This window comes from Peromyscus maniculatus, chromosome X (assembly GCF_049852395.1).
Source record: "Peromyscus maniculatus bairdii isolate BWxNUB_F1_BW_parent chromosome X, HU_Pman_BW_mat_3.1, whole genome shotgun sequence".
NCBI lineage: Eukaryota > Metazoa > Chordata > Mammalia > Rodentia > Cricetidae > Peromyscus > Peromyscus maniculatus.
In genome coordinates this window covers 135,333,096-135,621,453 of record NC_134875.1, presented here as the reverse complement: position 1 = coordinate 135,621,453, position 288,358 = coordinate 135,333,096, and the positions used below count along the sequence as shown (strand labels likewise).

At 42.4% G+C, this 288,358-nt stretch overlaps 2 protein-coding genes and 1 pseudogene across 5 annotated transcripts; 2 read left to right on the top strand and 1 right to left on the bottom strand.

Annotated features, from left to right (window-relative positions):
* The first annotated feature begins 3,172 nt into the window (after window positions 1-3,172).
* On the top strand, window positions 3,173-15,509 carry Akap4 (A-kinase anchoring protein 4). Of its 2 annotated transcripts, none has more exons than XM_006995407.3 (6): window positions 3,173-3,374; window positions 6,022-6,117; window positions 11,078-11,128; window positions 11,630-11,731; window positions 12,504-14,609; window positions 15,162-15,509. In XM_006995407.3, the coding sequence occupies exons 1-6, from the start codon at window positions 3,348-3,350 to the stop codon at window positions 15,315-15,317; spliced, it is 2,538 nt and encodes an 845-aa protein (XP_006995469.1). In that variant the 5' UTR covers window positions 3,173-3,347; the 3' UTR covers window positions 15,318-15,509. The 2 variants fall into 2 exon arrangements, with proteins under 2 accessions (XP_006995469.1, XP_006995470.1); XM_006995408.3 differs by lacking the exon at window positions 3,173-3,374 and adding an exon at window positions 3,860-4,087.
* Window positions 15,510-116,617: 101,108 nt separating this feature from the next.
* On the bottom strand, window positions 116,618-276,901 carry Clcn5 (chloride voltage-gated channel 5). 3 transcript variants are annotated; one of them, XM_015988602.3, is made up of 15 exons: window positions 276,688-276,891; window positions 275,978-276,081; window positions 274,309-274,466; window positions 171,803-171,949; window positions 146,464-146,615; window positions 143,896-143,995; window positions 138,914-139,101; window positions 131,595-131,717; window positions 130,715-130,921; window positions 126,683-126,763; window positions 125,911-126,453; window positions 123,302-123,488; window positions 121,459-121,857; window positions 121,095-121,311; window positions 116,618-119,394 (listed from the first exon to the last, which is right to left on the bottom strand). In XM_015988602.3, exons 3-15 carry the CDS (start codon window positions 274,322-274,324, stop codon window positions 119,304-119,306), a joined length of 2,451 nt encoding a protein of 816 aa, XP_015844088.1. In that variant the 5' UTR covers window positions 274,325-274,466; window positions 275,978-276,081; window positions 276,688-276,891; the 3' UTR covers window positions 116,618-119,303. The 3 variants fall into 3 exon arrangements, with proteins under 3 accessions (XP_015844088.1, XP_006995117.2, XP_006995116.1); XM_006995055.4 differs by lacking the exon at window positions 275,978-276,081 and having other exon boundaries at window positions 276,688-276,901; XM_006995054.4 differs by lacking the exons at window positions 171,803-171,949; window positions 274,309-274,466; window positions 275,978-276,081; window positions 276,688-276,891 and adding an exon at window positions 148,827-149,852.
* A 5,876-nt stretch (window positions 276,902-282,777) lies between these two features.
* LOC102913784 (protein unc-50 homolog pseudogene) lies at window positions 282,778-283,699 on the top strand (annotated as a pseudogene).
* The last annotated feature ends 4,659 nt before the right edge of the window (window positions 283,700-288,358 follow it).

Sequence of the window (288,358 nt, the reverse complement as noted above, 5' to 3'; positions counted from 1 at the left end):
CCCTGAAAAGTTAAAGGCTAATATAATGTGGAAAAATGCCTCATATCTTTTGTTCACTGTAATTGTCCCCTTGCATGAGCAAGTCCTTTCTGGACAGACATACCAGCTTCAGTTGCATGTCTTATCACTTACAGCAATCGCCACCTGTTAATCTAGCTTCAGGGGATATTGTGCTTCTTCTGAGCTCTAGAGACACTGAACTCATATGTGCACATACCTACACCTAGACACACACATGTAGACATCATTAAAAATAAATGTTTTTTTTTTGAGAGAATAGTGTTGATTGAGCAGATACCTTGGATCTGGTATGAGGTTTTGCTGAGTGGTATTGCTGAGCCCCATAGTGGGGTGAGATCTTTACAAGGTAAGAGGGGTACAGACACATCTAAATGGTTTAAATCACATGTAAACTGGATTCCTAAAGCTATAAAGTTATCAATTTTCTGTGCCATTCATAGACAAATGTGGCAAGACTTGTGTTGAGCCAGAGTTTCTGGAGAACAAAACTGACAAAAAGCTAAGTGCCGTGTTACTGAGTTTCTGAAAGGCTTTGAAGATGAGCCACAGCTCACAAAGGACACGCATGTCAAAACACTGCAAGTTAATATTAAACTTGTCCTAGGACCGGGCTGTTACTCTCCCTAGAATGGTACATGTACTTTTTTCCCCCTGAAAGACAGTATACTGGAAGTGAACACTGTCTACTCAGGCTGAGGCCTTTTCAGTAGCCAGTTATGACAGTTGGAAAGGGAAAGGTCATGGCTGAAAGGCTGTCAAAACCAAAAGGCTAGCTCCAGAAGCAAGTATGGCAGGCTAGAGTGTGGCCCTGCTCCCCCTTGGGCCTGAGCTGGGTTGAACAGCAAATGCTAGCTCAATAGAAACCATCAAGGTAGGCAAATTATAGGAAATCTATGGCAGAGGTAGCACCCCACCCAGGATGAGGAGACTGGACAGTTCACAGAAAACGACTGTGCTTATAGATGGCTACATAGAACAGTGTCTCCTATCCATGATATTGTACCCAACATTATTTTTTGACAAAATAATTGATAAAAGAAGTGGGATATGTCCTAGTTTGCTTTCCATTGGCTGTGATAAAGACGATGACCAAAAGCAACTTGGGGAGGAAGGGGCTTATTTGGCTTATACATCCCAAACACGGCCCATCATTCAAGGAAGCCAAGGACCTGGAGGCATGAATTGAAGCAGAAGCCATGAAAGATTACTGCTTATTGGCTTTCTTCCTAGGCTCATGTTCAGCTACCTTTCTTGTATGTCCCAGGACTACCTGCCCAGAAGTGGAACCACCCATGGTAGGCCAGGCCCTCCCACATCAATTATTAATCAAGAAAATCATTAAAACTATGGACTTCTTGTGGTGGTTTGACTGAGCATGGCCCCCATAGGCTCATATTTTTGAATGTTTGGTTGACAGTTGGTGGACTGTTGGGAAGGATTAAGAGGGGTTGGCTTTGTTTGAGAAAGTGTGTCACTTCCAGGGGTGCTTGAGGTTTCAAAAGCCAATGCCAGGCCCAGTTTCTCCCTCCCACCCTCCCTCCCACTCTCCCTTCTTCCCTTCCTCCCTCCCTCCCACCTCTGCTCTCCCTGCCCCCACCTCCAACTTGTTGATGAAATGTAAGCTTTCAGCTGCTGCTCAGGCACAATGACTGCTGCTGTACTCCCCACCATGATGGTCAAAGACTAACCCTGTGGAACTGAAAGCAACCTCCCAATGAAATGTTTTCCTGGGGCATGGTGTCTCTTCATAGCAATAGAACACTGAGACACAGGCCTCTCGGTCGACCTGATGGAGGCAATTCCTTGACTGAGCTTCCTTCTTCCCAGCTACGTCTAGGTTTGTCTCCAGCTGTTCAAATCTAACCAGCACAGGATCTACTTCGGCTGTATCTGACATTTCCAACAGTTCCTTTTTGTATGTTCTTAGCTGTCCATCTCTGATTGGCACTTGCTTGCGGTGGACAATGATGGACCCTTAACCATCCTAACCATATAATGTTTCATTATATGCTGCTAACCCTTGAATGTCATATATATATATATATATATATATATATATATATATATATATTTGGAAAGACAATGAAAACAGCAGTTAAGGATGTTAAACAAAGATATCACATGTAGGTTTAAAAAAAAAAAGCTACTTCCAGGTGCTGTAATATTACTTCTGCAGTCAGAAAGAAAGTCACAGAAAGAAACTTACTTGTTTTGAACTAAGCCATGTCTCACAGACACTCATAACCAGTTACGTTCCTGAGATTAAGTGACTGTTGTTGTGAGAAAATGTCCAATGCTCAGGCAGAAATGGGAAAAGGGAGTCAGACATCCCCAACACCCCCTCTAAGGCTCTGAAAACATCACAGGAGAGGGTAGAAAGGCGCTCATAGGACTCAGGATGCTAACCAAATTGAGAAGCCTCAGGAAACCCCATGAAAGTTCCAAGATTTAGAAAGATGCCCACCCCACCCCCAAGATTGAAAATTCAGGACACAATCGCTAAGAAGAGGATACTCTCCGACTGGCTAACATATATGTATCCATTAGTCATAACCCACAATGTGGTAAGCTTTCTGCTGATATGGCTGCCATTAAGTAGCCGTCCATCCTCCTGTAAGTAACCTCTCCTATACTCCTATATGTAACCCCAAATAAACTCATTGGTTCACTGAACTAGACTCTGGTAAAATCATTTCTCTGATCTGCATAGGTGCCCTATCTACAGTGAATAGAAATTCACTGGATTCTTTTCAGGAGAAAAACAAACACAGAATAAGAAGAAAGTGAAGCTATGGCTGTAATGTGAAACCATATTATCTAGGGGAGCATCTCAAATGGTTTTAAGTTTCTTCACATTCAACTGGTGAAAGAAGACATATACAGGGAAAGGACAAATTCAAATAAAGTATGATTGGGACATGGATGATAGCCCTTTGGTGTGTGTTAATGCTTTCAAACTGGTTTAGACAGGAGGTATCTTAATGGATAATTCTCTAAAACATTTTGTAGCTAGCAATGATCACTAGCCAAAATGGGAAACAGTAGTGGGCTTAAGTCTTTTTCATGGTTTGAAGATAAAAAGGTGACTACCAAAGCTTCCTAGACCTTAGATCACACAGAATTCTAAGAATAAAGCCTGCCAGTTTGTGCTGTCACAGTTCTCTATAGAAACAGTGATGTCATGGAGTTTAAGTTCTAGTACCAGCTGGCAAGTAAGGCTTTAGGAGAGTATGGAGGGTTGAGAAAAGACATACCATCTTGAGGCAGACTGGAAGAGTCATCGCAGCATCACAATTCTCCAGAAAAGAACCATCCAACGGTCCCAAATGATTGCCTACTGTGGTACTGCAAAGGTAGAAGTATCTTCTACTTCTTTTGGCTAGTATGGGAGGTATCTATTAGTGGCTAAGGCAGCCCCCGGTCTTTACTTTGCGTTTCATTTGGGATAACTAAGAATAACTTGGGTCAAAATTTCTCTCTTTCAACATAAATCTAAAGATCTTTTGCTACATAACTCTGGTTCTGTGGTGGGAAATTCAAAGGGAGGCAAACTAAACTGGGAAAACACTTTCAGTTTACAAAGACTGGAAGTAATTCTGTATGTGAAAGCTACGGTCCTTCAGCAAACTGGTAATGAGAGGGATTAGATTATTCTCAAAGTCTAGTAGGAAAAAGGAATGGGATGCTTGATACTGAGAGGTTGGGAACTATGTAAAATGTCATGAAGTACATGTGCCCCACAAGACATAATGAAAAGTTGTCCTCCAGCAGGTAGCTTAGCATACTGTGGATATGAAAGGGTTACTGAGTTTTCCAGGTGCGCCATGCCTTTGCTCAGGTTGCTATAGCACTGGGTATTGTGACCCAACAAAGCCCCTCATCACACCCCAGGGCAAGAGCCAGCAGGGAACAGCTTGGCCCATCAGTCTGGTCCAACACCTGACCGGGGTAGCAGCAGCTGCAAGTGCCTAAGAACTTGGCACTGCCCACTTCCATCTAAAGGGGCACATCTCCCTTCTGGGTGGCACACATTCAGTCAAAGGTCCAAAAGAACTCCATCATCAAGGTAATGAGTTTACACATTTTATTATTTTTACCGAATTTTTAAGATCCAAATCTCACAAGGGATCTCTTAGGCTTTGACTTTTTTTAAGCTAATAGTTGTTCACTAGATCTTCAGAAAAGAAAGCCTCTCATCTGAGGGTGTAGGAAGCCCTTTTCTACGAGCCTTTCAAAGTTTTGTAGAGTTTCCTAATTGGAAACATCCCCAAATATCTAGGAAAGTGATCAAGGTAAGTACTGTGTATGAAGATAGTCACTAGATGATAACATTTTTTAAAAAGTGAGGCCAAGAGAACACAGGGAGAGAGAGAGAGAAAGGAAAGATGGGGAAGGAAGAGAGGAGAAGGGATGGAAAGAGAGGGAGGGAGAGAGAAGAGGCATGGAATTGAGAGAGTTGTAGATGGGGAGAAAGAAGGAGGGAAAGGGAAGGAGAGCAGGGAAAAGAGGTTAGAGAGAGGACGGCAGATGGAGGAGGGAGGGGTAGAGGAAGGAGCTAGATGGAGAAGGGAGGGGTAGAGAACAGAGGAGGGGGAAGGGATGGAAGAGGGAGGAAGAGAGGGGAGGAAGGGAGGGAAGGAAGGAAGGGAGGAAAGTTGAAGAGGGAAGGAGAGGATGGAGAACAAACGGACGGAGGTGGGGGAGGAAGATGGAAGGAGGAGTAAAGAGGGGGAGGAAGGGGATGGAGGGGAAGAGGGAGGGGAGGGAGGTAGGAGGGGATGGAGGGGAGGGATGAAGAGAGGGAGGAGGGAGGGAGGAGGGAGAATAAAGGGAAGGAGGAGGGAGGGAGGGAGGAGGGAGAATAAAGGGAAGGAGGAGGGAGGGGAGAGGAGGGAGGGAGGATGGAGATTAAAGGGAGGGAGGAGGAGGGGAAGGGGGAGGAGGGGAGGAGGGAGGAGGGGAGGAGGGAGGAGGGGAGGAGGGAGGAGGGGAGGAGGGATGAAGAGAGGGAGGAGGGATGAAGAGAGGGAGGAGGGATGAAGAGAGGGAGGAGGGATGAAGAGAGGGAGGAGGGATGAAGAGAGGGAGGAGGGATGAAGAGAGGGAGGAGGGATGAAGAGAGGGAGGAGGGAGGGAGGAGGGAGGGGAGGGAGGAGGGATGAGGAGAGGGAGGAGGGAGAATAAAGGGAGGGAGAAAGAGAGGAGTAGGGGAAGGGAGGGAGGAGGGATGAAGAGAAGGAGGAGGGAGAGTAAAGGGAGGGAGGAGGGAGAGTAAAGGGAGGGAGGAGGGAGAATAAAGAGAGGGAGGAGGGAGAGTAAAGAGAGGGAGGAGGGAGAGTAAAGAGAGAGTGAAGGAAATACAGGAGTAAGGGGAGGAAGGAGGGACAGAAAGGGAGGAGGGAGAATGGAAGGAAGGAGGATGAAGAAGGAAAGGAGGAAAGGGAGAAAGTACAGAGGCTATTCAGAGGAGGAAGAATGGAGGGAGGGGAGAATGGGAAGGAGGAGGGAGGGAGAGAGATGGCAGGTGGAGGAGGGAAAGGAGGAGGGAGAAGAGAGGGAGGGAAGAGGGAAAATCTAATAATCTGGTGAAATTAAAGGAGAAGAAAAAATATACTTTTATATGTGTGTAAAAATGAATTCCACAGCCATCTAATACTTAAGAGAAGAAATTTATCTCACTAAATTCTGGAGAAAATAAAATTCAAGTCCCAGACACCAAAACACAAGTCTGTTGAGTTGTTAACTGGTCTTACACAGCAAAACGCTATCACTAACTTCTTCAGTTGTCCTTGGACATTTGGCTTGAGGCTGGCTTGGGAAAGGACAACTGTAGGAGCTGGCAGCCGCTTGCTTCTTTCTAAAACAAGTTGGTTCTTTCAGAACCTGCTGTCACTTCTCTCAGACATTTAGTTGGGTAGACATAAATCACTACATAGAATCCCTAGTCTCTAGACTTGAATTTGCTTCCTCATGCACTCCTTTTTCTGCTTCTTCCTGAAGATGTCTGACGATATTGACTGGTTACACAGCCGCAGGGGTGTGTGCAAGGTAGATCTTTACAGCCCAAAAGGACAACAAGATCAGGACCGAAAAGTGGTAAGATACAAACTGATTCAAAGGAGTAGAAACATTTTCCATATGGGTACAGACATGCTGGAGGCCAACATAAACTCATGGAAGCTGATATGTGGCTTCTCCAAGCGTCCAAGCAGAGTAAGGGCTTTCAGATGCCAGAACACATGGACATCACACAGGGGTGAATCAGAGGAGGGGCAGAGTGAGGAGTGATGTAAGTCAACTGGACAGGGGAAGAGGAGCCTTAGGGAGGGAGGGGCCTAAGAGGGAGGGGCCTAAGAGGGAGGGGCCTGATAGGGGAGGGGCCTAATGGGAGGGGCCTGATAGGGGAGGGGCCTAATGGGAGGGGCCTGATAGGGGAGGGGCCTAATGGGAGGGGCCTAAAAGGGAGGGACCTAAGGGGAGGGGCCAATGAGGGGAGGAGCCTAAAGGGAGAGGCCTAAGAGGGGAGGGGCCTAAGAGGGAGGGGCCTGTGAGCGGAGGGGCCTAAAGGGAAAGGCCTAAGAGGGGAGGGGCCTGAGAGGGAGGGGTCTGTGAGGGGAGGGGCCTACAAGGGACGGCCTAAGAGGGGAGGGGCCTAAGAGGAGAGGAGCCTAAGGGAAGGGAGGGGCCTGAGAGGGGAGGAGCCTAAGAGGGAGGGGCCTATGAGGGGAGTGGCCAGTGAGAGGACGTGCCTGGTGGAGGGAGGGGCCTAAGAGGGAGGAGCCTATGAGCGGAGGGGCCTACAAAGGAGAGGCCTAAGAGGGGAGGGGCCTAAGAGGGAGGGGCCTGTGAGGGGAGGGGCCAGTGAAAGGACGTGCCTGGTGGAGGGAGGGGCCTAAGAGGGAGGGGCCTGTGAGGGGAGGGGCCTAAAGGGAGAGGCCTAAGAGGGGAGGGGCCTGAGAGGAGAGGAGCCTAAGGGAAGGGAGGGGCCTGAGAGGGGAGGAGCCTAAGAGGGAGGGTTCTATGAGGGGAGTGGCCAGTGAGAGGACGTGCCTGGTGGAGGGAGGGGCCTAAGAGGGAGGGGCCTGTGAGCGGAGGGGCCTAAAGGGAGAGGCCTAAGAGGGGAGGGGCCTGAGAGGGGAGGAGCCTAAGAGGGAGGGTTCTATGAGGGGAGTGGCCAGTCAGAGGACGTGCCTGGTGGAGGGAGGGGCCTAAGAGGGAGGGGCCTGTGAGCAGAGGGGCCTAAAGAGAGAGGCCTAAGAGGGGAGGGGCCTAAGAGGGAGGGGCCTATGAGGGGAGTGGCCAGTGAGAGGACGTGCCTGGTGGAGGGAGGGGCCTAAGAGGGAGGGGCCTGTGAGCGGAGGGGCCTACAAGGGAGGGCCTAAGAGGGGAGGGACCTGAGAGGGAGAGGAACCTAAGGGAAGGGAGGGGCCTGAGAGGGAGGGGCCTGTTAGCGGAGGGGCCTAAAGGGAGAGGCCTAAGAGGGGAGGGGCCTGAGAGGGAGGGGCCTATGAGGGGAGGGGCTTACAAGGGAGAGGCCTAAGAGGGGAGGAGCCTAAGAGGGAGGGGCCTGTGAGCGGAGGGGCCTAAAGGGAGAGGCCTAAGGGGGGAGGGGCCTGAGAGGGGAGGAGCCTAAGAGGGAGGGTTCTATGAGGGGAGTGGCCAGTCAGAGGACGTGCCTGGTGGAGGGAGGGGCCTAAGAGGGAGGGGCCTATGAGGGGAGGGGCCTACAAGGGAGAGGCCTAAGAGGGGAGGAGCCTAAGAGGGAGGGGCCTGTGAGCAGAGGGGCCTACAAAGGAGAGGCCTAAGAGGGGAGGAGCCTAAGAGGGAGGGGCCTATGAGGGGAGTGGCCAGTGAGAGGACGTGCCTGGTGGAGGGAGGGGCCTAAGAGGGAGGGGCCTGTGAGCAGAGGGGCCTACAAGGGAGGGCCTAAGAGGGGAGGGGCCTGAGAGGGAGAGGAACCTAAGGGAAGGGAGGGGCCTGAGAGGGAGGGGCCTGTGAGCGGAGGGGCCTACAAATGAGAGGCCTAAGAGGGGAGGGGCCTGAGAGGAGAGGAACCTAAGGGAAGGGAGGGGCCCGAGAGGAGAGGAGCCTAAGAGGGAGGGTTCTATGAGGGGAGTGGCCAGTGAGAGGACGTGCCTGGTGGAGGGAGGGGCCTAAGAGGGAGGGGCCTGTGAGGGGAGGGGCCTAAAGGGAGAGGCCTAAGAGGGGAGGGGCCTGAGAGGAGAGGAGCCTAAGGGAAGGGAGGGGCCTGAGAGGGGAGGAGCCTAAGATGGAGGGTTCTGTGAAGGGAGTGGCCAGTGAGAGGACGTGCCTGGTGGAGGGAGGGGCCTAAGAGGGAGGGGCCTATGAGGGGAGGGGCCTACAAGGGAGAGGCCTAAGAGGGGAGGGGCCTGAGAGGGAGAGGAACCTAAGGGAAGGGAGGGGCCTGAGAGGGGAGGAGCCTAAGAGGGAGGGTTCTGTGAGGGGAGTGGCCAGTGAGAGGACGTGCCTGGTGGAGGGAGGGGCATAAGAGGGAGGGGCCTGTGAGGGGAGGGGCCTACAAGGGAGTGGCCTAAGAGGGGAGGGGCCTAAGAGGGAGAGGCCTATGAGGGGAGTGGCCTAAGAGGGAGGGTCCTATGAGGGGAGTGGCCAGTGAGAGGACGTGCCTGGTGGAGGGAGGGGCCTAAGAGTGAGGGGTCTGAGAGGGGAGGAGCCTAAGAGGGAGGGTCTACAAGGGGAGGGGCCTATGAGGGGAGAAGCCTGGGGAGGGAGGGGCATAAGGGAACGAGGGGCCTGAGAGAGGGAGGAGCCTAAGAGGGACGGACCCATTAGAGGAAGGGCCATTGAGAGGAGGAGCCTAGGGGAGGGAGGGGCCTGAGAGCTAAGAGGGGGGAAGGCTAAGAGGGAGGGGCCTAAAAGAGGATAGACCTAAGGGGTTGAACTCTAATGGGAGGGGCCTAAGAAGAGAGGTGTCTATGAGGGGAGGGGCCAATGAGAGGAGGAGCCTAGGGGAGGGAGGGGCCTAAGAGTGAGGGGTCTGAGAGGGGAGGAGCCTAAGAGGGAGGGTTGACGAGGGGAGGGGCCTATGAGGGGAGAAGCTTGGGGAGGGAAGAACCTGAAATGGGGAGGGGCCTAAGAGGAAAGGGGCCAAAGGGAAGGAGGGGCCGGAGAGGGGGAGGACCCTAAGAGGGAGGGGCCTGGGAAGGGAGGGGCCTATGAGGGGAGGGACCTATGAGGGGAGAAGCCTGGGAGAGGTCAAAGAGGCAAAGAAGCTAAGGGGAGGGGCCTAAGTAGGGAGGAGCCTACGGGGAGGGGCCTACAAAGGGAGAGCCTAGGAGGGAGAGGCCTAAGAGGGGAGGGGCCTGAAGAGAGGGGCCTAAGGGAAGGCAGGGGCCTGAGAGGGGGAAGAGCCTAAGAGGGAGGGTTCTATGAGGGGAGTGGCCAGTGAGAGGAGCCTAGGGGAGGGAGGGGCCTAAGAGGGGAGGGGCCTGAGAGGAGAGGAGCCTAAGGGAAGGCAGGGGCTTGAGAGTGGGAAGAGCCTAAGAGGGAGGGGCCTATGAGGGGAGTGGCCAGTGAGAGGAGCCTAGGGGAGGGAGGGGCCTAAGAGGGAGGGGCCTATGAGCGGAGGGGCCTACAAAGGAGAGGCCTAAGAGGGGAGGGGCCTAAGAGGGAGGGGCCTATGAGGGGAGTGGCCAGTGAGAGGACGTGCCTGGTGGAGGGAGGGGCCTAAGAGGGAGGGGCCTGTGAGGGGAGGGGCCTAAAGGGAGAGGCCTAAGAGGGGAGGGGCCTGAGAGGAGAGGAGCCTAAGGGAAGGGAGGGGCCTGAGAGGGGAGGAGCCTAAGAGGGAGGGTTCTATGAGGGGAGTGGTCAGTGAGAGGACGTGCCTGGTGGAGGGAGGGGCATAAGAGGGAGGGGCCTGTGAGCGGAGGGGCCTAAAGGGAGAGGCCTAAGAGGGGAGGGACCTGAGAGGGGAGGAGCCTAAGAGGGAGGGTTCTATGAGGGGAGTGGTCAGTGAGAGGACGTGCCTGGTGGAGGGAGGGGCCTAAGAGGGAGGGGCCTGTGAGGGGAGAAGCCTGAGAGGGAGAGGCCTAAGAGGGGAGGGGCCTATGAGGGAAGGGGGTCTAAGATGGGTGGAGCCTAAGGGGAGGGGCCTATGAAGGGAGGGGCCTGAGAGGTAGAAGAGACTGAGGGTCCTCAAAAGCATAGAAGCCTAAGAGGGAGGGGCCTATGAAGGGAAGAGTCTGCAAGGGAGGGGCTAAGAGGGCAGGGGCCTAAGGGGAGGAGCCTAAGAGAGGGAGGGGCCTGAGAGGGAGGAGCATAGTGGAAGGAGGGGCTGAAATGGGAGGGGCCTAAGAGGGAGGGGCCTAAGAGGGAGGGGACTAAGAGGGAGGGGCCTAAGAGGGAGGGAGGAGTGATGGTTGCCTAGTAACTAGCTTCTATTACCTAATACTACTTAAGTCATAATGTTTAGCTACCAATAAGCTGCACTGGGTCCACCTCAGGAGGGCAAATTACTTCAACTATTTCATACTCTTTCCCAAATTTTAAACTGTTTAGATAGTACTTGTTTTCATCTTGATCAAGTACCATTCATTTTATTATTTACTTGATGTACAATTTTGTAGCATTAAAAAATGATTTATAGTTAAACATGAGTATCACCCTAAGCAATATTGTTTGTAACACCACAAGCTGCATACTCTACTATAATGTACATTTTAAACGCAGAAATGTTTACCCATGTACTACTAAAAGGTTTGATATTATCGACAGTAAACTAGCACATCTTGAGAAAGACTGATGTAGTAGAAAATGCCCTCAATTTGAAGTTAGGGGATTCCAAATTCCGGCACAAAAATCAGCCATGCCATCTCAGGTTTTTTCCAATCAATGTTTATGGATATTTTCTTTTGGGCTACACTATTTTCTTTTGGGCCACATTCTGCTTAGAAATGAATACACTGTCGACTAATTTGCCCAAGAATTGCATGAGGTAAGTGTGATTATCATTTCCAAGAGAGAAAGTGTGACTGTTTCTCCAGAGCCCATCTAACTTTGCCCTCCTCATTTTGTGCAGATATGCTTCGTGGATGTGTCCACCTTGAATGTGGAAGATAAAGATTCCAAGGTGGGTATTGCCTGCTCAAAGTTGAAGACGGTGACAAAAAAATGAGGGGGAAGGGTTTTCTGTGAAGTCTGGGGAAAGGGAAAGGGTGAGGCAGAGGGAGGAAAGGTGGAAGGGATTCCGGGGGAAGGCCCAGGGTATCTGGTTCTGGATTTATTGTCACTCTTGGTAATAAATTTCATTTTAGAAGTCATGTACATCAGTGGTTGGGCTAAATAAAAGCATGGATACACATAATCTTTCCAAAAAGGTGTGAAGTAACAGAATAGCTCTTGAGACCAAGAGTCTTGAGTGTCATCAGAGGGCAAATTAGCAATTTGGGGAAATAATCTTGTCGCATTCTTCAAAATTTGTAGCATTGAAACCCTACCTCTTCTGGAGAAATAAAAAGATGATGGGAGATATGACCTTAATGCCGTGAAGTTATACCCTAAGGGGTGGAGCAGCTTGCAAAAATCTCAAAAATCAACTTTTCAATAAAAATCTCACCCTTTAATTCCACAGGGTGCTGCTGGTTCCAGGTCTGAAGGCGAATTAAATCTGGAGAATCTGGAAGAAAAAGAGATCATTGTGATCAAGGACACTGAAAAGCAAGACCAGTCTAAGGTGACTTAGCCTCTAAGGTTCTATCACTCCTAATTTCTAGGGCTCAATATTAAGTCTGAAGACTCTGGGTCAGAGACAGTAAGGAAATGGTTGTCCAATAGTTTCACCAACCTGGAACACATGACATTCTAGAAAACAGAGGACTAAGTTTAGGGTTATGGTAAGTTCCACATGAGATATTTTTAAACAGTGTTCATTAATCACAAAGGTTCAGGATACCCCCTTTGACTTGGAAGTCTCTACTCCAAACAGAACCTTACTATCCTTGTTCTAAGAAAGAGGTACACTTAGTATCAACCTTGCTTGCTTATACTGTGCTCATGTGTTTCATATTGCCCACCATTCAGTACAGAATAAAGATATGGAACAGAGAAAACACATAACAATCAAGAATTGAGTACCTAAGAGATTATATATACAAACTGTTGAAAAGGTTCTCTATCCATATGCATATATATATGCATTTAAAATAATTTATACAAGCAAAGACACACACGACTAGCTACATGTCACACTTATAAACATGTACATGCATTGATAAATATACTGACTGACCTTTACATATAGAGTTAACACATACAAAGACGTGCAGTTGTACTAATGTACCCACATGTGGAAAACAAATTGACAGTGACTTCTTTACATATTCAGACATACTGACACATACAAGTGTATTTTTCCATTTACTAGTATGTACAAATGCAAATAAGAAAATAAAAGGGCCTACCCAAACTCTTCAAACACTTATGGAGAGGTGTTCTTCTTTTTCTAGACGGAAGGATCTGTGTGTCTTTTCAAACAAGCTCCCTCCGATCCCATAAGTGTCCTTAATTGGCTACTCAACGATCTCCAGAAGTATGCCTTGGGTTTCCAACACGCATTAAGCCCCTCAGCCTCTAGTTGTAAACATAAAGTGGGAGACCTAGAGGGTGACTATCACAAAATACCTTCTGAAAACTGCTACAGTGTGTACGCTGATCAACTAAACATGGATTATTTGAACAAAGGACCTCAAAGCCTACGCCTAGAAATGGCAGCATCCAAAAACACCAACAATAACCAAAGTCCCTCAAATGCTGCAGCCAAATCTCCCAGCAATCAGAGGTCAGTTGCCACCCCGGATGGAGAATGCTCTATGGATGATCTTTCCTTCTATGTCAACCGATTGTCTTCTCTGGTAATTCAAATGGCCCGAAAGGAAATCAAGGACAAATTGGAAGGTGGAAGCAAATGCCTCCATCATTCAATGTACACATCCACAGGAGAAAAGGGGAAAACCAGCCCCCGAAGCGCTGTCAGCAAGATTGCTTCTGAGATGGCCCATGAAGCTGTAGAACTGACCTCAGCAGAAATGCGCGGCAATGGGGAAGAATGCAGGGATGGCAGGAAAACCTTTCTGTATAGTGAATTATCTAACAAGAACAAGTGTGGAGAAAAGCAGATGTGCCCAAAAGATAGCAAAGAATTTGCAGATTCCATCAGCAAGGGGCTTATGGTTTATGCAAATCAGGTGGCATCTGACATGATGGTCTCGGTTATGAAAACTTTGAAAGTGCACAGCTGTGGCAAGCCAATTCCAGCTTGTGTGGTCCTGAAGAGAGTACTATTAAAGCACACCAAAGAAATTGTGTCTGATCTGATTGATTCATGCATGAAGAACTTGCATAACATAACAGGAGTCCTGATGACAGACTCAGACTTTGTTTCTGCTGTCAAGAGGAATCTTTTCAATCACGGAAAACAAAATGCAGCTGACATCATGGAGGCCATGTTAAAACGTCTGGTCAGTGCTCTTCTTGGTGAGAAGAAGGAGACTAAATCTCAGAGTCTGGCATATGCAACCTTGAAAGCCGGAACTCATGATCCGAAGTGCAAGAATCAGAGCCTTGAATTCTCAGCTATGAAAGCTGAGATGAAAGGAAAAGAAAAATGCAAAGGGAAACCAGATCCATGCTGCAAGTCACTGACAAGTGCTGAGAAAGTCAGCGAACATATCCTCAAAGAGAGCCTCACGATGTGGAACCAGAAGCAAGGAAACCAAGGCAGGGTGCCTAACAAAGTATGCGCCAGTAAAGATGAGAAGAGAGAAAAGATCAGTCCTTCCACAGATTCACTGGCCAAAGATCTGATTGTCTCTGCCCTTATGCTGATTCAATACCATCTGACCCAACAAGCAAAGGGCAAAGATGTATGTGAAGAGGAGTGCCCTGGTTCCTCCATGGGATACATGTCCCAAAGTACACAATACGAGAAGTGTGGAGGTGGCCAAAGCAGTAAATCACTCTCCATGAAGCATTTTGAAAGCTGTGGAGCTCCTGGACCATCCGCATGTTCGAAGGAAAGTCAACTGGATTCCCAGAAGCTGGATATGTCAAACATGGTTCTGTCGCTGATTCAGAAACTTCTTAGCGAGAGCTCTTTCAGCTGTGATGAGCTAGCTGAAGGTGAGAATAAGCGTTGTGATCCTAGATCAAGCAAACCCGTTTCCATGCCCAAGAGACTTGAAGAGCAATGCCCAGACAATCCAGAGATGGACTTCATCAGTGGGATGAAGCAAATGAACCGCCAGTTTATAGACCAGCTGGTAGAATCCGTGATGAAACTGTGCCTGATCATGGCTAAGTACAGCAACAATGGAGCAGCCCTGGCCGAGCTGGAAGAACAAGCAGCCCTGGCAGCTGGTGGCCCTAGATGTGGCCGTGAAGGTGCAATGTCACAGTATCACGATGCTCCTGGCCCCGAAGTTATCGTCAATAATCAGTGCTCTACAAGCAACTTGCAGAAGCAGCTGCAGGCTGTCCTGCAATGGATTGCAGCCTCTCAGTTTAACGTGCCCATGCTCTACTTCATGGGAGACGATGACGGACAACTCGAGAAGGTAAGAAATGCACCAACACCCAACAAATTAAAGGTCATATGGGTGGATGTGAGCAGGATAGCATTCGTAGATAATCACATTCTCTATCTCCACACACACACACACACACACACACACACACACACACACACACACACACTTGCAGTTCCCACATTAGATTCAAGCGAAATCACATAGTTAAATCATTTTCAGTATGGGAGCTGAAACGAAACCATGCAATTTTCCTTAAACCCATGTCATAGGTTTTGGGGTTTGTTTGTTTTTTTTTTTTTAAGGGATGGAGAGTAGTAGGAACTCCAGACTTTGACCTAGAGTTCTGCACAGACTAACTTGAGGGTCTGTGACCTGGTAAGAAGTACTTAATAAACACAACCGATTTTCAGAAGGCTTAAGGAAAAAAAGGATAGGCATGTCAGCAGCCTCCAGTTCTGGATCTGCGACATGACTTGAACCCAACAGACAGGCACACGGAGATGTTAGTTCACTTTGCCCAGTGGGTCCTCTTTCTAAAAAGTAGCAGACTAACTCAAGCTAACCCTGCTCTCTCCACAGCTCCCTGAAGTTTCAGCCAAGGCAGCAGAGAAAGGGTACAGTGTCGGAGACCTTCTTCAGGAAGTCATGAAGTTCGCCAAGGAGCGCCAACTGGATGAAGCCGTAGGCAACATGGCTAGAAAGCAACTGCTAGACTGGCTTCTCGTTAACCTGTAAGCTGAGAACTCCTTAGACTCCCCTCCATCATCCTCTCCCCGGCAGCAATTCCGCCCCAGCTGGAGCCACCCGCGCCGTCAGGCTGCTGAACTGCACAACTGTGATCGCATTTACCAATACATCTGAGCAGTTGCACTGTGAAAATACTGGGTGCCCTCCCTGGGCAACATGAATAAAAAAAAATTCAAAAAACGTGTCATTTTCTTGATTGGAGGGAAGGGAAGGGAAATGGGTTCCTTTTCTGTGGCTGCTGACAGTGTTGGATTTGTGTCCAGATATCACTCTGGGCTATTTTCTGAGTACCCAAGACACAATGTCCCTAGGTGGTCTGTTTCACCAAAACCTCCATTTACAGTTTAGAGTTCTGTCATTATGACCTTGTTTCTGTTAAAGTAGCAAACTCAACTAGATAATCCCTTTTCTAATCCCAGACATACATCTTTCTTAGAGTGTAAAGATACACTTGTTTAAGATGAATGCACATACATATGCACACATGCACGTACACACACAAAGACGCGCATAGACAGACACATATAGACATAGACAGACACACACAGAGAGAGACACACACACATACACACAGATTAACTACGCATGGCTCAATACTGAAATCTGATTCTCCACTCTTGGAGTTGATCAGACTTCCTTATCATTCACTCATTATTACTTTGAAAGGAAAATATTCCAAAAATATGAAGTTAAAAGATGGTAAATTGCCCTTCTATCACAATATTATGGTGTTTCAAAGTCTTCTTAGGGCCCAGGCACTAAGATCCTACAAATTCTACACTTCCCAAGAATCAGATTATGGAACTGATTACAGACCAGATCAAGACAGCGGTCTCAACTCTGTGGCCTCTGTCAACTCCATTACTATATACTTGTGGCATGATTTGTCACTCGAGGTGTTATGTGTGGCATAGGATGTGGTCTTGGAGCCTTCATCTGTAAAATGTAGCTGAAAACCACACACACACTCTTTAGAGGCTAATCTGGAGGAATGGATGTGATAGTGTTTCACACCTGGTAGATTTGTTACAAATGTAAAGACATGAAGAAATCCACACTTCCCAAAGCTTATCCCAACAAAGTTGGGAGTATCCTCTTACTTTCAGAACTGAACGCAAGAACCATCAGGAAGGGAGGCAGGTAAGAAGCAAGAGATGTGGGTCAGGATTGCCTTTCCTCCACAGTATCTGGGGCCAGTCAGAAGGAAAGACAGGCCTCTATAAATCGGGTCCTTTCAAACCCCAAGACCTTCCAGGATGAAACTGAACCAAACATTTCCCAGCCTTACCCAACCCGGTGTAAAGCTCTGGAGTTGAGTCAGCACAGATCTCTTTTTGTCCTTGAAGAAATTCCTTGATAAACAACTCCTGAGGCCAAGGCTGCCTTTAAAATGACTCGGTCCTTTGCAAGCACAGCTGGGTCCCATGATAGCTTACTTTCTTGATTAACTTGGCTCTTACCTTGCTCCTGATTTGTGTTATAAAGTAGCCTTGGGGATTCTTTGAAATGTGGAAATAGAGCAAAGGAAGTTACATGTTCTGTTAAATGAGGCGGGTTGGGGCAAGATGCTCTCTAAGGGACCTTCAGTTATGACATTTCAGGATTATGAGACCAAGTCTTCTCTCCAGACTTTCTCCAGGAACCATATGTGGGTAATAGGTAAATTTGGGGTAAGGGAATTTGATCTTTTCCAGAACCAACTGACAGATCCCAGCAGAGAAAGGAATGCTTTGGGCTATGAGAGCCCTGACGGGTCTGGAGGATCTCAATAGTCCTCAGGATTTATTCTTGGAGAGTGAGGCCCTGACCTTTGACCTCTGTAAATGAGAAGTGGTCCTAGGCATCCCAATAGCAATGTGGCCATACTCAATAGAAGCAGCTGGAAAAGCTCAGGGCTTATGCTGAATGAGAGCCCTGCATTAGTGGGAAAGGAAGCAAGGCAGGGAAACGCGATCCTCTCCTGGCAGGAAGTACAGTCTTCTTGACAGCTCCTAACAATTTCAGCCTCTTTAAAATAAGGCCTCCATTTCAAAAAGTCAGGAGTGAAACTTGTCTAGGAGGTTATCACAGGACCATAGCGGCACTGTGCTAAGACAAAAGAGGTGCTTGTCTGCGTAAAACACACACACACACACACACACACACACACACACACACACACACAAAAAAAACTGAGCTATCAAGATAAATTCCATACATGTACATAACATATCTTGGTCATATCCATCCCCACCCCTCCATCCACCACCCCCAGGCACTCCCTACAACACATCTCCTGCCCAACTTTATGTCCACTTTTTATAACCCACTGAGTCCAGTTCATACTGCCCACATGAATATATGGGGTCATCCACGGGGGCATAAGCAAGCTAACAATGATCACTCCCCCAAGAAAAGTGACTCTCCCTTCCTCAGCAGCTCTCAACTGCCAATCCTCAGGAGCAGGGCTCGCAGGTCTGATGCAGGTAAGCACAGCTGTTCTGAGTTCATGTGTACATCAGCTGTGAGAACAGTATCCACAGCACTCCCTCCCCCCATCCTCCAGTTCTTTCTACCTCCCCTCTCACCCTTCCATGCTTGTCCCTGAGTCTTCGGTGGGAGGGTTGATATAGATATTCCACTTAAAACTGAGCACTCATAGTTGCTTATTCTCAGTACTGTTATGAGTCTCTGTATTAACCACTACCCACAGCAATAAGTTTCGCTGACCAAGGTTGACAGGAGCACAAATCTACAAATATACACATAAGTATTTAGAAAGCAGTTTGACAGCATGGGCATTTAGAAAAACAATGCCCATATGTTCTTTTCTAGGGTCTATGTCTTCCTTAGCCTTGATTTTTTTTTACCATGTTTACAGAAGCAGTCCTCAAATCCAACGAAAATAGTGGCTAATACTCCCAATAAACAATCTTGCCACTATTGCCTTGCAAGGCAGTACTGTAGTATGCAAACTCCAGCATTGGGTAAGATCATTGACATCTCTCTGCCCCCAGCATCCCTGCGTAGCAACTTGCAGAGCCAAGAAAGCTAGACAGCAGGGAGAGATCTTCCCGGTCATTTCAAGATAGTTATCTTCAGTTGCAGGACAAAGATAAATAAAACTTAATGACATTTTAAAATAATGCCAAAACCCACACCGTGAACAAAATGCCAAAAGTGTAATACAAAAGATCAGCCACACCATAACAAAGAGGAAACACTGGCAAAAATTCATTTGTGAGAATAATACTTTATAGGAGTTGACCAAGACATTATATTAGGAACTGTGTTGCCCTAAAAACCTGTATCAGTACAAATAGACAATAAAGCATCTGCCTAAATAACTTAGAAAGGAAACAAAAATCCACATCAGACAAGTCTAATAAGGAGAAATAAAATATGAAGCAAGGCAGAAAACTTGTGAAACAAAAAAAAAGAAAAAAAAGTGAAACTTATTTCACTTAAACCTTAAAAAGCCAAGGAGTGGTGAGGCAGCACTTTTTCCCTGGCTTGATAGGAGCACATCTTTCCTAACCAAAGCTCTTCGATAATTTTCTGCTAAAACCAGAAATCTGGCCAGTGAGGTGGCTCAGCAGGTAAAATTGTTTGTTGCCAATCCTCAGAACCCACATGGTGGAAAGGGAGACTTGACCTCCACACAGCACACACACACACACACACACACACACACACACACACACACACACACACACACACTCACAATCTCTCTCTCTCACACACACAGAGAGAGAGAGAGAGAGAGAGAGAGAGAGAGAGAGAGAGAGAGAGAGAGAGAGAGAGAGAGAGGAGAAATCAATTGCTCTTATTGCAATTCTCCCTTAACAAGGTTCCAGTAATGACAGAAGAAAAAATAAGTAAAAGAAAAAGTTCAGTTACACTGCTACTATTGCAAATGACATTTTGGTGTATCCATGAAAGAAAAGCCCCAAAAGGTTTGCAGATGGACATGATAGAAGACACTGGCAAACTGCAAGAATTTACCACCCACTGCAACAATCCCAGCCACTTTCTCCACAGTTACTAAAACATGTAAAAATACGAAGCAGTTCTGCTGCAGTACGCTGAGGTGTCAGAGCACCAAATAAATCTAAAATAATCTAGTCACCCAGCTAGAGAAAAAAAAAAAATCAAAGTCATCTACAATAGTAAGAAAGAGACGCTTGGTTTTCAAAGAGGAGTTCCAGGCACCGGGTGCTTTACTGCATTTTTATGGATGAGAATTCATAGGTGTGGATTCAGTTGTCTTTCTCAAGGTCTGCCAGTAAGTGGGAGTGAGAAGTCTATGCTTATTAAAAACAAAAACCTGTAGGGCCGTAGTTCTCAACCTTCCCATTGCTGCGACCCTTTAATCCAGTTCCTCATGTTGTGGTGACCCCAACCATAAAATTATTTTGTTGCTATTCATAACTGTAATTTTGCTACTGATATGAATCATAGTGTCAATATTTTGGAGATAGAGTTTAGCCAAGGGGGGTCGAAACCCACAGGTTGAGAGCCACTGCTATAAAACATTAATGAGAAAAATCAAAAGTAAAGTAAAAACTAATGAGTAAAAATAAGCCATGCTCCTGGTTGGTTAAGAAGCACTCTCTAATAGACCTTATATGTTGTCAATTTGACACACTCTAATTCAACACATAGGCTTTGTATAACACAAGCTTAATACTCTCTAATTCAAACATACAGATTTTATGTGATGCCAATTTAAATTTATAGGATAATCTTATGTAGCCCAAGGTATTTACTAATAGTAACTTTACACTGGAGAAACTCGTTAGTCCCTTGTTTGTTTGTTGAGACAGGGTCTCATTATGTAGCCCGTGCTGGTCTTGAAATCACAACCCTCCTGGTTCCAGATTCTGGGTGATAGAATTATAGGTATGTGCCACCACACCAGGCTTCAGTGAAGATAAGTTGCTATCACATGTATCTCCTGATATGTCCTTCTGTCCTAAACACCATATTTCCAATCTAAGTATGAAATACCATCAGACAGACACAAATTGAGTCATAATCTGTACTACATTTGACCAGAACTGACTTCAAAAAGCACAAAGGAATATTTTGGGGTGATAGAAATATTCTAGTTACCTTTATAGGGGAAATGCCCAACAGAGGTATAGATAGATAGATAGATAGATAGATAGATAGATAGATAGATAGATAGATAGATAGATAGATAGATAGAAAGAAAGAATAGATATAGCTATACTTCTCAGGACTCAGCAAACCTGTACCCTTAAATTTGCTGAATTTTAGTCTAACATCCCAAAAGGTTGGTTTAAAGTGTGTATAGGGCTAGGAGCTTAGCTTGGTGGCAGAGCACATGTTTTAGGATGCACAGGGTTTAGCTTCAATTCGAGCACCTGCACAAACATATTGAAACTTATAGGGAAAGCAATTGCCATCCCTGTTCCCTGAAAGAGAGACACTTTTTCAGAAAGTCTTGACTTTCACATCTCTCTGATTGGGCTCTGAGCCAACTTTAATGTGGAGACCTCTGTCTTAATTTTTTCTTTTTGTCTCTGGTGGACCAGACTAGGATCTTGAATGCTCCTCTTTATTGAAACTTCCCTCCCATATCTTATCTATATACCTAAGGTACGGAGGTATCCAGATCAACTCCTTGTCATGAAAGTTCTCACCTCTGGAAAGTCTTCCAGTAATGCCACCTTCCCCACAGCATCCTGCTTTATTTGTAATCACACAAAACGATATATTCTGTTCATCATTAGTTAGTTGTTTACTGACTGTCTCTTCACACTAGTATGCTGACTTGGGGAGCAAAAGAACTTGTATTTCTTGCCCACTACTGCACTCTGAGTACCCAGTGCAGTGCCTAGCATATAGTAGCAATTCAATACATGTTTATTGAGTAGTGAATGATCTACGTATTTCAACATTCCCTGGTAGGGAAAAACAGCTCTGGGTTGTGAATCAGAAGACATGATATTAACCTTAGCTACCTCACTTATATAGCTGGGTGTTAGCTTCTCTACTTCAGAAAGTGAGATGCTAATCAATATATTTCATATATACCTCTCTGGAAATGTTATGAAGATCAACAGAGACAATCATAGTGAAAAGAGTTTAAAATGCTGCCTAGATGGCCCATTAAATCTTCAATACAAAATGGTAATAATAATATTTATAGACTTTACTATGGGTCAGACATGAAGTCTGGTATGACATCATTTCATCTCTCCAGCAACCCTGTGAAGAAGGAACTGTCATTATCTCATCTTAGAGGTGGAGTGATTGAGTTCCAGAGAGGCTGAGTAATCTGCAGAATGAGATGAGTAGTTTGGCTGAAAGAACCCAGCCTAGTGGATAGGCATGAATTTTTGAAAGGCTTTTGCAGGCAAGAAAGCTGAAAGCTGCCGCGAGGCACTGGGACATAGCCTCTAATGTTCACCGCATAGGTGATATCTGCTCCCCCCTCCCCAAGTACAAGTGGAGGTTATGTTAAAAATGCAGCACAGAAAAGATTTGCTCACAACCTTCTTGACTTCTTACTGTGTGGTAAAGAGCAACTAGAGCTAGGTTAACACATGAAGAACACACTGATGAGAGACAAGGACAGTGTGCTCAAGAGTCAGAATGTTGGACACAGGTATTTCAACACTTTAACAGCCAGTAGTGTGGTGTGTATGCGTACAAATTGAGTGGCAGCCCTAGGTTGGAAACTCTTTACTGCCTCCTTTCTTCTTCAGTTCTTGGGAATTCAGGATTACACCTGAACTAAGTCTAACTAAGGACCAGGTAGAAGGCAGACAACTCACGAGTTGCCTTCTGTCTTACTCAGCTCTATACTTTTGTAATTTTGCTAACACTAAAGTCCTGGTTTTGTGTCTGTCTTTCCAGTAGACTATAAATAGATGGTATTAAGTGGATATAAAGGGCCTTCCACCTACTGGGCAGCCAGATAATGAATGTTTGTTGAGCCAAGCATGACTTATATGCTGATTTGGGGTATAATCCTGTGTTAGAATATTTTCACAAATTCTCTCATTATATCTCTACCCTGGCTTTGTTGGAGCCATGTTTTGCGACTGAAGAAATGAGGAAAAAGGAGATTAGATGGCTCACTTTTATCTAGAATTATTCTGAAGCTTTAACTCCCAATAATAGACTTGAGTAGTTGGTGGGGGACATACATGTGCAAAAAGTCAGAGGTGAATCAAGCATGGCTTGTTTAGGAACATAGATGTAGGAGTTGCTGGAATCATGGCGAAAGAAAAATTAGGGATGACAAAGTCAGGTCAGGTGGCAGCAGGTTGCATATCACGTTCTAAAATCTAGTCTGTCTCCTACGATCAAGAAGACCCTTGAAGGATTTAAACCTTGACTTTTCAGATGAGGTTTATATTGTGATGTGCTGACTTGCTTTGCTGTGAAAAGGATACATTTTTTCTTCTTTTTCCCTTAAAACAATTGAGTACAGGTGATTGATAAAGCCAGAGGCATCAGGTCCACCCAGAGCTGCAGTTTCAGATGGTTGTGAACCACCCAGCATGGGTACTGGGTACTGAACTCAGGACCTCTACAAGACTTGCACACACCCTTAACCACTGAGCAATCTTTCCACCCCTTTATTTTTTTCTTCTTAAAAACCAATGCCAATCTCGATGAACTTTACTGATGATAGAAAGCGTTTCTCAAAACCTGGGACAATAGTACTTATAAGGCAGGTAAGGAAGGGGAAGGAAATGGGCCTCTCTTGTCTTCTGGGAAACTGCCAGATGTGACAAACACACTGGTCAACAGGATATCAAGGTTTTCTTTTCCTTCCCTGATGCTATACTTTGCCTCCTAGACTATATTTGCTATTCTCACTCCTACTAGATGCCAGGAGTAATAGTCTCCAGATTCCATACTCTTCCCAAGTCCAGACGACAAGTGGATGTATTTTCTCTGACCCTAGGGTTTCACAAAGCACTTCCTTGAATATATATATCCTGCCCCTGAAACCAACAAAAATAAAACAAAAGCAAATACCTTGACCTACTGGAGGGTTGAGAGCACCCAAGCTACCTTGCTTTTGGAAAAGGAAACTCTCCTATCAGAGGTTGCATGCGTCTTTGTCATCCAGTCCTGTGGCATAAACCATCCGACAGAGGGAAGGTGTCCAGGAAAAAAAAGTCTAGAGCAGCAGTTCTCAACCTGTGGGTCACAACCCCTTTAGGGGTCGCATTTCAGATATCCTGCATATCAGATATTTACATTATGATTCATAACTGGTAAAATTACAGTTATGAAGTAGCAACAAAAATTATTGTATGGTTGGGGGTCGCCACACCATGAAGAACTGTATTAAAGGATCAAAGCACTAAGGAGGTTGAGAAGCACTGCTCTAGAGATAAATGGTCCATGTCTAAACTAACAGAGCAACATGGTTCTCGTCCTCCCAGAGCATCCTCCAATCAGGTAGCCCTGGAAAGATTTATTGTGTCATCTTTCCATCCTCCTCTAAGTATGCTCTTGAGGATTCATTTCTACTCCTCTGGCTTTTCCTTTCTTCTCAGTCTCTTTTATACAACTATCTTTCTCTGTCCATCTGGACTACTCCATGATCTGGTCTCATCAATGCTCTTCTTGATGCCCCCCCCCCACTCCATAGCTGAGTGGGCCCAACTGTGACATTGCCAGAGAGAACCAGTGACAGAGTTTGGGTCCTAAAAGATAGCAAGATTTGGAGGAGACAAAGGAAGGCGAGTGTAAGACTAAGTTCTCCAAGCTGAGTTCTTCCCTGTGGTCCTGGAACATTTAAATGCATCCTCTCAGCCATCCCACTCCAAGAAAACTCGATTCAGGCTGCAACATGGATGTTGAAAGTTCTTTTGCAAGTAATGTTTAATTACTCCTTTTTATTTTGAAGAAATTAAATCCTACAAAAAGTTTAAGACTAGTACAATGAGTACCCATACCATCCATACCCTTCATCCAGCTTCAACTGCTAATATTTTGAATCCTGTTTTATCTAGCACACAAATGGCATACTCTGTATCAATAAAAATTATTACATAGGCCGGGCGGTGGTGGCACACGCCTTTAATCCCAGCACTTGGGAGGCAGAGGTAGGAGGATCTCTGTGAGTTCGAGGCCAGCCTGGGCTACCAAGTGAGTTCCAGGAAAGGCGCAAAGCTACACAGAGAAACCCTGTCTCGAAAAACCAAAAAAAAAAAAATTATTACATAGAAAATTAATTTTGCTGACCTATTTTAAGATTTGAGCAGACATCATAATGATCACCAGTGTGATGTGTATTTTCTAGGAATAAGGACATACAATTCATATGTAATCCTCTTAAATGTCTCAATAATAGCTTTCATAGTTGTTATCCTCCATGCTATCCAAAATCAGTGTATTGCATTTATCATGTCCCTTTAGTCTCCCTTAAACTAGAATAATCTCTATCTTTTTTTTTTTATAAATGATACTGGCACACACACACCTTTTTTTTTTTTTTTTTGGCTTGTCAAGACAGGGTTTCTCTGTGTCGCCCTGGCTGTCCTGGAATTCACTTTGTAGATCAGGCTGGTCTCACACTCATAGAGATCCTCCTGCCTCTGCCTCCCTAGTGCTCAGATTAGAATCGCGCCCCACCACTGCCCATGCACGATACTGGCACTTTTAAAACAAGTTTCATAGATGGAGAGATTATGAGTTACAGCCAAGACTGATTTAAAAAAAAAAACTTAACGAGTGGTTTGGAGAGGCCATGAATATCCAATGAATGAGCGGGAAGTCAGAATGGAGACCTAGAAACTGTGAAGGTGAGGAGTGAAGTGAGGAAGGATGGGGACTGGAGATATTGTGTGTGCTGAACCTGTCAGATCAGCACATTTAAGTCTCTTTCTTCTGTTTTTAGATAAACTGTTCATTGCTAACTATTTGTACCCCAGTGACCTTTAGCTAGAAGTACAGGGTTCTGAGTCTTAGGTCTGTGGAAATGGGTTTAGCTAGGTTATCAGTCTGGACTTCACTAGTCCTCTTTAGCCTAGGTCATAGTCTTTTTTATGTCATTTGAGAAAACAGGTTGCCAACTGGGAATGTAGTCTAGGGGCGGAGTTCTGGGTTTCCGTGAAGAAGACTTTAGGTTCGTACTCCCATTGTTCAATTCCTTTCACCGCCCAATTTCCCAGTTTTTCTTAAATAGATTTTTAGCTTTTTTTTTGTTTCCAAACCCAATGAATCTTATGTATCATTAGCCAATGAACCAAAATACGTCTCTCATCCCATACATATGCAAATATGTCAACCAAAAATAAAATTAATAAAGGATGTGTGAGATTACAGCAGCTAGGGCTGGAGAGGTGACTCAGTGGTTAAGAGCACGGGCTGCTCTTCCCAGAGGACCTCAATTCCCAGCACCCACATGACAACTCACAACTGTTTGTAACTACAGTTCTGGAGGATCTCACATCCTCACACAGACATGCATGCAGGCAAAAATACCAATGCACAGAAAATAAAAATAAATAAATCATGTTTAAAATATTACAGCAGCTATTGTTCCTATGGCTACAAATATCTGGTAGTGAGTTACCGGGTGATTTCTTCAGTCTTCTCACCTATCTCCACACAGGACCTCACACAGAACATCTACAGAATACAGACATTTATTGAGAGGTGATATGTGTCAGGTACTGGACCTAAGCATTACAGGGCTTTGCAGAGATGATTGACGTTCCTCAGGTGATCAACACCACCAACGGTCAGTTGGGTCACAGGAGGATTTTTAGGGGAGTTCTCAAAGTGTTGGGTCCCTTAAAAGGCAGTTTACTGTGGTTTTGAGAACTGAGGGTTCACACAAGGGGGCGGTTTAAACCGGTTGCGAGAGTCTTGGGTCCGTGGAAGTGGATCTAGCTACATTCTAAGCCCTGACTTCCGGAGTCGTTACCATACGTCACAGCAGCTTCATAAGCCCGTTTAGGCAGCTCCCGTTAATGCCTGAATGTGGTCTTGTGGCAAAGTACTGGGATACTATGCCAAGGGCCTCAGGTTCAATTCCCCCTTCCCCTTTCCCTTTTTCCATGTGCTCTGCTGATCTTTTCTTTCCCTCACACATTTCACTCCTCTGGTTCTCTGAGCCATGTGAGAGGGATGGGAGGAAAACTGAGGAGAAAAAGCCCTAGTTTTAGTCCTTACAAGTTTTATCTCATGTCACAGGTGTTTGTTTGTTGGTTTGTTTGTTTGTTTGTTTTTGTTTTGATTCTCTGGTTTTTCAAGACAGGGTTTCTCTGTGTAGCCCTGGCTGTCCTGGAACTCACTCTGTAGATCAGGCTGGTCTCACACTCATAGAGATCCTCCTGCCTCTGCCTCCTGAGTGCCCAGATTAGAATCGCGCCCCACCACTGCCCATGCACGATACTGGCACTTTTATAACAAGTTTCATAGATGGAGAGATTATGAGTTACAGCCAAGACTGATTTAAAAAAAAATCCTTAACCAGTGGTTTGGAGAGGCCATGAATATCCAATGAATGAGCAGGAAGTCAGAATGGAGACCTAGAAACTGTGAAGGTGAGGAGTGAAGTGAGGAAGGATGGGGACTGGAGATATTGTGTGTGCTGAACTGTCAGATCAGCACATTTAAGCCTCTTTTTTCCATTTTTAGATAAACAGTTCATTGCTAACTATCTGTACCCTAGTGACCTTTAGCTAGAAGTACAGGGTTCTGAGTCTTAGGTCTGTGGAAATGGGTTTAACTAGGTTATCAGTCTGGACTTCACTAGTACTCTTTAGCCTGGGTCATAGTCTTTTTTTATGCCATTTGAGATACCGCGATGCCCCCTGGGAATGTAGCCTAGGGGCAGAGTTCTGGGTTTCCGTGTAGGAGACCTTAGATTCAATTCCCAGAGTTCGATTCCCTTCACCGCCTGATTTCCCTGTTTTTCTAAAGTTGTTTTTGAGCTTTTTTTTTTGTTCCCAAACCCAATGAATCTTATGTATCATTAGCCAATGAACCAAAATACGTCCCTCATCCCATACATATGCAAATATGTCAACCAAAAATAAAATTAATAAAGGATGTGTGAGATTACAGCAGCTAGGGCTGGAGAGATGACTCAGTGGTTAAGAGCACGGGCTGCTCTTCCCAGAGGACCTCAATTCCCAGCACCCACATGACAACTCACAACTGTCTGTAACTCCAGTTCCGGAGGATCTGACACCTCTCACAGACATGCATGCAGGCAAAAATACCAATGCACATAAAATAAAAATAAATAAATCATTTAAAATATTACAGCAGCTATTGTTCCTATGGCTACAAATACCCAAATATCCGGTAGTGACTGACCGGGTGATTTCTTCAGTCTTCTCACCTATCTCCACACAGGACCTTACACAGAACATCTACAGAATACAGACATTTATTGAGGAGGTGATAATGTGTCAGGTACTGGACCTAAGCATTACATGGCTTTGCAGAGATGATTGACGTCCCTCACGTGATCAACACCACCAACGGTCAGTTGGGTCACAAGGAGGATTTTTTAGGGGAGTTCTCAAAGTGTTGGGTCCCTTAAAAGGCAGTTTACTGTGATTTAGAGAACTGTAGGTTCACACAAGGAGGGCCGTTTAAACAGGTAGCGAGAGTCTTGGGTCCGTGGAAGTGGATCTAGCTACATTCTAAGTCCTGACTTCCGGAGTCGTTACCATACGTCACAGCAGCTTCATAAGTCTGTTTAGGCAGGTCCCGTTGATGCCTGAATGTGGTCTGGTGGCAAAGTACTGGGATACTATGCCAAGGGCCTCAGATTCAATTCCCCCTTCCCCATTCCCTTTTTCCATGCGCTCTGCTGATCTTTTCTTTCCCTCATACATTTCACTCCTCTGGTTCTCTGAGCCATGTGAGAGGGATGGGAGGAAACTGAGGAGAAAAAGCCATAGTTTTAGTCCTTACAAGTTTTATCTCATGTCACAGGTGTTTGTTTGTTGGTTTGTTTGTTTGTTTTTGTTTTGATTCTCTGGTTTTTCAAGACAGGGTTTCTCTGTGTAGCCCTGGCTGTCCTGGAACTCACTCTGTAAATCAGGCTGGTCTCACACTCATAGAGATCCTCCTGCCTCTGCCTCCTGAGTGCCCAGATTAGAATCGCGCCCCACCACTGCCCATGCACGATACTGGCACTTTTATAACAAGTTTCATAGATGGAGAGATTATGAGCTACAGCCAAGATTGATTTAAAAGAAAACTTAACCAGTGATTTGGAGAGGCCATGAGTATCCAATGAATGAGCAGGAAGTCAGAATGGAGACCTAGAAACTGTGAAGGTGAGGCGTGAAGTGAGGAAGGATGGGGACTGGAGATATTGTGTGTCCTGAACCTGTCAGATCAGCACATTTAAACGTCTTTCTTCCATTTTTAGATAAACTGTTCATTGCTAACTATCTGTACCCTAGTGACCTTTAGCTAGAAGTACAGGGTTCTGATTCTTAGGTCTGTGGAAATGGGTTTAACTAGGTTATCAGTCTGGACTTCACTAGTCCTCTTTAGCCTGGGTCATAGTCTTTTTTATGCCATTTGAGAGGCCGCAAAGCCCCCCTGGGAATGTAGTCTAGGGGCAGAGTTCTGGGTTCCGGTGCAGATAGAGCTTAGCTTCGGTTCCCCGTGTTCGATTCCCTTCACCGCCCGATTTCCCTGCTTTTCTTAAGTTGTTTTTTAGCTTTTTTTTGTCCCCAAACCCAATGAATCTTATGTATCATTAGCCAATGAACCAAAATATGTCCCTCATCCCATACATATGCAAATATGTCAACCAAAAATAAGATTAATAAAGGATGCAAAGGATTACAGCAGCTAGGGCTGGAGAGATGACTCAGTGGTTAAGAGCATGGGCTGCTCTTCCAGAGGACCTCAATTCCCAGAGTGCACGTGGTGGCTCATAGCCACCTGTACCTCCAGTCTCAGAGCATCCTAGATCACAAGGAGGATTTTTTAGGGGAGTTCTCAAAGTGTTGGGTCCCTTACAAGGCAGTTTACTGTGGTTTTGAGAACTGTAGGTTCACGCAAAGGGGAGGTTTTAACAGGTTCTGGGAGTCTTGGTCCCTGGAAGTGGATCTAGCTACATTGTAACTGACTTCAGGAGTTAGCGTACGTCATATTAGCTTCATAAGTCCTTTTAGGCAGCCTTTATCACAGCTGAGTGTGTGGCGTTAAGGCAGAGTACTAAACTACCACGCCTGAAGCCTTAAGTTCGACATCCACTTCCCCTTCCCCTTTTTGATGAGTCCACTCTCTTCTTTTTTCTTTCCCTCACACATTGCACTCCCCTGGCCTCCTGTATTTGGTTCTCTGAGCCACATGAGAGGGATGGGAGGAAAAGCCATACTTTTAATTCTTACAAGTTTTATCTCATGTCACTTTTTTGTGTTTTGCTTTGTTTTTTGGTTTTTCAAGACAGAGTTTCTCTGTGTGATAGTCCTGGCTGTCCTGGAACTCACTTTGTAGACCAGGCTGCCTTGAATTCAGAGATCCCCCTGCCTCTGTCTCCTGAGTGCTGGGATTAAAGGCATGCACTGCCACCACTGCCCGGCCTCCTGTCACTTTTATAAATAAAATTTTATATTAGGTCTTTTCTAATGATTTTTGTGTGTCATGTGTCTGTGTGTATAGGCATGGGCGTGTGGGTCCTGGTGCAAGTCGGAGGAGAGATTCGGATCCTTCTCCAGAGCTGGAATTACTGGTGGTCGTCAGCCACCAGAGAGGGGCGTTGGGAACCAAACTCTGTTTCTCTCCAAGAGCAGCAAGCATTCTTACCTCAGTTTCAAACCCTGTATCATTGTGCCTCTCCAAATGTGTGTCTTTTGGGCACTATGCACTCATTCTGTGTTATGTAAGTCAGGATTCTCCAAGGGAACAGCTCACTTTTTTTAATCATCTTACATGATTCGAGGCTGTAGTAAAACAACTGCTGGAGATTGATCCAAACCATTAGTTGCTCAGTCTAAATAAGTGACCCCCTCGGAGTCCAAGACACCAGTAATGCAGGGTCAGACTGATGGCCTAGAGAAGCAGCAATGTGAGTTTCCATTGGAAGGAACAACAGTGGGAATAGACACCCGTTCAGGAGAACGGAGCTTGCATGAACTGGCCAACTTCTTCTTCATTTTTCAGGTCCCCAGACCTGCAATGATGGCACCTACATTCAGAGTGGTCTTTCTCCCTCAGTTCCTCAGACATGTATCAGTCCTCCTCTGGAATCATTTTCCCAGACACACTGGAGGATCTCCCATTCAAGTTGGCGATTGAGATTCAATTTGGCAATCGAGATTGTCCACCGTGTGTGTCTATAGGATTCACTACCTACTCATATAGTCTTACCTCTTTCCCATATCCCATCTCTTAATCAGTCCCCATCATTTACCATGCTGTCCAATTTGGAAGCACGGTACTAAATTACTCTTTCTAATGGCTACACCTTAGTCAGTGAGTCCTTGTCCTTCCTTCTACCAGCTAAAACTAGTCAGCCCCTTATTCTTTCTCACCTGTGTTATTGCTTTATTTTCTTTCTTCTGATTTTTGTTGGCTGTTTTCAGAAATGAGCAACGTTACAGATTTTAGTATCACAAACTGAACCCACCCCTTGCCAAGAAACAGAACATTCCCAGTCTCCAAAGATCCTTCTGTACTTCCTCTGAAACACTACCTCTTCCATTCTCCTTATAGATGACCACAGCTGGAATTTACCATTAAAAACCTTCAGAGAGAGAGACTCATACTATGCAATTCTCCGTGTCTGCTTTCCTTAGCTCAACATCATCCTTGTGAAATTCAATCACACTGTTACATACTGCTTTATTCTCAATGCTCTATAACATTTCAATGTATTTCATATCATCCATTTTAGACATTTGAGTTGTTTCTAGATTGGACTCCTATACATGTCTTTTAGTGCTCATAAATATTCATTTATACTGAATGTCTATCTGAAAATATTTCTAATATATACATGTTCAGCATTAATCAACATCGCCAGACTCTATCAAAGTGTTGGCACTAGTAGTAAGTGATGACACATCTATGTCCTTTTTCTGTCTGTGTGTTTCTCCTTTCCTTCTCTCCTCTCAAGCACTTCCTTCTGGCCCTCTTGACTCCCACAGTATTTCTAGCACATCGGAGAGCTGACATTTCCAACAACACTTAATGAGTTTTGTTAACAGCCCTCTTGAGCCCCAGAGAAATAAAAGTAAAGTTGGCAAGGAAAGGAAGGAAAATCTTAGAAGAAACATGCAGGGGAAAGAATTTTCTCATCTTCAAGAAGATATTTCCTCAGCAACAGGGGAGAAAAACAGTCCCAGAGAGGCGGGTCCTAGCGATCCTGGTTCTGGCAAGTTTGCAGTCAGCAAAAACTCAGGATGCCGAGGAAAAGAAATGTAAGGAGTTGTTAAAAAACAAAAACCAAACAAACAAACAGGAAAAAAACCCACTGTGTTGCCTGCCCTGCAGCCCTGCTTAGGGTCCTATGAAGCTCCCAGAAGCTGTCAGTGTGAGCAGATGACTTGATTAGAGTAACGGGCAAATTTTTACAGGACAATACTCCGGTGCATATACAGCCTCAGAACTTGGACACATTACTCTGAGTGAGGGGTTGCAAGAATAACTGAAGGGAATTTTCCCTCAGGGCTGAAGGAATTCAGAGTTAAAAGTGGAATTTGTTCAAAATTTCTAAAGAGATGTGGCATTTCTCAGACCCTGATCTGTTATTCCTGGGGAGTACTACTAGAACCCAATCTAGTGAAAAAGATCAAACTCGAGGCTATCCTCTGTTCCCCCTGTGCTGGAAGGGAGTATTGTGTCATGGTGGAATTGTGAGCTGAATTACAGCCCCTGTGCCACACATAACCCAAACACCTACACATAGCAATCCTCAGTGGTGGGCTTTTGTCTCAATGCACCATTCCTGTCCTAAACAGACATAGTCTACCAGTTCTGCCGTGACACAAATGCACCCTCAACCACAGGTGGTTCTGAATCATTGTAAATGTGGCTATTTCAAATTCAAGTATGTTGTCACTGTAAATACATAATGACCTAATATCCAGAAAAACATTTAAGTATCACTGACAATTGTTGATACTTATTACTTGTTAAAATTAGAATATTTTAGATATGAGTTTCTTCTTTTATGGATTGATTTGGTGCTGGGAATGGAACTCAGGACCTCTCATGCACCAAGCATGTGCTCCACTCCTGAGCCGGCCTCCTCTTTTTTCTTTCATTAGTATGACTTCCATGAAATTTGAAATTCCATGCATGGCTCATATTATTGTCTTAATGGACAGTGATAGCCTTGGTAAACTCCAAACTCCTGACTTTAGCACTAAAGCACATTATATCCTGGTATTTGCCTCTTCTGTAGCCTTGCTGCTCCTCTTGTCTGCCTCCTTCCTCCCACACTTCCAAACTGCATGTGCACACCCCTCACATGACATTGCAGATGCTCTAATCCCCTTATGCATTGCCTCTTACATTGCTGATTTTATACAAGCTCTTTCTTTTCCTCCAAGTGCACTTGTCTCCCTTGGGTCTTAATTTCTTCATGCATCAAATTAAGGACAGACAGCAGATTGCTAACGGTTCTTCCAGCTGAGTGGTTCTATAATTCAGCCTCAAAGAAGCACACAGTGGCCTGGACAATCCAACATCCATTTGTATTTTCAGTCAGTGGAAGAAAATAAGGGTAAAGTATGTGCACTGTTGACCTAGTGTATGCCAAGCTTGGTTCCTATTGCTTTCCACATTTCATAATCTCATCAGTAATCCTATGAGGCAGGTACACTGTTCTTTGTATTTGAGGTGGGAAAACCCAGGCTCAAAGAGCTAAGGTGATTCGGTAAGGTGATCAAAACCTCACAACTCATCCCTTACCATTATACCATGTCCAAAAGTCTCAGAATTAATAGCACTTTCTATTGAAGGACGCCAAGCACACAGTCAAAGGACACTTAAAGAGAAAGTGTCAAACTACTCAGACTGTTCTGTCCGGTCTTTCAATATCCGCTGCCTGGTCTTTCTCTGACACTGGTTGACAGGCTTCTCTCCCGCTATCCCTGCCTGATGTTCCAAGGTTCCTTTCTCAGAAAATCTAAGTCCCAGAGGCTTGGCCCACACTGCCTGTAAAACACCTTTGGATGCTTACCTCCTCCTCACCTTGCTCAGCAGTCTCCAGTGTCCAAAAGGTTTGGCCAGAGGGGATTCTCAGTATCATTCAAGCTAGATATTTACCTGTGTTTGGAATTTGGTTACATAATTACCAGAAAAAATGCATTGGTCTTAGGGCTGGAGGGATGACTCAACAGTTTGTACTGCTCTTTCAGAAGACCTAAGTTCAGTTCCTAGCACCCACATCTAGAAGCATACAGTTGCCTGTAACCCCAGCTTCAAAGTAATCCAATGTCTCTGGCCTCCGTGGACACCAGTACTCACATGCTCAAACATACATGTACACATACATACATCACATCACATAATTTAAAATAATAAAATAAATATTAAAATACATATATGATCCAGGTGGTGGCGCACGCCTTTAATCCCAGCACTTGGGAGGCAGAGCCAGACGGATCTCTGTGAGTTTGACCAACCTGGTCTACAGAGTGAGTTCCAGGCCAGCCAGGACTACACAGAGAAACCCTGTCTCAAAAAACCAATATATATATATGCATATAACAACACTTAAAAAGGAGACTCTGAATTTTACAAACAGCATGCAGGGTTATATGGGAGGGTTTGGAGGGAAGAAAGGGAAGGGAGAAATGATATAATTATAATCTCAAAATTAAAATTAAAATTCTAAAAAGAAGTATGTTGATCTAGTAACTCTACCAACTCATTCATATATATGGGGGAATATGCACAGGAAAATAGATGCAATTGAAGATTGTCATATTAAGCAAATTAAGGTAGAGTCCATGTCTTAGTTACTTTTCTATTGCTGAAATAAAATACAGTGACAGAAAGCAACTTGGGGAGGAAAGGGTACATACAACTTGTAGTCCATCATCCAGGGAAGTCAGAGCACAAACTCTAGACAGAAACCTGGAGGTATGAACTGATGCAGAGGCCATGGATGTGTGCTTTTTACTGGCTTGCTCTTCATAGCTTTTTCATCCTGCTTTCTTATACCATTCAGGACCACCAGCCCGGGGTGCCACTCCCCACTGTGGTCTGGGCCCTTCCACATCAATCATCAATCAAGAACTACAAGGCAATTTGGTGAGGGTATTTTCTCAGTTAAGTTTCCGTCTTCCCAAAAGACTCTAGTTTGTGTAAAGTTGACAGAAAACTAGCCAGTATATGTAGAATGACAAATATTTTATGTTTTCTCTCATTTGTAAGACCTAAGTTCAGTTTTTATAGATTTTATATAAATGTGTGTGTGTTTGTGTGTGTATACAATAATGTTGGAGTGATTGCTATTCCAGACTTCAAGATTTATTACAGAGCTATAGTAATAAAAACAGCATTGCACTGTACAAAAAGAGACATGTAGGTAAATGGAACAAAATAGAAAACATGAAATTACAGTCATCTGGTATTTGACCAAGTTACCAAAAATACACACTAGAGAAAAGTCTACATCTTCAACAAATGGTGCTGGGAAAACTAGATGCCCACATGTAGAAAAATGAAATTATATATATGGACATGGAAATAGAAGTGAAACTGTCTAGGAGAATTGAGGGGAATAATGGGAAGAGAAAAGTAGGGAGGGTAGAGAGGTATGTAATTGAGCATGATCGTGTGTGTGTGTGTGTGTGTGTGTGTGTGTGTGTGTGTGTGTGTGTAAATGCACTCATGAGACTCAGTGTACAAAAGTTATATGCCAAACTATGTACAAAAGTTATATGACAATAAAATTACTCTGCAAACAACAGAATAGCACGAAAGATTTATGTAGAAAATCATTTTAGGTGATTGAGAACAGAAAATGTCCCTCACAGGTTCATGCATGGAAGGCTTGGTTGCCAGCAGGTGGCACTATTTTGAGAAGGTGGTGAAAAGATTAGTGGGTAGGGCCCAACTAGAGGAAGTAGGTCACTGTGGGTGTGGTTCTGAAGTGTGTCTTGCTCTGCTGTGCCCTCTCTACCATTATGCTATGCCTCATCAGAGGCTGAGAGTGATGGAGACAAGGGACCACAGACTGAAATCTCTAAAACCATGAACCAAAAGAGACCTTTCTGTTGAAATGTTTTCTCAGGTCCTTGTCAGAGCAATGAAAGGTCTGGTTAAAGATGTGATTTGGTAGAAGGAAGAACCTGTCAGATGGTTCCATTCCTGGTTTTGCTCCTTGTAACTATGTGATCTGAAGGAAGATAATAGCTCTAAGCCATGTTCCAAGCAACCCATATGTTCTTCAATAAAGAGCACTCCATCCCTTCAGTTCCCACCATGTCTCCAGACACTTAGATCCCCTGTTGGGAGGGAGGGATGAGGGAGAGGGCAAGAGGGAGGGAGGGAGGGAGGGAGGGAGGGAGGGAGGGAGGGAGGGAGGGAGGAGAGTGGGAGAGGAGAGGAGAGGAGAGGAGAGGAGAGAGAGAGAGAGAGAGAGAGAGAGAGAGAGAGAGAGAGAGAGAGAGAGAGAGAAATCTAGAAACCCCACAAGCCTTCGGCTCAAATCTGTGCCTCTGGATGGAGCTCATTCTCCTCTCATTTGTAGCCAAGCATGTATGTAATCTAAAGCAGGACATTTGACCTGCAATCCAATGGTCATAATATCACCTCCCTCCTGTTTCCTCCCATCACTTGGAACACTGTCTCCAGTTCCCACCACAAGTCCTTGAACTTTCAACCCAGTCTTTCCATATCAATTTCAATATCCCCTTCTCAGAGTAGCCACACCCATGTGCCAAGTCCAAGTATGAAGTAAAGCTTTAACCTCTACAAAGCTTTCTGTTTTCTCCCTAGCAGTTATCAAATCTGAGATGATGTATTTAGCCATAGTCTCACTGGATATCTGTTTCATCCTCCGACTGTGAGACCGAGACTAGCTAACGCTGTATTTTGTGTTCCTTGTCTCACCAATTATTAGCAACTCACTCACCACTAGGTCCCTTTATGTAGATGACAGTCAGTCATGTAGAGCTTCGGTGAAAAAACACAAGTAACTCAATAACAATTCATCTTTCACTCACACACAAAAATAATAATTGTAGGTACAGGACCAAAGAAATGGCTCACTAGGTAAAAGCATTTCTCGTGCAAGTCTGGTGACCTGAGCCCAATCCCTGAACCCATATAAAGGTGAAAGGAGAGAATAAACTCCACAGTTGTCCTATGGCCCCTCCACACTACTTCCACACTGTTTTATGCATTATCCTTTCTCATCACACACACACACACACACACACACACACACACACACACACACACACACGTATAAAATGGAGGTGGACAGTATAATCTACTGATATGGAAGGACGTGAAAAAAGATAAATCCCTCCCGTTTGTTTGTTCCTTACTATTTCTCCACCCGGACCTATATTCTAATGTTCCCAAATCTCTCCTTCCCCATCCCCATCTCTCCTTTCTTTTTTCTTCTCTCTCCTCCTTTTCCTTTCTCCCTTCCCTTCTCTCTTCTTCCTCTCTCAACTCCCTCCTTGTCCATCAGAATAACCCCAACCCTCACCTTTACCTCCACACTGTGTCCTCTGAGGAGTTTTTCTTTTTATCCAGATGATTAAATTATATATAAAAGAACATTATTGCCAAAGTCAAACAGAGTTTCATTTGTTCCATTCTCCTGTCTTATTTTTCTCATTTCTCACCAACAATTATCAATGAATAGTTAAATCATGGCCCCTTAAACCCTTTTAAATGAATCTTGAGCATATTCCTTTTTTGAATAAACTTCTTATTTTGAAATAATTTTATATTAATATGGAGGTTGCGAAGATATTGCTGAGAGTTCTCTCAGTTTCATCTTATGTTAACCTGCTACATAACAATGATCTTTTGATCAAAACTAGGGATTCTAGTTAAGACTCCTAACAATAATGGAGAGGGTGCATGAACTTACCTTCCCCTATAATCAGATTAGTGACTACCTTAATTATCATCATAGAACCTACATCCAGTAACAGATGGAAGCAGATGAAGTGATCCACAACCAAGCACTGGTCTGAGCTCCTAGACTACAGTTGAAGAGAGGGAGGAGGGATCACAGGAGCAAGTGAGGACAAGAACATGATGGAGAAAACCACAGAGACAGCTGACCCAAGCTGGTGGGAGTTCATGGAGTCTGGCCTGTCAGCTGGGGAACATGCATGGGACTAAACTAGGCCCTCTGAATGTGGGTGGCAGCTATGTGGCTAGATCTGTTTGGGGAGCCCCTGGCAGTGGGACCAGGCCTTATCCAAGGTGCATGAAATGGCTTTTTGGAACATGGTCCTAGGGTGGGATACCTTGCTCAGCCTTGACACAGGGGGGAGGGCCAGACTTTGTTGACTCCCCAAGGGAGGCCTTACCCTCTCTGAGGATGGATGGGGGTGGGATGGGGGGAGATGGGGATGAGGAAAAAGGGGAGGGAGGAGGAACTGGGATTGGTTTGCAAAATGAAAACCAACTTTTTTTTAAACTAGGAATTCTGCATTGAGGCATTACTATTGAACTACAGAGCATTCCTCTTTCATCTGTTTTGTTTGTTTGTTTGTTCCTAATGTTCTTTTCTGTTCTGGGACTCGGTTGAGGACACTACACTGCCATTACTGTCACCATTCCTCCGTAGCTTCCTCTGCTTTGTTGGTTCCTCAGGTTTTCTTTCTTTCTTAGGACCTTCACGGTTCGAAAATACTGGTCAGTTACTTTTCAGAACTCGGAAGTTTGGATTGATCTGGTATTTTCCTTAACGGTTTTGGTTTTGGAGAAGAACACCACAGAGGTGAACCGCACATCTCGTTGGACAGCTTCAGGGGATACATGGCACACACATGACTGAAGACACTGGGCGATTTGATAGTCCCATCGCTTTCTCCCGTCTCTTTCATTATAACCATTCTAGCAGGTGTCATTAATGTTAGTAGCTGGAGTAAGATACTGTTTGTTTATTTCTCTGCCATTAAATTACTGTTTATACTTCCACACACCTTTCTATTGTATACATATATTGGTCTGAAGCAATCAACAGGAAGTGATATAGCCCTGCCTCCTGGAGGAAGGAAATGTGTACACATTTTTGAATGATTTTGTAAGGAAGAGTTGTAAATTCTCACTCCTTTATTAATTTGTTTAATCATTTATACAGCACGGACTGTACAGGACTGTGTTGTTAATTCCCTTTGAAAGGTTGTTGCCAGGAAATGTAGACTTCCTTAGAATGGGTTTGTTTAAAATGTGAGCTGCCCAGGCCAGGGAGGTGACTCAGCAGCACAATCCTGATGGCGTGAGTTTGAATCTCCTCTGACCTCTACCCACATGTTCACCTTCACACCCCCAAATGTGCATACATGTCTACAAAAGTAAACACATGCATAAAAAAATGTGTATCTTAAAATATAGGCTATCTGAATTAAGTTCTGAGCACCTAAGGAGGGACTGACACCCCAAAGAGTTAATCTTCTCATTCTTGGAGCTGATTAACGTCAGTCACAATTCATTCCCTCTGTACTTTTCTCCACATGGACCTTGGTTTCTGAATTCCCTCCTGTTGAGAGGTAATAGGCCTCCAACTTAACTGCCTGGGAGATGGGCAGAAGAGGTGGGCTTAATCTTATTTTGTAAGCTCAGAAAGAACCAATAGAGTGGGGTCTTCAAGCAGTCCGTGTATTCCCTCTCCTGAGGTAGGCTATGACACACTGTCGCTCCTAGGAATTAACTCTGCACATATAAGGAATACCTAGTAGTGCATTGAGCTCAGAGAACAAACTCTACAACCAGACTACTGGAGTGTGAACAGCAATCCACCACTTCTTAGTTGTGTGGCCCCAGGAGCTTTACTTCTGTCTGTGTCTCAGGTTCCACATTAGAGGTCCCTCCCTGGAACTGGGGCAATACTCAGTAACTCATAAAACTGTTGAGAGGACTAAAATCTGTTAATATGTGTAAGGGGGTGAGTACTAACTGCCGTGCTTATGAGTGCAAAGAAAGACAAAGGTTTTAGAGTTAGGGTAGGACCTAGTAGCTGATGATTCCCATACAGGCCCTGGGCATCTGCTCTAGTTGCACTATGCATGTGCTCACAGCTAATCCCCTGGACAATCCAGAGAGGTATGTACCACTGGATAAGACAGGGCAAAGGGGAGGGTGGAGAGTGAATGGGAAGTGGGTGAAAGACAAGCTCAGGCTTCCGGCTTTCTTTCTACCAGTGCCCTCTGGATTTCAGTCTGCCACCGAGAGTTGAAGAAAGAACAAACCCTCGGGATCGGATCCTCAAGGAAGAATCCCTTGCTACGGAGTGCACATGCGCAGTTTGGAGGGACTAGCTGCTGGCTGGGAGGGACTTTCTGCTCGACCCCAAGGCCATTGCTGGCTTCGTGTTCTAAAGCATTGTAGCTTTTCTCTGAAGTTGAAATGTACTTTTCCTCCTTTACTCAGAACCCAGGAAACGAAGCTATGTTCTCATTTTAGCCACCTGAGTCCTCTTGGCAGGGAAGAACGAGACCTTCGTTAATTACTGACCGACCAGAGCCGCCTTGTTCCTCCCGCTCTCACAGGCAACACTACACAAGCACAAACAATGGGAACTTTGATTCCTCAGGAGTAAAACTCTCTTATCCTGTGCCAGACTTGTCAAATCCCAAGGCTCTTCATCCCAAAGCAGAACTGTCTATGGGACCTTTCCAAGACAATAGACTTTCTTCTTGGGAATATCAGATGTACAAATTTCAATGTATTCTTCACCATCCACTCTCACACCCTGAATCAAATGGAATCAAACCCATGTATGTATTGAGGTTATATTGCAGGGGGCTAGCTGGTGAGATAGCGTCGGGAATAAAGGCACTTGGAGTAAAAGCCTGACAACCCAAGTTCTAGCCACAGGATCCACAAGGTGGGAGAGAACTGACTCCTTCCCACAAGTTGTTCTCTGACCGCCATACACGTGCTGGGTCACACATGCATCCACACATACACACAAGTAAGTGAAAAAGAAATAAGATTATATTGTAAAGGTAGTGGTAGTAGTTGCTTGGATGACCAATATTTTACAGAGTTAACCTGAACACAGTCAAACCAACCCCCCCCCAAAAAAAATCTCCATTATGATATAGCTTGCAATAAATGATCATACATGTGGTATTTATTATCTGAACAAAAAAGAGATGTTCATTATTAGAGAGAGTCAGTTTTGTTTAAGGTATGGCCCCTGGTAGATCAACCATGCTCCAGGGGATAGCCCCACACCTGGGAGTATACAGACAGCACAAATTGAACTTAATGAGTTATTTTTAAAAAGACACAAAAATTAGAAGATTAGAGAGTTGGGGTGGATTTTAGAAGAGTTGGGCAGAGGAGTATGGGGTAAATGTGAACAAAATACATCGTGTGAATTTCCCAAAGAATTAATAAAATATTACAAAATAAAAAAACAAAATACAAATTTTTTTCATTTGTCTATATAGTATTATTTAAATGAAGCCATGGTTTCCATTATTCCAGTCTTGTTTTTGTAGCCATTCCTGGCATTTCTGGGTTTTCCACTCTTTCCACTTCTGCTTCCTTGATGTTCCCTGAGCCATAGATGCAGGAGCTGTGAAGAGGGGTATCTGTGGGGCTGGGCTCCCCATAATCTGTTGATGTCTGCACTGTGTCCAGTTGTGGTTTGCTGTGATGGTCTCCATTTGCTGTAGAGAGAGGCTCCTTTGAGGAGGGGTGGTGGTGCACTTATCTGTGGGTCTAAGGATAAGATTTAGAATGTAGTAAGCATCTTTCTATCTTTTTGATGAAGCTACCCATTTTTATATCCTTGCTGTATATTTAAATTTTGTAAGCTATATTATTCTGTGATTTTTTAATCCATTAGTTTGGTGCTTTTATTTCTTAAATTATTATTCTTTGAGAATTTTGTAAGGTATGTAATAAGTATATGATATAGTTTGACCGTATCCACCCCCCTTCCCCCGTCCAACTTCTTAGAGATCTCCCCCATGACCTGCTCCCATCTTCACATCCTCTTTCAAACGTATTTCTTTTTTCTATAACTCACTGTGTCTAGTTCATGGTGCTCATATGTACACGGGTGTGAGCTATCCACTAAAGCATGACCAACCTACAAGGATCCACAACCTTAAAGAAAAATAACTCTCCCACCTCTAGTAGCCACCAACTGTTAGTAGCTCCTCAGCTAAGGGCCAGGGCTGGTGCATTCCTTCTGGATCCATACTGAATGCCATCTGGCTTGATCTTGTACAGGCAACTACAGTTGCTATGAGTTCGAGTTCAATAGTCCTGTCATGTCCAGAAAACACATTTTCACCCTGATCCTCCCCAACTTCTGACTCTTACAATCTTGCTGCCTTCCTTCTGCAATGCTCCCTGAGCTTTGGGGCAGGAGGTGTGATACAGGTATCTCACTTAGATGCCTATTCTCTGCACTTCGGCCAGTTGTGAGTGTCTGTAGTAACTGTCATTTGCTGCATAGAAAGGCTTCTCTGATGGGGTGAAAATTGTGGGTATAAGTATAAGTACCTAGAAGACAGTTTGATACTCTGTCTCCTTAGCATACTAATAGTAGTAAGTTTTCCTTTCAGTTATCTGATGTTCCTGCCCCAGGTTTGGGTCAGATTTGTAGTACCAGGCATGAGTACTTAGTACCACTCCTGTGAAGTGGGCCTTAAATCCAATCAGAAAGCAATTGGTTACTCCCATAACATTTATGACACTATGTACCCATGATATTTCTTGCCAGGCCAGTTAGTATTGTAGCTAACAAAGTTCACTGCTGGGTAAAACGGTTGATGTCTTTCTCCCTCAACACACTGCATAGCACCTTCCACTACTATGAAAAATAGCCAGGAGAAAAGAAGTTTCCAAGTTAATATTAGCTCAACTTCTCCATACCCTATGAACAAAGTGTGTGGTGTCTTCAGCAAGCTCTTAATATCTCGTTCTGGTGGGCAACCAAAAGCAATGACAATGACTTGTATTGTTTGGGGGCCTCTGTGACTTACCCATCAACAATCTGAGGGGAGATACCATGCATCTGACACTGGGATTTTACTCTATGTCCTTTTAGTGCACAAATAAAAACTTTTTAAAAGGAAAAGGTAGGCACTATAGGACTAATACTGCCCATATTTGATTTTCAAAAATAGGGTGACATGTAATTTTTGGTCCTATGCTATAGCAGAATATTCCTAGGGCTTTCTTAGTGTCTGCCTGCTTGCTTGCTTGTCTTCTTCCTTCCTTCCTTCCTTCCTTCCTTCCTTCCTTCCTTCCTTCCTTCCTTCCTTCCTTCCTTCCTTTCTTTCTTTCTTTCTTTCTTTCTTTCTTTCTTTCTTTCTTTCTTTCGACAGTGTCTTACTAAGTACCCCTGGCAAGCCTCAGACTCACAGTTACCCTCCTGCCTCAGCCTCTAGCATGCTGAATTTACACGAATGCACCACCACACCTGGCACTTCTTTCTGATAATGCTTTGACCTGCATGTAGTTTTTTTCCACAATGGCAAATTTTCATGCAGTAAAATGGCCTAGGAGTTCATATCTGCAATCCTGACATTTAGGAGATCGAAAGACAATGACGGTAAGTTTGAGAGCACTCTGGCCTGATTAGGACATTACAGTTCACCTTGAGTTTCATAATGGGCCCCAAAATGTATACAGTAAAATTCATTTTGTCCTATAGATCTGCTCTCAATAAGTCCACATATTACTGACTCTGGCTGCTAGTCTAGGACACCAAGCTGACTGACATGTCAACAACAAAAATGTTGAATTCTAAGGACTCTACTTACTAGCAACAGCAGATTTTTAGCTTTCTAAGGATGTCCAGGCACTTTGTGTTTACTGAATTGTTTTAATAGACCAGATGTTTTCAATCAGGCCTAGTACATCTATAAATTTTTCATATATATTATCAATGTCTTTAGATGATTTTTAAATACTACAAAGAAAATTGGGTATTATCACAAGTTAAATCTCTTTTAGAAAAAAAAAATGATTCTAAAAAAAAAACAGAGAAGATTTGGACATATAAATCTGACATTGGATTCCAAACACATTAGTCTCTTTGTGAAAACTTGGAAAGTCCTGTCTGATGTTGCTGAATTTTACTGGTTGACCTTTAGTTCTAAAGCAGTCTTATTGCCCAAATAGTGAGTCATGTTTTGCCAAATGATGTTTTTTGTTGTGACTTGCGTACAATATGGAACAGTACAGAAATAGTCAGGCCCCCTCTTTCCAGCTCTACATGGCCTCTTTGAAGGTCTTCCATTTTAGGAACATCTGATAATTTCTGTTTTACTATAATCCTTTCTACCCCTTTCATTCTCAATGTCTTTCCAAGTTAGAGAAAGGCATACTTCTCATTCAACACATTAAAATTATGCTTTAATCACTAGATAATATATTCCCATTTTTCTTTACTGGTGACATTTTAAAACCTTATGGGCTTCTGCGTGTTTTCAAAAACCTGAAAAAATGATCCCAAACTTTCATTTTGAAAGCTTTGATTTTACAGGTAAAGCAAACACATTTGTTTTATCAGAGTTGTACACCAAGTGTGTGTGTGTGTGTGTGTGTGCACATGCGTGTGTGTGCATGTGTGTAAGCACATTTGCTCACACACACATGCATGTGTAGCCTTTAAGAGATTCTACTTCATCATCTCAAAATGAATAAACAGTGCATTCCCAACAATAAAGAAGCTTATAGACTGAATAGAACCATCCAGAATTTATATTTGTGCTGTCTGTTGAGTACACAGATAAGAAGAGCCTACTTTGTATTATTTCATGTCTTCTGTGGTTTTATCAATACTGTTGTGGAAATTTTTTGAAAGTTAATGTCAAACTCTGTTTCCTAAAGATCAAAGTATCTAATAGCTAGAAGTAACATTTTTCTTGCTGCAATGTACTACATTCATTGATGAAATGTAGAAGTATGATTGCTGGTAAGATCTGACAGAATCCGCTGTACAGTGTAACGGACCAACATAAATGTTGTCAAGATTTCCCCCTACAGGACATCTCAGTGATAACCTCTAACTCAGGAAATACAGCTTCAGGCTTTAATCCATTTCATAGAGCCATCAAGGGGACAAACCAGTGACTCTGGTTTAGGTAGTATGCTCAAGCCAATTCAGCAGTCACCAGTTTAGTTAAGCATAGTCATCTTGGGGAAGGGGAGCTTCAGGTTGATGCTGAATGTCTGCACATCTCACCCTGGACTTGTGAGGTTCAGAGTCGACATATGCCTTCTCATAGCCTTCTCTCCTATGCCTAATACCCAGTATTTTTTCCAAATTGGGTAGTATGTTCTGTTTGGGTTATTTGTCTCACTAATGCACTTATAAATGTACTCTGTCATCAAGATATCACAATTGTTTATCATTTTTTTAGTAATTTTTGATTATTTTACAGTCTTCATTTTTATTGCCTGAATGTTTACAGAACACGGTGCTATGGTCTACATTGTGTCCCCTCAATGTTTATATGTTGAAACTTGAACTGTAAGTATTTCAGAAGTATTGTAAATAGCATAAAGAAGTATTTAGGATGAAGTTGTTTAGATGTTCCCTAACCCACTTGGTTTAGTTGTTCTTATAAAAAAAAAAAGAAATTTGAGCATGTAAAGGGGTATCACAGGTGCAGGAAAAATTATGTGAGGATGTAGCAAGAAGAAAACTATCTACAAGGCAAGAAAACAAGCCTCAGGAGAAATCAGACCTGCCAATTGCTTGATCTTGGACTTCCAGCCTCCAGAACTGTAAGGAAAGAAATTTCTGGGCTTTGGGGTTTTTTGTTTGTTTGTCACACAGTTTGTGGCATTGTTATGACAGCCCTTGCAAACTAATGTGCATGTTCACAACATTCATGATGTTCGAGGTGAAGTTAGCATTAATCCAAACCAAATCACAGTTGATCCATATGTGCGGTCATTTGAATGAGTAATGCCCCACATGGGAGCGCTCGATTCCCAGCTGATGGCACTGTTTGAGATGATTTGTGTGGTGCAGCCTTGCTGGGGGAAGCACATCACTGGAGGTGGGTTTTGAGATTAAAAGCCTCAAGCCACTTGCAGTTTGTTCTCTCTGCTTTGTACTCATGGTTGAAATGTGAGCTCTCAGTTTCCTGCTCCCGCTTCCATTCCTATTACTTGCTGACACGCCTCCCTATCATGGTGGACTCTAACCTTCAGGGACTGTAAGCCCAAATAAACTGGTCCTTCTATAAGCTGCTTTGGTCACAATGTTTTAATACAGCAACAGGAATGTAACTAATATAAAAGGCAGAGTCAAAACTGAACTGCTAATGCTCACAATTTGTAAACCAGAAACCATGGTTGTCAAGATCATCAGTCAGGAGGGGAAAAAGAGCAGTCAAAGAAATAAAGAAGGTTTCTAATCCACATAATGGCTGTTTCACACGAAGAGCTGTGTAATTGTCAATCTCTGTTTAGGGCTACCATGTGGGGTTTGGTTTCCCCTTCCTCAATCTTTTGTGCCCATCACAGAAAATTGAGACAGATTTCCTAGGGGTTAAGCTATTTTATGCTTGTAACAGACCAATGCAAACCGAGACATTTGGCCATCCAAGAGGTTGTTCCTGGGATGCTAGACAAAAAAGGGTAGTTGCATGATGTTTACTTAGTAATGACTGTTAGTTGTTCATATGTTCTCTGTATTCTTATCTAAGTATATTAGTTTTCAAAATGCATGTATTTTGGGGAAAATGTGTCCTCTAATTTATATCCCCTACATAATTCAAAATAAAATGATTCTAAGCTACAAAATAAATGGTAAGAAAAAAATCTAACCAGATCTCAGATTTTCTGATGTTTTACGTCTAAATTGATTTCCCTTTAGAATAATGGGGAGGTTAGAGGAGGGAGCCGGGGGGAGGGCTAACTAACATTAAGCGTGTTTGGTAAGGCCATATGGAAGCCTAATATTATTATAAGCTTCCTAAAAATATTTTTAAAGTGTTTATATGGCTGCCTGTGCAAAAGTTGCATAAAAGTAAGATGGTCAACATTCCAGCAGAGACGAGGATGGGCTCATGAGGCCCCACCCCTTAGTTGAAGAGTTATTGGCGGTTGACAGCTGCGAGAGGATGGAAAGTGACTTTTATTCAGGGGTCTGGCCCCTGTTAGGAGGCCTATGCTTCCGTGGATGACTCTACATCCATAAGCACACGGGCAGCACTAATTGGACTCAGTTGATTAAAAACAGAGGACATAGAGTTGGGAAAGGGCATTGTAAGGGGTGTCTAGAAAGAGTTCGAGGAGGAATGAGGGTTGAATGTCATATAATGCATTGTATATATTTATGAAATTCTCAAAGAATAAATGAATAATTTTAAATTATTTTGGTTTTCATGGTGCCCCCATCTTTCTAATGCCTTAGACATTTATGCAGGCAATCCAATATTGCCTAGGTGAATGACATTCCATTACCAGGCATTACATTGCCTGTTTTTTAAAATCTGAACTCCATATGTCCTATTGCTTTATATGATTCTTGTAGGTAGAATTATTAGTTTTGTTAAAGGAAGTTTAATGTACTTGTAAGATAGAGTAAGGTAGACTTTATTCAGGACCATCCCTATAGGTATAAGGATAACCAACTGAGATTTTGCACTAAGAGAAATTCAGCTGTGTTCAATTGTGAATAGAGCACAAACAAATAGGACTATATCGCTCAGGGATAATGTAGGGTCAGAGCATAGAAAATTTACTAAGACAGGGTGGTGAGGTTGTTCAGTGGGTAAAGGTGGCTACTGCCAAGCCTCGTGACCTGAATTTGATCCCCTGGACCCACATGGCAGAAGAGAACTGACTCTCACAGGTTTTCCTCTGGCCTCCATAGAGGCAGGTGTGGACACACACACACACACACACACACACACACACACACACACACACACACGGATAAGTGAAAACAGATCACTAACAGACATTAGAGGTAAGAAGAGGTTCTGGATAATTGTCGAGGACAGGCCATCTGAGGATGGTGGAGGATGACAGACCTCAGCAGGTATTGAAGGGAATCAGAGAGTGAGAATGGGTACTTTCTGCTAAGTTGAGTCAGCAGGATTCTTTCCCAAAACTGACTTTTATAAGAAAATATTATAAGTGAGCCTACCAGAAGATTCAGAGCCTAAATGAAGTTTGGCTAGTCAATTAACTGTTCTGAGGTGTGGGGATAGTTGAAACAGCATCTCACTTTGCAGCTCAGGCTGGCCTGGAACTCTCTTTGCAGCCCAGGATGGCCTCACACTTGCAGACCATTTCCCTGTTCCAGCCTCCTGAGTGCTAGGATTGCAGGCTTGAACCATTATGCCTGGCTTAAGCAATGAACCTGTCATTTCCTTCCCACTGCATTTTGTAATTCCAATTGCTGATTACAATAAATTAGAATTCAATGTGTACTACGTGCATGCCAATGCTGAACTAAACTTGTAAGAAGAATTATGCCTTGTTCATTTCTGCATCATCAGCACTTTGTGGCTGTCATTTGGTAAATGTTTGCTAAATGAATAATGAGCTTTTATTGGGACTATCTATCAAAATTCCCCATTTCTCATAGCCTCTTTCTTGCAATTGCATTTAAAGCCTGGATATGTTGGCTGATCCTGGGCTTGGCTCTGTCTAGCTCATACATTTGTTTTCTGAGCGTAACCGTCATCCCGCAATACACGGCTGGTAGGAAATTCATTTCTTTAGGCTATATTTATTGACTGTCCACTGCATGTCCTGACCTGTGCCTGCAGTACCAAGAAGCAAAAGCTAAATTGAAAGTATAATCAAATGTTGGATCTCTGGCAGGGAAAAATTGGTCTGTGTGACTCATTTACTGAGGTTTCTGCATTGATGGTTTCTGGAAATTACTATTTGGTATCATCTTTCTAGTCAAACAGAGCTGAAATTTGTGATTCTGATCAATGCTTGGAAATGTTCAAATTTCCGAGGCATCATACTGACTCCTCTGACCTCCATAATTCTCTTTGCTGGTAACAATAATGGATGTGCCTCAATCAAGAAGCCTATTATTGGGGATGGAGTTGAAGGGAAATGTCAGCAAGAGAATAATGACATTAAACTGTACAAAAACTATTCATAGGCTACCAGACTAGATTAGGACTTGTCTAGACAGCTCAGAAAAAAAGCAGTCTTCTTTTTAGGTGGTGGGGGGTAGAAATAACTATGAACACCTAGAAATAAACATACTTTTAAGCTTCTGCTTTATTTCTGCCATCTGATGCTTGTGAGCCTGAGCACAGTGTGAAAGGCTTGGAGACTCATCTATGATCAGAGTTTACTCCAAGAACAGAATTATCTGTAGCTAATTTCAGCATAAAAGGATTTGTGGTGTTGAAATGGATTATGGAGTCATCTGTAGGGATAGAGAGAGGGGGTCTAGATATTGCTTCTACAAATACTCCCAAATCCACACCATGGAAAGAGGCCACCAAACAGCTGCTACCCATGCCAAACACGGCAGCTGCCACCCTAGCAGCCTATTCGCAGACTGCACCGTTCCCACTATGACCTGCACTACTGAATGGACTTGAGACCTGCTTCTATCCCAGTTACTTCACATCCAAAGTCAAGTCCCAAGTTAGCACTGGTTCCGAGGTCGGACACACTTAGGACTCAAGCTGCCGAGAAAGTGGAAAGTAGTGGTTTGAATCCTTTCCCCTCGAAAATATAAGAAAGAAGGCACATAATAGAGGTTAAAATTCATTTTGAATGAGTCAATCCAGAGGATCTGTCACAGGCCCTGATCATCAATATTAGTAAAAGGTTGTTGTCAAGATGCTTACAATTTAGCCAGGTGTAGTAAGTAGCACCTACCCACAATGCCAACACTCAGGAAGCTGAGGCAGGAGGATCACAAATTTGAGGACAGTGTGGGCAACATAAGGCTATATCTGGGGGGACACAAACTGTTTCCAGCTGGAAAGAACAGAAAACTGGTTGAAACAAAAAAGGAGCTTTAATGGCTCGTGTAACTAACAAGAATAGAAGCAAGGCTGGCTTGAGCCAGGGCATCCACCATGGCTCCCTTGATACCAGTTTCATTCACAGGCAAGCTATCTCCTAGTGATTCTAGAATAGTAATCAACAGCTTCCAAGTATGCTTCCTTCCTCGTGGGAAGAAGAGATAACTGTGTCCCACTTGGAGTTCTCAGCAAATGTTTTGAGATCACATCACTTTACCCACAGAGTCCTGAATCAACCACTGTGGCCAAAGAGCAGTTAGGCCCTCATTAGGCCTAGGATAAGATAATGTTACTGAGCCTATCATTGTCCTCACAGGACAGGGTTGAAGGAAGAAAGAACAAACTTGTTTTAAAAGTTTATTCCACGTGTGATGATAGTCTCACAAATTACAGTACTTCGGCCTTCAGAATGTCTCCAGTTTATACATCACCAGCAATGCACAACAATATCTACTTCCTTTTACTCTTAGTAATCCTTTATATTAGCAGACTTCTTGAAATTTTAATGAGGAACATTATTATTTTGCTTGGCTTTTGTTGATAAGTTTTGAGATTGATTTTTTTCATATTCTTTTTGATCATTTGTTATTTTCTGCTTGTTAAATTTCCTACTCATATCCCTTGTTCACTTTCCATTGGATGTTATAGATTTGTCTGAGTTTCGGGTTTTGTTTCTACAGCACTGGAGATCATTGCGTTTAGGGACTGTACATGCTAAGCAAGCCTTATGCCATTGAACTATGTCACCAGCCCTCTTTTCACTGTTGTTTGCATTTTTTTTACAAAAAGCCTCATCTATCCTAGGCTTTGAAGCTGGTAATTATAAGCCCCTCAAGGCATTCCCCTCCCGTGCCCTCCCCTGAGGACCTCCAACTGCCAGGTTCCACCCACAGAACACCCAAACTGCCATAACATCTGGACCCAGCTAGCCCCTCCAGACACAGGCAGCCAAGCTCTGGACTTGAAAATCCATCAGTCCCTCAGTTTGAAATCCCACCAATGCCTGGGCTCACCCAAAGCTCAGGACTTGAGATCCCACCAATCCCCACTTTGGAAAGCTCTGTCCCCAAGAAAAGCTGGGTAAGTTCTATATTCTGCTCAATTCTCTGCTGCTTCTCACCCAAACAGAGGCAGCCACCTCCTGGATTTTTTTCCTTTCCAATAAATCTCTTGTGTGAGGTTTGCTGTGCAGTGTGACTTTGTGGTGTTCCTTGGCTCCCGACTGCCAGGATACCCTTCCCTTCAGAGCTGTAACACTTACATTGGTTCCACAACGCACGACTCACTCCTGCACGCCCCCTCGGGGGTCTAAGCTGCACTGAGACCAGATCCCTCTTTTCCAGTCTACCCACAATAGACTCACCTTCCAGCTACTGATCCTCAATCCTCCTGCCTCATCTCCTGAATGCTTAGACTGCAGATGTCTACCACAACACCTGGCTCACAATTTATTTTGAGACATGGACTCACTAAGTTCTGCAGAATGGCCTTGAACTTACACTGCAAGCCAGGATGGTCCCTGACTTGGAATCCTCCTCTCCCAGCCTCCAAAGTTGCGCGGATTACAAGTCTGCACTACTAGGCCAGGCCCAGTTTGTATGTGTTCTTCTTCGCATAGTAAGCTATTTAACATGGATCATGAAGTATTTCAACAAACTCTAAACCTCGGAAGTTCTGAAACTGAATGCACACCCAGTTCTGTTTGAAGCCATATGTGCACATGTATGCAGGCATTCAATACATTTACATTTTGATTTCCTGAAAGACTCCCATACAGCTACACTCCCAATTCATGTGCTAAGTTGAATTCATGTGAGTCATTTTAATTAAATTTGAACATAAATTTTTTAAAAGTACAAATAAAAGCCCGGGTTGTCACAATTGGCACTATGTATGCCTCCTTCAAAAAGGTGCTTTATATTTCATGTCAAATTCCACCAGTTTCAAAAATGTATTGACATTCATTGTTTGTCCTGCATTCTCTCAGCAGAGCCTTCCTTCCCACTGGCCCCTGAGCTTGCTTTTCCCCTCATGTCTCACAGTAGAAAAGAAAAAAAAATGAAACATGCTGCTGCTTTTGCCTTATACCCCGCGAAAACGCAAAGAATATTTTTACCAATGAAAGCATTCACTAATAAGAAACTCAGTGGAATAATGGGTTTTCGGTCTCGACCAAACTTATTCTATAAACCCTTTCCTTGTTGTTTTCATTCTTTTTAGTGACATCATCATCCAAGTCCTTTCTCCTCTGAGGGAACTGGGGGTTGACACAGATTGCTTTCCTCTACCTCGGTTTTCAAACACCACTCACCACTGCAAACCCAGAAGAATTGCGATAGCAAAGAAAATCTCAGAAAAACTTTTCAAAGGACTTTTTGCTCTATTTGAAAAATAGATCGGGGTAGGTATTTGCTCCCAAATTATTTAACATCCTGTCTTCTTCCCTCCTCCTTCCTCCCCACTGCTGTGTGTGTTGTCTGAACCTAGGTCTTCTGCAAGAGCAACTCTTAACCACTGGGCCATCTCTCCAGTCCCCCAGCCCCACCTCGAGATATTCGGATATTTAAAATATCTGTGCTGGTCCTATGACATCTTTCTTCTCTTCACGAGATCTTAGCAGATGTATTCCTATATTATTATGAGGTTTACAAGTTATACACTAATAAGATATTTTCAAATATGTCTGCACAGACTTCTGGAGGAACACAAGACCTTCTGAGAGGCTTCATGATAGTATTGTTTGTTTGTGTGTGTGTGTGTGTGTGTGTGTGTGTGTGTGTGTGTGTGTATGTGTGCATGTGTGTGTGTGCATGTGTGTGTGCACATGTGTGTGTGCGTGTGTGTGCGCATGTGTGTCTGCATGTGTATGTGTGTGTGCAGGCCAGAAATCAACCCCCAGTGTCATTTCTCAGAAGCCATTCACCTTGATTTTATAAATAGGGCCTTTTATTGGCCTCAGTCCCACCAATTAGGTTAAGATGGCTGCCCAGGGAGCCCTAGGGATCTGTCTTGTCTCTGCTTCCCCAGGGCTGTAACTACAAGTGCACACAACTATATCCTGCTTCTTATGTGGGTACTGGGTATCTAATGCAGGTCCTCTTCTTTGCATCTCTCCAGACCTCACAATGGTATGTTGGGTCAAAAAGTTGAAAAATAATGAATTAACAAAATGAAGGCATTCTGAAGCCCTAGTATTAGGCAGGAAACTGACCCGGGTGGTCGGTGTTGTATTTTAATTAATCGGTGTGCATGCTCTAAATTCCATTACCTACCTTCCCTATTGTAAAAATATTTTTTACAAAAGTACATATCCCATTCACCCCAAACCTGGCTCAGATTTGGTCCCATGGTAGAATGCACAGCTGCTATGAGTTCATGAGTGCAACGGCCCTTCTGTGTCCAGAAGACATTTCACAGAGTCCTCTCAGATCTCTGGCTCTTAAAATGCTTCTGGCTTCCTTTCCACAGTAGTCCCCAAGCCTTTAGTGAAGGGGTTCCATTTGGGGATGAGCATTCCACAGTCAGGTATTTTCTCTATTGTGATTAGTTGTCTCTGTGTTAACCACCACTAGTCTGATGAGGGTGAGAGCTATACCAATCCATGCATATAAAAACAAGTATTTAAAAAGCAGTTCGATGCTTTGTTCAATTAGCAACACTAGTAACAGTAGGTTCTCCTCCCGGGATGCATGACCTTCCCAGCCATGGCTCTTCAAGTTTGCAGAATGAATTCCCTTCTGTGGAGTGGGCCTTAAATCCAGTCATAAAGTGATGTGTTACCTCAATAATATTTGTGCCACTATCGCACGAGTGGGCATATCTTGCCATGTTAGTTGTTATTGTAGCTCACAGGGGTCACAGGTAAGACAGCCGATGACTTTTCTCCCCCAGGAGCCTGCATTGTACCTTCTGGCTGAATGGGAAGTCTGCTGATGTTTAAATGTTAGCGGTTAGTAACAATGCCTTGGACTACTTCCTGAGCTAAACAAAATTGGACCATAATTTTTTGTAGCACATGAACAGTTAATGAACTTCACTGTTAAGTATAGTAAGGAGGATCTGGGGGTAGGTAGGGAGGGGGAAACCATGATCAGAATATATTGAACACAAACAAAATATTTTTTAATTTATTTATTTTTAAAAAGTTTTTTTTCATTTTACATACCAATCCTACTTCCCCCTCCATTCCCTTCTCCCTCCCTCCCCTTCTCCCACCTCCCACAATCCCACCCCCATCTATTCCTCAACTGGGGAAAAAGAATTAAGATTTGACATAAGAAAGTCCGAAGTTCTAGGCTGTATTAGTTTACTGTTACTACATAACATATCACCACAAAGTTAGCAAGTCATTAAAAAAAAAAAACACCCACTTATGATTTCAGTTTCTACAGTAAAAGCTCTACGTAATTGGGTATGTCATTCTGTTTAGGCTTCTACAATGGATTATCACAAAGTGGAGGTAAGATACACAGTAGAAAGATATTGCTCACAGTTCTAGAGACTGAAATTAGGCACATTCCGGTTCTGTTCATGGACCTCTTCCAGGGTGTTGATATACAATTTCTTATTATGTCTTCACATGGCAGAAAAATGTTAAAAGAGACTTCTGTCAGGTCCCTATCATATACTTGAACTTGGCCAAAAGGCCAAGAAGAGATAGGGTGATTGTAGTTAGTTTTTATTTTTACTCTTTGCTCTTTGGGGACCTGCCATCCAGCTGCCAAATAAATACAGAGACTTGTTCTTACTTATGAATGCCCAGCCTTAGCTTGCCTTGCTTCTAGACAGTTTTCCTTTTTTTCCCCCCGAGACAGGGTTTCTCTGTGTAGCTTTGCACCTCTCCTGGAACTCACTCTGTAGCCCAGGTTGGCCTCAAACTCACAGAGATCTGCCTGTCTCTGCCTCCCAAGTGCTGGGATTAAAGGCGTGTGCCACCACTGCCTGGCTTCCTTCTCCTTTTCTTGTTCCTCCCTCTCTTCTACATTTTATTCTCTCTGTCTGCCAGCCATGCCTATCCTTTCTCCTGCCTAGCTATTGGCCAATTAGCTCCTTATTAGACCAATCAGGTATTTTAGGCAGGCACAGTAACACAGCTTCACAGAGTTAAACAAATGCAACATAAAAGAATGCAATACATCTCTGCATCGTTAAATAGTCTACAGCATAAACAAATGTATCACATCTTAAACTAATATTCCACAACAGGTGACCCCTTTTTATAAGGGCACTAATCCCTATCATAAGAGTGCCAGTCTTAGGGTCTAATCACCTCCCAAATGTCCCACCTTCTAATGTCATCACATCGGGATTAAGGTTTGCAACCCAAAACTCTGGTGGGAGGTTACACACATCCAGTCTATCAACCTGAGTCACTGTTCAGGGTCTCATTTGGCTAAAATCAAAACATTGTCTAGGGTTGTTGTCTCACCTGAGGCTCAAGGTTTCTTCTGACCTCACTAGACATCAATTAAGCTTGCCATATTTCAGTTCAAGATCTGATGTCACAATTACTTTTCATCTCCAAGGACCACATTCAGCTCTTAAGAGTCCATCCTAAACAAGCCTTTATACCATGTGGCTCCCTTCATGTTCTGGCTCTCACAATATGATGTCCTATTTCTTACAAGGCCAATGGACTTTAAAAGACTGCCCTAGTTAGGTCGGGCTCACCAAGGGTAATTCCCTTTTAATTAACTCAGTCATCTATGATTAGTGTCTTTATAGTGATAAATTTCTTTCATTTTTGCCACATAGAGTAACCTAATTATGACAGTGATAGCCCCTTGTGTTCATAGGTTCTCCTTGCACACAGAGGAGGGATGCATACTAGGGATGGGAATATTGAAGCTATCTTAAGATTTCTGGAGCACTACAAAGGCTTGTATCTGCCATTGATTTCAACTTCATGCAATTGTTGAAGTGTATACTTACATCTGCCATCAGGCTGTTTGTTTTTAATATCTAGTGTCTTCTTCATTCTTCTGCTCTTCAATTACTATCTTCTTTCTTGCAAAACCTATATTTCAGTTTTCCATTTTGATATTTTTATGTGTGTGTGGCACTGAGATATACTTCTAAACCTGTTGTTTGGGAAGGTTTTCCATTGTAGTTATTGCTCAGTGTGGGGGTGGGTTGTAATAGGCATTTTAAGTCAGATTAATACCAATTCATTTCAAGTGAAACACAGAGATTTTGCATCAACATAGTACCATTACCTCATTATTGAGGATTTGAGTTACATGTGTTTATCATTGCAGTCCAACTTGAAGGCAGATCTGCTAGAGAGTAGTTTTGTGTTGTTGTTGTTTTTCAATCTTTGTTTATCTGGTGATGTCTTTATTTCTCCTTCATTTTTGAAGGACATTTTTTCTGCATATAGAATGCCAAATTGACAGGTTTAGTTTTGCTTTTGATGCTTTAAATATGTCATCCCACTGTCATCGTTTGTGATTTCTGGTGTCTATGAGTCATTTCTCACTTGCCACTTTCTAGATTCATTCTGTGACATTATCTCTTGACAATTTTATTGTGATGTATTCATATATAGATATGTTTTGTATTTATTTAGAGTTCATTCAGCATCTTAGATGTATGGTGTTTTCTCATCAAGTTTGGCAATTTTGGGGGTTTTGAAACTTTTTATGTTATCAGTTTCTTTATGAAACTCTTATTATGTATGTATTATATTTAATGATGTCCCATGTTTTCCTAAGACTTTACTCATGTTTCTTCAATTACTTCACTCCCCTATTTTCAGATTGCATGTTCTCTATGGGTCTCTACTGAAGTTCATGGACTACTCCTCCTGCCAACTCATATCTACTGTTGAACCCCTTTAGTGAACTCATTTCAAGCATCTTACTTTTCTAGCCCCACTGTTCCTTTTAAAAAATAATTTATTTACTCATGTATTAATTTTTATAAGACAGCGTCTCAATGTAGTCAAGTATGGCCTCTAAATCATTATATAGCCAAAGTCCAAACCCCAAATAAGAAAATCACAAACATGTGCTACTATACCCAGCTTTGTTGATATTTTCTATTTGGTAAGACTATTTGTCTTTGATATTGCTATTGGATGAGACATTCTTATCATACATTCTGCTTATTCTTTTTTCACTTTATTTTTTAATACTGTATTGTGATGGATTATCTTGGTCATCAACTTGACACACTTGGGAAGTAGGAACTCCAACTAAGAAATTGCCTCCTTAAAGTTTTCCCAGGAGCATGTCTGTGGGATATTTTCTTGGTTGCAGATTGATGTAGGAGAACCCATTTCACTGTGGGTGGTACCCACTCTGGACAGGTGGTTCTTGGTTGCATAAGAAAGATGGCTGAACACAAACGTGGGAGCAAGCCATTAAGCTGCACTCCTCCATGGCCTCTGCTTCAGTTACTGCCCCCATGTTCCTGCTTGAGTTCCTGCCCTTACTTCCCTGGATGATGGACCATGATGTGGAAGTGTAAATGAAATAAATCCTCTCCTCCCACAAGTTACTTTTGGTCATGGTGTCTATCACTCCAACAGAAAGCAAACTAAAATGATGTATATTCATTATACAAAATGTGGGGTTTCATTATAGCACCTTCATATATGTACACCACGTACTTTGGTCATACTTACCCTCTATGATCCTTTTATCATTTTCTCCTAGTCCCCTCTTTTTGGACATTCTTCTTTTCCCAAGCAGTCCCCCTTATACTTTCATGGTTTTGATGAAGCATCTTTAAGGTCCCTGAGAAAATTTGAGATAACAGCCAAGTTCTGGGAAGACTAGGTATAACCTTTGTTGACAGATATCACCTGTCAAGGTTCAGGAGTTCTCTGTTGATCAAATCTGATCCATCTCATTCCCGAAAGAATCCACAGCTTCTTATCTCCTGTGGAAACAAAGCAAAAACTCTTCTCCAAAACATCTTTGATTTCCATTTGACAAATGTATTTTTGACTTTAATTTTAAAGTTAAAATAGCTCTAAAGTATCTAGGTTGGCTCAATCCTGCAGTCCTGCTCACAATATAATGTCTCCCAGCAGCTGTCTCTTGCCCATCAGCCATCAAAAAATTCAAAATCAACACAATAACATATAGGATGCAGACTTCCTGTGTGTTTCCCATCTTACATAGCTTTTTTCTTTTATATTACTTTAACTCTTTTTAAAGACTTTATTTCTAAACTATTTCTTTCTTTCTATGACTGTCTATACCCATTTTTCCTTCCTAAGCCCATGCCATTGTTAAACACAATAGAATCTGTTTAGAGTTTTTTTTCCCATCTGAACCTCTTTTCCTGCATATCTCTAGTCTTTTTTTTTTTTTTGACCACATGAGCAAACTTTAGACTGCTAAGTTACACCTGGATCCTCCAGGCAACTCTCTTGGCTGGCTCTGCTTGCTTCTCAGTTTGTGAAAGCCAAGCCTAAAGCTTGAGCTGGTCAGAGGTGCATGACCAGGAACTGCGTTCAACCTTCCTAGAGTTCTAGAATACTGAAGCTTGTGCTGTGACAGGCATTTTTAATTTTTTTGTTCCTAATTAACATATTGGTTGCTCAAGGGTTTGCCAGCATGCCAAAATTCTTAAAGGCGCCTTATTCTCTTTCTTTCCAGCTTTCTCAGGTCCTACATGGAAATTCTGGGAGCCTCATGTTGGTATGCCAAAATGTTGTTGTTTGGTTTTGCTCTTTTGGGGGATCTGCCACCAAGCTCCCAAATAAATCACACACAGAGGCTTATTCTTAATTATAAATGCCCGGCCTTAGCTTGGCTTGTTTCTTGTCAGCTTTTCTTAACTTTAATTTATCCCATCTACCTTTTGCTTCTGGGCTTATACCTTCTTCTTACTTCTTTCTCTGTGTCTTGCTGTGTGACTGGGTGACTGGCCTCTGAAGTCTTCCTCCTTCCTCTCTTGTTCCTTCTTCTCTTTTTCTCTTGCTGATTTCTCCTTCTATTTATTCTCTCTGCCTGCCAGCCCTGCCTATCCTTTCTCCTGCCTCACTATTGACCATTCTGCTCCTTATTAGACCATCAGGTGTTTTAGACAGGCAAAGTAACACAGCTTCACAGAGTTAAACAAATGCAACATAAAAGAATGCAACACATCTTTGCATCATTAAACAAATGTTCCACAGCATAAACAAATGTAGCATATCTTAAAATAATATTTTACAACAAACAACAAACCAAATAATCCAATTAAAAATGGGGTACAGATCTAAACAGAGAATTCTCAACAGAGGAATCTCAAATGGCTGAGAAAACTTAAAGAAATGCTCAACATCCCTAGCTATCAGGGAAATGCAAATCAAAATGACCCTGTGACTCTACCTTACACCTGTCAGAATAGCTATGATCAAAAACACAAATGACAGCTAATGCTGGAGAAGATGTGGAGCAAGAGAAACACTCCTTCATTGCTGGTGGGAGTGCAAACTTGTACAGCTACTTTGGAAATCAATATGGCCATTCCTCAGAAAATTGGAAATTGATCTACCTCAAGACCCAGCTATACCACTCTTGAGCATATACGCAAAGGATGCATCATCCTACCATAAGGACACTTGCTCAACTATGTTCATAGCTGCTTTATTTGTAATAGCCAGAACCTGGAAATCACCTAGATGCCCTTCAATTGAAGAATGGGTAAAGAAAATGTGGTACCTTTACACAATGGAGTATTACTCAGCTGTTAAAAACAATGACATCAGGAAATTTGCAGGCAAATGGATGGAACTAGGAAAAATCATCCTGAGTAAGGTAATCCAGACCCAGAAAGACAAACATGGTATGTACTCACTTATAAGTCGACATTAACTGTTAAGTAAATGATAATCATGATACAATCCACAGTCCCAGAGAGGCTAGGTAACAAGGAGGGCTCAAGGGAGGATACATAGATCTCCCCAGGAAGGGAAAATAGAATACATTTTGGCGGTGAGTGAGGATAGGGACAAGAGGGTTTGTGGTGGGATGGAGGGAGAGAGTACTGGAAGAGATGACTAACTGGAATTAGGGGGTGATATAGAAACCAAGTGCAGTGGAAACTCCCTGGAATCTATGAGAGTGACCCTAGCAAAGTCTCGTAGTAATGGGGGATACAGAGTCTGAACCAGCCATCTTTAACAATCAGACAAGGCTTCCAGCAGTGGGATTGGGACATCAAACCAACCACAAAACCTTCAACCTGCAATCTGTCCTGCGTGCAAGATGTGCTGGTGTAATTGTGGTGCAGAACTTGTACAAGCGGCCAACCAATGACTGGTCCAACTTGAAGCCCATGCCATGAGACCAAGCCCATGCCTGACACTGCCTTGACAATCAGAAACCAGAGGCTTGTCATCCCAGAGACCCAGGATAGAGCCAAATATAACTGGCAAAAAAAGTCAATGAAATGATTCCTAATGATATTCTGCTATAGTCACAGATCTGTGCCTAGCCCAATTGTCATCAGAGAGGCATTGTCTAGCAACCAATAGGAGCAGATGCAGAGACCCATAGCCAAACACTAGGTGAAGCCAGGGAAACCCCAAAAAAGAAGGGGAGGAGGATTGTAGGAGCCAGAGAAGCTAAGGACATCTCAAGAACATGGCCTGCAGAATCAACTAACCCTGGCTCATAGGGGCTCACAGAGACTGAAGTAACAATCACAGACCCTAAGTGGGTCTGAGCTAGGTCCTCTGCATATATGTTATGGTTGTGTATAGCCTCGTATTCTTATAGGACTCCTAACAGCAGGAGTGGAGGGTATCTTTGACTCATTTTTCTCCTGCTTAGTTGCCTCATTCAGCCTTTATATGAGGGTTGTTTCTAGTCTTTATTATAATTTGTTATACTATGTTGGTTGATAACCCTGGGAGACCTGCTCTTTTGTTTTTGAAGGAAAATGGAGGAGGAGTGGATCTAGGGGAGAGAGGAGTGGCGGGGGTAGGGGAGCTGGGAGGAGTGGAGGTAGGGGGAACTGCCATCAGGGTGTAATGTATGTAAAAAATAAAAATTGAAGTTAAAAAAGAATGATGCCATGTATGTGATAGCTCCCCTCTAGTTACTGGTCAGGAGTGTTGAAGAAACCCACAAAATAATACAGTCTACTGCCAGAATTTGATGGTAAGACCTTATTGCTTAAGACACCACAAGCTTTGGTCACAAGGCATAGAGAAATACATTTGGTGCTGAGCAGCTTACATGTGCTAGAAGACGCTACAAAGGCTGCTGGTGAAAAATACCTTGTTCCATCCTTTCACCCTAAAGTAGTAGCTGTCTTTTTTATAAGTTGCTTTTCTCAGAAATAAAAAAAAATGGTTCTTCCTTTTTGATCCAATAAAATAATCTTTGTCCTCTGATTGGAGAATTGAGACTAATACTACTCAATGCCTTCTCCTCCTCCTCCTCCTCCTCCTCCTCCTCCCCCCCTCCTCCTTCTTCCTCCCCTTCTTCTCCTCCTCCTCCTCTTTCTCTCTCCTGCCTTGCTTAACTACTGTGGTTAATTCTTTCCTATGGCCTCATAGGTGGATTTCTTCCTTCAGTCTAAAGGATTCCTAATAGTATGTTCTGTAAAACTGGTGTAGTGCTCATATATTCCTTCAGTCTATTTTTATCATGGAAAGTTTTTAAGTTTCCTTCAGTTATGACAAATAGTTTTGCTGAGTGTAGTAGTCTGGGTTGGCAGTTGTTATCTTTCAGAACTTGAAATTCATCATTCCAAGCATTTCTGGCTTTTAAACTGTAACAGGGCCCCAAACTATAGTAGGCCCCCATACCTTACCACAAACTGACTCCATGATGGAAGTACTATTCAGGCTGTAAAACTCAGTATGTTGACAGAACTATCCACCAAAAATGAAAACAAAGACCTAATCCATCAAAGTCCATAGTTCTGTGGAAGTCTCTAAATGTACTAACCTTGCTTTTGGCTTCTGTAGTTCTGCCTCTGGCAAACTGTTCTTGTTAACTGAAGTATGTCATCCCAGAACATGGTTTTTGTGCTTAAAAGCTCACCCTGAGAAAGGCTCGGGGCTACACTGAGATCCCAAACACCTAGTGTATTCGCCAGCTGGCTAATGAAGACTTTCTATTGGTTTAAACCTATGTCCAAGCAGTCTTCTCTGATAGATACCCCACAACAAAATGATCTGTCATTCTGATGAGCCTGCCTTTATATGTGACTTGCTGTTTCTCTCTTACTGTCTTCAATATAGTTTCTTTGTTTTAATTATAATATGATTAAGGGATGTTCTTTACTGATTCTTCTTCTATGCCTATAACCTGTAGATTTCATCTTTTTAGAGTGATGCATGTGTCTTGGAATCCTTTGTCTTTATTGAATAATTCCAGTTCCTCTTCCTTATCTTCAAGCTCAAATATCCTATTCTCTCCTTCATGCAGTCTATTGCTAAAACTTGATGCAGAATTTTTTTTTACTTGGCTTACTGTTTCTTTTCCAGAATTTCAGATTGTTTTTTGTTCAGTAGTTCTAGCCCCTTGCAGAATTCCTCTTTCCTATCATCTGCTGTCTTCCTTATTTTGTTCAGTTATTTGTGTCTTTGAACATACTTCTTTTTGAGTTGTCAGTCTGGAATTTCATCTAACTCCCCCTGACTAAATGCTGTTACTGTAGGGTTAATAATTTTTGGATTAACTTTCATGTTTCTTATGTTACTGCATTGGGATTTATGCATCTGTTTTGATTTTGTTGCTTGGTTTGTTGCTATCAACTGTATTCTTTCAGTTGAAATATTTGCAGTGTTCAGTTGGGACTTGGATTCAGTAGAATGCAGGGTGTAGTTTGGAAAATAATTCCTCAGCCCAGGATCTCAGTGTCCCTGGTGTACTCTCTGTATCATTCCCTGAGTCGAATATTAACTTGGAGAGCAACTACAGCTGTTCTGTATTATCACTATGCAATTGTCATGCTAGTCAATTAATAACAGTGACCTATTTAAAAGCAGAGGACCCGAGTTCAGTTCCAAGAACTCATGTCTGGCAGCTAACAATTGACTGTAACTCCAGCTCCAGAGAATTCAATGCCTCTGGCCTCCAAGGACACCTGCACTCATGTGAACATACCCACACGACTACACATAATTTAAAATAAAATAAATATTTGAAAAGGGATTAGGAGTGGAAGGGAAGAAGGGTGAGTAAAGATAAGAATTAAGTATTAGATGCACTTTCAAAAGAAAAAAATAAAGTGTGTAAAGTAGCTTGGAAAGGAAGGCTTGGATACTCTTATAGTCTATAGGTTTAGAGACTGTTAAAACTATGCAGGATTATAATCAAGTAAACAAAAGAGGGAATAAGAATAGAAGAAAAAAGAAAATATGTAAGAATAAGAGAGATATCCACTAATTAAAAGAAACATATTTTGACCTCAATTAGCCTTGGGGTTGACTTTTAATTGGGGCACATTACTTGAATGGTCTGCTATTAAGTGTTCCTCTGATCCTTCTATGTGTCTTCTTCTTTATTTTTCTGACATTATTTGGACAATCATATATTATACTATTTATGTCCATCAGGACAAAACAATTTCCACTCTGATTTGTCTAAAGTTTATGGCACTGCTGTTCAGAGAGAACACCAAGCAGTGTCTCAGTGGCTTTGTGGTCACCATGCTAGGTGTGCTGAACCTGATGGTAGCCAAGAGTGGTCACATAACCCCCTACTACAATTCTGTGGCAGTGATTGGGAACTACCTGGTTCACCAGACTTATATTCTAGACATCCACAGACCACAGGACTGTTGGGATAAAGTCACCTCCAACCATGTAATTCATGTTTTTTAGGGATTGTCTTTGGGAATTAGTGGAAAGAAAAGAAGATGGAAAAAACAAGCAAACCAACCTGGAAGATGGTAGAGTAGACAATTAGCAGATAACTGAGCTTGACATTGTACTCAGGAAGCAGAAGCAGGAGAATTGTGAGTTCAAGCCTAGACTGAATGACATAGTAGGACCCTGTCTCAAAAAGGCAAAATGGCTAGGATTGTAGCTTAGAAGTAGAGCGGATGTCAGCCATTTAGTGAGTTGTAGGCCAGCCTGGAATACATAGCAAGACTCTGTATTGAAAAAATATAGGGCTCAAGATGACCATTGCACTTTTGCTAAAGTCACTTAGCATTTTAGAGACTACTTCATACTTTTATTTCTTTTGCTTCCATGACCCTTAAACTCCGAATGTTTCTAACAGGCTGTCTACTGCTGTAAGATACGTTTCCTTTCCATATGAGGACACCAGGGCCCAAAGAGAGATGGGACATCTTGCAGAAGGACTCCACAGCAGATTAATGGCTGAGCTGGGGCTAGAACAAGGATCTTTCCATTGCAGTACTATTACTCCTATAAGCAAATGAGTCCTGGCTAGAACATGTCACAGGTGCATAGGCCTTTCCTTTCTCTTCAGGCTTATTTGATGCAAGTCCAGGAGCTGATAGCACTCTTCCAATCCAGGCTTGCTTTTCTACCACCTGGAAGGTTATATCACGATGCTTTGAACTTTTTACATGTGGAAATATATAGCTATGGATATGAAGATAGATCATACATACATACATAGTGCTATTGTTTTGCTTTGTTTTAGTTAAAGAGCCAAGCACTTAAAAGTCCTGAAAAGTTTAAATGTTAATAGACACTTAGAACCCTGCCTGAAGAGTCCCAAAACGCCTGACCAGATGTTCCTCAAGATTTCTGGCAGTACTGAGAGCTATGCATCTTCTGGGAATGAGTGACCTGAGGATATTGGCAAGCTGTCTGGTAAAAACAGTCTCCTCTTCTTTCCATCCCATGTCCTCTGACTGGTGGGGGTGGACATGGGAGTGTGCTAGCTAGAAGAAAGTAGTCTCTGAGTTGTCTTGCTTTCCTTAAAGGAACGAGTAAATTCTCCACTGGGGAATTCAGAAAAATGAGTTGCTTCTCCAGGCACCTGGGCCAGGGTTCTGAGAAAGATGGATTATTTCCTGAGTGCTCCAATTACCGACATCTGTATTGTTTAAATCTACATAAAAAACTGAGTAGTTTAAAACAGAATCTTGCCACTCCTTTCAGGGAAGCAGGCTGACTGTAGATCCTCACCACTCCTCCAGATCCAATCCCCCAGTCTCATCCCCAGCTCTGTAGCAGAACACCTGCTATGGACTCAATTTCCTCTCTGACCCATCCCCAAGGGATCACAAAGACCTTCTCCAACCGTCCTTCCCCCAACTCATCCTGTTATCCCAGTCTCCAACACCAGCAGGCATTCCCTGGGAACAGACCAGCTGAGCAGGCCACGGAAACAGCTAAGCTAACTGAAGACCCTCTCCATTCCCTCCTCTCATCCAAATCCAATCCCCCAGTCACATCCCTAGCTCTGCAACAGAACATCTGCTGCAGCCTTCCTTCCCCTATCACATCTGTGAGTCCCACAGCCCTTTCTCTCCTAACCTCCCTCCCCCAATTTGTTGCTTTATCCCAGCTCCCAATTCCAGCAGGCACCTCTTGCTAATCCATAGGCCACTCCTGCCAGGGAAGCAGGTAGGCTAACCATAGATCTTCCCCTCTCCTTCTGCTTCTCCAGATCCAATCCCCCAGTCTCATCTCCAGTGCTATAGCAGACCCTCTGAGATGACCTCTCTTCACTATCTACCCTCATTTCAATGAGACAAAATCAGCAGGTCCTGGTTGAACACTCTGCTCTCCTCCCTCCTGTGGAGCCCTCCAGACCCCTAGCCCATCCCCATTCCTAAGTGTCAGCTCCCAATATTCAGAAATACATTTTACCTGGAACCCCCAGTGGCCATACCTATCAGGTGCATAGAAAATTTCCTAACAAGCAACACACAGTCATCACAAAGATGCTTTGTGTCAAGTATGTAGTCAAATTTGGAGAAAGTTCCACGAGGTGCTGAGAAGAAGGCATATTCTTTTGTGTTTGGGTGAAATGTTCTGTAAATGTCTGTTAGGTTCATTTGGTTTAAAGACGTCTGTCAGCTCCAGCATTTCTGTTTAGTTTTTGTTTGGATGACCTGTATATTGGTGAGAGTGCGGTATTAAAGTCTCCCACTCTCAGTGTGTGAGGGTCAATGTGTGATTTAAGCTGCAGTAGTGTTTCTTTTACAAACTTGGGTGCCCTCGTGTTTGGGGCCTAGATGCTAAGAATTGAAATTATATCTTGGTGCATTTTTGTTTGATGAGTATGAGGTGTCCTTCCCTATCTCTTCTGATTAACTTTGGTTTGAAGTCTCTTTTGTCAGATATTAAAATGGCTCCACCAGCATGTATTTATTCATCCAAGAATTATTTATTAACTGTGGACTATGTATATTTTTCTAGTCATAGAACATGATAGTGAGAGATAAAGCAAGCAAGTGTTCCTGCACTTGTGAATCTTGTGCCTTCAGGGGAAAATAGCAAGCACAATGAAGAAGTAAAGATATAGTTTACTTATTTGTTTATCATTTACTTATTGCCATGGTAAACACAAACATGACCGTTAAAAAGAATGTTAGAGTTAAAATGAGGAGGTCAAGAAGATTTGGGCATTTGAGTAAGGACTTACAGCTGGGTATTGATACAGGGTAGGCAAGGAGGTGGGTAGGTATGGAAGAAGAGAACAAGCGTGCAGCTGTATCTTGATAACTGTGTCTGAGGGTCAGAATGACCAATTGTGGTTAAATAGCCCTGAAGCTGCAGTTAGATGGTCCCCAGTGTATCAGCCATGCATATAAAATCAAAAGGGACCTGCAACCTCAAAATATCTGACATCACTATAAGATCACTTGCATTGTTGTTTTGAAGGCCCTCCCTGTTTGTGGGGACCATGGGAGGAAATATTCTAAAAGGAAGATCTGGTCCACCATGATTTAGAATAGAAAAAAGGGTACCTTGCCCATGTATATGTCACTACCACATAAATATCCAAATATTACTATCATAAATATTAATAAACAACTTTAAAATCCATAATTTAGAGCCGATCTTAGGCTGCTCCCTTCCTTGGGTCAGCCCACTCTAATCTCTCTTTGGAGTGTTTGTTTGCTTAGCTCTGCTAAATAAACTTCTGCTGAAACTGCCTATGTCTCTTGACTGGATTGTTTTTTTTTTTTTCGAAGAGACAAGAACTGAGAGACCCACACACACACACCATAACATTGCTAGATTATTTCAATTTTTTAGGAGTGAAATAAATAAGGATGTAGCAAAAGATGTTGGAATGGAGATATAAAATATTAGATACTGTGGCTAAAGAAAGTTTCAGTGAGAAAATAAATTGTGTTTAAAGATATGAGGAAATGAAGAGAATAGTCATTTATACATCCAAGGGTCATTTGCATACATTTATACAAAAAGCCATTTATGCATCATCTTCCAGAAAGAAGAAACAGAAAATGTTTAAGGCTCAGCTCTTAATGAGCAAAATATGATGCCATTGGAGGTTTGGGGTAGATATTATGTGACATATTTATTTGTTGTGGTTCTGAGGACTGAACCCAAGGCCTATTGTATAACCGATAAGTGCTCTACTACGGAGCTCCATCTCCAGTTCTGTGGGGTTTTATTTTTACTCTTTTAACTTGATATTTCCTGGGGGCATGGCATGGCATCTATGTGAAGTCAGAAGACAACCTACAGGCATCAAAAGCCGCACAGCTTTGCCGGTGACCTGACTAGGGTGACAGGAAATAAACAACAGAGACACATACAGAAAAGATGCAATTGGGTGCTCTGATGGGCATGAACCAGCAGCTCGGAAACTCAATGAGTTTATTACACACGGCTAAACAAGAGGGCAGGTTAGCTGATGCCAGTAGGGCGACTCTGTAAAGGAGCAGTCTTAGGCTGAAGTCTTCCTGGAGAAGGAAGCTGAGGTTGAAACTTTCTGCACTGACCATCAACATCTGTGCTCAGACCTGGGGAAGGCTTTACCATTAACTTGAACATGACTTAGGGAAGGCCTTGCCATTCCCATGGGTCTGAGTCAGTGGTGTCCTTGACATGGTTGTGCTCATGTTATGAATGATCATTCATGCAGGCTTGCATTGTTCCCCACACAGAGGAAGCCATTTCTTTCTTTCTACCATGTAGACTCTGGGGATGAAATGCAAACCATCAGGCTTGACAACAAGTGCTTTGATCTGCTGAGCCATCTTGACAGCCCTGTGATGGCTATTTCAAAAGGAACATTTTGGCTGTTCCATGGAGAAAAATAAAGACTAAAGAAAACCAAGGGCGGGCGCTGGAGAGATGGATCAACAGTTAAGAGAATCTGATGCTCTTCTAGAGGACCAGAGTTCACTTCCCAGATGTTGTGTGACAGACTTTTCCTGAGGAGACATCACACACACACACACACACACACACACACACACACACACACACACACACACACACCTACTCACTCCAGAGATATACAGAGAAGACTAATGACTGGAACAAACTCCAACTTTGTGAACTGGTGAGTTTTTCCTGGGATTACTAACAGCAGTGTGGGTAAGTGGTTACGTGTAGGAGAGAAGGTGACTTGGAAGCAACAGCCTCACTGAAAAGCCCACCCCAACACTGGCAAGGACTCATAAAAGCTAGCCTAGAGCTCTCTGCACAACTTTTAGGCAGCTCCATAGGTCTGAAAAAACATCCTTCTTTTCCGCAACTCAGCTAGTCAATCTCCTCTACCAGCAGTGGTTTACTACTTTTATAAAGCTGGGAGGAACCAAGAATCTTGCAAGTTTCCACTTTCTGGGATATTTGTTGTATTGTTCATTTCAGGGGTTTCATGAGCGGGGGCCCCCCTCCTTCTTAGAGGGAAAGTTTCAGTTAGGAGGAAACTGCCATAGAATACTAGCACCTAAATCTAAATCTGCGTTCACAAAACAGGCTGCAACTCCAGCTCTAGAGGATCTCAAGCTCTCTTCTGGCCTCTATGGGCACACAGGGATGGATGGACACACACACACACACACACACACACACACACACACACACACACACACACACAAGTGCGCACACACACATGCACACATACCACATCCACATAAGTAAAAATAAAAATAAAGAAAATGAAGAATCCAGTTGGCAGGTTCTTGCAATCACTTCAGTCAAAAGTGATTTTTTGGTGGCTTATAGCAAAGTAATATCCATTGATTAGCATCGTGAAAATGGTTGAATTCTGGATAAACTCTTCAAAGGCAGAACTGTCAGGACTTGTCAAAAAACCAGAAGTATAGGCTCAGAATCACCTAGGAGACAAGTCTCTGGCTGATGAGGGGAAAATCTATATTATGTTAGCCTATGTGAATGTTTGTACAGAATTATCTAGATTAGGTTGATTGAAATGGAAAGACCTACCCTGAATGTGGGCAGCACCATTCTTTTGGCTTGAGTTCCAGACAGAGAGAGAGAGAGAGAGAGAGAGAGAGAGAGAGAGAGAGAGAGAGAGAGAGAGAGAGAGAGAGAGAGAGAGAGAGAGAAAGCTAGCTGAGCATCCATCACTCTCTGTTTCCTGGCTGTGAACACCATGTGACCCTGTCCTCCTATTCCTACCACTATATTCACTATATTCCCCATGCCATGATGAACTGTATCTCCTGGAACTGTTAGTCCAAATAAACCTTGTCTCCTCTAAGTTACTTTGGTTAGAATATTTTATCACAGCACAAGGGAAAGTAGTTAATACAGGTACCCTGATAACATTTTGTGTGTGATGTATTTTAGTGGAAAGATTCAAGCAAAAATTCTGTAGCAAGCCTCTGAATAGCCTATAAGAAGCATCCCACAAGATAATTAGCTACTGGACTAGCTAGATTCTTGTAGCCCATGAAGGTAAACATTGAAATGCCTGTATAATAATTTTATCCAATCCACAGGTTTTGAACATCATCATTTGAACATCATTTCACCAAAAGTGAAAAGGCACTTCTGTTTCTCATTATGCTATTTCACAATCTCTCTGGTATATATATATATAAAAACTTAAGTGGAGTATGAGATTCTTCAAATAACTCACTCACAGAACGTAAATCCTTAATTAAAACACCAGATGTTAACCTACATTCTTAGGATTTGGAATGTTGATTAACACTAACCAGATACATTTATATGCTATCTACATAAAACAGTCTCCATGTATACATATCCTGTTGCATTCTCTTTGCTAAAATATTTAAATACAAAATTGACTTGGGCCGATGTTCTAGTTAGCTTTCTCTTGCTATGATAAACACCACGACCAAAAAGCAACTTGGGGGAGAAAAGTTTTATTTGACTTACACACCCCGATGTCCATCATTGAGGGAAGTCAAGACAGGAAGATGAGATACTTAACTGGAATAGAAGCAATGGAAGGACGTTGCTCATTGGTTTGCTCCCCTGGCTCACTTAGTTTGCTTTCTCATACAGTGCAGGATCACCTGCCCAGGGATGGCACTGAAACAGTGGGATGAGCTCTGGTCCATCAATCATTAATCAAGAAGAAGACCCCAAAGACCTGCTCACAGGCCAACATGATAGAAGCACTTTCTCAATTGAGGTTCCCTCTTCCCAGATGCCCCTAGTTTGTATCAAATGTATAAAAACAACGACAAAAGAAAGTGGGCTTCAGCTCTGGAGACATAAGCTGTGAACATTTAGAGATTTCCTAAGGGCTTAGATTCTCATTGGAAGAGCATGATCTCATTAGCTGGACAAGCCTAAATTCTCTTCTTTGTAAGTCAATCTAAGGTCACAGAGATCTTGGGGTGGATTTTCAAATGCTTTTTTTTTTCTTTTTCTTATTGGTCTTTTTGAGACAGGGTCTCACTGTGTAGCATAGGCTGGCCTAGAACTTGCAATTCTCCTGCCTCAGCCTCCTGAGTGCTGGGATTACAGGTGTGAGCTGTCATGCCCGGCCCAAATGCCCTTCCTTGCACCACTGTTTCCCCTCAACCCTGTGCCCATCCGCATCAGGGATTGTTTTACTGTTTCGTTCACATGATCTAGCACAAACACCACCAGATTTAGTTTTGTTTCCATACCAGGGATGAGGACTTCCCTAGGAAGCAGCTGCCATGCAGTGAATGAATAGCTGCCCTAATTACTGTCATTCTATTCTGTTACTCAAAGAGTGGCCCATCAGATGTTAGTTAAGTAATGACAGCCTATGTTTTCTGTTATAGTCTTTGAGCTCAGGACTGAGGAGTAGTTCTTTATGTTTATCTTATATCCCTCCTCCTCCCCATTTACTTCTCCCTTCCCCTCTCTTTCTCCTACATCGACAGGACACTCAAACTAGTTGGAGGCTTTTCCATTTGGCTATCTGAGCAAGCTCTGCCAAGTATGGAGGCAGAGACCAGCTAGTCAGGATCAAACACATTTCAGCCATTGGGAACCTGAGCATGATGACTTAAAGCTATCTAGTGTCTTTCAGACAGGCAGTTTAGGAGGACCTCGAGGGCCTGATATCCCCTCTGCCTACACAGAGCCTGAGCACCAGAGGGAACAACCCAAGGAATGAGGCAAAGATGAAGAGAGTAATTGTCACCATCTTACTAATCACAAGGCAAGAGAACATAGTCCATGAGCAAGAACTGCGCTCTCTGGGAGTGGCTAGGCCCCGTTTTATGCCTATCAGTCCACTTAATATTTAAGCAGTTTTCAGACAGCAGGGGCCCTCCAGCTTGAGTTGGGACCTAATCCTCTGACAAGTTTTCACTGAATTCTTCTGCTGTGGAAAAGATCTTGCTCCTATCCCCCCAGTTCACTTCTATAAATGGATCAACAATTCAAGCCTCCCAAGCCTATCACTTTCTCCAGACTTGCTCTGCAGAGTAGGCCATCATGCCATCAAAAGACCTCCAGTCTGAGAACTTGCTGCCCAATTCCTGCATATTCAAAAGCTTAGTCACTAAGAGCACAGTTCCCTCTTGGCCGGCTAAATCGAAGGCTTCTCTCATTATCAGGAATCTCTCCGTCCATCCAAGCTTTCAGTTTCACAAACTACATTCCTATTCATCATGTCATTACTTTGGCCAAGTAATTCTGTGAAATGTCAACCCAGGCTTGCTCCTACAGAAGTGGGTTCTAAGGAGTAGAGTGACCTCTCCATTCTGTAGTCGTACTGACAAAAAGGATTCAACATGTCCCCATTGAATACTTTACTATAGATGTAATTCTAGATGGTTTTATTAAATAAGAAAGAGAGCCAAATGCAGAGTTAAAAGCCCAAAAGGTTAGAACTGTAGCTAAGAGCTGAGACCAAGACCACCTTCTTACCCCTTGCTGCCGCTGCCGTCCTTCCCCTGAGAAAGAGACCTACTTCCTGTGTGTCTGTCTTTTTATTGACTTTATGTTGTCTTCTCATTGGTTGTAAACCAAACCACATGACCTCCTCGTCACTGCCTGTCTATACAGACCTCCAGGTCTCTATGCTTGGTATTGAGATTATGCTGGCTGTGTCCTTGAACACACAGAGATTCTGTCTGCCATGTGATCGGGATTAAGGGTGTGTGCTACCACTGCCAGACTTCTACTAAATGGTTTGTTATTAGCCCTGACCCCCAGGCACTTTTATTTATTAACACTCTACTTCAGTTTCATGATGATATTGGAGATGAATATTCATTTTAGTTAAGAAAATGTCTGGTGTTAGGAGTGGGCAAGATGGTTCAACAGGTTGCCATCAGACCTGACAACCTGAGTTTAATCCCCAGGACCCACATGGTGGAGAGAGAGAGCCAACTCTGGCAAGCGGTCCTCTGACCTCCACACATCCACTGTTGTATACCCCTGCCCCACATAAATAAATACTAAATTTTTAAAAGCTAAATAGTATAGTGTTATATTCTGATTCCCAGAGCCACACTTTTAAATCTTCCTTCATTTTTACTAGTTCTTTGAAAATTTTATGAAATGTGTTTTGATCATAGTGACCCCCATCTCCTTTTAGATCCACCTCTCTTTCCCTCCCCATCTATCTTTTTTAATCAATCAAGTTCAATTTGTGCCGCCCATAAACTCTTGGATGTGTGGCCTTTCACTGGACTGTGCTCAATCTACCAGGGGCCAGATCCTTAAAGAAAGCTCTCGTGTTCTCTCTCTCTCTTCTCTCTCTCTCTCTCTCTCTCTCTCTCTCTCTCTCTCTCTCTCTCTCTCTCTCTCTCAGCATCTGTCAATCGCTAATAGCTCTCCTCTACAGATGGGTCTCCCTCTCCATGGTGAGACCTTTGTCTGGCTTGAGCTGGCCCAGGTTTTGCGTGCACTATCACAACTACTGTGAGTGCATGTGTGCAAACGCCCTGCTGTGTCTGAAAAACAAGCTTCCCCTCTGTAGTCATCCACTGCCTCTGCCTCTTGCACTCACTCTGCTTCTGCAAAGATTTCTGATCCTTAGAAGGAGGGGGTGTGACAAAGTTGTCCCATTTAGGGCTGCTAATCCCAGTCTCTCATTCTCTGCAACCTTGACCTGTTTCAGGTCTCTGTGTTAATTGCTATCTACTGAAGAAAGCAACTTCTCAGATGAGTGTTGAGAGATGGACTAACCAAAGGAGATAACGATAAGCCATCAGGAATCTGTTCAATAATATGCCAATTTAGCTGAATAATAGCAGTAGCATGCTTAATGAAGGATATTTGAAATATATAGACTGTCTCTTAGTGATGGGGAGGCCTCAAAGATCTGCTTTGTCAAAGGACAGCAGATCACATTGACATCTTCAGCCATTCCCCCAAGCCTCTGAATAACCTGGTTTGATTCCAAAAATAAGAAAAAGGGAAATACAGGACAACACAAGGAAGAAAACAATTTAATTCTCTGAAATCTATCATTTAGCATAAGCATCGTTTCCTTCCAGACTTTTCTAATAGTATACATAACAACTACAGTAATAACTGATAATATTTAATGATACTTACTGTGAAGCACTGCACTGAGGAGTTTGTATTTATTATCTAATTTCAGTATTAGCAAAACCCCTAGGTGGCACATAGCAGCATTATTCTCCTTATTAAAACTGATGAACTGAGGTAGAGAGCAGTGAAGTTGTTTAACAAAATTTAGCACAGCTCACATTAGAATCTGATCGCAGGAAACCTATCTCTTGAGCCCTTCTCCTGCCATGTGCTACGGAAACGTTTACTACCTATTTCTACTGCAGTAAGGTAAGCAGATGATGTCAAAATTTGTCTTGAAAATACTCGCTTATCCTTCTTTGCCACACACATTCCTGCTCAACATAGCTATAGAACCTTAGACATGTTTCTCCTTTAGGGAGTGGGGAAGAATCTGAAAATCAGCCTCCTGTTATACAAAAGGGAGAGCAAGGAAGGAAATTCGAGAGCAGATGAGAATGTATGCAAGCTGAAGAGAGCTAGCTGAGTAAACCACAGAAGGCCTGTATCTTCCTCGACCTGTTGACAGTTTGGACAGGGATTCTTCCAGCTGAGTGACTAGAACTCCAACATTGATCAAGTGAGCAGATTAACTAGCACTGAAAGACTATGATTAGCTTACAGCAAGGACAACGGTGCCCTTCTCGTTCTCCAGTGACCAGCCCCAGTTCTGTCTAGGGAAGTATAAATGAAAGTCATCTAGAGGACTTTTGGGAAAGATTTACATCCCCACCTGGTGACCCAGATGGCTGTATGTCTCATTGGGGATATGATATTCAGCGTCAACAGAGAATAGGAAACCCTTGTGGCTGGGTGGAACAGGTTAAAATCACTGCTAATACCATATTTAAGCCTAAAAATATGGGAAGAGTTAGATGGACAAATTAAAGATAGAGAGAAGGATTCCATAAAGATGCAGAAGTAAATGAGCTTGGCTAGGGTATGAAATACTGTGATCACTCTAACAAAGATCATGTGCTCACCAATAACAAGTTTGGAACGGAATCTATTACTGCCAGAAAAAGAGAGAAAGGGCACTAGGTGGGTAGAAAAAGGGATCTATTTTTAGGATCATACACTATTCATAGTTTTCATTCCCTCCCCATACACTGTTTGTTTTGAGGGATGTATCAAATACCCACACCCACTTCCTCCAAGAACAACATCACTTCTAGCCATAGAGGAAGGATCCTGACAGCCATGTTGTACAGCCATGCTGTAAGCCTCACCTTGGACCAAACTGTCTAAATCCTATTAAATCCCTAGTCCAAGCCAGGAACAGCAGATTCCATTCTGACAACTTGCAATCAGAAAATCGAGACCCTAATCAGTCTCGATTACTTTCAGAAATCTAATAGCAGTGGGAAAGCTATTTTTTTTTTCAAATTAATGGGAAAGGAAAGAAATCAGGACTGCAAAGAGAAGATGAGTGGCTGTGGAGATGTAAAAGACCACGTGGAGCACGGTGATTATAAGCAACAGACCTGCCTTGGTTCCTGACGACTTTCTAGTTTGGGGCTTTCGTCCCTCCCAAAGCATGGTTTTTCTTACTGACCTTGCATTTCACGAAGCTCCCTGAACCTTAAAACTTTTTGTTGTTGTTTGTTTTTTGTTTTTCAAGATAGGGTTTCTCTGTGTAGTTTTGGTGCCTGTCCTGGATCTTACTCTGTAGACCAGGCTGGCCTCAAACTCACAGAGATCTGCCTGCCTCTGCCTCCCCAGTGCTGGAATTAAAGGCTTGTACCACCACCACCTGGTTCATAACCTTTTAGCTCAAATAGGTCTCTGCTAACAACCACGGGAAGCGCCGATACTACACTGTTTAGTCATCAGAGCAAATGAAGTCACTGTGCTTGTTTGGCAGGGGAGGCCTCTGGAGGGGTTTTCTGGTCAAGTGTGCCTAATGTGCTCTGCTATCTTGGGAACTCACAGATCTTTACTGGACCCAAGTCTGAAAAAATATCTTGGTGTAATCTCTGTATTTCTCGGATACATTGAATTAAAAATCCATTTAAAACCCCAGGAATGGGCATTTTGTTTTTCTTCCTAATAGAAAGCATGCCATGACAATAGGTAGGCTCAGTGGGATCCTTCTCTGTACTCCCACAGCTCACCTGGGACTCTGTACTCTTCTGACACGACAGCATTTCTATTAGGTTGAAGTTTCCATATGCTTTCACATATTGTGGGAAGTGACCTGCCCACATCAAGTGCTTAATAAATACACACTGAATGAAAATAGGAGTGGTGATAGACTTGTAATCACAGCACTTGGAAGACTGAGACAGGAGGGTCACCACAAGTTCAAATCCAACCTTGCTATGTATCAAGATGGAAGGAAGGTAGAAAGGAAGGAAAGAAGGAGGTGTGTGTGTGTGTGTGTGTGTGTGTGTGTGTGTGTGTGTGTGTACATGTATGGATGAATAGCATTATAAATAGGTATAAACCTGTCACTCCAGAAGTCAGGAGGCTGAAACAAAAAGACTGGGAATGTAAGACCAGCGAAGGATGCACAGTGGGTTCGAGGCCAAGCTGGACTCCATGCTTAAGACCTTGTTTCAAAAATGAATTTTTAAAAAAGGTTTGATGTTTTTTTTCTGACTATGTCCCATGTGAAAGGTCCACATGGAACTGTTAGAGCCATGAAGAACAATGAATGCCTATTGATTCACAGTACTGAACTCACACACGGTGTCTAGGATTGCCTCTGTCACTAATGACAGAGCTGTGTAATAGTAGGAAAGTTATTCCCTATCTGAAAAAAACAAGTTGGATTATATTGCTTCTGTGGTGGAAATGTATCGCTTTATGGCATCCTTGACCACATCTTTACTTAAGTTTACATTTTCTTAAAGCAGAAACCAGAAATCTGCACTGTCAGCCTTCTTTGTTGCTAGAACACAGGCTTAAAGTCTGCCAAACATATGAACTCAATTATGATTTGGAAAACTATTCTTACCATGGTCTCCCAAGTATTTGCAGGGGTCATATGCAAATGCAATGGAATTTAATATAAAGATCTTAAGTAGCTACAAGCTGTGCTGTCTGTGGGCTCCTAGAACCAAGGTCCTGTGTGTACTGTGGGAGGAATGTACTGGAAACGTACTTAAAGGAGTAGGGAGGCACTTTTTCAAAACGTACCAACAATTAGCTCTGCCGCCTGTTCTACCACGACTTGAGTTCAACCCAGATGTCCCACCAAAGCACCATCTGACCAGACACTGCTAACTGGCGTTCACACTTAATTCAGCAGAAACTTAGCAGAAAGACTGTTGGTAAAAATCTTTTCAGTGTACTTGCTCATGTTAGAGAATCAAAAGCAATGAAAGCCAGTGTGGCTTCATCATAAAACACTGACTAGATTCTTGTAACGTGTTTATCATTGCTCTAGGCACTCTCTTGTACATTATCTTTAATCACTTACCTTGACCTTTGGACCATCTGTGCCGTAGCTGCTGGTAACACACAGGGAGAACAGCATGTTCTCCTAAAAAGATGCAGGGAGGAGATGGATGCTCACTTCATATTTGTTGACCTTATCTTCCACTCAGACTTATTAAAGTTACCTTTCACGAACAAGATATATGAGATCAGTCATCTGCCGAAACAGACCTTTTGTGTGTAGTATTAGACAGGATATCATTGCAGTGTCTATAAAAAAAAGAAAAGAAAAGAAAAGAAAAGAGATCTGAAATAATGGCGACTTAAACAAGATGGGGGTTGATTTTTCTACAAACAATAGTCTAAGTGGCAATGGTAGCTCCATTCTCTGAAGTTGTCTGGGAGCCAGGCAGCTTCTGCCTTATTGTTCTGTGAGTCTGTAAAGTAATCTTACCTTTGTGGTAGATCAGCACCTGCTTATCTTCACTTCAGTCAGTTAAACAGATGAAAGGGGATGGAGTGGCTTTGTCCAACCTTTAAAAACACATCTTGTGGCCTTTTCATGCATCCTTAGTGATATTTCCCCATCCCTCCCTCTCCTGTATTGACTTCTCTCTTTCCCCAATACATACCCCCCACACCGCCAACCCCCCACACCCCCAGCCCCCAACCCCCCCAATCCCCAACCCCCCACCCGTGCACTTTCCTGCATCCACTTTTGTATCATTTGCTTCTCACCATTCCCCTCTCTTGCACTTCCCTACTGTGGTCTCTTTTTATTTTCCTGAACCAGAATTCCTAAATGCATCCTAAAAACTTATCCCTATATCCATAGATAAGTAGAGCTCCCAACCCTCACCAAAGAAACAGACAGAGACCATTAGTAAAATTCACACTTGGTCAAAATGCACACAGCTAGTGATCATTTGATGGTCAGCCCCAGTGGCTACATCTACACCCACCACTCCTGCTCCTTAGGCTCAGGCAACATCTCAGGAAAGGCCAAGATTCTCCCAGCCAGAGAAACAGCAAATCTGCTGAGATTGGGTCTCCTAGAAATGACAGGGAACGATCAACCACGATACCTCAACAATATCACTGTCGAAACAAGACCTGGAAGATAACAACACCAACGACATGCTGACACGGGAGGGAGAAATATCCCCCTCAAAAAAGAATTACAGGCAACTAAGGGATGTTGTGAGAGGGAGAAGTTGTCCGCCTCCAGGGAGGAGCTCCCTGGTTGAATATCCACTATCATGTGTTCAGTACCGAAATCATGTACCTTTTCCAACTCTTCTATAGTCTCCCCACGAACCTATGAGATAGATACTGTTGTCATCCCATTTAACAAGGAGGAAAGTTGAGGCGTGGGCCATTTCATTGACATAGCTAGTGAGTGTTGGAAGCATGTTTTCATTTCACAATGTTTGTGCTGCTAGTTTTTGTCAACTTGACACGAACTAGAGTCCCCTGGAAAGAAAAAACCACAACTGAAGAATTACCTCCATCAAATTAGCCCATAGGCAAGTCTGTGGGGGAAATGGTCTTGATTGATGGTTGATGTTTGAACCGCCACTGTGGGGGTGGCCTGGGTTGTATAAGAAAGCAGGCTGAGGTGACCATGAGAAGCAAATCAGTAAGCAGTGCTCTTCCCTGGTTCCTGTCTCTGCCCCTGCTTGATTTACCTGCCCTGACTATACTCCATAATGAACTTTGATTGGTATGTATAAGCCACATAAACCTTTTCCTCCTCAAGGTGCTTTGGCCATGGTGTTTCATCACAGCAATAGCAAACAAACTAGACGTGATGGGGAAACCCACAGAGACAGCTGAGCTCACAGTGAGCTCAGACTCTACACCAACATGGAAGGAGCCTGCATGGGACTGACCTAAGCCCACTGCTTGAGGGTGATAGCTGTGTAGCTTGGTCTGTTTGCGGAGACCCCAGCAGTGGGACCAGGACCTGTCCCTGGCATATTAGCTGGCATTTTGAGAACCTATTCCCTATGGTGGGATGCCTCAGTCAGCCTTGATGCAGGAGAGAGGAGCTTGGTCCTGCCTAAACTTGATATGCCATGCGATGTTGACTCCCATGGGAGGCCTGCCCCTTTCAGAGGATGGGGAGGCAGTAAAAAGGGGGTCAGAGGAGGGAACGGTAGGAGAAGAGAGAGGGGAAACTGGGGTAGGAATGCAAAATAATTTTTAAAAATTAATAACAAGAATGAAATAAGAAAAAAGAAAACAAACTACAGCATACCTGATGTCAAAAGTTCATTTTTGGAAACAGTATCATATTGCAGCTGGGTACTTTTATGTCTCTGGAAGTGCTGGTAACCTCAAGCATCTGCTGAAGAAATGCCATTTTTTAAGCATCGGGAGTTTCTGCAACATCTCAGGGCTTCAATTCTCTATGTTATCTACAACTGGTTTTGAATCTTCACCCTAAATCCCCTTCTAAGTCCAGAGTCATCATATTAACCTCATATTTAAAACACCTTCAAATCTCAACTCAGCCAACAGTCTCATGCTCACCATCTCAATCTCAATCCCAAAACATCCCCCCTCCCTTCTCATCCCCTCTCCATTCTCATGCCCCATCCCTTCTCATCTGCCCTCCCTTCTCATTCCCCTCCCTTCTCATCTCCCTCCCTTCTCATCCCCCTCCCTTCTCATCCCCCTCCCTTCTCATCCCCCTCCCTTCTCATCCCCCTCCCTTCTCATCCCCTCCCTTCTCATCCCCCTCCCTTCTCATCCCCCTCCCTTCTCATCCCCCTCCCTTCTCATCCCGCTCCCTTCTCATCGCCCTCCCTTCTCATCCCCCTCCCTTCTCATCCCCCCCTTCTCATCGCCCTCCCTTCTCATCCCCCCTCCCTTCTCATCCCCCTCCCTCCTCATCCCCCCTCCCTTCTCATCCCCCCTCCCTTCTCATCCCTCCTCCCTTCTCATCCCCCTCCCTTCTCATCCCCCTCCCTTCTCATCCCCCTCCCTTCTCATCCCCCCTCTATTCTCATCCCCCCTCCCTTCTGTTCCCCCTCCCTTCTCATTCCCCTCCCTTCTCATCCCCCTCCCTTCTCATCCCCCCTCCCTTCTCATCCCCCTCCCATCTCATCTCCCTCCCTTTTCATCACCCCTCCCTTCATATTCCCCTCCCTTCTCATCCCCCATCCCTTCTCATCCCCCCTCCCTTCTCATCCCCCTCCCTTCTCATCTCCCTCCCTTCTCATTCCCCCTCCCTTCTATTCCCTCCTCCCTTGTCATCCTCCTCCCTTCTTATTCCTTCTCCTTTCTCATTCCCCTCCCTCTCATTCTTCTATGGTGATACTTTTTGTATTAAAATGTTATTTGTATGTTAATAAACAACGTTGCCAGGGGGTCAGATCTATTAGCAAGCCATATAAAATCAGAACCCTGGTGGCCTAGGCTTGTATTCCCAGCACTTTGTAGGCAGAGCTAGGTAAGTCTGTGTGTGTTCAGGGATGCAGTCTGTATTGGATATACATGCCTTTAATCTCAATGCCAATCATAGAAAACCTGGAGGTCTATACAGACAGGCCATGACGAGGGGGTCATGTTATGGGTTTACAACCAATGAGAAGGCAGAACAGAAACACTATAAAAAGACAGACACACAGGAAGTAGCTCTGGTTCGGAGAGGTAGGACCACTGCAGAAGGAAGGGTAAGGTTTTAGCTCTTAGCTCTGACCTCTTGGCTTTCTTCTTTGCATTGGTTCTGTGTTTCTTATTTAATAAGACGGTTGGTTACATATACATTTGGCACCCAATGTGACAAGAATCCATTAAAAACCACTTGGCTTGGCTTGGCAGCAGGTCCGGTTTCTGGCCTGGGCAGCCCAGCTCCCTAGCTTGGGCCCAGGTCTGACTGACCCACAGCTGGAGCTACTTGCTTAAAGCTGGTGTTACAAACAACTCAGGCCTGCCTGTAAAGCCAAGGCTTGACTCGGCTCAAGCAGCTATGCTTTCTTGCTCTGTCTCTGTCTCTGTCTCTCTCTCTGTCTCTGTCTCTCTCTCTCTCTCTCTCTCTCTCTCTCTCTCTCTCTGGATTCACACCTCGAACACCAGGTGGCTGTTTTGAAATTCCCTCAGATTTCTACTTTTCTATGCAGACTGGTAAGTCAATTAACATATCCATTTAAAAGAGAATTTCTTTTCTACATTAAAAAAATGGGCTTTATGTGTACATTGGAAGAAAATTGGGCTTTCTTTGAAATTTTAGGCACTCTGACAATGGAACAACTATATGAGAAGATTAATATTGATCAAATTATTCAGTTTATTACTTTTCTTATCCTCATTTTACTATTTAAAAAGATAGTCAATTTAAGTGCCAGGATAACAGTCTTAGAAAAACTTTTTAAACCTGTAAAAATGAATTATAGAGAAATTCAAAATCAGACAGAAGAAATTAACAGTGAAGTTGTTTCCAAATTGGATCATAAGGTTACAGAAAGAAAGCCAGTTTTCACACAATCACCCTTAATTTATCCGGTAGCCATACAGCAGCTACCTGATGAAGAGAATGAACAAAATACTTGGATTCCAAGTATTTTGAAATGTTAGACTTACAAAGATTTAAGGAGGCAATAGCATCTTATGGCATGCGTTCCCCAAATATAAAGCAAATGTTAAACACCTGGTTAACTTGTAATAGGATTCTACCAAAGGCCTGGTGGCATTTGGCACAGGCTGTTCTTGAACCCGGATAAAATCTCCAGTGGAAAATGTGGTTCAATAATGGGGCTAATAATATAGAAAAACAATGGAGGGATAAAGGAATACAAGTCTGCCAGGATCAGCTTGTTGTAGAAGGCCAATATGCTTCGGTACAAACACAATGTTTATATGATGTCCAAACCCTAGTTCTATGTCGAACTGTTGCTGGAGAGCATCTCTCCAGGTTACACCAAGCCCCACAGTCCCACAATCCACGTATAAAATAATCACTCAGACGCTTATAATACTTATAAACTGTATGGCCATGGCAGACTTCTTGCTAACTGTTCTTTTATCTTAAATTAACCCATTTTTATAAATCTATACCTTGCCATGTGGCTGGTGGCTTACCGGCATCTTTACATGCTGCTTGTCCTGGCGGTGGCTGCGGTGTCTCTCCCCTTCTTCCTGTTTCCCCAATTCTCCTCTCTCCTTGTCCCGCCTATACTTCTTGTCTGGTCACTGGCCATCAGTGTTTTATTTATATAGAGTGATATCCACAACACTTCCCCTTTTCTTCTTTTTTTAAAAAGGAAGGTTTTAACTTTAACATGGTAAAATTACATATAACAAAACAATTATCGAGCAAGAATTACAGTTACAATATTAAAGATGTCCTATCTATCTTATATTTGTGAGTTGAACATTTTATATCTAACTTATCTTTTATCATAACTGAGGAAATTACAACTATCTAGTCTTTAACCACATAGAAAGACCTGAGAAGGAACATAATGGTACCTGAGAAATGGTAGATGGTTGTAAGCAACTTTCGGGAATCTTGCAAGAGTAGACCAAGACAGCTGGCAGCCTGGACAGTCACCTAATGTTTCTCAGCATTGTTGGTGCATTCAAATTGGCTACAGGCTTAGAGTATCTGACAGACCATTTTCAGAAGCAGGAATTCTGAAAGACCATCTTACCCTGTCTTGGCAGAGTACAGTGGTCGCTTTCCTTGTGTCCCGCTTGTCCAGAAAAGACAGCATTGTATTCGTACTGTCAGCTGTCAAGGCAAGGGCAGTTCTTTGTCCAGTAGGCCATTTTGTGCCAAGAAGACAAACTTCCAAATGGAAATGTCTTAGAAGCCCAACATTCTCTCGGGATCAAATTGGTGCAGCCAGGAGCAATTGTGTCTCACGTCAACAGAATTCTAAGTTATTTAAATGCCATATTCTCTAGGTCTATGAAGTGTTTCAAGATTACCTATCTATCTGAAATATATCTATGTATACCTAGAAGACTTAACTAACATGGCTACAGATATGATTATCATAGATGACTAATTATTAATCTATTTTTAATTATCCATTACAATTGTAAATGAGTTACATAAACATAATACCTCAAACAAGAATAGAAATATATATATATATATATATATATATATATATATATATATATATATATATATACAGTATAACAAAATTAACTTCAAGTTTGTATCAATAAACTAAAATTTATACCAATGTAAAACATTTTAAACATAAACTAAAATCTATACCAATGTAAAACATTTTAAACAAGTTGTTCTTTAAAAGTAGGTTCATTAATCTACCCTTTTATCTTATCATCTCTATATCCTATATATCTATATCATATCTCCTTTTCTTTTTTAGAAAGAGATCACATTTATAATCAACCTGTTTTAAATAAAAATATTGGTTTTTCTCTGTCCCACACCAGAGGGCTCTTTTGATTTGGGACAGAAGAATCTCAACCATTTTTTTAAAAATATGTTTGGGTTTAGAGGGGGAGTGAGCCAATTCCACCTCTAAAGCCAGCTTGGTATATTTGGGAATTTGGGCGTAGCATCTCTTACTACTTCCTGCTGGAGGGGGGCGCTGTATCTTACGGCGACGCAAAGAAAATTTTAGGCCTATGGGGTAGTCCGTGAGGTTATATTGTGTGAACCAGTTGTCTTGAAACCACTCTGGATGTTGGATTATCTAGGCCATGGTGTCATCGGAGACCTTTCAGGGGGTCTTGGCTGGTGAAACCTAATGTATCTTAATCTGGAACAAATCCACAGCCTCTGGCTTTCTGTGGAAACAAAAGCAGAACCTCTTTTCCAAAGCAACATATCCTTAAATCCAAATTTTGAAGTCAAGGTACCTTTAAAATATACATATTGGTTAAATTCAACATCTTTTTCGATCAAATGTTTTTTTTTGCAGTTAAAAATCCCAAAGACAACACAATCCAGATTTTCTGTGTAATATTTATCTTTACGTGGCTTTTTTTATATTAATTTAACTTTTTTTGTCTCTTTCAAGCCTACGTATATTTTACATACATTGTAAACGATTTTATCTGAATCAGTCTTATTGTGAATCTATTGGTTTAAACTGCAGTATTCTAAGTCTGAAACAGCACTGTGGCTGGTGGCTCTGCCCATTTCAGCTTACCAACATGGTGTTTTTTGCCAGTTCTGTGAGTCATCAAGTCTCAGAAATAGTGGATCTAAGCTTTTATCAAAGCAGCGTGTAGCCCAGAAACCCTTTTTTTTTAATACTAGTAAAGACTAAATCTACCACACAGCGGAATGTGCCACTGGCAGACACCTCATTACCGCCATACTGCTGGTCAAACGCAAACACCAGGAACCCGCCAGTAGTTCAAACCTGCATTTTGCGGTTTCATTTTGCCTGTATGAGACATGAAGCAGGAGCCTGGTTTTGGCTCTGTTTAGAATTGGTTATTAAATATTTTCACGTTTAAGGTGGAAACTTGAGCCATTGGGCGCCATTTGTTGCTAGAGGGATTCTCTCCAGGTTCCACCAAGAACTGCAGTCCCACAATCCACGTATAAAATAATCACTCAGATGCTTATATTACTTATAAACTGTATGGCCGTGGCAGGCTTCTTGCTAACTGTTCTTATATCTTAAATTAACCCATTTCTATAAATCTATACCTTGCCATGTGGCTGGTGGCTTACCGGCATTTTACTTGCTGCTTGTCCTGGCGGTGGCTGCAGTGTCTCTCCCCTTCTTCCTGTTTCCCCAATTCTCCTCTCTCCTTGTCCCGCCTATACTTCCTGTCTGGTCACTGGCCATCAGTGTTTTATTTATATAGACCTATATCCACAGCATCAAATGGCAGCCTTGAATGCATGGGACAGAGTTGAGGAACCAGGAAAAAAAACTGAGTCATTTACAAAGGTTATACAGGGCCCAAAAGAATCTTTCACAGATTTCTTACAAAGATTGACTTCAGCAGTACAGAGAATGGTCCAGAATTCAGAGGCTAGTGAGATAATAATTGAATCTTTGGCCTCTGAGAACACAAATGCAGCATGCAAAAGAATAATCAGGCCGTTAAAGGCAAGATCTGCACCCTTGCAAGATTGGATTAAAGACACAGTTAATGTTGAGGCTCATGACCATGACACTATGTGAGTAGGAGAAGCAATTTCAAAAGGGTTGAGAAATGTTAGATGTTTTGGGTGCAGAAAGCAAGGACATTTGAAAAGGGACTGTAAACAGGTCATTCCTAGAAATTATGTTTCTTCAAGGAACACTGGCAACAGAATGCCCCTTCCTTCTGGAGTATGCAGAAGGTGTGGTAAGGGAAAACATTGGTCCAACAAATGTAGATCAACAAGGGACAGACAGGGTCATCCTTTGCCTCAAGCTTCTGGAAACTCTCAGAGGGGCCTCAGGCAGGCCCCCACAGTAAATCCAGTTCAAACCTTTCCTGCAGTTGTACAGGAAACCCCTACTCAAAGCAACTAAATAACCAAATGTCTATTGCAATAAATCATGTTGGTCGGGATGATGAAACAGAGAGAATATGAAATTCAGGAAAAAACATAAAGAAAATTTTTGGGCAAACTTCTATTAATGAACAAATACCAAAATTAACAATAAAAATAAATGGTGTTTTGTTGTCTGGTCTGGTAGACACAGGTGCAGACATTACCATAATTGCACCAGAATTTTGGCATCCACCTTGGCCTCTTCAGGAGGTAAACGTTCAACTGTTAGGAATTGGGACATTATCTAGAGTGAAACAGAGTGCAAGATGGCCTGAATGTATAGGTCCAGAAGGACAGAAAGGAAAATTAAAACCATATATGGCTAACATATCTATGAACCTGTGGGGTTGAGACTTCTTACAACAATGGAATACTCAGATTAATATCCCTCCAATCTCAGAAACAAATCATAAACTAGTACATGTTTCTGAGAGAAATATTAGAAGATATTATTCTAATGAGTGCTCACCAGCCATTCATGTCATATAAGAAGAGGGCACAACAACTGATAATCTTCCAAAAACACCAACAGCTCTACCTTTAAAATGGTTAACAGACAAGCCTGTATGGGTTCAGCAGTGACCTTTAACAACAGAGAAACTCCAGACTTTAGAAGAGCTGGTAGAAGAACAGTTAAATGCTCAGCATATTGAAGAATCAACCAGCCCTTGAAATTCTCCTGTATTTGTTATTAAAAAGAAATCTGGTAAATGGAGAATGGTAATAGACCTTAGAGCAATTAACAAATAAATTCAGCCAATGGGCTCTCTACAATCTGGAATTCCTTACCTACTGTGTTACCAAAAGGATGGCCTCTCATAGTTATTGATTTAAAAGACTGTTTCTTTTCAATACCCTTACAAGAAAAAAACAGAGAAAGATTTGCTTTCACAGTGCCTACTTATAATAATTCTCAACTGGTTAAAAGATTTCAATGGAGGGCCCTCTGACAGTGAATGTAGAATAGCCCAACTCTGCCAATATTTTGTACAACAGCCATTGGAATTGGTACGTAAAAAATTTCCTAAATCAATAAACTTATCATTATATGGATGATATTTTATTAGCTGACTCAAATGCAGATACTTTAGAAAGAATGTTTGAAAAAGTAAAGAAAATTTTGCCTAGCTGGGGATGACAAAATGCCCCTGAAAAGATACAAATAGTAGATTCTATAAATTATTTAGGATACAAAATAGAGCAACAAAAAATTAGACCCCAAAAGGTGCAAATTAGGAGAGATCAACTACAGACTCTTGATGAATTTCAAAGTGTATTTGGAGACATTTCTCATTTAAGAACTATTGTTGGAGTAAAAAATGATAAACTAAATAATTTGTTCAAAGCCTTAGAAGGAGAGAAGGACTTAAATAGTCCAAGATAATTATCCCATGCAGTTGAGAAAGAATTGGCCTTGTAGAAAAGAAAGTACATGAAGGTCACATGGATTGTATTGATCCAAAGCTGGATTGCATTGTGGTTATTTTACCTTCTAGGCATTCCCCAACAGGAATATTCATGCAGAGGGAAGATATTATATTGGAATGAATATTTTTAACAAACAAACCAAATAAAAAATTAAAAACTTCTATGGAAAAAAATCTCTGACTTGATTTAGAAACAAAAATTGAGACTTCGACAATTAGAAGAAAAAGACCAAGGAGAAATTGTCGTACCTTTAACTAAAAAAGAAATTGAAAAATTATGGACAGAAAGTGAACCTTGGCAAAAAGCTTGCAGTAATTTTTTGGGAGAAATTAACAGGATATATCCCAAAAGCGATAGAATTGCTCTTATAAAGAGAAGTGATTATAATATGACTCGAATTGTATGGGGGGGGCATGGATCAGGAGTTCGTACATTTTATACAGATGATAACACACAATAAAAGGCAGGTTATAAACCTGAAAATTTAGTAAAGTGGATGAAAGTCCTCATATGTCAGTTCAAAAATGAGAATTGTATGAGAAGAGGGGGGGAATGAGAAGGGACAGGGGATGAGAGGGACAGGGGTGAGAGGGAGAGGGATGAGAAGGGAGGGGGATGAGAAGGGAGGGGGATGAGAAGGGAGGGGGGATGAGAAGGGAGGGGGATGAGAAGGGAGGGAGATGAGAAGGGAGGGGGATGAGAAGGGAGGGGGATGAGAAGGGAGGGGGGATGAGAAGGGAGGGGGATGAGAAGGGAGGGGGAACAGAAGGGAGGGGGAACAGAAGGGAGGGGGGATGAGTAGGGAGGGGGATGAAAAGGGAGGGGGATGAGAAGGGAGGGGGATGAGAAGGGAGGGGGATGAGAAGGGAGGGGGATGAGAAGGGAGGGAAGATGAGATGGGAAGGGGATGAGAAGGGAGGGGGAACAGAAGGGAGGGGGATGAGAAGGGAGGGTGATGAGATGGGAGGGGGATGAGAAGGGAGGGGGATGAGAAGGGAGGGGGATGAGAAGGGAGGGGGATGAGAAGGGAGGGGGATGAGAAGGGAGGGGGGAGGAGAAGGGAGGAGGATGAGAAGGGAGGGGGGATGAGAAGGGAGCAGGATGAAAAGTGAGGGGGATAAGAATGGAGGGGGGATGAGAAGGGAGGGGGGATGAGAAGGAGGGGGATGAGAAGGGAGGGGGGATGAGAAGGGAAGGGGGATGAGAAGGGAGGAGGATGAGAAGGGAGGGGGATGAGAAGGGAGGGGTATGAGAAGGGCAAGGGATGAGAAGGGAGGGGGATGAGAAGGGAGGGGGATGAAAAGGGAGGAGGATGAGAAGGGAGGGGGGAAAAGAAGGGAGGGGGATGAGAAGGGAGGGGGAACAGAAGGGAGGGGGATGAGAAGGGAGGGGGATGAGAAGGGAGGGGTATGAGAAGGGAGGGGGGATGAGAAGAGAGGGGGATGAGAAGGGAGGGGGATGAGAAGGGAGGAGGAACAGAAGTGAGGGGGATGAGAAGGGAGGGGGGATGAGAAGGGAGGGAGATGAGAAGGCAGGGGGATGAGAAGGGAGGGGGATGAGAAGGGAGGGGGATAAGAAGGGAGGGGGATGACAAGTTAGGGGGATGAGAAGGGAGGGGGATGAGAAGGGAGGGGGGATGAGAAGGAGGGGGATGAGAAGGGAGGGGGGATGAGAAGGGAGGGGGATGACAAGTTAGGGGGATGAGAAGGGAGGGGGATGAGAAGGGAGGGGGGATGAGAAGGAGGGGGATGAGAAGGGAGGGGGGATGAGAAGGGAGGGTGGATGAGAAGGGAAGGGGGATGAGAAGGGAGGAGGATGAGAAGGGAGGGGGATGAGAAGGGAGGGGTATGAGAAGGGCAAGGGATGAGAAGGGAGGGGGATGAGAAGGGAGGGGGATGAAAAGGGAGGAGGATGAGAAGGGAGGGGGGAAAAGAAGGGAGGGGGATGAGAAGGGAGGGGGAACAGAAGGGAGGGGGATGAGAAGGGAGGGGGATGAGAAGGGAGGGGGATGAGAAGGGAGGGGGGATGAGAAGGAGGGGGATGAGAAGGGAGGGGGGATGAGAAGGGAGGGTGGATGAGAAGGGAGGGGGGATGAGAAGGGAGGAGAATGAGAAGGGAGGGGGGAACAGAAGGGAGGGGGATGAGAAGGGAGGGGGATGAGAAGGGAGGGGGATGAGAAGGGAGGGGGAACAGAAGGGAGGGGGGATGAGAAGGGAGGGGGATGAGAAGGGAGGGGGGAACAGAAGTGAGGGGGATGAGAAGGGAGGGGGGATGAGAAGGGAGGGGGATGAGAAGGGAGGGGGGAACAGAAGGGAGGGGGATGAGAAGGGAGGGGGATGAGAAGGGAGGAGGATGAGAAGGGAGGGGGGATGAGAAGGGAGGGGGGATGAGAAGGGAGGGGGATGAGAAGGGAGGGGGATGAGAAGGGAGGGGGGATGAGATGGGAAGGGGATGAGAAGGGAGGGGGAACAGAAGGGAGGGTGATGAGAAGGGAGGGGGATGAGAAGGGAGGGGGATGAGAAGGGAGGGGAACAGAAGGGAGGGGGGATGAGAAGGGAGGGGGATGAGAAGGGAGAGGGATAAGAAGGGAGGGGGAACAGAAGGGAGGGGGGCTGAGAAGGGAGGAGGGATGAGAAGGGAAGGGGGAAGAGAAGGGAGGGGGATGAGAAGGGTGGGGGGAACAGAAGGGAGGGGGATGAGAAGGGTGGATGATGAGAAGGGAGGCCGATGAGATGGGAGGGGGATGAGAAGGGAGGGGGGATGAGAATGGAGGGGGATGAGAATGGAGGGGGGATGAGAAGGGAGCCAGATGAAAAGTGAGGGGGATAAGAATGGAGGGGGGATGAGAAGGGAGGGGGCATAAGAAGGAGGGGGATGAGAAGGGAGGGGGGATGAGAAGGGAGGGAGATGAGAAAAGAGGGGGAACAGAAGGCAGGGGGATGAGAAGGGAGGGGATGAGAAGGGAGGGGGATGAGAAGGGAGGGTGGATGAGAGGGAGGGGGATGAGAAGGGAGGGGGATGAGAAGGGAGGGGGAACAGAAATGAGGGGGATGAGAAGGGAGGGGGAGGAGAAGGGAGGGAGATGAGAAGGGAGGGGGAACAGAAGGGAGGGGGATGAGAAGGGAGGGGGAACAGAAGGTAGGGCGATGAGAAGGGAGGGGGATGAGAAGGGAGGGGGAACAGAAGGGAGGGGGATGAGAAGGGAGGGGGATGAGAAGGGAGGGAGATGAGAAGGGAGGAGGATGGAAAGTGAGGGGGATTAGAATGGAGAGGGATGAGAAGGGAGGGGGGATGAGAAGGGAGGGGGATGAGAAGGGAAGGGGGAACAGAAGGGAGGGGGATGAGAAGGGAGGGGGATGAGAAGGGAGGGGGAACAGAAGGGAGGGGGAACAGAAGGGAGGGGGGATGAGAAGGGAGGGGGATGAAAAATGAGGGGGATGAGAAGGGAGGGGGATGAGAAGGGAGGGGGATGAGAAGGGAGGGGGGATGAGAAGGGAGGGGGATGAGAAGGGATGGGGATGAGAAGGGAGGGGATGAGAAGGGAGGGGGATGAGATGGAAGGGGTATGAGAAGTGAGGGGGATGAGAAGGGAGGGGGAACAGAAGGGAGGGGGGATGAGAAGGGAGGGGGAATAGAAGGGAGGGGGGATGAGAAGGGAGGGGGATGAGAAGGAAGGAATATGAGAAGGGAGGGGGATGAGAAGGGAGGGGGATGAGAAGGGAGGGGGATGAGAAGGGAGGGGGATCAGAAGGGAGGGGGGATGAGAAGGGAGGGGGATGAGAAGGGAGGAGGATGAGAAGGGAGGGGGGATGAGAAGAGAGGGGGGATGAGAAGGGAGGGGGGATGAGAAGGGAGGGGGGATGAGAAGGGAGGGGGAGGAGAAGGGAGGGGGATGAGAAGGGAGGGGGATGAGAATGGAGGGGGGATGAGAAGGGAGGGGGATGAGAAGGGAGGGGGATGAGAAGGGAGGGGGATGAGAATGGAGGGGGATGAGAAGGGAGGGGGATGAGAAGGGAGGGGGATGAGAAGGGAGGGGGATGAGAATGGAGGGGGATGAGAAGGGAGGGGGATGAGAAGGGAGGGGGGATGAGAAGGGAGGGGGGATGAGAAGGGAGGGGGATGAGAAGGGAGGGGGATGAGAAGGGAGGGGGATAAGAAGGGAGGGGGATGAGAAGGGAGGGGGATGAGAAGGGAGGGGGAACAGAAGTGAGGGGGATGAGAAGGGAGGGGGGATGAGAAGGGAGGGGGATGAGAAGGGAGGGGGGATGAGAAGGGAGGGGGATGAGAAGGGAGGGGGATGAGAAGGGAGGGGGATGAGAATGGAGGGGGATGAGAAGGGAGGGGGATAAGAAGGGAGGGGGATGAGAAGGGAGCAGGATGAGTAGGGAGGGGGAACAGAAGGGAGGGGGAACAGAAGGGAGGGGGGATGAGAACAGAGGGGGATGAAAAGTGAGGGGGATGAGAAGGGAGGGGGAAGAGAAGGGAGGGGGATGAGAATGGAGGGGGGATGAGATGGAAGGGATGAGAAGGGAGGGGGAACAGAAGGGAGGGGGTTGAGAAGGGAGGGTGATGAGAAGGGAGGGCGATGAGAAGGGCAAGGGATGAGAAGGGAGGGGGATGAGAAGGGAGGGGGATGAGAAGGGGGGGGATTAGAAGGGAGAGGGATGAGAAGGGAGGGGGATGAGAAGGGAGGGGGAACAGAAGGGAGGTAGGATGAGAAGGGAGGGCGATGAGAAGGAAGGGGTATGAGAAGGTAGGGGGAGGAGAAGGGAGGGGGAACAGAAGGGAGGGGGGATGAGAAGGGAGGGGGATGAGAAGGGAGGGGGGATGAGAAGGGAGGGGGATGAGAAGGAAGGGGGATGAGAAGGGAGGGGGGAGGAGAAGGGAGGAGGATGAGAAGGGAGGGGGGATGAGAAGGGAGCAGGATGAAAGTGAGGGGGATAAGAATGGAGGGGGGATGAGAAGGGAGGGGGGATGAGAAGGAGGGGGTTGAGAAGGGAGGGGGGATGAGAAGGGAGGGGGATGAGAAAAGAGGGGGAACAGAAGGGAGGGGAATGAGAAGGAGGGGGATGAGAAGGGAGGGGTATGAGAAGGGAGGGGGGATGAGAAGAGAGGGGGATGAGAAGGGAGGGGGATGAGAAGGGAGGGGGAACAGAAGTGAGGGGATGAGAAGGGAGGGGGGGATGAGAAGGGAGGGAGATGAGAAGGCAGGGGGATGAGAAGGGAGGGGGATGAGAAGGGAGGGGGATAAGAAGGGAGGGGGATGACAAGTTAGGGGGATGAGAAGGGAGGGGGATGAGAAGGGAGGGGGGATGAGAAGGAGGGGGATGAGAAGGGAGGGGGGATGAGAAGGGAGGGTGGATGAGAAGGGAAGGGGGATGAGAAGGGAGGAGGATGAGAAGGGAGGGGGATGAGAAGGGAGGGGTATGAGAAGGGCAAGGGATGAGAAGGGAGGGGGATGAGAAGGGAGGGGGATGAAAAGGGAGGAGGATGAGAAGGGAGGGGGGAAAGAAGGGAGGGGGATGAGAAGGGAGGGGGAACAGAAGGGAGGGGGATGAGAAGGGAGGGGGATGAGAAGGGAGGGGGATGAGAAGGGAGGGGGGATGAGAAGGAGGGGGATGAGAAGGGAGGGGGGATGAGAAGGGAGGGTGGATGAGAAGGGAGGGGGGATGAGAAGGGAGGAGGATGAGAAGGGAGGGGGGAACAGAAGGGAGGGGGATGAGAAGGGAGGGGGGATGAAAGGAGGGGGATGAGAAGGAGGGGGAACAGAAGGGAGGGGGGATGAGAAGGGAGGGGGATGAGAAGGGAGGGGGGGAACAGAAGTGAGGGGGATGAGAAGGGAGGGGGGATGAGAAGGGAGGGGGATGAGAAGGGAGGGGGGAACAGAAGGGAGGGGGATGAGAAGGGAGGGGGGATGAGAAGGGAGGTGGATGAGAAGGGAGGGGGGATGAGAAGGAGGGGAGATGAGAAGGGAGGGGGATGAGAAGGGAGGGGGATGAGAATGGAGGGGGATGAGAAGGGAGGGGGATGAGAAGGGAGGGGGGATGAGAAGGGAGGGGGATGAGAGGGAGGGGGATGAGAAGGGAGGGGGATAAGAAGGAGGGGGATGAGAAGGGAGGGGGATAAGAAGGGAGGGGGATGAGAAGGGAGCAGGATGAGTAGGGAGGGGAACAGAAGGGAGGGGGAACAGAAGGGAGGGGGGATGAGAACGGAGGGGGATGAAAAGTGAGGGGGATGAGAAGGGAGGGGGAAGAGAAGGGAGGGGGATGAGAAGGGAGGGGGGATGAGATGGAAGGGGATGAGAAGGGAGGGGGAACAGAAGGGAGGGGGTTGAGAAGGGAGGGTGATGAGAAGGGAGGGGGATGAGAAGGGCAAGGGATGAGAAGGGAGGGGGATGAGAAGGGAGGGGGATGAGAAGGGGGGAATTAGAAGGGAGAGGGATGAGAAGGGAGGGGGATGAGAAGGGAGGGGGAACAGAAGGGAGGTAGGATGAGAAGGGAGGGCGATGAGAAGGAAGGGGTATGAGAAGGTAGGGGGAGGAGAAGGGAGGTGGAACAGAAGGGAGGGGGGATGAGAAGGGAGGGGGATGAGAAGGGAGGGGGATGAGAAGGGAGGGGGATGAGAAGGGAGGGGGGATGAGAAGGGAGGGGGGAGGAGAAGGGAGGAGGATGAGAAGGGAGGGGGGATGAGAAGGGAGCAGGATGAAAAGTGAGGGGGATAAGAATGGAGGGGGGATGAGAAGGGAGGGGGGATGAGAAGGAGGGGGATGAGAAGGGAGGGGGGATGAGAAGGGAGGGGGATGAGAAAAGAGGGGGAACAGAAGGGAGGGGAATGAGAAGGGAGGGGGATGAGAAGGGAGGGGTATGAGAAGGGAGGGGGGATGAGAAGAGAGGGGGATGAGAAGGGAGGGGGATGAGAAGGGAGGGGGAACAGAAGTGAGGGGGATGAGAAGGGAGGGGGGATGAGAAGGGAGGGAGATGAGAAGGCAGGGGGATGAGAAGGGAGGGGGATGAGAAGGGAGGGGGATAAGAAGGGAGGGGGATGACAAGTTAGGGGGATGAGAAGGGAGGGGGATGAGAAGGGAGGGGGGATGAGAAGGGAGGGTGGATGAGAAGGGAAGGGGGATGAGAAGGGAGGAGGATGAGAAGGGAGGGGGATGAGAAGGGAGGGGTATGAGAAGGGCAAGGGATGAGAAGGGAGGGGGATGAGAAGGGAGGGGGATGAAAAGGGAGGAGGATGAGAAGGGAGGGGGGAAAGAAGGGAGGGGGATGAGAAGGGAGAGGGAACAGAAGGGAGGGGGATGAGAAGGGAGGGGGATGAGAAGGGAGGGGGATGAGAAGGGAGAGGGATGAGAAGGGAGGGGGAACAGAAGGGAGGGGGATGAGAAGGGAGGGGGATGAGAAGGGAGGGGGATGAGAAGGGAGGGGGGATGAGAAGGAGGGGGATGAGAAGGGAGGGGGGATGAGAAGGGAGGGTGGATGAGAAGGGAGGGGGGATGAGAAGGGAGGAGGATGAGAAGGGAGGGGGGAACAGAAGGGAGGGGGATGAGAAGGGAGGGGGATGAGAAGGGAGGGATATGAGAAGGGAGGGAGATGAGAAGGCAGGGGGATGAGAAGGGAGGGAGGATGAGAAGGGAGGGGGATGAGAAGGGAGGGGGATGAGAAGTTAGGGGGATGAGAAGGCAGGGGGATGAGAAGGGAGGGGGATGAGAAGGGAGGGGGATGAGAAGGGAGGGAGATGAGAAGGCAGGGGGATGAGAAGGGAGGGGGAACAGAAGGGAGGGGGGATGAGAAGGGAGGGGGATGAGAAGGGAGGGGGGAACAGAAGTGAGGGGGATGAGAAGGGAGGGGGGATGAGAAGGAGGGGGATGAGAAGGGAGGGGGAACAGAAGGGAGGGGGGATGAGAAGGGAGGAGGATGAGAAGGGAGGGGGGAACAGAAGTGAGGGGGATGAGAAGGGAGGGGGGATGAGAAGGGAGGGGGATGAGAAGGAGGGGGAACAGACGGGAGGGGGATGAGAAGGAGGGGGATGAGAAGGGAGGAGGATGAGAAGGGAGGGGGGATGAGAAGGGAGGGGGGATGAGAAGGGAGGGGGATGAGAAGGAGGGGGATGAGAAGGGAGGGGGGATGAGATGGGAAGGGGATGAGAAGGGAGGGGGAACAGAAGGGAGGGTGATGAGAAGGGAGGGGGATGAGAAGGGAGGGGGATGAGAAGGGAGGGGAACAGAAGGGAGGGGGGATGAGAAGGGAGGGGGATGAGAAGGGAGAGGGATAAGAAGGGAGGGGGAACAGAAGGGAGGGGGGATGAGAAGGGAGGAGGGATGAGAAGGAGGGGGATGAGAAGGGAGGGGGATGAGAAGGGAAGGGGGAAGAGAAGGGAGGGGGATGAGAAGGGTGGGGGGAACAGAAGGGAGGGGGATGAGAAGGGTGGATGATGAGAAGGGAGGCCGATGAGAAGGGAGGGGGATGAGAAGGGAGGGGGATGAGAATGGAGGGGGATGAGAATGGAGGGTGGATGAGAAGGGAGCCTGATGAAAAGTGAGGGGGATAAGAATGGAGGGGGGATGAGAAGGGAGGGGGGATGAGAAGGAGGGGGATGAGAAGGGAGGGGGGATGAGAAGGGAGGGAGATGAGAAAAGAGGGGTAACAGAAGGGAGGGGGATGAGAAGGGAGGGGGATGAGAAGGGAGGGGGATGAGAAGGGAGGGGGGATGAGAGGGAGGGGGATGAGAAGGGAGGGGGATGAGAAGGGAGGGGGAACAGAAATGAGGGGGATGAGAAGGGAGGGGGAGGAGAAGGGAGGGAGATGAGAAGGGAGGGGGAACAGAAGGGAGGGGGATGAGAAGGGAGGGGGAACAGAAGGTAGGGCGATGAGAAGGGAGGGGGATGAGAAGGGAGGGGGAACAGAAGGGAGGGGGATGAGAAGGGAGGGGGATGAGAAGGGAGGGAGATGAGAAGGGAGGAGGATGGAAAGTGAGGGGGATTAGAATGGAGAGGGATGACAAGGTAGGGGGATGAGAAGGGAGGGGGATGAGAAGGGAGAGGGGATGAGAAGGAGGGGGATGAGACGGGAGGGGGAATGAGAAGGGAGGGGGAACAGAAGGGAGGGGGATGAGAAGGGAGGGGGATGAGAAGGGAGGGGGATGACAAGGTAGGGGGATGAGAAGGGAGGGGGATGAGAAGGGAGAGGGGATGAGAAGGAGGGGGATGAGAAGGGAGGGGGGATGAGAAGGGAGGGGGGATGAGAAGGGAGGGTGGATGAGAAGGGAGAGGGGATGAGAAGGAGGGGGATGAGAAGGGAGGGGGGGTGACAAGGGAGAGGGAACAGAAGGGAGGGGGATGAGAAGGGAGGGGGATGAGAAGGGAGGGGGAACAGAAGGGAGGGGGATGAGAAGGGAGGGGGAGGAGAAGGGAGGGGGGAACAGAAGTGAGGGGGATGAGAAGGGAGGGGAATGAGAAGGGAGGGGGATGAGAAGGGAGGGGGATGAGAAAGGAGGGGGATGAGAAGGGAGGGGGATGAGTAGGGAGGGGGATTACAAGGGAGGGGGGATGAGAAGGGAGGGGGGAACAGAAGGGAGGGGTGATGATAAGGGAGGGGGGATGAGAAGGGAGGGGGAACAGAAGGGAGGGGGATGAGAAGGGAGGGGGGATGAGAAGGGAGGGGGATGAGAAGGGAGGGGGGATGAGAAGGGAGGGGGAACAGAAGGGAGGGGGGATGAGAAGGGAGGGGGGATGAGAAGGGAGGGGGATGAGAAGGGCGGGGGGATGAGAAGGGAGGGGGATGAGAAGGGAGGGGGATGAGAAGGGAGGGGGAATGAGAAGGGAGGGGGATGAGAAGGGAGGAGGATGAGAAGGGAGGGGTATGAGAAGGGAGGGGGGATGAGAAGGGAGGGGGATGAGAAGGGAGGGGGATGAGAAGGGAGGGGGATGAGAAGGGAGGGGGAATGAGAAGGGAGGGGGATGAGAAGGGAGGGGGATGAGAAGGGAGGGGGATGAGAAGGGAGGGGGGATGAGAAGGGAGATATAATTTGAAGGGAATGGAATCAGAAGGGAAGTGAATAAGAAGGTGGGGAACAAGTGATTTTCCAGACTTTTCCTGTTCATTCCAGCCTAGCATCCAGTCTGACTCTCACCACTGCAACTCTCTTCTCCTCACCCATCCCCCTCATACCAGTCTCCACCACACCACAACACCTCAGCCCACCGTCTTCTCCTCACCATCTTTCCTCAGCCCACAGTCTTCTCCTCACCATCTTACCTCAGCCCACAGTCTTCTCCTCACCATCTTACCTCAGCCCACACTCTTCTCCTCACCATCTTACCTCAGCCCACAGTCTTCTCCTCTTTTCCACCCCACCTCAGCCCACAGTCTTCTCCTCACCATCCAACCTCATGCTACAATCTCATCCACAGCACCCTATCTCATCCCAGAGTCTCATCCTCTCCACCACATGTTACCTGTTAGTCTCTTCCTTACCTCCCCACCTCTGCCCACACTGTTCTCTTCATCACCCCAACTCAGTCCATTGTCTTCTCATCAACCCAGCTCAGGCCACAATCTTCTCCTAACTGCACTCCAGCCCACAGTTTCATCCTCACCTCCCCAAGTCAGGACACTGTGTTCTCCTCACTAACTCACTCCATGCCACAGTCATCTCCTCTCCATCTGACCTCAGGCCAAAATCTTCTCCTCACCACCCCACCTCAGAATACAGTCTTATCCTCACCAACCCCACAGTCTTCTTCTCACCACCTACCTCAGCACACAGCATCCTCTTCACTACCCCACCTCAGCCCACAATCTGGTGATCCTCACCTCCTCAACTTAGGCCACAGACTTTTCCCCACCAACCCACCTCAGCCCACAGTCATCTCCTCACCACCACACCTCACTCCTCAGTCTCATCCTCACCACCACACCTCACTCCTCAGTCTCATCCTCACCACCACACCTCAGCCCACACTCTTCTCACTATTTCACCTCAGTCCAAAGTCATCTTCTCACCAACCCTACTCAGCCCATAATCTTCTCCTCACTACTCCACCTCAATTCACACTCTTCTCCTCGTCAACTCACCTCAAACTACAGTCTTCTCCTCAGCCCCCAGTGTCATCCCCATGATCCCACCTTAGCCCACAGTCTCCTCCTTTGCATTCCTTCCATCTCAATTTCTTCTCTTTCTTCCCTCTTGGAAGAAAAACTAACTTTTTTGTCTCACAAACATGTATTTTATAAGGGGAAATCAGAAATGCAGAGAAAGACATATTTATCACCTTTATATAGTCGTTATTTTAATAATTTTTGTCTTATTTGATCTTTTTAATGAGTAATTACAAAACAATACATGCTTACTTTATTTTTCTGAAAATATAAAATAATAAGTGAAAGTATTCCTCTGATCATGTTCTTTAATCCTAATTTCTAGAGGTAAATTCAGTCAGTCCATTGAGTATGTGTTTCTCTGAATGTCACCAGACGGATTTCCCTTACTCCAGACCTGAGAAGCTTGGTTTTCCTACCTAAGGTTTCTATAGGCTCCTTAGGGTCACTTGGTCTTTCTTGAGTTGAACAACTCACTGTTCTGGTAAACTGCTCTATTTATTTCATACTTCCTAAGGCCAATATTTTCTCATTTCACAGAAACAACTTAATTTCTACCCAAATCATGCCCAAAAGACACTTTTTTGTAACATTACTGAAAGTTTCGGAAAAGCAGGGGAGCATTACCATGGAGATACCAACAATATCTCCTTTTGGGATTTAAATTCTTTCCTCCTTAAAATAGTTTATAATTTCCCTTGTGGTAATTTTTCACTTTTTACCATGATGCCCAACTTCACAGGGCCTCAATTTCTACATCACAAGAATCTTAATAAGGTAGTTTCCTTTAAAAATGGACTCTTCCACCTAATGGTACGCCATGATTAAATACAAATGTTCAGCCTACTATGTACAGAGAGACTTTTGCTTCATTTTCATTTTTGGAAAATGGAATTATAATGTACTCAGTCTTCTGCAAATTACTTCTTTCATTAAGCCATCATCATTGATTATCTATACCAATTCACACCCTTGTCTTCTTTTAAATGCACAGTTAAGCCATAACGCTCCAATACCTCTTATGGTGATGGATATTTCGATTATAACCATTTTTCCACATTACAGACAATACTACAATAAATAGCTTTTTATATAAAGTTTTGCACAATTGCTTGATTATTTTGATAGAAATATTTCCTAAAAGGGGCATAACTGTGATAAAGATGTTATGCAGATCACACATGCCTGACGGGTCCCCATAAAGACCGCATCACTCTCCATTTCTGTCAACACTATCTAGGGGTGTCTCTTTTGTTCTGCTCTTTCCAATATTAGACAAACAGTTTTCAATATTACTTTGTATGGTTTTTTATGTTACTAGCAACTTGTGTTAATTATGGGTGAATTGCCTTTAATGTTTTCCCATTATTTTTTTTTTTTTTTTTTTTTTTTTGCCATTCACGTTCCAAACATTCAGTTCAGACCTCAAACCAGGCTGAACACTCAACTTCACCACTTGAGGTTTCAATTCACCTGAGATGTGCTATGTTACTTAATATGTTTTCTAACATTGTTATTATGAAAAAAGTTAGCCTTGGAAAAATATTTCATAAAAAGGAAAACCCAGAGGAATGTTAAAATAGCCATTTCTCGAGAATTTAGAAAACGTGAGCAACCTCTTAGTGTGACGCAGGCATGTTTTGTTGAAGTTAAAATCACAGCATTGGGGACAGGGAGCTGAGGGTACACTGTAATGGTGAAGGGCTTGCCTATCATGTGTGAGCTCCTCAATTCTAGCACCTCCAGCACCACGAGAAAAGAGGAGTCCCACCTGGAGTATGACATACAACTGAATTATAGTGTTATCATCTGATCCTTACTAACCTCGGGCATCTCTCATCAGCCTGGGGCCCACCTGCATTGCCTTACTCCTGGACACAAACTGCAGCCTGTGGTTTGGGTTCCATTAGCATGCTTTAGTAAAAAAAAAAAAAACTGAATTCTATGACTTCAGGGGGTCACAGGTGCTGGTTTGCTCCTTTGACCTGTCCCAAGAGCCACCTTTTCCTTTCCCCTTCCCCAAGGAGGTCATAGGGGACAACATAATTACTAAGAAATCACATGGGCTGAGACAGGACTGCAAAAGGAAAGAGCCCTTTAGCTCAGAGCCAGGGCCTCAAACAAGCTGGAGCTGGCCCAGAAGCAGCTGGAGACCAGGAAGTCAAAAACCCAGGAGAGAAATCAGTATGAAGGAAAAGACATCTGCAGAAAGCTCTCTGCTGCAATAAACATTAAACAAGAAAGGAGAAAGAAGTGTTGAAGTTGTGGCATCATTCCAGCTGTTTTTGAAAACGATCTCTGATTTAGGAAATTGTTATTGTTTTACTTTTGTACATCTTTACTGTGGTTCTCCAGTTTCTTAAAAATTCCCCCACATTTTCTAGTTCTTGAACAATAAATATATATTTATTTTATAATCACAGAGAAATGGACCTTGTTTTGAGACAGAGTTTTGGTATGTAGCTCAGGCTGCTCTTGAACTCAGATCCGTCTGCCTTAGCTTCCTACATGCTGGGATTACAGAACAGTGTCACAATGCCCAACTCAACACTATTGTTTTAAGAAGCTATTTTTCCAGGCCAGCCAGGGATACAGAGTAAGCTTGTGTATCAAAAAGAAAACTAACCAAACAACAAAAAAGTAGGCCTTTGCTCTCCATGTTACTGTTGTCTCCTGCTACATAGTTGGATATTCAGAGGAAAGGAATTTGATCTTTAGATTCTAATAGCTTCAAATGAGAAAGGTATATTAGTCAAGTAAGGTCACCACAGCAAAATACCGTACATCAGGAGGAGTTAAATAACTGAATTGATTTTTTTCATGGATCTAGAGATTAGAAGAGTAAGGTCAGAGTCCCTACGATGAAGGGACTATCTTCCTGATTTGTAAATGGTCACATTCTCACTATAGCCTCACTTGACACACACAGGCTGGAGAGACTTTTGTTATGTGACAAAAAAAAAGCCTAGTGAAATTGTTCACTTCAGTTATGTAGAAAGAAGAATGTGCAATTTGATGAGCAAGGTAATTTCATTAAGATTTCTAAGCAAAGTGTGAACAGTGTGGACTGTTTTCCTTTCCTTAATGCTTAGTGTAAAATATACAGAGAAACAAAATGAGAGAAAAACTTAAACCAGAAACAGACCAGCACTTCATGATTTATTACTTCTCCAGATGTCAAAGAGAGCTAAAATTTAAGAAAAATGGCTTCCAGGCACTGTTATGGACCACATGACGTAGAGACAAAGATAAAGATGTGATTTTGCAGCAGTTAATGTGAAGTCCCAGAGGGAAAGAAGGACATGAGTTGGAGTCAGTCAGTTACAGGACTCTTTTAAGAGATTAGCCTTGAAGATGCTTCAGGAAACAAAGGCCTCTGTCCCTCATCCATCTCCAAGACCAAGATAGAAAAGGGGTCATCTCTAACAGATCTGTGGGCAGGAATTTTCTTTACGGGAGTGAATCCCAGGTAAATCTAACAGAAGATTCCAGAAGGGCTGGGAAAAGTGATTTAAACAGAAACACAAGTTAGACTAAGATAGTCCACATTGCAGGAGGCCACTGGACAGCTGAGTCTCACAAGCAGCAGATCAATGGAGAAATTCAGCTGCAAGCACACACTTGCTTCTTGAAAAAGAAAGGTTAAGTCAGAGGGCAAAGGGCAGAACCAAGAGACCAGAGAAACCATCAAAACTAATCAAGAAGAAGCCAGGAGAGTGGTGATGCTCTCTGGTAATCCCAGGACTCTGGAGAAATGAGAGTTTGGAGGCCAGCCTGGGCTACAAACGAAGTTCCAGAACAGTGTGAGGTAGTTGTTTCAAGAAGCTGGAAAAACAAACAAACAAACAAAGCAGATCAAAGAACACTCAGTATTTGCTCAGTTTGATTTCAAAATCACCACAGATCAGTCACTCTTTAGTGTTTCTCGTGTTTGAAAAGAAATACCTACACCAGTTATGCTAAGCCTCCTCACCATGATGGTTATATATGAGCAGATCACTTGTGTCCCTTTTCCGTTTCATTGTGGTTAAAAATGTGTATTTCAAATTAGCCAGCTAGACTCAGTTTAGAACAGTGGTTCTCAACCTTCTTGATGCTGCAATCCTTGAATACAGTTCCTCATGTTGTGGTGACCCCCAACCATAAAATTATTTTCATTGCTACTTCATAACTGCAATTTTGCTACTGTTATGAACTATAATGTAAATATCTGTGTCCTCAGATGGTCTTAGGCGACCCCTGTGAAAGGGTTATTTGACACTCAACGGGTCACAACCCAGAGGTTGGGAATCACTGGGTTAGACGATCCTACTATATTTGGCAACATCCAAAGCATCATAACCAGGAGCCAGCAAAATAATGCATTCCTCTCCCCATCAGGCCTGAGTAGGATGTTGACTTTGGCCACATCATTGTCTCCCCAGCCTGTTTGATCTGACGCTCATTGGCCTTGACAGCCACACTGGAGTCTTCTATCTTCGTCATGGCTGACTCGGTGGTCGGGGGAATTTGAAGTTGGCACAGCTTCTTTCTCTTGAGCATGCACCTACCAGGACATTTGGTCTGCCTCTCAAGCCCCAGGGCTTGGGTCACTAGAAGGTAGGTGACATTTTGTGGCTATGGACACCTTTCAGCACTGCCTTCTTGGCTCTCAATGCCTTGGCTTTGGCTTTGGCTTTGGGTGTGATAGGAGTTTCCTTCTTCACTTTAGGTGCTGCTAATAAGCCGCAACAATATACAAAGTAGGATTTCAGCTGATTATGACAAAGCTAATACCTGGAAGTATCCAAGGGCCTTCCAGAGGTCAAGCTGAGGCTCAAGGAGTCTTGGTGATATTTGGCTTTTGATTATCAGCCGTTTCCTGCTATGAGTTTCTTGTGTGCTGTTGTAGCTTTTCCATCATTTATTGGGCACCATTTCCCCTCTACTAAAGGAATATTTAGATAACCTTGTGCACTAACAGCTATGCACAGCCAGAACCCCAGTTCAAGCCTCTCTGTAATTATCGTCATTGGCAGCATCCGGCCAGGTCCATCCCCAGAGGGAGGAAAGTACCTTATCAGAGATACCTCTGTACTCTCTAAGACCAGACTTAAGTGTCCAGACTACCTGTGTGAGAAGGCCTGGCGGATGTGCCAATTAAGCTTAACTTCCTCCTTTCCCAAATCTTACCTCTAGTTCCAGATCTCCCTTTAACTATCACCAGAGGCATCTAGCTGTACACAGGTTGCCTAGTGACTGAGCACACCTTCCTCCACCCTGCAGAAAAAAAACGGCAGATAGCTTGGACAGATAGGAGCCAGAGGAAAAAAGAAGGCAGTTTTATTTTCTCCCATTGACCTAGCAACTTACAGATTCTTAACATTTTCTACCAATCACATTTAAGACTATAGTGAGCACATAAGATCCCTCTTCTTAGATATTAACCAAATTTAGCCTTTAGTTAATTTATTTCCCCATTGGTCACTTCCCTTTGGGGTTGCAAACGATAATTAACCGTTACTGCCCCTCTATGTGATTCTTATCACCCCTGTTTGACCCTGGAAGCCTGGCTTTGCACTGCCAAGGGATTACTGCTTGTAAGTGTATATATACCAGGTCTTCCAGGGCACAGGGACAGAGAAGAGAAAAGAGAATGGAAGAAATAGATGGGTAAGAAATTGAGAGGAACGAACTAGATGGGGAAGAATTGAAGGGCTAGAAGAGAGTACTAGAGGGATGAGATGGAAGATGAGGAAGAACTAGATGGGGAAGAACAAGATGAGGAAGAATAAGATGAGAGAGAAGGAGATGGAAGAGGAGCGGATATGATAAAGAAGTAGATGGATGAGAACCTAGAAGGGGCAGAATTAGATGAAGGAATTAAGATAGAACCTGGAGGGGACAACAGATAAATGTAAAGAGAAACTGGGCAAGAAAGGAGCTAAAAATGAGAGCAGAGTATAAGCTTGTAGAGAGAGAACTGACAGAATAATAAAGTGTATGGACTAAGGAGTTTTGTGTGCATAGATTCACTTCCTTTCTTCAAAGATTAATTATCAGATGGTTATAGATTCTTCCCAGACCCTGGGAGGGGACTGTCGAGGGGCTGGACCTCCATAGTCCTCGATAAGGTGCCACTTTGGTGAAAAGTTATTTCACTATACAACACTGGCTTGCCTGAAACTCTGTATATAGACCTGCCTGGGTCCAAATTCGCAGAGACCTGCCTGTTTCTGTCTCCTGGTGGATTTCTAATTTGATATTTGTATTCTATTTATTATTATTATTATCATGATGATGATGGTGGTGGTGGTGGTGGTGGTGGTGGTGGTGGTGGTGGTGTGTGTGTGTGTGTGTGTGTGTGTGTGTGTGTGTGTGTGTATGTGTGTGATGGACATGTGGGCCACAGAATCCAGAAGAGAGTGTCAGATCCTGTGGAGCTGGAGTTCTAGGCAATTGAAAGCTGTTTAACATGGATGCTGGAATTTGAACTCGGGGCCTCTGGAAGAACAGCAGATGCTCTTGACCAACTGAGCATTTCTCCCGTCCACTTACAGTATTTTCTTTATATAAACAACCTGAGAAGAATTTTACCGCACGGACCACAGCTACATCTGGATCTGATTTAGAGGCTGAGATTGGAGACTTTAAGCAGATTCTGTGATTGATGAGATTTTAGGACATGTTGGGGGGAAATTAATGCATCTGGCATGTGTGAGGGACATGAAGTCAAGGGGTAGATGGTGGTGGAAAGGCTTACATGACCTCCCATGATTCCCACATCCTGGAATTCATGCTCTAGTGTAGTATTTCTCCTGTTGGGTGTGGGTGCAATCTGTGACTCCATTTGAACCCCCAGAATACAGTGGGGTGACAGGATGTCAGTTCTTGGATTGTGTTATATAATCTTGTGAGGTGTTTCAGTTGGAGACTTTCTTCTTAGCAAGCCTTGATAAAGTGAGTGATCACGTGGCCCCATAACAATAAGTATGATAGTTAATTTCATCAACTTAACTGTTCTCTGGTGCCCAGATATTTGGTCCAATATTACTCTGGATGTTTCTGTGACAGTGTTTTAGATGAAATTAACACCTAAATCAATAGAATGTGAGCCAAGAAGAGTGTGCTTTTTTTGTGGGAGCCCACAGAGCTTTCCTAGTGAAATCTGAGCTTGCTTTATCAGCAGGGCTGCAGAAGAGGATGATTGAACCATGGGTCTGGGTACCAGGTGTTTGGAAGGGTCTACACTTGGTTGTATCTATCAGGGGGAGGAAGTCTTTTTGCCTCACCCCTTGGCATTGTTATAAAAAGCCCTTTTGAATAAAGCTCTGGGATGGTGGATAAAGATCCAGGCCCTTCTGAGGCTATCCTGTGTTTCTATCTCTCTTCCTTCTATATTTCTATCTAAATCTCTTATCCCTCACTCCTCAAGAGTACCCTGGGGGGGGGGGAAAGGTGGGGGTGGGTCCCCACACTTTATGGGTAGGTTGCATCTGATCAGTTGAAGGCCTGACTAGAACAAAAGACTGGCCTTCTCTGAGCAAGAGTGGATTCTTCCAGAAGATGGCCTTTGAACATGAACAGCAATATCAGCTTTTTCCTGAGTCTCCAAGTGTCAACCCTGCAGATTTTGAACTTGCCAAGTTCACAGTCACATGACCCAGTTTCTTAAACTCAAACTCTCAGTTCCCAGCTCCCTATGACAAACTATTGGCTATCTGTTTCTGGAGAACACTACATGGCAAAGAACAGAGAGAGGCCACTGCTGAGCAGCAGCCGAGCCTTTTGGTCTAGCAGCCTCCAAGAAATTGAATGCTGCTGACCATTGTGTGAGCAACCTTGGAAGTGTTTTCTTACCCACTGGAGCCTTAAATGAGAGTCTGGCCCTGGCCAACACCTTGATTTCAGCCTTGTAGAGAACCCACCTAAGCCATTATAAATGCATGCTGTTTTAATGCATGCTATGTTTGTGATAATAATATTGAGGTGTTCTGGGAATTGAACCCAGGGCATTGGCGTACTAGGAAAATACTCTGACATTGAGCTGTGTAAGCAGCCCTTGTGACAATAGTAATACACAGTAGATGGCTAATACAAGAGGGTATTGGGGATTCTTGACTATGTGCACATGATTGATCCTCCTCTAAAGGGCTCTTCTAACTTCTGGTAGTTCAGTCCGGTGTAATGCTTCCTTAGCAGAAATATGCTATGGAGACAGACACGGAAGCAGTGCACTATTACAGAAAGACACTCATCAGGCCTGGAGTTGCAGGCATGGAATCATAGTTATTTCGGTGACTGAGACAAGAAGATGCTCCAAAGCCAGCCTGGGCTACAGAGTGAGTTCAAGTACAGTTGTGGCAACTTAGACCCTGTCTCAAACAAATGAAAACAAACTGAATGACAATGATCCAGTCATGTGAGGGGAAGTACCTTTGAGAAACATGACACAGTGATCCCGTGGGAGTTGAACTGATGTGTTTGAGGAGCTAACCCAAAGAAGAGAGTGTGCTGGGAACAACTGAGGAAAGGGGATGAGTGGGAAGATGGTGTGTATTCCTTTGCTCTAGCTACCCTGACCAAGTACCACAAACTGTGGGCTTCCAAAAGCTCCAAATATGACCAAGAAGACCAAAGGGCTGGTTCCTTCTCAGGGATATGAGGAATCATCTTGCCACAAACCTTGACTCAAGCTTCTTCTGGCCTGATAACGTGGTTCTTTGTCTTTATTTTCATGTGACTGTGTGTGTGTGTGTGTGTGTGTGTGTGTGTGTGTGCGCGCGCCTGTCCAAATGTCTACTTCTTACACTTGGGAACCCACTTTCCACAGTCTGACCTGTCTACCTTAATTATATCAGCAACAACCACTTTTCCAAATAAGGTCGCTTGGTGAGGCACCAAGAGTTAAGATTTGAACATGAAGTTTTGGAGGACACAATTTAATGCCTAAAGCAAGGCTAGTGTGCCATGTCTGATGAAGGTCACAGAAGGCCCCCACGACCAGGGGAGGGGTTGGATGTTCTCTGAATGTAATGAGAAAGCATCAAATGGCTTCAAATCAGACAAGGGACATGATCTGATTTGTTTGAAAAGGGTCATGCTGGCTGTCTGATTTGTTTTAAAAGGGTCATGCTGGCTGCTGGGTTAGATTATGAGAGAAAACAGTACCGTATGCCTCATGACTCATATAGCTGCCCTGCTAGAGATGGGAATTCTCGTCATAACAACCATTTCCTGGATCTGAGGTCTCAGGTTTCATTGTTTATCATTAGTTCACAGGAAAAACAACTTTAGCTGTCAAATGACAAGATGAACACATCCTTCTGACCAAATATAAAATATTGTCCTTTTTGGATGTCTACTTTAAAAATATGAAAGTAATGTAAGCTCTTGGTAAAGGACTTCAAATGACACCAAGGGAATAAACATAAACCACTAGGACCTGTGGTTCCAACCCTGTTCCATGTAACTGTTTTCACTCATTGGAGAGCCCCTATCCATCTTTACCATATTTATTAGATTAGTACCCACAGTAATATGCTATCACCATGCTAACTGTCTGAATTCATCAAGGCAGACTCTTGCTTCTTCTTTCTACGGTATGGAAACACTTAGGAGGAAGAGCACTGAATTGCACGATTAATAGAAGAAATACTGCTGAGGGCTGGAGTGCAGCTTAGCAGTAGAGGCCTCACCTACGATACCCATCTATGCCAGAAGTATACAAACAAAAGGTCGTTAGACTTCAGACCAAAAATACATGTTCTGATTTCTGTTAGTTACTGCCTCTGAGATGTTGAGAAAAATCACAGCCAGGACAGTCTCATTCCCTCATATTTTTCCTATTCCATTGGGTTGTAGTATAATTGAAGGCTGTGGGTGTAGTAGAACATTAGTATATATAATATATAATATATATATGTATGTATGTATATATCCCTCTGCTGACAACATACACACAACCATATGTGCTGAAATCCACTCATATACAGAGAATTTTTGTTTTGTGATTAGAACTAGAGAGAGGAGTGCTGCTGAATGACAGGCAAGTAGCTGGAGTGCAGCTGACTTTGACAGGCTGGGGATATCCGGGGTGAATCTTGAAGGGCTTTGCAAGCTTTGGCTGTGGTCCAGGGGGAGAGGAAACAGGAGAGGATAACGTTAGTGCATCCCTCTAAATAACCATGAGACATACTGCTTCAGATGCTCTAGTTTAGTGGTATATCCAGAGTCTCAGAAAAAACAGAAACCAACAGAAAGCATGCTTATGGAAGAGGGATGTCTAGCAAACAGCTAGTGGAAGCTTCGAAGCCCACACAGTTTGGGGGAAGTGGAATTTTCTCCACTATAAATAACTTGTTTATGTCATTTGAAGTTGTCTAAGGTTTAGATTGTCACCAGGATATGGGTCTAATTTTTTTCTTTCATTGCATTCCATAGTCCCTACTATAATATGGCTCTAAGTGGGTACTTAATAAATGTTGATTGAGTGAACCAATTATTCCCCACACATTATCATTTCTTAGGGTAGTAATTTGTAGTGATCATTTTTATCTCTTGTGGTGGTTCAAATGAAAATGACTACGATATTTCAGTACTTTGTCCTCAGGTTGGTGAAACTGTTTGGGAAGGATTAGGAGGTGTGGCCTTGTTGAAGGAGGTGTGTCACACGGGGTGGGGATGGCCTTTCAAGTTTCAGAAGCCAACACCATTCACAGTCGGCTCTCTCTGCCTCTGCTGATGGGATCAAGATGTAAGCTTTTCTGCTATTGCTTCAGTGCCCTGCCTGCCAGCATGCTGCCATGTTCCCTGCCATATGGTTATGGAATCACCCCCAGAAATTATGAGCCCTAATAAACTCCTATAACTATAAGTTGCCTTGGTTGTGGTGTCTTTTCACAGCAACAGAAAAGTAACTAAGACAGCCCTGAACACACATGATGCTTGGATATGAATATTTTTTATTATGCCCTAGAACACACATGCTGCTCAGATCTTGAATGTCTCTAGAAGAACATGTGCTGAAGGCCTAGTTCCCCATTATTGGGAGACACAGTACTCTTCCGACTGTCTAGTTTGGAAGTCTTTAGGTCACCGAAAGTGTGTGCTTTTGAAGGGAACTGTGGACTTGAATGGCAGCTTTCTCTCTTCCTACTGTTGATTCTCTGTGTAAGCACCACTGTTCTACCATATGCTCCCCATCATTACCATCTGGCACCCCAACCAAAGGCCCAAATTAATAGAGCTACCTGATTGCAGACTGGAACCTCTAGAACTGTAGCCAATTTTCTAATTTAATTGTCTGAGATACTTTATTATAGTGATAGAATGCTGACATATATGTACATGCCCACACACTATCTTTTAGCCTTCACAACCAAATAAGTAATATGATGCTTATATAGGCAATTTTCAAAGTCAAATTTTCATATACTATTTTGACTTATCATGTCAGTGCCCCAATGAGGCAAGGTTTTCTTTTGGAAGATTTACAAGTATTTATTTATTTATGTGTGTGTGTGTGTGTGTGTGTGTGTGTGTGTGTGTGTGTGTGTGTTTCTATGGAGATATGTACATGTGAGTGCAAGTGCCCTACCGACTCAAAGAGGCGTCAGATCTCCTGAAGCTCAAGTTAGAGGTGCTTGTGAACTGTCCGGTGTGGGTGCTGGGAAACAAACTGGGTTCGTCTGCAAGCGCAGCTAGTGCTCTAACCTCTAAACCATCTCTCCAGCCCCTCACCTACTTTATAGGTAGTGGGTTCAGAGAGATCAAAGGTCACGATAAAAATCAAGAGCAAAACATATCCTTCATCACAAAGATTGTGCTAAGATGGTAATAATCCAGTTGTGCTTTGTTCTGTTTTACTACAAGATAGGGTCCTGCTATGTAGCCAAGGCTAGCCTGGAACCCTTGGTGTTCCTGCCTCATTCAGCCTCCCAAGTAGCTGGAAATACAGGAATGCACCACCACATCCAGTGAGACTTTAATGTTTGAGAATAAACTCAATACTTCAATATTTCTTTTATCTCACACCCAGTGGCAATTGGAGATGTTTAGTGTGAGGGAGGAGAGTCCAGAAGATCCATAGGCATTCAAGGGAAGGGCAGAGCCTAAGACCCTAGGGAAGGAGTTTGGGTGACCTGGAGCTAGAGTGTGAGAGTCAGGAGCTAAAGAGGCCTGGGAAATAGTGAACATGCTTCTATTTGCCTGGAATAGTTTTAGTTTATACCTCTTGCCCACTGACAGTTATTGTCAAAAGGGGCTGGAGAGATGGCTTAGTGGTTAAGTTTGGTTCCTAGTAACCATGGCAGGCAGCTCACAACTGCATATAACTCCAGTCTCAGGGGACCCAGCACACTCTTCTGGCCTGTGCACACCTTTGCTCACACATGCACACACTTAAAAACAATACTTTTTTTTAAAAAATTGTCTGGGTCATAGGCAACCAGGTAAGACAGAATCTTCTTCTTCTTCTTCTTCTTCTTCTTATTATTATTATTATTATTTGGTTTTTTGAGACAGGGTTTCTCTGTGTAGCTTTGCGCCTTTCCTGGGACTCACTTGGTAGGCCAGGCTGGCCTCGAACTCACAGAGATCCGCCTGCCTCTGCCTCTCGAGTGCTGGGATTAAAGGTGTGTGCCACCACCGCCTGGCTCAGAATCTTCTTATATAGCCCAGGCTAGGCTTAAACTCAAGATCCTCTGCTAGAATTACAGGCATGTTTCACTGCTCCTGACTCTTAAGTCTTTTCACAAGAAAAGCATATTTTATTATGTACATTAAACAAAATGTCTAATAAACCAAGATTACGGTTGAACTTAGTATTCCCATAGCTCAGCTATAGATATGAACTTCTGCTTCTTGATCTACCTGCTTTCCTTAGGCACATCAGTACTTTCATGATTGCACTGACATCTGGTGGCCATTCTCAGGTTTTTCTCTGGGCTCACCTGGACCAGACAATCTATCTATCTGTTGTCTGTACTTCGTACTCCATCCATGTTTATCCGAGTCCTACAGTAACAGCCCCACAGGCTCTTTGCTTTCTTTTCTTGGGAAGAAGCAGTCACGGTGACAGTACAGAAAGTGCGACTGTGAAGTTAATAAATGATACCAGGAGCCAAACTACTGGTTGGGTGTAGCACTATACACCCGCAATTCCATCACCACGGAGAGGATCAGTTCAATGTCACGCTTGCCTAAGTGGCAAGTTTGAAGCCAGCCTGGGCTATGTGGAAGCCTGTCTCATAAGACAAACCAAAAACCGTGAGACTTCAAGTTCTTAAAAATAGTTTGTGCATGCACGTGTGTGTGCGTGTGTGTGCGTGTGTGTGTGTGTGTGCGTGTGTGTGCGTGCGCGCACACACACATACCACAGCAGCACATATGTATGTCAGGACAACTTGTCAGAATCAGTTTTCTTTCCACCATGTGAGTCCTAAAGGACTGAATCCAGGTCTTCAAGCTTGGTGGCAGATGCTTTTACTCAATGAGCCATTTCACCAGCCCAGGATTTCTGGCCTATAAGGCTTATTTTGATACATAGAAGTCCTTCCCAAAATGGCACTAAGTAAAGACAAGGGTAACAATGTTCGTGGTAGCAACAAGATGTCAACACCAGTACAGATATGTTCACATATCAACACAAACTTTTAAAACTTATTTTTTATATTTTGCTTGTGTGTGGAAGTGTCACATCAGTGCAGTGTGGTGGTTTGAACAATGGCCCATGGGCTCAATATTTGAATACTTGCTCGCCAGGGATTAGCACTATTTGAAAGGATTAGGAGGTGTAGCCTTGCTGGAACAAGTGTGCCACTAGGCGTGGCCGTTGAAGTTTTTTAAAAGCTCAAGATAGGTCAGTGGCTCTGTCTTCTCCCTGCTGCCTGTGGATCTGGATGCAGAACTCTCAGCTCCTTCTCTCGCACCATGTTTGCCTGCGTGCCGCCAGGCTCCCCATCATGATGGTGATGGACTGAACCTCTGAAGCAGTAAGCAAGTTCCTATCAAATGCTTTCTTTGATAAGAGTTGCCATGGCCGTGGTGTCTCTTCACAGCAATAGAACAGTGACTAAGACAGTGCATGTACCTGCAGTGACCAGAGAGCATCCGGATCCCCTGAAACTGGAGTAATAGGAGGTTGGGAGCCACTGACGTTGGTGGTGTGCATCAAATGTATGTCTTCTGCAAGAGCAATGAGTGTTCTTAACCACTGAGCCTTCTCTCCAGCCTCATCATAGAGAAACTCTTAGAATAAAACTGGGATCCATGGAAACTGCCTTACAGGTAGTGTCTGGCTGAAAGAGGGAAGGAGTAGGGCCTAAGGAGACAGCTGCAGGAAAAAGAGGAGAGAAACCATAGTTCAAAGAATAGCCTTCTTTTCTTTTCTAGGTTTCATCGAGGCGTGGCAGTGTTGCATATCTAATCTCTTTTTCATGCTCCACCCCTCTTTAATTTACATGGCCACTCTGAAGGGTTCCTCATCAAAGGCATTTTATTGTCAAAATACTGTAAACAGGCTACTGAGAAGGGTGGGTGGTATTCACAGGAGAACACTGCTCAACACTAAAAATATTTCTTAAATGTGTGTGTGCGTTGGAGTTTCTGCCTATGAGTGCTGGTGCTCAGGGAGACATTGGATCTCCCTGGAGCTGGAGTTACAGCTGGCTGTGAGCTGCCAGATGTGGGTGCTGGGGACAGAATCAGAATCAAGTCCAGGTCCTTTTGCAAGAGCAGCACATGCTCTTAAATACTAAGTTATCTTTCCAAACCCGGGGGAACGAACATTTTAATCACCCATCCTACTCCTCATCTGAAGCGACTGTATAGTCTGCCAAAGTCTACCATCTACATGATTGAGAAATCAGAGAGAAAAATGCAGCTCCCAGCTCACTCTCATGTCATCACAAGATAACAGCATGTAAGCAGCCAGAATAAACGGGGTATCCAGGTAGCCGCAGTGCCTCATAAACACCAGATGCTCCTCATTTGTTTCTTTCTAGTAAAAACCAGGGGCTGGAGAGATGGCTCAGCGGTTAAGAGCACTAAATGCTCTTCCAGAGGACCTGGGTTCAATTCCAAGTACCCACATAGCAGCTCACAGCTTTTTTGTAACTCCAAGATCTGACTCCCTCACATAGACCTACACAGGTAAAACAATGTACATAAAATAAAAATAAATAAATTATATTAAAAAATTTAAAAAAATCAGTACTGAGGCTGAGGCTGGGGATACAGCTCAATAGTAGAAATTTTGCTAAGAGTATTCAAGATCTTAGAGTCCACCCCCAGAACTGGGGGGAGGGGAGCATACCACTGAATCTATAAGTGTAATAATTAGTATTTCACCAACATTTTAAAAGATGTGAGTCTGATAGTAGTGGTTTTCAGTTGCTTTAAAATTTAAAAAATTTTTAGACTTACTTTGTTTTGCCTGCATGTATGTATGTGCACCATGTGTACACCTAGCGTCTGTGGGATCATCAGATCCCCTGGAACTGGAGTTACAGATGGTTGTGAGCCATCATGTGGGTGCTGGGAACTGAACCTGGGTCGGCTGCAAGAGCAACAAGTGCTGTTAACCACTCAACCATCTCTCCAACCCCACAGTTGCTTTTTAAACCATTCCACAGACCCCACACCATGTCCTCATGTTTTCTTTTATGATAAAGAAAAGTCAACACTCAAAAAAGTTCAGAGTCTTCAAAAACATACTAGAATCAAGTTGAATAAGGCTGTGCTTTATTACATGCATAATTACAAATCTGTGCTAAGTGAAAATGTATAAAGCAATGGCAACCTAGGTATAAGCCACACAGAGAAAGGGCTGGACAATCCCATTAACCTTTCTGCTAATGTCCGTTCCATTGCCTTGAACGTGATTGTTTCCATTTTCTTACAATTTGCATAGCACTTACTTGTCAAAGTGCTTTCCATTCATTGTCTCAGTTTATCCTCACAACAACCCTGTGAGGTAGGTAGGGCAATTTACACTATCCCCATTTTGCAGATGGGAACACTGAGGCACAGAGCGGTTAAGATCTTGAGGCTAATTAGTAGAAGCATAGGGAATACAAACCAGGTCACCTAACTCCCCAATCCATGTTTTCCTTTTTACACTCTGTCACTATACGTGACCAGGGAGCAGAACAAAGTGAGCAGTAAGCCACAGCTTTGGATCCGGCTGGGTATATAAGCAGGTGAGGATAAAGCTACAAAAGCATGGCTGAAGGGTTGGCAACACTCTGGTAAATGACTGATCTGAACAGCTCAGCACCAAGCTTCTTGTGGAAACTTGGGCTTTATTAGCTTTGGTTGAAGCTCATGTCTGGATGCCAAGCTACTACAGATATCTATGCATTAGCTTCAGCTGAACTTTGACCAACTCTTAGCAATTAAAATGTCCAGTCAGACAGATTTTCTTTGGCTACTGCGACTGAAGCCAGCCCTACAAATGAGCTTCCTACAGAGAAATTCCCGTGGTGCTCATGGGCTGGATCCTGGCCCTTCTGGTCCTCCTGGCTTCAATGGCTCACCCAATAGCTGGTATATTTCCCATGGCCAGAAATGAATGGGCAGAGGTATAAACAGGAGGCTGGCCTTGGTCAAATAAAGAAGAGTCATCATCATGACATTATAGTCACCCTTTGGTGACGTGACCAAGATGCTATCAGGCCCAATTCCTTTCTGACCTGTACCTGGATAGCAGCATAGCTTCAAAAGACAATTTTAGAGAATAAAATATTAAACATATAATTTTATCTTGAATGGTACAATTTAATCATCACACAGTCCCAAAGGACCAAATATATAGTAAAAAAAAAAAAGTAAATACTTATATAAAAAGCTGAATACTAAAAAGGCAGGACAATGGAGAAGAAAGGAAAGGCAAGAAAGTGAGTGGGGGAAGAAGACTCATATATTCTGAGGTACCCTCTACTTGACAGCAAGGCGAACATTCCCACTTTAAAAAAAACCATCCCAGGTCCTGCCTTCTTCCCCATTTCACTAAATGACATTTTTCTCATGAAATCCTACATTACCCCAAATTCCAGCACATTTGGACTAATATCTAACACAGCTAAAGCTCTCGACACTCCCAGTAAGGATGGCTGGCTTTGGCCCCTACTGTGGAGTGAGCAATCTGTCAATGGCCTCATCAACTGAGGAGTTGCCCTTCTCTGTTCTCAGGGTCAACTTCTCCCTACCCACGAAAGCCCATATTCAGACAACATGCTCATAAACATAGGGAGAGATTTGAATTTGGGAGCAAAAGAACTGAGGCAGAGAAAGATTGCGGGTTTTGCCTTGTATGTACCATCACTGTTTCTCCTCAAAAGGCCGCACTTTAGTCAGGGCATTCATTTGACGAGTGTGCACATGCAGGCCAAAGACCCTTTGGTAGCAACTTAGAGGTAGGAATTTTTGACTGTAAGGTTGGGCTGGGCAACCTGATAGGCCCCATGCAAAAAAGAAAAAAGAAAGAAAGAAAGAAAGAAAAAAGAAAGAAAGAAAGAAAGAAAGAAAGAAAGAAAGAAAGAAAGAAAGAAAGAAAGAAAGAAAGAAAGAAAGAAAGAAAGAAAGAAAGAAAGAAAACTCCACATCACATCCTTCTTGGAGGATTTGGCAAAATCCTCCTAACATCATGGAAAAACTCATTGTGTTCCCTTCATCTCTTCCTAACTTTGCCCAGATGCAGATGCTTAGCAATGAGAATGTGGCCAGCATATGTACAAGGAGTTGCTTAAAGTTGCTAACACACGTTTTCCCAAGAACCTCTCTCCTTGGAACAAATGGCTGAAACGGAAGCAAAGCCCAGCAATTGCCCAGCTCTGCTGTGCCCACTTATCTCCAAACCTACACAGCTTCTGAGCTGCAATGAGAAAAGAGCTTATTTCAATACAGAATAAGGTCATAGTAGGGTGGCTTAAAACAAAAACGGTAGAACGTCATCATCTAGACCCTCAGACAGTATGTTCCTCCTTAAGTAAATGTCTTATGTTGACCCTTTCCACAAAACTAGACTGTCCTGAAGCCAAATGGTGCCTTGAGGCGCTAGTTTGGGAATCCTGGACTTGAGGATGATTTGTCTTTTTCTCCCTTTGAGGCACATAATTAAACTTTTTCTGTCCACCTTATGCCAAGATGCATGGACTGGGATTCGGGATGGCTTTCTTCATACCTGGCATGATGCACATTTTGTTAAGCAGGCCTGTCATCATTTTCAATGCCTCCCCGTCCCCCTAAAGGGAACCCAGACAGGTGGTTGCAAAGATTAACATTTTAGAACAGTAAAGGCAAGCCCACACATTTAGAGACTGATCTTTTTACAAAGGCTCCTGCTCTTCCTGTAATGAGTTTAGAGCTAGACTTTAGTGCCAGAACAATTGGCCTGCTTTGCAGTTAAACCAGCAAATTAATTGTTTGCTTTGCCAGCTGGCCAATTCCAAGTCTCATCAATTCCAACTAATCCACCAGAGGAGCTCTGTTCTGTGGACTACATCAACTCTACTCTGCAGCTTGGCTGCTCCAGGACACTGGGGCCAGAGAGAGGAGGCTGCTGCAAACAGAAGTAGACATGCTCTTTAACAGCTTTTTTCACATTGCCAGTCCCGTTTGCTATCTCTAATTGAGCTCACTGCGCACGCTCTCGAAACTACATTAAGTTCTTTCCATTGAAGGTGTGAAGGTATAAAATTTAGTAGTTTAGACTTTTACAGGTCCATGAACTCCCTTCATGGCTAGATTTCCTCCAGATATATTTCCTTGGAAAATTCACACTCTTGAGGCATTTATTGGTGTTCTTCTGTAAACGCTTTTCTTTTCCAGTACCAAAATAAACTTGTCTCAATTCATTTTAAAATCTTAAATTATCCAGTATTTTACCATTGAGGTATGTAGTCATTTGAGGCTACTGACAGACTGCCCTATATTAAATTTGTGTTTTATTTTTGTTTTGTTTTGTTTTTAGGATTATCTAAGTGATGAAATGGAATGGCGATGACAGAAAGAACTTCCCTTTACCTCAAGACAAGAACGACTGTGTGTCCAGGTACTAGGCTAGCAGTCTTGTAGAGTATTCCAGTAAGAACCAGGCAACCATTGAGTTAAACCCTAAGATTGGACATACAATGGACACCATACCCTACAGCTATTTCTGGCATACAAGCTACAAGGATTCCTGAGAAACTGAGGTTAATGAATGATATTTCTAAGGAGTGAGGTATCAAAGGGATAATGTCAATTATCTGGAGGGCCCATCGGTGCTTAGCCTCTGGACAGTATCCATTCGCACAGTGTTATCTGATTTCTTAGATTTAGTCTCTGAAGTAGCACCTTAACACTGGCTCGTCTGTGCACAATGAAGACAACAACTGGAAGGCAAACAAGATCCATGCCACTGCTGCTCTGAGATCTGACCAAACCTTCCTACCCTTGCCATCAAATACCAGGCACAGTGACCTTGCCTGTGCTGCCAACTTTAGTGAGGAAGGATCACTAATCAAAAAGGTACTGACTGACCCTGAAGGATACAGACAAGAACTCTGATCTGTACACAATACACTGGGTGGCCAGGCAGGATCTCATCTGATACCAAAAATGCAGTGGCACAGAAAGAAACAAGACACCAAGTCACAGAGCCATGATTATGATACCATGTACCCCGAAGCATTCTTTTTTCATTAAAATGCCAGAGCCATATATTTAAAAGGAGAAAACTCTGGTGACTACCTTGATATATATATAGTAAAGATAAAAATCAAAATATGCTTTGGCGACTCAGCCCTGGTTAATAAAAGAATTTCTGATTTTGGAACGATAAGAACTGGGGTTTAAAAAAAAAGGTCCTTGACTTGGGGATCAACAATGTTTAAAATGAGGTACACTGAGTTGCTTGGGAGGGGTGGGTTACACACAGGAATGTGCCAAGTGCCGCTGATTCTAAGCTAGAAGGGCAGGACAGTAGGAAGTATTGGGGACAGACTTGTAAGATGAACAAGGCTGAACTCTTAGCCAACAACGTGGCCTCACTGCCGTGGGCAGCTGAGACTGAAATGGAGGCATGGCAGCAGCAACGGGGCCACATGGCAAACAAAAAAAGTGTCACCTCTAGTCCGAGTGCTGCGAGACTGCTGAGCCTTGGCTTACAATTCAACCAGCCCGAGTAGGGCTCTCTTGTCATTATCAGGAATGATTAACTAAGCAGACTGCTCCATCCTACAGAGGAGTCCGTGCTGAGAAGAAAGGCAAACAGAATGGAGGGAGAGGAATTGCACATGGATAAAATGATAGAAAATGAGGGTGGTTGGAATGCTGGTGGTGGCTCTTGAATTCCACCAGGTGTTTCTAGAATGTGATTTTTTTTTAAACTGCCACAGCTGTGGTAGGAAATTGAGACAGGCACCTTTTTAACTGGGTACAAGCACCTTTGGTGTCATCAGGCCTCATCCATACACCTAGGTTTTAGGATAGCTCTGCATTTTAGTTGGATCGAAGGATGGTACCTCAAGGCAGCTGCAGTCGCCTATCCTGTTCCAGTTCCTTCAAGACATGTAGAAGTATCTCAAGCCTCCTTCATGCTCACAGGAACAACGGCTTGTTCTGCATACTCCACACTGGGAGGAGCACAGGTGTCCAGTTATTTTAGTACTGGTGGTCTTTTCAAAGGGATCGTCCCTGCTCTACCAGTATTCAGCCTAGGCTCGGTTCCATATACTGTTCTTACTTATTCCAGAAGCCTAAAGCACCATCATCCATGGAGGTGGCATCTGGGTAAGAGATTTGGTTAGGACTTCACAAAAAATGTGAAATTCCTAGTCACCGACTTTGCTCAGAACTTTATCATCATTTCAAGAAAACCAGAAGAAAGAATTCCTAGCTACTAACAAATTCCTAACAAAGTCCTTGTCTACTAGCTAGCATTGCCATTGGAGAATTAAAAATAGCCTTTCTGCAGCCAAGGAGAAAGCTCTGTAACTTAATTTTGTGCACTTCAAAAGACCAGGACAAGCAGGCTCTAAAGGTCAAGCCCTCTACTTCACTTGGAGGAGATTAACCAGAGCAGCACTGTCTTCTAATGAAAAGGTAAACGTAACAAAACTAATAACGCTAAATACTGTAACAGGAATAAGAATTTAACTGAATCTTCACAGTCTAAAAAATGCCATTGCTATTTCCTTCTGGCTTTCCTTTCTGTAGCTTGAAAGGCAAAGCCCCTTAGTTCACACTTCATCTTCCACCAATGACAGTTAGAGTCCTCCCCACACATAACTCATTCATGAGTTTCCTGCAGGCTATATGTCAGAATAGTTGGAATTTTTCTTGCATAGTTTTCAGTGATTGCATATTGGCTAACAATTATTTTTTAAATTAAAAAAAAAATTTAAAGAAGAAACATAATTAAACCATAGCAATCTCGTTTCTCTTTCATGAACCCTTCCTAATGCAGTATCACATAAGCCTAACTGTACTTTCTCCTAGAGAGATTCATTTCCAGAAATTACGTAGTGCAACTGGTTAACTTGTAGGAAACAGACAACACACTAATATGACTTCACCATCCAAATATGGGAAATGTGTTTTGGGTACCCAGTTAATAAAATATATCCATGGTCCGCAATGTCCTTGTTTCATATCCCAAACAACCCCATGATTCTAGTTGAAGAGAATGGAATCGGGATCTTGGTTTGCCATCTGTGCTATGTGCTTTAACACATCCTTTTTGGTAATGATGCCAAGTAAGCGCCTGAAAGACAAAAACATAAAACAAAACCCAAATAAGCATACAGTCAAAAGACAGTGTTCTTAACTAAAGTGATGCTTGTTCTCCTCAATCCTTCTCAACTTTGTCTTTCATCACTATCTGTGCTTAGAGAATGATGAGCTAACAGTAAGATGTATATATACTCCAGACAAATGGAGCAATGCATACATCCCTGAAAACACTGACACGTCTACATGTAGGTCTCAGGTCCCACATTTCCCCCTGATTTAAATGTTACTCTCCAAACCTATGAATCTTATCTACTTCCTGCAGCCCAGTTCAAATGCTGCCCCACCCCCAAACATCCCTGGTCCTGTGAAGCAGCTGAGACTCTACCCTGCTCCCAGCAATGGCATGCTCTGTGCAGGCTCTTCCACAGTCATTATTATTATTATTATTATTATTATTATTATTATTATTATTAATAGTAGTAGTAGTAATAGTAGAAGTAGTATTTTGCTGTTGCCCTATGATCACTTGTGTGTTCCTGACGTCCCTATAACCATGTACACTACTCAAGGACAGAGAAAGGTTCGTTCACTTTCATGTCTCCCAGAATCTCATGGAGAATCTTCTTACATGAGTTAGGGTTTCAGTAAGTGCTGAACAGACTACCTACTAGAGAAAGTCTATTTACTGACTTAGCTCTTGTAAGTTATTTATTATGCCACTTCCAAATTTTAGAAGCAGGAGGAGTTCTTGTAGAGTTGTTAGGTTAAGATCAAGTGTTAAAAACAAGAAAACCCTCCAACCCTCTCCTTGTTTCCCAATAACAAAAGCAGGGCTTCTTTACTGGACAAGATGTGTTCCAGGAAGAAGAGAGCCTTGGGGCTTGGAAGTTCAAAGACTTGTGATTTATAGCCTAGCCTACCATCTATCTAACCAGGGGCCCTTTCTGTAGACAGACCTCACTGAAACTTGGGAATTTGTTCTTTGTCTTCAAAAATCAACAAGGGGTTATAAGTGTCAAGTACAATAGTCTTCCTTTCCTTTGGAGACAGAGTCTCATGTAGACCAGGGGGACCTAAACTCGCTACATAGCCGAGGCTGGCCTTGAACAACTGCTTTTCCTGCTTCTACTACCCAAGTGCTGGGATTACTGAGAAGTGCCACCACCCCGGTCAGCAGTCCCCTGGAACCATGGCTTTGGTTAGTCAAGGGCAATCATAGTCTAAAACAATAGAGTAAGGTATTTTAAAAGGAGGGGACACTCTGCATTCACAAAACATTTATGGCAGTGTATTATGATTGTTCTAATTCATATTTATTATTTTTGCTCTCTGACTGCATCTGACTTATAAATTAAGCTTCCTCATAGGTTTGGGATATATACAGTAACAAACACAGTATATATGAAGGTCACTACTAGCCACAGGCTTCCGGTGGTGATCTGAGAAGGTCTGTCCCAAGGGCTGGAGGCACCACTGTACATCTCTGATGCCATTCCAATCTCAGTGATGTCTGTGCACAATAACACAGTTCCTTTCTTGGTAGAGGAGGAACTGAGTTACTGATAACGTGCAACTAATAGTTTGCATCTGTCAAACAAGGCCCGTTCATCACATCTACCTTCTTCTTGGAGCTTCCAAAAGGCCTAAAGGTGTTTATTTAAATTCAGGTTCTCTTATCTCTCTATTCAGTTTCTCCCACAATCCAAACTGCCCTTTTTCAAGGGTGCTCACCCATTGTGTGTAACCAGGCACTGGCGCAGGCCCAGCTTGCGGAAGATATCCACTACGATCTCCATTGGCGTAAGGTCTGTCACAGTGAAGGGGCTGAGATCCAGGATGTTCCGAAGCTTCAGGGTGGGTGGAGTGTATGGTGGCATTGGAGGTGAGTGCTCAGTGAAATAAATGATGGAAGTGCTCACAACCCCATCCTGCTTCTTCCGAGCATTTTCTATGCGAAGAGAAGGAAGGAAATGAGAAGTTGAAAGCTGAAGTGCTAGCTCTACATCCTGTCCCTTAACCAGGCACCTCTTCCCTTTGTCTCCCCGACTTCATGCACACTTACAAAGTGCCTGTATTCCTTTTCTGAAATCCTTACCGATTGAAATAATGAGATCTCTTCGAAGAACAAAGCCCACGAGTCTTTGTGACTCTCGGGAGACCACCACCGGAAAGCCACTGTAAGTGGTTTCACTGATTATGGTCTCTACATCTTCCACAGTCATACTGTCCTGAGTAAGGACAGTCAACAGAGGGTCATTTCTCCGGGGCTTCATCACATCCATGGCCAGAGTCTTATGAGCGAATTCTTCTTTGGCTTCAAGAAAGGGGTATCCATTGAGACGAATGTGGGCATCATAAATGCCCTCTCGCCCAAGAGCATCTGCCACCCACTTGCTTGTCATGGCTGCAGCCATCAGAGGCACAATATATTCCAGGCCACCAGTCAGTTCAAACATTATGACAACAAGAGAAACGGTCATCCGAGTTACCCCACCTGCAAAGAAAACAGACATAGGAAACAAAGCACCAGAGTCATTACAACTGCGTGACTGCCCTGGGTCTCACTGGAAAAGCGCTAGAAATAGTGCTAGAACAGGGTCTCCCCACAATTGTGCAGATTCCAGATTGCATTACAGCAAGGCTGTACAGCAGACATAGCTTAGAGTACTCCAAATAACAAAGTAGAGACAGCCTTCTAGTTTTTAAAAGCCCATCTTTTTCCTAATTGTAAATGCAATACATGCTCATCATAGAAAATTTAGCTGTCTATACGCAGAATAAAATTTTCATTTTTTTTCAACTCAAAACTGCATATTTTTATATACAAGCAGAGTAAAATTTTCAAGTTTTTCTGATATAAAAACATGTATTTTTACAAATGTGAGCTCATATTATATTTAGTTTCTTATCATACTTTTCTCCCACTATTTGTTTGGAATATTCGACATTATTACCAATTTCAAATTATATTAACAAAACATTTTAAAGGGTTGGGATAGCTAGATGGCTACGTGTGGCCAGGTCTGATGAACTAAGTTTGACCGCCCAGAACCCACGTGGTGAAAGGAGAGACGTGAATCTGGCAAGTTGTCCTCTGACCTCCACACACACACACACGCCGTGGCACAGGCTTCCCCTCTCCCACCACAAAACAAATGTAAGAAAAAAGATTTTAATATCCCACTGAAAGATGCTAAACATAACCGAGGGGCCTTGTGGCCAGGCCTGTAATTCTGTTACTCAGGTGGTGGAGGCAAGAGGATCGCAAGTGCGGGAAGAACTTAGTGAGAATCTGTCTTGAAATAAAAAGGGAAAGGAGCCTCGAAATATAGCTCAGTGGTGTTTATATAGCCCTGGACTAGAGCTCAGAGCTTGCCTAGCAAGTAGCACACCTTGGGTTCAATCCCTAGCATCCCACACTTGCACACACACAAAAATATATTAAACGTAACAGCATCATGTTTAAGGGCTGTATAATGTAATATATGGCTGGAGCACAATTTATTTCACAAGTTCCTTAATGTTCAAATTTGGGTGGCTTTTCACTGGCAGGGGCGGAGGTTGGGCTGGTCTTCAGACAAGGTCTCACTATGTAGGTTAGGCAGGCCCGGAACTTGAGATCCTCCCTGCTTAGCCTCCCAAGGGCTGATTACAGGCATGTGCCACCACACCTGCCTGATTTTTGTTCTTATAAATAATACTGTGATACACAGTCTTATGCAGCTCGCTATGTCCTGATGTCTGATGACTTCCCTATGTGAGAAATTAGAATTATCTTTCTTAAAATGTTTGAGAAATAGTAAACTCAACAAGAAATGGATAATCATGAAAAAAAAAAAACCCACGTTACAGTCCATTGCATTTCTTCTTACTCTTCATTTGTATGTCACTGGCAGGATGACTTCTTTGAAGCCAGTAATGCAAACACTATTACTCACCTAAACAGGCCGCAGCCCCAACCATAGCGTAAAGGCCAGGGGTGATGCAATCAGCTCCCTGACTACACCAGCTGTTGAAGATGCCCCAGTCGTGGTGGTAGTAAGCCAGCTGCTCCATCCCTACTCCTAAAAGACGGCCTGCTATCGCGCCGACAGCCATGCTGGGGATAAAGAGACCAGAAGGAATCTGCAAAGAGAAAGCAAGAGGTACTCAGTGAGAGATGCTGGGCTTCTTGGCATATGGAAGGACTAGAGGACTGACCCTCTGCGAAGCAAACAGGCCAACGACAATTTAACTATGCACTATGCTACCAAGTGGCTGCAGAGATTTGTGTAACACTACAGGGACTAGAGGTTCTCTGAGACGTGCAGGCAAGGATGACGTCGAAGAAGCTTACCCTGATTCGGGGCTCCATCAGGCAAGAGCCTGAACTCTCCAGACCAACACAAAACTGGAGGCAGAAATTAGGCCTTTCCCAAAGAAAAAGGAAAATAGATGGAATTTCTTATATATGCAGACATTTCCCCCAATTCTGAATTTTTATCAGTAACACGCTACCCTTCGTTGACTATTGTGTTTTATGCTGGATGGTCTACATGTAAGATTTTTATAGATGCTCAATAATAACCCCAGGGATTAGACATTATTATTCCCAAATGATAGACCCCAAGGTTCAGAGAGGTTAAGTCATTTACCCAAGGTCAAGAGTTAGTGAATATTAGTGTCGGGATTTAAATAAAATGCTCCTAATGATACTTATATATTGTGTCCTAACCCATCACCCAAATCAAAAAGATGGCATAGGAAGTTTCCATCTACCTTATAACAACACAACAGATGATTAAACATAAATTTTAAATGAGATAGTGGTGATAGCCACATGCTTAACCAAACAAAGGGAACATTCATCTACCTTCCTGTTTTGTTTCTTGTCTTGTATGAACTATCACTATTAAAGGAAGGAAATGGTAGCAAACATAATCAAAACAGCTTATGGTTCAATAGTATTTGATATTGGAATGCAACTGAAGTTGGTGTTCTGTGGCTACAGATTCCCTTTAAATAAAACAATGAAACAACAATGTTGAAATTAACCCAAGAAGCACCCAGAAACTTTTCACGCTCTCCATCCTATCCTGGTTCAATGCCTTTCCATGGAGAAGAGAGGGAACAATTTGGTAGTAGGGTATGGAAGAGAAGAAACAAAAGAGAAGAAAAACCTAGCATGGAGGAAACAAATGCTTTGACCAATTTTTTGTTTTTTGTTTTTGTTTCTAAAATTTGAAGATCGTAACTGATATTAAAGGTAGAGAATGGCACACCGTAAGATCTCCTTTTAAAGTATGACACAATGATTGCACATATTTATTGAGTACAGCGTGATATTTGGATATATGTATACAACATGTAATGATCAAATCAGGATAACTACCATATCTATCATTTAAGCATTTATGTCTTTGTCTTAGGAATATTCAAAGTCCTCTTTTGAAATACACAATAAATGATTGGTACTGTCACTTTACTTTGTTATAGAGCGCTAGACTTATTCCTTGGATTATTCTACTCTCTTCAGTATGCGAGATCAACCTCTGCAGCTTCTTTATGTAAAAATATGCTTGGATTATTTATTACATTTATTGTGATGTGTGAGTGAGTGTGTGTGTGTGTGAGTGAGTGTGTGTGTGTGTGTGTGTGTGTGTGTGTGTGTGTGAACTTTCAGGAGTTGGTTCTTGATTTTGACCATGTAGGTTCTAGGAAATGAACTCAAGTCTACAGGCTTGGTGGCAAGCACTGTTATCAACAGAGCCATCTTACTGGTCTGTGTTATCTATTTTTGATAGCTGAAATATTTTAATCTTAACCTCTGAAGCGGATGAATTCTACTTGTTACCAAGTAAGCAAGGCTACTAATGGTAAAAATGTCATTTAGCTGTGTGTTGGGTTGGACTCCATGAAGTTGCTAAACACTAAAATGTGTTTAGGATGATAGAACATTGGTAAGCTCATGGAGTTCAGGCTAAAATCCCGCTTCTCTAATTAACTCTAACATGTACCCTATAAATCAGTGCTTCTCAACCTTCCTAACCGTATGACCCTTTAAAACAGTTCCTCATGTTGTGGTGACCCCCCCAACCACACAATTATTTTCGTTGATACTTCATAACTGTAATTTTGCTATTTAGTTCTCAATTGTAATGTAATCTGATACATAACTCCCATGGGGTTCTGACCCACAGGTTGAGAACCACTGCTATAAAGATTAACAGTGCATTAGTCAGATATTGTACTCTGATAGAAAATGTTCTAGTATAAATATCTCACTATCCTTTTTGTGGGGGAAAATGTTTTTATACAGAAAAAGAAAATGTTTCTATTCAAAATTCATTAGTGAGGTTTGCATTTGACTAAGCATAGGTATCAGCAACTTGAGACAGAATTATCATTGTCCACCAAGTCATGAAAACACTGGGAGGCACAGAGGCTTCTGGGAAAGCTGATACCACATGAACTATCTATCAAAGATTGTAGAATACTTTGGCTTTGCCCTCCAAAGCCCACATCCACACAGAACATTCACACAGAATTCACCGGAAGAACTCCTCACCTTCATGCCAAAGGTGAATATAGTGATGACTATTTTCAGTATGAGTGTCAAAGCCAGCTGCCACATGGCACTGTAGACGCCTTGGCCGGCGGGTCTGTCGGGTAGCTCACCGCCTTTGCTTGTGTTGAAATGGTTCTCATAATCACAGAGCTTGGAGGAGTCCAGAAGGCCACAGTCATTGAAGAGCTCAGAAATGAGCTCACTTGTGCTCATCCGGGTGTATTCATTAGGGAAAGCCAAGATGGCAGTGATGGCTGTCACAATGAGTACCTCGACGACAGGATACTTGCCCAATTGTGTGGTTTTACGCTTCCGACACCAGGCAATGTTTGTGCGGATAAACAGAGCTCCCCAAAGGCCACCAAAGATGCCCAGCACAATGAATGGCACAAGCTCAAAAAGATGCCATGGGGTGTGAAACTCCACATAAAATAGAACTAGGCGGCTGTTTCCAAATGGATTGATGGACCGGAGTGTAAAAGCTGCCACTAGGGCAGCAAAGAATGAACGCCATAGTGTTTTCAGGGGAAAATAGTAGCTGACCTACAAGGCAGAAGGGAGAAAGCAAACTTAGTCAGGAGGCAAAAACTGGTTCAGATGAAATGCTGGGGCTGCTGACATTATAGTCAAGGACGAAAACTTTCCAGAAATTTCTGGTTACATGCCAAAGGACCAAGTTGGGCAGAACACTCAGAGACTGCAACATACATAGATACTGGCTAAGATTTCTAATACAAAGGCATATACATGCTTTACAGACAGAAGTCATTACCTCTTCCAGGCTGAATAATACTCCACCGATAGGTGCCCCAAAGGCTACAGATACACCAGCAGCTGCTGCAGCTGATAAGACCTACAATCCAAAATGCAAAATCAGCAATAGAATAATATGGCTCTCTTACATTCAATCACATTTTTAAAGGAATGTTCATAGCCACTAAGAATTTTTAAAAAATAATAACTTTACACAACTGACCACTTTCATACAAGCAACATTTAACAGATTCTGCAGATTATATTTAAATATTTGTGTGTGTTTATAACAACAATAATCAAAGAAAAATATGCCATCAATTTGAGCAGGAATGAGTAGGTCATATGGGAGAAGCTGGAGGGAGGAAAGGGAGGGGGAGAAGTGATGTAATTATAATTAAAATCTTAAAAAGAGGGAAAAAATTTTACACGTTTTATATCATAAAAAGTGAGGTGCAATTTCTATTTATTTGGAGAGCAAATATTGTATGCTAGATGTTGAATACATATATGGTTCATATGCTTGAACAAAAAAGGCCTTTACTTTGTGATTGAGGCATGTGCTTAATTCTAAATTGGGCCCCGACTGTCAGCCCTCCTGGTGCAGCAGCTGAACTTGAGTTTGGAAACCCAGATAATGTACTTTGCAGTGCGGTGTTTCACCTGCATACTTTTTTGTTTCTATTATTTTTTGAAATTATAATTACATCATTCCCTCCTTCTATTTCCTTTCTCCAAATCCTCCCATATACTCTTCCTTGCTCTCCTTCAAAATTATGGCCTCTTTTTTCACAATTCTTATAACATGCATGTATGATATACATACATATTCCTAAGCATAACCTGCTCAGTCTGTATAATGTTACTTGTATGTGTGTTCTCAGAGCTGCCTATTTGGTATTGAATAACCAATTGGCGTGCTCTTCCCTAGGAAAGCCTATTTCCCCCACTCTCAGCATCCCTGACTTGCATGTAGTTCTTTGTGTAGGGCTGAGGCCTCATGGGCTCTCTCCCTAGCACATGCTAGGAAACATTTTAATGAGACACTACGGAAGGCTCTAATGATATAAAAGTGAAGTTACAGTTTAGAATTGCCTGCACCCTGTAGCCTGTTACAGTCTCAACGGCCTCTAGAAATACAAACAGAGAGACTAGATTTTTAAAGGTCAAGAAGACAGAGAGCAAGGAAAGGGAAGAGGATAAAGCATCACGAGGAAAGAGGGGGAGGCGAGTTTGCAGTGGTGTTTGCAGAGGACTGCCTTGGGTGGGAAGTGTAGGCATGTAAACTGCAGAACACACGCTCGTGGCAAACAGACTAGAATTCACAGGAACACGTCATTTCCTTGCAGACTAGTAGCTGCGGCGAGAGATGATTTAGAGGCATATAGTAAAAACAAAATTGAACAAAGGGAAGAATTTTGAAAAATGAAAATTTCTTGGCAAAATATGTGGGCAGGTTTCTTCAGGACTAGTAGATTATCTGGGGAAATTAAGGGGGGGAAGAGAAAAATCTCTGGTGCTAACCTTGAGGGCTTGGGAAAGTCAGAGCTCAAAAGGCTGTCATTTGAGAAGGACAGGGAAGCCAAAATTCAACCCATAAAAGGGGATTTCACTGGGGATGTTTAGGATGAAATCGGAGGGGGGAAACTCGAGTTTTATATTTGAGAATGGAATCTCCACACCCCTCCCACGCAGCAGCTCTGCTTTACTTCTACCCATCTGCTCACTGTGATAAGGCCACTGGTCACAAACATGCTGTGCTGCTACTGAGAACAACAAGATAAGTTTTACAGGGCCCTGGGGCTAAGCCCCAGCAGACAGAAGAGAGACTAGGCTATCTAAGTTATAGAAAACAGACTGACATCCAGATGGTCAGAAGAGTCCAAGCAGACAAATGTCTGGCAAGTTCAGACAAACATTTCAACTGTTATAAGGAATCTAGTTTCAAACTCAACTCCATCCATAGAAAGGCAGCAACAACCAACACTTATTCTTGCCCTTGAGATTATTCCTGTATTTCACACAGCTTCTGTGTCCTTCCTCCACATGACAAGCTACTCGCATGGCCCTCTGTCCCTCCTGCTTACTTTCCTCTCCTTTCTGACTGTGCCAGGAACTTTTCCCACTCAATGGTCATTAATTTCCCCCATTTAGTGGAAACTTGACTCCACACTTAAAACCTCAGCATTTTCAGTTTCCAGAGTCTCTGCCTAATCTTTTTGCTGTTGTTGTTCTTTTCAGGAGACACCACTAGATGCCAGTTCTATAAGAGGTCTTTCTTAATGAAATGATCTGGGCCTTGACCTATTCCGTCTGTGACTTTTAGGCCATTCAAGGAAAAGAAAACAAAAACCACTGCTTCCTTAGGTCCTTAATTATAACAAGATAAAAGTAACCAATGACTTAGGACAATTTTTAAAAATATTCCTCCTCCTCAGTGGATGGGGGGCGGGGTAGAAGGGAGGTGAGGGAGAGAACAGGAAGAAAAGAGGAAGGGGAAACTGTAGTGAGAGTATGTAAAATAAATGAAAAAATTTAGTTAAAAAATTTTTAAATAAAAAAATTAAAAAGAAAAAAATATTCTTTCTCCTTAAAATAGTAAACATTAACAACTGGATAAATTTGAGCATGCTCACAGTGTGGTAGTTTGAAAGAAAATGGCCCCCAAAGGGAGTGGCACTATTGGGAGGTGTGGCTTTGTTGGAATAGGTGTGGCCTTGTTGGAGGAAGTGTGTCACTGTGGGAGCAGGCTTTGAGGGCTCTTTGCTCAAGGTTCACTCAGTTTGACACTCATTTTACTTCCTGTTGCCTGCAAAATGTAGAACTCTCAGCTCCTTCTACAGCACCACGTCAGCCTGCACGCCTCCATGCTTCCTGCTATGAGGCTAATGGACTGCACCTCTGAAACTGCAAGCCAGCCCCAATTAAATGTTTTCGTTTTTAAGAGTTGCTGTGGTCATAGTGTCTCTTCACAGCAATAGAAACCCTAACTAAAACATACAGTGATGCTACACTGGAAATCATTTAGATGGGTTGAAGCAAGAGGCAGGCAGAGAGAGGTCTAACACAGGGAGGAACTAATTCAAGTGTGGCATTTAATAGCAACAAAAGATGGAGAATCTGCCATTTGAAATACACTGTTTATATTTACTCTTCCACAGCAAGTCCCTCAAAGTCTAGTATTTTCTATAACTTCTTTTTAAGAAGTAACACATAAATTATAATAAGAATTCAAGTCCTTACTTCTCCTTTCCTACTGCCTTATTCTACCACCCAACATAAGTGCATGCTTTTTACAGTTTAGAATAAAATTATTTTCAGCTATTTGGGGATTCTGTGTGTTCATTCTCATGTATGCAGACATGCAAGAGTGAGTAGAGATGCATGTATGTGCAAGGGAGGCCAGAGGTCAACCTCAAGTGTTGTTCCTCAGGCACTGTCCACGTTGGTTTTTGAGACAGTGTCTCTCTCATTGGCCTGGTACCAGCCAAGCAGACAAAGTTGGCTGGCCAGTGAGACCCAAAGATCTGCCTGTCCCTCCCCAGCATTGAGATTATAAGTATGTACCACTTTTTTAAAAATGGGCTCTTGGGGACCAAAGGTTTGCAGGGTAAGCCCTAGATATTTTCTTCATAAGTGCACAGACATACATTTTTTAAAAAACGTACTCGTTATCCCATAAACAGCAGTCACAAACCAGCTGCAGTGTTCTATTGGCATGGTACATGTCAGTGTATTTGGGGTCATCTCATTCTTTTAAATGGTTGTATGGTTTTCTAGTATACAGCAGAATACGTTTGTTTTGTTTTTAAATTGAGCCCCTAATTGATGGACATTTTGCTAATTTTACTCTTTACAATAACTTTTTACAATTTAACTTTTACAATATTCATGTCTGTGTTGGCTATCCCTAGAGACCTGTGCATATACCCATGCTAGGATGGCTGTAAGACAGACTCCTAGAACTGAACTTGCTGAGCCAAAAGCTACTTGAATTCACAGTAGTTCTGCTCACGAGTGAAAACAAACCAGTAAGGCCACGTGGCATTACCTCTCTGCGCTTGGCTTCATTCTTCCTGTATTTGTTGAAGCAATGGCACAGGATGTTCCCACAGCAGCAGGCCACATGCACTAGAGGGCCCTCTTTGCCCAGGCTCAAGCCGGATGACACTGCCAGCACCAAAGTGATAGTTTTGATGACCAGGGTCCACTTACCCAAATAACCCCTAATAATGAAACCACTCAGGATAGTTTTTATCTGCAGGCCAAACACAGAGAGAATGAATACAGATTAAGTAAATAAGCAAAGCCAAACAGCTAAAATCTACACCCCCTTACAAGAACTATATAACTCCTCAACAAGTCACACACACACACACACACACACACACACACACACACACACACACACACACACACTTGTCTCAAGAGAGATCGCAATATGGGAGATACCTAGGAAAGGCAGACGTGTTCTGACAACTTCCATGGCCTTTGGAGGAGTAAAGGGCTCTGTGACAGCTAAAAAGAGTCTATTATAAGGATGAGTGTGTGTGTGTGTGGATGGAGCAGCAGGAACAGCTGAGGAGGAACAGGTATTTCTTCTGGTAATAAAATGTTCTGAGAATAAGGTCAATGTTCAAGAAAGAGCCTGAAAGAATAGGTACAGCCTGGAGTACCTCCCAAAGAACATCGTGACTATTACTTGTAGTTGCTCGAGGAAAACAATCTAAGCCCCAAATAGGTAGGAACGGGCCATCATCTCCCCACTTCTAGCCCAAATCCTGTGACCCACACTGAAAGGAGACTTAAAGGAAAATCTAGATGGAGTTTAGAGATCCTCTGCCTCTGACCCTGATTGATAGTCACCAAGCTGTAGTATATGCAGGAATACAGTGAAAATTTGGGCAAAAATTGGTTCATACTGTACTTACCTCAGGGATTCCAGAGCCACAGGCATAAGGTGCAAACGCTTTGACAAGAGACACGGCAAGGAAAGCAAACAGGAGAGCCCAGAGGACGTACATGAAATAATTGACTATGTAGGCAAAGGCTCCCTGGAACAGAACAAAAGGACAGGCGCTGTTTGAGTGTAGACAGCTGGGTGGGGAATGGCGCTCTTTTCAGTGACATTGTGCTAGGAGAGTAGATTGGGAAGAAAAAGGACAACAGTAAATTGCTTAATTATCTCTTTGCAGGCCATTCATGAGAGAAACTTCTGAAACACCATTAGGCACCCTTGGTACTGAAAATCACATGCCTTGCTGCAATCAGAGGAAACTCTCAAAGGATTCTGAGTCGATATGCTGGAAAGGAAAACTGAAAACCTTCAAACATGACTCACTTGTCTTTGAGAGACTATCTCACTATGTAGCTATGGTTGGCCTAGAACTTGCTATGTAAACCAGGCTGGCCTCAAGCTCGCAGAGATCCAGCTGCCAGAGGCATAGACCAGGAGGCCAAATTCTTGGCAAGAGAAGGCTCATTTAGCTTTTGAGGCAGGCTCTTGATACACAGCCCTGTCTGGACTCTAACTTGCAGCAATCCTCATGCCTCTGCCTCCCAAGTACTGGCATTGCATGCTGAAACCATACCTGGTTACAAGTTACCTTTTATTAGTGTTTTTGTCAGTTTTGCAAATACATATGATTCTATGTCAAGTTTTTAACAAGAGTGACAATGGCCTCCCCAGTTTCTGGGCTGGGTGAACCTTGACTACATATGTGAAGTAATGACAAGCTTCAACATTCTTATCCCTTACCTAACTTGGTGTTAAATTCTCACAGATTATGGTAACTAAAATTCCTAAGCATTGTTTCATTTCTTTATAATTACTTACTGTGTATGTTTAGGGCAAGTAGCATGATATTTGGGGGGAGGTTCATTTTGTTTCAGTTTTTTATTCTGGAGATTTAATCCTAGGTCTCATGCATGCTAAAACACATGCTCTACCACTGAGCTATACTCACTCCAAGCCTTGATGTTTTTTATTTATTTGAGTTGTTACTGTTGCTTTGAAACATCTTTATGTAGCCCATGTTAGTCTTGAACACATTAGGTAGCAGAGGGCACCTAATGGACTGTTAATTCTTCAGCCTCCACTCCCCAAGTGCTAGAATTCTAGGTACCATGTCCAGCTCTAGTCTTCATGTTTCATTTTATTTTGAAAAAGTGTGTGTGTGTGTGTGTGTGTGTGTGTGTGTGTGTGTGTGTGTGTGTGTGTGTCGCAGACCATATTAGTGCAAGTGCCATTGAGGCCAGAAGGTGGCATTAGATTGCCTGGAGCTAGAGTTACAGACAGTTGTGAGCTACTGGCTGTGGGTGATGAGAATCAAACTTTAGTCCTCTAGAAGAGCAACAAGCACTCTTAACAACTGAGCCATCTCATGAGCCCCAGGCCTTGATGTTTTATTATATATAGAGAGATTTATAAAACATTCATCCTCCATAATCATGATTCTTTGTATGAATGGTATATTTTCAGTGTTCAGTATTCTTAACTACAGTTCTCATGTGGTACATCAGATCTCTAAATTTATTCATCCTACCTAATTGCCAATTTATACCTTTGGCTGCCTTCTCATCATTTCCTACTCCTCCCTGCCCTAGTAACCATCATTATAGACTGTTAAGCCTTTAACAAGTATTCTACATATAATGATTACATCTTAGAGAAAATTGCTACAACAGACACAGAAAAACATATGTGAGTAGAAACTATCTGACCCTGATAATTCCAGATTCTCCAAAGAATAAAAAGGGAATAATTATCTTCATACAGACAGAATATACTTTTGATATGTACGTATGATATGTATGTATGTATGATAATGAACTGTGACATCTAGAAAATTTAGTTCTGAGCACTGAAAATTATTTGTTTATGCTGTGGAATACTTGTTTAATAATACAAAGGTGTGTTGCATTCTTTTATGTTGCATTTGTTTAACTCCATGAAGCTGCGTTACAACTTTGCCTCTCTAAACCACCTGATTGGTCTAATAAAGAGCTAAACAGCCAATACCTAAGCAGGAGAAAGGATAGGCGGGGCTGTCAGGCAGAGAGAATAAAGAGAAGGGAAAATCTAGGCAAGAGAGAAGAAAAGCAAAGAGTGAGAAAAGGAGGAGAGGAGGATGCCAGGGTCCAGCCACCCAGCCACACAGCCAGCCATGGAGTAAGAAGGAAAGAAAGATATATAGAATAAAGAAAGGTTAAAAAGCCCAGAGGCAAAACCTAGTTAAAGAGAAATGGGATAATTTAAGTTAGAAAAGCTGGCCAGAAACAAGCCAAGCTAAGGCCAGGCTTTCATAAGTAAGAATAAGTCTCCATGTATTTATTTGGGAGCTGGGTAGAAGGACCTCAAAAGAGTTAAAAACAAAACAAAACTACATTTTGGCACCCAACATGGGGCTCAAACCCATGACCCTGAGATTAAGCATCTCATGTTCTACCAACTGAACAAGCTGTGCCTACATTTTTCCTCTTATTTATTCTCTCTGCCTGTCAGCCTGCCTGTCCCTCTCTCCTGCCTAGCTATTGGCTGTTCAACTCTTTATTAGAACAATCAAGTGTTTTAAACAGGCAAAGTAACACAGTTTTACAGAGTTAAACAAATGCAACATAAAAGTATGCAATATATCTTTCCATCATTAAACAAATATTCCACAGCATAAATGAATGTAACACACCTTAAACTAATATCGCACAACAATTCACATTAAAGGACTGGAAAATAGTGATGCTTTACCAGAAAGGAATACTAAACACCAGAGGTTATACATCAGATAACATAGATACAAAGCTCAATGGACTTCTGACTTTGCAAAATATAAAACACCATGAGAATTTAAAGGCCTAGACAAGAAGAATCAGGAGTCTATAGTTTTTAGTTGTGAATTTGATACAATTTTTCCATGATCGTAAGTCCTCAGAGAACAATTATTTCTTTGTCCTTTAAGAGTAGTTTGTGAGCAAGTGGACTCCAGAGGTAGGAAACAAAGCGAAAGGCAGTGAAAGGGAAAGCAACAGAAACTGGCCAGAGGCAGAGATCAAGAGGCCAAACTGTTGGCAAGAGAAGGCTTCTGAAAGCTTCACAGACTATTGCCCCAGGCAATGATTTCATTCATAAAAAGAGCCAGACTAATCTGTTGTGTGAGCAAATCTCAAGTTCTGCTTTACAAGGAACTGCTGGAACAGACCCATAATAAAGGGCTAGTTGTACAGGGGCAGCATGAGGGAGCCATCTTATATCATCATAAAACTACAGAGCTCTCTCCCTCCTGCCTTGGGCTATCATTTTATATACAGCTAGAGAAATGCAATGGGCTGGTGATGTTGGTCATGGGTAGAGAGTTCATCTAGTATATTCAAGGCCCTAGACTCAACCTTCAGCACCACAAAAGCAAAACCACACCAACCAAAACAGGGAAATAAGTTCTATGGACTTCAGATATATCAATTTCCTGTACTATTGTTATGCAAAGTGTTAACCATAGGGGGAGGTGGGATGAAGAATACAACATTTTGATTATGTAACTGCCTTAAAAATATGTGGCTGGCAGAATGGCTCAGTGGTTAAAGGTACCTACTATCAAGCCTGAAGACCTGAGTTCAAATTCCAGAACAGGTGATACAAGGAAAGAACCAGTTCCTGCAAACTGTCCTCTGACCTCCACACAAGTGCCATGACAAACATATTCCCACATACATACACATATACACAGTTAAGTATATACATTGATTTTTTAAGTGCTTCCTAGAACTGGAGAGATGGCTCAGTGGTTAGTACTTGGTGCTCATGCAGATGGCCTGGGTTCAACTCCCAGTCCTCTCAGTCATCTGTAACTCCAAGATCAGGGGATCCAATGTCTTCTTCTGGCCTCTGTGGATACCAAGCACACACCTGCTGCACATACACACATGTAGACAAAACACTCATACACAAAATATAAAAAGAATTAAAATAGTTAAAAAACTAAAGTCAAGTCCTTCTTCTAAAGCAAGGAAAACATACACATTCATATTCATTCTCTCTCTCTCTCTGTCTCTCTCTCTGTCTCTCTCTCTCTGTCTCTCTCTGTCTCTCTCTGTCTGTCTCTCTCTGTCTCTCTCTCTCTCTCTCTCTCTCTGTCTCTCTCTCTCTGTCTCTCTCTCTCTCTCTCATCTCTTGGGAATGGACGTAAAACAGAAACATTGTTTCCTTCTTAAAACAAAACAAAATACAGAGAAGAGTATGACAGCTCAAACTTCTAAGGCCAGGATTTTGGAGGCTAAGATAGAATTCCTGGGAGTTCTAGACTAGACTAGGCAAGACAGTGAGACTTTGTTTCAAGCAAATTAAAAATCTACGAGCTCCCCCAGAAGCTGAGGAAGAAAATCACAAATTTGAGACCAGCAAGGCAACTTAATTTATCAAGCTCCTATCTCAAAATAATTTTAACTTATTAACTGTTTATGTATTTATTGTTTTCTTGAAACAAGTCTTACTATGTATGTACCCCAACTGGCCTGGAACTCAATATGTAAGACTAAGCTAGCCTTGAATTTGCAGTAAGCCTAACTTAGTGCCACGAACTTCCAAGTAATAGGATTATAGACATGAGCCACCATACCCAGCTCAAAAACACTGCACCGGGTTTTCAGGGTCAGCAAGCTGGCTCAGTCAGTCAAGACATCTACCAACAAGACTGACAGCATAGGTTCAATCCCTGGGATCTACATGGCAGAAGAAAAGAACTGACTCCTAAAACCTGTCCTCTGATCTCCACATATGTGCTGGGGCATGCACACAGGCATACGTGTGAGCGCAAACACACACACACACAGACATACACACACAGACAGACATACACACACACACTGATTAAATGTAATCTTCAATTTTTAAATTTTCATTTGAGACAAGGTCTCATATAGCCCAGGCTGCTCAAAAATGTAGCCAAGAATGACTCTGCACTCCTGATCCTTCTGCCTGCACTTTCCAAGTACTGGGGTTACCAGTGTGTGCCACCAAGCCTGGCCTTTACAATAAAAATATGTAAAATACAGGAGATGTACCTCAGTTGTAGAGTACTTGTCTAGCATATTCAAGGCCCAGAGTTTAATACTGAGTTACACAAGGAAAAGAAGAAAAATTTACACTCCATTTTAAAATCATTGTTTATGGAGCTATAAAGACGGTTCAGTGGTTACAAGCACTTGTTGCTCTTTTAGAGGACCAAGGTTTTATTCCCAGGACCTACATGGTACCTTACAACCATCTGTAACTCCAGTTCCAAGGACTCCAAAGCACTCTGATGACCTCTGTGAGCACCTGGCACACACGTGGTACACATACACACATGCAGGCAAAACACTCATACACCTAAAATAAATAAATCCAAAAATTTTAAGTTCATTGTTTATATTTAAAAATAGTCCAAATATTCAGGAAAAATAAGTGTTCTAGGAAGGTCTGTAACATTCATCCTATAATTTAACTACACTGCACTTTGAGAAACATACATGTCTTAGCTAGGGTTACTACTGTGGTGATGAATCACCAGGACCAAAGAGCAAGTAGGGGAGGAAAGGGTTGATTTAGCTTACACTTTCACAGAATTGTTCATCACTGAAGGAAGTCACACAGGAACTCAAACAGGGCAGGAACCTGGAGGCAGAAGCTGATGCAGAAGCCATGGAGGGGAGCTGCTTACTGGCTTGCTTCTCACCGCTTGCTCAGTCTGCTTTCTCATAGAACCCAGGACCACCAGACCACGGATGGCACCACCCACAATGGGCGGGGCCCTCCCTATCGATCAGTAATTAAGAAAATGCCCGATAGCTGGATCATTTTTTTAAATTTTCTATAGCTGTATCTTAACGGGGGCATTTTCTCAACTGAAGCTCCCTCCTCTCTGCTGACTCTAGCTTGTATGAACTTGACATAAAACTAGCAATACACACAAAACCCTGTTCCCCAAGCCAATGTATATAGTTATATATGGATGTAAAATCTCTTATTTCTGACTTTATTTTCCTATCCTTTTTCAGTTGACTTGTATGTGTCTGTGAGTGTGTGTGTGCTACCTCAAATTTTTTGTGAACAAAGTAGATAATAAAATTTTAAAATGTTTTAATTCATCTTTCATGGTTATACATGCTTATAAGGTAGTATGTTACTTTGATACATGTATATAGAATGTATAGTGATCAAATCAGGATAATTAACAGTTTTACTTACTTAAATATTTCATATATCTTTGTTTGAAGTCTTCTAACTTCCTCTACTGCTTTATAAAACATGTAAGAAGAGATGTGCTTCACTCACATTTATGGGGCCCGATACTCAGCACCTCAATCAGTTGTTGTAAAGTACAGTTACAGTAAGGTTCCTGTTTGAACTGCAGAATTTCTTCCTCCTTTCTATTTGCTATTTATTACACAACTTCTCTCTGTCCCCTTCCCTTCTCAGCTTCTAGTGACCTTTACTCTACGCTTTACCTCTGTGCAATCAGATGAAAGATAAACTTTAAGGGTACAATCATATATTCTGGTCTTATTTCTACTTCACCAACAGAATCGACACATAGGGAGGGAGTTCAAGGAGTACCCATTTCTACTGGTGAGCCGAGTAGCTAAAACACTTCTGTTTTGTGTGTGCTTTTTCAGTGGGAGAGATCTAATATATGACAAAGTACTGAAAGATAGGAAAAGAGTTGAAACACAAAATTATTATGTGTTGAAAAATACTTGCTTAGACAATAAAGAAAATACTGATACAACTGCAGGAGAGACTGGACGGTTTTACTCCTAGACCTCTGTTATTTTGACATAAAACACATCACACCTTTGATTGTTTTAATTCAGTGCTTAGTCAGGGACAAAATGCTTTGTGTTGCTATATAATAAACACATTTTAAATCATTTCAAAATCTTTTGTCAGAAATTACATCTTACCTGATGTCTGCCTCTGACATTTCTATTGAAATCATTAGAGAATGGTTATTTTAGCTATACTATGTACTAACAGCTAAGAAGTAGAAGAAATATAAGACTTCTTTAAAACAAACCAAACTTTTAAATATAAGCAGAAAATGCTTCCAACATGTCATAAGAGCTATAAATAGTACTTTAACCACAAAAGAAGCTGGTTCCACTTTCTTTTCCATGAAAGAAAATAGGGGATGATTTCATAATTTCTAGGAGTATAGTACAAAAATGAAATAAATAAAAGATAAGATTCAGAGGTAGAGAAATTAGTACTACACATTACCTGGTCTGTACTGATGATAAGCTGGGACCAGCTATTCCACTCTGGACACTTGTCTCTGTCTTCAAACGTGACATGCTCGGAATTCCAGCAACAGTGTTCATGGTTAAACCAGAATCCCCCTGTGCATATCCCTTCTTTTAAGTCTGTCATCCAGTGAGCAGAGATGTCTATCAGGCCTGCTAGAGAACCTGATTTGGTGGGGGAGAAATAGAAAGCCAAAGTTAAATTCCACTTCCGAAATTCTGTCTTTGGTAATTAGAACAAGCCTTATCAGCCAAAGTGAGAGGAAAGGAATTGAAACGACAGGTAAATATATACTTCCTATTCCTAGTCTATATCTCTGATTCCTAGTCTACCTGGAACGTCTGATTGGTGACTTGCTTGATATTCCGCTTACTATCTCTACATTAACACCAGTGTTGGGCTGAAGAGATGCTTAAGAGCACATACTATTCTTGCAGAGGATCTGAGTTCAATTCCCAGCACCCACAACTGCTTATAACTGTAGTTCTAGAAATGCTTCTGGCCTCCAAGGGCACCTGCACTCACACAGAGACACAAACACATACACAGGATTAAAAGTAAAAATAAACATCAGTATCTGTGAAATATGTATACTGGTAAGAACTATGGAGAAAGCAAAATATTTGGAGGAGAGAGGGGAGTTTGGCTTTAAAACTCACTTGACACAATGAAGGGACTGCTTTGGTGTGGTTTAGGAATGACACTCTATAAAGGAAGTAATTTGTTTAAGATTATGTGACTTGCTAGGTACAGTGCCATGGGCCTTTAATCCTAGTACTGATAGTTCAAGGCCAGCCTGGTCTACTTAGCATGGCAGCGAGGAATAAACAATGAGACTCCATCTCAAACCAAAAATAACAGCTAACACAAAAAGATTGTGTGACTCTCCCTATATACATCAGGTTTAGTGAATAGAAATTGCACACACTGAAGAATCTTCCATGCTATTTATTTGCAAAGGCTCTGGAGAAAAGCTGATGAAGATTATGGGTGACGGGCTAATCCTGGACAGTAGGGTTTTGTGCCACGGACAGGAAGAACTTACACAATGGCTGGAAGATATTGTCAGCTAAGGACATTAAATTGATAGCAGCAGAGAGTGTTGTGTGCAAAGAAGGTTGGATGGAACTCGAGAAACTGTGGATGCCTACTGAACCTAGGATATGGACACACTGCAATGGTTTCAGTAAAAAGGAGTAACCACATACAGAACATCCACCAAAGAAAATGAGAAAATAAACAAAGCAAACATTGGAACCATAAATACTATGACTGCTAAACTGGTAAGAGATAAGACAATTAAAGTACTTTACTTCTGGCTGTCACGTGCCAGTCAAATGAAGAAACTCTGGAGAAGAGAAATTAAATGGCCCAGAATTATGCCTTAGAGAAACGGTAAAGGTGTTCTAAAACAGCCCCTGAATTCCCAGACTGTTCCATTCAGACACACTGTTTCTGTTATGGCTCTCCAATGTTTAAAAACAAAATACCTCATGTGTATAAGAGGAAAAAAAAAACAGCCCCTGACCACCTAAAGACAAGAAACACATTAAAGAGTTGAGGATATTGCGCCTACATTCAGTCAGGTGAGAAAGGCCATGTTATGTGTACGTTTTGGTAAGTGTGGAAAGTGTTACCACCTACTTGAATGCCCTAGTCAAATCCAGCATTTTCTGACAGCTATTTTTGGCAACTCCAGCCCCTAGACTTGTGTTCCAACTTTTATTGCATTTACTGCCTGGGTTCACAAAATTAACAAGGCCTTCCTTATACTTATTTTGCTCTGTGTTCTGGTTGTTGCATTTTATATTTGACACAGCAGCTATCTTCAGCCCTGTCTTCCCTTATACTTCGACATCTCCCCCTTCCCACAAATGCTGCTTTCTTTTCTGGCTACAAGTTTTGGTTGGTCTTTTTTTTTTTCCTTTTTTTTCACCCTGAGACAAGGTTTCTCTGTGTAGCTTTGCTCCTTTCCTGGAGCTCACTCTGTAGACCAGGCTGGCCTCGAACTCACAGAGATCTGCCTGGCTCTTCCTCCCAAGTGCTGGGATTACAGGCATGCGCCATGGCTGCAAGTTTTATTAAGCTTCCCTATCCGGAAGAAGAGAGTGTTGTCTCTTATCCTTGCCTACCATTTCAAGGGTTTGTTCTTTCTTTCTTTCATGCCAGTGACTATCAAAACTTGAAATCTGGCTCCCAACATACAACTGAAGTTTCTTTGAAAACACTAACATGTTCCTAATCACCAGATTTTTGACCTTTCCTCCTCTATATTCCTTCCTTTGATTTGCTACAATATTTGGCATCACAGACTACCCAATCTATTATTCACCAGCTCCAAACTGTGTTCTCTCTCCTGGAAGAGCCAGAACGCACAGTTGAATACTCTCCACTAAGGGCTGGCGAACTACAACATGAGGGCCAAATCGTGCTCACCTGCTATGTCTGCCACTAAAGACGTCTCAGTTTGCAGTCAGACGCCTTTCTTTCCCTATGGTATTCAGCTGCTTCATGCCACAGCAACAGCAGCAGAGTGCAGTGGGCACTACAGAGATCATTTAATGCATGACTCCTAAAACAGTTAGGAGGATCTGACTCCTTTAATGAAAAAGAAAAGACTGCCAACCTTTTAGTGTGGGTAATTCCTTTAAAAATTACATTCGCCGGGCGGTGGTGGCGCAAGCCTTTAATCCCAGCACTCGGGAGGCAGAGGCAGGCAGATCTCTGTGAGTTCGAGGCCAGCCTGGACTACCAAGTGAGTCCCAGGAAAGGCGCAAAGCTACACAGAGAAACCCTGTCTCGAAAAAAAAAAAAAAATTATCTTCGATATTATTTGTGTGAGCGTGCACATGTAGGTGCATGCAGACTCACACATAGAGGTCAAAGGGTGACTTGGAAGTTGGCTCTCTCCTTCCACCATGGGTTTCAGGGATCAAGCTAAGGTTGTCAGGCTTGTAGAGCAACAAGTAAGCCAACCGCCACTGCCAAGTAAGCCATCTTGCAGCCCCTATCCCAGGCAATTCTTAGAAACTCAGGATGGATGAACCATTTCATATTTGGGATATTTGTTTTCTACTCCTTGGCTCATGATAAGAGCAGCATCAACAATTCGTCACCATGCCAAATGCTTTATCTCATGTAATCCTTAAAGAAAGTGTTTAATATAGATACCTGCACTATCTCCATTTTACAGATCAATACACCAAAGTCTCCAGGAGTTAAGATACTTGCCCACAGCCATAAAACTACCAGTAGTGGAGCAGAGATTTAAATCTTGACTTCCTGAAACTAGAGTCTGTGCTATGAAGTGAAATCTTATACCATCTTCTCCAGCTTTCCCACTTAACTTCAATGTAGCTCACGATTCCAGAACTTCCTAGGCACCGTCTTTAATGCTACAATGGTACATTCTTTGGTCTCTCTGCCTGGTGTCCCTGGCTTTCTGCTTCCCACAGAGGAGGGGAACTTTGCATTGGAGCTTGCTGTAAGCTGTATTTGCAGAGCAAGTATACATTCATATATGGTATATAAGTTGAGCATCCCTAACCTAAAATGTTCTATGGGCCTTAACTTTGTAAGCATTGTCTACAGCTGGCCTCATGTGATAGGATTTAGTCAAAATACAGATGGAAAGGTGTGCAGTGACTAAAGTCTACTATCTGAACCTAGGAGACAGAGACAGGAGTGAGTTTGAAGCCAGCCTGGGTCTCATTAACTCAAATGAGACACTCTGAAAATAACAAAACTCCAAGTGAACTTAAAATATATAAAACTACCTTCAAGCTATGTGTGTGTGTGTGTGTGTGTGTGTGTGTGTGTGTGTGTGTGTGTGTGTAGTATATACACACACGTATATATGGAGCTTATAGATGTACTTAATATGTGTATTCTATACATATAATATGTATATATAAAACAAGCAAATTTGGTGTTTAGATTTGAGTCCTTTTCCCCAAATATTTCAGATATTTCAGTCATTTTTTAACAATTTTTCAATCATTATTTATTCAGTGTAAGTGAACATGTGGCCCCGTGGTGTGTGTGTGTGTGTGTGTGTGTGTGTGTGTGTGTGTGTGTGTGTGTTTAACCATGGTGTGTACATATGAAGGCCAGAGGATAATTTGTGTGATGGTCAGAGGATAACTTGTTGATGATTGGTTTTCTCCCTCCGCCACGTGGTCCTGGGAACCAAACTGGGGCTGTCAAGCTTGGTGGCAAGCACCTTTCCCCACTGAGTTCTTCCACCAGCACTTGGGATAAGGGATAGTCAACCTACAGTGTTTGGAGTGGCTAGACAAAGTTGACGGCGCATACAGGAAAGTGTGCCACCATAACGCCCCTCAGAAACCAGGACAGAATGGAGAAGTTCCTGAAAGTAGGAGCAACACCTTAGACCACTGAAGAGAGTGAGGTAACGGATCACACTTCCTTCCAGCCTGGATTATATATTGAGTTCAATACCAGCCTGGGCTAAATAATGAGACCCTGTTTTAAAAAGAACAAGGGCTGGAGGAGTGACTCAAAGTGGTTGGAAGCTTGACTGGCACGTACATTAGTCTTGGGTCTTATTCCCAGAGCTGCAAAAAAAGAACAAAAACTGCTACAAAATGTCTCAGGAAGTTATCACTGCATCTTGTAAACCCCACGGAGAATGTGCCAAAAAACTGTGCCTCCAACAAAAGTGCTTTCCCAGTAGAGCAGGGAGCCACTGTGCTGGTTTCCACCTTAAAATGATCCTGACGTCTTACAGCACACAAACCGGGCTTAGGTGTATTTCTTCTTTGATTTAAGGAAAGAGATACAGGTATTAGAACTCATTTACAGAGGGGACATTGTACTTCCAGAAGATTCACCAGCAATCCATTTCAGATGGGAGAACACAGCACTTGACTCAATTCAGAAGGGGCACATCACAGTTCTTGGAGATTAATTTTCAAAAATACTGTCGTTTACCATACCTGATAAAAGCCCAATAAGGAGCATCAACAACCAGCCAGAAAAGGCATCGCTCACACTGTGAATCAAGGCCCATGTTGACTCCTTGCTTTTATTGGTAATCTGGGAAAAAAATAAGATAATATTGGTATACTCTACACATATCTTCCCTCCATCTAAAAACTGTTCAGCAGAAAGATACAAATTATCTGGGAGTAGATTACAATTGAGAATTATTTAATTGAACCAATTTAGCAAGAATGCTGTGATGTATTGAACTCTACCAACTTACTGTAATGTCCAAGATACACCCCCACTTAACCACTGATTTCTTAAGACCATCAACCTGCTTTGTGCATTGCAGGGGTCTTTTTCACAGCAAATAGCTTGACTGGTTTGCAAAGAATAAACAAAACGACGATGGCAGATCTCACTGACAACTTGAGGTCTACTATCTGTGGTTGTGATTCAGTCAGGAAATGCCCAAACCTTGATGGCACAAAACCTTGATGGTACAGTGATTACAGGTACTAAGTGATACTGGTGATGTGTCTCCTTCAATTTCAGAAACCAGAAACTGTATCTGACGGCATCAGGATAAACACAAAGTTTGACTGTTTAGATATTACCCTTGTCAACTTAAATCCACGGTGTTCATATGTTTATTTTGTTTCACTTGAGCTTTATTTTTTTATAGTGTGTGTGTGTGTGTGTGTGTGTGTGTGTGTGTGTGTGAAGGTCAGAGGACAACTTGCTGAAGTCTGTTCTCTCCTTCTGCTGTGTGGGTTCCAGAGATCAGACTCGGCAACAGGTACTTTCGTGCACTTAACCAACGTACTGGCCCATGTCCATATTTTCAAAACCATTATTTTGCCAGCGTTGCTACTGGTACTTCCCCTTCTTTGTACCACTATTTATTATACTCAAAATTGATCTATTCCTCTTTCACTTATAGAAACATCACAAACAACAACAAATTTTAAAATTTCAAAAGGAACTTGTGTGCGTGCGTGCATGTGTGCGTGTGTACACACAGAGACAGAGAGACTACACTAATTACAAGATTTTAAAAAAAAAGAAAGAAAGAAAGAAAACTGAGCCTGGTATGGTGGCGCACACCTTCAATCCCAGCACTTGGGAGGCAGAGGCAGGTGGATCTTTGCAAGTTCAAGGCCAGCCTGGTCTACAGAGTGAGTTCCAGGACAGGGTTACACTGAGAAACCCTGTCTTGAAACACACCCCCATCAAAAAAAAAAAAGAAAAGGAAGGAAGAAAACTAAATGAAATAAGCTGGGAGGCTTAGGCTAAGCCTATGCACAAGTAAATTCAAGGCCAACTTGGGTAAGAGTGAAAGTCTGTTTCCAAATAAAAGGTGAAGTCATGCCTTGCTGACAGAATACGGCCTAGCATTTGCAAAGCCCTGAATTCAATCACCAGTACAAAAAAAAAAAAAAAAGAAAAAGAAAGAAAGAAAAATAGCAAAGGACCCTCGGCATGTGTAATCTCAGCACTCAGGAGTCTGAGGCAGGAGGATTAAGAGTTCTAGCCAGTTTAGATTATCTACTTAGTGAGTTTCAGGCTAGTCTAAATAAAGTATCAATAAAATAGCAAATAATAACACCAATAAAACAGTTAAAGGACCTTGGCAGACAGCTCTGAGAAAATTAATCAGTACTTAGAGAAGTGGGGAAATTCTTTTGTCAAGCTTGGACAACCTACGCCATGGCCCTAAATTAATTCATTTTAATGGCCACATTAAATTAATGTCTTGGATACGAATTTGATCAGTCTTGTGGCTTCATTGGTGCTGAATGCATAAGTTTACTTCTGTTTTATGGGGTTTTTTAAACTATTTTTTTATTTTTATTTTTGGAGCTGAGGATCGAACCCAGGGCCTTGGGCTTGCTAGGCAAGCGCTCTACCACTGAGCTAAATCCCCAACCCCTGTTTTATGGTTTTACAAGAGCTATAATCTTATGGAGCTGAACCCATATTCTTTAGTACACTCTAAGATTAGGGTAATTTGGCTTTTTTATTCCTTTGAAAAAAGCCCATTTACTTTCCTTGGTTTTAGAGACCCCACTTTAAGAGAAAAGAACTTAAAAGGAGATGAGATGGGAGAAGACAATCTTACACATTTATTTTCACCTATGCAGAGGCATATGTACCCATTTCAGAGCTGTGAATGTCCCTTTTAAGAGTATTCTACAGGAAAATAAATCATTAGACACAAGTTTTAAAACCAAGGATGAAAATTATATAGAAAATGTCTTTAAAAATAGAAATATATTACAAAATGAAGCCATGTATGGTGGCTCTCATCTGTTAATCCAAGAGTTTGGTCAGTGTGGACTACATAAGTAAGTTCCAGGCCAGCCTAAGCTACAGAGTAATACTTATCTCAAAAAAAAATTAAAAAGAAAAATGGAAGAAAGAAAAAGAATAAGAAAGAAAGAAACCCTATGTTGCCAATAGAAGCTAGATTGCCAGCAGCTCTGGGGCTGAAAAAGGGAAGCACAGACCAAACTTAGCTCTTTACCTTTCCTCCCCCATGTTTCCGAACAGTTCCTAAACGGCCAGCACTGCCTTACCTCTCGGTGACGATCTCGGTCTCGAGACTTCTCTCTCACCCAGTCAATGGTGTTGAAATCATCATAGGTCCCTACACCGGGGATTGGCTCCTCCAAGAAGTCCATGATCCTATTTGAAGAGCTTATTCCACCACCATTGTATGACTTGTTCCCTGTATGGAACAGCAAACAGACATCAGTACATCAGGCAATCAAAAACTGTAATGTCCCCCTAAACTATCCAATGACTACAGTTGAGGTGTGATGATGAAGCTATACAATCCCATACTGGGAATGTCCACCACACTCAGTTTCTGTGGTCTAGGCTCAAATGAGAAGTGGCTGAAGGTACTGTGAGTGGACAGGGACCCAGGACAGTGACAGTATAAAGAGCGAGATGACAGAAGCTGGTGTGTAATAGAAAAAAAAGTATCTAGAGAACAAAGAACAGGAAGGAGCTTGGAGCAGTTTAGGTATTTCAGTTCATGGAAGGGAGATGAAAGGCTCCAAGGTCTTTGCAAATGTGTCCCATCAAGAGCCGTCTTATACTTTGTAAGGCAGTAATTCAATCCTAGGAGGTAGCTTTTGCCTGGCTGAAGACTTGAAAGAAAGAATGCTGGCCTCTTCAAGAGTTAAGCTGGTTGGAATGTACAAATTTTCCTTCAATAGATAGAATGCTTTGATCTACGATATAATGGGATGGTAGGAACTTTTCCACAGTATGTTGGGAAGTCAATTATTTACAAGTAGAGATCCGAACAACAATGCTTAGCTTAGCAATGAACTGTCCTTCCTTAATCCTTCAACTAAGCAACATCTGAGTGCACTCACTAATTATGGTTCTTAGTCTGCTTGGCATTTAGTTTTTCCATTACAGTTCCTTATGTGTGCATATATTTTATCTTCCTTTTCCAGACTCGCCCATCTTCAATAGTTCCTCTACAATGAATTCACCATAGCCTTCTCCACCACGTCCTTTTCCCCTGTGAGTCAAGTCTCACTACATTACCCAGGCAGGCCTAGAACTTGTGATCATCCTATCTTAGCCTCCTGAGAAACTGGTATTATAAGAATGTGTCACCATTTCTTGCTCTTAGCACATATGTGATAGTCAGTAAACATCAGATGAACCAAAATGCATTCAACAAATGGCAAGGATGAAGGAATATTTAAACTAAGCAGTTGTACTGACACATGGTAAGTATTGCTTATAAACTTGTTCAAAATATTTTGGCAACATCATCTGATGGAACAATATTTTGCTAGTAAACTAAAAATGTAAAACCAGCATTGAGAAATCTATATAAATGCACACAGGGAGAATGCAGAGTAATTCCATCATTTAACTCACACAGCCAAATCTCACATTTGCAGCACCAATCTTGGCAGGGACAAGCTTCATCCAGTCTCTTAGGTAATGAACCTCTCTTCAGTAAATGCCCAAGTTGGCCTCTGCTGACTTTCTCCACCATCCCCTTGTCCAACTCAGCCAGACAACTTGAGCATTCTCATGACGTAAGTTTGAATGAACGAGAGAAATTGAACCTGGTGTATCAACTGTGCAAGTCCATTGAATGCCTACTTCAGCACACTTTGTACAAGCAATCCCCAGATTTGAAAGGAAAAACTCAGCAGAGGCCTCACCATCCGTGGGTGGGTGAGTCACTGAAGTGGTGTGGAGGAGGTGAACAAGTTAATCTTAAAACCTCAAGCCAAAGTCCTTTTCCTATCTTCACTTGTACCTGGCCATAAAATGGATGTCTGCTGAATCACCACCCAGCATTTCCTATCATGTCAGTGTCATACTGATAAAGATGAAAGCTGCTATGTTGGAGAGCTTGGCAGGGGAAAGCCAGCTAGGAAACAGGCAGAAAGAAAAGAAAGTATGTGGGAAGGAGGGAGCTGAATCGAGCTCTTTCCATTCCCAAGTTAAATGCTGACACGAACGCAGGACACCAAAACCAGAAACTGGCTCCTCGGAGCAGGTTTATGCTTCCCATTAAATTTGCTCTACTTTCAGAGTTCTCCTTTCAGGAAGAAAAAAAAAAAAAGACAGCATTTTGTGAAAGATTCTGCGAAGCATCAGATAGCTGTCTAATGTTACATTATATATCAAATGAGCTCCTCCACCACCCCCAGCTTTAAGGCAAAATGAAGATCTGCAACAGCATCCTGGCAGGAAAAAGCGAATCCTATTACATCACTAGGTAACATGAGCACCACCGCATCCTCCTTTGTCGTCTGTCTCCTGCTAGAGACGCAATTATCAGGCCCCTAGCACAGGGCAGGCAGTGATTAGAATCCTACTACAGACTGCTTGCAATTCTCCAGATCCCCTGCTCCCGGAGCATGCTTCAGTCCCGGGCTGGGCTCAGTCTGCTTACCTTGGATCACAGTTTTCTTTTTTTCTGCCTCAAGGAAGAAACAACCTTGGCAGCCTGCATTTGCTCATTTGGGTTGAGGCGCTTTTACAGGAGGCCCGTTCTGGGGTGCTTTACAAGGGCACTTGCTGCTTTCTCTGCTTTTCACAGCAACAAACGCCACCTAAAGAGCCACCAGTGCTCCTGGTTGGTCAGAGTGTGATGTCACCGCTGAGATCACATGACCAGACCCTTGGACCGGCCTTGGAGAAAGGAAGATTTTCTAACCTAGCACAGAAGCCTTAAAGATGTAGCCTCATCTAAACAAATGCCATCAAACTGGTAAGTGGGCGGCTCAGAAAATTAGAGTCCAGACAAGTTTTATACTTCATACCTCATTTAGCATAAAGAACCAGAAATCAAAGTAGAAATGTCCAAAAACTTTAGAATTACTAGGATCCTAATTTAAAAGGGGATGAAGGCAAATGCAGAAAAGTCTTTTCCTGTGCCACTAACTTGGGCTTGGTGACATATGCTTGTAATTTTAGCACTTAGGAAGTTTAGCGACTTTGCAATCAGCCTGGTGACATAGCAAGACCCTCTCTCAAAAATTAAAATAAATAAAATAAAAATGAATTAAAACTCACCACAATAACATGCGTAAAACCTCACAATCACAATGCTGAGAGATTCCAGATATAAAAGAGCTCCTAACATCATGTCGCTATTCCCGAACCCAGTCACAGGCCAGGCTCAATTTTGGAACACAAATGATGGCATTACAAGCAGAAGGAAGAAAATGACAAAAATAAAGGCAGGATCGACGAGAGAAAGCCGCAGCCTGTGAAGAACATGTGGAAAAGTGAGGCTCCTGAAATGCTGGCCCTTTTTCTCCCTCTGATGACAAGTGACCATCTTTCAATTATTCTTTAAAGCACACACATCTGTATTGAGTGTCTTTTTATGCGCATATCAGAATTAAAGAAAAACACAAAGACAGGTGCACTGGAACACACCTAAAGTCCCGGTTACTTGGTGAGGCTGATGGAGAAGGATCACCTGAGCCTGGGATTCTGGGTAGGCTAGGACAACGTAGCAAGACCCTGTTTCAAAAATAACATTGTTTCGGAATATGGGGAGATAACTCAGTGGGTAAGAACATTTGCTTCACGAGCATGAGGACCTGATTTTAAATCCCCAGCATTCACGTACAAAGCTGAATGCAGCTATGCGTGCTTTCAGATTTAACTTTGGGGGGTCCAGAGGAGGGTACTTGCTAGCATTCTGACATTCGTGTGTGTGTGTGTGTGTGTGTGTGTGTGTGTGTGTGTGTGTGTGTAAAGTTGGTAGACTACTTGCCTGACAGGCCTTGGATTCAATCTTTATAACTGAAAAAAAATGCAGGGATAGCAACACATAACTGTAATTCTTAGCTTCAGGAATCTGAGGCAGGAGGATTGCTGCAAATCTGAGGACAGCCTGAGCTACATGGTGAGGTCTTGCAGAGAGAGAAAGAGTGAGAGAGAGACAGAGACAGAGACAGAGACAGAGAGACAGAGAGAAGGGGGACAGAGAGAGGGAGAGGGAGAGAGAGGAGGGAGGGAATGGGGAGTAAGGGGGGAGGAGGGGGAGGGAAGGAAGGACGTGGGAGAGGTCTCTTAGCAGTGTTCTAAAAAAAAGCAATGTGGTCTGTATTATTCACTAATCCAACCTGGTTGTGTGTCTGCTGCAGCCCTGACAATAAATTTACTATTATGGTTCCATTATCTTACAGGCTTTCCCTTCTCTGGCCCTATTCTGAAGGCTATTTTTAAGCAGGTCTTAATTAATTGTGCAGTAAGGCCAGCCCAGGAAAGAAGAATAAAACTGTCATCTCTCAACTCCCTAAGTGAATCAGCAGGACAGCCACTGTTTAACATTAACCCAGTTACAGTGTGCTCCAATAATCAGACCCTACATGGAGGGCTTGGAAATGTTATTAATCTCATCAGTTCCTAAGGCCTAATACATTCTGAAATGTTAATGCGACAAAACTTTATGAAGTGTAAGGCACTGAATGAGGTTTAGACTCTTTTAGTTCATCATAATTATATCTTGATGAACTAATACAGCATTAATGAACAGAATTCAAATGGAGTGGAAATGACTATTAAGTGGCAGGGAGTTAAAACATTGCAAAAAAAGCAACAATCATTTGTAAGCCTAGTGTGATCCTCTTACACAACTAAATGTTCAGTCTATCAGATTAGAAGAAAATTATATGCCCAGCCTCAAAGGCCTCCTGCAAGTTAATCTTTATTAATCATAATTTTACCTATAGTATCTGGAGACCACTGACAATCACCACCATTATCAAACATTTTTCTAGAATTTCACATTTCAGCAGACATCAGGTAGCACAGTGAAGTTAGCATATTTTAGGCACTTAAGTAGTTTATATTTCTATATAGTTTTCATAGTTGAACCCACGTCAACAACTTTGAATTAAAAGTTTTCACAGAGCCCACAGGGTTACAAAGGCCTACCCAGCACTTACTTCTAGAGTGGGAATTTTTCCTATTCCAAGTAAAGCTTTCTTTTGAGTACTAGAGGGTTAGTAGGTAGGCACGGTGCAGCTTCCACGCTTAAAGGAGGTTTCATTACAATGTAGATTAAGAAATGAGTCACCAGGTTCCGTCTGACATGCTGAGTCTTTAACCCTGCTTTTCTGGCCTCTACCCCCTTCTCTGCCAGATTTGTAATCCCTACCATATGTTCACTATACAGACTGCTCGGTGCAGATCAGTTGACAGCATGGTAATAACACAAAATGCTTCCCAGTTCGGATGTATCATACGATAAAAACACAATCAAGTCAATATTTAGAGCCAGGCACAGTTAGTTACCTTTCGGAAACACATCTAGCCAGATTATTTGGTAGCTTCCCAGTTGTGACTCCTTACTATGATGTTTTGAAAACTTGCAGCAGTGACACCCTTTCAAGGAGCATTCAGGGCAAGTGTGGACAAGCGATTTAAAAACATTCACCACAAGCTTCAGACTAGGAAACACAACGTATTTCAGGTGTGGCGGTGACGGTGAATGGTGCTGCTACTCTGAGGCTTCTTCAGGGAGCTAGCTGGGTTGAGTGGCTTGCTCTTGGCTTCCACCAGGTGTCTGGGGCTGACAACTAACTGCAGCTGCTGCTCCTGCTGCCTGACTTCTTGCTCTACCTAGCGCTTTTAATCTACAACACAGAGGAAACGCATAAAACTTGGGGGCCAAAAGGGGCAGTAGGGGCAACGATCAAGATATAATTAAAGGAACAGAAGGCAAACCTCTCTTAAAAAAAAAAAACAGCGTGTTATGAGTTAATTTAGTGTATACATACACTGACAAGAACGCGGAGTAAAATTAGAGTCTACATTCCAAATTAGGGTAGTTAGGTGAGCCTAGATTTTTGCCTCAGATAAGTGAAAACCAACAAAATTTATCTCAAGCTTTGATGGCATGGTGAATGTTACATACAGAAAGTAATTTGATGTTCTCACAGGAAAATGATTTAAAAGTCTAGTTAAATTATAAAAAGAAAAATCCCTCAAAGACTGATTTGCATTGCCTGAGTCAGAAGTAAACATACAGTAAAACAGTTAGGAAAAAGGGAGTCAAGTTTGAAACAGCCTTCTCTGCAAGTTATAGTTAGGTCTTTAGAAAAACACTGCCTGAATAAGGACGCATACAAATGAAATCATGAGCCCGCTTTCTGCTCTAGAAGGCCTTTCCTAGGCTTCCCCCATCCCACAAAATATCATCTTATGTTTAAAACTAGAAAAGCCCTTTAAAATGCAAGAATATAAATTCTAAGTTGGGAATGATGTTTATTTCAATCCCTAACCAACAAGCCATTAGAAATTTCCCTAGGGGGCTGATTAAGTGATTACCCAGTAACTGATTAAGTGAACTAGTTAAATAATAACAAAAACACAAGAAGAAAGGAGAGAGAGAGAAAAAAAAACCTCATGTGTAGACCTTGAAGGGTTGTTTTAGGAACATCACAAGTTGTGGGAGGGTCACTTGTTCCAACATCAAATAAGCTCTCAAAGAAAGGGACTAGGTTATTGGTATGTATCAAAGAACTTGGAAACAGTCTTTTTAAAATGAGATTGGGGGGGTTACTGGGATATGTTATATTTTTACAAAGGTATAACTCTATCTACAACTACAAATTTAGCACAAGATACTCATCCTGTGGCCATTTAAAGGCCTTCCATTCAACAGTAAAAATGAGGAACCTATCATGGGCTAATTCTCACTTCCACACCTACTTTCCCTTTTCCATTCTTCTACTGGTTCTTCCATGCAAGATTCCCAACAACACATGTTCTATCACACCCCCCTTCAACTACATGCCTAAGAATACATTACAGGTAAATCCCTAATAATTAGTCAGCATTTATGGTACCTTTTCATCTACAACATGTTTTGCTTTCTCTTTTGTTTTCCCACTTACCCAAATGCAGTGGCCAAAATTGGGCCTCACATCTAAACTCTGGAGAGAAAACATAATACTCTGAATACAAAATGCTCTGTGTGGTGATATATTTGTAATCTAAAAAATAAAGCTTACCAGGCCGGGCGATGGTGGCGCACGCCTTTAATCCCAGCACTCGGGAGGCAGAGCCAGGCGGATCGCTGTGAGTTCGAGGCCAGCCTGGGCTACCAAGTGAGCTCCAGGAAAGGCGCAAAGCTACACAGAGAAACCCTGTCTCGAAAAACCAAAAAAAAAAAAAAAAAAAAAAAAAAAAATAAAGCTTACCTGAAGATCGGAAGACAGAGCCAGCCACAGAGTTAGCCACAGAGGTCAGGCAGTGGTGGCACACACCTTTAATCTTAGCACTCGGGAGGCAGAGGCAGAGATCCCTCTGGATTTCTGTGAGTTTATGGTCACACCGGGCTACATGAGATTAATTCAGTCTAAAAGAGAAACAGCCAGGCAGTGGTGGCACACACCTTTAATTCCAGCACTTGGGATCACACACCTTTAATTCCAGCACTAGGAAGGTTGAGACAGTAAGTGATAGAGCTGGACAGAGAAAGGAATGTACGTCGGGAGGAGACAGGAATTCACACTCTTGCAGAGGCTCTTTCAGACTGAGGAGTTGGTGAGGTAAGAGATGGTGGCTGGGGGCCCCCAGCTGGATCAGGCCCTCTGAATAGGTGAGACAGTCGATTGGCTTGATCTGTTTGGGAGGCATCTAGGCAGTGGGACCAGGTCCTGGGCTCGTTGCATGAGTTAGCTGTTTGAAACCTGGGACTTATGCAGGGACGCTTGGCTCAGTCTGGGAGGAGGGGACTGGACCTGCCTGTACTGAGTCTATCAGGTTGATCGCAGTCCTCGGGGGAGGATTTGCCCTGGAGGAGGTGGGAATGGGGGGTAGGCTGGGGGTAAAGGGAGGGGGTGGGAGGGGGGAAAACAGGGAACCCGTGGCTGATATGTAGAACTGAATGGTATTGTAAAATAAAAAAAATAAAATAAAATAAATAAAAAAGGAAAAAAAAAGAGATGGTGGCTGTGGCTTGCTCTGTTTTTCTGATCTTTCAGCTTTCACCCTGATATCTGGGGTTTTATTATAACACCATTTAGGATTCCTGCAACACTGTGAAATACTTAGATGGAGCCTGAAATATTTATTCATGGTAAATTATTCTGTTGCTCTGCATCTATATGCTATCCCAGTTGTTAAAGACTAAAATACCATCATCCCTCTAAATGCCTCCTTTCCCAAACAGTCCCCTTCAGCATCCCTTGGAAACTCCTGAGCTTTCCCAGAGCCCAACAGCTGGCATCCCTAGACAGCACACCAATGCGATATCCGATGAGCATTCTGACTGATTCTGATTTGACTTCACCCCTGTACTCCCTTCCCTTGGGAATCCTCAGTTTGGGTTTAGTCATACTGAAGCCTACAACGGACAAGTATTTAAGATGCAGGAAAGACAAGGAAGATGCAACGCTTTCCCCTAACTCTGAAGACAGACAGACAATAAAAAGAGTGATGGGGAACTACATAATGGAACTGTAACACTATTAAAAGGATCTTTAAGAATTATGAGAAGAAAATGAGAATGTAAAGCATAAAAGAAAGGGATGGGGAAGCCTGGAGACAAGCATGAATACCTATTCTGGTACTACTACCCTCATTCTTTGTTTCTACTAGATATATCCCTCGTCCCCAAAGCCATAGACATTTGTTAGGAGTCACATCTTCTGTGTCTCCTGCCCCTAATATCTGCTCCAATCTGGAAGTTCCTGACCCAACAAGGGTTCAATAACAGTAGAGCCAGGGTGTTAATTGACAAGTTAGGACAAACATGCAGATTGCTATCTTCATGTTTCCACTAATTGGAGTGCCACACAAACTAATGCAGAACTGGAAATAAAGGCGCTTGACTACTAACCTAGGCATCATACCATCATATGTGGGAGGCAAGTCATCTACGAAATGAGCCGTTTTTACTTATTTTGAGGCCATTTCTCATTAAGCTCTCTAGGGTGACTCTGAACTCCTTTTGTCGGCACCAGCAGTTCTTTTTTATTATTTATTTATTTATTTGTTTGTTTGTTTGTTTAAGCGTTCTCTGTGTCGTTTTGGGCACCAGCAGTTCTTGAACTTGCAATAGCCCTGCCTCAGCTTCCTCAGTCACTTCACTAGGCCTATGACAAACAGTACCCTGTTCCACTACTTGTGTTTCATTCCTTCATTCCCAAAGTTACACACGTATGGGGCTGACATAAGGATGGGTAATGTAATGGACAGGGAGAAACTGCCCTACAAACCACATGCTACTCCTCTGGGTAGCACCACTCTGCCTTTTTAAGTTTGAACTAAGTCTATACTGGGTTTTCCCTATCAATATTCAAAACAATTATAAAGGTAGGGATAAGAGATTGTCAACGAATTCTATGATGAGGAGAAAAACCTCAAGAGAGAGAGAGTATCAGCCAGGAGACCCTTCCTAGATCCACAGGAAGAATGTGATGTCATATATAGAGTTTGGTCCCCATTACCACAGGACAAAAATAAGAAATAAAGAGCCCGGCATGATGGTGCATGCCTGTAATCCCAGCACTTGGGAGGCTGAGGCAGGAGGATTGCCACAAGTTTAAGCTTAAGACCCTGTCTAAAACATCAGAGAGATAGAGACAATCAGTCCTTCTATGGGACTAGACACCGAAATAACTGAACTGAGAGGGTCATATCTAATCCCTGTTAGCAGCTGTATCTGGAGTAGGAAGAAGAGGAGACTTTGGCATAATATTGAAATAGATTTTATTTTCACTGATTGTATCATATGAATTTATGTATTTAAGTGCTGGGAGTGAAACCCATGGCCTTGTGCACACTAGGCAAGTGCTCCTCCTATAACTAAGCTGCTTCTCCAGAGCCCACAGGAATGATTTTAAAAGAAAAATAGTAGCCAGGCAGCGGTGACACACACCTTTAAGCCCAGCACCCAGGACGCAAAGGCAGGCAGATCTCTGTGAGTTCAAGGCCAACCCAGTCTACAGATCAAATTCCAGGACAGCAGGACTAAAAGAAACACTATCTCAAAAAAAAAAATGATAAAACAAAGAAAAGAGTAACCGCAGAATAGAGAGACAGGGCATGCAAAGACGCACAGAGCAGACTCATCATCCAGGAGGCAGACCACTGGAGTATTTAGAGACAGATGGGGACATAGTTTCTTGGGAACACTAGAAGGATAGCCTTCACAGGAAGGTGGCTTAATCCATGAGAAGGTCTTTGTGATGGAGGGACATATTGATCAGCACTGAGAAGGTATAAATTATAATTGTAGCTCTACACTGCATTAGCTGTATAATCTTGGCAACTGCCTTATCTTGGTGACTTACAGATCTGCCATCTCTGAAACGAAGCAGGTATTCATATTTTACACACACACACACACACACACACACACACACACACACACACACATGTGTGTGCGCGCGCGCGCGCGCGCACGCACGCAACACTGTTTCTTAAAGAGTTTCCTACATGTTTTAATCAAGTTCACTACCCCCAACTTTTCTAAGATGTACCAACCCAACTCTGTAGCCTTCTCGTATTTTTTTAAGATGATAATTGCATCATTTCTCCTTTCCTTTTCCCTTCACCTCCACCCCAAAATATAGAGCTTCATGTTCTATTATTTTAGACATGTTTTTCATTTGGTTCTCCATACTATACTGAGAAATATTTGACAGGGCCTTATCTTTGAGGAATTCAAAATAGTATTTTGATTGCATAGCTATCTGAAGGTACTCCTCTGGCAAATTCATAAAATGATACTACCAATCCTTGGAAAAGAAAAGCCCATTGATGAAGATTAGAACAACCTAGTCCCTCAGTGGGAACCAGCATTTCTAGGACATGGTTAACTAGAGTTACAGCTACATGCTAACATGACTACAGTATACATTTTGAGGACCTACTGACTGGCAATGATCTGTCCTCAGAAATATACAGTCCATGCCCCTGAAGCATTATAATACCCCTATCCTTTACCATTTAACATAAATTCAACAAGTTAAGGTAGAAAATAATCTTCTCACAAATGTCAGTACTATCAAAGGATTGCTATAGTAGATTCACTGTTTATAAATAAATGGGAGGCTGGGGGTTAATCCAAATGGTAGAGAGTCTGCCTAGCATGCAAAAAGTCCCAGCTTCAATCCCTTGAACTAAAAAAGAAAATCAGATCGGAGTAATGTCTTGTGCCTATATTTCAAGTAACCCAGACGGTAAGGCATGAGGACTGCATGAGTTCAAAGGCAACCTGAGCTATACATAGTGAGTTTGTGGCTAACCTGAGCTATATAGAGTGAGAACTGGTCTCCAAAGCCCCCTAAATTTAATAAAAATAACAATAAATATGGAACTTTCAAATTCAGTTTTTTTCTATCGTAAACAGTTTAGAAATTCTTATTCTTACCCTCAGAATAAGAAAAGGCTAGACAATACGAAAAATGGATAATTTTTTTTTCCTGGACCCATCAGAGAACTGAGGCTACAGAAGAGACTGAAGAGACAGCTTTTCCAAAGACTCCCACCTGAGAACTTCTTACCTGGAAGAAATCGGGTTAGAGCCATAGGAACAACAACAACAACAACAGGCAACGTGAATGAACTGCATAAATCGGAGAAAGCCACGCCAAAGCTCTACCTCCAGAAACCTCACCAAGTTCTCGCACTGAAAATCCTAGAAAACTCTCCTGACCTTGATGAGGGAGGGGAGAGGATGAGTAATCCTTGTGAAATATGCCCGGAGATTTCTTCACAACAAGCAAACATGCTCCAAGGGAAAATACTTTGCCTGAGCCTTATTCCCGGTTGGGGGAAGGGCATTCCTCCCATTCCAGCCCCCATCTGGCTTTCCAATTTCACCTGAGGGGGAATACATGCTCAGCAGGGCCAGGGCTTCAAGGAAGTAGATTGTGAATGCTAAAGGGCACAAAGAAGGCAGGGAGAATAACTTGGGAGAACTTGTGAAGGTCACAGCCACAAGACACAGTCCCAGTAAAACACTAAGAATTAGTCTGATTGTGATGTACTTGGTCCCTCATACTTCAGCACCACACCTACAGGGCTCGGGTACCCTAAGAGTAAATTATATCTGAAAGAGTTGCAAGACACATCATTTCTAAAGGAACTAGATGGAGGCAAAACCAGAATCAAGAAGAAACACAAAGTCACCATAGGAATTTGACTCCTGTGATGTGTAGTTATCACAAATAGTAAACACAACTTAATGTCCAGCTACTTTTCCATAAATCCTAACACAAATTATGTAATTATATATTAGCAGTGTGTGTGTGTGTGTGTGTGTGTGTGTGTGTGTGTGTGTGTGTGTGTGTAAATACAATCAATAGTTAACACGGCATCGCACAAGACAATAAAAAGTAAAACACTGCAAGGAAAACCTCAACAACTGTACTCCAGCCAAAGAAGCAGGCAGGCTAACTGCAGACCTTCACTCTTCTGCTCTTCCAAATCCAATCCCCCAGTCTTATCGTCAGCTCTGCAACAGAACACCTGCTGAAGACTCCCTTTTGCCCAGCCCCCACCTCCCGTGGATCCCTCAGATCTTCTAAAGATCGAAACCATTGCTTTATCCCAGCCCCCAACACCAGCAGGCACTCCCAGCTAAACCACAGGCTACTCCAGCCTGGGAAGCAGGAAGGCTGACTGCAGATCTTCACCACTCCCGCCATTCCTCCAGATCCAGTTCCCCAGTCTCATCCCCAACACCTGCTGCAGTCTCTTCTAATATCTAGTGGATCCCACAGATCTTCCCCTTAGCCTCCCTCCTCCCACCTACTGCTTGGTCCTCATTGCGCCCCACCCAAACTCTAGCAGGCACTCCCTGGGGACCCACAGACCAGGCTGGGCAGGGAAGCTAAAGAGACATGCAAAAGGTCCCCGCTTCAATCCCTTGGACTGAAAAAAAAATCAGTTAGGAATAATGCCCGTGCGTAAATTTCAAGTATCCCAAACAGTAAGGCATGAGGACTGCCATGAGTTCAAAGGCAGCCTGAGCTATAATACATAGTGCATGATTTGCAAGACTGTGTGTTCTGGTGGAAGCTCAACCTCAGCCCCTGGCACCCTGGCATCCCTATACCCAAAGAGTCTGGAATATTCTGGTGGAAAATCCACCTCAAATCCCCACCCATTAAACCAGGGCTTTTTCTAATTCAATCTGATTTGGATTGCTGTGTCAGCGGAGAGGCTTATCGGGGTGCGAAAACCTTTCATGTAGCTCTTCACCTCTCCCTCTGCTCCTCCAAATGAATCCCCAAGTCTCACCTCTAGCTCTGCAGCCTCCCTACCCATCCTTCACCCATCTCCAGAGAACACACAGATCTTCCCCTCCAAACTTCCTTCCCCCAACTCATTCCTTTGTTCCAGCCTCCAGCTCCGGCAGGCACCCCCTGAGAAAACACAGGCCACTCCAAAGAGGGAAGCAAGCAGGCTGACTGCAGATCTCCTCTCCCTCAACCCCAGCTCTGGAGCAGATCTCCTGCTGTGGAATCCCTCACTCTCTGCCCCCATCCCCAGGGGACTACCTAAGAAGATCCTGGTGGAACACCCCGCTTTCCTCCTCCTTGTGAAGACCCTCCACCACCACAAGCCCATCCCCATTCCCAAGTCTCAGGTCTCAATACCCAGAAACACATTTTACCCAGAACCCTGACCATCCACAACTATCAGGGCACCAGAAGATTGTCCTACAGACAACACACAGTCACAACACTCTAACAAGAACCAGAGAGGAAACAGAAACCAAGGAACAAAACACCCACTCAACAAGGACAAGACCAGATATCAGCACCTAGAATTACAATGTTCAAAATCCCAATAACAGCTAGGGCAACAGGTCTCCATTACAGCCCAGCAACCCTACCACAGCAGGCCCTGAGTATTCCAACATAGCTGGGATATAAGAAAAAGACCGAAAAAGAGCCTCTGTGAATATGGTAGAGGTCTTTAATGAGGAAATTAATAAACCCCTTAAAGAAATCTATGAAAACACATACAGTGGAAGGAAATGAAGAAAACCATTCAAGACCTGAGAGTGCAAATAGAAGCAACAAAGAAAACCCCAACTGAGGGAATTCTGGAAATGAAAAATTTAGGAACTAAGATAGGAACCACAGAGGCAAGACTCAAGAACAGAATACAAGAGGTAGAAGAGAAAAACCTGAGGCACTGTAGACACATAGAAGAAATGGATAATGGATACCTTGGTCAAAGAAAATGTTAAATCTAAAAAAGTACTGGCACAAAACATCCAAAAAAATCTGGGGCACTTCGAAAAGACCCAATCTAAGAATAATAGGCATAAAGGAAGGAGAAACACAGCTCAAAAGGACTAGAAAACATTTTCAACAAAATCACAGAAGAAAATTTCTCTAACCTAAAGAAGGAAATGCTTATCAAAGTACAAGAAGCATACAGAACACCAAATAGACTGGACTAGAAAAGTCCCCTTAACCCTTAATAAATACACTAAACCTACAGAACAAAGAAAGAATATTAAAAGCTGTAAGGAAAAAATACCAATTAACATATAAAGGCAGACCTATTAGAATTATACCTGACTTCCTAATGGAGACTCTAAAAGCCACTACACATGTATACTGGAAAAGAAGAGTTAAATAGTAGATGACAGATAATGCAGGTAGGTTTCTCACTGTCAGAGTAGAAGTTTATAGGCAAGCAAAAGAGAAAAGATAAAATGTTCCAGGTGGTAATGGATTAAAAAAGAGAGAGGCAGGGCTGGAGAGATGGCTCAGAGGTTAAGAACACCGACTGCTCTTCCAGAGGTCCTGAGTTCAATTCCCAGCACCCACATGGTGACTCACAACCATCTGTAATGAGATCTGGCACCCTCTCCTGTATACATAATAAATAAAATAAATCTTTTAAAAAATACAGTTCCTTATGCCGTGGTCACCCCCAACCATAAAATTTGAGAGAGAGAGAGAGAGAGAGAGAGAGAGAGAGAGAGAGAGAGAGAGAGAGAGAGAGAGAGAGAGAGAGAGACCGACCAATCAGTATGATCTTATGTTCAGCTTAATGTAGATAAAGGTGACCACACACACACACACACACACACACACACACACACACACACACACACACACTTACTTTATGCTAGCAAACACATCTATTCAGTGGACCTTGGCAGAATGCTAGGTACAGTGGTACATGCCTATAATCTGTTTTTAGAAGGAGGATCAGTTGCTCAAGGCCATCTACAGCTACATAGTGAGCATGTGGCCAGCATACATAAAATCCTATCTCAAAAAAAGCAATGCCTTTGTAGAAGTGGGCATAGCTAGTGCCCTGTCTTCATTTCTCAATCAGTTCTAGGATGAAAGGAAAGCAGGGCTCCTTGAGCGATGGCTAACATACATTTCCTGCCTTGGTATTCGAACAGCAAAGTAATAACAAAGCAGATTAGGGTCAAAAAGTGAGGGAGCACTAAAAACAAACCCACACTGGCAGGGGGAACGCTCAACTCAATGGCAAAACTGCAACAATTTAAGCAACAAAATAAAGTAGGAGTAGATTAGAACCCAAAGTTTAAAACAATACAGATGATAGAATCAATGAATGAATGGGAGAGAGTAGACAAAACTCCCATGTCAGCAGTCTCAAGGAGGTAAAGGCCCCTCACTCCTTCCTGAAGGGTACAGTGTGGGAAAAAAGGGAAAACAATAACAGTGTAAGTGGAGAAACCTGAGGAAAAATAAATCAGTCAGGTGATCAAAGTTATCACCAACAATATGTCACATTGATGGGTCACTTGACCTCACTGGTCTTCATCTCCAAATGCTCCAAACACAGCCTAATCATGAGAAAACATCAGATAAATTTCAACTGCGGGGCATTATATAAAATACCTGACTACTGCTCAGAATTGGTAAGGTCACTGGAAACATCAGAAATCTAAGCATGCGTCACAACTAAGAAGAGCCTAAAGAAGACATGATGCCTCTGTGTGATGTGATAACCTGGGTGAGACATGAGGTAAGCACTAAGTAAATCTGAATTAAATATAAACTTCAATAAAGTTTATATGGGTGAAACCTTAACAGCTATGAATTCCAAAATCTGCCCATTTTTCTATGAAGAAAAGTAAAGGACGCTTTTAAGTCTGTGCATATCATCATATACATCATGAAGCCAAGCCTGGTAGCCAATACCTATAATCCAGCACTTGGGAAGTTAAGGTAAGAGGGATGCCCTGAGTTTGAGAGCAGCCTACACCACATAACAAGTACCAGGTGAGCCAGGGCTACAAAGTGAGACCCTGTATCAAAACTACCAAACTTCATAGCAGCATTATTTGTAATAGCCAGAACCTGGAAACAACCTAGATGAACTATCCAACTGAAGAATGGATAAAGAAAATGTGGTATGTTTACACAATGGAGTATTACGCAGTGGTAATAAACAATGTCATCATGAAATTTGTAGTCAAATGGATGGAACTAGAAAAAAATCAGCCTGAGTGAGGTAACCCAGACCCAGAAAGACAAAAACGGTATGTACTCACTCGTAAGTGGATACCAGACACAAAGCAAAGGATAACCGGGCTACAATCCACAACCCCAGAGGAGCTAGGTAAAGAGGAGGACACTAAGAGGGACACACATGGATCTCCTCAGGAAGAGGAAAGGGTTAAGATCTCCTGGGTAAACTGGGAGTGGGGAATAGAGGGGAGGGGAGGGGAGGTGGGAACATGAGGGCTCGAGATGGCTGAGTTGGGAGAGAGATGGGGAGGAAGAGCAATGAAAGAGATATCTTGACAGAGAGCTATTAAGGGGGTGGGGAGAAATCTGCAGCTAGGAAAAACCCCAGGAACTCACGATTGTCCTCCAGCTAAGACCCATAGCAATGGTGGAGAGAGTGCTTGAACTAGGCTTCCTCTGCACTCAGATTGGTGTCTTTCCTAATTGTCATCATAGAACCTATATCCAGTAACTGATGGAAGCAGATGCAGAGATCCACAGCCAAGCACTTGGCCAAGATCCTGGAGTTCAGTTGAAGAGAGGAAGGAAGGATTATAAGAGCAAGGGGGGGGGTGTGTTCAGAATCATGATGGGAAACACCACAGAAATAGCTGACCCAAGCTAATGGGAGCTCATGGACTCTGGGCTGACAGCTGGGGAGCCTACAGGGGAACCAACTAGGCCCTCTGAATGTGGGTGAAAGTTGCATGGCTTGATGTGTTTGTGGGTCCCCTGGCAATGGGACCAGGACTCATCCTGAGCACATGAACTGGCCTTTTCAGAGCCCATTCTCTATGGTGCGATGCCTTACTCAACGTTGATGCAAGGAGGCGGGGCTAGGTCTGGATCCAACTAGGTAAGCCACCTTGTGTTGAATACCCAAGGGAGGCCTTATCCTCTATGAGGAGGGGATGGGGTGGGATAGGGGTGGGGGTGGGGTGGGAGAAGGGGAGGGAGGGGGAATAGGGATTGGTATGTAAAAGGAAAGAAATTTTTTAATTAAAAAAAAAACTAACAAACTAATAAACAACAACAAAGCAAAAAAGATTATTTAAAGCTGATGTGGTTTGTGGCCCCATGGTACTTTTAATTCAGGCCCTGTTTTTTTTCCCCCAGCTCACAAAAGCTGCAAAACCCACCCACTTTCTCAGACCAAGACACATTTGCTCATGTCAGATCGCTTGGGGAGAAACCTAACTGGGGGTGACTTTATCAGACAGTCTTCCCATGAGGCATAGGCTATCCTAGAATCCGCTATTCTCCTGTCTGCCTCAAGTGCTGGGATTCTGGGCATAGATTCTGATCTTATGATGGTGGGTTTTATCAGGAGCTAGAGTCCAAGGTTTGTTCCAGTTCTCCTTGAAGGGCAACCATGAGTTCTTTATAGTTTGGCAGAACAAACAGAACTGCTTTGTAGTCTACTTGGTGGTTTCAAGTCTTGTTATGTATTTCATTCTATCACATTTGATTATTACCATTCTTTTCTGTGCTGACACATTAGGAAGCTACGAGACACAGGTGGTATTAAAGAACACCGTCTGCTCCATAACCAGCCTAGGCTTTGAAGTCCCCCGAGGCTTTTCTGTGTTATCCCTAGTACCTCCTTGTTCCTTTCCATTTCCCTCCTGCAATTTCTCCAGAACCCACTATCCCTTTCTCCTGGTCCCTCTCATCTTTTTCAAGCCGTCTGATCTCTTGCCTAGAATCTTAAGGCACTGAAATGTCACCATTCCCATATTTGCCCTTCATTTGCCCTCTGCACTGTCAATTTTCCAAAACTCGAACCTGATCATATCATTCCTCTGCTTTGAAATCACTTGTTGGTGCTTTGGCTCCAAGATAAGATCATGAAGTGTACACAATGTTACGCCATCTAGACTTCCAGCTAGATATCCTGCCTTATACCTGCTGTGCCCCCTATGGCTCAAACTGCCACCACCCCACCCACATACCTCATCCTGGGAGGCTTAGACCTCCAAAAGGCAGACTCCGTTTCTGTAATTCAGAAGCATTATCAGACAGTACAGTGCTAAGCTTCTATATGGATGAGTACTCCATAAATACTGATGGGTGAATGAATGAATGAAGGAAAGAATAAATGAATGCAGTGCTGGCCTTGCCCAGGCAAGTGAGAATGGATGGATGACAAGAACAGCTCTGAATGTTTGCCTGTAATTCAAATTCATTTTCTACTCCCCGCCCCTGTGTTTATGTTTTTTTCTAATTTACAGACTATCTCAAATACATTTAGCTTTGCCATGCATAACTGATTTATTCATTCTTCATAAATCAATTCCAATATAGCCATCTAGAAAACAAGAACCTCTTTTAATAACATTTACATCCCACAGAACTTATCTTTGTTTTAGTACATGTCATCATGCCCAGTATATAGAATTTTATGCATAGTTTCATCACCACGTTTCAATGACTTTCTGGCCTTTTCTTCTATTAATGGCTTCTTCACTAGGAAATCCTATGTAAAGACACTAAATAAGGAAAGAAAACTTTGAAAGCAAAGGAAGAAAAACGCATTACTATGGTAAGTGAACTAATTTTTACATGTGGCTCATAAAAAGAAGCCTCTTTATTTTGTGGACAGATTTTAATAAACTACAAGAAGTAGTAACACTTCTAAGAATCTACTGAAAAGTGGTGGAGGACTACTTGCTTACAAACACATTCCACAATCACAGGCAATGTCAAAAATCTTAGTTGGCTTCATTTGTCTAGCCCATGAAATGGGAATGAGCAATTACTTACCCTGATTCTGTATTGCCAACAAAATGAACACACACGAGGACTTGGGGAGAATGCCAAGTGTGACCCCCCCCCTTTTGTTTTACTAGAAGCAGTGATGATTTTGGTTTGGCCAGAAGGCTTACGTAAAGGTCTCAGTTTAGTGATAGCCTAGCACACTAGTTATTAAAGCCAGTCACTGCTACACTATGCTTGTAGATGCATGCACATATAAGTGAAATACTGCCTTTTTAGAGGTGTACTAATAAGAACCACAAAATATAAAAGCACAAATACTTCTGTGGTGATGTATTGTGTACCCTAATACACTTATCTAAGGATCAGAGGACAGAGCCAGCCACTAGATTAGACATAGAGGCCAGACAGTGGTGGTACACAGCCTTAATCCTATCACTCGAGAGGCAGAGTTCAAGGCCACACTGGAAACAGCCAGGCAGTGATGGCACACATCTTTGATCGCAGTACTGGGAAGCACACACGACTTTAATCCCAGGAAGTGATGTCTGGGCAGAGAAAGGTATATAAGGCATGAGGAAACAGGAACTCATCTCTTTAGGCTGAGAATTTCATAGAAGCAAGAACTAGTGGCTGGCTGTTCTGCTTCTCTGATCTTTCAGCTTTCACCCTGATATCTGGCTCTGGGTTTTCTATTAAAAGACCATCAAAGATTTGAACAACATACCTATCTTTTATAAACTTTAAATTCAGAGGCTATCTCTTGAGATACCTTTCCTACTCATATTTTTTGTCATCCTTGCTTTTGACTTCATTTTGATTTTTGAGACAAGGTCTTCCTATATAGCTTGAATTAATTCTGTAGTCCATGTTGGTCTCAAACTCTTCATCTTCCTACCTCAGCCTCTCAAGTGCCAGGATGATCAGTGTGTAGCAACACATCTTGCCTGTTATCCTTTTGAATCTATGGCATTATCTTTTTTTTTTTTTTTTTTTTACTTTTCTTTCCTTTTTGGAGCAGGGGACATTGGCTATTTTAGACAGGATCTCATTTGTGGGTCTTAGTGGGCCTAGAACTCACTATGTAGACTAGGCTAGCCTTAAATTTATGGTAATCCTCCTGTCTCTGTCCCTGGAGTGCTGGGATTACAGACATGCATCACCATGCCTGAAGACCTTTTTTTATATTGCTGTGTTCACTCTAACATATGTCATGTCCTCAAGGACCTTCCCTGGCATTCCTTAAAAAGGTTTTGGGGGTATTGCTAGGTTTTTTTTTAATGTGTATGGGTCTTTAGCCTACATGTATGTCTGGTCCCAACAGAGGCCCTAAGAGGGCATCAGAATCCCTGGAACTGGAGTTACAGATAGTTGTGAGCCTCCATGTGGGTGCTGAGAACTGAACCCAGATCCTCTGCAAGAGAAACAAGTACTTGTGACCATTATGGCATTCCTCTATCCTTGATGTGTTTTATTTCATGTTTCTCTTGCTGTTGTTGGTATTTTCAAACAGGGTCTTCCTGTGTAGCTCATTCTGACACTGAACTAATAGTGATCCTCCTGGCTCCACTTCCTGAGTGCTGAGATTACAGTTATGCGTATCCCTTTGCCTATCTGACTAACTAAAGTGGAAAGTGAACTCTTGATCGTCCAGCTTTACAGACTCCAGAGTGGTAGGACTCCAGGTATACATTATTGCATCAAAATAGAAAGGAAAAGAGGGGCTGGGCGTGTAGCCTGGTGGTAACAGGTTTGTTCAGCATGTGTGAGACCCTGAGTACAATCCTCAGTACTACAAACAGACAGAGTGTCATTCTCCAGTTACCATCTATTATTTGGTTTATTTCCATCCATCCCAGTACCTATGATAATGGGTAATTAACCATGTAATAGGTGTTCTATGGGATTTCTACATCCATACATTCTATAGCTGTGGATTCTATTAGTAATATGAAGATTAAAATATCTTTAAAATGCCAGGCGTCTTGGCACATGCCTTGACTATATGAGACTCTTTCTCAACAAAATAAAACAAAATGACACATTTTTTAAAAACTACCTGTGTCTGTGGAGGTGTCTCAGTGGTTAAGAATACATGTTCTTGCAGAAGACCCAGGTTCGAACACAGATGGTGGTCCATAACCATACATAACTCGAGTTGAGTTCCAGGGGATCCAATGTCCTCTTCTGATCTCCTCCCTCTTCTTTTCCTTTCTCCCTCTCCCCCTCTCTCTCCCTCTCTGTTAGCTAGCTTTCTTACATGGGGATAGTACCACCCACAGTGGGCTAGGCATTCTCCCATCAATCATTAATCAAGAGAATTCTTCACAGGCATGGCCACAGGCCATCTGATCAGGCAATGCTTCAATTGATGTTTTCTCTTCCCAAGTGGCTCAAGATTATGTCAAGTTGGCATTAAAAACTAGCCAGCACAACACCCAAGGACGTGACTTACCTATTCTGGCTCATCTCTCTGTACAGTATGCCTGTTGACACCTCTACAAAAGTATTCCTTCTGTTTATAATTTTTTTCTTCCTACCAAATAATTAATTCTTCAGGGCTCACTGTTGTGTAGCAGTTTTTTTCCTCCAAGATTAAAACCTTCCATTTTGGAGGGAAGCTTGTTAAGACACAAGAGATTTAGGAGGAGGTGAAACAACAGATTAAAACTTTCCACTTTGGAGAGAAGCTTGTTAAGACACAGGGGATGTATGAGAAGGTGAAACAACAAATGTTCTGAGGCAGTGGTTCTCAATCTTCCTAATGCTATGACCATTTAGTACATACAGGTCTTCATGTTGCGGTGACCCCCAACCATAAAAAAATGTTTTCATTGTTACTTCATAGCTGTAATTTTGCTACTGTTATGAACCATAATGTAAATATCTGATATGCAGGCTATCTGGTCTTGCAACCCCTGTGAAAGGGTTGTTCAACCCCCGGAGGGGTCGACCCACAGATTGAAGAGCACTGTGCTAAAGGGAGGAGAGGGAGGAGAAACATTCTATCCTGCAGGGAAGCTCCTGAAGCTCAGGAAGTAAACAACTCAAGAGCTTCAAGGATGCCCTCCAACTGAACAGATATACATACTAGGGCTCTCCCTCCCCAAGCACACTGAAGGTTTAAGGACTCCCGAGAGATACTCTCGGACAAGCTGATCTACCTAGAAGAGGATCAGACCAGTCAAGCTGCCTTGGCAGAAGAATCAGAAAAAACATTCAAACCACCTAGAAGAGGCAGAGACCAGGCAAGTCACTTAGAAGAAGCAAAGAGCAGTCAAACCACCTAGAAGAGGCAGAGACCAGCCAAGCTGCCTGAAGGAAGCTCAGACCAACTGAGCTGCCTGAAAAGACCACCCCCAATCTGTTGCGCTGCCTGTAAGTTGTGCAGTGAGCTCCAGTTTTCATAAGCTGCCCTATGCTGGGTGGGCTTTAGTGCCACAGCTGTCACTGAGTCATTCTAGTCCTGTAAGTTACCCCTTACCCATATTCCTGTAAACCAATAAAGCTCACTGCTTCACCAAGTTAGACTTCGGTGGTATCTATCATGAGCTCCCTATCTGGGGTAAGTAGACATCTGTTCAAGTCTCTCCAGAAATAGTGTCACACAATACCTGCTCAAATATATGTTTTTGTGTAATCTAATCCTTTACACAGACACATGGACATGAAAGGACTCTTCTTGTAAGAGCTTACAGGATTATAGCACAAATAATCACATATAATAATGATACCTACAGAATATCTTTTAAAACAGGGCATCACTATGTTATCAAGGTTAGCATCACACTAGTGGATCTGATGGCACACACCTATAACCCTAGGACTCCAGATATGAAAGCAGGAAGATCACTAATTCAAGGTCATTCTTAGCTACATCATAAATTAACAGCCAATCTGTAAAATACAGAGCTTTGAAAAGACAAACTAGCTGGACACAGTGGCTCACCGCTGTGAGAAACACTGGGGAGGCTGTGGTAAAGTAATTGCCACAAGTTAGGGGTTAGCCTGGGTTACATGGTAAGTTCCAGGCCTCCCTGGGCTAAAGAGTGAGACTCTGTCCTAAACAATGGGAAGGGAGGAAGTAGGAGGGAGGGAGGAAAGGGAAAAAATTGGGAGGGAAGGGAAAGGAAAGAAAGAAGGCAGAAATGGAACACTATATTCAAACAACATCACACCAAAAAAAAATCAGGACTCAAATAAATGAGATCATCAGCTCATTAGAGAAACAAAAACCCGTGAACAGGAAACCTTCACGAAAAGAAGTTATACTGTTTAGCAAACGCAAGAAACTATGTTCAAATCCATTAATTAAAACTGAAATTTGAGAGGCAGAGGCAGGCAGATCTCTGAGTTCAAGGCCAGCTTGGTCTACAGAGTGAGTTCCAGGACAGCCAGGGCTACACAGAGAAACCCTGTCTCAAACAACAAAACCAAACAAAAGAAAAAAGGATAGAAAGAAAAGAAAAAAATCAACAGATGCCAAAGGTGGTGGTGAACACCTTTACTTCTAGCATCCAGAAGGCAGATTTCTGTGAGTTCAAGGTCAACCTGGTATACTTAGTGAGTTCCAGGTCAACCAGAGCACCATAGTGAGACCCAGTCTTAAATAATACGAGTTAAAAAAAGAGAAGTATTAATAGGAATTATTCAGGCTTTCACATTGAAGATGAAAATTATGGTATTCTACACCATAGTGGTGAAAGAAATTAACACTGGCATACAGTCATGAAATAAAAATGCTCTCATATGCTTAAAAGATACACGTATACACTGTGGTGGTCTGAATAATAATGGCCGTCATAGACTCATGTGTTTGAATGCTTGGCCCCTAATTTGTGGAGCTTATTGGGAAGGATTAGGAGGTAAGGCCTTGCTGGAGGAGGTGTGTCACAGGAGGTGAGCTTCAAGGTTTCCAAAACACTCCCAATTTTCTGTCTGTCTCCCTGTCTCTGTGCATGTGTCTCTCTCTGTGTCTCTGTGTCTCTGTCTCTCTGCACCACCCCCTCTCTCTGCCTCCTACTTGTGGATCAAGATGAGAGCTCTCAGCTGTTGCTAACACCATGTCTTTGCTCCACCATCATGGACTCTAACCTTCTGAAGCTGGAGGCTGATTAAACATTTCTTTTGTAAGTTGAATTGATCATGGTGTTTTGTCATAGCAACAGATAAGTAACTAACACACACACACAGAGAGAGACAGAGACAGAGACAGACAGACAGACTATATAGTGGTTCACTGTGGCATTACTTGGAATAACAAAAGAGGAGAGTAACTAAAATGTGTATCGATGAAGCTTGGTTACATGAACTTAAAGCACAGCCATACCATGCACTGTACGCAGCCTTAGAAATACTAATGTAAGGAGGTAATCAAATAACCATTGGGATATCACTTAACTTTCCAGATGATTTCCTGCTAATGAAAATACAATTTTAAAAAGTGGGTAAGATCTGAGCACCTACTTCACCAAAGAGGATATATAAGCCTGACAAATGAGATAATGGTACATACTTTTTAGGAAAGCTGAAATAAAAATTACCGATAACAACAAGAGCTGCCAAAGATGTAGAACACACAGAACACTCTTATAGAGCTAGTTCAGATGCAAAATTTCACAGGCACTTTGAACAGTGTTTTGGCATTTTCTTTTAAAATCAAATACACATTTACCCCGAGGTTCAAGGCTCCCACTCCTGGGTATGCATGCAGCAAGAAAATGATAAATTTCCAAGTCACTGAGCTGAGCAAAAGAATTCAGTCTCAAAAGAGGACACAGGACAGGGGACTGGTAAGATGACTGAGTGGGGAAGGACACTTGCTGCTAAGCTTGACAACCTAAGTTCTATCCATAGAACCTACATGGTGTAAGAACTGATTTCTGAAGTTATCCTCTGTCCTCTACACGCACATTATGGCCCATGCATGTCCCACCCTCTCCATACCCCCCACACAAAGTAAAATAATATAAATTCCAGTGATGTGATATCCTCAAAGGAAAACAAAAAATGACTAGGACAGAGAAAAGATCAGTGATATCAAGGACTAGAGGGGACAGAAGTCTAAAATCAAAGGAATATCAAGAAGGAATTTTTCTATGAGTCCAGACAATTCAATATCCTGCCAGTGTGTTGGTAAGAAGAATGTATTAAAAGTTGCAAGGCTGTGTGCCTACTGTACACAAGTTACAAATATTTGGAAAACTAGCAATAATAGTACCTTCTATTTCTCGATCTAAAGGAGGCACATCGTCTCTCATGGAGAAATCCATAGCAGTCCCAGGGATGTCCATCAAGTCTTCATCGCTAGAGCTGCTCTGGAAGCTACTAAAACTCCCCTGATGGAAGCCTCTGTTATCCATGGCTCCTGTGTAGAAAAACAAACACCAGGCTCATCACAATGAACAATTAGCCCCTGACAGATTTTTCTTTTTCATTGTGCCAACTTCAGGGCTTATTTCACTTTCACAGCTTATTATTTCTCAAAGCACTCACACTATGCATTATAAACTTACTACTATTTACTTAGTAGCAGACAGGCCCATAGGCATGCACATACAATATACAACAGTTGGGGCTGAACAGATGGCTAAGTGGTTAGGAACACTTGTGCTTGCAGAGGACCTCAGTCGGGTTCCCAGCACCCACATGGTAGTTCACAGCCATCTACTACTCTAGTTTCGGGGAAACCAATACCTTCTTCTCACCTGTGTGGGAACCAAGCATGATGTGGTGGTACATGTACATACATGCAAACAAAGCACTTATACAGATAAAATAAGATGTAAAGATCTAAAAAGAAATTTAAAAAAACAAAAATATATTTCACAGCTACAATCAAGGGTGACGGCTTAAACCGTGACTTTCACTCTTATAAAACACATTCTCTGTCATCATATCATTAACCATCGTTCATCTTGGTTGTCAATTTGATCTGGAACTGGAATCAACTAAAAGGTAAGCCTCTGGGCATTTCTGTGAGGAATTTTCTTGATCAGATTATTTGAAGTGAGAAGACCCACCCTAAATGTGGGTGGCACCCTCAGGTAGCAGCCCACATAAGGACATGGAAGAAGGAAACTTGGCTTTTTGCCTGTTTGCCTTCACTGTGGCTGGCAAGTTCATCTATTCTGATGCTACAACTGCTACATTCCTTCGCTGATAGTGGACCCAGATTCCTCGGATATCTAACATAGACCGAAGACCGGTAGCTTTCCAGGAATCCTCCAGACCTTCAATGCCAGACTGGGACTGCTGAGATATCCAGCTTAGCCTCCTGGACTGAGCAAATACCAGATTGTCAGCCTGTAAGATGTAAAACAGCCATTTTTGGACTATCCAGACTTTACCCTGTAAGCCAATCTAATAAATCCCCTTTAATACTTATTATTCATCCTATTGCTTCTGTTCCTCTAGAACACACCCCCGTTCTGGAAATATGGTATTGAATCTTTAACTCCATCAGTATTGGTGGGGGGAATGTAATGCTAAGGGTGGCATTCAGGACCTCAGACATGCTATGACTGAGCTACAACACCTAACTATGGATTTTCTCTGATAGCTGTGTTTTTCTATATTTGCTCTGAATTTTACTTTAGTGAATTTATTCAAACAAATATCTCTTTACTGATTGCTAGCTCTTTCCCATTTCTGTAATTTTTCAACTAATCTTAGAGGGTTTCAAAATTAGGAAAAATAACAATTGCCATGATTTCCAGGCAAGCCTTGATTAAAGATTGTCTCCAAATGTTCAAAAAACTATAAACTTACTGAAAAGTGACAGAAAGGTACCCATGTGTGATGGTTTCTTGGGCCCTTTCTTGAAGTTCATGATCTTGACAGTTTTGAAGATTATAAGTCACAATTATTTTGTAGGCAATCTCCCACTTTTTAGGATATAAGTTCTTAATTCAGGGTAACCTCAAACTTACTATGTAGCTGAAGATAGCCTTGAACTCTTGATCTCTCTGCTTCTGCTTTGTAAGTACTGGGATTAGGTCTCTACTAAGAGGTACAACAACAGAATGTCGGTTTGTAACAGTGATTAGTTTCTGATGTGATATTTTGGTACTAATGAACTCTTTCTTATAAAATATTTAATTTAACCATTATGTATTTGCATGTAAGCAGTATACTTGTTTAAGCAATGTCTCAAAACCCATTGCTGTCATTTTCATGCTCAAATTTCCCAAAAGTTCTTCAGTAGGAACTTCTTCATGCTGGCTCCACCTTGCTTTCCTTCAAATTCATGGCCTCCTTTTTCATTAATTGTTGTTACATGCATATGTGTATAGACTCCAACACCCCAAGCCACAAACCTTCTCATACCACTTAGGGGTGATTCCCTAACCTACTTCAGCTACATGCACAGGTTTTCTACAGAAATAACGAACTTTCAAAACAGAAAATAAATAACCCCTGTACTTTAAACTTGATCCCAGCTCCCCATCTGTCTGAGATAAAAGATTCATTTACTTTAGTTCATCCTTTAAGGAAACCTACTGTACATTGACTAATACTGATCCAAAAATTTTACATGCTTCAAAATGTTCAACATTTTGAGTTCCAACAAGATTCCAGAAATGGAAATCCCACATGAGGTCTCCTCTGATTGGTTGCAGTCAAATGAAGTGTACTAAAATAGTGTATAAAATGACCTCTGAGCTATGAAAAATCTACATATAATACAAATTAGTATCATATTTAGACTTGAGTCTTATCTCAAAGACATCTTACTATATATGCAAATATTTCAAAATCTGAAACTTCTGGTCCCAAGCATTTCTGGTTTTGTGTTGTAAATTTTGAGACAGAGTTCTCACTATGTAGCCCAGGCTGGTTTTGAACCTGTAATTATCCTTCCTCAGTCTCCTTAGTGAGAATACAGGCATGTACCATCATGCTCTATTACTCTCCAGCATTTTTGACCATGGGTATTAAATGTGTATCCACAGATCCTGCTTACCTCTTCCTGCCTTCCTAAGAATGCCACTTTTGTTGTTGCCACTTCAAAGTCAACAAGACTGAAAACACAGCAGGAAAACCACTCATCTACACACAAATCATAAAATCCCAGAAGGCATGATCCTTGCCTCCCCCCCCTCCCGCCACACACACACACACACACACACACACACACACACACACACACACACACACACACACGTTCCTTTTAAATTGAAGTGTCATCAGTATTTATACTTAGTAGCTGTTTGATCGTAGAATTTGACATTTTCAATGAATCTACAAAAACATCCTCAATCTCAATTAGTGAGGTTTTCTAGATTTCTAAAACTCTCAACTGGAAACAAAGCCTCTTTTAGCTGATGAGGAAAAAAATGCTAACAAAGTAACTCAATTTAAATTTATTAAATGAAGCTAGGCATGGTAGCACAGGTCATTAATTCTAGCACTTAGGAAAACCAGGCAGGAGGATCCAGAGTTCGAGACCAGTACGAGATACATGAGACTTAGCCAGAGGAGGAGGAGGGGGGGGGGCAACATTAAATTCCTGGGGGGCCCATATGGTGGATACCTCTGAAAGAAAGCCAAAGAATTTGTAATTGTGACAGAATCCTTTCCTTCTTTCTTTCCCTGTGGTTATATGTTCCATTCCAAATGTGATTTAAAATCCCCAGTTCCAGTAACTTTACTAACCATACAAATCATGGAAAGACAGTATAGGAAGTCCAAAAATAATTTATGTTTGGCTTTGGAATGCATCCTGTATTCATAGTTTCAGATGTGTGCAGCTAGTGTGCTGAGAAGTCATCAGAACAAAATAATACACCAGAGAAGACCCAACAAAGGAGTAACTGGAAAACTTCTCAGTTTCCCCACAGGGACCTTACAAAGCCTTTCCTGTAAGCCACTGACATGGAAAAACCCAGCTAAACTGAGCTAGCTCATATTAAAGTGCTCCTGAAGCGGCCATTTGGTTCAATGTTTGTATTATAGAATGTTGCCTTAGTAAATGCACAGAAAGACAGTGAACCAAGCAAAACGGATGAATGAGTGGGAGCGCAACAAAGGAAATACCAGCCAGAAAGGTGACTGTGGATAATTTATTTGGATACAGCACTTACACTTATTTTGCAGACATAAAGATGTTCAAAAGAAAAACAAATAAAGCATCAGAACGGATAAACAAAATCCTTTCAAGCTGACACTTGAGTTGAGCCAGGTGGTTGCAGCCTGTAATCCCAGCTACCTCAGACAGCAGGAGGATTGCAAATGCAAAGCCTGTAGACACTAGAGAGTAAGTTCAAAGCCAGACTGGAAAACTGAGTGCGGTGTGTCTCAAAAGAAAAAGTATTAGAAGGGATGAGAACACATCTCAGTGGTACAGCACTTGCATAGGTAAGTGAGGTTCTAGATTCAAGCCCCAGCACCACAAAACGAATCAATGAACTAATTAATTTTCGCTTGTCTTTTAACATATTTTCATTGAAATGCAATGATATCACCTCCCCCTTCTCTTTCGTCCTCTCAACCCCTCCCATGTGCCCCTCACTCTCAAACTGGTTACATATGTGCACAATTATATAAATACAACCTGCTGGGTCTGTTGGTTACCCAACACAAACTGGTCAGCCCTAAAATCATATACACACAAACGACAAATAATATTTTTAAAGCTGATATTTGAACTCCAAGCCCAAGGATCTTTCCATAATACCTTGTGACTCCACTAGGATGGTTCAGTCCAAAGAATGGTATATCTGGAATAAATCAAAGCTGTAGGTGGCTACAAGCGAGAAGACAGGCTGAATTTGGGGCACGCCAGGAATAACCTAAGGGGGGTTGATTTGTTGATTTTCCCATCTAGTTCTGCTGTTGCAGGTAGACCTTGTCAGGCATAGAAGGCTAAGGAGAGGTAAAGTGGGGAGAGTGTTATGTGGTTGGTATTGGGGTAGCAGCACTGACATATGCCCACTGTTACTCCCACAAATTGGTTATACCTCAAACAGCGCACACCAGCTTAGCTCTCCGTATCCATGAGTGTTGTGTCTGCCAGTTCAACAACTACAGATCAAAAATGTTTTAAAAAATATCAGTTCTATGGTGATGAAATAGAATTCTACTTCTTGTTATTATTACCTAAACAATATAATGTAACAAATGATTTCATAGCATTTGCATGTATTAAATATCACAAACAATCTAGAGAGGATTGAAAGTGGATTAAGAAAAATGTATATAGGTTGCATGCAATACTGTATGTCAGTTTATATAAAGAACTTGATATCTTGAGGAGGGGCTCTGAACCAATTCTCCATAGAGATGGAGGAATGACTGTACTTTTTTGCCTGTTTCTCTACAAAAGCCAGCTGCTTTATGTGGAATCCTGCCTATCCCCAAGCCCATTCCTTTTCAGTCTGGTGAAATGATATTGAATCCATCTAAGACCAGCTCAAACAGGCTTTTCCTTCAATACTCCCTTTGTTCAGACTGCCATGTTGACTGCATAATCTCTTCTACTTCAGTCTTGTGATTATACTGTGCCCCATTTATGTTGTCTCAGCAATTTCATGGTGTCTCGGCATAGGTGTTCAATAAACGTTTACAGCAGTTGAGGGGGAGGGGTAACAGCTCATCAGCACATGTATATGGCCGACACTTAACAAATCTTTACCTTGCACTAACAGGGAAGGGAGCTGTGCATACACAACGAGTTCATGACTCTGTCGCTAACTCTTCAGGAATTTATGATCTAGGTGGGGAGAGCCTTAAATGACACAACAGCTGTGCTGGACTGTTAGAACAAGATACAGTTGGCATTTGGAGAATGGAGGGAAGCTCGGAAGCTAAAAAAAAAAAAAAAAAAGAAGCCTTCATGGAGGAGAGAGGCTATTTCAGGCCCAGGAAATGAAGTGATCCGGGCCTTGGTGATCCATGTCTGTCTAGCATTTACTCTTAACCAGAATACAGGTACAGTGTCTGTGAGAAACTGCAGGGCTTGGGGAACCAAATGGAGTCATGGTGGTTTCCAAAGAGCAGAATGATAAAAACCCCATTCTGGGAAGCAAGTGTGGCTGTATGATACAAAAGAGAGAGGCAGAAGCAGCTTTGCTACTTCTAGCTTCAATGTAGGTGATTTCCTTAAAAGAGGAAGATGGATTTTGTTTCTTGATTCATTCAGTCAGACCGTCTTTTGATTGGAGAATTGAAGCCACTGACATTAAAACTTACCACTGAATTTATGTATTTAGGAATATGTATGTGTATGTAACAACAACTAATGAAAAAAGAGGACATATTTTTGAAAAGAGAGCAGAGATATATGTGGAAGGATTTAAAGGGAGGAAAGGGAAGGGGAAATGATATAATTACATTATAATCATATAAAAAAGAAAGAATTAATTTTTTAAAAGAGGAAGAGGAAAAAAGAAAGGAGGAGTATATCTTCCCAGAATTTGTGCTAAGACCAAGACAAGAGCCAGCTGGTGGGTGTGGACTGGGTGGTGTTAGTTTGTGGTATAACTTACTGTCATCCTGTTTTACTGAGTACTCATACATGCTGATTCAAATAAGTTAATATTCCCATATCAACTAAGTTATTGTCTTAGGGTTTCTATCGCTGTGATGACACACTATGAACAAAAGGCAAGTTGGGGAGGAAAGGGTTTATTTGGCTTACACTTCCATATCACTGTTCATCACTGAAGGAAATCAGGACAGGAACTCAAACAGGGCAGGAACCTGGAGGCAGGAGCTGATGCAGAGGCCATGGAGAGGTGCTGCTTACAGGCTTGCTCCCCATGGCTTGCTCAGCCTGCTTTCTTATAGAACCCAGGACAACCAGCCCTGGGATGTGGCCCTATCCACCATGGGCTGGCTCCTCCCCCATTGATCACTGGAGGCATTTTCTCAACTGAGGCTCCTTCTTCTGATGACTCTAGCTTGTGTCAATTTGACACACAAAACCAGCCATTATACTTATTTAGCAAAAACAAATATATAAGCCAACATGTGAGTGAGCTAACAGCACAAATGACCCCTTAAATAAAAAGACTGAGTATAGCATAGATTTCAGCACTAACATGCAAAGAGAAGCAATAGATTTTTCCAGTTCTCACTTTTGTTCCACTAAAATATTTCTTGGCCTGCAAATGACATTCTGGGTAAGTACAGGTGCCAAATATTGTAAATATGAAAAATGGAGAATGTGGTTAGAGGAAGCAGGGTGTGGTGGTTTAAATTAGAAAGGGCCCCTAGAACCACATATTTCTTTTTTTTTTTTCCTTTGGTTTTTCGAGACAGGGTTTCTCTGTGTAGTTTTGGTGCCTTTCCTGGAACTCACTTTGGAGACCAGGCTGGCCTCAAACTCACAGAGATCCGCCTGCCTCTGCCTCCTGAGTGCTGGGATTAAAGGCATGCGCCACCACCGCCCCAGCTAGAATCACATATTTCAATGTTTGGTCTCCAGTTGGTGGAAATGTTTGGAAGGATTAGGAGGTGTGGCCTTGTTGGAGGAGGTGTGTCACTAGGGGCTGGCTTTGAGGTTTCAAAAGCCCATACCACTGACAGTTATCTCTCTGCCTCCTGCTTATGCACCAAGGATGTAAGACGTCAGCCACTGCTCCAGAGCCATGCCTGCCTGCCTGCTGCCATGCTCCCTTATCATAATGTTCATGAATTCAACCTCTGAAACTGTACGCCTCAATAAACTCCTTCTTCTATAAGTGGCCATGGTGTCTCTTCACAACAACAGAAAAGCAACTAAGACACAGGAAAAGAGGCATTGCATGCATTTTAAATAAAACAATAAAGAATATTGTTTACAATGAAATTTTAAGATGTGATCATGAAAGCAATGGCGGCACAGACGGAAAACGATCTGCTATATGCCGACTCTATTCAAAACCAGAGTTGAGGAAGGAGAAAGGGTCAGAGAGGGGGAAGTTTCAGAGGTATCAAGCTTAGGACATGACACAGGGGAAAAAAAAACAACCAGAAACCCCTCTGCATCAAACCCAACTTGTAACAGAACTTGTGTGGAAAAAATGTGTGTGCTGTGCAAAGGACCCAAAAGCCTCTGGTACAGGGATTAAAAATTAAAAATTTTAACCGTTTGTATAGCAGTCACCATTAGACTTTCTCCAGCTCTGGCCCACCTATACTCTCTGAAGGCCCTTTTCGCTCAATAAACTGTCTTCTTCTGTTATTATCCAGGTATCTCTGTCCAAATCTTTGTTCAAGAACACAAGAACATAAAAATCCAGGAAGGGCCCTCTAGGCTCCAATATCCTTCTATTATAAGGTTACATAAAACCTGTGTTCTCCAGTGCCTGCCACAAACAGAGGGCTCAAAAACACTCTAGTTTATACTCCAATTGCTGTTTTAATTGTCATATTTTGAGAAGCACAAATGAACTCTGGATATCTGATGTTAATCTCTGAGATGACATAAAGATGCTTATTTCAGAGGTCTAGGATGACCTTTAATCCAAAGGATTGCCTTAACCTATCAGAATTGCAAGTATGAATCCCCAGGAGAAAATCACTGTGCTTCTTCTCCTCACAATGTGGTCCTCATTGGAGGGCCATCCTCACAAGTGAGCAGGGGCTTGAGAAATGATGGGAAGTGTAAACAGGCAGTACTAGAGCAGCAATTCTCAAATGTCTTCATCTCAAGATCCCTCTAGGATTCAACATTATTGAGGACTCTAAATAGCTTTGACTTATGTGGATTATATCTATAGATAATTACCGTATAAAGTGAAAACTAATAAATGTTTAAAATATATATTTATTCACTTATTTAAATGTAATAAGCTGAGTGCAATAGTTCAAATCTCTTATCCCAGGAATCAGGAGGATAAAGCAGGAGGATTGCTATGGTTCTGAAGCCATCCTGGGATACATGCCATTCTTGGAGTCCCTGCCTAAATAAATAAATGATTAATTAATAAGCAAATAAAATACACTAACACTTAACTCAATACATTAACATCAATAAATTTTGAAAGATAACAGCATTTTCCCATACATAAACTAGCCTATAGAATATTCCAATGTATGCTTAAGTTGAAAACACAAGTAATGTCTAAACACTACCATGAAAATACTTTTGACCTTGTAGCCACCCCCACAAAGGTCTCGGGAACCCACATACCACACTGTACAAACTGCTGATGTAGAGAAAGAGCTAAGCTGGGAGAAGCTGTACTTGCACAACAACTGATAAGAAGGAGGAAGAAGTCACATCAGCCAGAGACAGTTGTGAAATGCAGCAAATGACAAGCTAATCTTTTCTGTGAATACTTTCCAAAGAATGGACAACCTAGATCTATAGTGTTTGGATCGTTCCCAACAGATGAATAAGCAGGATATACTCTAGATGATTTCCTCAAAATGGCTTTAAAACTTCAGATAAATTAAAACAATATGCTATCTTCTCTTAGAAGACTAGTTTTTCTTTAGTTTTATCTCAAAGTTCTTCGGATATAATAATATATGTTCTGTTACACAGAGTTTCAAAAGTGCGACAAATGAGCTGAGGATAGTCTAATGTGGCTGTAAAACCAGAGCTGAGGCTAAGGAAGGAGGATACTGAGTTGGAGGCAAGTGTGGTGAGATCCACGGTAAGAAGCAATCTCAGAAAGCAGAAATTAATTGTGGCAATGAAGTATCTAGAAAAGCACCCTAGAAGATCAAGAATATCAGGCATGACAAAGACAACACTGTTTATAAATCCTTTCCACTTTGAAAACTACATATAAAATTCATAAATCAACTTTGAGAAACCACATATCAAATCTCATTGAAAGACTTCCCTGCTCTATCTAAGAGGGAATTAGTTCAGGAATGCAAGCCTGGAATCACAGGAAAGAATGTCAGCATCCGTTATCTGACAGATACAGTGTGAACAACTGGTGGATTCCTCTGCTGCCATGCCTTCCTGACCAAGATGAAATGATCCCTTCAGAACATAAGCCAGAAGAAATCCTTCCGCCCTTATAAAGAAGAATGCCAACATGACCAACAAAAGGTCTTAAAACAGATCAAAGGGTCAAATTCATCCGAGTGTGGTAAGCTATGACTGTAATCTCAGGACTTGGGAGACTGGGGCAGAAGGATCCCTCCAAGTTTGGGACTCATTTGGGTTATACAACAAGACCCAGTTTCAAAAAGGAAAAATGAAAAAGAACCTCAAAAACAGAAAAAAATTAAATTCATGATTAGCTCAAGCATATATCAAGAACAGATTTTTAATTTACTTTCATTCTGGATTAAAACATTGAAAATAGTCTATGTAGAGGATTTTTTAAGACATGATGTAGAATACTGGAATTTAATCCAATAATCAAAATATCATTTCTCTTAAAACAAGAAGGCAAGCCTGTAATTACATGCCTGGAAACCTAGCACTGTATGTAGCAGGAATCTTAAAAGTTCTTATTAATAAAATCAAACCCGAGGCCAGTTATTGGGGTGAATACTGGAAGGTCAGAGAGACAGAACAAGCCACAGCTATCTCACCTCACCAGTTCCTCAGCTGGTCTTGTTTCCTCAGACTGGAAGCCTCTGAGTTCTCATCCAGAATGAATCCCAGCTGAACTGTGCTGCTTCAAAGCCTGAAAGCTTAACCAGCCAAATGGATAACCAGCCAAATGCTTCTAGTTTCTGGTCCTCACACCTTATATACCTTTCTGCTTTCTACCATCACTCCCTGGGATTAAAAGCTTGCTTCCTGGGATTAAAGGCGTGAGTCACCATGCCTGGCTGTTTCCAATGTGGCCTTGAACTCACAGAGATCCCAGATGAATTTTTGCCTCTGGAATGCTAGGATTAAAGGTGTGTGCTATCACTGCCTAACTAGTGGCTTTTCTGTTCTCTGACCCCAGATAAGTTTATTAAGGTACACAATATTTTGGGGAACACAATGCCACCACAACTGTAGGTGAGTAAGGTAGAAGGTTCAAGAGTTTATCCTCAGCTGCATGAACTTCTGCATTTGACAGTTAAACATCCAATGGAGGATTAATATCTAGAATATACAAAGAACTCAAAAAACTAAACATCAAGAAGACAAACAACCCAATTAAAAAAATGGGCCATGAATCTGTACAGATAATTCTTAAAAGAAGAAATACAAGTAACTAATAAACATTTTTTTAAATCATTCAACATCATTAGCCATAATGGAAATACACATTAAAATTTCCTTGAGGTCGCATTTCATAACCAATTAGAATGGCTATCCTAAAGAAATCAAATAATAACAAATGCTGGAGAGGATTGAGAAAATACAACCCTTATTCACTGCTAAGAGTGCAAACTATTGCAGCCACTATAGAAATCAGTATGGAGGGTCCTCAAAAAGCTAAAAGCCATTCTATCAAATGAGCCAGCTGTGTTGCTCCTAAACATATACCCAAAGCACTCCAGAACCTCCTAAAGAGATACCTCCTCAACAATGTTCATTGCTCTTCTAGTCACAATAGCTAAGTAATGGAGACTGCCTCTCATCTAGCAACAGGTGAATGGAAAATGAAAATGTGGTACTCACACACAATGAAATTTTACACAGCTGTAAGGAAAAATGAAATTATGAAACCTGCAAGTCAATGGATGGAACGAAAACAATTATACTGAGTGAGGTAACCCAGACCCAGAAAGACCAACATGACATATTCTCCTTCATATTCAGATCCTAGCTTCTAGTCTTTAGATTTCTGTGTTTAACTTAGGATAGCTGCAAAAGCCAGAAAACTAGAAAAGGGTCGTTGAAGTAGAACATGTTTCAAGAGAGAAGACATAACAGAACACAGGTGATATAAAAACAGAGAGGAAATTTAAGAAGGGGAGAGCAGGGGATGGGAGAGACAAAGAGATGGGAAGAGAGGGCTAACCAAAATGAATGGTATGTATCTATTTATATGAAAACATACTACTTAGAAAGCCAACTAAAAATATAAAGGGTGATACCCTGCATGGCTGACTAATGCTATCTCTAATAAACAGTCCAAGGTGTGGAGTACCTCCTCATAAGCTGTTGGTCAAGGAGGTCATAGAGGCTCCCAAAACAATACAGGCTATTGCCATACCTTTTGGTTGCCCACCAGAACTAGTTGATAAAAACCCATTGCTGAAGACACCAGAGACCTGTGTGTAATACAGAGAAATCAAACAATAACTGAGCTGGAAGCTTCCTCCATGCTGGCCAGCTCTCAACATGAAAGACACTTCAATGTAGACTGTTGGGGCAGGGAGGAGACATGATGGTCTTACCCAGGTAAGGACCCTAGGAAGTACAATACAACCTACCAGGCAAGATTGAAAAAGCACTCTCTGCTTGGTTCTGAGGCCTGCTCCCCCAAAGGGAATTCATGCCTGGTTAAATAATACACTTAATAGCTGTATTTTTTACATATAGCCATAGCTTAGGCAGTCTCGTGCCTTATGGGGGAACTTACACTATTTAGCTAAATTAACATATCATCAAGCTGCCTTCTAAATATATATCTCTATATCCACAAACAAATGCTACTCTCAGTCTTAATTGGAGAAACTTTCTCTTCACAACAAATGGTAATGAATATGGAGATACATAACTGCCCAAAGTGCTTGTAAATAAGTTTTCATCTCCCAAGGAACATTTATACCAGTCTCTAAGGAACAAAATGAAGGAGGGAGTGGAAAGAATGTAAGAGTCAGAAGATAAGAAGAAGGGCTGTGAAATGCTGTCTTCTGGTTATGACACAGCCAATACATTAGAAAACCTGCCGGCCGGTGGTGGCGCACGCCTTTGATCCCAGCACTCGGGAGGCAGAGGCGAGCGGATCTTTGTGAGTTGGAAGCCAGCCTGGTCTACAGAGCGAGATCCAGGAAAGATACAAAGCTACACAGAGAAACCCTGTCTCGAAAAACCAAAAAAAAAAAAAAAAAAAAACAAAAAGACAAAAAAAACCCCACACACACACACAAAAAAAACCCAAACCCTAAATATAGCAAGAATAAAATCATCTCACTTGAATTATTTTATATCTATATATGATAACTTTGTTTTGCTTGAGTTAGGGCTTTCTTTGTAGCCCAGACTGACCCAGAACTCATTATGTAGACCAGGCTTGCCTGGAACTCATGGTCCTCCTGCTTCAGCATCCTAAGTAGCTAGTATTACAAGTGTGTGCCATTGTGACTGGCTTAGATTTATATTCTAAACTAAAGGTCCCATGGCAACCTTTATATACCTTGATATCATGCTATTGAAAATCATCTAAGTGAGTAAGTAGGCAAAGATATTAATATATGTACTTTCTTCAATAAAATATGACAGGCTTAGTTTTATAGATTTTAATCTTCTATAAAGAAATGATAATCTGCCAGACAGTGGGTGGCACATGTCTTCCTTTAATCCCAGAACTTGGGAGGCAGAAGTAGATGGATCTCTGTGAGTTCAAGGCCATCATGGCCTACAGAGCAAGTTCTAGGACACCTAGGGCTAAACAGGGAAACCTGTCTTGAAAAAAACAAAAAAAAAAGAAAGAAAGAGAGAAAGAGAGAAAGAGAGAAAGAAAGAAAGAAAGAAAGAAAGAAAGAAAGAAAGAAAGAAAGAAAGAAAGAAAGAAAGAAAGAAAGAAAGAAAGAAAGAAAGAAAGAAAAAGAGACAGAATGGAAAGAAGGAACCAACAAAGGGAGAGAGGAAGGAAGAAAGAGAAATGATAATCATTTTACTGGCATTGGATTAAGAAAAGATTATAACCAGGCAGTGGTGGCACACGCCTTTAATCCCAGCACTCAGGAGGCAGAGCCAGCTGGATCTCTGTGAGTTCAAGGCCAGCCTGGTCTACAGAGCGAGATCCAGGATAGGCACCAAAACTACACAGAGAAACCCTGTCTCCAAAAAAAAAAAGATTATAACAATGGATCAAAAATATCAGAAAAAATATTTATAAACCAGAAGCAAAACAAATATAAGAATCACTTTTAACTTAGTAATTGAGGAAATGCCAGACATTACAAAGGAAAACATGGCATTAGAACATATACTATACTACAAAAATGCCAGACTTTTAAAAAGATCATAAAGAGAACACAAATCCAGGTGTGATAACACATCCTGCACTCTGGCTAAGGCAGGAGGATTGCCAGGAATTCAAGACCAGCCTGGGGTACATATCAAGGCCCTGTCTCGCAAAACCAAAGAGAAAGACGCATGAGGGTCCATACAAGTTCAAGGCCAGTCTGGGCTACATAGTGAGTTCTAGTGCACCTTGGGCTACAGAGCAAGACCATGTCAAAAAAAGTAAATAAGTAAAATACAATAAATTTTAAAAGAACACAGAATATCATATTTATCCCATACATGAACATATAACTCACAGAGAGGCATCCCATGCCTCGCACTTAATAACAATGTAGTCTGAGAGCAGCATTGTCCATCCACAGAGTAATTCCATTTGAACTGTTGTTTTTAAGTCAAATGTTGAAATTAGCTTCGTGGGCTTCCACAAGGCTTTTTCAATGCATCATTAGTTTTAGTTAACCTACCCACTACTCCTTTATCTCCTTCCCCTCCCCCATCCCTGTTTATTCCTTTACTCTCAGCATGCTCCCATTTCTTTCATTTCCCGTGTATTCTACAATCATTCAAGTCATTTTTTAATTGAGTTGGGAGACAGTAGGTTTCCACACAGTGCTTTATACACCATTATAACCATTGGGTTAGCTCTCTACTCCACTCCCTACAACTCTCCATAGTCCTTCACCTCTCCCTGCTTTAAGCCTTTACATCCCCAGTATTCCACCTCCCTGGTTTCATTTTACCTATAATCTACTATCCTCCCTCTCTTAACCTGCCCCAGCTTCTAAAGGGCTCCTCTAGTTTCCAGGCTTCCACTTGTTTTCCAAGTTAAACATGCAAAAGATTTGAAGCTAGATCTATATATGAGAGTGAACATACAATGTTTGTCTTTCTGAGACAGTTACCTCACTCAGGATAATCTTTTCCAGTTCCATTCATTTACCTTCAAATCTCATGATCTCATTTTTTTTCACAGCAGACTAATATTCTGTTATGTATATGTACCACATTTTTCTTATGCATTCATCTGTTGATGGATATCTGGGTTGCTTCCATTCCCTAGCTATTATGAATAGAGCTGCAATGAACACACTAAATGGTCAAGCAAGTTTCCACGGGAGGGAAGAAACCAACAGTTCTAACCAGCTAGGACACCTATGAACCACAACAATGATCAGAATGGTATAATAATGACTTGAACTGGGGAGAGGGCTGAGGAGGTAAAAGTGCTTGCAGCAAGCAGCGAGACCTGAATTCAAATCTCCACCATCCATGTGAAAGAGCTGGGTATGGCTGTGCACGGCTAGAGGCCAGCGTTGGGGGACAGAAATGGGCAGATCCTGGGTCATGCTGACCAGCCTCCTTAGCCAAAACAGCAAGCTTCAGGTTTCAGTGTCTGAAAGGAGTAAGGGGGAGAGTGAAAGAATATGACTCTATGTCCTCCTGTGGCCTCTACATGTGTGCATAGGCGTGTACACACACATACACAGAGAGAGAGAGAAATAATAATAATGACCAAGAATTTCCTAAAATTAATGATCAAATGTAAGTCCAGAAAGCTCAAAATACACTGAAAAGGATAAATGCCCCCCACACACACACACAAAAAGCCTATATCTAGATATATACGCCAAACTACAAAAAATCAAAATGAAAGGAGGGAGAGAAGAGAAAAAAATTGTAGGACGTCGTAAAACTATACTTTTCATACTGGATAGATAAGTCAAATCAAAGCCGAAATACGTAAAAATCAATCATATTTCTACTTTAGGAAAATAGAACGAACTGTATAAGTAGAACAAACTAAAACAAACTGAGTGTTTGCATTTGAAATGCTTCCCCAAGCTTATTGTTGGAAGCCTGACTTCCAAAGCAGGAGTACTCAGAGGTGGAGCTTTTGCAAGGTGTATGGATTTGGAGACTCCGACCTTACAAACAGATTAAGTCATCAATGAATTTATACTTGATGGCATTACTGAGAGGTAATGGAAACTGTAGGAGGTGGGCCTACTTCACTCCATGTCCTGGAAGAATACATCGTTTCTTTTCAGTTCTGGGGGTTGAACCCAGGCCATCTTGCATGCGAAGCAAGCACTCTATGAACCGAGCCTACCCCTTGGAAGCGTATATCCTGATCCTGTCCCTTCCTCGCTTTCTCTGTTCCCCAGCCATCGTGAGAGGAGCAGTTTTGTTCTACCAGGTGTTACATGCCATGATGCTCTGCCTTACCTTGGGCTCAAAAGTAATGGAGTTAACCCACTATGGACTGAAATCTTTGAAATACAAACCTTCCAGTTGATTCCTCTACGTATTGTCACAGTGATGGAAAGCTGACTAACAAATCAACAGAAAAAGTCAACAAAATAAAAACTTTGTTCTTTGAAAAGATTATTAAACTCCTAATCAGATCAACCAATAAAAAAAGATACAAATCACTAATATCAAAGCCAAAATAAAAGCTTGGTATGGTGGTACATGCCTGAAATCCCAGAACTTGGAGGGCTGAAGCAAGGGAGTCATTGAGGTAAAGGCCAACCTGGATTACATAGGAAGTTCAAGACCAGCCTAAGCTATATACTAACAGTTCTGTGTCTACACACTTTATTATAGCCTAGATAAAATAAACTAATAATCCATCAAAAGTACAATCCACTGAAAAACTAGATCATTAAACAGGCCTATATGATTTACATAAACTGGATCAGTAATAAAATTCCAAACCAGAATACACAAATGAGTTCACCAGTGTATTCTCCTATACTACACATTCAAGCCAAAATCACGTTAGTTCTCTACAATTTCTTCATTCTATGAAGCCAGCATTAACCTACTACCAAAATTACGAAAAGAAATTCTAAGGAAACTATAAACCAATGTCGCTTATTTAACATGGATGTGAAAAGATTGGAGAAATCCTCAGCAAATCAAATACAACACTTCATAAAAAGGAGCCATGAACCATGAAAAGACACGAAGGAGCCTGAAATGCGTAAAAATAAGTAAAAGAAGACCTTGTGAAAAGATGACACTGTGATTCCAATGATGTATGTTCTAAAAAAGGCAAAACTGTGGAGACAATAAAATGAGCGTGGCTTCAAGGGATTTATGGTAGGAGAGGAGAATACAATGAACAGGCAGGGCACAGAATATCCTATAATGGTAGGTGGTGGATATATTTTATTATATATTTGTCTAGACCCATACGATATACAACATGGGAGGAAACCCTGCCAAGCACACTTGTGCCTTCCTACGTGTCCAAATACTTAAGAAGGCTAGCTCAAGCCCAAAAGCTCTGGTCTACACTAGACAACCTAGTGAGAACCTACCTCAAAAGGGGGGGGGGGCGCTGGAGAGATGGCTCAGAGGTTAAGAGCACCAACTGCTCTTCCAGAGGTCCTAAGTTCAATTCCCAGCAACCACATGGTGGCTCACAACCACTTGTAATGAGATCTGGTGCCCTCTTCTGGCCTGCAGGGACACATGCAGGCAGAATACTGTGTACTAAATAAATAAATCTTTAAAAAAAAAAAAAAAAAAAAAAAAGATGGCATGTGCCTCTAAACGCAGGGAGCTGACACGGGAAGATCTTGAGGTCCAAGCCAGCTAGGCCCTATAGCAAGACAATATCTCAAATAAGCAAGAAATAAAAAAGAGCTCTAATATAAACTATGGACTTTTGCAACATATTACAATGTATTAACATTGGTCCATCATTAGTAACAAGTGTGTAACACTAACACGAGAACAGGGAACGCTGGTGTGAGAAGCATATGGGAACTTTGATTTCCCCTCAGCTGTTCTGGTAAACCTAAAACTACTCCCCAAAAAATAATTCTGTTTAAAAAAAGACTTAAGTAGACCAAAGAGAGGTTTAATCATAAGGAAATACTGATTTTAAAAAGCACCCTGTAAGGGGGCTGGAGAGATGGCCCAGCCATTAAAAGAACTTGCTGCTCTCCCAATAGAACCTGTGTTCAGTTCCCAGCATCCACATGGTAGTGCACAACCACCTGTAACTCCAGTTCAGGAGAGCCAACCACCTCTTCTGGCCTCTGCAGGCACTAGCCATGTACATGGTGCACATACATGCTCATAAGATAAAAGAAATCAATGTGGTTTTTAAAGTACCCTGTGAGGGCAGGGCTAGGGGTGAGAGCCAGGAGGACTGAGAGATCCTTGCCTACACAAGGGACTTAAAGCCAGTAGCCTACGCTACTAGACATTGGGAAGGGAAGAAGGCAAATCTCATAGTTGCCCGTCCTGCTAGTGAGTCCTTAGCTGGAGACCACATGTGAGACAATGCTCACCTCTAGGCTGAAAGGAAGTAGGGAAACGGATCTGAAGGTTTTATGATATTTAGTCTATAAAGAAGACCACCAGAGTGCCTGGGATTTCTTAAATATTGTTAGGAGCTTTCCTGATATACATGAGTCATGCAAACAACTATTTACACGAGGGAGGGAGGGAGGGAGGGAGGGAGGGAGGGAGGGAGGGAGGGAGGGAGGGAGGGAGGGAGGGAGAGGCTGACACACAGGGTCTCTGTCCTTCTTGATGCAGATAAGCTCACCTTCTCTGAACCCTTGCCCAGGTGCATTGCATTGAGATAGCACTAGCACCCAGATAGCAAGGATTAGAGAGGGGGAGCAGGGGAGAAGGATCAGGACCTTGAGTGTTCAGTATGCAGAAGATATGCTGTACTATTAACCTATCTGAGATCAAGAATGAGAAGTCTTACACTTTGTATATGTTTCAGTAGATAAAAAGTCACATCGTGTGACTCACCACCAACTTCAAACTGGAAATCCCATTCCCCTACCCATCTCTTTTGAGGGTAAGAGAAGAAAGCCTATCTTGGGGACTACCACCTGCTCGGCACCGTGTCAGCAGATCCTAAGTGCTCAATCTGTACTTGAGGAGGGAGAATGGAGGAAGCATTGATTCACAGGTAACTGATCTTCTCCAAGAAGTAAAAAGCCCCTCTTACTGTCCTAGAGTAGGTGCTTCACCAAGACAACACTCATATCTAGATGACAAGGACAACAGAGAGAGAGAGAGAGAGAGAGAGAGAGAGAGAGAGAGAGAGAGAGAGAGAGAGAGAGAGAGAGAAGCAAAAGGCTCTGTGTGAATGTATGTATCACATGGGTATACACAGGTACACACTATATGTATATGTGTGGACAGATGAAAAATAGCCTCCATTTTCATAGCCTGAGCTCATTTACCCACAGGAATCTGGTGTCTTGAGGGAGTTTAAGCTCCATAGGCCCAATACACAGTAAAGGGGACATCGCAGGCAGCTTAGCTCACTGTAGCACTAAAAACAGCAGGAATTCAATAAATATGTTAGAGGGATGGATGGCCAGAACAAAATACAAATACAAGTGACCCATTAAAGGAACAAGAAAAATAAAGAGAAGTGGTGCATGGGCTTTTCCTATACATAGGCAAGGCTCAGGATATCTTTGCATAAGCCCAATGCACTGAGAAGATCATTCATGCAAAGCAAAATGGTACAGGCCTCTACTAGCAGCACTCAGGAGACCAAAGCGGGAATATTAGGGAATTGTAGCCAGCCAGACTATATTGCAAGATTTTGTCTCAAAAGCCAAACAAATTAAAAAAAAAACACACAGGCAATATTCATGCCAGGGCTTTAAGAACAGGCAAGGGGTTTAGACACCCAAATAACAGATATGAATTTTATTGTGTAGGAGGAAAGTTCACACTCCTGCAGACAAGCATAGGTATGATATGTCTCCTCTCCTGCCTTTTAAGTTTTCAGAGAAACACATCTACTCTACACTTCTATATATCACACATGTGCATGCACATGGGACATGTACATGTAGGAGAGAATGGGAAAGCTTAGCTCCTAGCTCCCTGAATGACTCTTCTCTCAGTAGGAAACCACCTTTCACCATACATCTCTCCTCTGGAGAGAAGTCCTGGAGAAAGCTACTTTCCTCAGCAGAACACCCGCAGCACCATACAGGGTACAGCAAGAGTGAGCAACAGACACATGCTAATTGAATTATCTGGTAGAAGACTCATGAAGACAAGGCTCACTCTCCTGTAATCCATGCACATAGGAGGTGTTTTGAGAATTCACAACTCCAATATGCAATGGGTAGGGGAGAAGGAGCGAGTTCATTGTACACTGTGGGAGCCCACAGAGGTTTCCTAGGGAGATCTGAGCTTGCTTTACCAGCAGGGCTGCATAAGAGGATTATTTACCTCCATGTCCTCATCAAGTGTGGGGGTGAGACGGTAGGGGGGGTGAGATGAGGTTCTCCTTGACAGCCTGCATGAACATATATGAGAAAGAGGGGAGTGCTTTTCTTTCCATCCCCTCACCTGACTTGATTCAGTGATTCTAAAACTTGAATATCACCAGAATCAACTGGAAGGCTTAAAATGAATAGAAACTATGTTTTATGACTTGATAGGTCGTCAGGAGTGGAATTCCATATTCTGAACCATTTCCCATGATGCTGCTGGTTCAGGGATCACACTTTCAGAATCACCAATGTAAATTGTCATTCAAAACATGAAGCATCTGGACACAGCGGCACACATCTGTAATCCCAGTGCTCAGAGTCTGAGGCAGGTGGATCAATCAGGAGATCAAGGCCAGTTTGGAATATAAAACAAGTTCCAAGCCAGTCTAGACTACTTAGCAATATCTCATCTGAATAAAAATGTGATATAAAACTACCCTTTCTAACATGGATGAGTGGATGAAATTCACTTTTCTTTTGGGGTCTCATGTTGCCCAGGCCAGCCTGCAACTCTGTGTAGTCAAGGATGCCCTAGGGAGGTAGACATGCGAGAGTTAGTTCGAGGGACAGAGGCACACAGTAAGATCTTGTCTCCAAATGGGAGTGGTGGTGGTGGTGGTGGTGGTGGTAGACAGAAAGTCCCTCAGTCTGCTGGTCTGCATGCTGAGAGCAGGAGAGGGATAGCACAATAGGTTCCATATTCCCGCTTCCTGTGAGTGAATGAGTTCTCTTCACACAGGCCCATGTGTTTAGGTATACCTGGGAGCATGGGAGGGGGGACAGTTTGAGAAATCCCATCTATCAGACCCTGCACAAAGTCATTCACACAAAATGGAAAAGAATATAGAGATCTCAGGCATTCTTTTAGACAGCAGCCTCTGAGTCCATAACATTCAAGGATCTTGGTATGTTAATTAGTCTTCTAGAGGAAAATAGAGTAGCACCTCTGTCCATTTTGATTCTTGCTACATCCACTGTGACCAACAGAGCTCCTACCATCTAGTAGATACAAGAATATTTGTGAAAAGAAGGAAAAGGAACAGGAGTGTGGGCATATACGAGCTCTGTCCCTTAAAGTGTAGGTAAGGTGCCATTCCTTTGGATTCATTGGACAGGACTTACCACTTAAAACAGCATTTATGCTAAGGATTAATGTAGCTGACGAACCAGGTCAGATGATCCATGCAGTGGGCATAAGTTTGTGAATCTTTTCCTCTGCCTACAGTGCATTTATATGGGATTGTGCTAAAATACGGAAGAATCCATGCAGACAGTGTGCACGAAGTCCCAGGCTGTGGTCCACCCATGCAAGCATGGTGAGTGTGAAGCAGCTTACTCTTCCTGAACCATTTGCTCCCTAGAGGAAGGAACCACCTGTGGCTCGTTCTCCTGCAGACCACTACCCAGCCGAGTACCTGCCATACCCAACAAATAGACAAAGAAATGGTGGACGGAGGCTGTAGGTGGGTTCTGTCCTATGTGAAGATGACTCTCACTGAACCCGTGCCCAGGTGCACTGCATTCACAAAGCACACTCACCCAAGTAGCAAGGGCTAGAAAGGTGAGAGCCCCCAAAGATTCCTGCAGCCATGCTCCTGGCATGTGGGTTCAACAAGAAGGCTTACTCCTCTTGTCCAGTGCATCCGCCCAGAGTTGAACTAAAGAGAGTTTCCCTTACAGGGATCACTGTGAGAGCTAGAAGGAAAAGCCTTGCACTTACGTGCAATGTACAGAGTGTTGATACAGAGTTTACTATGCGCCCATTTGTTCCCAATACCTGTTGGGGGTCATAGGTGGTGACAAAGTTCTACCTTTAAAATCCAGGTAAGGAGAGGCCAAATTTGTCACATTCATTCTTCCAGGTACCACGCCCATTGGATTTGTAGAAGGAAAGAGGATAGGAGGGAGAAAAGATGTAAAGGAAGCAGGCAAGCATCAAACAGATGAGACATGACGCACAGATCTCCTGTCCTCTGTGAAGATCAGGCTCACCTTCTCCAAATCCTTGCCCGGGTGCATTGCATACAAATAGCATTTTCACCCAGGGACAAAGGATTAGAGATGATGAGCAGAGCAGAGGACCCTGTTTGTGTGGTTCTGTACATAATATTTAACTTTCCTTGTCCTTGTCCAGCAAAGCATCACCACCTATACCGACACCCCTTCTGAGATTTATATATGCATCTGCCCCCAAGAAAAGTTTAGATGGACATAGTCTCTCAGACAAAATCTCTATGTATGCAAAATAGTATCTTTCCCAAATCATACTTGAGAGTCTTGTGGGCCTGATGCATGTTTGGAAGGTAGCAAGAAGGCTGGGATGCACACACATGTTAAAAGAGGGTACAGTGGATGGGGACACTCCATTTCTTTCCAATGCCTTTGTTAAATTCAAACGTTGTGGAACAGAGGTTATCACCAAAGGTAACAAACCTAATGTGTGCTCCTCATTGCATGATCTGACACATAGCAAGCTGGGAATCGAAAAAGCTCATGCCCCAACAGAAGTCTATAGGACATGATGAAGTTCATTATCCCATCAGAGAATGTGCAGAAGGTCTGGCACCTAAAAACAAAATCACATGGTGGAAAGGAGAAGGAAATGTGGCAGGTGTGATGGACAGGTACGGGCCTTTCACACGCAGAAAAGGCTCAGCCTCTTTGAATCCTTGAACAGGTGTGTTGCACTAAAGCAGCACTCACACCTAGGTTCCAAGGATTCGAGAGGGGGAGCAGGCAAGAAGGCTCAGGTACCTGCCCTGTCTGTGTGTATGAGTGTGCACACACATGCATGTGTGTAACAAATGCAATAGAGTCTTGTTCTGTGTAGTGTCATTTATGACTACCCAGACAAACACTGATCTCTCCTTCATAACTCCATGTGTGACTGCAAAATCGCAGTGGAAATAAGAAGTCCATACTGTGACCCATGCACTCTTAAATCATGTAAAGGCAACAGCTGGTAAAGAATTCCTTTCTTCTACCTCAGCTGTAAGCCCCACAAGGGCAAGGCCCGAGTATGTCTTGTTTACAACTCTACACTTGGAGCCAAGCTCAGAATCCCAGATAGAAGTGGTGGCCCATGTGCTTCCGTAGAACACACAGAAGGAGGACAGAGAGGTGCTCGGTCCTTTACAGACGCAAAGCTCTGGCTCTCAGAATCCTTGCCCAGGTTCAGATAGCGCCCTCACCCAGGTAGCAAGGAGCAGAGAACTGAAGCAGGGCAAAAGGCTCGAAGTGAATAAACGCACGCTCCTCATGTATGATGAGAAAGAAGACAATGAGCTCCACATTAAAGGTGTCGAGGGGAGGAAGGACTGGGGAGATGGCTCAGGTTACTCTCTGAGTATGCTTAGTGCACAGGCGTGAGGACCTGAGTTCGATTCCCAAGCCAGGCATGGCAGTGCACCTGTAATCATAACATTGGGAGGCAGAGAAAGGTGGATCCCCCGGCCTAACTGGTGAGCTCCAGGTCCCCAAAACCAGGGTAGATGTCTCCTAAGGGAAAACACCTGAGGTTGACCCCTGCACGCCCCCCACCACACACACACAGCGACAAAGAGACAGAGACAGAGAAACAAGATGTCTAAATAAACACATATTTTGTTCTGAGAAAAACAACAAAAAATATTAAGCCAGAGATACAAAATACTTTTTTTTAAAAGGTGCAAGAGGGAGGCAAGGCAGAGGACATTAGCACACTACGAGGCAGCAGTATATATAGATTAGCATCCTTACCTTTACCACACATCAGAATCTTGTTAAAGTCACTTCAGTTAGCCTGGAGGACTTGGTAATCAGACAGCTTACAGAGGTTCTGATTTGTCTGGGAAAGGGTTGGGGCAATGCTGGTACTTATACTCTGAGGACCTCACCAGTATCATGGATATGGTGGGAAAATTATGGACTTTGGTATCTACAAACCCTAGTTCGAATCTATACTTCACCATATATTGGATTAAGGAATCAACCTGCTTTTCCCACAGTCATGGACTACCTCCTTTAAAAAGGACCAAGAAAATGAAATAAAATGCAAACCTAGAGTGGAGCACAGTACCTAGTACGTGGCTATTATTATTTTTACTACTTATGCTCCCATTTTTGCCTATATGTGTCTGAATGAATATGCTTTTTAAGATAGCTGTCATGCCCAGACATGCAGAAGCCATGTGACTATCTGTGACTGGGAGCAGCTGCAGAGGACAGTGCAATGACTGACTCTGGGAATTCTCCTTCAATCTTCCTAAATCAATGAAGTTCCCATCCCTTCACATGAGGGATATGAAAGACAACGTCAGAAGTTTCACTCTCCTACTGTGTGTCACAGAAAAGGTGGGTGGGTGGGAGGGGAAGAGGGAGGGAGGGAGGGAGGGAGGGAGGGAGGGAGGGAGGGAGGGAATATAAATTAATGATAGAGAATAAGCCATTTGCCCTATAAATATCAACAAACAACAAAAGAAGCCTTACATGCTCACAAGCCTGTACATGCTGTACACCTAGCTAAATGTGGTTCTCTTTCATATTTATTCTCCTATCTATCCAGCTTATGCATAAGCATCTACATGAGTGTCTATGTATGTATAAAAGTAACAGTATTAGCAAACAAGTATACCTTCCTCTAATAGCTACATCAGAGATGGAGACAAAGATAGCCTACTGCCCTTCCTAAGAGGTGTAAGAAAAAAAAGTAGGGTAGCGTGACTTTGTTCCTGCTTACCTGTCAATGGGACTCTGCATATACATGTCCACACCCCCAGGTGCCTACATGTGTTGAGGGATGGGGTTTGATGCTTGGCAGAGGGTGGGGGTGGGGGTGGAGGCTAGAGTACATAAATTCATTCTGCAACATTCCAAGCTTGTGTGTGAACCTACACAGTGAGAATGATTTTCCTCCTCCTGTATGCATCTGCTAGTCAGTATGCTCAAGGGATTGGGCTGCCCAACTCACCATTGGCTCCATACATCAGCAAACTGGCATATAATAGGAACTATAGACATATACCACATGATGCTTTGGTAAACCACAAACTACATATACAACGGTAGTTTCATAAGATTACATCACCTAGTGATACCACATCCCTATTCGTTTAAATATACACTCCCGTGGTGGTTAGAGTGAAACTGACCCTCACAGGCTCATATATTTGAGTATTTAGTCCCTCGTAGGTAGAACTGTTTGGGGAAGCATTCGGAGGTGTAGCTTTGTTGGAGGAGCTGTGCCACTAGGGGGTGGACTTTAAGCTTTAAAAACCCCATTCCAGGCCCAGGCTCTCTCTTGCTCTTTCCCTCTGCCTGCAATTTGCAGATAAGATGGAAGCTCTCCCCTCCTACCCCTGGCCCCATGCCGACCTGCCTCCTGCCATGTTCCCCACAATGATGGTCATGGACTTGCCCTCTGAAATGTTAATAAGCCCTCAATTAAATGCTCTCCTTTATATGTTGCCTTGGTTATAGTGTCTCTTCACAGCAATAGAACAGTAACTAAGGCAACTTCATAACATTCACACAACGACAAAGCACCTAACAACCATATTTCTCCGAAATTCCCATTGTTAAGCAATGCATAACTATAAATATACAGACAGGCAAGAGAGGGACGTAATTGCCTGCCATCTTTAAATGAAACCCATCTTTTCTGAATCCCAGCTCCATGTACTGCACATAGAAAGCCCTAGCAGCAGGTATCACAAGGAAGGAGCAAACAAAAAGGCTGGATCCCAGGGGTTGCATGGAGAAATTAAGACAAAGTTCACTATTTACAGCCCCCAAACACATGAAAGGAGGCTTTATGAGAATAAGAAATTTTATTCTTAGATACAAGCTTACTATACACAATACATTCATAACCCCTCATGCTTTGCCTACTTTTGGATATGCAAATCCAAAGGATGCTCAAAAACCTCTTAGGAAGTAACTAGGTGAGGTTATGCTTTCTTCTCTGTGCAGAAGATGCTTACTCTCTGTGAATCCTCTATCAAGGTGTTAAGGGTTAGAGAGGAAGTACCCAGACCTGCATACAATTCATTCATGAGAAAGAAGAAAGGGAACTCTATCGTTGACTCCTTCTCTCATACTCCATATCCAATATCAGAAAATCCAAACACCCAACTACTTTTCACTACCTTCACCATTACCACGTTGCTCCAAGCCTCCATAAGACCTCACACCTATAGTATCTCAGTGGCTTCCTACTCCGTCTCCGGATTTTTTGCCCTTATTCTCCTTATTTGCCACAGAACAGTGAGAATGAATGTTGTGAAACAAAAGGCATATATACAGCCCCCAATAACTCTAACTTTGAATTGTAAAGAAGAACTTGAGCTGAATAGTGTTTTTTGTCTATTATTATGAGTATCAAGACAAAGCAACTGTATTAGTTAGGGCTTCTATTGCTGTGAAGAGACACAATGACCATGTCAACTCTTAAAAGGAAAAACATTTAATTGGGGTGGCTTACATTTTCAGAGGTTTAGTCTATTATCATCATGGCAGGAAGCGAGGGAGCATGTAGGCAGATATGGTGCTGGAGAAGGAGCTGAGAGTCCTACATCCTGACTCACAGGCAACAGAAAGTGGTCTGAGATACTGGGCGTGGCTTGAGCATATCTGAGACTTCAAAGCCTACCTCCACAGTGGCACACTTCCTCCAACAAGGCCATATCTATTCCAACAAAGCCACACCTAATAGTGCCACTCCCTATGAGCTTATGGGGGCCAATTACATTCAAACTACCACAGCAACTGCAAAACATTTTGTTGCTGTTGTTGCTCTGATCATGAAGACGCCTAAAAACAACTGCCAGTCCAGATGCAATGAGCACCCTGATGCCCATATAATCTATGGTCTCTGAATATGTTGTCTGACTTAGAGAAACAAATGCTTCTTGAAGACATATCATGTCAGGGGTGGAAGAAGAGATGATGACATGAGTAGGAAGCATTTTTTGCATCCCCAAAAGCAGAGAAGTTATCAAATAACCACTAGGGCCAAAGAAATGAAGGCCAATTATGTCTGTCTTTCTGAGATAGGGTCTCATGTAGCTGATAGTGGCTTGGTACTCACTAGGTAGCCCATGGTGGCCTCAAACTTGCAATGATATTCCTGCCTCCACACCCAGTACAGGATTACTGACATATGACACCATATTTGAAGATGCTCACACTGGCAGAAGATGGAACATTTGGGCTTCCCTGGGGAGAAAAACTGCAAAGAATGAAAACTAAATAGATTTAAATCCATGTGTTTATCAAAATAGTTTTTTGAAAAATCTGTCTTTGTAATATGCTAGTGAATGAACTCATTATTTATAGTTCTGATAAAGAGAATCAAGCATTTACACTGTCTTTCTTATAAAAACTGTACTAATAGGAAATCAAAAAGTAAATGAGGGAATGTTTTACTTTACAGATGTAACCCAGCTATTAAAGGGAGAGTGAATAATGGAACAAGAATGGCATCATTTGACAACTGCTAACAAAATAATGGCTCTAGGATTTGAGCATCAATGTCAAACTAACACACAGAAAGACCCAGTGTCTCTTAATGGAGGCAATTCTTCCCTTCCCACAAATTAAGCCCAAATCTAATCAGGCTTTTAGATACAACTCTCAATTAACAGGAAATACAAAGAAAAGGAGCCTAGAAACCACATCAGAGGAATGTGCTCAAAAAAATCCCATACTGTAGAAAACCATGCAGATATGTGGCCTATTTTCTTCCAACAAATAATTATAAGGAAAGAAAAATATGGGGGGACCTTAGAATTCAAAGGCACTTAAAATACCTGCCAATCAAATCAATGCAAGGCCCTTATTTAGATCCTAATGTATGGTATCTTTGAAAGAAAAGGAAATTCGAACAAAGGATATGTGATGTCAAAGAACTGTTCGTAATTCTCTTTAAACATGATAATGGCACAATGTTTTTTTTGTTGTTGTTGTTAAGAACAACTCTTACCTTGTACAGATTCACACTAATCATCAGTTCTCTTTCCTCCATCTATGACTGAACCCTCTAACACACTTCTGCTGCTTCAATGGCTTTGTTGTTCTCAGAACACAGTAGGCCTTTCCTGAAGACTATATCTGAAACTGAAACTCCATCACATTCCCTACTAATATTGTTCCATTCATTCTACACCCCTTTTCTTGCTTTTTCATTCTCTAGGGCACTTATCAGCAAATGACACACTTTGTGGTTCACTCATTTTGTCCACTGCCTTCCTCTCCCTACTAGGGCAGAGATTGTCTTGGTTAGTGGTGTATGCATGGTGTACAGGGAAGTAGCCAAAATAAAGTAGATAGCTCAGCAAGTATTCACTGAATAGCCCACCACACACATCAGCTGTGAAGCCTAGGTCTGGAACAAAATGAGAAAATGCTCAAACATTCAAGAGAAAAAGTTTTAGTATTAATCAAAAAAAATACCCAAATAAATTTCTAAAAGCCAGCATACACTTCCCTGTGCAAATAAGTGTACATGTGGGAAGGCATAGCATAGTGAAGGAAATCCACTTCCTGAAACCTAATGTATATGTGAATGAATGTATCAAAAGAAGCAGGTGCAAATTCCCTCACAGTTGAGGTTTGAGCACATTAGCTAGACGGCTTTTTTTCCCCATCATAACCTATGTGTGAAGAGTCCTGAGAAGGCTCTCTCTACTCTCCTATATATAGGAGAGGCAAGACCAGGTCAAAAGATTTCCCTTCTTTGTAGGCTATAACCATCCCTGAAGGTGAGGGTCCATATTCTGTACAGAAAAAGTAAAATAAAATAAGGGTAAGAGGGCTGGAAATGTTACTCAGTTGATAAAGAGTATTTGCTTAGAATGCACTGAGCCCTGGGTTTGATCCTCAGCATCACAGAAACCAGGTGTAGCAGTGCATACCTAACAATCCTAGCATTCAGGGGGGTGGAGGCATGAAGATAAGAAGTGTAAGGTCAAGCCAGGCATAGCTACCCAAGCCTTTAATCCCAGCACTTGAGAGGCAGAGGCAAATAGATATCTCGGCGAGTGTGAGGCCAGCCCGGTCTACAAAGTGAGTTCCAGGACAGCCAGGGCTACACAGAGAAACCCTGTCTCAAAAAAAAAAGGAAGGAAGGAGGGAGGGATGGAAAGAAGGGAGGGAGGGAAGGAGGGAAGGAAGGAAGGAGGGAGGGAGGGAGGGAGGAAAAACAGAAACAGAAGTGTAAGGTCATCATCCTTGCTATGCAGGAATTTCAAGGGCAGCATGGGACACATAAGGCCCAGCCTCAAGAAGGAAAAAGGTGAGAGCAGTCTTCTTCTCTGGCACGATATATGCATGCCTGAGGTGGGGGGAAAAAGACAGAGGGCTGTTCTGTTGGGTGTGTGTTTTACGTTTGTGAAGGTGTGTCTATGCATATGTGCGCCATGCACAAGAGAGCAAGGAAAGCTGAAGCTCACCATCCTGCAAACCCTGCATGTGGGAGGGGTTTTCAGAGAGCTCACCCTCCACCATGCAAGGGATGTGAGAGAGGGAGCAGGGAAGGGCTCACTCTCTTGGCACAACATGTGGGTACTTTCTATGGAACAAGCAATAGGAAGCAGCCCAGGGATTGCACATAAGCAACAAACCAGCTACATGAAAACCGATGGTGGGTAAGGCAGGAGGGACACGCACATGCTGACCAAGAGGGGCACACACAGAGGCAGGAAAGTCACCTGGAAGAGATGGCAAGCAGCAATGGTGCATGCGCATATGTCCCGCACAGGGAGCATATGAGAGAGGAGCTACATGTCCTTGGTGCGGACAGATGTGTATGCACTCATGCCTGTGCACAGGAGAGAGAAGAGAGGCTTGCTCTCCTGCAAGCCTTGGGTGTGGGAGGGTAATTAAGACGTTCACAGTCCTACACTCAAGGCATGAAAGAGAAAAAGCAAATCTGTAGGCTTGCTCTCCTGTGTACACATTTGCATGCATGGACATATGTATTGTATGTGGGTCCTAAAAGGTGTGATGATTGCCCTAGACACAGTGCAATGAGAAGATGCATTTGTGTACATTCACATACATACCTTTAGGAATGCTCACTTTTTTCTATGGACTATATGTTTTTATATTCTTTTTATTTCTTTTCTTTTTTATTCCTAATGTCAGTCAAGTATTCACTCTTAGAGTATTAAGCACTTTTTATATATAACTAATTTGTTCTCACAAATATCTATGTCCCCTGTTCTACAGATGAAACAATACCAGGCCACACATAAAGGACAAATAGCAATAACAGTTAGGATCTGGATGTGGTAATACACCCCCATAATCTCAGCACTAGGAGGCTGAGGCAGGTGGATGGCAAGTTGGATGCCAGTCTGCCTTATATTGTGTGATCCTGACTCAAAACAAAATAAATATCAATAAACAAATGAAAAAAAGAAATCTGAGAATCTGTAATGTGAGTCGTTAGAAAGAGAAACTGAAAAGTAGGCTATATCACCTGATCACATTTGTGTGTTCACACAGGAGTTAGAGCACAAGGTCTTACACTGTTGAGCCCAGGGAAGAAGTAATGAAGGCGGAAGTAATGGAGGCAGTGAGAAGTTGCTATGTGGGATACAATCACCTTAGACATACATTTCAAAAGCATAGCCAACCACATTTTATAAATGCCTTGGCCTTGAAGAGTAAACAGTAAATAAATGTCAAAAATAAGTCCAGAGACTTTAGCCTATTCAAATCTTCTGCAGCCTTGCCTTGAGCAACTGGAGAATGCGATATGAGTTATACAACACTGGAGGAGAAGCTGGTCTTTTTGAAAGACAAAGGAAGAAAATGAGGACTTCAGCTTTGGATGCATTAATTTTTGACATGCTTATTAGACATCTGGGGCAGATGTCCAGTATACAAAAACACATGGAATTCAGCAACATAAATATGAAAGCCATCTATGCAGGAGGTATTTACAGCTGCAAGCCCAGAGTAGCTGAAGCTTGATGAGAAGTGGAAAGAAGTCCAAAACTATGGTAGATAATCTTCATTATCTTACCAACTTGATCGGATTCAGAATCACCTAGGAGACACATCTCTAGGCACATGAGTGAGAGTGTTTCTATAGAGGCTTAACTGAGGAGAGGAAATCCAACCTGAATGTGAGTTGGACATCCTATGGGCTGGGGTCCTGAACTAAATAAAAAACAGAAAGAAAGCTGAGCCCCGGCTTTGTTTCCTGAATGTAAATGCAATGTGATCAGCTGCTGATGCCCCTGCCACCATGTCTTCCCTGCCATGATTGACCCTATCTCCTCAAACCAGGAAACAAAGCAACTCCTTTCTTCTTTAAGTTGCTGTGTCACAACAACGAGAAAACGCACTAATCTACCCTATCTCACGAATGTTCAGAAGTCAAGATAAAGGAGAGGAGCCACTAGCACAGACTGAAAAGCTTGGATAATCAAGATGGTAGAGGCTGTAAGGCAGGTATAGCAGTTGGTAAAGCTGTCAGTTTACAAGGGGTAGCCTTGCTGGAGGAAGCAGATCACTAAGGGAAGACTTGCAGGTTTCAGACAATCACGCCATTCCCAGTTAGCTCTCTAGGTTTGCACTTGACGGTCAAGATCTAAGTTCTCAGCTAGGTCTTTCAGTTGCCACACCTGCTGCCTCTGTCCTCCATAGGCTCTCACCCTCCAGAAACATTAAGCCCAAATAAACTCTTCTGTAAGTTGCCTTGGTCATGGTGTTCTCTAATAGCAATAGAAAAGTACCTTACAGTGCAGGTAAGAAATTTCAAAGCAGAGGGAATGATCAGTTAGTTATCTGATGATCTATCAACTAAGATGCCAAAGTGGTCTGATGAAGTGAGAGATGTGAAAAGCACTGAACCTTGATAAGGGTAATTTTAGTACTATCTGAAGGTTAAAACTTTGCATAGGAGGTGTTTAATAAAGAATCAGCAGGGCTGGGGATCGTGAACGAGCATGCATGAGGTTGCCTGGCATGTATGAAGCCCTAGGCTAAATGTGGGGAAATAAGGCTAAAGGAAAGGCTGCTGGAAAGGGAGAAGGGAAGAAAATGAAGAAGAGGAAGGGATGAAGAAAAAGGGAAGGGGGAGGTGTAAAAAGTAGAAATGGGCCGGGCGGTGGTGGCGCACGCCTTTAATCCCAGCACTCGGGAGGCAGAGCCAGGTGGATCTCTGTGAGTTCGAGGCCAGCCTGGGCTACCAAGTGAGTTCCAGGAAAGGCGCAAAGCTACACAGAGAAACCCTGTCTCAAAAAACCAAAAAAAAAAAAAAAAAAAGTAGAAATGGATGCCAGGCCTGGTGGTGTACACCTTTTATCCCAGTACTCAGTAGGCAGAAACAAGTAGATCTATCTCTGTGAGTTTGAGGCCAGCCTGGTCTACATAGAGAGTTATAGGACAGCCAGAGCTACACAGTGAGTCCCAAATCAAAAACAAAAAAAAAGCAAAGTAGAAATGGAGGCAGGAAAGGATTTCTATAAGGAGGATAAAGGAATGTGTAGAAACTAGAAGGTTTGGGGTTTCTCATAGAGAAAGAAGTGCTTTTTTAACTTGCATTTTTCAGCAATACTTGGTTAATTCTTTGAGAATTTCATACAGTGTATTTTGAGCATATTCACCCCAGCTCCTCCATTACTACCTTCCAAACCCTCCTACCACTTCCCACCCAACTGGAAATTATTTTCTCTCCTTTCCACAAGTATTTTTTTTAACTTAATAACTTCTTCTCAGATGGACAACTTGTCAGTACAATTAAACACAAGCACTCAAACACACAAAGAGGTACAGATGCAGGAAAAAGAGGGACTCGGTTGCTGGAGCAACACATTGAGTAGGGATAGGGGCTGGGATCTACCACACAAGTGGAGGATCGGACTGTGGCTACATATGTTCGCAGTGGAGGGGCTAGCCTTGGCTGACAGGATTATCAGAAAGCAGAGCCCACATTCAGGCACATCTGTATAGTGACTGGAAGACACTGGAAGAGCATTGGAAGACCTCTACTGATCTACCTTCTTCAGGGAAAGGGAAGGCAGGGTCAGCAGCTATGAAAGGAGGTGAAGGAAAGAGCGTGACACTGGAGGCTGGAGGAGAAAGGGGAATTGTGAAATAGATACCCAGGAAAGCGTTCCTTAAACATTTCCAGATACTGAGACAAGGCAGGTATGATACATTTGCTCTGAGCTAAAATTGGTTGCGCCAAACAAAGCATATGGAGTAAGGAATTTCAGTATGTGTTAATCTCATTTTGTGTTTCAATTTTTACAACCCTACAAGGTTAGTACTAGTTACCCCATTTACATACTGTGAAAATTGAGACACAAGGCAAATTGCTAATCCAAGATCACAATCTAGTAATAAAACAAGACAGAATATTCCCACATCTCACTGTCAAGACAATGGGCCTATCCATCAAACCCCAAAGCTTTGTATACTCACAGGAATATGAGAACCAAAGGTGATATGGATCTACTTTCTAGAACACTGTGAGTGGAGGGACAAAATGGAAGAGGAAAAAAAAACCAGTAAGAAATCTGGAGGGAGTATTGGGTGTATAGTTCAGTGGTAGAGCATATGCCTAAGATGTACAGGGCCATGAGTTCAATACCCTGTAACCACCACCAAAAAAAAAAAAAAAAAAAAAAAAAAAACAATAAAAGAAAGCTCAAGGACCTGTCATAAATTGTGTGTGTCAGTCAGTGTTCTGTTACTATGAAGAGACACCATGACTAGGGCAACTTATAAAAGAAAGCATTTCATTCAAGGCTTGCTTATAGTTTCAGAGGGTTAGTCCATTATCATCATGGCAAGGAGCATGGCAGCACACAGGAAGGCACGGTGCTGGAGAAGTATCTGAGAGCTTACATCTGATCTGCAAATCACAGGCTGACAAAGTTAGGCTGGGCCTGGTGAGGGCTTTTGAAATGTCAATGCCCACAAGCAGTGATGCAACTCCTCCAACAAGGCCACACCTACTCCAACAAGGCCACGCCTCCTAATCTTTTGCAAACAGTTCTACTCCCTGGTAACTAAGCATTCAAATATATGAGCCTATGGGGCCATTCTCATTCAAACCACCACAGTGTATATGCATGTGTGCCAAATGTATAGGGGGGTGCAGAGAGAGACAGAGAGAATGCATATGTGTTTGTTTCAGAACGAATTTCATTTTTTAAGTTCATTATCCCATAAAGCACGTTTGTAGGTAAAGCACTCTGAGAGTGCACTAGGCTAAGAAGACAGGAGCCCAGCTCAGGAAACTTACACATCTGTAGACCCCATATGTGGGAGACAATCAAGACAGCTCACGCATCAACATGTAAGGCATGGAAGACAAACAAGTAGGATCTCTTCTTGTCTCCCTCACTGACATAAGATACACATGGACATTGGAGTGAGGAGGCCTTATTCTCATAACTTTGGGTGTATCATCTGTGTGTGCGTGCACCTGAGGCTGAGGACGGTATCATAATAACCAAGTCTACAAGAAAGACACTAAAAATTTTTGTCTTGATTGCTTCTAGGTAACAGAAAAGGGGTATGGGCTCTGTTCTGTTGTTGTTTTTGGTGTGTGTGTGTGTGTGTGTGTGTGTGTGTGTGTGTGTGTGTGTGTGTATACACTAGAAAGTTCACTCTCCTATAAGTTCCATATACATGAGGGGGAGTAAAAAACATACATTTATTTCACTACTCAAGGCATATAAGAGAATGACTGAGTCAGATACCTTAGACTGTATGTATCTGTGGTCCTACACACACACACACACACACACACACACACACACACACACACACACACACACAGGCTCAAGCCCAGCAAATCCCATGCTATGGCAGGAATATGGGAATAAGTAAGGAAAGTAAGAACAAAAGAGTTGCTGCAGCTGGGCTGGATGGGAGTAATAGTGCATGTTCTAACCCTACCACTACAGAAGTGAAGGCAGGAGGACTGCCGTGAATGGAACCACCCTGGGCTAAGGGGAGAGTGCCAGGACAGTCAGGGCTGTCTATAGCAAGGCCCCATCTCACAATAAACAGACACACAAACAGAAAGATATTGCTCTCCTGCAAACTGCACAGGTGGAGAGAGGATGTGTAATATTCCCTTTCCTACAGTTAAAGGCATACAAAAAAAAGGATGGGAGAAGTTCTTGGCTCAAGTAGAAAAGCACTACAAGCTGCTTTGGAATCCCTTGTTCTGCCATTAACAGCCATATCTCCTCTCTCCATACCTGCATTTTTCACCAATAAAATGGACATAGCAATAGTCTTGGACTCTTAGGGTCACTATAAGAACTAACGAGAACACCATGGCCAGCATCAGTATCTAGAACACTATAAATACTAAATGTGACCCATCACCACTGACATTGGTAGCAGCAAAATGGGCCTCTCTAGAGATCTGTCACTAAAAAATATTCATAACTGCCTTATACCCCCAAGAGTTCACCTTTGTCCTTATCTGGGATCACAAGAGCAGCTTGTAGTTATGTCCACACTTTACATTCAACAAATGTAATTAAGAGATACAGAAAGAAAGCTAAGAAGGAGACAGACAGACAGATGTGGAATCTTCAAATAAAATGCTCACTTTTGAGGAAAACTATGGTAAAAATAGATCAGAAACTGAAAAAGCCATATGCATGTGCTGGGGAGCTAAGGTACCTGGTATATTGTGAAGATGGAACTATACAACAGCAACACATACCAGACAAGATACTAAAAGTGCTATTCAGTCTCTCTGAGTGAGCAGAATTCCACCTCAACCTTTAAATCCTGAGTTCTTTATTTATTTATTTATTTATTTATTTATTTATTTATTTATTTATTTATTTTTCTATTATCAGCTTGATACAGTATAAATTCTTATCCTAATAGTGAAATGTTTGTTTGAGGCTTGCCCAGTAATTGAGTAAACCAAAACTTATTATAAGCCACAGTCATCCTAGGGTCCCCCCTGCTATGTAGCCTCCTTGGTTCTGTGGGTTGCAGTTTGATTGTTCTTTGCTTTATATCTAGAATCCACTTATGAGTGAGTACCTACTGTTATGCCCAGATCAGGACCCCAAAGAGACCACTGAAGACCGTGGATGTCCAGAATGCAACAGCAAGGTTTATTCTATAGATACAAGTCTAGACAGAGAACTCATTCCTATACCCAATACAGTGAGGCAGGGAGGAGTTGCTCTTTCTTTGTGAGGCTGGCTATTTAAAGGGAAAAACTGCAAGCCCTTCAGGGCGGTTGGGGGGATTTGGCATGGGTGCAACTCAGATTGGTTTATTTTTATTTTTGAAGGTCTCTGTTCTCTTTTAATTGGGTGAGGGTATGTAACCTTTGAATTTACTGGTTGGGGTTTACAATTATCATTTTAGGGGCTGTTGGGGGGGGGATAGATCTACCTCAAGACCCAGCCATACCACTCTTGGGCATATACCCAAGAAATGCTCAATCATACCACAAAGATACATGTTCAACTATGTTCATAGCAGCATTATTCATAATAGCCAGAAACTGGAAACAACCTAGATGCCCGTCAACTGAAGAATGGATTAAGAGAATGTGATACATATACACAATGGAGTACTACTCGGCAGAGAAAAACAATGACAGCATGAAATTTGCAGGCAAATGGATGGAACTAGAAAATATCATCCTGAGTGAGGTAACCCAGACCCAGAAGGACAAACATGGTAGGTGAAAGGACCAAGCAGATGCCATAACAGGCTGCTCAGTCTTCTCACAGAGATCAGGCCTCAATTTCAGTTTCCTGAGACTTGAGCAAGCAGTTTCTGGGAGGGCCATGAACAAAAGACATAGTCCTTGCAGTAGCTCCCTTTCTGCACGTACTCGGACTGCTCAAGGTTCAACCAGTTGTTTACTGTCTGGGATCCCTCACCGACTTAGATCTATGTGCATAAGTCAAGGACAGAGCCTGGGCCACTGAGCCAGCCCCCACAGTCAGTACGTGCAAGGCCAGCCAGCCCCCATGGCAGCTCAAGGACAAAGACTCCAGAGTTCTTTAGAGGGATAGAGATCAAGATAAAGTTTCTTTTAGTAGCTTTGAAAGAGTCGGTGCCTGAGGGGAACAGAATCCCATCAGGCCACGGCCCTTGCAGCCTGGGCAAACTGCTGCTACCACAGGGGAGTTGCAATCTCTGACTAGGACAGCCGTCATCCACTGTAAATAATAAAAAATAGTTAACAACACTTTCTAATACCAGGACAGAACTATCCCAGATAAAAGGACATGTTGAACTAGAACTACTCACACAAAGCAGCAGGTAAAAAAATACAAGAATGCAGAACTGCCTGCTATAAAGCAAATGGGTTGGAATAAAGAACAACCAAAAGCATGGGAAAGACCATATGTCAAGAGAAGGAGATAGAATGCTAGAGGGTAAGGCAGGGCATATAGCAAATGCAAAGGCACTAAAAAAAAACTAGTTTGGCAACAGTAGAATGTTCTTCCAGGGAGAAGGTGAATAATGTCAAGGCCATGTTGCAGTCCTGAGGTGCTATAATAGGAATAACAAGCTGGACTATCACTATGATGAACAACCACTTAAGAGAAAGAATTTTAGGTGGTTTGATATTTCTCTTAATGGATGAGTCCATTTGAATTTAAAGAGAAATACAATAAAACTAACTTCCATTCACATATCTACAGAGTTTACTGCTTGGATAAAACTAAAATCAATAGTATAATTTTTAAATGACTGACTTAAAATCAGTTATTCAAGCAAGGCTCCTAGTCCAGATGGGCAGGAGGGTTCTGAGGACAGTATGCAAATGACAAGGCTGGGTGTGAGAGAGCTACAGGCAATGGGCAGTCCCAAAGTTTCTTAAGCTGCAGAATAAATTGCTCCTTCAGGAAGTTTAACCTAGCAGCCAGTGGAAATGCAAACATGCACTGGGAAAACAGTCCTCACAATCTACTGATAAGAGAGTTCAGGAATGATTCAGAAGATTTCAGAAACCCATTCCTGAACTGGCAATTCATTCTGCCCAGTTTTATGAAGAGGAATTTTGCAAACAGTTTTTGGAATAAGTCCTGAATAAATATGATAGTCAAACCAATATAACTGAGATGAGTGTGAAGTATATCTTCAATGAGCTAGACCTTGAATGATCAAGCTTGAGCTTGATTACAGAAGAAAATGCCAAAGACAGGGCTGAAGAGATGGCTCAGTAGTTAAGAGCACTTACTGCACAAACATGAAGACCAAAGTTTGGGTCCCAGATCCGTATAAATGGATGCTCCCACATAGGCCTCTAACCCAAGCACTGAAGGGAACAGAAACAGAAGGAATTCTGGGTCTTGCTGGCTGCCAGCCTAGGTGCATTATGCAACATCCCTATTCAGTGAGAGATCCTGCCTCAAAATAACAGGTGGAGAGTAACAGAGGATGGCGATCTCCTCTAACCTTCTTACATGTATAGGTGCAAGCACTTGCACACACAAGTGCACACAGAATGCACACACACAAAAGAAAATACAAAAAAGAGTAAATGCCATGGACTCTATCATTAACACAGAAAATGAATCAAGCCAAGAATTAGATCATCAGCAAGGGCTGGGGGTGGTCTTAGTACCCTTCACTAAACTGGCTATTGCTACACTGTGATGAATAAACAACAGAATACTGTATGCTGCACATACACCAATGTATTTTGCTGCCCTTGGTCCTGGGCAGACTATCTATACTGTGCTGGTAATCCTCCAAAAAAGTATATGAAACACTAATTAATATTCCCCTCATTTCCCAATCCCAGTAATTCTAAAGCCAAGACATAACACATGATAAAAATGGCAGCTGAATGAATTTCATTTTTATTGCTCAAGGGAAATTTAAACAAAAAATCCTGACAACTTGGAAGGAGCTTACTCATGAGCTCAAGTCTCCTCTAAAAATAGAGACAGTTACACCATTCATTTGGTACATAAACTTATTACATCTTGCCACTTGGCTGAGGGGCAGAATGAGTAGATTCATTATCTCTTTGCTTAGGCTTTTCTTGGGAGCGATCAGCCCTCTGCCCCCTCCATTTCCTCCAAAATCCTGATCTGAGTATGTCTCTGTTACAAAGTTCTCATATAGCTTTTACACACATCCTGCTCTGCATCCAAGTTATTTGCACTGTGTCTTAACTCTCCCCAAGGGAAGAGACTGACTGACTGACTACCTTTGTTCCAGGCCTCAGATACAGGTAGGGTCTCCCTAACTAGTTATGAAATAATTCTATTCAATTCCCATTTTGTTCTAAGTATTGATTGCCATTTCAAGGGCCCCAAAACATCTTATCAACAGCTATTCAACTCACTTCTCCTTATCCATATTGCACAATATGGATAAAGTGGTTTACTAACTCAAGAGGGTTTCAGGGTGTGTCTTGATGAATGACACAAACTCCATCCTTCAGTCTCAGTTCTAGCCACCCACCCAAGGTGTGGTGGCTACAAGCATGACAAATACCGCCCACATCTTCCTCTGTAATGCTAAGTTTATGAATAAGTCTTGATCTGAAATCAGGTCCAACAGATAAAATACACTGAGATAAAGGTATGTCTTTATTCTCTCTTTTACCTAGAGAAGAAAAAAATAATTTGGAGAACTAGATTCTCCTTCTAACCCTGTCTGATTGGAACTGATCCTTAAGAGCAAGTACCTCTTAATTCCTTCCTACCAAGGTTGACATTAGAGACAAGGGGTGTGGTTCAGTACCCACAAAGCACTTACCTAGCATGTGTGAGGTCCAGGTTCCATCCCCAGCACTCTAGTAAAAAGTTATTAGAAATCAATATGTTCAGTAGGGGGAGGAAAGCTGCTGAAACTGCTTAAGAATTCCAATTTTCCTTAACTTTTGTGACTTAGTGTTGTTAGACATTTTGAGAGAACAGGTACAGGCTTCTGTCACCTACTGTGTGTCCCACAGCAGACTCAAGATATCACCTTCTATAAATGACAGGGAAACTATACAACTATAACCAGGAAATCTCAAAAATATGGTTCCCTAAACAAGACCTAAAAAAGACACCAATTGACGTGCCGATGTGGATGGAGGAATTCTCCCAAGGGTTCATCCCTACATGAAGAGCTACAGGCAATTTTTTTTTTTTTTTCTGAGAGAATGAGTCTTCTCCAGGGATAAGTCCAATAGTTTAGTCATTCCCAAGAGGTCAGCCCTAAACACATATGAGCAGCACTAAATGATCTCAGCAGAACCATTATAAATGTGTGCACATGCACACAAACACACATACACACTATATATATATATATATATATATATATATATATATATATATTCATATAAGAGGCAGTGAATTTGAGAAGGAGTGGGAGGAGGACATGGGAGGAATTGAAGGGAGAGAATAATGTAAATACAGTACTCATAAAATTCTCAAAAAAAAATAAAATCTAAAAGAATAAAAAATTAAAGGGGATATATGTTGTTTTCAGAGATTCTGCAACAGAAATAATCATGGATAGGCTATTTCTAGGAATATCTACCCTCTCAGAATAAAATTTGAGACTGACTAGGACTGTATCAAATACTACACTATTATAAGGTGTGTTATAATAAGATTATAATTTTACAAAGAGGGCTTAATAAAGCACTAAAATTAATAAGCTACAAGGATTAAAAAAAAATCTTGCTGTTCTCCTTAATTTCTTCTTTTGACTCTGACATAAGGTGACTCCCTAATTCTTGGAATGCTCTCATCTTCACTTGTGTAACACTGCAAGAGATTCTGGGTTTCCTGTGCACCTCTCTGACTGCCTTTCCTTTCAGTCTTTGTTGCCATTTCCCCCTCAAGGTTGTTAATCTGCCCAGCCTGTGCTAAGAATACATCTCTCTAATCAACTCGAAATTCTGTTAGGAGTTCCAGACATCATTATTCTCTAGCGCATTCCAAATTCTAAATATCTAATTCCTGCTCCCTCATTCATGCCACAGCATATTTCAAACCATTTATCACCAAATAACAAGGTTGAGAGCTGAAGCACATATCCAAATCGAAGTCATTACACTTCCTTTTCTCTCAAAGTTCCCTGCAATCGCTATTGCTAATTTTGTTTTATTACTTAGAAGGTCGGTTTTCTCTTGCTCCCTTCTCTAAAAGAGCTAAAAAGCTAAGAGCCCCACAGCCTTAATTTGTTACTAAGTCTGGACTTTCTTGCGTCCCTTAGTTTCTACTTATCCCTTTCATTTCTTTTTAAAAACGTATTTATTTTATGTGTGTTAGTATTTAGCCTGTAGTATATCTATGTACCATATGCATGCCTGGTGCCTGCAGAGGCCAGAAGAGGTGTGGGATCTCATGGGACTGCAGTTACACATGATTGTGGGCTGCCATTTGGTGTTGGAAATTGAACCCAGGTCCTCTGGAGTAACCGCCAGTGCTCTTAACTACTGATTCATCTCACCAGCCTCTATCTCTCTACTTTCCATTCCCACTCTCCCCTCAGATGCTGAGGACCTGATTGCTTTACATCTTTTTCTCAGTTAGTCCTCCACAAGGTCACTCCCTGTTGTTAGCTGAATTCCTTACCTGCCTGGCAGCTCTCCACAGCCTTGTTCTCTAGTCAAACCCACTTCCTTGATCACCCTCACCATCAATCTCCAACCAGACTTGTATTTCTCAGCACAGTGGATTCCCACCTGCTCCTTCAGCGTGTCTAAATATTAAGTGTTAATTAAAGGTTAGCCCAAGCCTCACTCATCCCTTGATAGTCTTCTCTTCCTTTCCTCACCTCCTTTTGGACCACAGCAGTCACTACATTATATTTACATCAGCAACCATCTACTACTTTCTTGAACAACAGAATTCAAGGCATAGTTTTCTGGTGTCCTCCACAATGCTTTACACAATGGGTGCTCAAGAAAAGCTTTTGGATCATATGATAATGACTGTTCAAACTATATTAATTTTTTAGACAAAGTCTTGCTATAATACATACCCTGGGCTGGCCTAGAACTCTCAATCCTGCCTCAGCCTGGAAAGTGCTTGGATTACATACGTAAGTCACTACATCCATCTACAATACTGAATAAAACAAACCACGCATACACAAACTTCTGCCCTTATTTCAATCATCATACACTGAATCTTTTTAAAAGAGCCCGTGAGAGTTATCACAGTCATCCTCCTCCCACTTCCCTTGTTGCCATGGGATTTAACACACGAAAAATCCATACCACATAATGCTAAACATGGACAACTGTAGAACTTCGGTAACAAAAGGCCACAAAGAGCAACTAGATACTCCCCTTACATGCGGAAAGACTGCTTCTCCCCCACCCTGTCCTGGTTTAAACAAAGCCCTTAAATTAAATGCAAGGAAAACCGGAAACTCTTCCTTCCCCAGATCTCTGGAGAACACTGTTCTAAAACTGACCCTGATAGCAGAGAGGTGGGGGTGGGGAAGAAACCTCAAATCAAGGGAGGAAGAGACCCAAGCACATCTCTCTCAAAGGCCAGAAGTTCACAGCAGTCTCGTTTTCTAACTTGTCTTGCTGGATTCTTGAGTCTGTTTAAACTATCCTATTGCTTAATATCACTCAGCCACCAAATAACAAGTCCTCCGTAGTTAGCTCAGGGAAAAAAACAGTAGAGCAGCCACACACCCTGACTGTACTCTATTTCATGTAACTTCATGGGCTGGCCTTTTCATGGGCCAGCAGAACGTAATTAATTGCTTATGAAAACAAGGAAAAGTTATAGCCCCCACGTATGCAAACATCGGTGATTAGAATCTATTCCTTCATAAATCATATAGGCAGCCAACCTCAGAAGCTGCTAGTGTTTACCTTAAGGTTAATGTAACGTTTAGTTAAGAAATTATTGCTGGGGGGGGGTGGGTGGGTGATGAAGGTAAATAACAGGCAAAATACTCAGCAAACTGGCCTAGCAGTGTTCAAACTATGTCAGGCTAACTATGACAGGCTATCAGGAAAAAAAAAATTTTCTCCCTGAGTCAAATGCTGAGAACGACATTTAGGTATGTCTTCCTTATTCCTAAACAGAGATCTTAGTTTTCCACCAGTGATGCACTCACATCATCGCCAGAATTTTTTTCTTTTTTAAAGATTTAATATAATCTAAATCCTTATCTCAGGAAGTTTTTAAATTTTATTTTGGTTTGTTTTGTTCTAAGACAGGGTCTCAAGTAACTCAGGCTAGCCAAGGATGCGATACAACTCCTGATCCTGCTTTAGTTCCCAAGTGCTGGGGTTCTGGGCATATGCAGCCAGATGACCACCAGGAATTTTACTGTGTGCTTATTAAAATGCCAACCCTATAAGCCACATAGGGTCTTTCAAAAGAAAACAGGCTGCTTTCCTAGCCACAGGCACCTTATGAGGCTTGTGTCTAATTCTAGGACAGGACACAAATAGCATGTGAAAGTTCACCATTTCACAGTTCCAAGACAGCAGTAATAGTTGGAAAATGGGAACAATTCTGCTAGTTTTTTCATACTGAAATTTGAGAGGTAAAAATATTTTACATAAGTATATTATTTATTATTAGGCATAAATAGTAATCCATGTGCAGAGGTCCCGCCTATCTGAAAATTTCATGCATGTGTATATAGACGTAAGAGAGAAAAAAGAAGAAAGACACATTGAGACCCTTTTGTAGAGTCTATGGCACAAGTCAAGATGGAGCCAGCCAGCTCATAAATTTGCTGCTAACCACAGCTAAACATAATTCAAAACACCTGGAAGTCTTTTTTAAAAAAATAAATGAACTGAAAAGGCTCCACAGAGCTGGGTCGTTGTCGGAATCTGTGCCGCCAGACAGACGGCATCCATGCTCTGAGGACAAAGAAACAAGTCCAAGGCTCAATTCCTCCAACTGAGCAGCACCTCTACACTTGATTGTTTACAGTTCATAATCTATATCCTCCCTCATGCCACAGCGGTGTTTAAGAAACCACCCCTGGGGCTGGGGAAGAAAGTCAACAAAGTTCCCAAGCAAAGGCTCCCCACTTTTGGTTACACACCTGTGTTCACTTTGTGGTAAATCACTGAGATGTAACTTTGGATTTGTCCACCACTCTGTATGTGTGTTATAGTTTAATGTACAAGTTTAAGAAATTTCTCAGTATCCTTTGCTGAAATTGGTAGCATTGTGAAATGCCTGGATACACAAATGTTTAAATGGTATAGTAGAATTCCTTGATTGAGATGCACCAGTGGGACACCAACAATAAATCCTGACTTTACAACTGATGCACAAAGAGGAAACTATTGGCCAGTCAACAGGTGTGGAGGCTGGATGATCTGACCTGAAAGAGGCTAATTTAGCACTCTCTAAAGCAATACTCTCTTGCTTTACTGTGTTCACATATACAGGTAGAAATTGGACAAATAAAAAATATTTGAAGTTTCAACATTCCTAATACATGACATTCTATAAAACTGGGGCAAAGAATAACTGGTGTGAATCAGGATAAAATGTCTAAGAAAGGTACCAGACCTGAATGAAATGTTACACCATAGTGAACTCTACAGAATGACTGAAAGGTACCATAGAGGTAATGTTGTAAAATGCTTTATATGTGCCTAGACTATAATCTATTAGTTTAATATACTTTAAACCTACATGTTTTAACTAAGTATCTATTTATATACTATGGAAGACACATTTTAGAGGAGATAAAGTAAGATACTTTCATTTGGAAAAAAGACTGCTTCATTCCTTTGGCCCATATGTACTGGAAGACTTATATGGCCAGCTGCCAGGATACAGTATAGAAGTTTCCGGAAGAAAGATGTGTTTCATAATCTGTAGGAGCTCAGGCTCCTTGCAAATGCATTAGGTAGGGGAGTCTAACAGAGAAAGACTTGTGTAGAAGAATAAAATGCATGTGACAGTACTGAGCACTATAGTATTAAAGGGATTCATTAAACAGATACTATAGCATTAAACAGATTCATTCAATATAGCTTCATGGAGTTACCTGTAGCCCAGGCAGATAAAGCAGCTGGCAGTGAGACAGGGCATCATGGGGCAGACCAGGTCAGAGAGGGAGACTCAGTTTGAGGACAGCAATGTGAGAAGGCAGAAGGCAGAGCAAAGCTACTCACACCATGGCTGTCCCAGTCCCACACCCCTTATTATCATGTCCAAAGAGACCATTACAGGCATCAACAAGCACTTAGGAAGTTCTATAGCAATTTGACAGGGTGAGTTTATGTCTTACAAATCTAATATTAATAAAGTTTATCTTTTATATGGCTTTGTAAGTTTTACAGAGATTTTATAATGTTTTGCAAAAGTGTCTATCTTTAATGGTTTAAAGAAGCTAATACTTTAATTAAAAACAGCAGGTCTTTCAGCACAGCTACTTCAAGAAGGACTAGTGGTGGACTGTGATGCCACCTACAACTGGAAGGATTGAGGTATTTTGGAGTGCTGGGTGACTTAAGGAAAGATCACTTTGAGGAGGGAGATGACAAAAGTATTGAAGATTAAGGAAATTACAGTAATTTCTAGTTCAAACAATAAATTCTCATGAATAAGGAAGTGACATGGGAAAAAAACACTTATCTGTAGACAGGTTTGTTGGGCTTGATTGAAAGAGAAGGGGGAATAACCAGGCACTAGAGGCAGATGGTTCTCTGTGAGTTAGAGGCCAGCCTGGTCTACAGAGTGAGTTCCAAGACAGCCAGAGCTACACAGAGATACCCTGGAGAGAGGGGGGGGGAGGGAAGAAGGGAGAATCTCATGGGCCTTGATGGGATTCAAGTAATTTGGAAATGTGAGGAGTCATCTGAACCTGAAACACTTGTGGGCCAGGGTGACAGACAATAGCATTAGAAGAGGAATGCTTCGATTCGCTGGCTATATGACGATTTAAAAGCATAATAGGGACCCAAGGTTTCTTGCTGAACCAAAAAGGACCCTGGTTCTCTAAGAGCAAAAGCTAAGTCCTAACAAAGGATAACAAGTAGAGACAGGCTAGCAAAAAAATGTAGATGAAAAAGGCTGGCTTGCAAAATGGAGATAATTTTCTGCAAGGTGAGATGGATTGGGATTGTAAACACTGAAAGCAAAGAATTAGAAAAACAACACTTTCAACATGAAATCTAAGTAATCTATAAATTGGTCTGCATAATTCCTTCCCTGAAGTCCTTTCACAGTGGAGTTAAAATAGCTATGTGCCCTGTCTCCCTGGTCCTCCTGCTCAGACATAGGCAATAGAATGCTATCTGAGATTTTTAACAGAGCATAATTAAGAATGCCCCTTTGCATGAGGACTTCCAGGAAGAGTATTTGAAGACTCCTTGGAAACACTGTCACATAAAGTAACAGCACTGCTCTGGAAGCATGCAATCTGTGCCATGTAGAACTTGCCAAAGGTATCATACATGAAGGCAGTGATTTTTTTCCCCTTGCAAAACTTGTATCTGGCAGGGCTAGATTTAATAAACAGGATTTAATAGATTGCTTTTAAAACTTTTATTGAGTTTGTTCTGACAATTTTATACATGTATATTCTCATTATCATAGCTGTCTTTGAACAGTGCTTTGTTGTTAGTAACTCACAGCCAAACTCCTTGAATCTAGTTAAGAGATGGTCTTACTAGCCCAGCTACTGTCTATCTTATAGAAGAACCACACTGTCTAATCCCCAAAGGGTATGGCTGCAGAAGGTAAGAACGGGCCTACATATAAGCTTAGACTCGGGGCAGCTGTTGACAAACGTGGCAGGAACAATGATGTGGCATCAGTTTCTAACAGGTTACCTTCTGGAAATCGCAATAAGCAGATGACAGCAACAGATTTTGGCCAATGAAGTATTGTAGGTACTTAGGGCAGGGACATATGATAGTATATCATTTCCATAGTGTATTGGCAATATCAGCTGGTTCCCTCATCAGTATTCATGCTTCAACTCCTTCCGTGTCTGTGTTAACTTTCTGGGATCCTGCCTCCAACTTTTCCTTATTGTGTAATCTTCTGTTTTGGAAGGTTACCAAGTCTATCAATCTAGGCTGATAACTTTAAACTTATGTTCTTTAGGCCAGCTTTTTTAAATTAAGTTATGGAACACTTAGTTCTAAGACACATTTCTACATATTTGCTTCTTTTCCCCCTTAAAAACGTGATTGTTGGGAGAATATACCCTGTTGGAGGAGGGGAGGAGGGGGGCAAAGGTGGGGGAGGGGGGTGGACAGATGAGAGGGGGGATCTGTGGTTGTTACATACAACGAATAAAAAATGTGATTGTTCTATAGTCAAAAGAAGGGGGGAAGGACTTACTATGATAATTAATGTTGGTTGTCAACTTGACTGGCCTTGAGATCACTAGGAAATATACCTCTGGGGGTGCCTTCACAGGAGTTCTTTCTAGAGGACTGCAAATGAGGAAGGGAAGATCTATCTGAAAAAGGACCAGTATCAACCCTTGGAATGGTGTTACAGACTGAAAATAAAAAGGAGGGACAGGAGGAAGGAGCAGAGCAGCAGCATCCATCTTTCTCTGCGTCTTGACTTCAGATGCACTGTGAGCAGCTGCCTTATGCTCCCTCCACCCATCGTGATGGGCTATGGTCCCTCAAATCCTCAGTCAAAAGAAGCCCTTCCTGAAGTTGCTTTTGTCAGAGCAAAGAGAAAAGTAAGTCCCACACATAGTAATGTATCAAAAACTCAGAAATCTAGCAGTAAAGGAACATATTTGGACAGGAATGGGGGCACACGCCTTTAATTTCAGCACTCAGAAAGTAGAGGGAGGTGGATTTTTGTGAGTTCAAGGCCAACCTTATCTATATAGCAAGTTTCAGTACAACCTGATTAAGAGATGGGACATAGGAAGAGGTAAAACTACATGAATAGGTAGTGAATCCTATAGACACACACGGTGGACAATCTCCATTGTCAAATTGAATCTCAATCGCCAACTTGAATGGGAGATCCTTAGGAACAATGCACCACCTCCAGTGTGTCTGGGAAAATGATTCCAGAGGAGGACTGATACATGTCTGAGGAACTGAGGGAGAAAGACCACTCTGAATGTAGGTGCCATCATTGCAGGTCTGGGGACCTGAAAAATGAAGAAGTTGGCCAGTTTATGCAAGCTCCTTTCTCCTGAACGGGTGTCTATTCCTACTGTCGTTCCTTCCAATGGAAACTCACATTGCTGCTTCTCTAGGCCATCAGTCTGACCCTGCATTACTGGTGTCTTGAACTCTGAGGGGGTCACTTACTTAGACTGAGCAACTAATGGTTTGGATCAATCTCCAGCAGTTGTTGGACTACAGCCTCGAATCATGTAAGATGATTAAAAAAATTGAGCCATTTCCTTGGAGAATCCTGACTTATATAACACAGCATGAGTGCACAGTGCCCAAAAGACACATATTTGGAGAGGCACAATGATACAGGGTTTGAAACTGAGGTAAGAATGCTTGCTGCTCTTGGAGAGAAACAGAGTTTGGTTCCCAACGCCCCTCTCTGGTGGCTGACGACCACCAGTAATTCCAGCTCTGGAGAAGGATCCAAATCTCTCCTCCGACTTGCACCAGGACCCACATGCCCATGCCTATACACACAGACACATGACACACAAAAATCATTAGAAAAGACCTAATATAAAATTTTATTTATAAAAGTGACAGGAGGCCGGGTGGCAGCACACGCCTTTAATCCCAGCACTCAGGAGGCAGAGGCAGGGGGATCTCTGTGAGTTCAAGGCCAGCCTGATCTACAGACTGAGTTCCAGGACAGCCAGGGCTACACAGACAAACCCTGTCTTGAAAAACCAAAAAAGAAAAAACAAAAAACAAAAAAAGGTGACATGAGATAAAATTTGTAAGGACTAAAAGTATGGCTTTTTCTCCTGAGTTTCCTCCCATCCCTCTCACGCAGCTCAGAGAAAGCGGGGCTCATGAAAAAGGAAAATGGGGAGGGGGAATTGAACCCGAGGACCCAGGCACTGTATCCTAGTACACTGCCTTAAGGCTACTCTCAGGTGGTGACAGAATCTGACTAAACGGACTTATGAAGCTGCTGTGACGTATGGTAACGACTCCGGAAGTCAGGACTTAGAATGTAGCTAGATCCACTTCCACGGACCCAAGACTCTCACTACCGGCTTAAACCGCACCCTTGTGTGAACCTGCAGTTCTCAAAACCACAGTAAACTGCCTTTTAAGGGACCCAACACTTTGAGAACTCCCCTAAAAATCCTCCTTGTGACCCAACTGACCGTAGGTGGTGTTGATCACGTGAGGATCGTCAATCATCTCTGCAAAGCCCTGTAATGCTTAGGTCCAGTACGTGACACATATCACCTCCTCAATAAATGTCTGTATTCTGTAGATGTTCTGTGTGAGGTCCTGTGTGGAGATAGGTGAGAAGACTGAAGAAATCACCCGGTCCATCACTACTGGATATTTGGGTATTTGTAGCCATAGGAACAATAGCTGCTGTAGTATTTTAAATGATTTATTTATTTTTATTTTCTGTGCATTGGTATTTTTGCGTGCATGCATGTCTGTGTGAGGGTGTGGGATCCTCCAGAACTGTAGTTACAGACAGTTCTGAGTTGTCATGTGGGTGCTGGGAATTGAGGTCCTCTGGGAAGAGCAGCCGGTGCTCTTAACCACTGAGTCGTCTCTCCAGCCCTAGCTGCTCTAATCTCACGTATCCTTTATTAATTTTATTATTGGTTGACATATTTGCATATGTATGGGATGAGAGACGTATTTTCATTTATTGGCTAATGATACATAAGATTCATTAGATTTGGGAACAAAAAAGCTCAAAAACAACTTAAGAAAAGCAGGGAAATCAGGCAGAAAAGGGAATCGAACCTAAGGTTTTCTACACCAGAACCCAGAACTCTGGCCCTAGGCTACATTCCCAGGGGGCAGTGCAACACCAGCTAAAACTTGTAAGGACTAAAAGTATGGCTTTTTCTTCTCAGTTTCCTCCCATCCCTCTCACGTGGCTCAGAGAACCAAATACTGAGGTCAGAGGAGTGAAATGTGAGGGAAAGAAAAGATCAGGAGAGAGCGCGGCTCATGAAAAGGGAAAGGGGAAGGGGGAATTGAACCCGAGGACTCAGGCAATGTAGGCCAGTACTTTGCCGCAAGACCACACTCAGGCTCCGCAAACACTGACTAAACGGACTTATGAAGCCGCTGTGACGTATGGTAACGACTCCGGAAGTGGGGCTTAGAATGTAGCTAGATCCACTTCCACGGACCCAAGACTCTCGCAACCTGTTTAAACCGCCCTCCTTGTGTGAACCCTCAGTTCTCAAAACCACAGTAAACTGCCTTTTAAGGGACCCAACACTTTGAGACCTCCGCTAAAAAATCCTCCTTGTGACCCAACTGACCGTTGGTGGTGTTGATCACGTGAGGAACGTCAATCATCTCTGCAAAGCCATGTAATGCTTAGGTCCAGTACCTGACACATATCACCTCCTCAATAAATGTCTGTTTTCTGTAGATGTTCTGTGTGAGGTCCTGTGTGGAGATAGGTGAGAAGACTGAAGAAATCACCCGGTCAGTCACTACCGGATATTTGTAGCCATAGGAACAATAGTTGCTGTAATATTTTAAACATGATTTATTTATTTTTATTTTCTGTGCAATAGTATTTTTGCCTGCATGCATGTCTGTGTGAGGTGTCAGATCCTCCGGAACTGTAGTTACAGACAGTTGTGAGTTGTCATGTGGGTGCTGGGAATTGAGGTCCTCTGGGAAGAGCAGCCCGTGCTCTTAACCACTGAGTCATCTCTCCAGCCCTAGCTGCTGTAATCTCACGCATCCTTTATTAATCTTATTTTTGGTTGACATATTTGCATATGTATGGGATGAGAGACGTATTTTCATTTATTGGCTAATGATACATAAGATTCATTAGAATTGGGAACAAAAAAAACCCTCAAAAACAATTTAAGCAGGGAAATCGGGCGGTGAAGGGAATCGAACACTGGGAATCGAACCTACGGTCTCCTACACTGGAACCCAGAACTCTGCCCCTAGGCTACATTCCCAGGGGGCATCGCGGGCTCTCAAATGGCATAAAAAAGACTATGACCCAGGCTAAAGAGGACTAGTGAAGTCAAGACTGATAACCTAGTTAAACCCATTTCCACAGACCTAAGACTCAGAACCCTGTACTTCTAGCTAAAGGTCACTGGGGTACAAATAGTTAGCAATGAACTGTTTATCTAAAAACTGAAGAAAGAGGCTTAAATGTGCTGATCTGACAGGTTCAGGACACACAATATCTCCAGTCCCCGTCCTTCCTCACTTCACTCCTCACCTTCACAGTTTCTAGGTCTCCATTCTGACTTCCTGCTCATTCATTGGATACTCATGGCCTCTCCAAACCACTGGTGAAGTTTTTTTTTTTAATCAGTCTTGGCTCTAACTCATAATCTCTCCATCTATGAAACTTATTTTCCAGTATCGTGCAGGGGCAGAGGCATGACTAATCTGAGCACTCAGGAAGCAGAGGCAGGAGGACCTCTATGAGGGAAAGAAAAGATCAGGAGAGAGCGCGGGGCTCATGAAAAAGGGAAAGGGGGAGGGGGAATTGAACCCGAGGACTCAGGCACTGTAGTCCAATACTGTGCCTTAAGGCTACTCTCAGGCAATAACAGACTCTGACTAAACGGACTTATGAAGCTGCTGTGACGTATGGTAACGACTCCGGAAGTCAGGGCTTAGAATGTAGCTAGATCCACTTCCACCGACCCAAGACTCTCAGAACCGGTTTAAACCACTCTCTTTTCGTGAACCTACAGTTCTCAAAACCACAGTAAACTACCTTTTAAGGGACCCAACACTTTGAGAACTCCCCTAAAAATCCTCCTGTGACCCAACTGACCGTTGGTGGTGTTGATCACGTGAGGAACGTCAATCATCTCTGCAAAGCCCTGTAATGCTTAGGTCCAGTACCTGACACATATCACCTCCTCAATAAATGTCTGTATTCTGTAGATGTTCTGTGTAAGGTCCTGTGTGGAGATAGGTGAGAAGACTGAAGAAATCACCCGGTCAGTCACTACCGGATATTTGGATATTTGTAGCCATAGGAACAACAGCTGCTGTAATATTTTAAATGATTTATTTATTTTTATTTTCTGTGCATTGGCATTTTTGCCTGCATGCATGTCTGTGTGAGAGTGTCGGATCCTCTGGAACTGGAGTTACGGACAGTTGTGAGTTGTCATGTGGGTGCTGAGAATTGAGGTCCTCTGGGAAGAGCAGCCCGTGCTCTTAACCACTGAGTCATCTCTCCAGCCCTAGCTGCTGTAATCTCACACATCCTTTATTAATTTTATTTTTGGTTGACATATTTGCATATATATGGGATGAGGGATGTATTTTGGTTCGTTGGCTAATAATGATACATAATAAGAGCCTGTCTAAAAAATATATCAAAGGGAAAACACTAAACTTTTCATTAACTCATTTTGGAAATGATGTATTATTAAAGACAAAGGTAAATTCCTATTTTATCCGATAACTAACCTCTTTTTATGAATTAAAAATGGAAAAGATGGAATCAAACTACAGCTACAAAATGAAACTTTTTCCTTCAAGATTTACCACATGGAGCCAGTGGTGAGCTGGTTAAGGACTCTGCAGACAAGCCTGGCGACTGAGTTTAATGTCAGGAAGCCACATGGTGGAAGGAGGGGACCCTCTCCTGTGGTTTCCCTCGGAGCATGCTGTGTTACTCATGTCCTCCTCTACACACACACACACACACACACACACACACACACACACACACATACACACATACACACATACACACACACACACACACACACATACACACACACGTAAAAGTATTAAAGATTTACTACATATAAAAATGTTCAATACCTTATCTGCTAACATACTGAAAGATTCAAAAGACTTCTAAAATTTTAAACAAATACTCAAATCCCTACATACGTTTAGCTAAGAAAAAAGCAATTTATTTTCATATCTTCAAAATTAAATTCCATATAGTTGTTTTATACAATGCCAATTGCTAATAAATAGAGGGGAAGACTAACTAAGGTAGTATAAGAAGCTAGACATCCTGGGCAGACAGAGACAGCATAGCAATAGGTCCTTTGGAATTAAACACCTGCTTTTTCTTGACCAAGAAGAATAACAAGTATTATCAATTTAAAAATAACCAAGACAGGACACAATGGCAATAACTATTTACAAAGTTTTCTCAGTTTCAAAGCAGGGAAGTGAAGTCACAGCAATCAAGACAATATCAATACTTTTCTATCTAGGAATGTCAATATAAATTTGTTTGAGATTTTTAAAAATGAAATCTTATTCCCAAGAGTGAGACAATCACAACAGTTTTAAGAGAAGTCCACAAATGTTAAATACATAAAAGCTTTGCATCGGGTAGGATTCAACAAAGAGTTTAGGTAATTATTTGTGAAAGCCAGACCATTAACTGAAGAAGTTAATGGGGGCAACCTCTACACATGCCAGGACAATTCAGTCTTATGTCTACTGTTTGAGAGTAATTACTAATGGCTTTGTATTCTGTGCTAAGAAACCTCTGGAATGGTCACCCTTCCTAGAAATAGCTTATTGAACTTGGTGGTATTTTATAAATGACCATCAAACACTTGTACTAGAGAAAATGTAAAGTTGGATGTGGGGGAGTTCGCTATTGCTTGTCCACATAAAATATCAGTACCCTAAAAAATTTTTTAAAAGATCTCATGGCTCAGTGGATAAAGGTCATTTGTAGTCAAGTCTGCTGACATGAGTTTAATACCTCAGGCCCACACGGTGGCAAGGAAATCAAACTCGGAAGTTTTCGTTTACACACACACACACACACACACACACACACACCCCTAAATATAATTTTAAACTTTTTTTAAAAGATGATACAAAGTCCCAGGGCTGGAGAGATGGCTTAGTGGATAAGAGTGCATGCTGAGAAAGCATGAAGCCTTGAGTTTGGGGTGACCATGAACAAACCTGTAGGGAGTGCAGACAGGAGGCTGACTGGGGCTTACTGGTCACCAGTCTAACTTTAGATTCAGTGACAGAGGTTTTCTAAAAGAATAAAGTAGAGAGTGATAGAGGAGGGCATCTAACGTCCCCCTCTGATGTCTGCACACATATGCATGGTGGTGTACCCCACATACATGTACATACACAAAACATACATGCACCACCCACAAAAAAAGATACTATGCAATAACACAAAAAAACCAAATAGAGTAAGATGATAACAAGTATGTGACACTACACTTCTACAGTCATAACCATTAGATCACAGCCTGAGCATCTATCTTTAATTTCCAAATCTGAAATCTGCAATGCTTCAAAATTGAAAGGTTTTTTAAAAAAATGCTACACCACGAAGCTTCATGTCATGCAAAAAAATTATTAAAAACATTATATAAAAATTTCTTCAGACTGTGTGTCTAAGGTTATTTATACAAAGCATAAATGAATTTTATTTTAGTCTTCAATCCCATCCCTAAGGTACCTTTATTATATGTATGTAACTACCCTCAAATTTTAAATCCCAAACACTTCTGGTGTCAGGCATACTCAGCCTATATTATAAATAAGAAAATTCACTACATATAATTGTAAAAAGTGACATAACACAATAAATAAAGAGATTGAAGCTATCTTTTCACGTATTCAACTACCTCTGAAATCAACTGAAACAATGAATTTAAACAAAAAAGTTCATTGCCAAGTGAAAATTTAAAATGTAAATGTTAACTTTCAGATATTAATCATTATAAAATAATTATAAATAAACTGTAAACCAGGGAATAAGAACACTCTAAAATGACAGACACTAGAAAATGATTATTTAAATAACCAGTAAATAACAAAACCTAATTTTTTCTACAAAATAATAAAGTGGTTAATTCAACAAAACAAAAACAAATAAGCATATTTGGATAATTATTGCGTTGTCTGAAGATGTAAATTCATATTAGCAACAAAAATGATGAAAGAATTCATACACTTAAATAACTCAATCAAAACAATATAATCATCAGATTTAACATAAAATTCAAGAGGAAAACTTTGGGGAAATGGACTTTTTCATAAGAATTAAATTACTTAGACTGAAGATATAAAGACATTCATGGTAAATATGATATGGTCAGGTTTTTACACAGAAAGAGACTATAATAAGAGAGAAAAGAATACAGTTACAGCACATAGAAGTCATAAGTGTCTATTTCTTAAATTACAACTGAAGGAAGAAATAGACTGTTTAAAATACAGTTAATCAACATATCCTATAAGCCTATCTTATGAAAGCAGCATTTTGAAAAATTAATAAAATTTTCAAGTGCTGGTACAATTAAAGGAGAAAAGCAAACAAATGATTGACTTTAAAGATTTATTTTAATCATTAGGTTTTAAGTTACAGTTAGGTAAGAGCAAGAAGCTGCTGTGTGCTATTTCCCAGTAGGTAACTGTGGATATATTATTTCTGAAAACAAGAAGAAACTATTTTTAAGTTTTTTACCATAAAGAAATGACAAAAAATTTGTCTTAGTTTCTTTTCTATTGGTGTGATGATATACTCTTGACAAAAGGAACTTAGGGGAAGATCTGAAGAACTAGTTCACAGGTTAAGAACAGATACTACTCTTGCCAAGAACCCAAATCAGCACTTAGTACCACATCCAGCTGCTCACAACCATCTATAACTCCAACTTCTGGGAATCTGATGCCCTCTTCTGGATTCCACAGGCACTTGCACTCATGTGCACATACCCATACACAGATACACACAGAAACATAATTAAAAATAAAATCAATAAAATTTATTTTTAAGTATATGTGTGTGTGTGTGAGTATGTAATGGGTGCCCACAGAAGCCAGAGGTGTCAGAACCTGGAGTTGGGGTTACAGACCATCATGAGTTGCCTGACATGGGTGCTAAACATCAAATGCGGGTCCTCTTTTGAGGGCAGTATATGCTCTTTACAGCTGAACCATCTTTCCAGCCCTAAGAAGCATTCTTTAAAAAAAAAAAAGCTTCAGGGAGAAAGGTTTCATTTTAGCCCACAGTTCCAAGTTACAGTCCATCATGATAGGGAGCCTGAAGCAGCTGGTCACGTTATGTCTACAGTCAAAAGACAAGGTCAGTGAATGCATGCATGCTAGTGCTCAGCTAGCTTATTTCATGAAAAATTCAGTCCAGGATCCTCTGCCTAGGGAATGATATTACATACAGTGAAGAGATTTCCTACCACAACTAATTCCCCACAAATGTGCTCAGATCCTTCTCCTCAGTGATTCCAGATTGAATCAAGTTGGCAGGTAAAACTAAACATCACAATGTTTTAGGAGACAAATTAGTTTAACCTGGTTTCAAGTTCATAGAATGTATACATGTATATAACACTACTTGGTACCCTATTACTATATATACTTTTATGCTTTTATTAATATGTTTTGTTTTAATCCCAGCACTCGGGAGGCAGAGGTAGGTGGATCTCTGTGAGTTCGAGGCCAGCCTGGGCTACCAAGTGAGTCCCAGGAAAGGCGCAAAGCTACACAGAGAAACCCTGTCTCGAAAAATAAAAAAAAAAAAATGTTTTGTTAAAATTGGTAAAAATATATTGAGTGAAAAATGTGTTCCTTACAAACTAAATAAAAGGTACTTAAATTAGAGCACCATATATGCAAATATATATGCTAAACCATAAAAATAACTTTCTCAAAAGAAAAATGGGTATACAAAGAGGGGAAAAGAATATAACGGAACAGGAAATAAGTGATATCAACAAATTTCAAAAGAAAATAAAAGCTACTTAAGTATTTCAAAAGAAAATGAAGTGAACAATAAACTCATAATACAAATGGTTCTAGCAAGTTAATTTTCATGAGATGTATGTCAGCTTCATTATTAAACCCAAAGTGTAGCTAAAACCTCAAAAGGAAAACTACAGATTTATTTTCTTTGTGAACATAGGTGCAAAATTCTAACCAAAATCTTAGCAAATTATATACTAAACTTTAAATGGATTGTTCACTCATCTTGTCTAGGTAGATTTTAGCCTGAAGTTGAAAAGTTGATTTAAAATAAACAGAAGTAGTCAAAATAATAGCTGAATAAATACAATTTTTAAAACCTGAAAGTTCAGCATTCAATTCTCATTTTTTTTTTTAAATAGAAGCTCTTTTTAGCTGGTCTTGGTTGCATAGGCCTGTAATACCAGCATTTAGGAGGCTGAGGCAGGTCATCATCAGACACATACTGAATATAAAACCCATTTGGGCTACATGAGGTCCTTCCTCAAAAGGAACAAAAGTGTAGAAGTATTTTCTTGTAATATTATAAAGGAAAATAGAACTAAAGGAAGTCCACATTCTTTTGAAGACAGATATTAAAGGTATTCATCACCAACAAAAAGAAAAATATCTAGTCACAATTCCTAATTAACCATGATAGAAAATTTGATCACTATAATCAAGTATGAAAAATAATAAGTAGTATAAGAAGCTGTAAAGAGCATTATTCTCACACTATAGAATTATATAACCTAAAAGGCTGAGATATTTGAGAACCAAAATTGAAAATAACGTGTTCAAAGAGTGAAGCAAATTACAAAAATAAATTACTTTTCTGTTCCTATAATAGCCATCTGCCAAATACTGAAAAGGGGCCAAAATCTCATTTACCCCATCAACACACACACTCACAATTATTCTGTATGAGCACATATATATTGTGAGGACTAAATATGGCAAAGATGACAATAAATTTAGGCCTTGAATTTTACCTTGATAGTTTTCAAATCCTGTCACTATACCATGACAACAATATGATACCCCAAAAGCTTGGTTTCTAGATGTAAAGAACAAAAGGTTACAGACAGATATTTTTAATGAAGAACTAATGGAACAAAGCCCAAGGAAATGATAAGGAAGTATCACTGACACCTACAGTGCTAGGTAGGACAAAAGGCAAAATCAAATCAACATAACATATGCCAACTGCTTTGATGCAGCATTGCCAATTCAGAGAATATGCCTGCCTAAAGACAGACTTTTTTCTTTATTAAATGTACTTTGTACCAAGCATGTTGCTCATGACTATATTTACATTTTTCATCTTCAAAATATGATTAAATAATTACTTCCATTTATTTTACTCATTGATGCCTCAATTTGAGGTATTTGCACATGAACCAAGCATACAAATCTGTATCTCAAATTATCTATGCTAGCTATAGATTTTTTTCTGTTCCAATTATACCTCAATAAAGATAGGGGAATGTGCAGACTCTTATCTTAAAGAACTTATGCAATCTTTTAATTCAGCCACCAAAATAAATATTTGTGTCCTACTGATACATGGAAATTAATAAATAAAATATTAATTGAAAAAGTCTTCCCACAATGATGGCTTTCATTTATAATCATAGCACTCTGGAGGATGAGATAAAAGGATCACTTGGGGTTCAAGGCCAGCCTAAGCTACATAGCGAATTCCAGGTCAATGTAGTAAGGCCCTCAAAAGAAAAAAACAAACAAACACCAAGAAAGAAAAAAAAAGTCTAGGCTCAGAATGGTGGTATATACCTATAATTCCAGCACTTGGAAAATAAGGTCAGGAGAATCAGGAGTTCAAACTCATTCTTAACTACATAGCAAGTTCAATGCCAGTCTAGGTTATGATATCCTGTTTCAAAAAAAACATGGGAAAGAATGCTAATAATAAAAGAAAAAAAACACATAACGAGAGATAAAAAGCAACAAGAGTTCCTCATTTGGCACACACATGAGGGAAAACAAAGGAAGAATTTGTAACAATGGACACGATAATATAAATAGCTGGGATTTCAAACGTGTCAAATAGTCTTCTATGTGTGCACACACCCTTGCATTACAACTTGGAGAACGCTTTGATGAGAAGGCATTGGTATTATTTAGCTGCATGCATTCTAAATCTGTATTTTTTAGGTGAGAGCAGCCTTTACGTAAGTCATTCAGTATGTTGCTGTTTTCCTCTCCTCTCTTATAATTGCCAGGAGCATAAAAATGAAGCACTTCTTGCAAATTACTTGCTGTACTTATTGAAAAGGGGGCTTTATGTTCTCTTTTGCTAATGTAAGAAACAGATGAATGAAACACATTCTATGCCTTTACTTTCTAAAGATTGCTCCCTGCCGCTCCTCCCTATGACCCTTCATTGAATTCTTTCAGTGGTCAGCAGCCCTGGATAGGAAAAAATACTTCTCCTACCCTGTTTATTATGATTGTATTTGTTGGAATTCAAAAAGAAATCCTGAAAGCAGACATTGAAGTCTCCCATTAAGCCTGCTCCTTCACATCTATGCTCCCCTTGGCCCTTTAAGACATTCAAAGGGATTTTTAAATGTTTATTCTGAAAATTTCCATTATTTCCCTAAAGACCATCTGTATTAAAGGCAGTTTTTCATCACATCACTCTGAAAAAAAAAATCTTAACTTAGAAGAGCAAAACAGAAAGCAATGAGCATGGGTGATTATAGTAGATGAAAGAAAAGAGGAATGGCCACTGAAACCAGAACGAGTATCCCAATTCCCACCAATACATGGCCCACTGGGTCCAAGCATCACAAAGCCATGAGATTGGAAGTCAAAGTCTACTGGGCCCAAGGACTTAGATTCATTTCCTTAATGATGCTACCAAAAACTTGGTGAATTGGAAATTGAGAATATTCATGCTACTGAGGCTCCATGTTTAGCTTTAATACAAGTAACTACAGCAGAAAGCATTCCTCTCAGGACCCTTCGGTTATTCTGCTCAAAGGTCGGCTGCTGCTATTTTCAGGGTGCTAGTTAAGAAAAAGGAACAAGTCCATGAATATTTGGATTTCAATCGTGATTCTTAAAAGACACAATTTCCACACTTTAAAATTTCATTTAACAACTAAGCAAATAGAACAAAAACCTGGTAAGACTAAAGCATTAACACTGGGCATGGAAAAATTGAATACCATGGTGGCTTTTAATGCAGTTTCAACACCAGTTTGGGAATTGTTCATTTGACCACTACTTTTTTTGCATCGGATATAGTATAAGGATTCAGCTTCCAGAATAAAAAAAGGAGCAAGATGTGCATAAGGCCCAGAGACAGAGCAATGCATTAACAATGAAGGTGGAAATTAGAATGCAAGAGATGGGTTGCAGAAACTTTTATTACAATAAGGTAGGAGATACACTTCTTTTTAAGCTGTGTTTTGTCTTCTTCCTCTTGTTTGAAAAGTTTAGTCAGTGTTCTATTGCTATGAAGAGACACCATGACCAAGATAATTCTTTTTGTTTTGTTTTGTTTTTCGAGACAGATTTTCTCTGTGTAATTTTGATGCCTGCCCTGGAGCTTGCTCTGACACCAGGCTGGCCTCAATCCGCCTGGCTCTGCCTCCCGAGTGCTGGGATTAAAGGCATGCGTCACCACCACCCAGCCCAAGGCAACTCTTATAGAAGAAAACACTCATTGGAGCTTGCTTATAGTTTCAGAGGTTTAGTCCATTATCATCATGGTAGAGAGCATGACAGCACACAGGCAGACATGGTGCTGGAGAAGTAGCTGAGAGTTCTACATCCAGATCTACAGGCAGCAGGAAGAAGAAAGAGCCACTGGACCTGGCTTGGGCTTCTGAGACCTCAGAGCCCACTCTCTGTGACATGCTTCCCCTAACAAGGCCACACCTACCCCAATAAGGCCACAGCTCCTAATCCTTCTAAGTAGTGCCATTCCCAATGACTAAGCATTCAAACACCAGCCTATGGGGGCCATTCTTACTCAAAACACCACAGAAGCTTATGTTCTAATTGTTCCCAATAGACTTCTATGACTCCAGCAATATACTCTAATCATTCTATCCTCTCTGGAAATCCACTACCTTTCCACATACATTTTACTTGCCTTGACTGTCCATATTGGCTTTAAAAATATCTAGGTTTGGGAGTTGGAGAAATGCCTCAGAGCTTAAGTACATATTGATCTTGCAAAGACTCTCAAGTCTGATTTCTAGAACCCCCATTGGGCAGCTCACAGCTGCCTATAAGTCCAGCTCTGGGGGATGCAATATTTTCTTCTGGCCCCCATGGACACCTTCATTCACACGCGCGCGCGCGCGCGCGCGCGCGCGCGCGCACACACACACACACACACACACACACACACACACACACACACATACACGCACAGAGGGAAGGAGAAATGGAAAGAGGAGAGAAGGGGGGGTTAAACATTTAAGAAAAACATGTAGGCCTGGTGTGGCAGAATACAACTATGATCTCAACATTCAGGAAGGTGAAGTAGGAAGAATATGTGTTTAAGTTAGCTGGGCTACATAGAAAGATGATCTCTCCCAAGAGAGAGGGGGAGGTCTGCCATTTGGAAGGAGTCAACACATCCAAATCTCTCTTTTCAACATATGACAGTACCTAAGCAAAAAGTACACTTACAGTAAATAGGGGTTAAAATTTTTATGTAAGAATTTCAAGGGTGATTTCAAGATAGGCAGATAAGAGTCTATAAGCAGAAGCAATTAATGTGGACATGTTTTTTTAAAAGTCAAGACTGGCCCCAGGTTCAATCCCCAACACTAAAACTAATTAACACTAGAAACAAAGGAAATGAACATTTAGATTTAAAGAGCAGGGCTACAGTGTAGTTCATCAGTAGAGCACTTAGGTTGAATTTGAAGTCCCTGGATTCCACCCCAGCTCCACAAACACAAGAAGACAAAGAGCAGACATTATGGTTTTCAAAATGTTTTCCCATTAGTTAGCATTCAAGAAAAACTATAAGTAGATTATATTTGTAAAGAAAATCTTAGACCTGAGCTAATCTAGCACTCATTTTGCAGACATGGGCATTGAAGGCCAAGACCTTCTATCAGCAATAGCTAATAGCCACACCTTATACCAAATAAATCCTTTACATGCCTCCTCTTATCAAAAGCATTGAAAAAAAAGAGGGAAAAGCTGAGTCTGGTGACATAGTCCTGTAATCCCAGGAACTCAAAGCTGTGGCAATAGGACTGCAAGCTCAACACCTACCCAAGCTATAAAGTGAGTTCAAGGCCAGCCAGGCAACTTAGTGAGACCCTGTCTCAAATGTTTTGAAAGACAAACAAGAGTGGGATGTAGATCATTGGTAGAGTACTTGGGTAGCGTGTACTCAACTCAAAGCTAATTACAAAAAAAAAATCTAAAAACAAGGAAGTGTCATATTGATGGCCAACATGAACAATGATACCTGAAAACACTCAAGTTAAATGAGCTCAGGAAAGGCATGGATCTCCATCTGTAAAGGGATTGCACAAGCCTTTTATAATCCCAAGAAGAAAGTAGGTAATCAGGTAGGCAACCTATAAAAAGGTGAGGAAGGGCATTGATGTAGGTCAATAGTAAGGCACTTGAATAGCATGCACAAAGCCCTGGGTTTGATCCCCAACACAAAAGGAAGAATGGGAGGCAGGGAGGGAGGGAGGGAGGGAGGGAGGGAGGGAGGGAGGGAGGGAGCGAGCAAAGGGAACCCTTTCACAAGATTCAATGCCTTCCCATCCTCATAATTACATAAAAATGCTAAACTATATGCAAGGACAGATGACAATTGGCTATCAAAGGGACCTAACTGACCCTAACAACTTAAGTGTCTTAATTTATAATACTTCACCTCTCCACAAGGCAACAGTGCTCTAATCAATGAAATTCAACCATCTACACGCTAAAAACGTAGCCCCTTTGGAGGCACTTCAGTTTTCACACTCATATATGCTTCAACACCATCTTCATTTAACAGTTGAAAGACTCAGAATAGTTAAGCACTTTCCAAAAATTTGCACATGACATGCTACATAATTTAAGGAACCCAATGTAAAATGAATCTATAAGGTCTATTGTTCCAATTTTATTCAGAATTTTGAACTAAAAACAGAAGAGCTTCAAACCATACAGGCCTTCCTGAGTGACCAGCCTCTGGCTGCAGCACAGATCAAATGCCTGAAAAGTGAATGCCGGGTATACAGTTACTAAGAACTATATGGCTGCAAATTAACCCACTCCCCTCAGATCACAAAGATCTTATGAGGGTACCCAGTACATATTCTGTCTCATTGGAGAACTTAAGGGACCAACTTACCCAAGGCCATACCGTGGGTTTGCAGCAGAGATAAAATCGAAATGTAAGAAGCTTTAACTCCAGTTGCTGGTGGACACAGAGAAACCTTGTGCACTCTGTCCTTCCTCCAAGTGACTAAGATCAGTTGGTTGTGGGCAACTGGAGAGGAGCAGCTGCCACCATCACAGCTGAATTGGCTCACTGCTGCTGGCCCAGCCCTGCCCACCACCTGCTCTACAACTTTAGAATTAGCCTTCTAGCGTCCTAGACTTCTGGGAAAAAGAAGAGGCATGGGAGGCGTGTCCTCCTCCCTCTCCCTCCCTCCCTCCCTCCCTCCCTCCCTCCCTCCCTCCCTCCCTCCCTCCATCCATCCATCCACCCACCTACCTATCTACCGTCTCTTCCGCTCCTTCCCTCCATTTCTGGATCCCTCCATAGATGCAGTGAGTCAGTGAGGACATGGGATAACCTGAGAAGGTTCTCTAGTTTCCTGACACACAGTCTTACATAAGGACCACTGGCTTAGTCTAGTAAGTGAAAAATGGCGACGCCTCATATACTCTAGGAATGTTACCACAGGACACCGCATAACTGTGGAATTTACACTAGGCTGGGGAGAAACCTAGCACACTGTAAAACTCCAGCACTGACAATCACTTGACGTCACACTCCGGCCCCACCATTTCACTTCAGTGAACATCCATTGCCCACATCGATCCCCTGGGTCAGTGTTGTCAGTTTCCCTGGGTTCTGAGGGGCACTTCCATTCCGGCACTGTTGCCAGATTCAGAGCTTTAAAGGAGAGACAAGGTCCTCTGAGCACAGTTAGTACTTTCCTTCAAGTCTGTATTCAATATTAGGGTTGAAAGTCCCTCACGTCTGGGCCTCCGTCACACACACACACACACACACACACACACACACACACACACACACACACACACACACACACACACACACACTACATTCTAAAATCCTTCCCTGTGGCCCTGCTTTCCCCTCTCCACAGACAGACATGCTCTTCCCTACTCCCTAGTCCCCACTCAATTAAAAACTTCAGGGGCTGGAGAGATGGCTCAGAGGTTAAGAGCACTGGTTGTTCTTCCAGAGGTCCTGAGTTCAATTCCCAGCACCCACATGGTGGCTCACAACCATCTGTAATGGGATCTGGCGCCCTCTTCTGGCCTGCAGGGATGCAGGCAGAACACTGTATGCATAATAAATAAATAAATATTAAAAAAAACTTCAGAAAATGATCCCAATGGATCTTAATGAAGTATAGGTGTATGATGTGAGTTTCCCTCCCTAAAGGAGACTTATTGATTCACAACTTTATCTATGTTCTCAGCCTCCTTAATAGGGCTTAAAAAAAATTTTGTTTTTGGTTTTTCGAGACAGGGTTTCTCTGTGTAGTTTTGGCGCCTGTCCTGGATCTCACTTTGTAGACCAGGCTGGCCTGGAACTCACAGAGATCCGCCTGGCTCTGCCTCCCGAGTGCTGGGATTAAAGGCGTGGGTCACCACCACCCGGTCATTTTTTTTTTTTTTATTTTAGAGTTTTTCCTACTTTTCTCTCAGATGACAAAATTAACCAAAATGTACTTGCTTTGCTCTACCCTAGTACAGTAAAATACTGCCTATTGCTCTGACCTAACCTTTGAGAATATCTTCAGCCGGGCGGTGGTGGTGCCTCCCAGCACTAGGGAGGCGCAGGTGGATCTCTGAGTTCAAGGCCAGCTTGATCTACAAAGCGAGTTCCAGGAAAGGCACAAAGCTACACAGAAAAACCCTGTCTCGGAAGAGAGAGAGAGAGAGAGAGAGAGAGAGAGAGAGAGAGAGAGAGAGAGAATACCTTCATATGTATTATCTAGAAATACTTATACATAGAGACAACGCCTGGAAGAAAACACAAAAATATTAACACCAGATGTTTTGGAGGGATAATCATACTGGCAAGTTACTCCCACATGACTAATATTAAATATAAATTTTAAAGTAAGTTTTCTGGCATATATGACTGCAAACTAAAAGCTTTCAGGGCCCCTCCCTGCTCAATCCTATTGCTTCATCATGACATCCTTCTTGTCTCCCTCCATTTCAGCAGTCTCAACTAGGACCATTTCCCTTCCTTTGCTCTCCCCCAGTTTAGCAAATTTCCAGAACATTTAATAACAATAACCACTACTTCAACCTGCAAGCCATTGCTTCCTGTGGATTTTCCTAAATACCACCTTTGATTTTCTGATGCTGGCTAGCTTCCCTAAGGTTCTTTTACCAAGGGGATTATTATTTCTCATTTTCTGCCTGGTTCTCACATTTCAACATGCATCCTAACCCTCTATGCCACTATGGCAAGAATCATGGCAATTGTGTTCTTCAATGTACTGCCAGCATCCTGTACCATCCCTGGCACAAAGAAATGCCTTGAACATCAATTAAATGAATGGTGCTCTCAAGTTCCATATGTATCAAACTGAATACTCATCAACTCATTCCTTCTCTCAATTAAATTCTGTGTTCAACATCACAAATCTAATTCCTACTTACTACCCTTCCACCTCCTGCATACTCCATTCCCATGTGCTCCTCAGAATCTTGGCGTCCAGTGACTGTTTTTCTTCCTTCATACAACCATTTTTGTTGTCTCAAGTAAGATCTGTCTTTTGAACACTTCATAAATATCTCATTTGAGACACAGTCTACATAAATAATATTAGCTATGGAATCAGGCAGATGTCAGTTATCTCACATCTGCCCTTTAATTTGTGGATGACTTTGAACAAGGTACTTGTTCTCTCAAAGCCTTAATTTCTCCATCCTGAAATGTATTTAATAAGAACAATTGTATCAGATTGTTACAGAGTTATACATGTAGCACTTAGCACTTCTTATCCACAAATGTTTCTTTTCCTCAAAGCATCTCTCAGGAGGGTAAGAAGTGAACAGAAAAACAGAAAGACCAAGTCAAAGAAAAATCAATAAAATGGGGCAGATTGAAAAAAATATGGAAAAACAAAGAAGAATTTAAAAATTTCACACCCTCCCAGAGTTATACTTACTTTTCCATTGCTATTTCTTTCAAAACATAACATGGTACTTAGTCGCTCAAGGAACAAAGTACTACACAAGAAAAATAAAAAAAAACTTGCATACAAATATTCATAGAAGATAATTGTTTTTTTAAATGAAAGCAAAACACATTATGAACAAAATACAGTCTAGCCATAAAATGGAATATTAAGCAATAAAAAGAATGAAGCACATGATACATATTACAGCATAGATATACCTTGAAGACATTATGTTAAATGAAAAAGCCAGCTATGAAAGGCCACGTATTGCATTATTCATTTATGTGAACCATCCAGTGTAGGTAAATTTGTAGAGACTGAAAGTGGTTGGCTGTGACTAGAAACTGACTGCTAACAGATAGGGAGTTAGGTTTTTTTTTCCTTTTCTTTTTTGTTTTGTTTTTGCCTTAAAATTCAACAAAATAAAAAAAGTCACATATAGACAGCTGAGAGCTTATTCAGCAAGAACTGTGACTGGAAAAGTTTAGACTTGGGGATTAGAAATCCTTGGGTTGAGGCCCAGATTTATTTCCTAAGCTTTTTATCTTTAGTAAATTCCTCAGTGTTTCTTCATATTGGATATGAGTGGGGGGAAATGTATTTTGCCTTTGTCACAAGATGACATTGGCAGGATCTGCTGAGCTGATATGGTGACAGCATTTTTGTCAACCTTTGGGTTGATTGACTCATAACATTTTTACTGCACGTGTTTATCAGCAGAAAAACATCTGAGTATGTACACCATGTGTGTGTCACTATGCTTACAGTATGGACAAAATAAAACATAAAAACAAAGGAGCATGAGTACATGAAATTCTCAAACAAAAACTTTCTAGCTACATTTTTATGATAAATGAAATGAGTCAATGCTGATTTATTGAAAGCCATAATTTTACTATGGTTGTATAAGAAAGGGGCTTCTATGCCGGGCGGTGGTGGCGCACACCTTTAATCCCAGCACTCGGGAGGCAGAGGCAGGCGGATCTCTGTGAGTTCGAGGCCAGCCTGGGCTACCAAGTGAGTCCCAGGAAAGGCGCAAAGCTACACAGAGAAACCCTGTCTCGAAAAACCCAAAAAAAAAGGCGGGGGGGCTTCTATTCCTAAGAAATATACACTTATGCAATTATTTGAATGTAAATTAGCCATAAACTGTGTACCTTTACCCTCAGTGGCTCACGTATTATGTATATATAACAGAAAAACATGTAAACTAGGTCGTAGAGACCATAAAGCAAATGAGCAAAATAAAATAGATGAATGTGGGTAAAGGATGTAAGACTTTGTACAATTTTGGCCCAATTTTTAGGTAATTTCTGATTTTAAAATTCTGAGCTCAAAGCCTTGCCTGGACTTTTGACAATGGCAGGAAGGAGCTCGGCAGACTGTCGTGCTAGAAGAGCAGCAGTTTAACTGGTTAAAAAAGAGGTCATTTAAAGGCAATCACTAGTTTTTGGAGATTTTCCTAAGTGTATTCAGACAATAGAAAAGCACACATTCCAGGAAATCTAGTAAATCTCAACATGAACAGTGAACATGGCTAGAATCTGATCTTAGCCTCCTTTTGGTTTTTACTATCTCCCCTCATTTCTGGGTTACAAAGACACCAACCTAAGCAGCCAAAAAGATCAGGATGCTTCTTTCTCCCAGCTCCCAATCAGGGGCCATAGCTAAATCACAAGAGGAATGGGTTGCTATTGTTTCTGGTCTTTCCCCACACCCCAGAGCAACAGAGCAAGGAGCAAAAAAAGACCAGATCTCCCTTCATCCTTCCAGCTTCCACTTGTAGGGTAGAAGCTCTACACAGGTGCCACAGGCTAAGAACACTGAGCCCTGATCACACTTACTCAGCTCCCTCTTAAGGCAGAGGATGCAGCACCCTTTCACATCACAAAACCACTCAGAGTGTCTCTGAAAAGCCTGGAGCTAGCATCAATCAATGGTAAAGAACCAAATGCTAGCATCAGAAATAAGGCAGTATGTACAATCACAGCTATTCAATACAGTGCTATGAGTTCTAGCCAGGCCAATTAGGTAGGAGAAATAGTGAGAGTATCTCTAATTATAGTTGTCATGATCTTTGTTGTTGTTGTTTTGTTTCTTTAGAAATAGGGTCTAACTAGGTAACCTCAAACTTGATATGCAACTAAGGATGACACTGAACTCCTCAACTTCTTGCTTCCACATCCCAAGTGCTGGAATTACAAATGGGAGCCACCATACTGAAGCAGGCATGATCCTAAGATACAGAAATCCTCAGAAATTCACTTTTTAAAAAAAAACCTTTTTGAACAGCTAAACAAGTTCATTAGGATTGCAAGTTACTAGGTCAGTAGGCCAGGGGTGAAAAATCCATGCAATTTTATATTCAAGCAATGGATAATCTCAAAGGGTATGAAGAAAACAACTATATTTAAGAATTTCATGAAAATGAATAAAATAAGTAGTAGTAATAATTCTGCCACTAAGTAGTAATAAATGGAATAGAAAAAGCAAAAAGTTTGTATTGGGAAAGCTCCAAATCGTTGTTAAAAGGAATTAATGAATACCTACTCAAATGGAACAATAGCATGATAGACAGTAACAAGTGTGAGCAAGGAGGAGAAACTGGAGCCCTTATCCAAGGCTGCTGGAGACGCAAAGTGTGCAGCTGCTCTCGCAAACAGTCTGCTAATCCCTCAGAAATACTAAACATAGTTACCACATGACCTAGAAATTCCTCTCCTAGATGTACAGCCAAGAAAAAGGAAAACCTATGTTCGCCCAAAACTTTATAGGGGAATGTTCATAGTAACATCATTCATAACAGCCAAAAAAAATGAGGCAAATCAAACATCCATCAAGTGATGAATGGATAACCAAAGCATGGTACTGCTGCTCAATGGGGTATTTATTCTTCGGCCATAAAATGAAGTACTTTGCCTGCTGCAGCATGGATAAATCTTGAAAATAAATATGCTCAGGAAAAGAAGCTAGTCACAAATGGCCATGTATTATTATATGGTTCCATTTATAGGAAATTCCTAGAACAGACAAGTCTTTAGACGAGAAGTAGATTAGTGGTTGCCTCCCAATTCGGTTGAGGAAGTAGAAATGCACTGCTAATCAGTACAAATTTCTTCCAAAATAAAGAAAATCGTGGTGGGTTTTCAACTATGAATGTATTTTTAACAATTAAGTTGTACACATTTATTTGGGCATGGTGGCATATAACTATCATCCTAGAACTTAGAGAGGCAAGAAAACTGCTTTGTTTGAGCCCAGCCTGAGCTACAGTTCTTGGCCACATAAAAAGGTCTTGTCTCAAATAAACCAATTTTATACTTTAAATAGGTAAATCCTATAATGTGTAAACTACATCTAAATAAAGTTATTTCAAAATTTAAATGTTCCAAACAAAGAAATTAAAGATAGAAATCTGAAGACTGGATTTAAAAAGCAAGAATATACTGACTACATACTGTCTACAAGAAATGGATTTTAAATGAAATGACAGAAATAATTTAAAGTAAAAGACTGAAAAAGGATGCAGCAGATGAACACCAATCAAAAGAATGCTGAAAAGTAGATTTTGGGGATGAACACTATCAGCAGGCATAAAAGTGACAATTTCATTAGATTAAATGAAACAATCAATTGACACAATAATCCTAAATTTGTAGGTACGTAGTAGCTGAGCTTCAAATACTTGAAGCTAGAACTATGAACACGGATGAACAACTTCGTAACATAATTACAGTTGGAGATTTCAACCCTACTTTTCCAACAATTGATAGAACAAATAGAAAAATTGGAAAAGTTACCAAAAAAACTTGAAAATTTCTAGCAAACAATTGGATCCTACTGATATTTACAGAACACTCTACCCAATAACAGGATAATACATATTCCCTTAAAATGTACATGGAAAACTTACCAAAAAGCAAGTAGAAATTAGCTTATTTTTTTCTGAATGGGTTTGAAAGAATCCAAAGCATACATAGTAGATTCTCAGTCCAACATAACATCAAACATGAAATCAAAAACATAAAAGTCAAGTGCTAACCCTCTGAACATTTAGAAACCGTAAGAGTTCACGTTGTTAATCTCAGCATTTGAAGTCAACCTCAGGCCAATCTGAGCTACAGCTCGCAAAAAATAAATAAATAAACACTGGGAAAATTAAGTTAGGGGATACAACTTAGATAGTACCTGAAGGGACATTTATACCACTAAGCTCTGACTTCGATGTCGCCACACTAAAGAAACTAACAGTGACGCAGACCTGTCATCAACCAACTCTTGGGAAGTGGAGGCTTGAGGATCACAAATTGGGTTCTCCTCAACTACACATGGAATTGGAGGCCAACCTTGGCTACACGAAACTCTATCAAAAGAAGGGGAGGGGAGGGAGGGGGAAAACAAAACTAACAGAGAAAGTGAAATCCAAGTTTAACAGCAAGTGAAACCTGAGATAAAATGAAAAGCTAAAATCTTAGAGTCGCATAGTGGAAACCCATGCGAAGGAAACCATAAAAACAAAGAAAAGCAAGGAAGTGACAAGGTGGTTGTCTGAGAGTGTCAACTAAATGTATCATCTCCTAACCTTCGACAGGACATGGAAAAACTAAGAGAAGGCAAGATACCACTACCAGGAGTGAGAAAGGAAAAACCATTACAGATTCCACAAAAGTTTGAAATGTAGGAAAATACTATGAAAATCCTATAACAATAGATCTGAAATGGACAAATTCTATTAAAGACACAGATTACAAAATCAGAATAAATAAGAAATAGATAATATGAATACAATATGCCTATTAAAGAACTTGGGTCTAGAGTTAAAATATACCCCTTTCCATCACAGTCAAAATCCAGCTGGCCTCACTAGGGAATTCTCCTAAATAATTACAACAGAGAAAAACACCAACTAAACTAACTTTCACAAAATTGAAGATGACAGAGGGTTTTTTTCCTACCCATTCTATGAGACCAGTATTAATCTGATATCTATACCTGGGAAACATGTTTTAAGAAGAGAAAACTGAATACCAATAGCATTTTTCATAAACATACATGTGAAAATTCCTAATAGAATCCTTTTAAATACAGCAATATATAAAACTGATAATCAAGACCCAGTAGGGGTCACCTCAGGAATGTGAGATTGATAACACTTGAAAAAAATCAATTTAATTCACCAGATTAAAAAAAATTTTTAATAAAGTGTATGATCATAGAGACAGATACAGAAAATCCACTTGAAAATCTAACATGTGTTTCTCATACTTAAACAAAAGCCCTCTACAAACTTGGAACAGATGAAAACCTTTACCTGGCAGATGGAACTTCTCCAACCTGAGAAAGAACAAAGGACAAAAAAATCTCCTTCTTTAGAGGGATCAGAAACAAAGCCCGGATGAATACACACTTTCACCACTTCTCAACATTGTACTGGCAGTTCCAGCCAGGGCAATCAGGTAAGACAAAGAAATAAAAGCATGCAGGCAAGAAAGAAAGAAAAAAATTCTTATTTGCAGGAGGCACGATTATTTCTATGAAGAATCTATAAAAGGGCTACAAAACGAGCAAGCTCAGTAATGTTGCAAGATATAAAGTTAACGACTGTCTTAATTATGGTTTCTATTGCTGTGATAAAAATACCATAAACAAAAGCAACTTGGGGAGGAAAGGGTTTATTTCAACTTACACCTCTCGGGTCACACTCCATTGCTGAGGGAAGGGGAAGGAAGTGAAGGCTGGAGCTGGTGCAGAGGCCATGGAGAACTGCTGCTTACTAGCTTGTTCCCTATGCTTTGCTCAGCCTGCTTCCCTATATCATCCAGGACCACTCTCTCAGGAATGGCACAGCCCACTCTGGGATAGCCCCACCCACATCAATCATTAACTGAGAAAATATCCCACAGGCTTCTCTACAACCCAATTTGGTGGGAGCACTTTCTCAAAGGAGGCACCCTCATTCCAAATGACTCTAGCCTGTGTCAAGTTGACATTAAAAACTAGCTATCACAGTGTCTACAAATTAATTCTATTTTAACATACTATAAATAAACCATAAAATCTGAAATAAAAATACCATTTTAAACAGCACCAAACCCATAAATACTTAGTAATAAACCTGAAAAGAGATATTTAACACCCATACATACACTGAAAACTACAAAATATTACTGGGAAATGAAGTGCAACCTACATGGAGATACCTAGGTTTATTGTATGCTATTATGTATCAGTAGAGCTGATAAGAGCAGATAAAACTCACATATTATCAAGAGCAAACTCTCAGAAATCAACAAACCAACACTAGAAAGATCCTCTAGTTTGTGACTTCATTGTGCCTGGTCTTGGACAGGATGAGTATGACATGATGTGTTTACCTTCCAAGTGAAACAAATAATGCAAGATGATTGACTAATCTAGTTCAATCTTGCTGAACACCTTATGAGCACAGACACTTGCAGGTGACATATTATTCAGTCACTGGACATATCTGATCAAGCTGAACTTTGGAGATTCAGTCACCTCAAGACTGGGGCAGGATAAGGTAAGATCTGTGGGAGTATGCTGTTGCGAGAGCCATGGAAAAGACAGGGCTTGGGCAGGTGACTAATGCGCTGGTCTGGAAAGAAGCAGCCTTGGACACATTCACCTAGCACATAGTAAGTGTACCTACCTTTCCCCAAAAAATTAGCTTAAATAATAAAATAATCTAATTTAAACATACCATTAATCAAGAACTTGTCATAATCTAAATTAGAGTTGAGTGCAGAAATAATCTTTATACAGGAATAAAGGAGTTTGATAAATTCATCAATAGTAGAAGCAAGATTTCAAGGGACAAAATAAATCTCTTTAAGCAAATTAACCCTGCAGGCCCCTCTGGAAGGAACTTACTACAGTTTACTCCAAGCAGGAGAGATTATGGAAACAGCCTGAACTTAAATCCCAGCGTCAAAACTAAATAGCCATATAAACCTCAGCAAGATACTGAGTGTCTACGTGACTCAATAACTTCTCATATAGAAATGGAGGGCAGGAGTGACCTGAGCATGGTGGCACATGCCTGTAATCCCAGATATTCAGGATGCCGAGAGGCAGCAGGATCCTAAGTTCAAGACCTACCTGGAAAATACAAATGAGAGCCTGTCTCCAAATAGGTAAAAATTAAAAAGTTCTGGGGAGACAGCACAGCAGTAGAACACTCACCGAACATGTATAAGACCCTGGATTCAATCCCTAGCATCATGGGAAAAAAAGCAGTAAGGGCAAAATAGTACATTTCATAAAGCTGTCATGAAGATTAATGACTGAATATTTATATGGTGCCTGGAAGCCCAGAACATAGTTCATCAGATTGAAGCCAAATGAGAATAAACATATTGCTACTTGCTCAGTGCAGCATTTATCCAAGCTCTGCTTTTCCCTCAAATACATTGTTTACTTAAAACCAGATTGGACTAATGAGGTTTCCAGTCAAAAGCTAACCTCTTACCTACTTCTTGTATGGCGATTCTTCCTAAAGAACATGATCCAGGAAGTAGTTTGCTGCTCTGTTTGGAACTGATAACAACTCACTCCCCCATCCCACCCCCCACCAAGCTAAGCCCAAGCAAGGCCTGGTGCTTCGAAAGCAATTCATTTTTAAGAAACAATTGGTTGACATTTTCTGACACATACTTGGAGCTCAATAAATGACTGTTCATCGAACGTTTTCCCAAAGCAAAGTAAACTGTAACATACGTATTTTTGTCATTTCTACAGTCAGTTAAAACTTCAAATAGGGAATAAAAGCTTCATAGGAGGTAGTTAGCACTTAACCAGTTAACCAACTTGAGTGCTTAGAGCTTTCATTTCTGTCAACATGGTAGTGAATGCAGCTAACCCTTAGCAGCTAAAGACAAACATAAAGAACGTACAATATTCTAAATATGCCTCAGTAGAAAATGAACAGGGCTTCGGGATAATTCTGTCAGGAATTCAGTCAGGCCTCTTTGTGGGGAAGAATACTAAAATCATTGTGTTAAGCAAAATAAGCAAGATTCAGAGTGACAAATGTCCCACTTCCTGCTGAGACAGGAAGAATGCTATGAGTTTGTGACTACCCTAAACTACTAATGAGTTTGAAGCCAGCCTGATCTAGATAGCAAGACAGGTTTTTTTTTTTTTTTTTTTTAAAAAAAAAAAGCTGACTCATCCATCCAAAGATCAGCAAGGACAGACCTGCAGTCTGACAGAGTCAGATTTGTTTGCTCTTCATAAAGGACCACACCCAAGGAGTGCCATTTAACGAGAGTAGGGCACTTCTGTGGTTTCCTGTTGAAGGACTATATGGAGGGCCTAACTAAGGAAAGCGGACTCCATTCTGGATTGGTCACTGGTTGAAGATTAGAAAAAGCTGTCATACACTGGAGACTGGGTCCATTATGAGCCAAGAATAACCCAGGAATTGGGATTCCCTACAACAAATAGAAAAGCAAGTGAGATATGGAGACATCATAAAGAAAGAAAGGAACAGTTCCTGAAAGAGAGGGATCTTTTTGGCATCCTACAGCTGCTGCACGCCTTCGAGAGAAATGAAATTTCTGTTAACTTTGCACTGTCAGCTCAATCAACAGAACAACTGCCTTTTCCTTTCTTGGCCTCAGCTATTCTCATATCTCAGACATTTCTTTTCATTCTTTCAGTGGCATAGGCATGGATACTGAGAATCTTCTAGTTTCTCTTTGGCCACGTAGATGTTAAGATCTGAGACAAAGTTACATTAAGTAAATAATTCAACTTCATTTCTACTGACTTGGAAATCTTAGGTAGGAGACTAAAGACTTCTGGGATGTGTAGATTTTCACTTCTTTTAGTTAGTTAGCTAGTTGTTCTTCGATAATTTCATAAATATATTTGGTCATATTCTTTCCCTTCTCCCAACTCCTCCCAGCTCCTCCCCTAACTCCCCACCCACCCAACTCCATGTTCTGTCCCTCTTTAAAAAAACCAAACACCATGGAGATTAACTTGTGCTGGCAAACTATGACTACTTCTAAGCATGAGGCTTGCCCGGGAAGGTGGGTGATAAACCTAGAGTGTCACTTCATTGAAGAAAACTGATTTTCCAAAGATTGTCTCTTTTTGATGCTGAAAGTCGTAACGTGTGACCAGAAGAGAAGATAGGGGAACATCTTGCTACTTTGATGACGCTGAAGAACAAGATGTGATTTTTCTGGATGATGACTAAGATCTTAGAATTATGAATTTCTGGTAAGGAGTGGAAGAAATTTCACAAACACCAGGAAGAAATCATTATGCTATAAATTTGCATTTTAATGGTGAAAATATGGACTTAAATGAAAATGTAGAGGGGAAAAAAACCACCAAATGTGAATAGAAACAAAACCCACAGTAGAAGACTATCCATGGTTTCTCAAGAGCAAACAAGCCTAAAGGGCAAACCTAGGACTGGAGAAGTCTATCTGTTGACTTCAGTGTACTGGTAACAAGGTCACTAGAGTGCCTGCCTGGATGACTAGAGGGCAAAAGTGGCTCCTCAGTAAAAACTCTTGCAGAAAACCTGTGTTTGGTTCCCAACGCCCAGACTCAGTGGCTCACAATGGCCTGTAACTCCAGCTCCAGGGCTATACAATGACTTTGGCCTCCACGGGCACCTGCACTCGTATGTACATACCGTACATACCCGCACACAGATATACCTATAAACATAATTAAAAATAAATCTTTTTCTAAAAGAAAGCAAAGGTGACCTCACAGTTATCAAGAACTGCTGAGATAGCATCTAGCATTTGGTCATGGAAGGAACTAGAACATTGATTAAAAAACTGGTGCTTTGGAGAAACACTGACCAGGAGTCAACTCCTGTCACCTTCACAATTGTCATGTAATCTTAGTCGAGACATCTGCCTTCTCTGAACCTTAACTGGCACATCCGTAATTTGCATATTAGAGTACTTGCTTTACTAAACTGCTCATGAAAAGTAAAGGTCATATAACCAGTCAAACATCCACTGCAGTAAGCATTCAAAACAGGCCTTAGGAAAGATCAAGCCAGACAAAAATCCCAGCATGGAGAGAAAAGATGGGCATAAAATCTAAAGAGCTCTTGTAATCCATCAATGTTGAGAGGGAAAGTCAGTTTTCTTTCAAGACATGGCCCCTGGTAATTTGATCACACTCCAGTAGAAGGCCACACATCCAAGAGTACACGGACAGCACAAATCAGACTTGACGTCCTTCAAAACAAAAAGGACAACCACAAAGTTGGGTGGGTCAGCAAGGGTGAATGAGTCTGGGAGGAGTGGAGGGAATGAATATAATCAATATACACTGTACAAAATTCTCAAAGATCCAATAAAAAACACAGACACTATCATCATCAACACTACCAACCACAGCATCATCTGAAGTAAAAAGGTAGTTGTATGGGACTCAACAAACCAATGGGTGGAACCGTGAAAAGCAAAGAGAAAGAAGTACTGTGGTTATTGAAGCACATTATGGACTTCTCTTCCTTCCTAAACAGGAAAGGCAACCTCGTGTGCGAACGCACACGTGCGTGCATGCACAAGCGCACACGCGCGCGCGCGCACACACACACACACACACACACACACAATCTTCCCACCTGTGCTCTCTGTATCCTGTGATACCTACTCTGAATTTGTGAGCCATGACAACCTGTGGAAGATTAATTCTTAGAGCGACTGATGGAGAACCCTACTGCATGATGCTTCAGGGACGTGAAGACTTAAAGGTGAGGAAACAGATGATTCTGTCAACATATTTTAAGATAAAGCAAAGGGAACAAATATCCCATTTGTCTCTGACATTAGTAAAACCAAAAGCAATTTGGAGGGAGTGCAAGAGAGATTCTCTGATGTTTGCAATCAAAAGAAAATGCGCCGTTTTAGAAAATACAGCAGATACAAGAAAGAAGGGAGATTATCAGTGGAACAGAATACCCTAAAAGTGTCATCAGAGGATAGGTCAAATGAGAAGCAATGTCAGTCTTGGAAAAGATAACACAAAACCAAGGCAGCCATGGAGCTATATGTTTGAAAGAAAAGGGCATCTGTGGCCAATGAGCTCTCTCTTTGCAAGGAGGTCTATAACTAGATTATGTACTGATTCGAGTTGAGGGGAGAGAGGGCTAAATTAAAGGGTGGGAAGGTATGGTAAGAAAATGGAACAGCTGCTGTGGAAGTTGAAAAAGAAACCAACTAGGAATGTGTAAAAGGATTAGTAAGCGGCTGTTCAGGATCCAGCTGTGGTTAGAAATCATAGTTTGGTCATGGATATAATGAGCATGGTGAGGCAATTTTCCCTAGTATTTACTCAGAAGCCTGGGAACCGGACAGAAGAAAACAGATGCTAAAATCCATTTAGGTTTGGGGATTGGCAGGGCAGGTGCAGCGGAACAAGAGGAACGTGAGGGAATTGAGGATACTGTGGGAAATAGTATCAAACGGCCGGGGTAGCCAAGTGAGAGTAGAAATGCTTGTTGGGTGGGAAAGGACATGGGACTGGGCAGCTGGAAGTCAAGGAGAAGGGAAAATGGACCAGAAGTGTTTAAGTGCTCAAAGAAATTCTGAGAAAGGGAACAACAGATGTGGAACAGTTCCACATGGTGACATGATTAATCAGTGTGACCAAATGAAGAGGATGCTTGGGCAAAGTAAAAATGAAGGTCATGTGACTGGAAGTCAAGAAGAGTTATGTGGGGCATCTGAGAACTCGTCAGTGTAGCCACTAAAGTGATGCCAGGAGTCAGTGCAGTATAGAAAACTAATTTAAGTACCAAGGGCATCAAAGAAAAAAGGCAAGCAAGTAACCCAGAATTTGCTCTGTGCCTGCACAATACCTAGTAACATGCATGGCAAAGACAAAAGGGGAAAGGAAAAGTGTTGAACAACACTCTGGCTCCGGAAGCTTGCTTGAGAATGAGGAATTAGTAGAGACGAAGCAGCTTCCATCGGAAAGGGCTGTGAGGCAGGGTGGGGAACAGAATCAGCAAGGGAAAGAGTTTCAGAGAGCTGCTTGTAAACATGTGGACTTTTGGTTTGTTTGAACCACAGAACACAGTCTTGGGAAGGCACAGAAGATCAGAGGAGGTCAAAAAAGAGTGCCATCCAGGAAACTCTATGGTTATGAAATGGGGAGGGCTATGTTGAATTTCTACCAGAGCCATTTTATCCTTTAGGATGCCGGGGAAGCAATAGAGGAACTAGAAACTCTTAAGTTTGACCAAGAAAGAAGAAGTGATTAGTTAAAAAAGTAGAAGTGAAATAAACTTTAGGAAACGTGGCCAGATCATCTTAAACACTTCTGCAACAACAAAAATATAGGTATGAACATAGCCCACACATACTAGGAATAAGGATTTCTACAAACCATCACAGTGACCCTTTAGTAGATTAATATTTAAGAGGAATGAAAATTAGAGGAACAGTTTCACCATGTTAGTACCCACCGCCCCCCAAACTGTAAAGAAATAAAAAAGCAGACACCACCAAAGGACACGAGGTGACTAAAAAGAAAACATGCTAGTATGCAACAGGAACTAATGTCGCTGTAACAGGTGCCCATTTTTCAATGTAAGATAATCTGCCCCGAGGAGAAAATACATGGGGACAGGTGGTGGAGAGACAGCAAGTGTGCGAGCCAGTGGAATGACTCAGTTCCTATTTCTACTCACACTGGGAATGGCAGGACAAAGATGAAAAGGAGACTAACATATGGGAAATAATGGGCTGCTTCAAATAAATGTGGCTCTGTGGGCCCCAATGAAGAATAGGCTGTGCTCTTAAGGTAACCTGCACTCCTGATTAAGAAGTTTCTGCTGGTGATCTCTGTAAAAAGTCATGGTGGGCTGAAGAGGTAGCTTGCTGATAGAGCACTTGTCTAGCACATGTGAGGCTCTGGATTTGATGGCAAGTATATCATTACAGACTAGAAAGATGAAGGAAGGCTATAGGTTGATAACGAGCAGCCCAGTTTTCCAAAGCTGTAACATTTCCAAAACACCTTTAAAAAAAAAGTAGCTGGTTGTGGTGGTGCACACCTTTAATCCCAGCACTCTGGAGCCAGAGGTAGGTGGATCTCTGTAAGGTGGAGGCCAGCCTGGGCTACAGAGTGAGGTGCAGGCAAGGCAATTCTACAGAGAAGTATACTGTCTCGAAAAAAAAAATACAAAAGTGATTATCATAATACCACGCAAAGTTCATAATAGACTATTAAACAGATTGCTATGGGCAATGTTCATGAGAATTGTGGATTGTGGTAATGTCACTGGCTCAGTGTTTTGACTTTCAGTATGTCACATATGACAATTTTTCTTGGGGGCTGGAGAGATGGCTCAGAGGTTAAGAACACTGGCTGTTCTTCCAGAGGTCCTGAGTTCAATTCCCAGCAACCACATGGTGGCTCACAACCATCTGTCGTGAGATCTGGTGCCCTCTTCTGACATACATGTAGGCAGAACAATGTATACATAATAAAATAAATCTAAAAAAAAATGTCCTAACACAAAATAAAGTATAAGATAGAAAAAGGGGTAAGGGAGAAAGACTATGATTTCAAGAAACTGTGGTTGTATATTTAAAAAATGCAATCTGAGAATCTAGATGTTATTTTAAAAAAAGACAATTTTTCTTTATAGAATACATTCACAACAGACAGTACAGTGTATCCCAGAGTATTAAACAAGTAGGTTGATTACTCAAAGAGAATGCTAATGGAACAAACTATCACTAAATTCAAGAACTTAGGTGGAACTCCAAGGAAACTATGTTAGATGGGGAAAAGGCCAGCTTAAAAGGATATACTGTGTATGGTTCTGTTTATGTGACATTCCTAAAAATAATGTAATTTTAGAGATGGAAACCAGAGTAGTGGTTAGCAGGATTGCTTATGGGGAATGGGAAGGGACGTGGCTATAAAAGGAATAGCACAAAGGAGTCCTCTGTTGGTGCTAGTTCAGCATCCTGACAGTGGCGGTGCTTATGCAAACCTACATGTGACAAACTGCATCCAGCAAACGCACACAATAAGTGTGCTTTTGCCTGTGTCTCATCCCCCTATAACCTCTGTAGATCGTGCCAATGTCAGTCTCCTGCTTTGATGTTAAACTGGAGTCATATATGATGTTGTTACTATTGAAGACAGCTGCAGGAAGAAGTAGAAGAACAGAGACTCTCCTATATACTTCTTTGCACTAACCATAATTATCGGAATGTACAATTATCTTAAAATAAAAAAGGTGGGTTTTTTGTTTTTGTTTGGGGGGGCTTGTTTAAATAAAAGTTCTTGCTATCCTGGAACTCACTCTGTAGACCAAGCTGGCCTCAAACTCACAGAGCTCTGCCTGCCTCTGCTTCTTGAGTATTGGGATTAAAGGCACATTCACCATACCAGCTTAAAAAGATTTTTTCAATGGTAACAGACCTTGTAGGCCGCAGATCTCTGTACTTAGCACTATTAAAATACCATTTTCAACCCAGTTGGGAGAAAAAATTACAAAGCATATATAAAAGAGGGAGACATGGCTAATCTGTTTTTACCTAGAACTAGACTCCAAAAACTTTGCCAGGCTAGATTAAGTGGTGCAAAGTAAAGGAAAGAAAAGTAGAACCCACTTTTCATCCCCTACCTATGGCAGTGTCTGACACAAGGCAGAGGGCCAAAAATGTGCAAAAGAAATGAATGGAGATGTGTGTCTCAAGCATAAAAATGTGCGTGTGAATGTGAGCTGCATGTGTGGCTCGGCTGACAGAGGGCTTGCATAGGATGCAAGAAGCTCTGGGCTCGAGCCCCAGCACTGCAGAAACCAGGCGTACCTGTAGCAACCTCTAACCCCAATACTCGGGAAGTGGAGACAGGAAGATCAAAATCATCTTGGGATTCCTGGGACCTTGTCTTTAAAGAAAAAGTAAGTGAGCCTGGTGGTGGTGGTGGTGGCGATGGCGGCGGCAGCGGCGGCGGCGGCGGCGGCGGCGGCGGCACACTCCTTTAATCTCAGTACTCAGGAGGCAGAGGCAGGGGAATCTCTGCGAGTTCAAGGCCAGCCTGGTCTACAGAGTGAGTTCCAGGACAGCCAGGGCTACACAGAGAAACCCTGTCTAGAATAAAATAAAAACAGTAAGTGAATGAAACTTTTTAAAATATTTGAAGATGCTAGGTGTGACAGCACTTACCTTTAATCCTAGTACTCAGGAGACAGAGGCAGATGGATTGCTGTGAGGTCAAGGCTAGCCTAGTCTACACGTGAGACTGTCTCCAAAAAAATTCAAGGAGATTATTGGAAGTGCATTTAGTCAACAGAATGATATTAGTCCTCAAACTACTGGAACACTCAATTTCATTAATAAACTAAGTTTATTAATAAACTTTTTCTAGAAGGCCCTTACTTAATTGTTCAGGCTGGCCTCAAACTCGAAATCCTCTTTGCCTGAGGCTTTCAAGAAGCTAGGATTATACTCATGGGCCACCGTGCCCAGCAATAAAGGATGTAATTTTTAAAGAAAGTGGAGTCACCATCACTGTGATCTGCATATATACAATAATAAATTAGGTCTTGGAGAAAAGCATCACAATAAGTGTCTAAAGATCCTGTTATAGAAAAACATGATAGCCAAGCATGCTGACACATGCCTACAATCCTAGCACATGGGAGGAGCAGACAGGAAGATCAGGAGTTTACGGCCACCCTTGGCTACACAGCAAGTTTGAAGTCAGAGTGGTCTACAAAAGACCCTTGGCTCAAACAAAAAATAATGGGGGAAAATGAACACTAAATGTAATGCAAGATATTGAGCCTGGTCAAGAGTAAATGTAAGCAACAGAGAAGAAAAGTTAGTAATTATTATGTATGCCATACAATAATGGTAGTAGTATTATGCCTCACTGTAGATAACACAAATGTTTTACCATTTACCGCATACTTTCTTCCCTTTCTCTTTTGTAAGGGGGTAAGTTTGAAACAGGGTCTCAAACTATAGCTTAGGTTGGCCTAGAACTCACTTTGTAACCAGGCTGACCTCCAACTCACCTCAATCCCTCTGTCTCAGCCTCTGAGTGACGGGATTATAGGTGTGAGCCATTACACCCAGCTAGAACACGCTTCCATACTCACCTCCTTACCTGTGCAATGTTGGAAAGGAAGAAAGTGGGCAAATTTTCTTCTGCTCAGCACTGGAGACTAGAGGTCAGAAACAGACTTGAGCTGTCTGACATAAAGAAGGACTTTCCAACATTTCAATCTTCATCAGACTGGAATAACCATTATAAAAGCACCTAGGGCATGCTAGTAGACTGCCTGGGTACTGTACATTTCATTATCTGATGTAACCATCATAAAAATCCTGTGAAGTGGACACTATTATCCTGTTACAGATGAGAGAGCTTAAAACATTGAGGACTTAACTGATCTGCCTGAGGCTATAACCACAGCAAGCCAAGTGTCAAGAGCTAGAACTCAAATTCAGGCAGCCGCACTCCAAAGCCACTGCCTCTGAGTAACTAGAACAACCACCACAATCACTGGCTAAGGCCATTGCAGGGTGCGTGGTCTACTTGCCTTAGCCAAAGACTGCATGCACTAGACCAAGATAGTCACAGGTAATAGGGTTCTAGGAATCTTGGATGGTAGGCCAGTTTGGACTCAAAATCTATCATGGTTCCTGTCTAGGGCTAATATTAGCTCTAAAGCTCTAACTCATATTGTTTGAAAGTATATACAAGAGCATCAAGCATGTTAAGACATGTTAAGACAGACCTTTGGAATAATGGTAGATAGGTAGATAGGCAGGCAGGCAGGTGTTTTGTTTTGTCAAATTGACACAATCTAGAATCATATATGCATCTCCATGAGGGATCATCTATAGTAAATTGGCCTGTAGTCATGTCTGTTGGTGATTATATTGATTAGTGAGTAGATCTGCCCACTGTGGGTGGCAGCATTCCCTGGGCAGGGGATCCTAGATTGTATAAGAGTGAAGAACTAGCACACAAGCATTAATTCTCTGTTCTCTTCTCTTGACTGTAGATGTAACTGCTTCAAGTTCCTGTTGCCTTGACTTCCCTATAATGATCCACTACAGTCTGTAATTGGGAGCCAAATAAACTCTCTTCTAAATTGCTATTGTCGGGGTGTTTTATCTTCGCAACTGAATATGAAAGGATATGAAACTAAGACCAACAGAGATTTTTTAAAAAAGAAAAAGATTGACTTCGCCTATGCCACAATTTGCAACTTGGAAGTTCATTAGTTGTAAAACAATGGACTTCATGAAAACTACTGTTACAGCTGAAAAATTATCTATGTACTATTTCCTATTCCAATCCTTATTCCCACCAAATGATGCAAATTATATTAAAAATCACAAACTAAGGCCGGGCGGTGGTGGCGCAAGTCTTTAATCCCAGCACTTGGGAGGCAGAGCCAGGCAGATCTTTGTGAGTTCGAGGCCAGCCTGGTCTACAGAGTGAGATCCAGGACAGGCACCAAAGCTACACAGAGAAACCTTGTCTCAAAAAACCAAAAAAAAAAAAAAAGAAAAAAGAAAAAGAAAAAGAAAAAAATCACAAACTACTATAAGCTACGAAGGCAAAGGATAATGTGTTTGACAACATAAAATGAAAAACTTGTTGGGTACAGTGGTGCAGTGTTGTATTCCCAGTACTTGGGGGTGGGGGAGGACAAGCAGGGAGATCAGGTGTTCAAGTTCATCCTCAACTGTATAGCAAGTTAAAGGCCATCCTGGGCTATATGACACTCTGTCTAAAATACCCGATTTTTAACAAGAATAGATTGAATTAATTTTTAAAAGAAAAGAAATGTACTATCATTTCTCACTGAGACAGCTACTGTAATGTCTCACAAGACAACTCCTTTGTAGCTTTAACATTTTAGGATCCTATAAAAGGAAAAAGCAGGTGGCTACTATCCTCTGGAGAGCAGGAAGGAATCAATGTAGCATATTTTATATTAATGAGGCAAAACTCTATCAGCATAAAACCAACTAGCCAAAAAAATTATTAAAAATACATCTACAAAACAATGGCAACCTGCTTGCAGTTACAGACTCAAGAACCCCTGCTACTTAGTTATATAGTTCTTTCCTTTGCAAATTTCATCTTGAAAACAATATTCTTTTATTTTCAAAGTTTTAAATTTTTATTTATTTTATGTGTGTGTGTATATGTGACTGAGTAAGCATGTAAGTACACCATATGCATGTATGAGCCGGAGAACATCAGAAGAGGGTATTTAAATCCCCTGGAACTGGAGTGACAGGCAACTGTGAGCCACCATTGAAGTGCTGGGAACAGAAACCAGGTATGCAAGAGCAGTCACTAAGACATTTCTCTAGCCCCTCGAAGCTCGTTTTTAAATGCTGAATATCTGCACAAAGCCAAAGCAATCGGCCAGGCATGGTAGTATATGCCAGTAATCCTAGTACTTGGGAATGGAGGAAGATCAACGGTTCAAAGTCATCCTCAGCACCTAGTGAATGCTAGGCTAGCCTAGCCACCTGAGACCATGTTTCAAACAAAACAAAAAGAACAAAGCAGCCAATTTGTTATCTACCCGGTGGCTGGCAAGAGTTGAACAAAGTAATATTAGTGGGGTAAGAGAGGAATATTTTTTCATCCTTCCCACTTCAAAGTAAAGAAGTTTCTGTTAGAGTGGCACTCCTGGCCTTTTTCCACCTCACTACCTACTCCTCCCTGTGGAAGGAGATACAATTACTTGCCTGAGATATTAGACAAGAAAAAAAATTCAAGTTAAAATCTAACTAGTTTTAAAACAAACAATTCATCTGCCAGGGATGATAGTGAATACCTTTAATCCCAGTATTCAGGAGGCAGAGGTAGGCCAATTTCCATGAGTTCAAGGACACGCTGGTCTACATAGAGAACTCCAGGCCTGCCAGGGTTACACAGTGAGACCCTATCTCAAAAAAAATGGCAACAAGAAGTTATCTGATCACCTGCCCATCTCTATTCTCCAGCAACATAAGTGAGGCCATGAGCTATGTGTCTAATCAACGCTTGCAGGCTGCCTGATCCGGGAGCTCAGAAATCAAGAGTTCAGATATGTAATCTGTTCTATGAAAAGAAGATCCTGTGTGTGTACGAGAAAGCAGTGAGATGAGAAAGGTATAGCAAGCAATACAGATAGAACACCCCAAATCCATATTGCAAGCTATCTGACTTCTCTCCAGCATGTGCCACACCAAACCTCCATTTGGTGAGCAGACAACCATCTGAACTCAGGGACCAGTCCCCAATAGCTGCATTTCCCTTTGAGTACAGAGGATACCTCTACCTATCTTTCTTCAACCAGCTCACAAGTCACCTCCTTACTAACCTTTCCTCCTTAACCTAGCTGCAAATTACTACTGAACAGTGAGGATTCTGAGATCTTTGTTCCTACTGCTCATTACATATGTGTAATCCTTTTACTAGATTCTAAGTTCTTAATGGCAAGATTCAAGTAAATAATTTTATATGCGCCACAGTATCAACACAATGCTTTACACGGTTGTTCAAGAGTTAGGAGTACAACACTAATATGTTCCTAAGTTTAAACACTCCCTTGCTCCTCAACCCTTAATAACACAGTCATTACAGAGTAGGTGTAATATCCCCTTTCAGGAATGGCTGCAGCAGCTACCTTCAGTCTTCTGCTTTCAGTCTCATGTATGTAATACAGAGGTGGGACAGTCCACATGTCTTGATAAAACACTCTATGGCAATACTCTCTAACAGAAACAAAAGCCACACAGGCAATTTTAAATGTTCTAAATGCTTGAATTAAGAAAAGTAAAAAAAAATCAAGTAAAATGATATATAACACTGTATTTTATTGACTCAAATACATACAAAATGGTATCATTTCTACAGGTAACCAATGAAAACGTTATTATGGTATTTTAGATTCTTCTACACAAGGAGTCTTTGAAATCCAATGTACATTTTATACTTATAGCATATATACATTCATACCAGAAATTACTTACCTGAGATATTACACAAGAAAAAATTTATTTACTTCATTTCTCTCTGGCCCACCTTCTTCAGTTTCAAAAGAGGAATATTACTACTAACCTTATACAGCTGGATTGCAGTGGGAAATGTGTATAAAAGATTGAAAACAGTATCTGGTAGCTGGTAAGATGATTTGGGGGTAAAGGCACCTGCTGCCAAGTCTGGCCCCCTGATTTCATTCCTGGACCCAAAATGGTGGAAGGAGAAAACCCGAGTGCTGCAAGTTGTGTACACACACACACACACACACACACACACACACACACACACACAACTACCATGATAATTATCCATTTATTAAAAAAAAACTAAAAAACAATGTCCTCAAAGTTCATAAAGTAAATCAATGTCAGCTCTACTTCTCTGTCTTCTAAGTAGTTATCTATTAAGCTAATCAGGGCAGCTGAGAGCAATGGAAAAATCTTATTCTTACACATTCAGAAATCTAAAGTTTGGGAGTCAGTCCAACAGGCAACATTCTTCAAAATGGTAGCTTGGAGCAACGCCATCCAGCTGTGTTACACTAACTGTTCCTTTATCTTACAACTTCCTCTAAGGTCCATCCATCCCTAGCTGCTATAATATTTCTTTTTTTTTAAAGACTTATTTATAATTTATGCATTTTATGTATATGAGTGCTCTGTCTTTATGCACAACAGAAGAGGGAATCCATTATAGATGGTTGTGAGCCACTGTGTGGGTGCTGGGAATTGAACTCAGAACCTCTGGAAGAGCAACCATTGCTCTTAACTGCTAAGCCATCTCTCCAGCCCCTGCTGTATATCATCTATGTCAATAGGTGAATAATGTAACTTATGTCTACTATGAAATACTTCAGGTTGTTTTCATCCTTTCTAAAACAGAACAGGTTAAATATTCTTGGCTATATTTACACAATGCCCAAACCCAAGAATAACCAGTCTTTGGCCAAACATTTGATTGTGCTCTTCAGGAGACAGAAAAAAAAGATGAAATACAGAAGCCAAGACCAAATTGAAGGAACAATGGCTTTGGCATCAAAGAATTTGATTTCTGCCTTCAATCTTGAGTAAATCACTATATGGCCCAGGGCACTCCAGAGCTGCTGTATCTCACTTTTAAGATAAGTTCTATTAAGATACTAAACCACTCAAGATAATATTTCATCAAGTGTTAGCTCTCATTTAGCTAGCTCTAAGTGTTCTGAAAGTTAAGTTTCCCTGGAGTGAAAGTGGATATTTATAAAGCTTAGAGATGACTTAATGGTAAATAACCATTATATAACCAGAATACTTAGAAAAGCAAATAAATGGTTCATCTATCTGAGATTGATACTGCTACCACTGAAATCTAAACAGCCATCATATCATAGCCCCCAGCTTTCAACTAGGTAGCAAAGTTTAGAATTACAGGACATTGACAAAAACACTAAGGACATCAAGGATCACATCCAAGAGCTCTCAACCTCCTCCAAATTCCCTGGATCTGGGTTCCTCAGCTCTAGCCAATATTGACACTAATATCTACAAAGAATTCTTTGTCGCAGAGGGCTGGCTGGTACAGTATAGAATATTTAAGTCGCTTCCTGGTTTTCTATCTGCCAGTAACACCTCTCCACTATTTTGAGAACCAAAGTGCTTCCAGATGTTGCCAAATGCCCCTAGAGATCCTTGGTTAAAAACCACGCCTATGGATAGTATACTAGAGCTCTCCTCGGTTCCTTTGAAATTAAGTCGATCCAAGCCTCGAGTCTCAATGTGTCACTATTCATGACACAGACTCATTAATACAATATGCAACTTTCACAGGCAATCTGGGTTGTCATGAGGCATAGCTTTTTAAGTTGATTTGCAATTACTACACATACCCGTGTATATTTTTCAGACAAAAAATAATATTTTCACACAAATGGTGATTTTTGTAGCTAATATTTGAGAGTAAGATACTTAACTTTTCGAACTCATAACGTATGTTTTTAATGTGAGTACACTGGCTTTAATTGATGCAACAAAGTTTCCAATATACACTACTCATCTCCCACACCATTCTCCTCATGCTTCCTCGTTCCCACTAAATTACTCACATGTTTTCAATCCCAAAGGCTAGGCCCTATACTCAGTTACTACTTCATCTCTGTAAGTTCTAGAAGAAAGCTTACACAGTGGGCTGCAAATGCAACCTCTACACAGCTGTCAAACTCCATGGCATTTGTGTTAACTACCTACTGCTGTGGGATGGTCTGTATGTCAAATTGCTCTGATTGGTCAATAAATAAAACACTGATTGGCCAGTGGCCAGGCAGGAAGTAGGTGGAACAAGGAGAGAGGAGAGTTCTGGGAAGCAGAAGGCTGAGGCAGAGAAACTGCCAGCTGCCACCATGACCAGCAGCATGTGAAGATGCCGGTAAGCTACAGCCACGTGGCAAGGTATAGATTTATGGAAATGGTTTAATTTAAGCTATAAGAACAGTTAGCAAGAAGCCTGCCACGGCCATACAGTTTGTAAGCAATATAAGTCTCTGTGTTTACTTGGTTGGGTCTGAGCGGCTGTGGGACTGGCGGGTGACAGAGATTTCTCCTAACTGTGGGCAAGGCAGGAAAACTCTAGCTACAAATGGCGCCCAACGTGTTGGCAAGAGTTTCTACCTAAAACCTGAGAAAAGATTCTAAAATGGAGCTAAAAACAGCTTCCTAATTTTCTCACTCAAATGAGCGGCAGCCTGCTGGTTTGAGCTACTGGCGGGTTCCTAGCATGCGAGCTTGATCTGCAGTATGGCAGGAATGAGGCCTCTGCAAGTGGCACATTAAGCTGCGTGGTGGATTTAGCCTTTGCTAGTACAAAACAAAAAAAGAGGTTTCTGGGCTACACGCTGCTTGGATAAAAGCACAGACCCACGATGGCTCCCAGAGCTGGCGGAAAACGTACCACCGCCATGTTGGGAAGCTGAAGGGGGCGGAGCCAGCAGCCACAGCGCCGGTTCAGGCTTAGAAGGCTACAGTTTAAAGCAGTAAGTTCGCAATAAGACTGATTTAGATGAAATAGTTTATAATGCATGTAAAAATGTACGTAGGCTTAAAAGAAAAAAAAATATACCGTTACATAAACAATAGTATCTAAAAATAAAGTGTTTAAAAAAACAGTAAAGGTAATAAGCCACGTAAAGATGGCTACCACACAGAGAATCTGGATTATGTTCTCTTTGATATTTGTAACTGAAGAAAAACATTTGATCGCAAAAGCTGTTGAGTTATGCCAAAATGTATATTTTAAAGGTACCTTGACTTCAAAATTTGGATGTAAGGATACGTTGCTTTGGAAAGGAGGCTCTGTTTTTGTTTCTACAGAAAGCCAGAGGCTATGGATTTGTTCCAGATTAAGATACATCAGGTTTGACCAGCCAAGACCACCTGAAAAGTCTCTGATGACACCATGGCCCAGGTGATCCAACATCCAGAATCGTTTCAAGGCAACTGGCTCAGACGATACAGCCTCATGGACGACTCCATGATCCTAAAATTTTCTTTGTGTCCCCATAAGATACAGCGCCCCCCTCCAGCAGGAAGTAGTAAGAGAAGCTACGCCCAAATTCCCAAATATACCAAGCTGGCTTTGGAGATGTGTAAAAGTTAAAATCTTCCTTTTAAAAAAAAAGAAAAGGGGAAGTGCTGTGGGATGGTCTGTATGTCAAATTGCTCTGATTGGTCAATAAATAAAACACTGATTGGCCAGTGGCCAGGCAGGAAGTACAACCTACCTATTACCAGAATGAACACCTGAGAAGAACCACCTGACATTTTAGTCTGGTTCATACTTATCGGATGATTTAGCCAATGTATGGTTGTTGGCCCCTGCTTTTAGGCCTGTGGTAGCACAGTATGCATATGGCAGGAGCATGTGACAAGAAGAAAGTGACAGAGAGGAAAACAAGAGGCAAAGACCCCCAAATTCCCTTCAAGGCATGTCTTCAAATTATCTAACTTCCATTCTGACCACCTCAGGGGCTCTACCACCTCCCTATAGCACCGCAGGCTGAGAACCAAGTCTTGAAGAGATGGGCCTTTGGTGGACATTCCAAATCCAAAAAAAAAGCAATGTTCCAAAGTGTTTCTGAATGTATCTCTATCATTATTTTTGTTACAGTTATTTGTGCAGGTGTTTTAACTTCCTCAGACTAGTTTTTTTTGGGGGGAGGGGTATTGTCTATTTCTGAATCTTCCTAGTCCCACATATACTATAGAGTAATGTCTCACAACTACAAGATAGTCACAAAATTACTTAAATTTGAAAATAAAGAATTTTTCCACAGAAGTACAGTCCTCTATTCACAAACTATTTGTTCAAGATCTCTAGCCTTTCTTACACCCTTGAGCCCACGTCCTTTGCAATTAAGATCACAACATGGGCTGTAGAGATGGCTCAGCTGTTAAAGGTGTTCACACCCAGAAATAAAAGAATACAACAAGAGGACTTTAATAGGAAGTTTACTTCTGCCATAACTAGCCATCATACCATTTGGGAGAAGCAGTAGAAACAGGATTTTTGGCACTGTACGCCTAGAACACAGGTTCTATAAAGAGGATGCCATGGACCCATGCTCCACCAGGTCCAATTTCAAAATAAAACTCAACCACTCTATGCTCTACTTCCTGACCCTTAATAGTTATTGTGAAGATAAATGATACTCCACATGAAGCACTCTAAGTTACACACAGTAAGTACTCAATAAATGATAGTTGTTTATGATACTATTACTCCTCTCTCTTGACTCCCATAGGATGATGATCATCATCCTCTTTATTGACTCCCATCAAATCAAAATATTTTACTGTGGACTGGGAAATCTAAGCAACATCTATTACCCAGGACTGCCAAGTACAGGTTTTTAGCCCACATAAAGTCCAGCCTACTTGCAGCTCAGGTTTTCCCTTATATCCTTCTAAAATGTCTGCTTTCTTCTCCCAATTCCTCCCTCCTTCACACCTGGTCTAAGCTGGGGACAAAAGCTTCTGTAATCACCGGGAAAGGTGAGAATCTCCCTGTCCTTGTTCACTATGCATAACCTCTAGGTCCAGTTTCAAGTTCAACCCCAAACCACTTCTAGAAAGCTCTTCATGTTCTCTTATTTCCCTAGAAAATTCTCTCAAAAGTTACACACTTGTTTTATTGGTATTTTGAGACAGGCTCTCATGACATCGAGGCTGCTTGAATCATGATCCCCCTACCTCCCAAGTGCTAGGATTTCAAGATGTACCACCACACCTAGTAAACGTTGCACTCTGTGTTTCTGGGCCTTCTATTCCCACCTACAGCCTCAAGTTACTTCATTATCTTTTTATTTAAAAAAAACTTATTTAATTTTATTTTATGTGCATTGGTGTAAAGGTGTCAGATTTCCTGGAACTGGAGTTATAGACAGTTGTGAGCTGTCATGTGGGTGCTGGGAATTGAACCGGGGTCCTCTAGAATAGCAGCCACTGCTCTTAACCACTGAGCCATCTCTCCAGCCCCTTCATTACCTTTTCAACAACTATTAAACTCATCACTGGAGTATCAGTATCTAACACCTGCCTATTGCACAGCAGCTTCCTCAATATACTGGAGCGTGTCTTGCTTCCTAATCAGTTCATTAAAGTTGTCTTTTTATTGTTCATCTCTTCGTTAATATTACAGATAGAGATTTAGGGGCAGTTAGCACAGGATAATCATTCCTGTCTCTGACTGCCCATAACTCAGGGTGTTTTAATATGTAAATAGCATAGTAAATGTATTCCAGATTTTTTTTTTTTTTTGGTTTTTCCAGACAGGGTTTCTCTGTGTAGTGTTGCGCCTTTCCTGGATCTTGCTCTGTAGCCCAGGCTGGCCTCGAACTCACAAAGATCCACCTGCCTCTGCCTCCCAAGTGCTGGGATTAAAGGCGTGTGCCACCACCCCCAGCATGTATTCCAGATAAAAGATAAAAGTTGAACTGTTTCTTCTGCAACATTCTACACATTTTCTAAGCACGTCTTTACACATATATACAAACTAAAAGGACTGGAGGTATGCACAGTGCAGTGGTAGAGTGTTTACCTAGCATGTGCAAAATCCCAGGTTCCATTACCAAGCACAAGAGATGGGAGGAAGGTAGTGAAAGGAATGAAAGAGGAGACACACAAATTGATGTCTGTCTTATAATTCCCCCTTCTTTTAGTTGTACAAATAGGATCCTATAATTTATAGTATCTGCATCTTTTTCCCTACTTAAAATGTATCATAAGCCAGGCATGGTGTCCCACACTTGAAATTCCAGCACTTGGGAGGTTGAAAGTAGGAAGATTCTGAGTTCTAGGCCAGCCTTGGCTACAAAGTGAATTCAAGGTCAGCCTGCACTACTTGAAGTGCTCTCTCTCTCTCTCTCTCTCTCTCTCTCTCTCTCTCTCTCTCTCTCTCTCTCTCTCTCTCTCTCAAAAAAAAATATATCTTGGGTATCATTCCCTATTGCTATATTTGGATATACTTCACTCTTTTAATTACATGAACAGCTTCCCATAGTGTATATATATATATATATATATATATATATATATATATATATATATACCATAATTAATAGACCTGGCCTCTAGTAATGGATACTAAAATTGGTGTTAGTGAGCTGGGCATGGTGCCACAGGCCTGTAATCCCAGTTCTGGGGAGACTGCGGCAAGAGGATCCTGAGTTCAAGAAGTCACAGGTGGCCCACAGGTCAGACCAAAGGGAGAATGGTGGAAGGACCAGAAGGTTTAGCATAACAGCACCAAAGGATGCCAATGATGAGATAACCAACATCCTTGTACTAAGTGATGTTCATGCACTTTTGTTTTGTTGTTGATGTTGTTTTGTTTGTTTTTCAAGACAAAGTTTCTCTGTGTAGTCCTGGCTGTCCTGGAACTCACTCTGTAAACCAGGCTGGCCTCGAACTCACAGAGATTTACCTGGATCTGCCCCCGCCCCCCCCCCCCAGTGCTGGGATTAAAGAGTGCTCCACCACTGCCAGCACAATCCCTTTTTAAAATAGATTCACTGAGCCAAAAGGTACTCAAATTTTACATTTTCAGAATGACTTCCAAGCCAATGGACTCTTAACAATTTATACTGCCCCCAACTGTGCACGGGGGGGGGGGGGGCCCGCGCATTTAAGTCAACCCTCAGGTCTGAACTTGCTTAAGTACCCTCTATATTTGCATTTGAATGGGGCGGGGGCAAGGCAAATCACAGCAGGGTGTACCTGCCACAGCTAAAACACTTGGTTTGTAAACTGTTAAAAGAACTGTTAAATGATGTGACCAAATGGTCTGTACTTTTCTAGTATTGTGTTAAGTATCTAGTTCCCTATTTCTGCTTCAGGAAGTAATAGCTTCTTGGCCTTTCTACCAGAGTGCCATTGTAATTAAATGAGATAAGTTATTCTTTTTAAAACATGAAATAGTAAACAAGGTTTTTCCTTCATGTAATTCATTACATTCTATACAGTGATGCCTATAGACTTTTACCAATAAGGAAACCTTATTCTCTGTAACACTAGCAAAATCTCTCAATTAGATCATCTCATGCCATAAGTATACTGATGTGTTAACTTCTTACATATTCGAAATGTGTCTCCTTTGCTAATGCCTTGAAACTAATTATGGGTGAGTGGGAATTACATTGTATCACACCATTATGTGGCACTCCTGGTGTTAGCGATAATTATGGGTGGTGTTGCCAAGGGCCTTATGAGTTTTCATCTAGTCTGAATCGACTGTCTAAATCTTAGGATCTAAAAAAGAGCCATCATTTCAGATCTGGATTAGCACAGCTATTACTCATTAAAGGAAGATTCAGTGAGCACTACCTTCAGTGGACCGTATCTGTCCTACATGCTCTCTGTCTTGGTAACAGAAGTACTAGATAAGTCCAGCCAATGCCTTTTAGGGCTACACACTAGAGCACGGCACACACGGCTGGTTTCACCAAGGGACAGGTATGTTTGGAAGGCTGATGACTGAAAGAAAGAAGTCAGTGTCCGAAGTACCCCACATACCTACAGTAACTATTTCACTTGTACTGCATGGTCCCTACCTTGGATTACTTTCTGCTTAGACTGTGATTTCTCTGTTGCTCTACTTCTCATGGTAGTAGTCAGGACAGAAATCCTAAACAAATACAATAAAATGCCACTTAATGTCAGTCAGTTCTGAGTTGAAAAGCATCAAAATATGGCATGTCAAAGATAATTTCCTCACACCATTAACTACTCAATAGATTCTTTAGTCTTACCACGGGTCTATAAATATCTGGGGTACTAACAGAAGGTTGGAAGAAGAACGTGCCATTTGCTGCTACCAATAGCGAAACTCTCAAGTCCTGCCTCCCCCTACCTATGACACAGAAAGGCATTACATGAAACAGGAAGTTCTGAATCATAATTCTGGTTAAAACCCAAGAACCTCAACCTAACTCAAAAATGCTAGCATAGTGACAAAAAAAATGGTGAAAAGGGTTTTGTTTTGTTTTGTTTTTTAACAACTAGAGGGACACTCTTCACAGTATCAATATGGCACAGTAAGGAAAGATAAACATTGAGCGGCTAGCCCAGCGTGGTGGTGGGTGCAGGCCTGCAATCCCAACTACTCAGGAGCCCAGGAAGGAAAACCAAAAGTTCAAGGCCTGCCTGGGCAACTTAATGAGATCCTGCCTCAAAATTAAAATAAAAAGTAAAGGAAAATCTGGAGACATAGCTCAGTAGTAGAATGCTAGAGTGCTTCCATAGCATGTCTAAGACCCCAGATTCAATCCCCAGGACCCCAGCACCACACACCACAAAATTAGCAGAGCTCCAACACGATACAATAGGGATAAGTAGACAGGTACACCAAAAAAAAAAAAGAGCCATTATCAGGAGCCCCGGGGTCCTGGCTCTAAGTACCACGTGACAGCTGTGTGGCCTAGACTGTCTCATTATGTCTCAGTTTCTTCCTTTGCAAGATTAAACATTTGAAATGGATCACACATACGGTCACTTTCCAGATTAAGAATGGCCCTTCAATAACTAACTTTATTTTTTATGCCGTAGCTACCAATGATCCCATGGTTAACTCAATCACAGCTAGACTTATATGAAGTAAACATTATCCTATGTATCTTTTGCATATTCTAATAGTAAAGGCTAGCATTTGTGAATTCTGAACAATTTGCAGGCAGTGGTGAGGGGGATATAAATGTCAGTGAACTCATTCAGTTCTTCTAGTGACCCTGTAACGGCTGCTACCCCAATACACTAGTTAGCTCTTTTACGGACCCCATTTGACAGGGAAGCAGGGGAGACAGCTAGCAGTGGGAGCGGCAGGATACAAGCTCAGCAACTGTCTCCCAAGACGGTATTTGACCCATGGTGAGGCAACTTAGTCTTTTGGAGTTGAGGTAATTTTAGTTACCAAATAGTAAAGCTGGGTTCAAATCCTAGTCACATGAGATACTAGGTCCTGGGTTCCCTCCACAGATGCATGCTTGAGAAAGAACAGTTAGAGTAACAAAATTTCCTTTATTTCAATACTTGCCATAAAATTCATTTTCCATTCATTTCAAACTCTCTGGGGAGTTGTAGAAACAAAACTTATTTTACTGATTTTTATTATATTTATACCTTATTCGTATTTTGTAATTGACAACTCAGTTCTTGAGCACCTGCCACAGGCAGGCACTGTACCAGACAAGGGGGAAGTGGGGTGGATTCTGCTTCCGTGCTACTGCTATAAAACCTGATTCTCACTAGAGAGTCAAAAGGATGCTAACATTTTGGTCAAGAGTCAGGAGCAGATGGATTTTTCTAGGTAATAATGGTCCAATTAGCAAGCCAGACTATCCAGACTTCACACCAAACCTCTGTAATGAACTCATCAACTGCTCTGTAACACTCCATCTTGGCCTACCATGTGTCAGTCAAATCACTGGGGCACTTGAGTGTTTCCAAATACACTGTGATGAGAAAGAAAAAAGAACCTACAAGGTCTAAACTTCTAGTTTCTTTGCATTTCAAAGCCAGCAGACTCGTTTATCATTGCAAGGATGCATTTTATTATAATCTTCCTCCACTTTCTTTTCACATATACAATGACATATTATGTTACTTTTCATCAGATGCAATGTAATTTCCCATTTTGTTTAACACAATCATTTTGTCTCCATTTTCATGCCCCAAAGTGTTTTTTGTTTTTTTTTTTGTTGTTGTTGTTGTTTTGGGGTTTTTTGTTTTTGTTTTTAGAATCAATTGTAGAGACAGCCAAAAATTAAGAGTACTTGTTGGAGTATTAATAGCAAAACGCCTGCTCTAACCAAACTCTCAGAGACCTGATTTCTTTTCTCTTCTTATTCAAAGGTTTGAGGGGACGTAAAAAGTGAAACACTTGTCCAGACACCCCAATTCTGTTAGAGGCATTCTGTGGAAGTCCAGACTTTTCTATCTCATTTCCAAATCACTTCTTTGCTGCTTTTCAAAGGAATACACATTGGTTGCATACGATTTGAAAAATAAACTAATGTATAAAAAGGGAGAAAAATGTAAGCATATCCTATCTCTTGGAGAAAGCTACTTTAAATATTTTGGAGCATTTCTTATAGTGTGAGTTTCTCTCAAAAACATTTACCAGAGCATTAGTCTTGATTTTTTTTTTAGACAATTCTTTCTTTGTAGCCTAGGATGCTTCTTCCTGCTTCAACCAGCCAAGTACTAAAATCACAAGAATGTCTCACAATACTCAGCCATTAGTCTTCATTCTTAATGGCCGGATACTATACTATATAGACCTGCCATGATTTATCTGCATTCCCCCAGTGTTGAAACAATATCTAGTGTTTGTACTATAAATGTGTAAAGGTAAAAGGTCTATAGATGTGTATATACTTCCTTCAGAAATTACATTTTTTAATTAACAAGTAATATATATAATTAATCCACACATTCCCAGAGAATCAGACTGATTTTTTTTTACTGAGACACCGTCCACTACATGGCCTTGGCTGGCCTGGAAGGAACTTGGGTAGTCTAGGGTGCCCCTGAACTCATAGAGATCTGCCTGTATGTGCCTCTGAAATCCTGGGATTGAGAATGTTTTTTTTAATATATATTTTATTTTACGTGTATGGGTATTTCACTTGCATTCATGTCTGTGCACCACCTTCATACAGTGCCCCCAGAAGCAGAAGAAGGTGTCAGATCCCCTGGGGCTGGAGTTAGAGATGATTGTGATCCACCACATGGGTGCTGGGAATCAAGTGCAGGCCCTCTGGAAGACAAGCCAGTGCTCTTAATTGTTGTACCATCTCTCAGTTTGAAAGGTTTTTTAAAGAAATCCAAGGTGATCCTAATGAGCGTGGGAGTTGGGAACTATTAGGTTAGTACTTATCGCTTCAATATTTCATTGATGGTGAAGTTGAGAAATACTAAGAAGCACAACAGGACAGACTTTTAACTGCTAATCATTTGAAATCTGCTTTTCTCCCCCATGAAACATTATATCATAAGTGTATTTCTAAGTTAATAAATCAAAACACAGTATCACTTTTAGGACCTACAGTAAATATTCCACTGTATGACTGCAACAGAAGACAAATGTCATCAATTTTCCCAACACAGAAAATGCTACAGTTAGTATCTTTATTCATATATCCTTGGAGCACCATCCTTCTTTCCTTAGGATGTTGGTGATACAGTCAGGCAATGGTGGTGCACGCCTTTAGTCCCAGCACTCGGGAGACAGAGGCAGGTGGATCTCTGTGAGTTCGAGGCCAGCCTAGGCTACAGAGCGAGTTCCAGGACAGACAGGACTGTTACACAGAGAAACTCCATCTCAGGGGCAAAAAAGGAAAAAAATTAACTCCCCGTAAACATTCTTAAAGCATTTCTACATTGACATTCTCACTAGATGCATGTGAGAACAGCTGCTACTTCATGTTCTTACCAACTCTGAGTTCTGCCATTCCTTTTTAATCTTTGCAAAATTATACTGGAGAAAACTGCACGCCATTCTAATTCCCCTTTCTTTTACAACTACTGAGATAGGACATTTTTTTTCACGTTTACTGGCTATTTGAATTTCACCTTTTATGTATTTTTCTTTATGTATTTCCCCCATCTATTGCATGATTTTCTAGAAAAATATTTACATTTTTCTTCTTTCTATGCTAAACACAAGGAACCTTACGGCAATTTTTCCTAATTTTCTCATTAAATTTATTTATGGCTTGCACAGAAATTTTAAATTGTTACATAATTAATAATATGAATCTTTTTCTTTATTAAATCTACCTTCGCTATTATGAATATAAATATCGACCTCGAGATTATGTCATTCCCTATTTTTTAGTTCTTTTATCATTTTGCTCTCTTTAACTTGTAATTCTTTAGTACAGCAGTTCCCAGACAAGATTAGACACTGAACTGCTCACAAGGCTCCTTTAAATGCTGGGTCTTAGGACTGAATTCCAATTGTGGGAGTGGGTAAGACCTAAGCAGAAATGTGCTTTAGTTTTTTTTGGTTTTTTTTGGGTTTTTTTTGTTTTTTTTTTGTGTGTGTGTGTGTGTGTTTCCGAGTGTGTGTGTGTGTATGTGTGTGTGTTTCTGAGTGTTTCCGAGAAAGGGTTTCTCTGTTTAGCTTTGTGCCCTTCCTGGAACTCACTCTATAGCCCAGGCTGGTCTCGAACTCACAGAGATCCACCTGGTTCTTCCTCCCTAGTGCTGGAATTAAAGGCGTGCGCCACCACCGCCCAGCTCAGAAATGTGCTTTAAAGCACAGAAAACTTTGATAGCCTTCCTCCTCTAGTACTAAAAACTATTTTAATCCTCCTAAATTTATGTGGATGTAATTCTTCCTCAAATTACTTTAGCACATTTGTTAGATAAACTATCTTATTAATTTGAGTTGTTACCTTTTAAATTCCAGGAGGCCAAGGCCTATAGCTGTTTTTCTAGACCTAGATCAACTACAGCTGTTTGATTAGACCACTGCATCTGTGGGGACCAGGACACAACTTGAGTTTAGTAAGCACTAGTTAGAAATAACTAACATAAGCCTCCTTATAACTTTAAACCAGCTAGTCTCCTCTCCCATGTTTCCCTAAATCATTAGACCAAAACCCCTTCAGCTATGAAAAATATGAACACACACTCTGTTTAAGATAGCTAGAGCGTGGATTAGAGGGCTCCATTGAGGTGAGGTAGTCACAATAATAACGTTGGCCACGTCGAAGAGGTATTACAAATTCTGATCAGATGCTCTAGAAGCACTAGACCAGTGGCCCAAGAAACCAAAAAGATCTGATAGTTTCAGCTCTTAAAACTTCCCAACTAGCTGCCTCCAGAAAATAATGCAAAAGCTTCCCTGAGCTGAGGACAGACCCACGGAGTAATTTCCTCTTCCGTGAACCCACAAAAAGGACAACAGACTGGGTTTTAGTCCTGTCACCAGGACTTGTCACCCTGGACTCTAGGACAGAGTTACATTTCCTAAGAGTCTCTTCAGATCAAAACCTCTACTTGAAGAGACAAACAGACTATTACATGGCAGGGATTCCAGAGACAACCTGAAATTACCTCTACAGAATGGGGCTCCTGTCCCATCCAAACTAAAGTAAAACAATAGTGATGGGAGTAGTAGCTATTACTAAATTATGAATACTTTTACACACTAAATGATATTCTAAGTGTCTCATGATTATAACATAGGCACACATTTCTACAGTTCTAGGTTTAGGTGTTCTGCATAACTCAATTCATCTTCACAACCTTATATAGTAAGCTCTATTCTCATTCTCATTTTACAAAGGAGGACACTGAGTCACAGAGGGTTTAAATAAATTGCCCAAAGCCTCACAGCTATCAAGTAACAAAGCCAGGAGTTCAATCCAGACACACATGGCTAACCTGTAACTATCATCTTTCCTTCAAAAGTTGCCAAGCTAGCCAATAAACTGCAGTGATCCTGAATGCTAAATTCTGTAGACCCCTTCCCTGTTAACAAAATGAGTGTTCAGTCGATGTAAAGTTAAGCAGATCACATGTCAGAGCCTAAGCTCATAAGATAGGGTACTAAGAAAATATGGCATTTGATTTATTTATTAATAATTGTTAGTCATTAAACATTACCATATTTTACAGTCAAATAATACATCATTAACAACTAAAGACATCGGCACAAATGTAGAGGAAAACTACGAACTTTATATGTATCCCCGGGAACAAAAGTAGATGCCCTCCCGCACATACTCCAGGCTCTATACATTTTCAAAAATGCCTTTGAAAAATCAACCCGACAGCCCAAAGGAATCAAAAGGAAGCCAGCAGGTCAAAAGTTTAGTACACTAGCTTCCATCACCGCCTTCAGCCACCTCTCCTGTTTCTCATCTCCCAGAACGGCACGACTGACTCCTATGCCCAAGCTGGCTGTTTGTCCAGGTCAGTTCTTCCTAAGTCCAGCCGCCAAACATTCTGGCACTCGCGGTATTCTTTCCAACCTTGCTCCCCTTCCTTGCTTCTCTTCTCAGAGCTCGCTACCTTTCTCCTAAACCACTCTTTCGGAAACTTCTCCTCAATGAGTCCAGGCTTTTCCTCATCTCAGCACTTCTGCCAAAGGAATCTTTCTACAACAAAATCTGCTTGTGTTACTTCCCTGTTTAGCATCTTTGTCTCCAGGATAAAGTGTAAAAGCCTTCCTAGAACATATAAGGTTCTTTATTGTCTGGCCTCCAACCACCTTCCTTGCTTCATCTCAGAGCAGGCAAACAAAGCAAGCTGAAGTTCCTGAACAGTGCCGCTCTGTCTGGCTAGAGCGCAGTTCTCTCATGCAGCCATATGGCCAACTCCTACTCAGTTTTAGAGCAGCTCAAACCTCAAAGTTCACCATGCTTTTTCTCTAGGCTTGCATCTCATTTTACACCTCTCCCTATGGTAATATTTACTTAATGTGGCACAGTTTATTCATAAGTCTGTCTTTCCCAGATCCTGAGGAACGCTCCAAGCTTCTGCGCTTTACTCCTCGCTCTATTCTGCTTGTTGAATGAAAAGAATTTCTCAGATTTAACTGCATGCATATACACGCAGGCACATGCATACACGCACACACACATGCAACACATGACATACATGTGGAGGTCAGAGGGCAATTTCTGAGAGTCTGTTCTTTCCTTCCATCATGTGGATCTCAGGGATAGAACTCAAGTTGTCTGGCTTGGTGGCAATCACCTTTACTCATTAAGCCGTGTCATTGGCCCTAAACTGTTTGTGATAAATACCCATCAAAGCCAGCATACAAGGCAAATCACATTTCAAAAATATGTTTAAATTGACAATCAGTGTATATCAAAACTGTTACATTCGTGTATGTACATGTTTTTAATCATAAAACACAACAGAACATTTTTTTAAAAAAAATCATTAAACCACAGACAAATCTAGCTTTTGAATATTCATATATATTGAAGCTATTTTACTCTATTCCATGTAAGTGGCCCTGAACCTTTGGTGGGTCACAGACACAGTTCAGTAGTTTTTGTCAATCATTTCTTAAACCCACATTTCTTCTGTGGTGATTATAAGATTCCGATGAAAATTCTGATACCGTCCTGAAGAGCAATGCCCAACCTCACTAAAAATAACAACTTTGCATGTGATAGAAACTCACAAGAGATGAAATTTACCAACCAAAATATTGTTGAGCTTGGCTCTCGGGTTCATAATATTAAAATGAGCGTTTTCTTTCTAGCACCCAAATCTAAATGTAACATTCAATGAGTCTTTTCAACTGCCAAAACCCCAAGAAAGTCTTCATTAAGAACAGGAAGCTTGAGAGGCAGCAAAGTGTGTCTCCCCTCCTTTCGAGAATCTTACAATCCAAATTTGCTTGAAACAAATGAAAAGCACAAATAGGAAAAAAAAATTCATCTCCTCATATATCATCCCCGGGAACACATGTGTAAGTGAAGGAAGGTCTTTTAAATGTTTCTGGCACACCATTTGTCTAATTCCTCATTCACATCCACTTGAAAATCATTTGAACTTCTAGCTGACAACAGCTTCTCTTAAATGAATGTGCATTGTCCTTGCAAAGAAAGGGTTAAATTAAAGAAACAGCTGGCTGCCAGCCACTGGCTCTGGGGGTTGGGTGGGGGTGGAAGACAGCAGGAGGAAAAACCAGTTAGAGGAATAAGTGCTAATTTCTTACCATGCCACATGGCCATCTTGTACCTATCTTCTCCCAGGCCGGGGTCACAGGCTCAGAGCTTTCCAGAGGCCCCCAGTTTTGAAGGGGGACTTAGAGGAGGGCGTAGATGGAAACGCACTGTGTGGTTCTGCGGACTGCAAGATTCTAAGGCCCCAAACCTGAAAAATGTAAAGAGAAAAATGAAAATCTGAACAGAAAACAAAGCATTGCAAATTCTTAAAGATGACCTCCTGGCCCTCTCGGAACCTCTCTTTCAAAGATAGCATTCACAAGCAGTGTCGAGTTTCCTCTCTGCAGCAGCAGCAGCAGCAGCAGCAGCGGGGTACTGTGTGCAAGAGTGGAGCTAGACCATCAGTTAAGGTTGCCACTCACTGCTCTAGGAGTCTCTATGAATCACTGGGGCTTCAGTAAATGGGGATGAGTACTGCTTGATTGAGATAACCATTGTGTGGTTCCTATCTTCAAGTTCCACACTCTGGTGAATGAATTCTTCCTCTGCCCCTAAAGGATTCCGTGTCACATGAAGAAATCAATAGAAAAGAGAGCAGATTCTGTGGATAAAGTTTTAAATAGATCCAGCAGAGGAAAGAAAGAAAAGAGCAGACTAGAGAGTAAGAAATGATGACACCCTTTGGGATGTGGGTCTTCCTGTCCAGTTTATTTTGTTCTTCCGCACTTTGCAAAGCTCCTCTAGTGAACACATTATACTGCCTGGGTCACGAGGGGATGAATCAAGGACAAAATATACAACCAGAACATGAATTTAAGTACAATCACATTAATTTAGCTGCCACTCAGTGTTCAGTTTTCAGATCCAGGGCTGATGAGAGGGCTCATCGGGTATAAAAGAGCTTGCCGTCCAAGCCCGAGTTCGATCCCTGGAACGCGAGTAAAGATGGAAAGAAAGAACTAACTACATAAAGCTGCGCCCACCCCACCCCGCTACTCACACACACAAAACAGTACGACGAAAATTTTAATCTTCAAATTCAGTCTTAAGACAATACTGTTTCCAAGGACATGAAAGGAGCTAGGAATCGAAGGAAAAAACTAAAGGGTGTGATCGCTGCTCTTAGTTTGGTTTGGAAGTTTAATATATAAAACTGTGTCCATTTAAACAAGTTTTAATAATTTATTTTTCTCATTGAGCATAAAAGCTAATCTACATTTTTTTTTTCAAAAACAAAAAACCCTCACTCTTTTGGCCTGGTGAACATGGAGGCAAATTTCTATTTCCATCGCCTCCACACAAGCAGCACATGCAACTCTGAAGTGGAAAAGCTAAAGGCTAATACTAGTTTGAGAAGCATGTTGGCCCTCTTTAATGACCTCTTTTTCTGTAAAGAACAAAAAGGTTCGTGTGTGCGCCAGTCCTCAAAACGCCAACAAAGACCGGGCTTTGGATGAGGAAAGGCTCCTGAAGTCCAAGAAAAAGAGAGCTTAAGAAACTTCGACTCCAAGGATGAATTCACCAGGAAAAAGCGCTCCCATGACTTATCTGGAACAGGGCACAGTTTAAGTTCGTTTTTTTCTCCTCTTCTCCTATTTTTCTCCCAGTTAAGAAGGACTGATCAGCGCCTTGTGGGACAAGGGGAAATGGAACAGCTCTGAAATTCAACCCGAGAAATTACTAATACATTTATGAAGTATGTGTAAAGCAGAGTCTCACTGGTTTTTAATGCTTCAACTTCTGGGTTTCCCTCATTTACTCGGTGCAGCTTCCACTGACGTTATCACACGGACACACGTCCAACTCCAGGCAACAGATTTGTTCTGAAACGTTCATAAAGGTAAAAAAGTGCGTCAAAGTTTCAAACTAAAGCTTTCTTTCCATTACTGGTAAAGGCACTGGAGCGCAGGGCTCCAACGCCTGGGAGGCAGCAGCTATGCGCGTTGGGCGGCAAAAGGGAAAATGCACACCAACTTCTTTGCCCAGACCGTCTGGATTGGACTTCACTAAGACCCACGCGAAACCCGTGGCGGATCCAAAGCAGGAGCGAGCAGAACCCGGCCTCGGCTGCACGCTTTCCCAGGGAACGCCGCCCTAGCCCTGTCCTCTGGAGAGGCGACGTGGGCAGTCAAGCTCCCCGATTTCAAAGCTGGGCGGGCTTGGCGCCCTTTGGCAAGGAAACTTCGGGCAGCCTAGGGACCCTGGTCCGAGAACAGGGTTGGGCTCCCGTCGAGATGCCGCCCCACACTGGCTGGAACCAGCCCGTCCACCTCGTTCAGTGGCAGCCAGACAGGGGACGCCAGCTCCGGAGATCGTGGTGGCAGGCGAGCGCTCTCCCTGGCTCGCTGTAGCAGGGGGCTCGTCGGGTGGGCTGGCGGCCGACGGCCGGGGAAGGACCTGTTGGGAAAGGGAAGCCCGTTTGCCTTTACCTGTCACCGAGGTCCGGCGCGGCGGAGCCCGTGTCCACAGGCGGTGGGCAGCGCGCTCAGTCGGCTCTGGCGTTCCACACAGCGAGTAGAGCTAGCGCCCCACGTAGCCAGCAGAGCTTCATTCACACAGCCCAGCCGGGAGGAGGGGGAGCGGAGCGGGAGTGCAGCTCATGTGACAGGCGCCTCCGAGTATCAGCTCTGCCCAGACGGCATCTGCGCATGCGCGCCACGAAGTCCCCTCTCCCGGCACCTCGGCCCAGCCCGGGGAAAACCGCGGCCAAGAAGCTGCCGCTGGGAGGAGTTTCAACATGCGCAACCGCAATAGGGTAGGCAGGCTTGCAGCCATATTTAATGAGGACTGGGCGGATCCAACCCAAGTGCTGGGCGTGTCGGTTGCATTCGGAAAAAGCAATGCTCCACTCGGTTTCATTGTTTGCAGATTGCCTACCTTGGTTTTGCTTTTGTCTTTAGAACAAACTGTTTATCCTGAGCGTCTTGCCCACGATGTAATAGTAGAAATATAATACTAATAACATCAGACCACATATTTAAGCCTCCTATAGGCCAGGCATCGTTCTAACTCCTACACTTTATTCATTGCATTTAATGTTCACGAGAACCCATGAGGCGTGTATCATTATTTATCCATTTTCCCTCGTAAAAACACAGAGGCACAGAAAGGTTATATAGCCTTTCCAATCTCACACTGTAATAGCAATAAGAATAGTGATCAAATATGGTGATGTTTCCAGCAGCCAATTTAAGCCAATACAGTAAAGTCTATATTGCAGTTAGTCATCGATTATTATCTCCAATTTAATCATTACCAAGCTAAATCTCAAGGTGGCACATACTTGTAATCCCAGCACTCAGAGATTTGAAGGCAGGAGAATCAGAAGTTCAAAGTGATCCTAGGCTACATAGTAAGTTTGAAGGCAGCCTGTGCTACAAGACACTGTCTCAAAAGCAAAACACAAAATGAAATCTCAGATTCCAACTAAGATCTCTCTGTCTCCAAAGCCATTCCAAAAAATTAGAAGAAATATAATATTCTCATTTTTTTTTTCCGTTTTTCGAGACGGATTTCTCTGGTTGTTCCTGCTTGTCCTGGAAGTCACTCTCTATACCAGGCTGGCCTCGAACTCACAGAGATCTGCCTGCCTCCGCCTCCTGAGTGCTGGGATTAAAGGCGTGTACCACCATCGCCCATCTTATTCTCATTTTTAAAAAGATTGAACAGGCCAGACAAATACAGTGCAGCTAATTAATTTATTGGAAGAACTAAGACTGGAATCCATATCATCAACACAAGTAATCTGCCTAGAACCCAAGTACTCAAATTCAGAATCCAATACAGTAAGCAATATTTTTTTTCAATTTTCTTGCAATAGCACCTTACTCTTTATCCTTGGCTAGCCTGAAACTTTCTATGTAGACTAGACTGGCCTTGAGATCACAGATTTGCCTGCTTCTGCCTCCCGGGTGCTGTGATTGTAGACCTGTGGCACCACACCAGGCCTTTTTATTTTTTTCCTTTCAGAAGTTCATACATAAATACAATAAACTATAATCCTATACACTCCCATTTGCCACTCTAACTTCCCATATTTTTCTCAACACCTCCCCTCCTAATTTCGTATCTTCTTTTTTATTAACCCAATAAATCCAATTAGTGTTGCCCATATGAGTATCAGTGGGGGGCCATCCACCAGACCAGGAGAAATCTGCCAGAGACCATACCCTCAAAGAAGAGTGATCCTCTCTCCATGGAAGCGACTAGCTACCAACAGCATCCCCAGCGTCTCAGTAAGATGTAGAGCCTGGGGATCATCTCTCCTGTCTATGTGGGAACTTTGGCGGCTTGTGTACAGAAGACAGTACTTCACAACACTCCTCTCCATCCTCTAGCTCCTACATTTTTTCAGTCTGCTCTTCTAAGATGGTCCTTGGCCCTAGTTAGGGGTGAGAGTTGAGAATTAGGTCATTTCGTTTTAAGGCTGAGCACTCGGTCTCTTCCTAGACCTTGGACCAGTTATGAGTCTCTGTAGTGACCACCGCCCACTGCAAAAAGAAGTTCTTCTGGCCAAGGCTGAGAGCAGCCCAGATCTACAACTATCAACACTAATATTTAGAAGACAGTCATTAAGCCAAATAAAAATAGCAGGTTCTATCCAAGGACCTATGGCCTCCCCAGACATGGCATCATGAGCAAGGTTTCAATATCAGGCATAAAATCCCCTCCTGCGGTGCAGACTTCCAATTCAATCAGAAAGTGGTCAGGTGGCCTATCCCAAGTGTGCTACTATTGCACCAGTAGGCACATGTTGCCTGGCAGATCATGCCATGCAGGGTCCAGTGCGGGGTAAGACCATCTATGTGCAGTGAATTTTGAATGCCTACTGTGGAAAAGCTAAGGAATTGGACATATAAGACCTGTATCTGAGCCATGTAAAGCCTCCAAAGATGAACCCATACTCCAACACAGTCAAGCTTTTGACTAATTTTAATAAGAACACCACACAGAGGAAAAACCATGGCATGGTCATCTCACCAGTAAAAAAGAGGGAATCATGAGAAGATTTGGGAGAAGAGTGAACTTTAGGGGAATTTCAAAAGAAGCCATGTTTTGATAAGCTCAAAACAAGGTAGGACTGTCACGGGATCACCATTGGGTGTGGATCTGGACTGTGAAGTGAACCGGAGTTCTGCATCCTTGGGAACCACGGAATAGATATGAAATGTTGTGTCCGGATAGGCTTTGTGTGAAGCTCTATACTTGATCAGAAAGCCCCTTCCCCTGAGAACTATGAGTTGAAGGAGAAAAAAAAATCCAGTCATAACTAAGGGAATTATTCTGGCAAAGGTAGGAGGTCCAAAATACAGACAACTTTGTCAAAAATTTTTTCTCTGATTAAGGTATGAAAAAGGGCAGGCTAATGGAAGCAAATTTATTTCTCAAAGCCAAGAACTCAAATCTGCCTCTGCTTGAAATGTAGGATTATTTGAGATTGGGGATCTATTAAAAAAAAAAAAAATACATGAAGGGGCTGTAATACATAAAGATGACCACTTGGTGTCACCACTGACCGCCAACTGCTTGGAGAGCTCCAACATTTAAATACCACACACACACACACACACACACACACACACACACACACACACACACACGCTTCATCTTTTCTGAATTGAAAAAAGAAAAACAGCCATGACAGCGGGCTCTGAAGTCAGAATACGTGGGCTCAAAACCAACCCGGCCTTAAACATCTATTAGCTATTGTCCCTTGGTTTTAGAGTTACCAGGTTTCACTCCTCAGGTTTCTTAATGGTAAAATGGTATGTTATGTTTAATTGTATTATTAATGTGGAACATTTATAATACGTTAAGCAATCAATAAATGTTACCTAGTACTAATTGATGAAAATAATGATGGTGGTGGTGGTGGCAGTTATGATTAAGATTCCTTGATTAAGGTCCCCAGATTTAAGAGGAACTAATTGTGGGGGAATAGAAATGTCTATCTTTCCAAGCAAAGAAATTAAAATGTGGTGCTAATGAAGCAAAGTTAACGGTTTCCTCAAAAGATATAGATTCTGGGCAGAATGTGGTGATTCGTTCCTGTAATCCCACTCCTTTGCAGACTAAATCCGGAAGATCATGAGTTCCAGACCAGCCTGGAGTACATAGTGAACCTCCTACTTTTATTCTGATAAATGGACATAGTATCTAACTGTCTACAAAAGCATCTCTCTGCCCATAGAGTAGCATAGCTCTCACTGTTCATCAGGGAATTTCTTTGTCAGTGGACAGTGTTTATGCAGAAACTCACAACTGGTCCAAGTGCAGAAAATAAACAGCAGGGAGTGGAAGGCTCAGACACAAAGGAGACATCTATAACACACACACACACACACACACACACACACACACACACACACACATCAAGGCTCGGGAATCATGTAGAAAAAGGGGGCAGAAAGATTATAAGAGCCAGAAAGAGGTTGGGGAAGGCCAGAGAAAAGCAGTGTGCTCTGGCCAGGCTCACTGCCCTCAGGAACTCACGGCCACTGTGGCTGTCCGAATAATCAAGCCCTTCAACATTCCAGCCTGGAGCAGGAAGGGCTTCCAAAGGCCCCACCCCGAGCTGAGGTGCTAGGCTCAATTGATGGTTTCTGAGGAAGGCACAGTGAGTTTTCTTTAAGGACGTAGGTCCTGGTAGGTCAACTCCAGGACCACTCCACATCTGTGAGTGTATGGGCAGAACACATTGGACTCAGTGGGTTAATACTTTTTTTTTAAAGCCCAAAGTTGGGGAGGTATGGAGGTGAGGGGGATCAGAAAGGAGTTAGGGGGAGGAGGAGGAGAGGTGAATATGATCAAAATATACTGTATGAAGTTCTGAAAGAATTAAAGTATTTGAAGTTAGTTGTAAAGAAATAATACAATGAAATTGTCTATATAGTGAAAAGGTAGCACTAGAGTGTTCACATTACAAAAAAAACTGCATTACTGTGTCTTCTGAACCGTCGTCATGCCGACATGGACTTCTTTACCTTCAAATTAGCACTGCAAGTGAAGGCTGAAGTGGGGGGGGGGCTGACTATGTGGCCGCGTAAAGCAAAGCCCAAAGGCGTCTGGTACTGTTTTTATTTGTCACATAGTTTTCCCTCGTTCACCAAGTGTGCTATCCCCCAACAACATTTTTATATTTATTTTGTGGGGCTAGAGGTTGAACCCAGAGGCTTGCACATGCTAATTATGCCCTGGACCAGCTGGGATATTAGTTTTAAAGCAAAATATCTAGAACGCTCAAGAAATGTCAAGGTGAGTTTTAGAAACATGGGACAGAATAAAAGACAATGAGCAAACATCTCAAGCTCCCAGCTTCTTAAACCGTTGCTCACAACTTCATGTGGGCTCACATAACTGAATGTGAGGATAACAAAAAACGGTGGCAATAGTGGGTTGCTGAATGTGCAACAAACAAAAATTAATTATTTAATTAATTAATTCAAATCCAACAAAGAATGGCTCGGGGGTCTTTCTAGAGGTACCGACTTGTGTTGCACTACATGCTCTCACAGTGGCCTCGGTTCCAAGTGCACAACCTGCTCATTTGGCACTGCACATGCCATCAAGCTATGTGATGCCAAAAGGTACCTGGGCTCGGACTTGGAGTATTTTAGGTTATGCATTTCAGTGTCCTTTTTCCTTTCTTTCTTTCTTTCTTTCTTTCTTTCTTTCTTTCTTTCTTTCTTTTTTTTTTTTGACTGATTGCTGCTCTTACACACAAAAAAAATAATTGGATTACAGAAAACAAAGACTTTTAGGGCCATGGATGTAGTTTAGTTGGTAGCACACACAAAGACCTGGGTTTGATCCCCAGCACTCCATAAACTGGGTATGATGACTCATGCCTGCAGTGCCAGCATTCCAGGGGTGGAGGCAGCACCATAGGAATCAAGGTCATCCTTGACTACACAGAAACTTCAAAATGAGCCTGGGCTACATAAGACTCTATAAAAAAAAAGACTTTTAATATTTTTCTACAACAATTTCTTAGCATGTAAGATGTCCTGTGTTGGAATGTTTGATTTTCAAAGTGGCTGTTGGAGTTGCTGACTTGAGTTGCATAAAAATTGTTAAATAAATCTTGGCTTTCGATTGAGACAAAATTTCCAATGAGTTCTAAAATGACCCTACACATATTTTTGCCACTTTGTACCAAAAATTTATATGCAACCATTTGACTTACGTAAATCAAAATATCTACAAACCCTGAAAAATGTTGAAGATGTTCTCCATCTTGCAGTGTCAAGTATTCATCCAATGGTAGGTGAAATGGTTCAGCAGGTAAAGCACCAAACCTGAGTCCCATCCCCAGACCCACACTGTGGAAGGAAAGATCCAACTCCAGCAGTTTGTTCAACAACCTCCACACTCCCACTGCGGCCCACGAATGCCCGCATTTATACACATGAAAATAAACGAATGAGCAGTAGCCCCAGCGGCGCCTGGGCTCGGCTGCCCGGCGAAGGGGGAGGTAATCCTGGGCCCAGGGCGAGGCAGCACGGGCCTTCTTCAGGAAGATGCTACCGAGTACTTCAGTGGCTTCCTCAATGCAAGGGAACGGAGTCTACATTCCAGGGATGTAACAAGACTCACCGCTGGAGCAAAACGCTACAAGTACCTCAGAAGGCTTTTTCGATTTCGGCAGATGGACTTTGAGTTTGCCTCATGGCAGATGCTCTACCTATTCACTTCCCCACAAAGGGTTTATAGAAACTTTACTATTGGAAGCAAACAAAGGATCAGTGGGCCAGAGATGACCCTGCTTTCTTGGTCCTCTTAAGTGTCTGGCTCTTTGTGTCCAGCAGAGGATTTGGCTTTGTGCTTGGGATGGAATTTTTTGAGACAATCAAGCTGCTCCTGTGGGTTGTAGTCATAGATTGTGTGGGTGTTGGCCTTCTGATATCAACTTTAGTGTGGTTCATCTCCAACAAGTATCTAGTGAAACGCCAGAGCAGAGACTACGATATGGAGTGGGGGTACACCTTTGATGTACATCTGAATGCATTTTATCTGCTCCCAGTCATTTTGCATTTTACCCAGCTCTTTTTCATCAACCATGTTATCCTCACAGATACGTTTATTGGACATTTAGTTGGAAATACCTTATGGTTGATTGCGGTTGGCTATTATATCTATGTAGCCCTCCTGGGATACAGTGCACTGCCATTTTTGAAAAACACAGTCATCCTGCTCTACCCATTCACACCTCTGGTCACGCTGTATGGACTGTCGCTGGCCCTGGGCTGGAATTTACCCACACGCTGTGTTCCTTCTACAAGTACAGAGTGAAGTGAGAAGTGACCGCAGCAGTGGAGCGCAACTGTCAGGTGTAGGGAAGGGACAAGTTCCTGTAAAGTCTGCAAATTATCTTTGTAGATACCAAGTTTACAAATTTGAGGTGATACTAACACTATTGTCTAGACCATTCCTTAAAGCTAATTAAATGTACATTTCTAATAAATAATAAATAAATAAATAAACTAAAGCAAAAAATGAATGAATGAATGAAAAAGATGCAGTTTTTCATTTATAATTTCATTACCATGGTGGCCAGATCACCATAGGGATTCAGTAAACCCCAAGGCTAAATGTGGGCTTTAACATCACTCTCATGGTGTTTTCACATCTCTTTCCTCCTATCCTCACTCCACCTTCAGGGGTAAGAAGAGACATTTTTTTCATTCCAATTTGTCCAAAGAAGAAGTCAGGGGACACAAATAAGTGATTTCTCTGGTTAGAAATAGCCGCTGAGTGTCAAAATGTAGTTCTCAGCTACTGTTCCAGCCTGTGTGCCGCCAAGCTCCCCGCCATGCTGATAATGGACTAAGCCTCGGAAGCTCGGAAGCTGTAAGCCAGCTCCAATCAAATGCTTTCTCTTATAAGAGTTGCCGTGGTCATGGTGTCTCTTCACAGCAGTAGAACACTGACTAAGACACCTCTCCTCCAGTTCCATTTAGTTTTTATGTCTGTATTTTTCCTTGTCCTGATCATCTCATTTAACATATTTTTGCAGTAATTTTAAGTAGCTCTAGAATGCACAGAATAGTGATTCAGTAAATCATTACCTTATCTAGTTTTCCTAAGCTCAATAATAATTTACTAAGAATGTGTTCTGATTTTTGTTATTGTTAGTCCATTACTGTTAACCTCTAGAATCTGCCTACACAGGAATAGACAAATGTGCTTCCAAATATAACGGAGGGTGAAAGAATGAAAATTTAAAGGGAAACCTCAAGGCCCCAAGCCCACAAAGGTTAAAATAATTGCTGCACAGAAAGACTGGAACACTACATCCGTCAGTTATTTATAAAAGGAGTGCACTGAGTACTTATCGCATGCCATATGATATACATCAGAAGAGGGATGGAGGTGAAGACAAATGATGGGGAGGTAAATAAGAACTGCGTTGCTATATAGGGAGGCAAGTGCTGAGGAAGAAATAGCTCTCGAGAGGTATAATGAGGAATCAGGAAGGTTGCAACCTAAAAGAGAGTGACAAGAGCAGATCCTGAGAGGAGACAGTGGAGAAAGAATTGGAAAGAAGTGAGAGGGGGCCATGGCAGTGCCTGGAGGGAGGGCGCTACTAGTTCAGGTAACAGAAGAGCAAGTGGGAAGGTGGTCAGATGGCCGCCTGCCTGGCAGGAATGGGAACCAAGGCTATGGTGGAAACAGGGAGCAGGTGAGACAGCCCCTGTCCAGCCAAGTTAAGATTTTGAGTGCTGTTCCTCTTCCGTTCATGGCTTTGGAGGCATGGGGGGGGCCCGGTAGAAAAAGCTACAACAGGGTTTGCTCTCTCTCTCTCTCTCTCTCTCTCTCTCTCTCTCTCTCTCTCTCTCTCTCTCTCGCAACTAAGTTACAACACAGGGCAAAGGTGGAAGAAGAAACACACATCAGGAGGTGATTTGAGCAACCCAGGCAAGAGATAACGGAAGCTTGGATCAAGGTGATTGCAATGAGGTGATAAGAGGTGGTCAGAGTGTGCATTTTTGTCCAAGGTTGCAGGATCGGGATTTGCTGATGGATTTAGACAAGAAAGCAAGAATGTCCGGAGTTTGCAGCCCGAGAAACTGGGGATTGCACAAGAAGTGGATGTGCAGGGGAAGAGGTCAGAATGTAGTGTTCTTTCTTTAACCATTTGTTTGACAGTAGATGCCATTTAAATCACAAGACAAGATAAAAACAGGCAAAGGAACAAGGAGAGGGAGGAAAGAGCTGAGCCCTAAGACATTCCAGGAGAATCTCAAAAAAACAAAACAAAACCAAAAAACCACTCACCAAACACTAAGGTCCATGTGGCACAGATGTTGAAACAACATTTAAGAGGATTTTGAAGTGCTCAATAAAAAAAAAAAGCTTCAAACTGTAATCGTAAACAGATTCAAAATGAATAAAAAGTGGAAATTTTTAGCAAAGGAATCAATTATGTAAAGGAGAATAACAAAATGGAAATTTTAGAAACAAAATATACAATATTGCAAAGTTTAAAATCCCATTGCATTGGCTCCAGAGCACAATGGAGAATATGGAGAAAACATGGGCTGTCTTAGAAGACAGAACAGTAGAAGCTACGCTGAAGTAAATCCGGTGCTCCAGCTACACTATGCAGCTTGAACAACAGGTAAACAGACTTGAAAAACTGAGCAGAGACTCTGGAACTTGTGAAATGCTGTCAAAAGATCTAGCATTCTTATGCCTGACATACAAGGAGAGGAGGAAAGAATATATGAAGTTGAAGAAAATATATTTGATCAACAACAGGGCATCACTCAGACCTCATCAAAGACACTTCTCCTTACAAAAGACAGCATTTAACACCGAGACCCATAACTGATCAATGTGCAGAAACAGACTTCAAAATGCTCAGCCTTAAATGGGATCTCTATATCACACCCCTCTCCTCGAGGTTCAGGGGTATATTCGGGAAGAGTCTAAGATCCAGAGGTGGTAAATGACCTCAAGGAAATAGGGTTTTCCAAGACCTGCATAAGCTCTGCTGACACAAAACCCAGCATGAAGGAAGGGAGATAGACATGAAGCCCACCCCACTGGCATTTTATTACTGTTGAGAGAGGGATGGTTTTCTCTAGGTGGACCCTGGTAGATAGACCACACTCCAGGGCAAGTCACACACCCACGAGTAGCCAGCCAACACAAACTAGATTTCATGGGTTTAAGAGTGAGGATGAGAGAGAAAGACTGAGCAAAAGAGCAAGTGACAGAGAGACAGACAGACAAAGACAGAGACAGAGAAAGAGACAAGGAGAGAGGAGACAGAGACAAAGAGAGAGAGAAAATATACAGTTGGGGAGGGAGGGAGGTGGAGGAGGATCTGGAAGGAGTTAGGACAGAGGGGATGAATATAATCAAAATATATAGAATGAAAATTTAAGAGCATTTTATACACTATCCAGTCCCAGCACCTACATGACAGCTAGCAACCCTCTGTAACTCCAGTTCAGAGAATGTGCTGCCCTCTTCTGGCCTCCATGGGCACTGCACAGATGTGATATACATGTAGGAAAAACATTCAAATGGCATAAAATAATTTTTTTCTTTTTTTAGAGTTTTTTCTTGCTTTGACAGGTTAATGTGTTTATATAATGATTTTTTTATTCATCTATTTATTTTACATCCTGGCCACAGCCTCCCCTCCCACATCCTCTTCTCCCAGTCCCTCTCCCCCATTCCCCTCCCTACCACCCACCCCTAGTCCTCTCCTCTTCCATGTCCTATGAGTATCAACAAAACATGACATATCAAGTTGCTGTAAGACTAAGCACCTCTCCATGTGTTAAGGCTGCGCAAGGTGACCCAGTCTGAAGAGCAGGGTCCCAAAAGCCAGTAAAAGATTCACAGACAACCCCTGTTCCTGCTGTTAGGAGTCCCACAAGAGGACCAAGCTACACAACTGTCACCTATATGCAGAGGGCCTAGGTCAGTCATGCAGGCTCCCTGCTTGTCAGTTCAGTCTCTGTGAGCCCCTATGAGCCCAGGTAAGTTGATTGTGTGAACCTTCCCATGGTGTCCATGACCCCTGGCTCGTACACTCTTTTCCTCTTCCTCTTCCTCCTCCTCCTCTTCCTGTTCCTCTTCCACAGGATTCCCAAACACCGCCTAATGTTTGGTTGTGGGTCTCTGCATCTGTTTCCATCAGTTGCTGAGTGATGCTTCTCTGATGACAGTTGGGCCAGGCACCAATCTGGTTACAGGAGAAGGCCAGTTCAGGCTGCTTATCAGCTGTTGCTAGGAGTCTAAGCTGGGGTCCTCTCCCATAGACGTCTGGGAAATTACCCTGCTCCAAATGCGCCCCCCCAGCAGTCCCCCTCAGAGTCTCCCTGCCCCCACAGCCTGATTGCTCATGTTCTCATCCCCACCTGCTCTCAGTCCGCTCACAAAAATCTCTTCTATTTCCCCTTCCCGGGAAGATCTGGGTGTGTCCCCCCATAAACTCTCCTTGTTACCTATTCTGGGCCTGTGGATTGTCTAACTTTTATTTCATTAACTTTTTATGTACATTGATATTTTCCCTACATGTATGAGAGTGTCTGAACTGGAGTTAGAGAGTTGTGAGTTATCATCATGTGGGTACTGGGAATTGAACCCTGCTTAATTGGGCTCCTTTGGAAGAACTGCTGGTGCTCTTAACCACTGAGCCACCTCTCCAGCACCAGCATAAAATAAAATTTAAAATATAAGTTAACTAGGTTACTTTATTGTAGTATTTCATTTGCAGAGCATTTTTAAATATATAGTTTTTTTAAATTTATTTTTAGCATCGATGTATATGTGTGTACACTATGTGTGAGCACATACCATAGCAAGACTGTGATGTCAGAAGAGTCGGTTCCTTCCTTCTACCTTTGTTTGTTTGTCTGTCTCTGTGTAACAGCTCTGGCTATCCTGGAGCTTGCTCTGTAGACCAGGCTAACCTCGAACTCACAGAGATCTGCCTGCCTCTGCCTCCCGAGTGCTGGGATCAAAGGCGTGGGCCACCGCCAGGCGCCCTCCTTCTACCTTTACATGGATTCCAGGGAACAAATTCAGGAGATCAGGCTTTCTTGGTAGCCAGCTAAACCATCTCACTGGCCCTATGCAACA

Excerpts from the sequence above, each read along its gene's own strand:
- Clcn5 (XM_006995055.4), bottom strand. Across the intron at positions 139,102-143,895 it reads CCTTATTGGGCTTTTATCAG|GTTCTCTAGCAGGCCTGATA; the intron begins GTATGGTAAACG and ends CCACCAAATCAG. Across the intron at positions 121,312-121,458 it reads AGATCTCATTATTTCAATCG|AAAATGCTCGGAAGAAGCAG; the intron begins GTAAGGATTTCA and ends CTCTTCGCATAG.
- Akap4 (XM_006995407.3), top strand. The coding sequence starts at position 3,348 with ATGATTGCCTACTGTGGTACTGCAAAG. Across the intron at positions 6,118-11,077 it reads AAGATCAGGACCGAAAAGTG|ATATGCTTCGTGGATGTGTC; the intron begins GTAAGATACAAA and ends CATTTTGTGCAG. Across the intron at positions 11,129-11,629 it reads TGGAAGATAAAGATTCCAAG|GGTGCTGCTGGTTCCAGGTC; the intron begins GTGGGTATTGCC and ends TTAATTCCACAG.